The sequence below is a fragment of the Rhinolophus hipposideros genome (genome assembly GCF_964194185.1).
Source record: "Rhinolophus hipposideros genome assembly, chromosome: 5".
NCBI classification, from domain to species: Eukaryota; Metazoa; Chordata; class Mammalia; order Chiroptera; family Rhinolophidae; genus Rhinolophus; species Rhinolophus hipposideros.
Genome location: NC_138051.1, coordinates 57,769,249 through 58,057,606, shown reverse-complemented (window position 1 = coordinate 58,057,606; position 288,358 = coordinate 57,769,249). Strand labels below are relative to the sequence as shown.

Here is a 288,358-nt window from a genome sequence, read left to right as displayed (position 1 = left end):
CTGGAAGTACACACTGTTCCCCAATAAAGTCCTGTTCCCCTTCCCCAATAAAATCTTTAAAAAAAGAAAAGGAAATCTGGAGACACAAGGGACGTGTGCCCACAGTGCAAAGAAAATGTGAAGAGGCAGCAAGAGGGTGGCTGCCGTTAACCAGAGAGAGAGGCCACAGAGGAAACCAATCTTGTGGCACCTTGATCTTGGACTTCCAGCCTCCAGAACTGTGAGAAAATAAATGTCTGTTGTTTAAGCCAGTCTGTGGTATTTTGTTATGACAGCCCTAATAGACTAATATAGATTTCCTAGGGGTTTATTGTATTTTTCCTGGTTCCACTTTCAAAATGTTACTCCTGCCCAGGCCACTGTGGCAGTCTGTGCCACTGCTCCCTAGCATGACCCTGCGGCCCCAACAATAGCCACTTATCAGATGGGGATCCCCAGCTCTTCCACTGGGCATGGACAGACACACACAAAGGCAGATGGACACTGTCGACTCCCTCTCTGTCCCAGCTTCAAAAATGGCTTCTCTCTGAGGAAGAGTGTGCTTAGCATTAAAAGGGAAGACGAAGTCATTTCCAGTTAGTGGGTTCCACCTTCCTTATTCCCTGCCTTTTCCCCTTTCCTCAGGTCACCTTGTGATACAAGCGACAACACTTAATATGACCCACCTAGGAAACTCTGACCTCTAGTGCACAGAGTCCTGAAAACCTGGGTTCCAGACTTGGCTCCCTAACCTGCTGTGTGTGTGGCCCTGGCTTAGTCACGTCTCTCTCTAGCCTCTGGATGTTCCTGTGAAAGGAAGAGCCTGGCTGAGCAAATGCCATGCAGTTCTGGGGGAATATGAGAGGCTCCAGCTGATTAGAACAGAATGTGGGGTGGGAAGCAGGCAAATCAGGTTGGAGGAGAAAGAAGCTGGACCACGGAGATCCTTGCAAAACCACACCAGGAGGTGAGAATTGTGAGGCCAGGCAGTGAGGAGCCACGGCAGGCTTCCGAGCCAGCGATCTGCAGAGGGGCCAAGGAACATGACAATGAGACAATGACAATGACTGGCCGTGCAGCGGGGGGCAGGAAGCTGCCTCAGAATACCCACGCCCACATCTTCCTAGCTTCATCCCTTGCCACACTCCCTGGGTTTACTCCTCACCTCCTTGGAATATTCCAAGCCCTTTCCCACCTCAGGACCTTTACCCTTGCTGTTTCCTTTGCTGGAAAAGTGGAAGACGCAAATATTGCTAGCGAGCCCTTACTAGCACTAAACACTTCCTAAGCACTTCACATATATTTACTCATTAATCCTCTCCACGACCCTACAGATAGTTATTCTTCTTATTGTGCAGATGAAGCAAGCTGAGGCACAGAGAGAAGTGATTGCAGAAGGCCTCACAGCGGTGGCAGAGCTGGGATTCAACTCTTACCCCTTGGGAACGGCTTGCCTCGCCCTTCACCACCCAGCATAACACCCCTCCCCATGCACACCTCCCACTACCCCGACGCATCTGTGGTTTTCCTCAGAGCATTTGTGTCTTCCTGACATTTTGCATTTCTTTTCTGGTCTCTGTTATCTGAGTTGTCCATCCGATTGTGAGCTCTGTGAAGAAGGCGAGACTTTGTCTTGTTTACCCCTGTATCTCTGGCTCCCAGCACAGGGCCTGGCACATAGTAGGGATTCAATAAAGTTTTTTGAATGATTGACTAAAGGAACAGGCACGTGGATGTGAGATGGGAAAACTCAGCTCAAGCCTCACTGAACCCCTCTTCTTTCCTGAACCCCCATGCCCGAGAGAAAGGGTCCCTCCCTCCTGCTTTGTGCCCCCCATCCCTGCACTTGTTAGCCCACCCAAATGTGTCTCCCCACGAGATTGTTCTCCACCTAAAGACAGCAACTGTGTCACGGCCATCTTAATACAAAGTATACTAATTAGAACACAGTCTTAGTATTACTTTCAGGTGTACAAAACAACGTAGTGATTTTGTACTCACCTCACCACGTGAGAACCCCAACAAGTCTACTGTACACGGCTATTCCAATACCATTGACTGTATTCCTTATGCTGTACTTTACATCTCGTGACTGTATATTTTGGAGCGTTTATTGTGTTCGGCACTGTTCTAAGCGTTGTACAGGAACCCATTTAATCATTGTCACAGTTTTGTGAGGTGTAGACCGCTATTCCCATTCTATAGATGAGGAAACGGATGCAGAGTAAGATCAAGTATCTTGCCCAAAGTCATACACCTAGTAAAGGGCAAATCCAGGATTTGGACTCAGGCCCTCCGCACTATAAAGTCAGCGCTGTCTTCCCCATGCAGCAGCAGCAGGGCTGCGCCCCACTGGGTCCTGGGTGGGGCTGAGGCCTGCATCAAGCTCTGGCCTCCTCATGGGCTGGCTAGCACCTCTTCCTGACTACACACAGGCCTGCAGGGCCTCAGGGCCACACGTGGAGCATTGGTGGACCTGACGCCTGAATACACAGACTGTGCCCCTTGCAACTACTGGGTTTCCAGTGCAGAGGAGAGAGCTGGCAGGGCAGCCACTTCTGGGATATACTCATTTCCTGTTACTGCCATAACAAATTGCCACAAATTTAGTGGCTTAAAAGAACACAGATTTATGATCTTATAGTTCTGTACGTCAGAAGTTGGACAAGGGTCTCTAAAATCCAGGTGTGAGCAGGGGCAAATCCATTTTCTGGCCTTTTCCAGCTTCTAGAGGCCTCCTGCATTCCCAGGCTCTTGGCGTCCTCCTCCATCTTCAAAACCAGCAATTGCAGATCCAGTCCTCATGTCGCATCTCTCTGACTCTGCTTCTTTCATCCTCTCTCTTTCTCTGGCTCTCTTCTTCTGCCTCCCTCTTCCACTTTTAAGGACTCCTGTGACTACATTGGCCCCCTCCAGATCATGGAGAACAATCTTTCCACCTTAAGGTCAGCTGGTAGTAACCTTCATTCCATCTGCAACCTTAATTCTGCATTTCATGTACGTTAACACATTCGTGGGTTCTGGGGATGAGGATGTGGCCATCTTGGGGGAGAGGAGCATGAGTCTACCTACCACACAGGTGCTTCTCAGATTGTTCCTCAAACTTCCCCAGCCCTAAATATCTATGAAATCATTGGAGCAGCCCCAAAGACCTGCCCAATAGGACAGCCCGGGCCGCAGTTCCCTCGAGGTCTCCAGTGTTGGGACAGGTAGAGGGCACAGGCCTCCCTCAGAGAAGCCCCTCACGACCTACAAGGAAGAAAACACATATGGGCCAGCCAAAGACTTGTTGTCGAGAGTGATCCCTTAGAACATTGCCAGCTGTAATCAATATCTCACTAATCCTGAGCAGGAAAAGATTCTCATCCCCATTGTAAAGGGCAGGAAAGTGAGGCTTGGAGAAATGAGGTCACTTGCCCAACATATTGCCAAAAGCATATGTACGTGCACATGCTCTGAATGGCGTGCTCACTCTGCAACCCTGCTTCACACAGTGAGGGCTTTGTATCATCCAGATGGTCAAGGGCCTGGAATTCAGACAAACATGACCCTTCTTGCCCCGTAATAATGCTTTATTGAACATAAGTTACCCAAAATATTCCTTCTTTATTAAAATAGCACAATTATATAAAATAAAATGCAAAAGTCACTTGAATTTTTAAGAAAAAGCCTGAGACCTAATAGAAACTTGGGGGTGGAGGAGTGGGAGTGGGGGTTTGCATTGGTCATGTCTGTTAATCTTGAAGGTACATTTTTCTATTCCCCAATCTTGAGGGACATTTCAAAGAAGCAAGGTTGCCAACACAAAACTGCAGACACGTATGTGAGCACACACACTGTGGGGACAGAGTCCCAGAGAGCAGTTTCTAGGCTCTCAGCCTCACGTGGAAAGGTGCTGGCTCAGTTAGTAAATGGCCATCAACTGTGATTGGATGGCCATCAGCTGTGGCTAGTTGGCCGTCAGCTGTAACCAGTGAGCCATTGGCCACTAATATAACTGCCGTGGCTACGCTAGCAGAAAATGGGGGCTAGCAAGACGATGGTGGCTGAGCCAGCAAAAGCGGATTGCAGTTAGCACAATGGATGTGGTGGAGTGTGGATTGCAGATTCTGTGGCTCCTGCCTCCTGTGTCTCCAATCCAGTCCTCAGTGAGACCATAGTGGTATGACTCCCCTACCTATGGCTCTGTGGGTGTTCCTTTTTGGCCTCACTATGTCCTGCGTTCTTATGTGGGGAGCGGGACAGAGACCCGGCGTGACTCCACACACACACACACACACACACACACACACACAGCCGTTCTCCACAGAGGCCCAGAAAAGTCTGTGGTCCAGCTGCAACTGACTCAATTCTTCCTTTCCAATACGGATGCTTTTTATTTCTTTTTCTTGCCTGACTGTACTAGCTAGAACTTCTAGTATAACGTTGAATAGAAATGGTGAGAGTGGATAGCCTCATCCCATTAAAAAAAAGAAAAAAGTCTTACCATTTGCGATAACATGGATGGACTTAAAGGGTACTATGCTAAGTGAAATAAGTCAGAGAAAGATAAATACCATATGATCTTACTTATACGTGGAATCTAAAAGACAAAATAAACAAATGAAAACAGCCCAACAAAAATAGATGTTAGCTGTGAATTTTTCACAGATGGCCTAATGAAGCTGAGAAGCTCCCTTTTGTTCCTAACTTAATTGAGAGTTTTTATCCAGAATGAACGTCAGATTTTGTCAAATACTTTTTCTGCACTTACTGAAACAATCTGTGGGGACAGAGTCCCAGAGAGCAGTTTCTAGGCTCTCGTCCTCACGTGGAGGAATGCTGGCTCAGGTAGTAGGTGGCCGTCAGCTGTGGCTGGTTAGCTGTCAGCTGTAACCCTTGAGCCATTGGCTGCTGATATAACTGCCGTGGCAATGGAAGAGTCGAGGAGAGTCAGTCGATTGGCAGCAAAGCGGACAGCAGGTCGCACGTCGTGTGAACCCAGCCCAGAGTGAGACCATAGTGGTATGACTCCCCTACCTATGGCTCCGTGGGTGTTCCTTTTTGGCCTCACCATGTCCTGTATTCTTATGTGGGGAGCGGGAGCTGAGACCCCGCAGGCCGTCCAGCACATGATCATATGGTTTTTCACCTTTAGTCTGTTAATATGATCAATTACACTGCTTTTTTTTTTTTTAAATAGTACATCAGCCTTGCATACCTGGGTAACCTCTACTTGATATAATGCATTATCCTTTTCATATATTGCCAAATTCAATTTGCGAAAACTTTGCTATTAATTTTAACATCTATGTTCATAAGGGGTATTGGTCTGTAGTTTTCTTTTCTTGTAATGTCTTTGACTGGTTTTAGTATGAGAGTAATGCCAGCTTAATAGAATGGGTTATGAAGTATGCCCTCCTCTTCAGTTTCCTAGATTTTGTGCGTAATAGTATGCTTTCTTCCTTAAATATCTGATAGAATTCTTCAGTGAAGCCATCTGAGCCTAGAGTTTTCTTTGTGGAAGGTTTTTCATTGCAAATTTAATGTTTTTAATAGATATTGGGCTATTCAGGCTATCTATTTCTTCTTACGTTTTGGAAGATTGTGCCTTTCAAGGAGTTTGTCCACTTCATCTAAACTGTCAAGTATATTGGCACACCTTGTACATAGCATTCCCTTATTATTATTCTAATATCTGTAGAATCTGTAGTGATGGCCTTTCCAGTGTCGGTAACTTTTAATCTATTATTTTTCTGGGTTTTATTCCATTAGTTTTTGTTCTGATCTTCATTGTTTCCCTTCTCCTTCCTTTGGGTTTTATTTACTCTTCGAATTCTTTAAGGTAAACACTGAGGTAATAGATTGAGGGTATACTCTTTTTAATATAGGCAGTTTAGTGCCATAATTTTTCCTCTGCATACTGCTTTAGATGTATCCCACAAATTTGGATATGTTGTGTTTTCATTTACATTCAGTTCAAAATGCTTTTTAGCTTACCTTTGATTTCTCCTTTGGCTTATGGTTTACTTAGAAGTATGTTGCTTAGTTTCCAAATATTCGGGGATTTTCCAGAGATCTTTCCGTTGTTATTTTCTGATTACATCCATTGTGATCAGAGAACATACTTGGTATGACTTGAATCATTTTAAATTCATTGAGACATGTTTAATGGCCCAGAGTGTGATCTGTCTTGATAAATGTCCTGTACGCACTTGAAAAGAAAGCGTATTCTGCAGTTGCTAGATATGGTGTTCTAGAAATGTCAATTAGATCAAGTCGGTTGGTAGCGCTTTTGAAATCCTGTATGTCATTCTATATCACTGATTTTCTGTGTCTTTATTCTATGAATTATTCAGAGAAGAGTGTTGAAATATGTCTGTACTTGTGGATTTGTCTATTTCTTCTTGCAGTTCTATTACCTTTTGCTTCATGCACTTTGAAGTGTGGTTATTAGGTGGATAACCATTTAAGATTGTTATGTCACTTTGATGAATTGACCTCTTTATCATTATAAAAGGAACTCCTTTATCCCTGGTATTGGTTTTGTTCTGATATCTATTTTGTCTGATATTAGCATAGCCACTGCAGCTTTCTCTTTATTTATTTATTTGTTTGTTTTTTATTAGTTTCAGGTGCACAAGACAAAGTAATACTTAGACGTTTATCTTTTACATCCCTCACACTGTGTGAACCCCTTCCCCCTTCCACTACCCCTCTGACATCGCACACAGCCATTGCATTTCCACTGTCTCTATTCCTAATGCTGTACCCCGCTGCTTGTAAGTACATACATACATATATATACACACATATATATATATAAAATTATAGTTGGCATTCATTATTGTTCAGCTTCAGGTGTACAGTGCAGTGATCAGGCAACTGCAGCTTTCTCTTGATTCGTATTAGTATGGTATACTTTTTCTATCCTTTTACTTTTAACTTTTTTTCCTTTTATATTTAAAGTGGGTTTCTTGAAGGCGGCATATGGTTGGGTCTTCTTCTTTTATTTTTTTAACTTTAAACAGTGAAACTTTATGTTTAAATTGAATAATGAAAGTAGTTTGGATGATAAAAGCACTTGAAGAGTCTTGTTCTTTTATCCAATCTGACCATCTCTGGCTTTTACTGGGGGTGTTCACCTTTAATCACATTTAATGTGACTATTGATAGAATTGGGTTTAAATCTATCATTTTGCTATTTGCTTTCTATTGGTTTCATCTCTCATTTGTTCCTTTTTCATCTTTTTCTGCCTTTTGAAAAAAATTAACAGTAGTTTCTTAAGATTCTACTTTATCTCTCTTGTTAGCTTATTAGCTATAATTCTTTTTTGTGTGTGTGTGTTGTTAGTGGTTTCTTTAGTATACCCCTTTAATTTATAACAGTCTACCTTCAAATGATACTATACCACTTTGCATAGAATACAAGAATTTTATAATAGTATTCTTACCTTTGTTGCAGCCTTTGTGCGATTGTTGTCAGACATTTTACATTTGTATTTATATTGAATTTATAAATTCAGCAATACATTGTTATTATTTTTCCTCCAGTCAATTATATTTTAAATATATTAAGAAATAAGAAAAATAGTAGTAACCATTTCCAGTGCTCTTTATACTTTGTGTAGATCTGGGTTTCCATCAGGCATCATTTTCCTTCAGCTTGAATTTTGCAAGAGTTTAAAAATTCTTGTAGGGCAGATATGTTAGTGATGAATTCTTTCCACTTTCATGTGTCAAAAAAAATTTTTTCCTTCACTTTTACTTTTGAAAGATGTTTTTCCTGTTTAGAGAATTTTCTTTTCTGTTTTATTTCTTTCTTTCTTTTCTTTCCTTTCTTTCCTTTCTTTCCTTCCTTTCCTTCCTTTCCTTCCTTTCCTTCCTTTCCTTCCTTTCCTTCCTTCCTTTCTTTCTTTCTTTTTTTTATTTTTTATATTTTGAGAATGTTCCAGTCTTCTATGTTGCATTTTTTACAATAAGAAATCTGCTGCCATCCTTAGTTTTTCAGTATGTAATGTCTTTTTTTTTTTTTTTTAACCTCTGGCTACTTACAAATTTTTCTCTTAATCACCAGGTTTAAGCAATTTGATTATGATGTGCTTTGGTTTAGTTTTCTTTATGTTTCATTTGCTGGGCTTTGTTGCATTGCTCCGATCTGTGGGTTTATAGTTTTCATCAAATTTGGAAAAATTTCAACCATTATTTCTTTAAATCTTTTATCAATCCTGCTCTCTGTTCCTTAAAGGATTTTAGTTACACATATATTTGGCCTCTTGAAGTTTTCCCACAGTTCACTGATGCTCGGTTCATTTTTCTTAATCCATTTTTTTCTTGCTGTGTTTCATTTTGGGCAATTTCTTTAACTGTCTTCAAAATCACTATTTTTTTTTCCCTTCCGTAACATTCAATCTATCGTTAATTCTATTCAGTATGTTTTTCATCTTAGACATTGTGGTTTTCATCTTTAGAAGTTTGATTTTGGATCTTTTTTACATCTTATATGTCTCTATTTAACATGTTCAAGCTTTAGCTTCTTGAACTTATGGTATACAATATAATAGCTGTTTTTATATACTTTATTTATTATGCACTAATGACTTTCTCCTTATTGAGTGCTGCATTTTCCTTTTTCTTTGCATACCTGGTAATTTTAATTAGATGCCAAGCATTGTGACCTGTTGGGGTAAAATCCTTTTGTATTACTAAAATTATTCTTGAGATTACTTCTGGGACATGGTCAAGCTACTTGGAAAGAGTGTGATTTTTTTAGGTCTTGATATTAAGCTTCATGGGGCAGAAGAAGAGTAGCGTTTAGTGTAGGGTTACGTCTCCCCACTACTGAGATGAGATCTTTCATAGTACTCTGACTGATGGCCCATGAGCTACGGTGTTTTGTACTGTGGTTGTTGGGAAGAGGCACTATGCTAAGCTCTGTAAAGCTCCAGGTGCTATTCTTTCTAATCTTTGGGGTTCTTTCCTGGCCTTGGGTAGTTTTCTCACACACATGTGCTGATCAGTACTCAACTGAGTACTAGAGAGAACTCTGACTTTCCAGATGTAGCTCTCTCCTCTCTAGTTCTTTTCCCTGTGAATTCTAGCTACCTCGGCTTCCTTGGGCTCCCAGCTCAATCTCCCAACTCAAGATGACTGCTGGGCTCTTCCTGGGTCCCTGTCCCTTAGCTGTGGCCTAGAAATGCCCTCCAGTCAGTAATTTGGAGCAATCATCATAGCATCTCATTTGTTTTCCATCACTGTCCTCTATTACCTGATATCCAATGTCTGGAACATGTTTGTTTCTTATATTTTTGTCTGGTTTTAAGTTGCTTTCAGGTAGCAGGGTTAATCCAGTTCGTGCTACCTTGAAAGTATCAATAATCAGAATTTAATATTTAAAATAAAAGCAGTACTATTTAAAAATATTAAATACAAATATATCTGACAAAAGAAGCACAAGACCTGTATAGTGAAAACTATAAAATGTTCCTAAGAGGAAATTAAAGCATTTTTAAATGAATGGAGAGATACACCATCTTCATGTATAAGAATCACTATTGCTAAGATGACAATTCTGTCCAAATTGACATGTAGATTCAATAAAATCCTAATCAAAATCCTAGCAGCTATTTTTTGTTGAAATTACCAAACTGATTTTAAAATCCATATGAAAATACAAAGGACCTAATATACCCAAAACGATTTTGAAAACAAAAATCGAAGTTAGAGGGACCGGCCCCCGGTGGCTCAGGCGGTTAGAGCTCCGTGCTCCTAACGCTGAAGGCTGCCGGTTCGATTCCCACATGGGCCAGTGGGCTCTCAACCACAAGGTTGCTGGTTCAACTCCTCGACTCCCGCAAGATGATGGTGGGCAGCGCCCCCTGCAACTAAGATTGAACACAGCACCTTGAGCTGAGCTGCCGCTGAGCTCCCAGATGGCTCAGTTGGTTGGAGTGCGTCCTCTCAACCACAAGGTTGCCAGTTTGACTCCCTCAAGGGATGGTGGGCTGCGCCCCCTGCAACTAGCAACGGCAACTGGACCTGGAGCTGAGCTGCACCCTCCACAACTAAGACTGAAAGGACAACAACTTGACTTGGGGAAAAAGTCCCGGAAGTACACACTGTTCCCCAATAAAGTCCTGTTCCCCTTCCCCAATAAAAAATCTTTTTAAAAAAAATAAAAGTTGGAGGACTTACACTACCTGTCCTCAAGACTCATTACAAAGCTACAGTAATTAAGGCAGTGTGGCATTGCCCTCAAGAGAGGCAAATATATCAATGAAACAGAACAGAGAGTTCAGAAATAGACCCACAAATAAGTGGTCGATTGACTTGTGACAAATGTTCCCAGATAATTCAATAGGGAAACAAGATTCTGTTCAACAAATGGTGCTAGGACAATTGGATATCTATATAAAGAAGAAGAAGAAGAGGAGGGAGAGGAGGAGGAGGAGGAGGAGAAGTAATGAGGGAGGCAGAGGGGTGAGAGGGGGGAAGGGGAAGAGAAAAAGGAGAAGAAGAACTTTAATCCATACCTTGTACCATATATAAAAAATTAACTCAAAGTGCATCATAGACCTAAATGTAAAACCTAATACTATAAAACTTTAGAAGAAAACAAGAGGAAATCTTTGTAACCCTGGATTAGGCAAAGATTTTTTTAGATACACACCAAAACTACAATTGATACAAGAAAAAAACTGATAAATTGGACTTTATCAACGTAAGAACTTCTGCTCTTTGAAAGGCACTAGTAAGAGGATGAAAAAATAAGCTACAGACGGGGAGAAAATACTTGCAAATCAGGTATTTGATAAAGGACTTGTACCCAGAACTCTCAAAACTCAATAATGCAAAAATAAACAACTCAATTTTTTAAAATGGGCAAGTGATTTGAAGAAAACACTTCACGAAAGAAGATATACAGATAGCAAATAAGCCAATGAAAAGATGCCCAATATCATTAGTCATTAGGGAAATGTAAATTAGTATCACTGCACACGTTCGAATGTCTAAAACCAAAAAGCCTGGTAATACCAAATGTTGGCAAAGACATGGAACAACGAATTCTTACACTGCTGGTTGGAAGAAAAATGGTAGAACCACTTTGCAAAACAGTTTAGCCATTTCTTTAAAAAGCTAAACATGCATCTACTATACGACCCAGCCTCCCATTCCTAGGTATTTACCCAAGAAGAATGAAAGCTTATGTTCATACAAGGACTTGTGTGTGAATGTTCATAGCAGCTTTATTTATAATAGTAAAACACTGGAAGCATCCCAAATGCCCACCAACAGGTGGATGGACAAGCAAATTGTGGAACATCCATTCAATGGAAAACTAGTCAGCCATAAAAAGGAATGGACAATTAAAATATGTACACTATGCATGAATCTCAAATAATTATGCTAGTGAAAGAAGCCTTATAGCCCAGAATACATCCTGTCTGACTCCATTTATATAAAATTCTTGAAAATGCGAACTAATGGGTAGTAACCTAAAGCGATCCCTGATTGCCTAGGGACTGAGGTGGGTGGGTAGGAGAGGGGAAGAGAGGGAAGGATTACAGAGTGGCAGAAGAAACTTGGCAATGACGGCCACGTTCATTTTCTTGATTATGGTGATGGTTTCATGAGCATAAACATATGTCAAAACTTATCATGTTGTACACTGTAAATACATGCAATTTATTGTATGTCAACCACATCTTAACAGAGCTGTTTTTAAAACACGTAAAAAAGAAACCGATAAATCTGACCTGGACTCTGCTTCTAGCAGCCTCCTGGGGAGGGGGAGGAGGGCTGTGCATTGTAACCTAATCAAACCCTAGGCTGGAAGGGCGGAGTGTGGGCACAGAGCTCGGTGAGAAGAACGCTGGAGGCACAACCTTCCGAGTTCCTGAAGTCACCCCCCACACATGGGAGGCTGGCTCTCCCTTATCTCGCATGGGCCTTCTGTCTCCAACATTCTTTCATCCTAAGACGTTTCCAGCCCAAAAGAGACTTCCTGAAATTAGGCCGGACAGACTGAGGAGGCAAGAATGGTATTAGAGCCCCAACTCTGGGGCCGGGCTCTCTGCACACATTAGTGTATTTAACACTCCTGTCACCCCATTATGAGCTCTTAGTGTGGTCTGTGGTCACACTTTACTAATGAAGAAACCGAGGCTGACAAAGGTGACACACTGCTCCAAGGACAACAGCTGACTGAGCCTCCCAGCCTCAGCACGGCCCTGGGGGTGTTCACACCAGTGGGGAGCGGCAGTTTTAAGCCTCTTCTCACTCTTATTTTGGATGCCACCCCACTCCATATAAGGCATATAAAACCCACAGATCCTCCAGTAAATGATTTTTTACTGGGATTATTCATCGTACTGCAGGGTCCTTGTCTTTGGGAGCCAAGACATGTGTTTTTCCCCAGTTTCAAACATTTTCTTAAACTCTAAGTTCTAATGGCAAAAGAGCCTTCTTTGTTGAGGGTCTTTTCTGGGGGTGTGATGGGCGTCCTGGCTGTGTGGGCAAGGATGTGAAGATCCTGTAAGAGGCCCTGGGCTCAAATACAGGCAGTGGGGCGCAGCACCGCGGGGCAGCTTAGCTTGGCCCACACTCGAGCCGGAGCGGTCTGGGGCATGTCCTGGCTGCACCGCCATCCTGTGTCACCTTCACACAGTCTCCTGACCTCTCTGAGCCTCCGCGTCTTCTTCTCTGACGTTGGGACCTGAACACCTACCTGACAGGCTCGGTGACTAAAGCATCTTTGGTTGCGTGGTGTTTACGTTCCTTTGCTGTGCAGAGACACGTGAAGACTCAAGAACTAATGTCTGAATGGGTGCCAGAAATCCCGTCCTGTTGGCCATTTCAGCGCCCCGCTGGACTGGGGCTGTTTTCCTTTGGAGTCATCTTACCTTATCAAGTCACAAGTCCCTGAGTCACCCCCAGCCCTGGTGCCAGCTCCCAGGCTGTCCCCGCCACACTTCCTGTGGCCCTCCTCCACCCGTCCCACATTGTTCCCTGCCCCACGACGACGTTCAGGGACGTTTTGTCTCACTGGGTCTGGCGACTGTGAGCCGCTGGGAACAGGAACTGCTGGATAGAGGCCCCTGGTCATTTCCAGGAAGTCCATGTGGAATGGAAGGGAACGTGTCAAGCAGCAGGCCTGTCTGCACGGCCTGGATTCCAGCTTCCAGCCACTCACCGCCTGTTACCTCCACCCCCACCGCCTGTGACAGAGGGCAGTAACAAGGTCAGAACAAAAGACACCAGCCCGACATTGGGCCTCCGTTTGCCTTTCATAGTCACAATGTTCACCCACCATTCTAGCAGGGTCCTGGATGTTCCATTAAAGGTTCTGGATATGGGGTGGGCCAGGGGCCTGAGGGCCAGGGGCCAAGCAGCCTGAGCAGTGGAGTGGGGAGGGGAGCATTGGCATCGGTTATTTCCAACACATATAGAAGTGCAGCAATAGTTTAACCGCTGGTATGGTCATGCTCATGCATGCCAACTGAAGGTCAGCCCTGCAGGGTCAGCCCTCTCTACTTACTCAGGAGACACCCCTTCCAGGAAGCCCTACCTGACACCACCAGCCAATATTAGGGGCCCTTTCCATTGGCTGTGATTACCCCCATCATACCACTTGTCAGACCATGATCCCCAATACCTGTTGCCTTATCGGTCTGTCCCTTGAGATATTCTGGGAAGAGGGATTCAGGCTGTCTTTTCCATCTCTATCTCCATGAAAAGGGCTGTGCTTTTTTGTTAAATGAATAAAAGGTATTTATAGGTTCAGAACCAGTCCGGCTGGGTTCAAATCTCTGCCTCCCTTCTCATAGTTATGAGATCTTAATATGTTTGTGAACCCACTGTACCTCAGTTTCCAACTCTGATGAATGGGTTAATAATGGCTGCCTAAAGCATTAGCTAGAACCATTTGGGCTGTGTCTTCCTTCTTTTTTCACTAACCCTTCGATGAAGCTTGAGCCACCACCTGCCACAGACCCAGACAGAGGGGTAGCTTCTGGTTGGAAAGGGGAAAGATCTCCTGAAAGACCTCACCTGAACTTGGCTGCTGCCCAGCCCCTCCTAACTCTGCTAAATGCAAGGCCCATCGCACCTGGTGAACTCCCAGGCCTTGAAATGTGTGCATTGACATATGTGCTACATATGAAAGGGTCACTGTTATCTTAATGGGAACAACTTACTCTTACAAAGGGCTTTGGGAGTCCCACACCTGGTCTTAATTAACCTCCCTGTGAAGAGCACCCTGTAATACCAATAACAGGAGCTTCCCTTTGTACAGATGAGAAAACTAAGGTTCCAAGAGTCCCACAGCATGCTCGCTCATGGTGGGGTTTCAGGCAGCCCTCAGTGGGCTGGAAGAGGAAACTGAGGGAGGGCAAAGGGGCTTTCCCCGGGCTTTTGAAACCTGATCCCACAGATGATCAGGCCCCTCTTACCTACAAGTTAGACCTAGAGAAGCAAACCAACCCTGCGCCCTTGTTGACTCCCTGGACAGGGGGGATCCAGGGAGAAATGGCCCAGGGAGTGTACGGAGCTGACTCTCCACCCTGCGTTTGTATAAGTTCAGGCAGGAGAAAAGGCTGGGAGAAAATCTGCTACTAATAAGGAAATCAATTAGTTGGTGTGCGTGTCACGAAATGCTTCAATAAAGATCTGCCTTTCGGGTTTTTTTCCTCGCCCTTTAATTTTTCCCCCCAAAGAGACCTGGCTGGGGCCAGAAGGCGTTTCCAGCCTCCTCCTGTAAGAGGGTGGCTACGACGCGGCTGTGTCTGGAGCTGATTACCTGCCAGAGGGTATGCTCCACTGCCCTGCTGGCATCGTGGGCAGCCACGGGGTCCCCTCTTCTGCCTGGCATGGCCACACCCATGGGGGGGCTCAAGGAGCAAGAGGCTGTCCACCCCAGGTCCCCATCAATCAGGCTGAGAAGGAGGCCTCCTGGTCCTCCAACACACACAATGACACACATACAACAGTCACTCCAAATCACACGCCTGCGCAATCACACACACGTCCACAAACACGCACATAATCTCTCCTCATAACATGCTCACAGGCAGCCCAAATTGCCCACAGACCCATATAACCCACATACATGCACACATACAATTACACACTCACACTCACCCCCGAACATACATATACACAATCACCCTTCTCCATAGACACATATAATCACACGTACACTCCAATCGTACACACTCACATATACAAATCACCCATGTATAATCTACACACACTCTCACGCAATTAATTATACCACATACTCACCATCCCCCACATAGAATCACACACTTAATCATACAGTCACTCACATAATCACACACACACACACACACACACACACACACACACACCTAATTTTCTACGATTGCACACACAATCACACACATATACTTAAGATGGGAACCCAAGAATATCTGAGATAGGATGGATCTTCAAAATCTTCAATTCTAACCCTTCCTCACATTATCCGTGGGGAAAGTGAGGCCCAGAAAGAAGACATGAATTGCACAAAAGACACTTCTCTATCCCTACCCACCCAGTTAAAGATGTCTTGGGGGGGCCGGCCCGGTGGCTCAGGGGGTTGGAGCTCCATGCTCCTAACTCTGAAGGCTGACGGTTCGATTCCCACATGGGCCAGTGGGCTCTCAACCACAATGCTGCCCGTTCAACTCCTCGAATCCCGCAAGGGATGGTGGGCATCGCCCCCTGCAACTAAGATTGAACACGGCACCTTGAACTGAGCTGCCACTGAGCTCCCGGATGTGGCTCAGTTGGTTGGAGCGCGTCCTCTCAACCACAAGTTGCCTGTTCCACTCCCGCAAGGGATGGTGGGCTCGCCCCCTGCAACTAGCCACGATAACTGGACCTGGAGCTGAGCTGCACCCTCCACAACTAAGACTGAAACGACAACAACCTGACTGGAAAAAAGTCCTGGAAGCATACACTGTTCCCCAATAAAGTCCTGTTCCCCTTCCCCAATAAAAAACTCTTTTAAAAAAAAAAAAAAAAAAGATGTCTTGGGATGAGAAATATTGACCGGGGGATCTGGGAATGAGAGGTGGGCAAAAGGAACTCATCTGGAGCCCAGCCCCCAAAGAACTTCAGCCAAATCTTCTAATGAGGAAATGCAGAAATAACAACCAGGAAGGACTCCACAAAACCCCACAGTCTACGTGCAGAAACTAGGGCCTTATTGGGGATCAGGCTTCCTGAAACATTGGTTGGCAACCAAGCTCTGCCAAACTTGGTTGCTGGGTGACCTAGGGCAAGATACTTCATCTCTCTGAGCCTCAGTTTTCTCAACTATAAAATGGGAATAAAACTGATCTCATGGGATCATGGGGAGGGAGAACAAGTTCATGTCTCCTGAGCATTCAGCACTGTGCCTAGCAGGCAGCAGGTATTCAACCAATCCTACTTCCTTTTCCCTCTGTCCCTTACTGAGGCCACAGTTTTGCTGTGTGACCTGGGTGAGTGCCTTCCCTCTCCAGGCTCTGGTCTCCCCAGTTAAATAGATCTCTAATGTCAAATGGCAATGAGCTTCTTGGCTGAGAGCTGGAGAACAGAGTGGGCCCAGGTGATAACCAAGATAATGGCCTAGAACTTGCCCCTGAGATTCTGGGCCTTTAGGTTCGAGGGGAGCAGGGCTATTGCCCCTCAGAGAGAAGGCTTTGAGGGGAACTCAGCCTTTGTCAGCCCCAGCCTGGTGAGGCTGGTATTTGAAATATTCTTCTGAGCGGTTGAGAGTCGCTGGGAGGTCTCAGGGCAAGCTGGGAGGAGGGATGGGGTTGCCTAGGAAACCATGTGTTTTCACTTTTCTGAGAGAGGGGGAGCCTGAAGAGGAAGGGCCTGGGGTGCATACAAGTGGAGGGGAGTAGGGGGGAATGTGTGTCCTTGGGGGGCAAGCTGAGGGGGAAGGGAGGAAGCCAGTCGGGAAGGGGCTCAGTGTGAAGCTTGAGAGAAAAGTGACTGAGGACAAACGGCAGACCGAGAACCACCAAAATGCTTGCCAAAACTACAGATTCCCAGGCCCTGCCAGGGACCCACGAAGTGGGCAGGAGGCTGGACAGGGGAATGAAAATCTGTTATTAACCAGCTCCTGGCCTGGGAACATGGGGAGGACAACAGGGGTATCAAATCAAGGAGAAGAAAACAGGCCAATCCTGGCCCCTCTTGGGACATGGGTGTCTTCACCCATAAAAGTAGGGCTAGAGGAGGGTGGAGCAAATGGCACCAAAGGCCTCTCTGCACGTCCAATCCCTGGAGGCTGTGTCAGCAGCCTGGGCTTTCTGCAACCGGCGGAACTGGACTCAAATTCAAGTTCTCCCAGTTACTGACATAATCTTGGACAAGTCGTTTCCCTGAGCCTCAGTTTGCTTGACTGCAAGATGGGTATAACACCTATTATAATTTATTTTATTAATGTGGTAGAGAGTAACATGTAATATGAAACCTGTTCTTCTGTCCTTGCCTTGGGGTATAAGAGCTTCTCAGTCTGGTCCCTGCTGAAATCATCTCCACCCCCCCACCCACCCCAGCCACCTTACATCCTCCTGCTATACCCCCGATACCTCACACGGGCGCCCAGGCCTTGCCTATGCTGGGCTGTCTGTCTTCTTCCTTGTAATCACGCAGACCAGCTCAAACATCCCACCCTGGCTGTTCCCTGGCTTCTCCTCCCCTGGGACTCCATAATGCCTGCTCCATTCTTGCCAAGCTCTTCACCACTGCCTCTCAGCTCAGCAGCCCCCTAGCTGACACATGGCACTGACAAAGGGAAGGGGGAACTGTTGGGTGGCTGCATGAGATCTGGGTCAAACTCACCGGCAGCTATCCCCTGCAGGACCGACCCGGCTTAGCGCCCCAAAGAGCACGTTATACTACTACGTCCCCCACCTGCAACTTCCTGGGTTACTTCAGACCACCTGCAGCTGGGAAGGAGGGGAGAGGCACCTTCTTGTCCTTTTTTCATGTGTAGGTTCTAGTTCCCCCCGCCCCCATCACCTAGGGGCTGAAGGTAATCTTTGGGTGGCACCTTACAGAGAAAAGAGGGGCGCTTTAAGCCGAGGTGAAGAGGGCATTCATTCTAAGCCACGGGAGCAACTTCAGCAAAGGTGGCCCATGTAGCTCAGGACAAAGAAGCACTTCTTGGGAAAGGGACTCAGCTGTCTCCAGCCCCATTGCAAAGGAACCCAACCATTTTTGCTGGATCAGGGTATGGGCCCCCACTGGAGGTTGGCACATTCTGGGGCTCAGCTAGCCCTGCCTCTTTGCCACCCAGGCTTTGGGAAAGGAAAAGCCTTCTAGATTCAGAATGGGGAAGATCTTGATGGGAGACTGGGAGAGGAGGTGGCTTTGGCCACTTGTGCCCTTCTCTGCGTCCCAAGTATCTCTTCTATAAAACAGGTATGGGACGATCTCCCACCAGGTCTCTCTGGGCTCCCAGTTGGCCAGTTCCTCCCATATCAGCTGCCAAGGGCTGGTTAGGGCCTCTCTGCCCCGGCCTTCACAGGCCGTCCACCCACCAGCAGCCCCACCTCTCCCACACCCTCCCCAGGCCCCGGGGGCTGGGAGCAAGTTAGGCGTCCTTCCTGCTCTGCGGGACACCCCCACCCCAGCTTTGCCCTGGGGGAGCCCGGAGGGACCAGCCCGCCAGCGTGGAGCCGGAGCGGAGCGGCAGCCGGGTGGGGGGAGAGGCCGGCCCGCCAGGGAGGCCGGCGGCGGGAGACAGCGCGGAGACAGGAGCGATAAGCCGGCGGCTCCCCGGGCGGCCCCTACGGGCCCTTCTGGGTCAGAAAAACCGAACTCAAACATCCGGCGCGGGGAGGAGTGGAGCGCCGAGGGAGAGGAGGGGGGCCCACTCAGGCGGGTGGGGTGCACGGGACTCCATGCAGGGTCTCACTCCGTTAGGACCCCGCCCCACATCCACCCCCACCCCCCTGCCTCCGGAAGGCTAAGGGTTGGGGAGGTAAACGGCCACTGTGCTCTACTAGGACAGGCTGTGGACCAGGGGCTAAGGTCCCTGCTCTCACCCTTGGGGACAGTGGGGTCCAGGAACTGGGGTGCGAAGGGCTCTCTAGGAACTTGGGAATGGAGCACTCTTACCACCAGACTGCCAGCAGGCTTTCCTCATCCCTGCAGAAGTCTTCCAGCCTCCCGATTGGGGTGCTTCCTGCTCTGGGGGACCACCCATCCTGACAGTGCATGGGCCCTGTCATGCAGGGGACCCTGCTCGCTGCACCATTTGTCGTGCGGGGCGGCCTGCGGGTGTAATGTGGGGTCTCTTCTCCTGCCCCCCACATAAGAACGCAGGACATGGTGAGGCCAAAAAGGAACACCCACGGAGCCATAAGTAGGGGAGTCATATCACTATATTCTCGCCGGCGGCATCCGCCTCTCTACAATCCGTTCTTGCTAGCCCCCATTCCCTTCTGCTAGAGTAGCCACAGCAGTTATATTAGTGGCCAATGGCTTACGGGTTACAGCTGACAGCCAACTAGCCACAGCTGATGGCCATCTGATCACAGTTGATGGCCATTTACTACCCAAGCCAGCACCTTTCTATGTGAGGCCGAGAGCCTGGAAACTGCTTTTTGGGTCTTTGTCCCCACACTCCACCTCTACAGGGTCTCACCTCACAATCTACGGGACAAGCGTCTTCCACAAGGGGCCCTGTGCGAGGAGCCTGGAGGTGAATGCAATATCCTGGACACAGGCTCTCTGGGCACAGCCAGGGTTTCTCAGGGCACCACCAGTACTTCTGGTCACAGCCAGACTTCCTGGGCTTCTTAGGGTACCACCTGTCTCCCCGGGCCTCTCAGGGCACCACCTCAGTACTTCTGGTCATAGCCAGACTTCCTGGGCTTCTTAGGGTACCACCAATCCCTCCGGGCACAGCCAAGGTTTCTCAGGGCACCACCAGTACTTCTGGGCACAGCCAGATTTCCTGGGCTTCTTAGGGTACCACCTGTCTCCCTGGGCACAGGCAGGGTTTCTCAGGGCACCACCCCAGTACTTCTGGGCACAGCCAGACTTCCTGGGCTTCTTAGATTACCACCTGTTTCCCTCGGCACAGCCAGGGCCTCTCAGGGCATTGCCACTCTCTCTGGGCACAGCCAGACTTCCTGGGCACAGCCAGGGCCTCTCAGGGCACTGCCACTCTCTCTGGGCCTCTCAGGGTACCGTGCTGGAACAACAGAGGCTCACAGTCAAGGTGCTTACATATTCTCAATGGCGGCTGGTCAAGACACAAAAGCAAATATCTGCCAGTTCCAATACATGGTGGTATGTGTGTGTTTTTTTGGTTTCTTTTTGTAGGGGAGTCATATCACTGTATTCTCGCCGGCGGCATCCACCTCTCTACAATCCGTTCTTGCTAGCCCCCATCTTTTTTCCTGCTAGCGTAGCCACAGCAGTTATATCAGTGGCCAATGGCTTACGGGTTACAGCTGACGGCCAACTAGCCACAGCTGATGGCCATCTGATCACAGTTGATGGCCATTTACTACCCGAGCCAGCACCTTTCTATGTGAGGCCAAGAGCCTGGAAACTGCTTTTTGGGGCTTTGTCCCCACAGGACCCAACCCCCAGCCCAACAGGAGCTGCACTTTAAGACTCGGGAAGTGGGTGAGGTCTGTTTACCAGCATTGACTGACCACATACATACCGTGTGCCTAACAATTATTATTATCCTTTAAAACACAAAGATCGAGAGAGGCTGGATTGGCTTGGCTTTGGCTTGGCTAAGGCCCCTGTCCCTTCCAAGTATCACACTCCCTCCTTTTACAGTTTCTCACTCAAAAGTCTCAATAGCCTGCACTTGCTCTATACACTTCCTTTAATCCCTTTGCGTCTGTGTTTTCATTCATTAATACTCACTCATTCCAATGCACGAGGCCCTTACTCCATGCCAGGCACTAAGCCTGGTGTGGCAACGTACGCAGGACACAGAACAGGCCCCTGCCCCGCACAATATTTCACAGTCGAAAGAGAAAGAAAAGGAGCACAATGAAAATCTTGTTGACAGTTGTGAGGAGCATTTCGCAGTGGGAACAGTGTGTACAAAAGAAGACAACTGGCCTCCTTTGGAGTGGGGCTGGGGTTCAGGGACCTTCCTTTAAAGGCAGTTTGCCCCGGGGATCTGACATCCTGGTAGACCCGAGTGAACGGGGTGAGGGGGTGGACTCTGGGGGTCTCCCATGTAGAGGTGCTGAAGCTGCAGGAGACCCCCGCAGGTAGGAGAAGCTTGAAGCAGGCACCTCGTTCAGAGCTGGGGCTGGAAATATGAATGGGCGTGGGGCAGATGCCAGAAGGCGTCCTGAGCGCTGATCCATGGTAAGAATGGTGGTGGGGTGACAAGAGAGTGTGAGAAACCTGGCTGCACCGTGACCTGGGTGTGTTTTAAGCCCCCCCCCCCTCACCCCTAGCCACTGTGCAGTGAATGGACTCAAGGGGTGAGGACAGAGCAGGGAGACCAGCCAGGAGGCTGTGGCAGATGCCCATGGAAGAGATGCCGGGGGCTTGCCCTCATCTGACCGCCTCATCGCTCCACGGAACTGCGTTTGACAGGCTCCTCGGTGCCTCTGTGCTGCTGGCCTGCTGGCTGCTCCCTCACTGAACTGCCCCTGTCCGCAGCACCCTGGGCCCAGGGGCTCCAGCACCTCCCACTTCCGCCTTCCCACCACTGTGCTCAGGCCCTTCCACTCCACCCCTGCTGTCAGGACACACTGCCTTCGGGCTCCCCTGACTCTCCAGATAGCCTCAGCCACACTCACAGGTCCAACCACTGCCTAGACACAAATGACTTTCAAACATTTTCCCCCTCTGCTGCAAATACCTTTGTCCACTGCATTCTGGACGTCCCACCTGGCTGTCCTTGGGTACCTGAAAGCATCTTGCCCCCAGAAGACACGTTTCGATCCCCCTGCATTCCCCCAGCCGGAAACTCAGAGCCATCTTCAACCTCTCCCACTCTGTCTCTCACACACCGGACCCCACCATGCCTCTTCACATCTCAAATTCATTTGCTCTTCTCCTTGCCCATAGCAACCGCTCTCACCTTCATGTCCTTCATGCTGCTTCTCTGACTCTCCGTCAGCCTCAGAAGAAGCCCAGGATTCCTGGTGCAGCTTCCATGACCTCCAAGGCCCAGGATTTACACTCTCATCTCCCAGCAGCCCTCCTGCCTCACTGCCATTCTTTAGACACACTCTTACACAGGTTATTTCTTCTGCCTGCTGATCTGTACACTCTGCTCAGAGACCCTCTCCTCCAGGAAACCTGCCCTGACTCCTGGTTCTGCTTGCTCCCTGTATTCCTCCCACTTGGCGTGGGTGATGGATGGGGAAGACAGACTTTGTCCTTCCTATATGGTCAGGACTAGCTGGAGAAGAGGTCTGACCTAACAGACCTAGTTCTAGGAGTCATGGCCACAAAAAGATGGGACATCAGAGACAGACAGGGAGTAAGTCCAGCTCCATTCTGGACCTGCAGGATGATGATAAGGGGAACCTATGGGACATTCCCATTGGCCCAGAGCCCTTCATACCAACTGGCAGAGGTGCTATGGGAGGCGTCAGGAAGGCAGCTCATGTTGCCCGTCCCCCGTCCTGAAAATCCCCTTACAGCTCCTCTGCCAGGATCAGCATTATCCTCCCATCCCCCTGATCAACTGCAAACTCTCCAAGAAGGGATGTACACATTGAACAGCCCTTCTTGCGAGATCCCCCTTAGAGATCAACCATCCAACCCTGATAAGCTGCGGGCAGTTTAGGGCTGTGTGATAGGAGGGTACTTATGTTTCAACACTCTCTGTACACAGAGCAGAACCCTGAGGAACTCCGTGTTCACAAACACACAGTGGAGGGATTACCTAGAGGGCTGTTTCCCAGAGTGGGTGGCCTGCTTTGCTCTGCCGACAGCTTGGCATATAAAGTTGCTTGAGATCCCTACTGCTGTAGAGACGTGGGCTAATCCGAGGGGCCTTCATCTCCACCTCAGCCCTGCGGCTGACAGAACACTCCTCAATGAGGCCATGACAGGACAGAAGTGTCTTCAGAGCTCACCTGCTACAGCCCGTCATCGACAGATGGAGAAACTGAGGCCCAGAGGGGGTCAGGGGCTTACTCGGGGCTACAGAGCAGGGCAATAGGCCAGACCACAAGTTCCCAGATACCAGGCCCGTGCTCTCCTGTTGCTTCGGCGCCTAGGCGTGGAAACATTCTGAATTTAGTGGGGGTGGTATTTTCAAAAGGCACCAGTGACTCTGCAGTTGGTTAAGTCGTGGGGAGGGAAGACTGAGGGGCCTCGCTTTAATAATTTTTGGAAGGGGGTTACTGCTGACAGAATGACACCGCTGGCTATGGGGAGGTTGTACAGAGGTCCCTAGAGACTCCTAGAGCTGCATAAATTCTCCGTGATTAGTTTAAAATCACTAAAACACACTTATACATACAAACTCAAACACCACTGCTGTTTTCATTTAGCTGATTTTACTATATGAGCATGCCATACTCATTGAAAAAAATTAGACAATACAGATAAACAAAAATCAAGCAACGTAATTCATCCACAAGTCTACCTCGAGCGACACAGAGGCAGTACTGCCAAGGAGTCGAGAGCACAAGCACAAGAGACTGCCTTGACCTGAATTCAGCCCTGACTGTCCTGCTTAGCGGCTGTGTGACCTTCAATAGGACGCTTAACTTCTCTGAGCCACAGTTTCCTCATTTATAAAATGGACACTAGTCTAGAAGTTATGGTGATATTCACTTAGTGTTTGGCCTCCCAGAAACCACCCCCATTTTCAAGGACAAATATAGAGAAAAAAAGTTCATAGAATTGAACCAAGTAACCTTTGCATTCCCACCCCACTCAGCTTCTGTGATTGTAGCATGTTGATGATGGACTCTGGGGCAGGGGCCTTTTTGCCTCCAGGCCTCAGTTTCCCTGCCTGTATTCTAGATTCAGGACCAAAACAGTTACTCTTAGGACTCATTTCTGTCTGTTGGCCAGGCCTGGTGGCCTCCGCCACTGGCTGGACCATCTCTGTGCCCTGATCCCTGGAGAGGTGCCGATGGCCAGGAGGCCGGCCCAGGCCGCTGGTGTCCCCAGCAGCGGAGTGCACTCAGAATCTCTAGACCACTGCAAGCCTTCCCCAGCCCACTTCCCTACAGCTCCTGTGAACATCCGCAAACTCAGCAGCGCTGTGTACCGCGGCAGGCCAACCACGCCAAATACATGGGTGCGTGCACTTCACGCAGCCTCCCGAGCTGAGCCACATCAAAGACCAACGACAGGCCAATCACACCAAGATGCTGAGTCACAGGCCTGTGGGGGAAGCATTCCAGACCACTGACCCTTAGGGGTGTAGAAGGAAATACTAGAGATTCATCCATTCAGCAACTCAGTTACTCATTCACTGCTTCTTTCATTCAACAAACTCACAGAGCATTGTCTAAATACCATGCATTGTGCTAATGCCGAGGATTCAGACGGAGCAAAACAGCCCCTGCTTTCAGGTTGCTTCTGGGCTGGCAAGGACATAATTCCCAAAGGTACCATCAAGATCCATGCACTGTGAGGGTGAGATCCAGAGGAAAGCATGAGCCCTTCTAATTTTTGAAATTCAGGAAGACTTACCAGACAGAAGACGTGGCCTTTGAAGCAGGCCTTGATGGTCCCTTGAAGGTAGGAGTGAGCCAGATAGAAAAGAGAGCTAAGATGTCCTGGCAGAGGGTCCAGAGTTAGTAAAGGCTGTGACTGGTGAGTTGATCATAGAAATCACAGAGTGAGCCCTGGAAAAAGCCAGAGATCAACTTGTCCCATCCCCTCATGTTACAGAAGGGAAGACTGTGGCCCAGGCAGAGCCCAAGTGTGGCTGGCATTGCCTTGCAGGAGGAGGGACCTGAACACTTTGCCACAGTTAATGTGAGTCAGCAGCTTAGCTGCCCAAAGGCTTGAAGTTCAGGGCAAAATGAAGACAGGTGTCCCAGGCAAAGCTTGTTTCTTCCCAAGGGACCTGCAAGGAGTCATTTGTGTCCTTGTGTTTTTATGGCCCACCTTTATTTGGTTAGTTATCATTACTAATGGAATAAGTAGCCAAGAACCTGAAGCTCTTTCTACTTTTAAGTAGCACGGAGAGCAGGATAAAATATGCCTGAGCTTCTGCAAGAGAGCTTCAGGGTAGATGTGAGGAAGAACTTTCTGAGGGTGGATGGGCCAAGTGGGGCACAGGAACAAAGGTCAGAGAAGAGGCCCCATAGGACCCAGTTGTCTCCCCACTCTGAGCTCCCTTTTCTATCGCACAGCGGTCCCTGCCCTGGTACCCCCAAGGGAACTATATGTCTGAGTCTCCTATGAGAAGGGCCCTGAGCTCTGGAGGCTCTTCTGGGGCCCAAAGTGGTTCATTTGGGAGTCTGACAAAGACTCCCGTCCCAGAAAAACTCTCCACCTGTCCAGATTTCACCTGCAGTTTCAGCAGTTCCTGGAGCCCCTGAGACCTGTCTGTGAACTCCAGGGGGTGGGAGGAGGCTCAGAAGACAGACAGGCCTGAGTTCCAAGACAGGCGCCACCTGTCACCAGATATGTGACCTTGAGTCACTTAACAGCTCTGGGCCTCAACTTCCCTGCTGTGAAAAGGCGGGAAAGACTATCCTTCCCACAGAGTTTGGCAGGAGATTGATTAATGCATATAAAGCAGCGAGCACAGTGCTGGGCACTGAGAGAGGGTGTGTATGCATGTCTTTCCCTCCCTCCTAAAGGGCAGGCTCATCAGAGATAGCGGGAGAGACAAATTAAACAGACAGAAACTTCTTTAAAAATTCTCTCCACAGTGGAAGACTGGGACTTTTGTTCACTTCTCAAGGCTTTTCAACCTTTCTACAAAGAACACACATTTTATATATGTGTATATGCATATATCCACACATATATAAAATGTGATTATAGGGGAGAAATTTGTCCAATGTGGGCGTATGGATAAGCTTGCCCTGTGGAGCTGCACAGGCCCCTAACCCTACCACCTCCCCACCATGGCACCTGTCCCACTCAGCCCTCAGGCACTCTTTTGTGTCTTTGTTCATGTGGTTTGCTCATCTGATACTTCCTTCTGCTCTTTTCTACCTAGGAAACTCCTAGCCAACCATCAAAACCCACCCCAAATGCCCCCTCCTGTCTGAGTCGGACAAGCTTGCCACCACACCGAGCCTGCCCACAGGAATTTGGTCTCCCCTCCAGCACAGATGTGTCGTATTATGCCCCCATTTGTTCTGGCTAGTTGTTGAAAGCTGGGACCAAGGTCCTCACATCCCACCTTGTACCCTGCGCCGAGTGGTAGTTTTGTGACCTGGGTAAATGTCAAAACCTAGGTGATCTCATCAACCCTTCTCAGGAGTTTCTGAGAAGGTGAGCAGATCATGATTCCGGATCTTACTGTAAACCCTGTGCTGGGCGGGGCCAGCCAGAGGAGCAAAGGAAAGGCGGTGCAGAGGGGTGAACTGAGCTCTAACTCAAGAGCAGTGACTCTCAACCTTTTATTCATTATTGCCCCCCACCCCCAGCCTTTGGAGACAGTGTTTTCTATTTGCTCCCCACCACAAAATTCCAACACCCCAGATACACTGTATGTCTGTCTAAGTACCGTACATATATCCATGATTTCAGATTTTTTCATGCATCTTCTCTGAACTGATTTTTGCCCCCTGGGGGGCAATATTACCCCGTGAGAATGGCTGCTCTAGGGTAGGGAATCATCCACATTAGCTCCACTAGCCTTCACACCAGCCTGTGAGGAAGGCACCATGAACCCCTTTGTACAGATGTTTAACCTGAGGCACAGCTGTTAGTTAACCGGCCCAGCCAGGACACAGATCCCTTGACTTGCCACTTGCCTTGGGGGAGACAACAGGCAGCTGCATGCTTATGGGAAAGAAGCCCTGAGCTGGGAGGCAGACCCTTCCCGCTTCCGGGCCTCAGTTTCCTTTCTCCTAAAGTGAGGAGGGGGCCTAAGTGTATCCTAAGTACCCCGAAGGCTTCAAGCTTCTGAAAGGAGTCTCTGGTGGCCTCCCCCATGCTGGGAGAGGGCCCGCCACTGACTGGAGCTGCTGGAGTCAGGTGGAGGGAGGGGATGGCTGAGCTGCCAGCCCCAGAGACTGAGACGTCTGCTCCCAGCTGGCGGCCTCCCAGGGGTGCTCGGCTGGGAGCCTGGCTGGCCCCAGCTTTCCCCAGGGCCTGATAAACCAGAAAAAAAGAAAGCACACTGTGAAGGGAAGGAAGCACCAGCAGACAAAGGAGGGAAGGGCACGCTGATTCCATCAGCTCCAAGCCCTCAGCCACCCTGGAGGGCTGGGCAGGGCAGGACGTGCAGACGGGTGGCCTGGGGAGCTGGCGGCAGGATGCTGGGAGCCGGCTGCCCAGTGATCACTGTGCCTGCCTAGCCTGGTGCCCAGGCTGCCTGGGGTGGGGACGGGGACCGGCCAATGGAGACAGGCTTCAGCACACTGGCCCTGAAGCCTCTCCAGAGCCTCCCCACAATTATTCCCATACAGTGGTGTCTTTGAGCCTCTTATGGGGCCAAAGCACACAGCTAGTCAGGGGCAAAGCCAGGTTGGGGCCTGGGTCTTTGGCTTCAAACTCCAGGCTCTCTTCTACCCCATATCTCACCGTGTCTACCAAAACCTGATTCTGTCATCTGAGGAGGCAGGGAACCGCTCAGAACATAGAAATTCAATCGACCCAGCTCATGATGTACCGGGCATTGACTTCATCTTCTCAAGGGCCCTATGAGGTCGGCTGTGTTATCATTTCTACTTTATAGAGGAGGTAACTGAGACCTAGAGAGGTGAAAAAACATGCCCAAGGAACTGGGGTTGGAATCAGAGCCCATGTTCCTAACAGCTGGGCCTTTGCAAGGGCCTCCAGGGCATCCAGCTTTCCCCTTGTCGGGGGTAGGGGCTCCAGGGAGGGGGCAGGAAGCCTCTCAGACTCCTGTCCCAGAGTTCCGGGGCCTTCTGTGAGGGCTGAAGAATGGGGAAGAACAGCTAGACTTTTTTTCTAAATTAGGAACCAGAAAAGATACTCTAAACTTGCAAACAGAAAAAAAAAAAAAAAAAGGAGTGAAGCGTAGCTTGGCTCTGGCCCTTCCTTGGGGTCCCAGTGGGATGGGTGGACTGGGAATCTGCAGGTGGGGGTTCAGTGCCCAGCTCTGCCACTACATCCAGCTGTTCCATCTACCTCTCACCGGGCTGCTGAGAGGAGCAGAGAGAATCTGGTCAGAGGCTCTCCGCAAAGGTGAGCTGAGAGGATGTGAGATGGGCTTGAGAGGTATCCCACTGAAGCGTCCCCGCTTCTCAGTCAATGGTCCCCGGGCTAGCGGGACCCCAGGATGGATCAGACCTGACGCCTCCGCTCTAGAAGCTCACAGCCAGTGAGGAGCCCTCACGCACATTCTCCCACCAGCAGATACTAACAACCAGACCACCATTCACTCAACAGCCCTACGAGACAGATATTCTCTCCATTTGACGGGCGAGCACACTGAGGCTTGGAGAGTGAAGGACCTTCCCGACGCCTCACTTCAAGCCTGAAGCCTTCACAGTGTTTCTCGTGGGGGTGGGAAGTACTGAAGGGCTTTAGAGAAGGGAGGCTGATGAGGAGGTGGCTCTGGCTCTGGACCTCAGAGGCCGAGCACAGCTTACCCCCTGCTTGTTATCTGTCCCCTGTCTTCCCACAACCACCCCACCTGGAGTCCCAAAGAGCATCTCACCAAGAGCTAAAATCACAGCTCATCAGGCTGGAAGGCCCTCAGGGGCCAGCTGACTCGTTTTCAGCCACCTTCCTGTGAGAAAACAGGCTCAGTGAGCCACGTGATGTGCCCAAGCTCACACAGCATGAGAGGGAAAGCCAACGTGCGAGCCCAGGTCTCCTGACTCCCGGTGCAGTGCTCTCTCCCAGGTAGGTAGCACGTGCAGCGTTCTCAGTTCACTGGGGTGACTCATTCACCCTATTCAAAATGGCTGAATCTCCTTCCTGAGGTGTGCTGGGCTCAAAGCAGAGTGCTGCAGGGAGCCGGAGACCCTCGGCTTGGGCCAGAGTGGAGGAGGGGCCATAGGTGAGAAGGGGGAGGCAGGGCTAAGGGACCCTGGATATTACAGCCAGGGAAAAAGTGATGGCTCCGCCCTCCTTCCCTGCTACCCAAGTACCCCAGCCAGGGCATTGGGCAGAAAGGACCCCTCACTCACCCAGGCACAGGGGTACTGAAAACGCGGCTAGTGCTAAGCCTGGGTGACCTAAACTACCAAAAATAGGGGCTTGAGGGGGGATCGAAAACACAAAACAAACACATAACCGCCCCCAAAGGAAAAGTCCAGAGTTTGAATTTTAAACAGGAAGAACTAGGCGTCAGACTCGGAGAAAGATAACAGGGCCCAGCTGAGCAAAGAAACAACAGAAAAAGAACTGAGGAACGCTGGAGGTGGGGGAGGGTGTTCCTGCCCGGAGCCTGAGACCTTCCCAGCTCTCCCTGGTCCCCAGGGAGCAGAGGTGCTGGGGTGCCAGCGGCCACACAGTGACAAGGGCCCCGGCTCACCCGAGGCACTGTGGAAGACCTTTGGAGAGTACCAGGGAATGCAGGAAAGAGCCTGGGTTGGGGGCCAGGCAGACCAAGGCTGGAATCCTTGGGCAGGTGACTTTCTGAGCCTCTGTTTCCCTGTCTGAAAAAGGTGACTAAGAAGATCTACCTTGAAGTGTGGAGAGGACCAAGGGAGACAGGAATGGCCAGTGCTGGGCCATTGTATGAACCACAGAAGAGCTGATTTTTATTATCCCGGAGACCCCGAGGTCCACAGGCCCAGTGAGTACGGCCTCCCTGCTCTTCTGGAAGCACTGCGGGCACATGGGTTCGCGCCTTTGACAGGTCCTGGCAGCCTGGTGAATCAAAGACGGTCCTTCTAACACCAGACAGGCAACATCTAGCCCATGAGTCTGCCCAGGCTGCCATAAAACAGAGAACCACAGGCTGGCTGGCGCACCCCAGAAGTTCATTTCTCACAGCTCTGGAGACTGGAAGTCTGAGATCAGGTGTCGGCAGGCTTGGTTCCTTCGGAGGCCTCTCTCCTTGGCTTGTAAAGGCCACCTTCTCCCTGTGTTTCCACATCATCTCCCCTCTGCATAGATCTGTCTCCTAATCCCCTCCTCTGATAAAGACACCAGTCATATTGGATTAGGAACCATCCCAATGACCATGTTTTAACTTGGTTACCTTTCAAAGACCCTATCTCCAAATCTAGTCACATTCGGAGGTGCTGGGAGTTAGGACTTCGGCATATGAATTTTGGTGGGGACACAATTCAGCCTGTAACACCCGCCAAGCCCCCTCTACCAAGCTTCCCCATTCAGGGCTCCATCCCAGAATCTTCCAGAAGGAGAAATAACCGTCCTGAAGTCCAACTCAAGTTTTTCAAGACAGGGTAAGTGATCATCCTAGGTGACACACAAAGAAAAATACCCATAAAATCTAGGCTCCTGGAGGAAAACACAATCCAGAGAGAAGAGAATCCAAAGAGAACAGTCTTGAGTCCCTCAGCCAAGGGCATCTTGAAGGTGACATCCTCATGTCTGTGTGCTCTGCCAGCTCAGAAAATTTGGGGATTGAAGACTTTGATGAGGGTAGGGAGGGCGACACAAGTCTGCCTGCAACTTTCCCAGAGTGCCAGGGAGAAACTAGCTAGTGTTTATGAGCACCTACTGTGTGCGGGCACTGTTCAAAGCACTTCACATGTATTAACTTGTCTAAGCCGCACAACAATCCTATGATATATGTGACAATTTGTACAGCCACTTTAGACAAGGGGAAACTGAGGCACAGAGAAGTTAGGCCACTTGCCCATGGCCACACATCTGACAATGACTGAGCGTGGCATTGCGAGGATTCAATCCCAGCGATCCTGCTTTCCAGGGACTGTGCTCTCCTCAGTAATGCTTCACTGCAGGTGAAGTGGCACGAGACAAACCCTGGGCTGGTTGTCTGGCCTGGCACTTCTAGCACTTGCAGTGGGACCTTGGCCTCCAGTGTCCCCACCTGCCACAGGAAACGTAAGAGCAGGTGACCCTTGAGTCCAAGGCAAGCTACCCCTTCCCTCTTTCTTGTCCCTTTGAGGCTTCCCTCAGGAGCAGAAGAGCCGTCTCTGGCCTCACTGCTGTGGAACAAAGTTGCGTCTCAGGGACTAAGGGTCTGGAGGGCAGAGCAGGGAACGAGACAAGCCCTCAGCCGTGTTTGCCTCTGTGTAGCCTTCACAGCTGCTCTGCCCACGCGGGGTGGCCCCGGCTCAGCAAGGAGGTAAAGTCTATTTGGGGGAAACCAGCCCCAAAATAGAGGCCCCATGAGCAAGGAGAGGAGGTCCTGGGTGTAGTTGGGTCTGTGCCTGGCTCCTGCAGAGGTGGCCCTTCTCCTGCCTCAGCCACTGTGCGAGTCCCCCCTCCACCTCCAGAAGGTCCCCGGCCTCTCACTCCACTCCCAGCCTCCCCCACCCAGGGCAGAGGCCTGGAGGTAGGAAGCTCGGGGTATTACAGCGTCTGTCACTTACCCCCTTGGACCTCACCAAACCAGTGCACCCATCCTAACTTCTCCACAGCTACGAGGGGGAAAGGGTGCTGTAGATGGATACTTGCGGACAAGGTGAAATGTTATGGCAATATTGGTAAGTGAAAAAAAGGGGAAAACTTTAGAAAACGATATATAAAATATTGTTCTATAGTCTTTAACACACATAAACACAGAGATATTTTGAAACACGTGCATAGAAAAAAAAATCTCCACCAAAATGTTACCAGTGGTTTCCCTGGGAACGGGCACTATGGACTTACTTTCTCTCTCTCTCTCTCTCTCTCTCTCTCTCTCTCTCTCTCTCTTTCTTTCTTTCTTCCTCTTTCTTTCTTTCCTTCCTTCCTTCCTTCCTTCCTTCCTTCCTTCCTTCCTTCCTTCCTTCCTTCCTTTCTGTTTTTTCTATTTCCTTACACTTGTGATAAAGTCTGTTTTGGAAACCATAAAAAGACAAATTAACTATATAAGCAAACATGAGAAATAGAGTAGTAATGTTAAAAACGCGCACAGAGTTTGGACACCTCCCGCAATAACCTCACTCCTTAGATGATTGTAATCCTTCTCCCCCCGCCGGCCCTCTGTTTTTCCTAAGTTCTCTTCATAAACCTCACACATGCCCTTCTTTTTATAATTTCAAAGAAATATCACATCCATTACACATATCAGTCCTCAGGGGATGAGTGAGGCCAATGATTGCCATGAACACAGTACGCAGATGAGGAAACGAGGCCCAAGGAAGAGCTGTGACTTGTTCCAAAGTCATCTTGCAAGTGAGAGGCAGAATGGGCTTTACCCCCCGCCTCTGGGCCCTCCGGTCTGGGGGTACCCTCAGGGACTTGGGGGACCTGAGCCAGAGCTTTGGAAGTCAGGGGGCTGAGAGCAGAAAATGTTGGTCTGAACACTTCTGGACCCAAAGGAATCACTACTGTGTTTTTTTGTTTTTGTTTTGAGGACCACAAGAGACTTACAGGCAAAAAAGGCCCAGTTGAGACAAAATGAAAAAATAAAGTGTGATTTAAGCAAAGAAAATGTGTTGGGGTGTGAAGTTGAAAGGAATAAAGAAGACTACAAAATCAAGCAAGAGCGAGTCAGTTAGGAAAATTAATTTACATTAAGGAGTTTGGATTTCATCCAAAGGCTGGTGGTTCACCTTTAGCAGGGAAGTTGCATGACCAGTTTTGGCTTTTAGGAGGGTCGGTCTGTCCAGAAGGTAGACAGCAATTGGGGGCATGGAGAACAGGTAGGAGGGTATTGCCTTACACCCGGTGAAAGATGATGATGGTGTGAAACAAGGTTATTGCAGTGCTAATGGGGGCGAATGAATGATTGGACAGCCCAGGGTAAGTGACAGAAAAGGTAGTATCAAGGTTGACATTTAGGTTGCTGGCTTCAGCAGCTGGCTAGATGGTGGTGTGATTCAGTGAGCTAGCTGGATACAGTATGTGGTGAGTTGTTTTGTACATATGGAGTTTGAGGTTCCTGTAAACCAAGTCCAAATGGCCACCATGCAGGTGGAGACACGGGTTTGTGGCTCCGAGCCAGAGATCCCTACCTGGGACTCAGCAGCAGTGGGGTAGTGGTCAGAGACATGGGAGCGAGTTAACACAAGGAAAACTGGGAGAGGACATTACATGGAATATGAATCGCCAACTTGCTCTGAAGCTTTCCGCCTAGGTTTCTCCAACTGCAAAAGAGCAAGCAGTTCCTTGCAGGAAGAACAAGCTTCTCCTCTCCATCCTAAGTTGGCTGGAGGGACCCCACCTCCTGGAATATGGTCTGGGGCTCAGCCACATCCTGTTCTCTATCCTGTGCCTTAGGCCTGGCCCTCAGAGCCGTCCTTCCCTGCCCCTCTTCTTGGCTCCCCCACACTCCCCACAGGGCCCTGGCTCCTTCATGGAGGTGCTCAGGCAATTGCCCTGACTGAACTGGAAAGGCGGGGAGGGCAGTGGGCACAGCGCTGGCCCAGGTACCAGGCTCTGCCCGTCCTGGCTTACCATGTGACCCAGCGCAGCCAGCCAGTCCACCTCTCGCGGCCTCTGCTTGAGAGTGAAAGATGCCCCTCTCTGGTGCCTGCAGAACGAGCACTAACTGAGCACAGAGCTTGCTAAAAGATGTTCAAGCTAAGCACTAGCAGCACCACGGCTGCACTGTGGACACAGTGGGTCTCCAGGCAGGTCACTGGCCCGCGTCTGGAAAAGAGCTCTTCGCCTGCACGTAGAGGCACAACGCACCACTGAACAGCGGGGATGGGACTTCACTTTCCTGGGCCTCGGGATTCCTCCACGTGAAATGGGACGTGAGTGGACAGGGCCCTGCATGGCCAGTTTTTAAAAACCAACCACGACAAGAACAACAGTTTCTCTGGCTCTGCTTCTGGCCTGGGGGATAGAAAGCCAAGAATAGCAGTGGACTTCCATGGGCCCAGGACTTTACAGGTTATACCATATTCCAAAACACCCAATGTATTTGCTGCCTTCCCAAACATGGTAAAGGGTGGATGCTTCTGGTGAGCAGATCTAGAGAGGGCAAGTTTCAAGCAGGGAGGGGTCAGGGCCGTATGGGAGCCTGGAGCACCCAGCCCCAGATCAGTTTGGCCCCTGTGGCCCTGGAGCTGCCCTCTGGCTCCACAGACTGAGCAATGTAACCACAGAATAATAATCGTGGCATTCATAACAGCCACCCCTTAGGAATCACTCACCTTGTGCCAACAATGCTAAGTGCTTTACTTGATTTAACTTATTTAAACTTCAGGCAACCTGATGAGGAAGGTTCTATTATCATCCCCTGATTGGCGAATGGGAAAACTAAGGCACAAGGAGATCCAGGAACACGCCCCAGGTGAGACAGCTAGCAAGTGGCAGAGCTGGGATTTGAACCCAGGCAGCCTGGCCCCAGCACTGACTCCCTTTAAACGCTGTTATGCTGGCTCCTAGGAGAATGGCCCCTGATGCATGAGACCCCAGGCCCCATCTCAGCTGCAAGCCTTCCTACTGCTCTTGTCTCCCTATGCACACGAAGCACGTCCCAGCGCCTGACTGGGACAAAACAGAGGGGACACATTAGGAATGTGAGACCAGCAGCCCACTGTTAACCCCCCATAAGGGCCCCATGACACGGCCAATGCTATCCTCTCCACTGTACCCTCAACAGGTGGCTTCGTGAGGCGGAATTAGGCCCGTGCCATGACACGTCATGCAAACACCATCTATCATGTGGCCCTGTTCATGTGAAATTGAATAAACACACACATCTATCTGCGTAGAGATACGACAGGAAGGACGCTCTCCAGGAAGGTAACCATGGCTACCTCTGGGTGGTAGGACTTGTAGGTTTCTCTTCCTATTTTTCTATACTTAAAAATTTTTTTTAAACAATCACTTGCATCATTTCTATCAAAATAATACAAAATTTTTTATGAAGCCTCTTAGGGCCAAAGCCAGGTTGGAACCCGGGTCTACGGGGCTCGAAACCCTTCATTCTTTGCCCTTTTCCATCATAGCTCACTGAAATGCTGTCACTTCTTCAGTCTGCGGCTGGGTGTCCTCTGGAGGCAGGGCCAGCTTCGAACATCACCGACTCAAGTGTCAGCTACTCCCCAGGCTGCCCTCCTTTGGAGGGGGGTGGTCGCTGACACATTCAGCCTTAGCAGAATAATTTGAGGTACTCTCAGCATATTGAGGCCATCAACCCACCTCCAGTGTCTTAAATCCCACCATTAACCTTAGTAATAAGTACCAATAATCAGTAATAATCGGCAAAGGAATTACCAGCGGCTTTTTTCCTTATCTCTAAATACTAATATTTTGACAATGATTCATATATTGCCTTACAGTAAGAAAAATATTTTTTTTCAAAATTATAAGATTAGAGGAACTCCAAGCTTTGATTCTTACCCCAGGACATAAAGGTTTTCTTTTTCTATATCTCCCATGTAAAAATCTCTAAGCTAAAACACTTTATGCACATTACCCATAATCTCAGGGATACACACATAATATCCTGGCGAGAAAGAAACTCTTGTCTCCAGGTTAGAGTGGAGGAGCTGAGACTCTGAGAGGCTCCAAGGGTAAGAGACCTGCCCCAGGGCACATAGGCAAGAAGCCGCCCAGTCTGAGTTCTCTCCCCGAGGCTGCCCTTTCAGCCTTCCCCACCCCACCCCACCCATCTCCTCCACATGGCATCACCGCCTCACTTCTGCCCTGCCTTCCCTTCCAATTTGGTCACCAGCTTCTGCCAGTCCACCCCGACTGACCACCGGAGGAGGAACTGGTTAGCGTTCCTTCCACTGCATCCTACAAAACGCTTGGGTCCGGGCAGCCACATCCACGCTGTAATTAGAAGCACATTTCTGTGGCTCGCTGGTGCCCGCTGCAGACCCTGGGCCAGCATCATACTGCTGTGTGCCTGCCAGGAATACACACCATGTAATTTCTGCCCTATTGACCAAAGATGTTCTTTGTCCTTCCCAAACCACACAAAAACCCCGTCCAGGGGACGGGGCCCAAGCCTGAGAGAGTTTAAGGCCAGTCTCCCACAAATGGGAGGGACGGGTCCATGGGAAGGAGACAGGCTCCAGTGGCCCAGGGCTGGGCTCCGAACCTGGAACAGAGTACACGGGAGCAGAGCCACCATCCACATACTTCCTTACCTGGAAGCCAGAGGGGAAAGAGGGCCAAAGCCACATACTCTTCAGGGCCCTGTGGGGTTCCCAGCTCTCCAGGATAGGAAATCTCCCCGACCCCACTTTGTGGGAAGGACAGACCATTGCCCAAGCACATGTTGGGTGCTAGGAATACAGAAATGAAAGGCTGGCCCTGCCCTCAAGGAACACCCAGTCCCCCAGGAGAGACAGACCTATACTCATAAATCAGTCTTTACGTACTACCTGGCCATGTGCGCTTATGTGCGGACCCAGAGCTGTGCAGGCTTGTGTAGTAGCAATCAGAGGGGGGCATGGAGAATCCCCAGGGGAGTGAAAACAGAGGCAAAGGCATGTCCCCCACACACACCCCCACCAGGTCAGAGGGTGTCAGCAACACTGAGACAGGCAGGGGTGGGGGGGGTGGGTTAAGCTGAGAACGCTAATGGGTGGGCTGGCAGGGGATGCCTCCAAGGGCCTCACTGAGGGGCTGAGACAGGCCCTCTAGGCGGTGGGAGCTGTTCACAGGTTCTAAATAGAGTAAAACAGTCCAATTTGCATTTGGGAGCTGGAACTTGGGAACTTCTAGGGAAGAGAAGTGCGAATGAGTGTGTGTGGGGGGTTGTTGGCAAGGCTGGGGGCAAAGGAGGCTTGTTGGGGAAGTAGGGTCAGGGTCCTAGTAGGAGGAAAGGAGGAGGGAGAGCAGGCCAGTGCGGGGGAGATGCTGGGGAGGTAGGAGTCACAGGACTCAGTGACTGACTCTCCCTGGGGAGCGGGGGCCAGCAGGGCACCAAGTCTCTCCTGGGTCCATGACTGGTACACCCCACACGAGCTGGCACAGGTCTGGAGAGAGGTGAGGAGTACAGTGTCAGACCAGCCTCACGAGGGTGTCTGTGGGGTCCCTCGCCGTGGGGGGGCCCAGCCCCAGCCCTCCCCTCGGCCCTGACTATCCCCCAAACCCCACCCCTGTGTCCTACCTCCAGCCTCCAACAGTCTCTGTCCAAAATATCCCACATCTACGGGGCGGGGGGGCTTTGAAGGCCCCTCCTCCTTCTCCCCCTCCTCCTCCCAGCACCACCTCCCACCCCTAGAGACCTGGGTTTGGTCCAGCCATCTAGTCTCCCTGGGCAAGAAACCATGGGCAGCTGGGGGAGGCCAGGCATGCTACGTCTGGGGACCAACCCAGTGGGTGTTGACAGGCAACCTGCATCACCCCCAGCTGGGACCCCTGGGACACAGGAGGAGCCCCCACCCCTGCTCCCTGGGCACAGACTCAGTCCCTGGCGCATCCTCACACCTGTGCGGAGAGCAGAATGTCTGACCCTATCGCTGAGATGAGGGCACTGTGGCCCAGACAGGCCACATGATGCTTTTCTGATCACGACCCCTCTGGCCTCTGGTGTCCCCGTCTGGACAAGGAGGCTCTGTGTGGCTCCTGGCAGAGAATGGCAGGGGTCTGGGAGCCAGCTGTGCGCTCCCCTGCCCCAGGGTCTAGGACAAACCTGCACCCGTCGGGCCTCAGTTTGCGCATCTAGAAAATGGGCACCGTGGTGCCCCCCCACACACACACCAGTGGCTGTAAGCACTGAATGAAGTGTGGACGTTACAAAGTACACACCAAACCTGTCTCCAGAGAGGGGGAACTTATCATTCACATACTGATGATTTTAGAAGGAGAATACAGTTTTGGATCACGTGTATCATTTTAAAATAACACCAAAAATTTGTTCTTTAAAACTTAAACCACAGCATGCCTGAGGCAGAGCAATCCCTGAGTCCCAGACCTGGCTCTACACCCTCCCCAGACACCCCCACCCCAGCCTGACTCCTGGAAAAACACCGCCCCCCCCCCCCCCCCCCCCCGGCTCCCCAGCCTGGCAAAGGGCTGGGGGACACTTTCCCAGCAATGAGTCCAGCTCAGCCGGGTGGGACACAGTGGCGGCAGCTGATAAGACGGCCTGTTTAGTTCTGTCTGCCGCAGGCCTGGGGGAGGTCCCGGCGGCAGACAGTGTGGCTGTGGCCTCTTCCCCTTCCTGGGCCAGCCTGGTGCCCCCCAGGCTGGGCCTGCCTTTGCCAGGGGGTCCTGCAGCCACTGTCTCCAGGCCCCTGACTAGAATGAGCTGGGCGCCAGGGCGAGCACAGTCATGCGTGGCTGTTGGTTTACGTTATTCTGTCGTTTGGTGTATTACATTCTCTCAGTTCAAAAAGCTCCACAGGGTTTCCGTCCCTCATCTGCGGCCTCCCTCCCCCATGCTCTCCCCAGAGGCCAGCGCTGTGGGAAGACCTGTGGACGTACAGACAGACCTGTGTCTGTATCCTGGCTGTGGTGCTCCATGCATCCTCCCCGCAGCCCTGGCATGAGGGCGTCCCAGGGGCCGTGCCCGTGTCTCTGGATAAGTCTTGGTCCACAGGTGCCACCTTGTCACTGGCCACCAGCTCTGACCATCGGCCCTTCCTCTGCCTGGCACATGCTCCTCCAGTCCCCTCTCTCACACTCCTTACTCCCCACACTCTTCCTTTCCTTCTTTGCTCTGCTCATTCTTTCTCATCCTCCAAGTGTCAACTTAAATGCCCTCCCTCTGAGCCCTCCCTGGTTCCCAGGTTTCAGCCCTCCCCTGCTTGGTGCTTCCATGACACCCCAAACTTTTTTGTACCATGCCCATCTGGAATAGCTTGTTTAATGATCTGTGCCCCCACTAGAGAGTAGGGCGACCAACTTGTCCCAGTTCACCATAGATGTTTCCCATTTGGGCACTGAGAAATCCACATTCCCGGGAGGCCCGTGGGCCCTGACCAGTGAAGACAGTTGGTCACTCAGGAAGACACTGAGCTCTGTGAGGGGATAGAAGGACTCTCCCTCGTCCATCCCCGGCCCTCCAGCATCTACAGTCTCCATAAGTATTTGCTGCATCATAAAATAACAGCCCCACTTAGGACATAGCAATTACTCTACGCCAGGCACTGTTCTAAGCACCCGACACATATAAACTCATTTAATCTTCACCACAACCCAACAAAGCAAACTAAGGCTCCAGGTTAAGACAATTGCCCAAGGTCACACAGCAAGTGACGGTTGGAGGCAGGATTCAAGGGTCTTTACCCCGGCCACTCTGGGCGCACAGCTCTTCCTGGGTCTCCTGCACTGGCCTGCAGGGGCTCCTGCAGAGGGAGAGTTGGGAAGGAAGAAGCCCCTGGGCTCCCACAGCCCTGTGGTGGGCAGTACTGCCAGAGGCCGGACTGGCCAGGCCGGAGGAGAAATCTTGCCTTAGGACAGCACTACTGGAGTATGAGCCCTCCTAGGAACTCCACCCAATGCCCCAGAGCTGTGCACAGAGTTGAGAATTCTCTCTGCTGTGGGCAGAGGGGCCAGGATCAGAAAGGGAAATAAGGGGAACAATAATCACTGTCCCCATTTTACAGGCAGCTTACAGAGGACTAATGATCTGCCTTCTGAAAGCCTAAGAGCTCTGCATAGCTGCCACTTCAACAAAGAACCCCTCTTTTGTTTAAAAAATAATTTAAAAAAAGACAGAAAAAGAAAAAAGGAAGGAAGGAAGGAAGAAAAAAGCCTCCTCTTTATTATGGAGTCTTGGGGCCTCAGCCCTGGCTCAGCTTCTTTTTCACTCTGGCTGTGTGTCCTTGCGCAGGTTTCTGAACCTCTCTGAGCCTCTTTCCCCACCTGTAAAGTGAGACTAACAATCGTACCTACCTCATAAAATTGTTTGTGGATTCAATGAAAATATATAAAGTCTTTAAAAGAGTTGTGATACAGAGCAAACCCTCGGTAAGTTTTGACTGATGTTATTTCATTTTTATGCTGTTCCTTCTTAGAATGCCCTTCTCCACGACATGGTGAAACCCAACTCGCTTCAAGACTTTCCTGGCCCTGTGACTCACACCTGCGTTTGTGTGTCTGAGATCAGGGGACACTCTGCTCCTTGGGAGCTACAGCCTCATCTGTCATTTGCAGTAAAAGGATGACGAGTAGCACAATCAGACCTGAACCTAATTAGTGACAATAAACCGTCCGCTGGGAACACAATCAGAAGGATTGCAGGGACACGACTGAGTGGCTTCTGTCAGGAGGTTTTGGGGAGGAGGGGGTGTGAGTGAACAGAGCCTGAGATAGTGTATGGGGATCAGGAGCACCCACATTCCAGTCTGGACCCCAGCTCCTTTATTAGCCAACTGTGTGACCCTGGGTTCCGAGTCCCCTTCCTCATCTGGGAAATGGGGGACAAGCACCATCCTCCTAGTGCTGTTAGGAAGATGCGTTAAGTAACACACGGGGGGCACTTCCCTAGGACCAGGATGGCCACCAAACGTACAGTTGTATAGCTTCAGGCAGGTGCCAGCCCACTGGGCAGCAGTTTCCTTGTGTACAGCTCTAGGGTCAGGCCTCATACCGTGCTGAGCGCAAGCTCCTAGCAGGGAGCCCGGACGGTGGTAAGTGTTGCAGACATGGTACTTCCCTACTTCCCTTCCTCTGCTCTCTGACAGAAGAGACAAAGGTCTGGAGGACTGTCACGCTTTGCTTTTTAAAAAATTTTTTATTGGGGAATAGTGTGTTTCTCTGGAGCCCATCAGCTCCAAGTCCAGTCACCAATTTCAGTCTTTAGTTGCCCACCATCCCACGCGGAAATCGAACCAGCAACCATGTCGTTGAGAGCTTGCGCTCTAACCAACTGAGCCATCCAGCTGCCCCAGAGGAGCAGTCACTCTTAAGTTGTTTTAGGCAAGTCACCCAGTTCAGCTGGGCTGGAAGAGGGAAGGAAGGAGAGAGGGAAAGAAATAAGGGAGTGAGGAAGGGGGGAGGGTGAGATGGAAGGAGGTGGGGAGAAGTGAGAAAGGAAGGCAGAGGGAGAAAGGAAAAAAAGGGGAAATGGGGAAAAGGAAGGAAAGAGGGAAAGGAGAAGGGAAGAAAAGAAGGAAATGAAGGAAGAAAGAGATGGGGCCGGTGCAGGCCAAGCTGACCACGAGAGAGAAGGGTGGAGGGCTAACCGTGTCATCCACTCCGTCTGGATAACAGGTGCTTCCCAAGGTATGATTTCAATCCCATTTTCTTCCCCTGGGTCTCCCCAGCCTGCCACCCAGGGATACCAGTTCAAAATTTACTTGATGGAAATCTGCCATCTTAAAACAAGGGGCAGAAAAAAAAGAACAAAGTTGGTGGCCTCACACTTCCTGGTTTCAAAACATATTACAAAGTACACTAATTAAAACAATATCTTACTGGCATAAGACAGACGTATACACCAATGGGACACAAAAGGAGCCCGAAAATAAACCCTCACATACCCTGTCAAATGATCTTGGTCAAGGACGCCACGGCTATATAATGTGGAAAGGACAGTGTCTTCAAGAAACGGTGCAGGGAAAACCGGCAAGCACATGCGAAAGAATTAAGTTAGATCCTTGCCTTACGCCACACACAAAAATCAATTCAAAATGGGTTAAAGACCTAAATGTAAGACCTGAAAACATAAAACTGCTAGTAGACAACATAGGGAAAAGCTTCACAACACTGAATTTGACAATGTCTTGGACATGACACCAAAAGCACTGGCGACAAAAGCAAAAACAGACAAAGGAGACGACATCAAACTTAAAAACTTCCACACACCAACGAAACCATCAACAGAGTGAAAAGGCAATCTACAGAATGGGAGAAAATATTTGCAAAGCATATATTTAATAAGGGGCTAATATCCAGAATATATGAAGAACTTCTATAACTCAATAGTGTGTGTGTGTGTGTGTGTGTGTGTGTGTGCACGCGCGCACACCCTGTCAACCCTTTCTGGGTTCTAGTTCCCCGTGGGACAGGGCGGAGGTTGGAAAGTGTCTACACTCCTCCAAGGCACACACACATGCACAGATACACACACACACACATAATTGAAAAATGGGCAAAGGACTTGAATAGATATTTCTCCAAAGCAGACATACAAACGGCCTACGCGCACATGAAACGCTCAACATCACTCATGATCAGAGAAAGGCAAATCTTAACCACAATGACATGTCACCTCATACTCATTAAGATGGTCACCATCACAAAAACAGAAAATAGTAAGTGCTGGTGAGGATGTGGAGAAATTGGAACCCCTGTGCACTGCTGGTAGAAATGTAAAAGAGAAGGGCCGCTGTGGAAAACAAAATGGAGTTTCCTTAAAAAAAAAGTTTAAAAAAAATTACCATAGGATCCAGCAATTCCACTTTTTGGTATATGGGTTTGTCCATTCAGGCTGCCGTAACGACGGATCATAGACTGGGTGACTCACAAACCACAGAAGTTTATTTCTCATAGTTCTAAAGTCTGGGTGTCTGAGATCCGGGTGCTGCCTGATCAGGTTCTGGGGAGAACCTGCTTCTGGGTTGCGACTGCTGACTGCTCGATTACCCTCACCTAGTAGAAACCAGAGAGCTAGCTAGCGCTCTGGCCTCTTCTAAGGGCACTAATAACATTTACGAGGGCTCTAACCTCCTGGCCTAATTACCACCCCAAGGCCCCATCTCCAAATACCATCTCATTAAGATTAGAGTTTCAACATATGTATTTGGAGGACCCAAACATTTAGTCCAAAGCAGTGTACATTCACAAGAATTGCAAACAGGATCTGGAAGCTGGATTTCCATATCCATGGTCAGTACAGCATTATTCACAATCGCCAAGAGGTGAAAGTAACCTACATGTCCATCAAAGGATGACTGGATCAACAAAATGTAGCATACACATGCAGGGGAATGTTTGTTATTCCACCTTATAAAAAGAAGGAAATCTTGTCATAAGGTATAACATGGAAGAACCCTGAGGACATTATGTTAAGTGAAATGTCAGTCACAAAAAGACAAATACTGCATGATTCCATTTACACGAGGTATATAAAATAGTTAAACTCAGAAGCAGAAAGTAGAATGTGGTTTCCAGGGGCTGAGGGGTGGGGGAGCTGAGGAGTTGTTCAATGGGTAGTCAGTCATACAAAATGAAAAAATCTGTTGCACGATACAGTTAATGCTACCGTACGTTTAAAAATCATTAAGATGGTAACTTTTATGTTATGTTTTCTTACAATCAAAAAATAAAATGCATAAATCTGAAAAAAAAAATACTGGGGAGGGAGTTCCACCATCCTAACCCCATTTCTGGTTCTTGTCCACATTTCCTCCTTGCAATCAAAGTACACAAACACGGCATACTTCAAAAGAAAAAAATACTCCACTGTTTTGTCATTGCAAAAGTAATAATGCTCATTGAATTGTAAAAATGCAAACAATAGAGACATGTAAAAACAAAAACCCCCTTCAGCATGCCCCATGGCTCAGAAGTGACCTCCAACACTGCCATGTCCTTTCCCTGCTTCTTTTACATATTTACAAATAGACTGTTCCTTTTCACGCAAATGGAACCTCAGGGTTTAGTTATTGCCTAACTTTTCTTCTTGTGTTGTGTGTGATCAAATTAATTGCAATTTAATCCAAATTACAACAACAATGCATGTGCCTCAACAAGTCAAAAGTCACAGAGATGGGATGGGGACCAAGAAAATTTCACCCCTCTTTCCTCCCACCCCCATGAAATCCATGGAACTATACAGAACAGGCTGGCAGAAACTTTTCCTCGGGTCCATATGCAGGGAAGAAAGGGTTCATACCCCTCATATGTAGAATTCCTACAGATGAAATGGAGAAAGTCAAACTATAGAAAAATGAGCAAACACAGCAGTAATACCAGAGGTGGCGGTTGAGGGTGGAAGGGGGTCAAAAGGCATAAACATCCAGTTGTAAGTCTGTCCTGGGGATGTAAGGTACAGCGTGGTGACTGTGGGTAACAATACTCTAGTGTATATTTGAAAGTTGCTAAGAGAGTAGATCTTAAATGTTCTCATCACAAGAAAAAAAACACCTACCTACATGAGGTGATAAATGCTAACTAAATTTATTGTGGTAATCATTTCACAATACATAGACATATTAAATCATTACATTGTATACCTGAACCTTATGCAATGTTATAGGCCAAGCAGACCAAGAGAGTCAATTAATACCTCAATAAAACTGGGGAGAAAAAGAAAACTGGGCAAAATTACTTGCCACTTTCTTTCAATATATGCACACCTTTTTCTTTAGGTTCATACCAACATAACCAACATATTTACCCTGGTGAAGCCTTTGAGGCTTGCTCCTGCCACACACACACACACACACACACACACACACACCGCACTTTTCTTAAAACACAAAATGGGATACTTTAGGTAGGACTGCACAAGCGCCTTTCGTCGCCTAACAGATTATCACAGACAACCCCACAGATCACTACATGTAGATTCAAGGAGCTCATGCTTAGTAGTCTACAGTATTCGCCGGTATGGATGTAACCAAATTTATCCACCCATACCCCAGAGATAGACATTGAAATTGTCACTATGATCAACACTGCAATTAAAAAACAATTTTTTTTTTTTTTAATTCTGGAAGTGGGATTGGTGGGGGAAAGGGCTTTCAGGTTTCTATTTCAATAGTTAGTGCCTGGTGGAAAAGGGTATTTTGTTTCTATTTTTATTTGCATTTCCCCAACAACGGGGGAGGTCTGTGCCTTTCTCATTTTGCATTTCCTCTCCTTTGAAGTGTGTATTGTCCATTTTTCTATTGTTTGACTTTTTCTAATTAATGTGTAGGAATTCTGTATGAGGAATTATGAGGGATATGAGGTATGCACCCTTTATCTCCCTCATATATAATAAATATTGCTTTCCACGTACTGTTGCCTCTGGTCTTGTTTGTGGAGTCTCTTACCATCTAGACATTTAAACATCTTATGCGGTCTAACCTGTCTCTTCCCTTATGGTCCTGAGTTCCTGGCTAGTTTGAGAAGATCCTCCCTCCCTCCAAGATTATAGTTTCTTAAATATTTACCTTATATTTTGACTTCTAATTTTTCATATGTAGGTCATTTATCCAGATGGATACAACTTTCTTTTTATTTATCATGTGCAGCCTTCCTCATTAGCTTACACTGATTATCTCACTCTTTTTAAATGCTACATTCTGTTCCCCTGAAAGATACACTAACTTATTTAATAATCGCTACCATTTATTGAGTGCTTATTACATGCCAGGCACGACCTAAACATAGGCATTGCACATATTAGCTCATTTAACCCTCACAAGTTATGGGTAGATTCTATTATCTCTTTTTATAAATGAGGAAATATATCTTGTCAAGATCACACAGCTAGGAAATCAGTGGTAAAGCTAGGATTCTGACCTAATCCAAGGAAAAAGGACTCAAAAATCCCAAGCTTTTAACCACCATATGCACTTTCTCTCCTGTTTACAAATGTGACTTGAAATGTCCCATACTTTTATTTCTGTAAGGACGGAGAAAGGGGGAAAATAAACATTTCATACATTCTTCCTCTACCTCAAACCCTATACTGGGGGCCTTCACAGGTTGTCTCCTGGAATTCTTAGGAAAGTCCTCTTCGTGGTGGGGCTATCCACTTTCCAGACCCAGAACTGGAAACTCAGCGAGTTAAGCCACTCACCCAAGGGCTGCAGGGGACTGTGGTGCTTCAAGCCCAGTTCCCCATCGCTGGTGGATTCCGGTTTTTCCCTAATGTGAAGGGTATGTTCACTAGCTTCACAAACAACACATCGATGAACCCATACTTTTGTTTTGTTTTTCTTTCGCTGCTACCGGCCTATTTTCTTGGGATATATTCCCAGAGTGAGTCAAAGAGTATGAATACGTTTATGGTTTTCCATCTATACTGCCAGATTGTTATTACAAAGGGCTGCACCCACGTTCTCTGACACTAGCACTACGGGGAGCTTCATTTCCTACGGATTCAAACATTCAGGTGGGGAAACCGAGCTTCCAAAGGGAGGCGCTGTGCCACATTTCACCCATTAAACCCCAGGCAGAAGCGATCTACTGGGTAAGCTTTCAAGGAAAAGACAAATCGGACAAACACACACACACACAAAGCAAAACCCCCTTTTCTGATGTCGTCCCCCTTGGGGAAAGCGCTCCCATCGGCTTGGTCCGGGCGTAGGGAAGCCCAGGGAGGCGCCTTGGTCCGGGAGCAGCCCAGGGAGGGGCGAGCCGGGTCGGGCCGGGTCCGAGGGCGCGGGCCTGTTTCAGCCCCATCCCGGCGCCCGCCGGCCCTAGGCCCTGGCGGGGGCGGCCGATAAGGCGGAGCGGCCAGTCACCACAGCGGTGCGGCGGGCGAGGAGGTGGAAAGGGTCCCCAGTCGGGGGAGAGGAGATAACGCCCGCGCTCAGTCCTCCGAGACTCAGTGACGCCGCGGCCCGGGCGCGGCCCCCGGCCCCCGGCCCCCGGCGCCCACAGCGGGCAGCGGGGCAGCGGGGCAGCGGGGCAGCGGGGCAGCGGGGCAGCGGGGCAGCGGGGCAGCGGTGGCGCCCACGGCCCCGAGGCTCCGGGAACGCCCACGGCGGGCCGCCCAGCGCCCTCAGCCCGCCTGCAGGGCCCAGCGAGACCACCAAGGGGCCCCCCCAGCGCCAGGCTCCTGGCCCCTGCCCGGCTCTGCCTGGTGACTTAGACAAAAGTCTTCCCCTTGGACTTGGTTTTCCTTCTCTGTAAAACGGGGGCATTGAGGAATTGTCAATAACCCCTCCACACAGGGCGTGTCGGGCGCTTTGCCGTGTACAAGGGCCCCCTGTCACCGAGCCTGGCTCTCCAACAGCTCTAGAGGGAGATGGTGCTGACGTTTCCCCCTTTCCACAGGTCGCGGGTTAAGGGACTTGCCCTGGCCACCTGGCCACAGAGCATCTGGACAGGGTCCAGAACCCGGCATGCCACGGACTCTCCCATTGCCCCACAAACAGGGGTCTCTCCCTTTAGAGGTTGATAAGGAAATCCCCAACAGTGGCATTTGCATTCTGCCTTTTCAAATTCCTCAAATTCCCCACATAAAATTCAGTTGGCTCCCAGACAGCCAGGGAGGAGGAGGGCTGGGACAGGCTGCACAGGGGCAGCCAGGAGCCATAAACTGGCCCCAGCCCTCTGACAGAGAGACAACTTTGGGGGTGGGTGGAAATTCACACTCACACAGAAAATCTCCCTTTAATCACCCCACTGCCAAAACCAAACATCTCAAGACAACAGCAAGCCATCCTGACGTCTCCACCTGGCATTCAAGGCCCTGCCCAGCTTGGCACAGACCCTCCTGTCCCTGCCAGCCCTCCATAGTACCCCTTCCACTGCACACAATTTGCCTGCTGCAATGTCTCACCCACCCTCTTGCCTTTTTGGCAGTCCAAGAGCCTTCCTTTTTCTCCCCTACTCACCCCCATAAGAATTTAACTCTTCATGGTGCCGTCCTGATTTTCTTTTTTTTTTTTTTTTTGCATTGATTTGCCTTAAGAACCATGCCCCAAGTAAGATGTGACTGCTCTGCAACACAGCTATGGTTGATTGCATGCCTACTGTGTGTCCAGCCCGCTCATACAGTATCAAATCCTGTCAACAAGCCCAGGAGATAGGCAACATCACTCCCATTTTACAGATATGGAAAACTGAGCTCAAAGAGGTTCGTTAACTTGTCCAGGGTCACAGAACCAGGAATTGGATCAGCCTAAGTCCAGACTGAGGCAGAACATGAGTAAAAAGCGACTGACTGGGAGACCTTAGATCTGCTGGGGGTGCTGGCACTAAAGCAGTGTGACTTCTCTTGGGCAGGTCCCTCCCTGTCTCTGGGCCTCAGTCTCCTAGGAGAGAAATGGAGATGACGGAAGCACCTCCTTCCTAGGGCATCGGTGAGGCTGGGCCCAGAGGTCAGCCCCTTCTGGAGAAATCTGGTTTACAGGTATGCCCCTTCTCCCAGGTTATAAGCATTAATTCATGAAAACTGAATTAGCTGTGCCCCCTGCAACCCAGGCCGGCCTCTTCTGGAAACAGGTGGCCCATTTCCTTCTGGCGTGTGGGCAATACCATCAACCTCTGGGCCCTCAGCTTCCATCCCCTATACACACTCCTGTTCCTCCCTCCTCTCCACTCCCAGGCTCTCAGGGCCCTGCTCCCTCTCTCTTCCCCATTTAAACTCTCTCAGGGATAAGCCACTCCATCAGTAAGTTACAGTGGAGTAGGAATGAGTTCAAGTTACTAGCATGCTCTTCCCAAAATACGCATGTTATCTATCAGCCTGGGATTCTGGACAGTTACTAATTTGGGGAAATAGGCCCCTCTCTCTCCCCAGGCAGGAAGGCTAGTCCTGCTGAGTGCATCTGGAATTTCATATTTTTATATTTTTATTGTTTTTCCCCTTGCCCCCCTCCCACACATCCTGAGCTGGGGGAGAGGGTTTACATGAGCCCACTAATTAATAGAGAACAGAAGCCTTTTTATTTTATAAATACAAGCATAGATATACTGTATGAGTAGAAATGCCGAATGTTCCCTAGAGAGTGTTTAAACTTTTAAAAATATTCCCCCCAGGGTCTGGGCAGGTGGGGCCCTGAGGGGCTTTTCCATGGAAGACATTGTGGGGGATGGGGGTGTCCCTCAGGAGAAGGGAGGTTCCTTGGGCTCTGAGCTGGGCCCTTTTGCAATATGGCCTCAAGCCCATGGGGGCCCCCTAAGTGTTAATTCCTGCCCAGCTGTATAGGCCCTTCCCCACATGGGCATCTTTGCCAGGCTCTGGGCAAAGGTGAGAGAATAGTTAATGACAGCTGTCCCAAAGGTTAGTGGACGTGGGTTCTGGGGTGGCCAGGCAGGGCTGTGAGACCTTGGGCAAAGGTCTGGACTCTGGCTCTCTTCCACCTGAGGCATGGAAGTTACCGGTGAGAGGAGCCCTGGGGAATCTTCCCTCTCTAACATCTGGTGCGGCTGTGCAGATGCTGTTCTGGGAGCTGCAGGCAGACTCAGCTCACCTGTAGGTGGCTGGACTCTGTCCTACAGGTTAAATGCCTCCGATCACTTCAGATGTGGGCTGTTAATTCATCCTCATGATGACACAAAACAGCCCTCTACCATTATACCAGTTTCAGACGCAGAAACAGGCTCGGTGTTTGACCTGACACCCAGGCCCTGTGAAAGAAAGCCAGGCAAAAGGGACTCTCCCTTTTCTGCAAATATGGAAACTGAGGTCTAGAGAAATCCAACAACTCTTGTCATAGGGCCAGGTCCTTATTCACCAAACCCTGGGAAGCACCACGTGCGAGCTGAGTGCCTGTGGTGGGTCACTGCCCCTCCAGGGCTAAGTTTCCCTCGCTGCGACGTGAGGCTAATTGGATGGTGTTTTAGGCACATTCGGAGGAGAGAGACCACGAAAAAACCCTCTCTTCCTTGCGGAGGAAGTGGCCTGAGTGGCGCCATCTGGTGGCTTGGCCTCATCACTGCAGGAGCTCCAGAGTCTGGGAGGCTCAGGGCCTTCCGGTTAGATTTCCCAGAGTTTCCAGAAACAATCTGCACAAGTTTTGAGCCCAGATCTCGATGCAGCCAGAAGAATTCAGAGGAAGCCGGTGTGACGGCTAGAGCAGCTTCCACTCTGGCCCTGACACAGGAAGGGCTCCTTCCTTACCTAGTCTCCAGGGAAGCAGAGAGCCAGGCTGCTGTGATAGCATCTCACATGCCACCCCAGAGATTCCTGTGCCCACAGCACAATGGGGAGACTGAGGCCCTAGAAAGAATATCCAGCCCTTGATTACAGTCACACAGCAAACAGGGAAGCAGACAGGCCCCAGGAGTAATTCCGTGCTTACCGTGTGTAGCAAAGCCTAGCTTGCTGTGGGACCTTGCACAAAGGACACACCATCTCTGAGCCTCAGTTTTCATTAGAAAAGGACATCACGTGTAAAGTTGCTCTGCAAATGATATGAGCTGTATTTGTCATTATTATTCCAGCAGATGTTTCCACTGTCACGTCTCAGCCTCTCTACAGCGAGGGCCCCATAGCACCACTTCACAGAGCCCCACAGCTTGAACAGTTTGCCCTGGAATACACTTAGCAAGCGGTCAGTCAGGAATTCAAACACTGGCTATTTCAGGAACCGCAAGCCGAAGACATAAGGGACACAGAGGTGTGATGCTGGAAGACTCCTTTCAGGTGGTTCCAGAAAAAGGATTCATATGGGAGAAAGAGAATGATGAAGCAGAATGGGGCAGACTGTAAACAATTGAGGAATCTAACTACGGGTTATACAGGAATTCTGTTCTAGTTTTGCAACTTTTCCCTAAATTTTTAATTATATCACAAAAATGTTGTAAAGCCCAACTATTTCAAAATGCCACCTCGGTGCCTCTACACACTCCTGGGGAGCAGATGGAAAACCCAGGCTCTTTGCTCTAGACCCATGGTCCAATTCCTGAGTTCTCTGGTGGATAATCTGCCTGCTGGCCACAGCCCCACAATCCCTCCGTGGAAAGTCAGAGGGTCCCTGCTCAGCAGCCAGCATTACCCAGGTCCCCAAGCCTCCGCAGAGCCTCTCCTCAGCCTGCCTGTTTCCCAGCCCCCACCTCACTCCCACCCAGGTCCCGGCCAGGCTGTGGTGTGAGGCCGAGGTGGGGTTTATTTATAAGTTCCTGCTGATTATGAATCACTGGAGGAACTGCCTGCAGACTGGAGACAAAAGTCTGGGGCTGCCTGGCCAGGAGGAAACACTCTTTACATTCGACTTTCCCCTTGGCACAGGTCTCCCCGCGCCTGGCCTGGTCAGGTTCTGCCAGCCCCTTCTGTTCTCAGAGGCAGAAGCACATTTGCCGCCAAGTCCTGTCGGCCTGTCCGCCTTGCTGTGTAAACAGGACCTGGGGCTGGCGGCCTGGCCCCACACTGGAAATGAGCCTGCCTTCCGCAGCCTGGCTACTTCCTCCTCACATCCGGAGACTCCTCAGAGTTCAGATGAGGGCTCTTGTGCAGGAGCGAGAAGAAGCTGGTGTTTTGCCCTCTATGGTCTTCATCAGCCCTGATGGACGACCAATGGACAAATGGAGGAGTAGAGGACTCTTAGGCAGCTGTCAAAGCCCAGTACAAATGACCCCTTCTCTGGCAAACCACCCACCCTGGGTCTGCTCCCTATTGTAGTTCATAGTTTAGTTACAGTCAATGAACGTGGACTGAGCACCTACTATGTTCCAGGCTCTGAGTAAGGTTCCTGTGAGGCAGTGAGGCGTGGAGATATCTCATTCATATCATCATTAATTCTTTTCATTTGACTGTAAGCTTCTTAAGGGCACAGTTAATGTCTGATTCATGATTCACTAATCTTACAAAGTTCCTAGCATGGTACTTACACATAGTAAAAGCTCAAAAAGTTTCTGTTGCATTGACCTGGATGAAACTAGGGCACGCCAACTAGAAGGAGCCCAGGTTCCAGCCCACTCCCCTTTTAGGGCCTCTGTCCCCACCTTGCCTTGGCAATCTGTGACCTGAGAGCCATATTCCTTCTAGGAGCAACTTGGTTTCCCTTTATGAATATCTGAACCAGGTTTCTATCTGAGTGACTAATCATCTTACTAAGGGATTTGATTTTAGGAGGCGCTAGAAACCCTCACCTCACCTCACCCTAAAACACCTTCCCCACTACTCTGAGATGTCACCCACTTGGAGACGTTCCTCTGGGGTGAGCATTGCCTTCTCTCCACAGAGGCATGATGTGATGGTAAATCTCCCCTTGGGTGGGTAGCACTTCTGGGTGAATGAAGGGAGTTCACTCTGGGTGCTTGGCTTTGTATCCCCATTGTACAGATGAGAAAACTGTAGCTTAGAGAAGTGACACACTTGATCAGGGCTAGTACAAGGGAGAGTCAGGTTTTGAGCTCAGCTCTCTGCAGCCGATGCCCAGTAGTCTTCACACAGAGTTGAACTGCCTTCCCTTTATCAGATGCCATCTTCAAGTAGGACGAAAGGGGGAAAGCTACGTCTCCTTAGAGGAAGGGAAGAGTGAAAGTCAAGTCCAAAACTTGCTATGCCAGCCATTCCAGGCTGTGCGCATGTACTCTTTCCATCACTCCATTTGTCAATATCTGCATTTAACAGATGGCAAAACTGAGGCTTGGAGAGGTTAGGATGGGCTCAAGGTCATCAAGCTAGTGATGGCAGCCAGGTTGCTACCAGGCCCCCACTACTGTCTGGACAGCCTGGGGTTGGTGCAGTTCCATGGAAAAGCCAGCCTGATGTCCAGGGACACCTGGACAGAATGATTGTCAGAGGGCTTTAGGCCAAATGTGACGCAGGGCTTTCTTATAACGTAAGGGTTGGGAGATGGGTAAACATTTAACGGTGTTTTTATTCCTGTAGCTTCTATTTTACTTGCCTCAAGGGTTTTGCAAGAGTCCTGCACAGCTGTATAAAGCAAGGCCTTCTCCTTTTCTGAATGTGATCCTACGCCTTCCACTGCCTAGCTCTAGACGCCTCTCCCAGAGGAGTTAGGGTTACCAGCTGAGGCTTAAATCCCACTCACTTACTAGCTCAGAAGCCTCCGGTAAATCTGTCCAAGGGTCAGTTTCCTTATTTGCTCATCTGCAAAACGGGGATAATATTAGCAATTCACAAAGCTGTCTTTGGGAAGAAATGAGTTAAGACATGAGCTATCTTCATAAAGCAAAGTGTGAGCAAAGAGATGGTCATTATGGCGGCCTGCACTGGTCTTGTGCCTTCACACAGGATGTCCCTTCCTCACTGCCAAGATCCTCAAGTACCTGAGGGAGGGCAGGGTGACGGGGGTGCTGTGTCCTGCTCTTCAGCTGTACCTTCCCCTCCTCTCCTTCCTTGCCATCCTTCCTTGCCCATTATGCTAAGCAAAATGGTGTGTACCGTCTCAGTTCCTGCTGGTGGCATACACTCATTAGACCTGGAGGCAGAGGAATGGGCTCAGGACTTCTCTAGGTCCTGTCTGACCAGAGCGTTCTGAGAGATGCAAGCCCCCTGAACAGGGTCCTGAAGCCTCTTGCCTCCGCCAGTGGGCAGGGATTTTTACATCCATTGGCCCACTTAACTGCACAGCAATCCTACCAATTAGACACCATGAGCCCCATTTGGCAGATGAGAATACTGAGGCTCAGAGAGTGACTTGCCCCAAACCACTAGGCTAGTAGGTGGTTTCAAACCAAGGCCAGTCGCTCATGTGTACTCATTTCAGTAGCTGAGGTCTTCGTGCAAAGGAAAGACCCAGGTCTGAATCCTGATCCTGGCTTTCATTAACTATGTGGCCTGGAGCAAGTTCACTCACCTGAGGCTCTCCGAAAATGAGGACGACGACACCCTATTGGTTGTTGGAAAAGTTCAATGGTACAATACATGTAGACCCCCGATGGCGCAGTTGGCATGTAGGGCTGAATCATGAATGTTCATGGGCCCCCACCCCTGCCACTAGGCTTCCCCCAACTCTAGGGACTCTTCTTCATCAATGACGACCTCAGTGTCCCCATCAAAAGAGCAGGAAGGAGGGTGGCACCAGCTCCAGCGGCAGGATCCTCACGGGAAAGCATGGAGCCCTTAGCGGCTGAGCTCCCAAGTTTCTGTCTGTGTGCTGGTATCTGGCACGGTGCCCACACAAAGTGGGTGCTCGGAAAACATTGTTGAATGAATGGATTTTGTTTGGATGCCGAAAGGCACTGCCACCTGTTTGCTGTTCCAGGGGACAATGGGTCAGCCTATTAGGAATGGGGGGTGTCCCAGCACGTCTGAGGGGTGAAGTCACTGGGCTTGCGTGCACTGCTTACAGGAAGCATGCTAGCTCGAGAACGCCTGATGCCAGCCGGCAGACATTTCCTGGCTGGCATCAGTCCCCTGCCTCTTCCTCCTCCCCTCGGCCTGGCCCTGGGCTGGCTTTTCTTCTTGCCTCCAGTCCCATCCTGGGATTGGGATGCCTGTGTGTCCCCTGGGGTCCTCCCCTCCCTACGCCCTCCCAGGATCCAGGGCTACCTTGTCCTCAGCAGTCGGAGGAGATAGAGCTGCTGTCCTCTCCAAGGCCACCTCCTCCCTTAGGGGTCCTGGGACCCCGCTGGGGCAGGCGCCCAATTTGACTCCTTCCATCGACCACGTCAGTGCACCCTTGGGCTGTCCCATGCATGAGACAAGGGAGCCGTATTATCCCAATAATGCCCCGGTGCTGCAGAAGCACAGCACCCCCAACAGCTCTTGGTGTGACTGACAGAGGGTGACACTGAGGCACAGGCAGGTTGAAACAGTTTTCTAGGACTGTCCTGAAGTCCAGACTGGGGACTCCTGCTAAGTGCTGGGACAGGCTCCTGCTGCTCCACAGTCTTTGGGCAAAACCCTCCTTTGGAGCTCTTTTTCCTTCTCTGAAAAATGAGCATAAAGGGTTGGAGAGACTTTTGCTCCTTCTAGCCTTCTGACTCGGAGTACATCCTCCCTCCCCCAACAAATTCACCCACACCCCATGACGTGACTCACCAAAGCCCCTCAACCATTCTCCGCTGTGCTTTTCTGCGTCAGTGACAGAACTGCATATAGCTCAGCAGCGTTAATACTCTCCCACTTGCATACATCGGTACAGTTTTAAAAATCACTTTCACACATAATACTTTAATTTTCTTCAAATCCCATTTTACAGATGAAGAAACTGAGGCCCAGAGGAGCTGTCTCGGTAGCTGGCCTATGGCAGAGCTGGGATTTGAACCTGTGCCTGTGCAGGGGCTGTGTCTAACTCATCCTCCCTGCTCCCTTGGCCTGGGTGTCGGGCCAGGCACAAACCAGATAAACCTGTGTGGGCATGTGTTTGCCCTTCTGGGGTCTGACATGCCCATTTAAATGGGGGTCTTCTGGAGATGACCAGAGGGAATTGGTTGGACTTTCAGACCCACGACAGGACCAAATCAGCAGGTACTTCTGCCTTCCCATGTGCTCTGGTGGTCACCAGAGCTGGGGAGCCATTCCCTTAGTTTCCCCATCTATAAAACGGGAGGAACAAACACGCTCAAGTCTTAGGGATAGTGTGAGTACTGGTGCCAAGTCACCTCCCTCCACTGGGCCAAGGCAGCCAGGCCCTGCCAGCTTCTGGGGTTTAAAAGTAGGAGCTGGCCTTGTGCCACCAAGGTAGGCTGGGAGCCCACCCCTCCATCTCCCAGCTTCAGCACCGCTCACATCAAAGCCCAGCCACTCTCCGTTCCCGCCAACCCAAACCTGGCTGGCAGGAGTGGCTGCAGCCAAGAAAAAGGCTGAGTCTGACAGGGGATTTTTGCTGTCCAGCGCTCAGTGATTGTGGTGTAATGACCTCGGTGGCCGTCAAAGGGGACTCTGTTCTCTGAAGCCAGGGCTCTCCCAAGGTGGGACGGAGCCAGCTACCCACAGCGTGAACTCGGGCCAACAGGGCTGCTGGCTCTGGACCTGGCAGCGGCCTCCGTGCTTCACGCGCATGACCTCATTTAATCCTGTGACAACCTTGCCAAAGTGGTGTGACTATCTGCATTGAGTGGACAGGCAAATTGAGGTGCAGGGAGATGAAATGACTCATCCATAGTCTCACTACTAGTGAGGGGCAAACCAGGTCTGTCTGACCCCACTAGGCACAACGAATGACTCCAGCACCAAGATCTGGCTATAACCTGTTTCATAGTAAGTCCACACTGATGGCTGGATTGGATCGACTGGAGCACCTACTGTGTGCTAGCCTAGCTGCTTTGTTTGAATGTTATTGTTTGAATGTTATTTGACCTAAAATTGAATAACTTAGAGAAGGAGGCATCACTAGCCCCATTGTACAAATGAGTAAACTGAGGCTCACACAAGATCCACTTCAAATATCCACAGGCCCAGGGAACTGTTTAGTAGCTGAGCTGACCCCTTCACCCCCTTCTTCCTGCCATGTTGGAAACAGAGCAAAAGTCCCCAGTGGTACTATCCTCCTGACTCCTGAATAATGCCCCTATGTGTGGCCTGTATTGCCAAGTGCAGCTGGATCGTGGCTCCTCCTTCTTTTGGTGTCTAGGAGGACCTGGCCCTGTCCTTTTTCCTTGGCAAGATCAGAAGTAAACAGCTCAATGAATTATCAAAAAGCGAATACAACAGTGTAACCTCCAAAGCCCTGCTTTTGGAAATGAGTCTGTTCACCCAAGCAGCACAGAAGCACTTGGGGAAGTCAGAGTGAAGGATCAGCCTGGGACTTGGAACGACTGCCCTTCTAAGGCGCTGCCTAGTGGTGCGGGAGCTGCCAGCCTCCTCCTGACGGTGTAGCAGTGAGCGGCAGCCTCGGCATGCCCCGCAGCTTGTTAGCAATGCAGCAGCTCAGGCCCACCCAGACACACTGAGCAGCAGTCAGCTGCGGGCACTGAAAGCTGCTGAGGCCCCGCCTCCACACGTCCTCACTGAATTGTTCTGGGCTGGGGCCTGGGCCTCGGTATTCCTGACGGCTCCCTCTGGGCAAGCATACCAGAGGTACGTCTGAGGCTCGGGAACAGCTGGGCAGCTGGGCTGTGGAGCCATGAGTCCTCAGTGCTGCTACCGTTCCACCTCTGCCCTTCATGGAGGACGAGAAAGAGCTCCCTGTCTGAGGGCACACCGTGTGTGAACAGATGCATCTAATGTTAAAACAGGAAGTGATCTTGGAGTTAAACTTATCCAATCCCCTCTTACTGCACTGAGAGAAACTGAGGCCAAGGGAGGAGCACTGAAGTCTAGGGCTTCTCTCCATCACACCACGCTATCTCTTGGCTGCTGTTGTCTCCCTACAGAAATCAGATTCCAAACCAAGCAGAGGACAGGCCCCTCTGCACCTCTCGCTCTTCTGCTACGAATGGAGAAACGCTTTCTCCCCTAAATCTCAATATGTAGATTAAGGACCTTCTCACTCACTGGAGTCATAGTATGAAAAATGCAACTCTGCAAGAAACCAGGACTCCATAAAGGGAATACTGAAAACTGTTATTATATCCATTTTGGAAATGAAACAAAACAAACCTGAAAAATATTTGCCAATAATTATGGCAAGCCAAAGATTAATTTGATGATGTCCTTCCTATGTAAAGCACTTTTACAATCAATAAGAAATAGACAACTCAAAAGTGAGCAATGGATATCCGAAAAGTTATAAAAGGCCCATAAGGGGCAGCCGGATGGCTCAGTTAGTTAGAGTGCGGGCTCTCAACAAGGTTGCTGGTTCAATTCCCACGTGGGATGGTGGGCTGCGCCCATTCAACTAAAGATTGAAAACAGCAACTGGACTTGGAGCTGAGCTGCGCCCTCCACACCTAGATTGAAACACAATGACTTGGAGCTGATGGGCCCTGGAAAACACACTGTCCCCCAATATTCCCCAATAAAATAATAATAATACAAAGGCCCATAAATATAACAAGAGGTGTCCAACTTCACTTAGAGTTGAAGAAACGCGAACGCGAATGAAAACACTGGGACACAAACCTCACTCAGGTAAATAAAGATTTCAAAAATGACTTGGTCATGATGTGGGGAAATAGGCAACTGCACACATGGTGTGTGGACATAGAAATGTACAAAATTTGGTTTTGGCAGCTTGGTGATATCTATAAACATTTTAAACTTGTATGTTCTTTGACTCAGTAATTCCCCTTCTAGAAAGTTACCTTGTAGATAAATTCATACAAGCACCCAAAGATTAGGTACAAAGTGTCATATCAGCACTGTTAGCAATAATGGAAGACTGGCAAGGACCCAAAGGCCCATTAATGCGGTCATTCAAACAACGAGAGGGACTCACGCGGTCCCACTTGGAAGGGTATGTATGTTGCAGAACAGTATATGAGTTATGATTGTTTGTACAAAAAATATGTAAATGTTTACATAGTTTATACATGCATAGAAATGTCTGGAATGATACACTAAACTGTTAATATTAAACAATGAGATGGAGGGAGAGACTTTTCCTTTTTAAAAAAAATCTCATATAAATTTGCATGTTCACCCAAAAGCACATACTACTTTTGTTACAAGTCATTTTTAACGCAATTGAGTTGTGCTTAGTACCCTTTCAGTGGTTGCTGGAGACAGTGCTGGTTTGAGATGGGGTGCAACATACTAGAACTTTCTCAGAGGGACACATGAAAATCTCATTTTAATAGTTAGCAGTCACCAGTACAACAAAATGCAGACCATGCTCTGGTAAAATCCATTGTTTAAATTAAGTGATAAAAATCTGCCGAATTATATTCCTTGTATGTTTTTATATCAGGCTAGAGGATAAAAGTAGAAATTCAGGAAGAGAAGACAGAAAGGGGAGTGGCTATGGGGTTAGTACATAGTGGCTTATGACAGCACGAAGCTAAATGAAAAGCTCCACTGGGTCAATACCCCGTCTTCCCAGTGTCCACAGGGGTGTGAGGGGCCCAAGGGGAATAGCAGTGTCCCAGCTAGAGAGGGACTTCTTTCCTCAGAGCTTGGAGCAGGACAGCCCCTTGGTGTTCACTTAATTTGCAAAATGAGAGGAAGGTGCATGCAGCCCTTCTTCCAGGCAGGTGAAGGGTGGGGGCCAGGGGGCGGCGTGGGTGGGGAATGCTGGCTCCTGTGGGTGCAGCAGAAAGGTGTCCACAGACCCCAAGGTCTGGGTCCAGGTCTCACCATAGGATGAGTGCCCACCTGCCATGCCCCCATGATGTGACATGGTCCCCTTCAGACCCCCGAACTTCTTATGCCCACCCCTCTTCCGACTGTCAAATACTGTTTTCAAGGGGGGCAGGGGGGCAGGAAGGGTGCAGGGGGAGGTTGGGTCATGCTTTCCACTGATGCACAAGGTATAGAGCTGGATGGAGCCTGGAGATTCCTTGGGACAATTTCCTCATTTTATAGGTGGGAGAAGAGGTCCAGAGAGCAGAAGGGACTTGCCCAAGGTCATCCAGACAGCTAGTGGCAGAGCTGAAACTGGGCCTTTGAATGAGAAAATGTCCCAACCTGTCTGTCTCCACACTTTTCTGGATCTGTCTGGCTGACCTTCTCCATGGCCCCATCTGTTTGTTATTCAACAAATATTTACTGAGCGCCTGCTATATGCCAGAAAGTGTTCTAGGCCCTGAGGACACTGCAGTGAACCAAACAGACAAAACTCCCACGCTCGTGGAGCTTATATTCTAGTGTAATTACACTACCCACCTGCTAGGTTTTATGGAGTGCAGCTGGGAAGGTCTGGTCAGCAAAAAACACTGTCCTTGTCCCATGCTTTGCAGGACAGAGGGCCTCATCCCCAGAGAAAATGGAGCATCATCCAGGAGTGGCCCCAAGGGATCCCTGGAGCCCAGTTCTGCAAGGGTAACACGCCCTCACCCATGATAAGCATCTCCTTTGATTCTCAGAATCACCCTGTGAAGTATTCTTATCACCACTTTACAAGTGAGGAAACAGAGGCCCAGAAAGTGAACACACCAGGCAAGTAAGTGGCAGGCCTGGGCTCTCTCCTGCCCTCAGACAGGGGTTCTGGCCACTGCCCAGGCTTGGGTGGCGCGGGGAGGGGTGGAGCAAGGAGAACAGGGTGTGTTTTCTGTCTGGCTCTTACTTTTGGAGGAGAGAGTGGGGGTGGGGGCTGTGTTGATATTTTCTCAGGGTGCTCAGAGAAGGTCACACGGCCTGCCCTGCCTGGGAGATGCCATGGTTCAGCAGGCAGCCCCTGTCCTGGGACTCTGGTACCCAGAAGAGTTCCTCACCATGGGGGGTGGGGGGGTAACCAGCCTTTTCTGTGATACTTAATGAAAAACATAGGCCTTCTCCCTAGAAATATTCTATATGCCCCCCTCACATCCTTTTGCATACAAATTCCCTGAAGCCCATCCTTGTACCAACCTCTCTGGGCAGGGTGGGCCCTCCAAGGAGCTCTCCTAATGGTGGGAATAAATCATACCCTGAAGCTGAAAGTTCAGCACCCCCTGATGTTTTTCCTGCCCCTTTAGAGCATCGCTATTTGAGGGGCCGGCAGGTTGTCCTGGGAGGTATCTCTGGCCAGACTGTGCTGCCCAGATGGGGTGTGAGTGCCCCCTGGGGGCGGCTCGTCCAAGTGTCCCAGGAAATATGAAGCCACCCCCTTCCCTACTGTCATTTAATTTGATACCAAGACTTGGTCAAGAAAAGTTGTTACTTAAAACACTATTTTTAAATTAAAATGGTCACCGATGGGTGTTAGAATGCCAACTCTGCTCTAAATGTAGGACAAAATCTGTCCCGCTACGTCAGTCTCCAGGGAATAGGAACTTGCTCTCCCCTGCCTGCAGTGGTGTGACCATGTAATAGTCTTTACCTCTCTCTGCCAAATTTTCTCAGCTGTAAAATGGTCATAATAACACTCCCTGCCCTGCAGGGCTGCTCTGAGGGTCAATGCACGTAAAAGCACTCAGAACACAGCTCCCGAGAGATGGAATCTCTTACTGCTGTTACTACTGCCGTTGTTATTATTATTGAAAGTCGTAGGTGTTAAAGCTTGAGAACTGCTGGAGCCACGCCCCTGCTACACAGAAGGACCCGGACTCGAGGCCCCACTCATTAGGAACCCAGGACCCACGCACCCCCAGTTCCCCCAGCTGTTCCCCACCTCCCAGCTCCCCGACTCGATCAGGGCACCAATGTCGCCACAGCTCCTCCAGCAGCTCAGAGGTGAGCAGCAGCCTATCCCAACCCCCATGTTTGTGGGGTCCTGCAGATCTGAGGGTCTTATGTGCTACAGGTTCAGGAAGCTGAGGGGGAAGGTGTGTTGGGCACGAGGGGTAGGGAGGGGGAGACGCTCGATGTGAAGAGCACTTAGTAATAGCCGTGATCCTGAGGGTGGCCTCAGACGGTCCTGGTGAGGAGCCAGGAGACCAGGCATTGGTGCCCATTCGGTCACCCTCTCGGGTGTTACCTTGGGCAATTCATTTCCCCTGTCTGGGCCGCAAGGAAGGCTGGACTCACCAGATGAGTCCAAGTCCTGGGGGGCCTGGCTCTAGCCGCTTGGCGAAGAACTCATTTCTTTCTTTGTCCAGACCCGTGGGGCAGGGTCCTTGGTCTACAATTCCCAAAGCCTAACAGCTCACGTCGTTGGCCTCCTGCTAGGCTTTCGAGGGCTCAACATCAGTGTCAGGGCTCAAACAAGTTTCGAGAGCTGAAGGGGGCTCAGGGAACCCTCTAAATCCAAGCGTCCATTTCACAGCCAAGGAGACTGGGTGCGAGAAGGAAGTGCAGTGACCTGTCCAAGGTCACAGAGTGAGACAGGATAAGCCCAGGGATCTATTTCCTGGTCCTCCTGATTTATAAGCCCCGATGACCACCTTCAGTAAGGCCAGCTTGGTAACAGTCCAGCATGGAGGCCGAGGGCACCAAAAAGAATCCTTTCTCCTCCAGTGGGGCTGGGGACGGTAGAGGGCTGGCACTGGTCTCACAAAGGAGTCTCGTCCCCGCCCAAACCAACTTCCAAGGCCCGGTCTGCCTGGCCTCCTGTCCCGAGCGTAAAACACAGAAGGGGCCCTGACTCTGTCCTCACCCCCAGACCAGCCTTAGCCGGCGGAGAGAAGGGGAGGGAGGGAGAGGAAGAGAGAGGGTGATAGCTCAACTCAGTTTACCCAAGACTATCCCAGTTTTCTGAGTCCCAGGAACTTCAGGGCAATGGCCATGGGGGTTGGTGGCCCAGGTGGGCCCTAGAAGCCCTCGGGCCTCGTTTCCCTGACAAAGCGCGGAGAGGAGCTGCAGGCTGCTTCCCTGAAGAGGAAGGGGTGTCCGCCTGCAGCTCCTCTCCGGGCTTTGTCAGGGAAACGAGGCCCGAGGGCTTCCAGGGCCCACCTGGGCCACCGACCCCATGTCCCTGCAGACTCACGGCTGACTAATGGTACCAGAGCATCATTGCTCTCCAAGAAAGAGAGTGGAAGGTCACCTTGCCCTCAACAGCAGAGCTGCCAGGGACCAGGGTGGGGCTCTGCCCACACTGGTGTTCAGTCCCCAGGAGCCCAGAGAACCACCTCCCTTGCTGCCCACCCAGGCCCCAGCCCCTGGGCTGCAGGGGAGAGAGAGGACAAAACCCACTGATGAAATCTGAGATATCCTTGGAAACAACTGAGCCTGAGGTACGAGTTACGTCTGAGATGCCAGGCACCAAGGAAACCTCCCTTAGAAGGGGAATTTCTGGGGGAACGTGTCCGACAGACAGGGCTGTGAGCACACCACAGAAGTTTCTGGGTCCCAGCAAGAGCTCAGAACAGGCAGGATGATCCTCAGGCCCCCAAGAGCCTGGAGAGGGCCATACAATTAAATTGAGACTACCCTTTGGGGATAAAGGGAAGAACCCAAGCTGCCTGAGTTTATACCACCTCCCCCTTCTGCCTCCCCTCCCCCAGGAGGGCTTACTATGGATAGTGAATGTTATGATGGAAAAATTCATTTCTATTCCTTCTCATCTGAATCACGGACCTAAAATTTACTCCTGCTACATTGCCTGCCCAGTTCACTCCTCCCTCCGTGTCCCCAAACCCTCTCAAAGCCCCAAAAGGATAGAGAAACAGAGGGAAAAGTGAACCCGCGTCACAAGGCACAGGTGCACCAGTGTCCTGGGGTTCAAATACCGGCTCTGCCACTTACCAGCCGCAAGCCTGTGCCAAGCTCATAAAGCTTCTCAACCTTGATTTTCCCATCTATAAAATAGGGATAATAAGCCCCAAGTCAGGGACTGATGAATGAGCCAATTCACACAGACCGACCCTGAATCAGCATTCATTTCCTCCTTCCACCTGGGGCCTCGGTTTGCCCATCGGTACCGTGAGAAGTCTACCCCAGCTGGTCACCCAGGTGACCTTCTGGCTCTTTTGGTCAGTTGGCTCAGGCTGGCTTTCTGTCACCCACAGAGGGCTCCAGCATGAAACAGCGACATCTGCCAGAGCACAACTCCAGCTTTCAGGAGGGAGGGGCCCACCTCAGCCCTGATTAAATCCTGTTGAAAGCTCTAGCTGGCCCTGGCCAGGCCCAATGCCCAGCACACACCTGTCAGGAATGAATGACCCTTTATACCAGACCCGTCCTGGAGACCCCAGCCGTCAACCCTATGCCCCAGACAGCATCCTGCATTGCCCTCTGTCTGGGCATTTGGTGTGATTGAGTGGAAGATGCTAATATTTGAAGCCACAGACAGGTGGGCTGGGCTGCGAGCTCAGTTACAATGCACTGATGGGGGAGGGGCCGCCGCAGGTGAGCTCAGGCTTCCACGTGGATGGAATCCAGCATCTGCCAGCCTCTTCTCCCAGAGCCTGGGCATTCAAAGGAGGAATGGATAGATACAGCCCTTTCTCTGGGTACCCACTTCATTAGCTCTGGGGCAAGGAGAGGAAGGGGACATGAGAGAGAACAGGATGGATGGAGATGCTGAAAGAAGTGAAGAGATCCAGCTCAGACACTGCCCTCTTCTAGAAACACTCCCTGCTCCCCATAACAGGAAGTGGCTGCCCCAGCCGGGACTCCACAGGGATCAGAGCTTGGTACTGACAAGAGACCACTGCCCCGTCCTCCTGGGTAATGAGCTGCTCACAGTGACCCCCACCCCAGCCCCAGTGTAGCCACCTGGTTCTCTTCTGGGGACTCAAGTCACAGCGTCTCCTTTCGGACCTTCATACATAAAGGGCGGCCCATTCCCGCTTCCTGTCCCCTAGGGGACCCACAACTCTGAGATGCACACAAAGCTTCCAACAGGCACAAATGATTCCCCTTTGCCAAAGCATCACGTACCTCTTTCCTAAGAACTCAAAACAAAAAAGAAAAAACCCACAAGTTTAATCTCTAACAGGGCCTTCTGTGACAATTGCCTTGTAGTTACTCATGGGGCGATTAGGGCTAACAGTTGGGGGGTTGGGTTTGGTTAGGCCTGAGCTGTCCAATATGGCCCACCTGCCATGCGTGGCTATTGAGAACCTGAACTGTGCCCAGTCTGATTGAGATGCACTGTGTTAGTGTAAAATGCACCTGAGATCTCAAAGACTTACTAGAAAAGAAAGAAGGTTAAAAATCTCATTAATAATTTTTATACTGATTACATGTTGAAATGATAATATTTTGGACATATTAGGGTAAGAAAATATGGTATTGAAATTAGTTCTACTTATTTCCCTTTACTTTTTAATATGGCTACTAAAACAATTATATTACACTTGTGCCTCACACTGTATTTCTATTGGACGGCATTGGATTGAGTATTTCTTTCCTCCCTGCTAGGCTCTGAGCTCTCTCAGGGCAACAATGGCAGCCCGGGAGGGAAAAAAGCCTCTAAGACATTAGGAAAGGCCTTGAATGCCAGGCTGAGAATTGCCCTCTCAGCACTGGGGAGCACTGAATCTGGGAAGGGGTTCTCATAAGGCCAGTTCCATGTACCCGTCATCCAGGAAGACAGACTCCCAGCCCCAACCCTCTGCCCCACCAGGTCAAGGAGGGGGTGGTACCTGAAAGCAGAGTACTGTTGGGGTAGGAAGGGAAACGAGGACAGAGCTGTCTGAGCAACCGCTCAGTCGCAGCTGAGTCAGGCCATGCTGGGAGGGGACCAGAGAGAAGGGAACGGACCGGAGGTCATGAGAGGAGAGGAATAAAAGAGGGCAGGGAAGAGGAGAGCAGCCAAAAGTGAGGAACAGAGGAGGAAAGAGTAGCTATCTTTGAAGGAAGTTTCTTTGAAGGAAATAGTACAGTCCTGATCTTTTGAGCCCTCCATGCTGTGAGGCAGACTTTCAAAGAACTCCAACCCCCATCTCCCAGAGGAAGGAAGTCTCCAGGTGACACTGTTGGTCTCCCCCCACCTTCCCTGAGCCGCAGGCCCCTGCCACCACCTGAGCTGGCCCTGTCCCACACTGGCCCAGAGGCAGGCTTGAAACTGGTGAAGAACTGGGTAGAAGACGGGCAGCTTTGGAGCCAACATTTGCCCCCACTTCCTGCCCTAAGATGGATGCCAGACTTGGCAGGATCAAGTCCTTAAGAAGACCTGTTTCTCATTTAAGAAGGAGCTGCGTCTGCAAAGGGCCTGGACTTACCAGGAGCAGGGCCCGGGCCCTGTCCTTGCCTGCTCTATGCTGCAGACAAGCGTCCAGGCAGAGGGCAGTTATTAGCATCACAGCCACTGACCTCTGGGAGGCAAAACCAGACTGAAGAAGGCGCTGGTGCCATGGTGCCCTTTCTGGTTATCGGAGGAAGTAGAGGGGGGGGGAGGGACAGCAAACTATCACTTGAGACCCACACCACCTGGGTTTGTATGGCCTATGAGCTAAGAATGGCTTTATAGTTTTTAGTGGTTTGCCAAAAAATCATAAGATGAATAGTATTTCATGACTCATGAAAATTATAGCAAATTCAAATTTCAGCATCTCTAAATGAAGTTTCATTGGCAAACAGCCGTACCCATTCATTTACAGATTGTCTGTGGCTGCTTTCATGATACAACAACAGGGTTGGGCAGTTTTAACAGAGGCCGTGTGGCCAGCAAAGCCTAAAATATTTGCTAATCTGGCCCTTTGCAGAAAATATTTTCAGACTTAAAAGGTACTGATTTTCAGGATCTGCTGTAAATCTGGGTCCAGGTTCTGGTCAGACAGACCTGGGTGGGAATCCAGACCAGCACGTACTGGGGTAACCTGGGAGATAAAAAGGGTCGACCTTGTATGCTGAGAGGTTTAAGTGAGATGACGCATGTACATACTCAATAAATGGTAGCCATTGTTCTTATTGCGGTTACTGTTCCTCTTAGGTGGGAGAGGCTGAAGACCCTCAGACCGCCATCACCACCCAGACACTGAGCTCCACTGGATATGCCACACTCGGCCTGACGGCCTGCTCCCCTAAACCCGCTCCTCCTCCTGACACCCCCGTCCTGGCTGGTGATAGGGAATCGTGGGACCGTTGTCAAGTGCCCCTCACCCTGACTCCCCAACACCAGCAAGTGTGGGGTGGGCAGCTCACATCTGCGAGCAGGTGAGCCAGGCGAGGCTGAGCAGCCAGGTGATGGAGGAACCAAGAACGAGAAGGATGTGTGTGGCATTGCCCTTGTTATGGGCAATCCCGAGGATCCTTACAGGCTGGTGGTGTTGTCACCATTTTACAGAAGAGGAGACTAAGGCTCAGAGAAGACAAGTGACTTGCTTAAGTTTACACGGATACATATATATACCGGGGGTGCCACAAAAATGTCTACAAGTGGGTGCTTTGGTCAACGTTGCTCAAGCAGTAGTTCGCCATAATCAGAAGTGTCTGGACGCTGATGGTAACCACTTTGAGCACCTCTTGTAATTGCAGAAGTCAGACGTGACTTGTATTCATCTTTTGTTATCAGTACATATTATTACAATTTTAATAGCTTTTCCTTTTTTAAAATGTGTATACATTTTTTGATACACACACACACACACACACACACACACACACACATATATATCACATAATTTGAAATTCCAAATGTAGAAAAGAATGCAATAAAAAGTCTGACTCCCAACCCTGAATCCCAGCCACCCAGTTCTCTGTCCTGGAAGCAGCTGGCCTTGTGTGTCCTTCCAAAGATATTCTATGCATATATAAGCAAATATGGAAAAAAAACACACATAAATAAATAGCTGTATGTAGACATCCTTCCCTCCCCATTTTCTTTACCCAAATGGTAGTAACTATATACATTGATCTGTGTGTTGCTTTTAACACAACATATCTTTTATTCTTTCCCCATTAGTATAGAGAGAAATTTCATTCTGTTTCACATAGCATTCCATTGCATGAATGTATAATTTATTTACCCAACCCTATAATGATGGAAATGAGTTGTTTCCAATCTTCTGCAATTACAAAAGCAATGCTGCAGTGAATAGCCTTATGTATTTGCTGCTTCATACGTGTGTGAGTATATCTGAAGGATAAATTCCTAGAAGTAGAATTGCTGGGTTAAGGGCTCTGTGCATTCATCGTTTTGATAGATAATGTCAAAGAGTCTGCAACACGGATTGATCCAATTTACAATCCCACCAGCAACATGTGAACACAGAGTCAGGATTCGAATTCAGGTCCATCGGTTCCAAAGCCAGCACTTGTTCTGCCGCACCGTGACCATCACTGCATCACAAGCAAGTTTTTCCTGATAACGGAGGCCACCTCCCACTCTTGGGTCATCATGCTGACCCAACTGGAATGCCTGACGGACACAGAGACGTCGTCCCTGATTCCTCCTCCTTACCCTCAATATTTAACTAACATTAAGTCCTGTTGGTTCTACCTCTGAAATAGTTCTTGCATGCTTCCGTTTGTCTCAGCCCAGCTGCCACCTCCCAGTCCAGACCACCATAATTTCTCACTTGGATTATTTCAATGGCCTCTTACCTGGTCTCTCTGCCTCCACGCTCAGGCCTACAAATCCACTCTCTACATCTCTTGTGGATAAAACCACTAACTATTCTCCACTATCCATTCTTCTCTTCTTTATTAACAGAACCCCTGTGGGCACCTTTCCCAGCCTGCCATGTAGATAGATGGGACCACGTGACCAAGTTCTGGCTTCCCAGTGAGAGCACTTATGACAGGCAGAGCTTCCATCTGCCCTTAAAGGGGAAGGGCACACTTTCTACCTGCCTCTACCCTTCCCACTGCTGGAACATGACCAACAGTCAACTTAGACCTCCAGATGAGGCTGGCAGTTGAAGATGACAGACCCACAAACGAGAAGGAGCCTCAGGAGGCTTCTGGGCAAAGGGCAAGGTACCTGGCAGGGAGCCCTGGCTGAGGCACCAACGGCACTGCCCACGCTGCCTCAATACCTGAGATCCAGCCAGCCAGCACGGACACGGCAGGAAGCAAAACCTTCTTGGGAGTTGACTTGGAGCTCAGCCATTGAAATGTCATTCTCCTGGGTTCCTGCTACACACACAAACACACACGCACACGTGCTCATGCCTGGCAGCTCTCTGCTAGGAAAGAATGCGGCCTTTTCCCTTTCGTCCATCATCACTATGCTTTCAGACAGCTTGCATTCCTCCTCCCTGAAGTCAGCAGTCTCTCACTCTGGGCAGTCACAGAGAACCTACACACACTCAGTGATCCATTCTACTGGACCGGCTCTCTACTCTCTGGGCCAAAGGAAAAGCAGCCGAGACAGTCCCCAAAAAGGTGATCAGCACACACACCTAGTACACATGTACGTACATTCTCTTTATCTATAACCAGGAGTATCCACGATGGGCTATGCGCATATCTGGATCTGAAAGGACTCATGAAAAGCAGCCCCTGCTCTCCAGAGCGAGGAGGCCAGTATTGGTGACATCATGTCATTCAGAGCTCAGATCTGTGTATAACCATTCATGTTTCACAGGCTGTGGTCCCCACCTGCCAAGGCCACCTGTACAATCCCCTGCCAAGTTCACCTAACGATGTCGTCAGTTCTCAAAGCATATCTCATATGATCTCACAGGAAAGAACAGTTAATAAACATGAGTTTTCTACCTTTTTTCTTTTCCTACTATAGCTTTATAGTTAAGTTTTGAAAATAGGTAGTGTGAATCTTCTATTTTTGTCTTCTTTCTCAAACTGGTTTTGGCTTTTCTAGTTTCCTTGATTTTCTGTATACATTTTAGAATCAGCTTGTCAATGTCTACTGAAAATATCGTGCTGGAACTTTAATTGGAATCGTATTTAATCTATAGATCACTTTAGGAAAATTTAACATTTTACCAACTTTGAGCCCAACAATCCATGAACATAGTATACCATTCCATTTGTTTAGCTCTTCTTTGATTTCTTTCATCATTTTGCAGTTTTCAGCATATAGATGTGGCACCTAAGTAATTCATGGATTTTGGTTCTGCTGTGGGTGGTACATTTAAAAAATTTATTCAATTTCCAATTGTTTATTGCTACTATAGAGCAGTAGGCTGGCTTTTTGTTTGTTTTCGGTTTTTTGTTTTGTTTTGTTCTGTTTTGTTTTGTATAGTGACCCTGTATCCTGTGATCTTACTAAACTTACTTATCACTACAAGTAACTTGTTTTAGATCTTGGGGGCATTTTCTATGTAGACAATCTTACATGTGAATTGTGCTATTTCTCCCTTTCTAATCTGTGAGCTTTTCCCCCCTTATATGATTGTATTGCCTGAAAGCTCGACTATAATGTTGAAGAGAATGGTAAGAGTGGAAATCCTTGTTTTTGGTCTTTCCTTGTGCTTCCCAGAGTGTCTTTCTTCCAGCAATTTACTGCTGACATCGCTTGGTAGCTTGGTGATGAGGGGTGGAGATATTCCCATTTTCTGTTCTCAGCGATCCTGTCTCTCAGCAGTAAGGGATATCTGATGACCTGGACCCACTCCTTTTTCTGTCTCTCCCCATGGATACATATTTTTTTAAATTCCTTTTCCCTAGTTGCACTAGGTCTTCCCCTGTACCCTAAGCATTGCCCTTTCTTTAAAAATAAAAAAATACTTTTCTTTATTTTAAGTCTGTTTTTCCGGGACCCATCAGCTCCAAGTCAAGCAGTCATTTCAATCTAGTTGTGGAGGGCGCAGTTCACAGTGGCCCATGCGGGGATCGAACTGGCAACCTTGTTGTTAAGAGCACCGTGCTCTAACCAACTGAGCTAACCAGCCGCCCCAGCATTGCCCTTTCCTACCTAAGCCATCTGAGGCTTTTGTTTTGTGGTGGAGAAATGGTAGAAGCATCCAGGGAGGGGCTTTGTTTCTTTCTTGAAGTGGGAACTATACATCTTCCCTAGACCTCCCTTTTAAAGAGGGTTTTTCACCCTTTTTAAAACTTTTCTTCTTTCATGAGCTCATTGGCCAGAATTAAGAAGTACCTCACCCAGTGATTGTCATTGTACCTAGATGACCCTTCCTCTTTGAGAGCCAAGCTTTGTCCTGGGCCATGTCCCTCAGCCCGACCCCTGTCCAGGAGCCTTCTCTGACCTTATGGAAGTAGCCCCCAGTGCCCTCTCCACAGCTCTGCACTCCAACACGTCTGTGTCACATGGCTGCACCAGCTCACTCTAGGGACCACACCACAATGAATACAACTTTCCCCATTTTATCCATGAGGAAACAGTCTCACAGCAGCTGACTCCCCCACCATCACATAGCCAGGTCGTGCAAGAGCCCACGGCACTCATCAGCTAGCATCGATTATTCAATCAGACCTCTGTGAGGCGGGGTGGAGGGAGGAATTTTTAGGGCTAGGGAAGTGGAGAGGGTCTTCGAGTTTTAATGATAGCAGGCAGTGGAATAAGAGTGGAATTGAAGATTTAAGAGAGGAGATCTAAGGAGAGGAAGCAGATGTGGATTAAGGAGTCATTTAAATTGGAGTAGCAGGGAGAGAAAAGGAACTTAGGGCCTTAGAACCACAACTCCAAAACAGAAGCCTCTATTTTCTCTAGTGTTAGAGGGTGCAGGGACCAGGCTGGAATTTGCAGGACTTCGATCAATTGCCTTCTTAGGCAACTTTCTCTAGCAGCCCTCCCAGCCAGGGAGCAGGAATAGAGATAAGATATGGACCCCCAGTGGGGGAGGGGAACAAAGTGCTGCAAGAGACGGGCAGGGCCAATGGTGGCTGGCCCCTGTCCGGAAGGGCTCCTGGAGGAAGTGGACCCAGCACACAGTGAGCAGTCAATAAGTCTTTTTCTTAATTGCTTTAAATGTCCCAGAAAACATCTGTGGATGAATTCTCTGAATCCCTGGGTGGAGCTGATGGTGGCCATGCTGCCGCTGCCATCACTTTGCATGCCTGAGCTCACAGAGGCAGGGAGATGTCTGCCTCTGGGCCTGGGGGAAGGCACAGGCAGCTGTCTGTGCCGGCAGCAGGGGGAAGAGGGATGGTGAAGGCATGGAGACGAGGGGAGTGACATGGCCTCCGCATGGTGGCCGTAAAGGTCAGGCTAAAGCTAGCGACTCTGTGACGACTGCCCAGGCACAGGCTGGCTGTCAGATGCTGCAGGGACCCTTCATGCACATGTCATCGTTGCCTGTCATGTGTGCAGCTGTATGTCCTGTGCCCAGAACTGTGCCTGGCATGGATAGATGCGCGACAAGTATTTGTTAAGTATATGAGTTAATAAATTTCATCCTCACAATATCCTTGTGCGATATAATTATTCCTACTTTACGGAGGAAGAACTAAGATTGAAAAGGGTTCAGACTCAGCTTTTGTGGGAGGCAGAATTCTAAGAGTGACTCCCATGACACTTGACCTTGTAGGAACCCCTCCCCTTTGTGTGTGGGTGGTATTTGTGAATATGATGAGATTTCATTCTCACGGTTATGTTATATGACAAAAGGGAGATCTGGGTGGGCCTAATCTAATCACTTGAGCCATTGAAAAGTAATTTTCTCCAGCTGGTGGCAGAAGGGGAAGTCAGAGTGATTTGAAGCACCAGACCCCTTCAATGCACCATTGTAGCTTTGAAGATGGAGGGACCACACACAAGAACCAGAATGGCTTCTAGGGTCTGACGGTGACCTCCAGCTGACAGCCCGCAAGGAAACAGGACCTCAGTCTTATAACCACAAGGAACTGAATTCTACCAACAACCTGAATGACACTGGAAGTGGATTCTTCCCCAACGTGTCCAGAGAAGAGTCCAGTCACAACTTGATTTTGACCTTGTAAGACCCTAAGCAGAGAACCCAGCCATCCCCACTTGGACTTCTGACCCACAGAACTGTGACTTACTCAGTGCATGTTGATTTAGCTGTTAGGTTCGCAATCATTTGTTACACAGCAATAGAAAAGGAATACAGCCCTGTACACCACACACAGAGCACACAAATGCCCATTACACATGGTGCATGTGGCACTCATGCTCCACGTGCGCCCAGCCCCCCCATTCAATCCCTCTCTCTCATCGGAGCCCCTCAGGGCCTCAGAGGTGCCCCACACCTCAGGTCCCCCCATCAGCCTTGGTGCTCAGGTGAAATGTGTAAATAAAGTACCTACCACAACACAAAGGCACACCATTAGCAATGACAATGATGAAATGGCCTTCTCCTCCCCCTGATCTCAGGCTGGAAAGTCCTACTGGTCACAATGGCCCAAATCCCACCTCCTCTAGGGCGCTGTGATGCTTAGTTTTACATGTCAACTTGATCGGGCTAACGGATGCCCAGACAACGGGAAAACATTTCAGGGGGTCTCTGGGGGTGTGTCCAGAGAGATGAGAATTTGAATCAGGAGATTGAGTGGAAAAGACCGCCCTCACCAGTGCGCGTGGCCATCATCCAGCCACTGAGGGTCTGCACAGAACAAAAAGGCAAAGGAAGGGCAGACGTGTTCCCTGCCAGAGCTGGGGCATCCATCTTCCCCTGCCCTTGGACAGCAGAGCGCTGGCTCTGAGGTCTTCGGACTCAGACGGGGACGTACACCACTGGCTCCCCCAGTTCTCAGGCCGTGAGGCTTGGACTGGAACCACACCACTGGCTTTCCTGGGCCCCCAGCTTGCAGATAGCAGATCAATGGACCTCTCAGCCTCCGAAACTGCATGAGCCAATCCTTCCTAGTAAATCTTTTTCCATATTATCTATACTCACATATTTCCTATTGGTTCCTTTTCTCTGAAGAACCCTGCCTAATGCACGTTCCTCCCGTTTCCAGCACTTGAGTCAAGCTGTTCACCAACACTGCCCATGACACACCAATCACGTGTCACAGGTTCTCCAAAAAGACTCTAAGATGGAATTTAAGGAACAGGGTGTTTATTAGAAAGGCCCTTGGGATCAACAGCTGTGGAAGGGAGTGAACAGAAGCAGGAGTGGGCAGAGGGAGCAGGTGAGCTGTGGTGCAGGCCCAACCCCATGGGAGCTCTGGAGGACATGTGCCCTTCGAAGTGTCCTGAGTAGGGCTGGCACGGCCTCAGTAAAGCAGTAGACGTGGGCCACCTGGGGAAGCGGTGTAACCTTAGTGAAGCAGCTCTTGGCAGCAGAGGCCATTCTTGACAGCACGCCCAGCAGCTGGGGCAGCAAGTTCTTCCTAGAAGAGGGGCCTGGGTGCTGCAGCGCCCTGGCCACCACAATTTGTCATGTGGCAGTCACTTCCCCCATCTGCTCCAGACGCCCTGGAGGGGAGGGAGCCTACAGGCTGAGTCAATTCCATATCCTTTGCTTCTCTCCTCCCACCCCAAACAACCTTCGAGGTTGTCATCTTTGGCACAGACCCCAGGTGCTCGCGGAGTTCAGAGGGTGTCTGTGAGCTGCGGGTGTGCTAAGCCCAGGCTGCAGGGCAGGGAGCCAAGCTGGAAGCCAGGAGCTCGGGTTCCCTGCGTGGCCTCCTAACACTGACCCTCAGAGAGCAGATATTGCCTCCAGGACACGGTTTATGGAGTTGTGGCTAAATGGGTTGGATGTCACAGTGATGGGGGATAGGCACCATTGGTGATGAAAGAATTGTCCCAGGTCCCATCCTGGTGAAAACCTTGTTTATAAATCTCCAAGTCTAGAAACTGTCTGTTTTGTTTTGTTTTTACATATAAACACAAAGCATTTTGTCGTATGGCTTAAAAGCATACACGGGAATGCAACCACTCTGTAAATCAGGAAAAGATAAGTACTTTGTTTAGTTTGGCGTTTGATCAAGAAATAGTCCTTGTCGAGCAAATCATGTCAGGTGTTGGACTCACCAGAACGACAGCCCTGTATCCACCTGCATTTTACTGGCCACATTCTCAGTGCTTCTCTTTATAGCTAAGGGGTACTGAAACATTACAACGCTTTCCTAGTGTAGTGATGCCTACACATTTACAGATTGAAATCCCTGGTATTTTATTCTCAATTGCTTTCTTTTCATTTCTCCTTTACATTACAATTAAGGCACTATATTTGGTTTTTCATCATGTCTCTGGATTGGTGGTCATATCTGTGAATTTCATTTCAGGATGGTACAGGGGCATCCACAATATTTTATATTAGAAGGAGGGTGATAGGTCTGACAGGTTAATCACCTCTGACATGGGTGTCTTCGTCTTGACTCTATCTCCAAAACTCTTCCCATCGCTCACCACCATCACCACTCCCGGGAAAGTGGATTCTGAAACCTGTGGGGGGAGGGTGCCCTCTGCAGGCCTGGCCCCTTTACGGGTGCACCTTCTGGGCTTTATTCCTTTCACTCTGCAAGGCTTCAGGCAGCGATGCTGAGCCCAGGCAGGGAATCTCCCAGGGCAGAGACAGAGACCAGCCCACGTAACAGAACTTACGGCATCAGTGGGTATCTACGTGGGGCTTGAGTCTGTCTGAACAACTAGAAAGGTGCCTGGGAGCTAAGGCATAGGGTTACAGGGTAAAATACAAGATGCCCAGTTCATTTGGATTTCAGATAAACAACAAATCATTTTAGTGTAAGTATGTCCCATGCAATCCTTGGAACATATTTACAGTAAAATAGTACAAGTTGCTCATCCAAAGTTGAAATGTAACTGGGCGTTCTGTATTTTTATTTGCGAACCTGGCAGCCCTACTCGGGAACCAAGTCCACGTGTCTGTATGACCCAACATTGTCAGTATGGCTGAGTGACTGTGGGGACAGTGTGTGTGTGTGTGTGTGTGTGTGTGTGTGTGTGTGCAGGGGCTGCGCACAAGCCCCAAAGGTACCATGGGAAGGCAGAACTGGAGGAGGATACTACTACGAATGCCAGGCCTGAGGCGTGGGCCTGTCAAGGAAAGAGGGAGGGTCAGGAACAACTCTCGTGGACGCAGCTTGAGTCCTGGGCCCGTCACCCAGCAGGCTCCGGGGACTCCCGGGGTTCAGATTCCCAGAACTATTCCCTCTACACATACATAGCCACCTCTAGATTCTGTGTCACTGGGTCTAGGCTAGAACCTGGCTCCTGTTTCCCTGGGTTGGTGACAGTTTTGTCATTAATGTAAGGTAAGGCCTAGACCAGGGCCTTGAGGTGTGGGGAACAGGCAGCCCTGCTCCTTGGAGGTTCGTGGGCTCAGCTCCCCAGTGGATGCACTGGCTGGAGCCTGACTTACCTTCTCCTGTCAGCAGTCCAGCCTCCTGGCTATAGTTCATCTTCCCTGCCCTCCCAGCGGTCTGCTGCGTCCCTGTGGAGAAGGTTCTAGTATGAACAACACTGTTCAGATGAAGAAATTGAGGTCACAAGACACAGCCAGGACCGGAACCCCACCTGCCTGAGTCCAGGCTGATGGAAGGACCGGGCTCCAGAGTGATCCCCACCGCCAGCCCCACCTGGGTCTCGTCAGCTCCCCAGCAAGGGCTCGTAGGCACGGCCCCTATTCGTTCACATTTCCCGGCCGCCCCCATCCAATTGCAATCTGTGTGCTGTGTTCCAAGTTCCTGACCACCCCTTCCTTCCCACCCTCTCTCCTCTGTGCTGAGAAGACGTTCTGCACAGCTGGCTGTGCCTGGTCTTCCTGCACCATAACATTAGTACCTGCAGGTGAGTCCCTGAAGATGCAGACGCAGCCCCATTTGCCACTGCTTCGCGTGGCAGGGCGTGCTGGGCGTGCTGGGAGAATGAATTGTGGGGAAAGACCTGTCTGCTAAGTGGCTACAGAACTGACTTCAGGTGTCCTCAGCTGCCTGAATAAAGTTTCCCCGAAAATAAGACCGGGTCGTATATTAAGTTTTGCTCCAAAAAACACATTAGGGCTTATGTTCAGGGGATGTCCTCCTGGAAAAACATGCTAGGGCTTGTTTTCCGGTTAGGTCTGATTTTTGGGGAAACGTGGCATCATCAGGAAGCCCAGGAACTGCAAACACCACCTTCTGAAAACCTAGGACTGTCAGCTGTCGAATGTGCACACTGTCTGATTAGGAATGAGCCCAAATGCTCACAGGTCAGTAAGTGCTTCCTAGCCACACAGGAGGAGGAATTGTGAGGAATAACTTCACGTCTTCAGTGCCGTGTGCCGGGTGATCGCAGCTGCGTAGACAGCCTGGAGCTTCCATTATTCGCTAATGTTATTTGGCGGTCATTCACAAGTCCTTAAAGTCCCAAGGAATGGATATTCACATATCTTAGGATCGCTTCAAATTCAGGAGTCTTAGGGTTAAGTGAAAAATTGTATTTATATAGCACATGAATTTCCTACTGCTGCTGTAACAAATTACCACAAATTTAGTGGCTTAAAACAACACAAATTTATTATCTTACAGTCCTGGAGAACAGAAGTCCCAAATGGGTCTCACTTGGCTAAAATCAAGGTGTGGGCAGGGCTGCATTCCTGCTGGCGGCTCTAGGGGAGAATCAGTTTCCCTACCTTCTCCTGCTTCTAGAAGCTGCTCTCATTTCTTGGCAGTGGCTCCCTTTCAGCCAGCAATCACATCACTCCAACTTCTGCTTCTGTTATCACGTCTCTCTCCCTCTCTCTCTGACTCTCCTGCCTCCCTTTACCTTACCCTTTAAGGGCCCTGTTACTTTGGGACCACCTGGATAATGCAGGATAATTTCCCCATCTCAAGACCCCTAGCTTAATCACATCAACAAGGTCCCTTCATATTCACAGGTTCTAGGGATTAGGATGTGGATCTCTTTTGTGGGCATATTATTTTGCCTATCACACCTAGTTTAACAGTCAAAATCCAATCACGTTATCAGCCGGAGAGGGAGCTGTACCAGAACTGGGAAGTGTGTGGAAAATTTGGCATCAAGGACGTGGGCTACTTGACCGTGACATAGATATTTTTGTATTAAGAGGTAATCTGTACATAGGTACTTGTTATGTACAGATTATAATGATTGTAATGTATAAGATAGTTTGGTCTTTTAGAGTGATGGCTTTTTAATTAATAATTGAATAACTTAAACTGAGGGTTTTAAGTTGAACTCTTACCAAGTTCATACACAGTATTAGAACATATAAGAAAACTTTACATTCACCATATTTTAATTTTTACTATTACTTAATTTAGATTTTTATTTTTTATAAATTTAACTTATTTGGTTTTATAAATATTATTTAGTACTCAGGAGGAAAGCTCTCAATGGTGGTCAGAAGTCGGAATACTGAAATAGGAAGTCTAATTTTTAAATAAAGTTTAAAATATTTCAAGATATTCGATTAGCTAAGTTTATAAACTGGACCAAACATTATTCAAAGAGCTCTCAAAGGAGACGGTTAAAATTTGCTGGACGTAAATAGAGATTTGTGAGATTTGCAAGCTGAATTTAAAGTGAAGAAAGCAATCCCTGGTTTTGTTTCCCCTGAAGGGGGAATAAAGAGGGAAGGTGTTGCCCTGGGCTGTTGCCACAGCAGCCTGAGGAAAGGCTGGCGTGAGGTCCCAAAGGGCTGCACAGACCCGGGACAAATCACATCGGACTGAGGCAAGTGGATGCCTCTCGCTGCATTTTTTAATTGTTCATTGTTGTTTTGAACTTCTTTTTGTATTGTCAGAAAAAAAGTAAGGGTTTATTTTTTAGATGTCATATTTTCAATTTAAAAGAAAATGGGCACAGTTATAGGATCAAAAGTTAAGTAGGAACTCTATCAGGTTAGAATCAAATTGGAGAGGACCTCTCTTCCAATAAAGGCAGATTTAGATGACTCAGACCATCCTTGCTACTGAAAGCAACTTAAAAAAAGACTGGCCACACCATTTTCATAATCTTAAAAGCATCAAAAAGCTAACAAGACACAAAGAAGTTGCCCGGCCAGCGAGCCCGGCATTGGGAGGCGCTTCGGCAGTGATGGAGTTGGCCATGCAGAGAGAGGTCGCTGAGAAGCTGAGCAGAACCTCTGCGAGCCTTGAGCGGGTCAAGGAACAGAGATTGGGGCACAGAACCGGGATACCAACCCCCACTCAGGAGTGGGAAATTCAAGAGGCGGCACTCTAAGAGTCAGTGTGGACAAGAAGCAAACTGGCCCTCGCCAGGTCTCTACTCTGGCTGTGAACGATCTGCGTCGGCCACAAAGTCTGAAGCCTTAAAACTGGGCTAAGGTGATCCTGGATTGCTAGTGTCCCAGATGCCTGGAAGCAGCTAATTACACTCCTCCCTGAAAGAAGATGACATCCTTGTAGGCCTCAAGTCATTTCGAAAGGTGGTGTTTCACACAAATGTCCATCCTCCAATTAAAGATGCACAAGGTGACAAGATGACCTAACCAAGGGTCAGCTGAAACAAGAGATATCCAACAGATCTGTGAGATTAGATCAGATCACAGTGTAAAACAAATGTGCTTGTCGTTTTTCCTACAGGGCGTCGTGTGTGTGTGTGTGTGTGTGTGTGTGTGTGTGTGTGTGTGTGTGTGCTCCCAAGGGGAAAGGGCTAGAAGAGAATGCTGGCCTCTGCACACTGGTCTCCTGCTTGTCCCTTCCCCTTCACGCACAAGTCACGCCCCCAGGTGGCCCTGAGAAGTCTTGATTGCACTTTCCTTCCTTTATGCCTTTGTCCCAAAGGTTCCCAAATCCTACAGGAGCCCCCCAGGATGGACGCCATTTCCCATAAGAAGCCTTCCCTACTCCTTCCAGCCAGAACACATCTCTTTCTCCCCTATTATCTTCATCTCTTGGTACCTTTTTATACCTCTGCTGTGGAGTTTGAACTGTTGTATTCCTGCCTCAAGCCCCACTGGACCAAGAGCCCCTCCCGTTTTCACCTTGCATGCCCTCTGCCCAGGGCTGGGCACTTTGGAGGGCAACCACAGGGGGGCAGTAGACAGGACTGCTCGTCAAAACTCTTGTCAATTCCTACCACTGTTATCTTGACCCGTGTTCTAAAGGCCAAGGGAACACTCAGGGGACCCACTTCCATCCAAGCCCTCCCACAGGCAGACGTGTGAAGACTTACGACACTAGTGCTTACATTTTCAGTGTGCTTGAACACATCCAGGATCTCAATTTTTCCCAGAAGCTGTGAAGGGTAGGCATCATTAGCCCCATTTGACAGGAGAGAGAATGAGGCTTAGGGAGTGACTAGCCCTCTGATTCTCAAGCCTGGATACAGTTCGGAATCACCTGAGAGCTTTTAAAAAATAAGTCCAAATCACTTGGGGTATTGCCCAGGTGTTGGTATTTTTTAAAGCTCTCTAGGAGATTCTAATATGTAACCATCGGCCAAGTTCAAGGCTCACAGCCAGTGGGAAGCTGAGCCAGTTCTAGAATCCCAAATCTTAAGGTAGTGTTCTTCCTTTTATCCCGGGAAGAATTTGGGAGGTTGCTGGACCATTGGTTACTTGGGGTCCTACAAGTGGGAAGACTGTTCAGAGCGGGTGGGCTCCACCGTCTTGGATTCTGTGAGGCCCACCCTTCCCTCCTTTCCTTCCCTGACTCCAGAACTCAGGCCCAGACAGCTGAGGCCCAGGGGACACCGGGTGACTCAGATGCTTCCTGTTTTCTTGGCTATAGTGACAGGGGGATGGAAACGGCCTGGGCTGGGGTTCAGGGCCTAAGACACGGCCCTGGAAAGAGGAGGAGGTTGAGCTGTGGGGCCAGCCTGCCCTGAGATGCAGGAGGAGTGAGCTAGGCAGAGCCACATGGGGTGGTTGACCGCCTCCGTGAGTGGAGATGAGGGTCATTTGTTGAGTGGCCAGGTCAGCGAAAGGAGGGAGGATGTGAAGCCAGCTTTTCTTGAAATGCAGGGATTTTCTGAGTCCTCAGGGGTTGAAGGAGAGACCTGCAGTTCCACCTGGATGTTTGGTTGAGGCAAAGCTGGCAAGCTGGGAGGCTGTTTGGGTCAGAGGCAAGAGCCCTACTGGAGGCAAAGGATCTGTGTTACCTTGTCCAAGCCCTGCCATGAATTCCCGTGTAACCCTGAGTAAGCCTCTGCTCATCTCTGAGCCCCTGCTTCCTCTCCTATGAGATGGGAAGGGGTTGGCATTAACGGAGCCCTGAGAAGCCCTGGGATTTTAAGAAAAACCATAACCTCTCCCAGCCTTACAGAGCACAGTGCAGCCTCTAGGGAACATTTACATGATTTTGATTTTAAGCCAGACAATAACCCTAAAAGTTAGGCAGGGAAACTACTATAATTACCCGACTGCTGTTGTAGACATTAATAATTAGGGAGACTAAGACAGGTGCTGGCCAAGGGTATCTGGAAATGGAGACTTGGACACTCTTGGTGGCCCAACTTGGTTACTCCCTTCCTCGAAGGGCAACAATTTGGAGATGTTTATGAAAATTCATGTGTGCTTGAATCTTGGCCTCGGTCATCTCCCTGCCGGGGTCACCCTCCACAAATGATCCTAAATTCAGAAAAGCCTGTGGGACAGGAAGATGTTCACTAAATAAATTTTGTATGAATGAAATGTTAAACACAGTACAGACATTTAGTGATAGGAAAATGCAGATTGTACAATGAGTATTAACTACCTATTTCTGAATAACAAATTACCTTCAAAATGAGTGGCTGAACAAGCATTTCTTATTACCTCCCAGTTTCTGTGGGTCAGGAAGCCAGGCCCACGTTGGCTGGGGGCCTCTGGCTGAGGGTCTCTCAGGAGGCTACAATCTAGGTGTAGGCTGGGGCTGCCCTCATGTCCACGTCTGGCTGGGAGAGGACCCACTTCCCAGTTCACTCACATAGCTGCTCCACAGTCTCAGGTGCTTGCTGGCTCCTGAGAGAGACACCAGCTCCCCCACGGGTGGGCTCCTCCATGGCGCACCCCCAACATGGCAGCCGCCTTCCCCAGAGCAAAGGAGCAACCTGGACGCGCGGTCCTTCTGTAACCTGATCTTGGAAGTGACCTCCCTCATTTCTGCTGTCCAGTCAGTCGTTCCTCGGGATCTACAAGGGAGTGGTTCCAAGACTCTTGAGGATACCAAAGTCCAAGGTGGCTCAAGTCCCTTATATAAAACGGCGTAGAACAATGCACACAGTCAGCCCTCTGCACCTGTGGATTCCCGGCCACGGATTAAGTAGAGTCCATGCATTCGGAACCCTCGAATAGAGGGCCAACTGTATGCTGTTCATTAAGAGTGAGTCACTAGATCTAGTCCAGGTTCAAGCGGAAGAGATTACATAAGCCAGGAGGTGGCGACTCTAGGGTGGGTAAACATTTCCTCAACCCTCTTAGGGTCCCTGGCTGGGTCTAAAAATTATTACGTTGATGCAAAAGTAATCGCGGTTTAAAAGGTGAAAATTGCAAAAAACCGCGATTACTTTTGCACCAACCTAATAAATTGAAAAAGACAGATTAACAGGAGAAAAGCACACATGTATTTACTATAAGTTTTACGTGACACAGGAGCCTACATAATGAAATGAAGACCTAAAGAAGCAGTTAGACTTAAGTATTTGGATGCTAGGTTTGATGAAGAGTAGGAGGTAGTGTAGAAATACGAGGTCGGAGAACCAGGCAAGTGTAGAACAGTAAACAGGGAGAAACTAGCAAGGGCTGTTCAGATTCTTCTTGATGTCCCTTTGTCTTTAGAGATAAAGCTGCTCCTTTCCTGCTGGTACAGGGAGGGTACCTCTCACAGGAGGGGTTTATGACCTGATTCGGGAGAAAAGGGCAGCGGAAGATCAAAGAGACCTTCCTCCTTCTGCTGTTTTCTCAGATGGCTTCACTGTAAAATATTCACTGTGCCAAGGTGCCATATTTCAGGGCCCTGTGTCCTGATCCCTAGCTAGACCACTGGGAGCCAGCTCCGACACTGCCTATCATATAGCATATGTGAAAGGTTCATGAGCTTCAGTGAAAGGAAGGCAACACGATGATCACTTCTGAGGAAGCATACAAGAGGGAAAATAAATGGGAAGAAATGTGTTAAAAACACATGTACACCCCTAAAAATCAAATGGGGTCTAAATGATAAAGCACCTTTATAAATTGCGTCTTTTGCTCTTCCACACAGGTATTCACTTATGCATCATTCTCCCCCCGGCCCCAATTATTTACCCTCCGAAGTTCAGGAACTACTTTTCTGGCCTGAAGGCCAAGGGGCTGGGTAAGAAGGAGTCCAGGCCCCACCTTCTGTCCTTGAGCCTGTGAAGCAATGGGAAGCTACAAATTCTCACACTGGGACAGGCTCAGGGGCTGTAGTCCAGGCAAATCCTAACCACCTCTTATCTCACTGCATATTCCTGGGTTTATGGGACGCTGAGGAGTCGGCTTTGGGGTGGTCCTGCAGGCAGCGTTGTTTGGGGAGGATTTGGTTGTAGAGGGCGTGGCAAGGAGTAGAGAGACAAAGGAAGTGACCCAGAAAGAAAGGGGAAAGCAGCTGACATGGTGGAAAAACACCTGAAAGTTGAAGTCTGGGCCTGCCAGTCACTCAAGTGACTCATTCAAGTCTCAGTTTCCTCATCCATAGAATGGGATGAAAATTAATAATATTGTCCTTCCTCATTCAGCAGAGTTAAATGAGATTGATTATGCGCAGCAATACACGCTATAAACTGTTATGCTCTGAACCTGTGTTGGTTTCTTCGGGGATTAAGTAGAGCAAATATACCCACTTCTTGCCATTGATCTCCCAGGAGGAGTCCAGCCCTTCCCCAACCACCAGCAGGCAGGGGGCCTTGCTGGCTCCCACATCCTGAGCCACAGTTCCATTCTCATCTCTAACAAGTTAGGTTAGTTAAATGATGATGTGGAATATGCTTCTTTTAAAAAGAATGAAGTTACCTCTCATGAGAGATGATTGGGCAACATCCATCAAAATCACAACTGACTCAGCAATTCCACTTTTAGGACTAGACACACTCACACGCACGGATATGAAATTACACGCAGCGGCATTTTCACTGCGGCATTATTTGTGAGAGCGAAGCATTGTAAAGAAAACAATGTCCATCCACAGGGGACTACTTAGATCAGTTATGGATCGCCCACACCATGGAGCGCTGTGAAGCCATTAAAATGAATGAGGCAGTGCTGGGCGCACTGATCCAGAAAGATCTCCAACAAGTATTGTAAAATGATAGAAAGCAAGTTGCCAAACAATGTCATCTATCTCTCTCCACTAATGCCAAACTCTCCAGTCAAACCAAACTACCTGATTTCTATGAAAAGACTGAGGAAATACAGGGAATGACTCTGCCAGTTGTCAGAAGTGGCCATCTGGGGAAGGGAAGGTGGGGAGAAGGGCTAAGAAGGGGCCTTACCCTTTTTTATCCCATATACTTCAGGAACGGTTGCCATTTTTTTCTTCTTCCTTTCTTTTCTTTCTTTCTTCCTCTCTCTCTCTCTCTTTTAGAAACTGTTTATTTTCCCTTTTTTGTTGAAGAGTCTGTGGAAGAATGGCTGAAGAGCCCTCCGTGGTTGTTCCTACCGAGCCAATGGCCTGCGCAGTGGACACTGCAGCCGGGAACCGCTGACCAGGCCCGGAGGTCACCTGCAGCTTCCAGACCAGTCTGCGGCCTCGGGTTGAGTAGCAGTAGACTTAGGCAGTGAAGAGGTCCATTCACCCTGAAATTCCTCCTCCGTCACGGCCTTTCCATCAGGAGCCTGCTCTTCCTTTTCAGACTCTTCAGGGTCTCTGTAGAAGTAGCTCAGGGCTGACCTCCCGCACGTGCTCATGGGAGGTGGTGCTGCGCGGGCGCAGAGCTTCCGGGTCAGCTGGCACCACCTCCGACCTGATGAGTGAGCTCCCTCGTTGTTGCGTGGGTTGGCAATGTCCACATAGCGCAGAGGAGAGTCTGTTCCACAGAACAACGTGGGCAGGTTAACATCAGATGCCTCTGTGAGAGGCGGTCAGCCCCGGGGACCATGACCCCGGAAGTCACGGCTCCCGGAAGCCTGCTGGGCGCAGCGGAGTGCAGGTTAGTTACAGGACTGAAGCACTCGCCATAGGGGTGGCTTCTGGGCAGCAGCAAACTCCGGCACAGCCGCTGGCTGCTATTCCTGGATGACACTGATATTAGCTGGGTTTTCGATGGCAACTATATGGCATTGCTGCCGGCAGAAGCTCCCAGCTTCTCCAGAGTTATGACGTGGATGCCCTCACGTTTCCTCTGGTACATGTGCTGTTCCACTTGGACATCAAGGTCGGTGCCACCTAAGTGGATTCCTGCTGCAATAAAATTCTATTTTTTAACAGGACTTTATTGGGGAACAGTGTGTACTTCCAGGACTTTTTTCCAAGTCAAGTTGTTGTCCTTTCAGTCTTAGTTGTGGAGGGCGCAGCTCAGCTCCAGGTCCAGTCGCCTGTTAGTTGCAGGGGGCGCAGCCCACCATCCCATGCGGGAGTCCAGGAGCCCAACAGGCAACCTTGTGGTTGAGGCCGCTCTCCAACCACTGAGCCATCTGGCCACCCCGGAGCCCGGCAGCAGCTCATTGACTTCATTCTAGTTGTGGAAGGCGCCGCTCGCTGGCCCATGTGGGAGTCGAACAGGCAGCCCCGTTGCCCAGAGCTCGTGCTCTAACCAACTGAGCCACCCGTCCGCCCCTGTTGCAATAAATTTGAGGACACCCTCCTACTTCATTTTCAGGCAGGACCTCACGGGCTCCAGTCATTGTGAAAATTTCCCTTTAAGTTACAACAGCGAAGGAGAAAAATGCTTTTTGGACAACCTGTCTAGGTAGCATGGAAGGGGGTTGCCATTTTTTTGTGATGTGAATATATTCATATATTTTCTGTGTAATTTTTAACTTAAAATATGTATTTTTAATTTTAATATATTTTAATTTTATATAGTTACTTTTGTATTTTTTTGTTATAGTTGAATTTTATGTAATTATATAAAAGCTTTCATCCCTAAGTTTCAGGAAACTTCTGAGATCATCATTGGGCCCCCGGACACTTATTCCTTAGGATGGCGTCACCTCTCTGTAGAAGGACCCAGGCGCCCCTCTTCCAAGATGGCGCCTCTTCCCAGATGAGGTGCTCCATGTATCTCGGAGTTTGTCAGACCAGGACCCCAGAACCCCTACCCCAGGCCTGCTCCCTGCCCAGGGATGTTCCCTTGAGCGTGTTCTCACACCATCTGTGTAGGGATGAAAGCAAAACAAACAAAAACCCTTCATTTATTCCTTCCTTAAACAAATAGTATTGCCCTGGACAAAGTGACAGAGATTCAATGGTGAATAACAGATAAGGTTAGAGTCTAGTAAGGTGACAGACTCTAATCAAACAGCCTCCTAAATAAAAGTGAAATGAGGTCTGTGATGGATGCTCTGGAAAACAGATCCAGAGAATGTCCTGAGGAAAGAAAAGCTGAGGAGACTTTTTCCCATTTTCACCGAGACTCTTCCCCTGTCCCCATCCATCCATCCTTTCCACTTTTCATGAACTAGAACCCGAAGACTTGGCTGGGGTCTTCAGCAGCCGCCCTGGGGGCTCCCCATGAGTGGAGATGAAGGGAGAAAATGCAAGGCAGGACCCAGGAAATCACCAGCAGATGAGCTCAGATCAAAGAGCCCTGGTGGGGATGTGCTGTCCAGGGAAACTGGCTGGCTCCAGACCTGTCACCATCATCATCTCTTGTTCTCAGGCACCAGCCTTGAGCCATCCACGGCCACAGTTCTAAGCACCATCCCCTCCCCAACCTTGGCCCGCAAGTGTCCTGGGCAGCAAAATTTCACTACCAATGCCAGTGTCTGGATGGAGAAAAAACTTCTTTGTGTGTGTGTGTGTGTGTGTGTGTGTGCGCGCGCGCGCGTGCGTGTGTGTACACACTGCATACTATACACAGGTCCGTACTCTGTGGATAGTGTCAATTCATTCCAGATTTACTGGAACAGCCTCAATTTTCACATATTTGGATACCACAAACCATTGAAATATCCTGAAAATTCCAATATGATTATTTATGTAGCACTCCTTCAGTCTTGTTCCAAAAAAAGGATTTGAGAACCAGCTTGCAGAGTCGTATATACTTCAGAGGATTTAAAAATAACAGACAAGGGAATCGGGGAGAAGGGAGAGTTAGATGACGCACAGAAATGCATAATTCAAGTCCTGTGTACATGCTGGAGGCAGATCCCAAATGTATCTCGGAATTTCCAAGCAGCCAGAACTAACAGGGAAACAAGATGGCACGGATTCCTGCCCTTGACACCTGCAGGAATTTCCCCCAAAAGTCCTCAGAAAGACTCAGTGTGACTTCAAGTTAGAAAGGAACAAATTCATGTTCCGTATCTTAATAGTGGTTTGGTTACACAAATGACCGCGTTTGTCAAAACTCACAGAACAGTACACTTAAGATTTGTGCATTTCACCGTCAGCAAACTTTACCTCAAAAAGAAAAGAATTATAAACAAATGTAGTTAATGATATGCTTGCTGAAGTGTTTAGGGGTGAGGTGAACTGACATTCACAGCTTACTTTGAAATGCATCAAAAAGGTAAGATGAATTGCTGGATGGAAGGAGGAATAGAGGGACTGGCATGTGATAAAGCAAGTGTGGTAAAAGAGAGTCTCAGTGGCGGGCAGAAGGTGTGGACAGTAGGATTCTCTGAACTTAATCTGTGCTTGAACATTTTTATAATAAAAGGTTGGAGGCTCTGAGAAATGAAGTGGCCTTTGAAAATTACCATCAACACCCACAGGGTAAAAGACCCCAAGTTTTGTTTGCAGAGCTAGAGCTAGCAGCTGACCCCTTGGGCACCTGGCCCGTGGGCAGTGACTAGCCCTTTTGGGTGCAGAGCTCTGGCTTCAGCAGGGATGGAGAAGCCTGGCTCCTGCACAGCCCACAGCATGGCAGGGTTTTGGCTTCTCAGATCGTGGAAGCCCGCTGTCAGGCCATCGAGGAGCTGCTCCCCTCGGAGGCACTGTGCCTCATCCAGAGCCCCTTAGAAGGGGCAGAGTTGGATTCAGCCTTGACAATATGATGACAAGGATGATGGGATTGCTTATGGGGGCTTTTCTCTCTGCTGGCACCGCACTAAGCATTTACATTTATATATCATTGAATAACACAGATACTATTGTCATTCCCATTCACATGTGCACAATGACTCGGAAAAGTTCAGTAACTCATATGTAACACTCAGCTGGCAAATGCTGAGCTGTAATTCAAAGTTCTGTTTGGTGCCAGAGGCTCCGATCCTAAGCCTGCCCTCTTCTGCTCCACACCTGCTCTCCCCAGCCCTTCCACTTTCTTTCCCATCCCCTCTCCCAAAGACCTGTCACACACTTATCTCTGCTCTGGCCTCAGAGCCCAGGAGAAAGTCTGACTCAGGCTCAGAGTGCGCCTTATAAACCAAGCACCCCACTCCTGCCCCTGTACTTCTCCCCAGAATGCTGCTCTGACTGACTTCCCTGCCTACCACAAAATTAAGACCTAAGCACTTGAAAACAGCCTGTTGCCTCTTTAATAGAATCTCAGAGCTAAGGAAGACTTCAGACAGTGATAGCCAGGAGGAAATGAAAGCCCAGAGAGGGGCAGTGCTGGCCCCATGTCACACCGTATGCCAGGACTGAGCCTTGTCTCCTGGAGGGTGTCTCCTTAGCTCAGGGCTGGGCAGAGCTGAATTGGGATGCAGGGCTGTCGGGAGGTGTTGGGAGGTGGTGGATGGAGCCTAGAGGCCCCCTCTCGGGATAGAAAGACTAGTCCTAAGACCAGAGAAGAGAGTTGCTGGGCCCTGCAGTATTATTCGGGAGGACTCTGAAGAGTGACTCTCATTTCATAGATGGGGGGCCTCAGTTCCCGAGAGAGTGTGTGCCTGTCACTGGATCCCACAGCCAGTTCCTGGCTACGGGGAGGCAGGAATTCTTCTCCCTGAATCCCCAGGATCCTTCCCACTTCACCCGGGATGAGCTCTGAAGGATCCTGAGACGCAGAGCAGGCTGGGGTGGCCCAGCGAATCCGAGCTGCAGCTCCCCGGTACCATATGCACTGCATCCCCACCGCACCTCCCCTCCCTCCGTGCTTGGACCCATCAGTCCTCCCCAGGACCCAAGACCAGACCTTTGGCTTTTACCAAGTCCCTTCCTAAATGTCACAGAGCTTGGGCCATAGCCTGAGCCCTGCAGGAGCTATTGGGAGAGGCGCCCCGACCTCTGCAGCCCCTGGCAGTGAAGCAAGAGGAGGCAGTTACAGGGGCCCAAGCGCTAAGCCACCCCCGACACACCTGCTGTTCAGCCAGGCCTGGCCCCCAGGGACTTCAGGTTCCTACCCTGGTTGCTCTAGGCCTCAGGGAGCGTGTGTATGTGGGGGAGGGAGTCTGTAGGGGGTCACCCAGTTGTGAGGCCCACGTCCTTCCAGCCAGAGCCAGGCGTAGAGCCATGGGAGGAGCATAGGATCAGTCAGCGGGTCCACAGACAGAGCCTAAGGAGCCCTGGCCATGCCAGGCCGGCCAGCAGACCCTCCAACACAAACACTGGGCCCCTGGCTCTGCGGGAAGAGGGCATTTTTCAGAGATGACATCAGCTCTTAAAGTTTTATGTTTCCTGCCTACCTCAGCCCAGAGAGCCACGTCCCCAGAGCGCATGAGCCTGGAAAGGCGGGCAGCAGCTCCAGTGCAAGTGGCACATCATGGCCTTGCACAGGAGAGATGGTGCAGCCATGATGGTGGCTGTCCAGCGGCCGGCTCTCCATGACGACACAGGCCTGCCTCTGCAGCACAGATGCCAGAGGAGAGGAGATCTCTGAGGTCCCCAAACACGCCTCGGGGCCTTGGCTCATGCTTCCCTCTGTTCCCCTGCCTGCCCTGCTCCGCCATCTAGCAAACGCCTCCCCATCCTCCAAGAATCATGTCGTGTCCCCTGCCTGTGAAACCGCCCCACCCCCCAGAGCCTCCGCCATGTCCTGTCCACCCTTTCCCTAGAGGTCTGATCCCTCTGAGCCATGTTTAGAACCACCAACCTTTACCTTTCTCCACACTCCTTCCTCCGTTGGACTTCAGCCTCCGGAGAGCACAGGCCAAGTCCCATGTCACTTTGGTCCGCAGGGCCTCCTGCAGCACTTGGTGGGGACTCAGGAGGTGTTTGCGGAGGAAAGGATGAAGCAGACAGTGGGGAGACAGCTCTACTCAGCATTCCCCGTCCCTTCACTGGGTATTTGCTGGGGGGCCAGCCCTGGCATCCACTCTGACAGGCAGTTTCTGCCCCAGGAATGTGCCTGGGGAGCTTCAGAGTCTAGAGGGAAAGAGCCTTAGTCACCTTACCACAGCCTTTGACAGTGATGTCCAAGGACGCCAGCCCCAGCCCCCAGCTGAGCTCGGGGTTGGGGGGAGGGGACATCAGAGGGACAGCAGACCCGGCCTGTGTCCGGGCATCTGCCCCCATGCCTTCCTCAGCAAACCTCTAGACAATTGCAGGTGGCAAGACCCGGAGTTGCTCAGGCAGGAAATGGTGGAGGAGCTCAGAACGGGTCCAGTAGTGCTGCCAGCCTCAGAGCAGGGCCTCCTCCAGGCGGGCATGAGGTGCAGAGGGGCCACTTCTGTCTGCACTGCAGAACAAATCTGCCCTCACTGGGGGCCTGGAAATCCACACCCCGTCTGCTACACCAAGGCTGAGGCTGCTTCGGCTGCAGGGGATGCTGGGAGGATTACATGAATCAATATGTGAAAACACCTGGGAAGTACCCAATATGTGTTAGCCATTTTCAGGATAATTATCGTGTTATTTAGATTCTACTCACATGATTAAGTGCTAACTAAGTGCTGGGAATGCTGGGTGAGCAAGGCAGGCATGCCCCTGTCTCCCAGAGCCTAGAGGTAGGCAGGAGACACAGACAAATAAACAGCTGACATGGAAGCACAGGGCTGGAGGGGTAAATCTTAACTTGGCTGGGGGGCAGGGGGAGTCAGGGAAGGCTTCCTGGAGGAGATGCTGCTGCCCACAGACCTGAGGATGAGTAGAAAGAAATTAATCAACTACAAAAGGCTAAACGCCTCCCAGCTGAAAGAACCACAATGAGGGTTCAACTAAAGGAAAGAAGGATGCAGGCTGAGTGAGGTGAAGTGAGCTGCAAGAGGGGAAAGGGAGAAGTGGGGGCACTGCCGTGAAGGAAGCCCCAGTGGGGGACCTGGGCAGCCAGGATGGGGAGAAGGAGGTGCTGAGCCTCCAGGGACCGTGTGTTCCAACAGGTAGTCCTGGTTAAATGAGTGAGTGAAGGAATGAATGAGGGGTCCTAAGAGAGGAGGGCGAGGTGGAAAAACCAACTTTCCCTTCTACAGTGAATGTTCTCTGGCAGTAGGGAGGGGTAGACACAGAAACAGGTGCCCACATACGCTGAGCCCCACTCTGCCATCCCCACCTCAAGCTTAGCAGGCTAAGGTGTGGCACATCAGGCCCAGAAAGGGCCAGAGCGCCTGGGTCGCTGCCCCTCTGCCCTGGGAGAGGGCTGACTACGCCACAGGCCCAAGGCCAAGCTGCCAGGCTGCTGACTCAGGCCCCACAGGCCAGCTCAGCATTCCTGGCCACCCCACTAAATGGGATATTGAAGCTCTTTGGAGGGGAGGGAGGTTAGGCCGCTGACCACGCCCCCAACCAGAACCTTCGGCTGGACTGTGGGCTCCGCTCTCAGGGGGCAGCACAAGCCCTGGCTGTCAGTCTGAGAGCTCTCTGGCCACCAGCGGCTGCTCTGGGGAGTCTGGGACCGAGGAGAACTAGGTAAGTAAGCTGGCTAGGCTGGCATCAGAGAGGAGCCCAGTGGGACGGAACCACCCTGACCCTTAGGACTGCAGGCCCTGAAATGGAGACCCTGTTCAGGCGCCCCAGCTTGTCCCTCGCTCATACCACAGTGTGGAGGTGGGGGTGCTGCAGGCAGCAGCTTCCCGATGGCAGAGGTGCTGCAGGCAGAGTGCAGCTTCCCGATGGCAGAGGTGGGTTTCCCATCAGATTGGGGCTTCTCACAGCGTGTGGGCTAGGGCTCCCCCATCACACAGGGAGCGGGGTGGTTTGGAGCCTTTCCCATCAGCCCCGGAGCTGCCCGAGCCCCGTGTTCATCTCCTCCTGTCTCACACAGGAACCCCATCTGGTGCTCAGCACCAGCCTCTGCGGGTGGGGCCCAGCACAACCAACGCTTCTCTAGGTAAGGCGCCCGCTTCATCCTGTCCTCCTCCCATCCTGGCCTTCGCCCCAAGCTGTGATCTGGCCCCCTAATGCTGGCTGTGTGGGCCTCTACCTGTCAGGTGTGCTTTTCCAGGAATGGGGGAGGGCTGGGCGCCATGAAGCCAGTGCCGGCTGTCACCCTTTGCTGGGTGCTACTGCTGGTGCCCAGGCTGGGGGCCACCAGGAAGGGATCCCCAGAAGAGGCCTCCTTCTACTACGGAAACTTCCCACTTGGTATGTCCATTCCTCTTTAGGTCTGTCTGTCGTCCGCTTGCCCACCTTGGCTGGGTCGCCAAGGAGTTTGGTGTTTTAGCTTCCTGACAGGTAGAATGTGGAAAATAACTCCTTGTAGTTGTTCTAAAACAGAAGTCCCTGACAGTTTTTGAAGTTACCGTGCAGACAGTATGCTAATCAGAGCTAACATGGTCCACACTAACGTTTGTGATGTATTATGCCTTCACCCATGCTACCTCTCACGCCCCCACTCCTAGGAAGCCAGAGGTTGGCAACTGGGGAGGGGACTTGCCCTGTGGCCCAACACCATAGCCCCAGTGCTGGGTGAGAAGTTGGGGGGCCCAGAGCCCAGCCTGGGGTCTCTGCTTACAGGCTTCTCCTGGGGCGTGGGCAGTTCTGCCGTCCAGACAGAGGGCGCCTGGGACCAGGATGGGAAAGGGGCCAGCATCTGGGACGCCTTCACGCACAGTGGGAAGGGGAAGGTGGTCGGGAACGAAACAGCAGATGTGGCGTGTGATGGCTACTACAAGGTCCAGGTGCGAGAAGGGTGTGTGTGTGTGTGTGTGTGTGTGTGTGTGTGCGTGTGAGCATGCCCCTACCTGAGAGGTGGGCGGTGACAGGCCGGGAGCCCAGGTGGCAATGTCAACCCAGTGCTCTCCTAAACACCCCCACCAAAGGGTGCAGCGCCAGTGGGGACTGGGGCGTATGCAGGGTGTGGGAAGGTAGATGTAGGAAGAAAGGAAAGCAGGGCCCTCCTTGAGCCAGGGCCTTGGTCCAAGTGCCGGGTGGCCACAGGGCTGATGCCATGGCCCCAGGACCTGCAGGCTAGAGTGGCCTGAGCTCCTGGGCCCTGCGTGTGAATGGGCCCTCTGTGGAGGGAGTGGGACAGGCTCATCCTGAATCCCTCTGCTCAGCACCCACTTTCCTCTCTGGATTGACTTCTTGGGGAATTCATCACCCAAGTTTATTAGGAACACCCTGATGGACTTCTCAAAGTGCCCTCATATCCTGCATTTTATTTGAATCTTGGCATATTCCCAGGAGGAAGTGGGAGCAGATGGTATTGCACCTATTGTATAGATGAGGACAGCTGCTCCCTCACCCACCAGTAGTAGGGACAGGAGTGAGTCTTGGCCTGGGGGCTCCTAGTGTGACCCCTACCTGCCCACCCCAGGGTCCCAGGTGACCCTGCCCTGCCTCCTGCCATCTGCACAGGAGGACATCATTTTGCTGAGGGAGCTGCATGTGAACCACTACCGATTCTCCCTGTCTTGGCCCCGGATCCTACCCACTGGCATCCGAGGTGAGTTAAGGTCCCTTTGGGCCATGTTGCTTTGCGGAGACACCGTGAGTCCTGGGAAGGGAGACCGCTGACATGGTTTCTTCCGGCAGCAGCTCTCACAGGCTCTGCAGATAGCTGGGCTACCTAAACCACCCCTCTGAGTGACAAGGTGCTGGTGGGCTAAGGTGCCTTCGGGCCCACGAATGCTGCGTTGCAGAAGGCCAAGGCCATGGCCTTTTCTTGTCAAGTCCCTTTCTATCTCACCTTCAGCTGACCAAGTGAACCAGGAGGGAATCAAATTCTACAGCGACTTCATCGATGCCCTTCTGGGGAGCAACATCACCCCCATTGTGACCTTGTACCACTGGGATCTCCCACAGGTGAGGGCTGTGCAGGCTCAGAGGCCCACAGAACTCAGCAGGGGGAGCCTGGTCTGGGGACCTGGGGTAGCCAAGGGGTGGGGAGGTAAACCGGGTTTCTGGACCGAAAAATGTGAGGGAGTGAAGAAGAAATCTCTCTGACTTACCAATGGCCGGAGATCACACTAGTGTCACTGATGTTTGTAATAAGTGATAAGTGCAGATTTTGATGTTTTCTGAAACATTTTCCCTAAAAACAACAAATCAAACTAAAAAGACAGAAACAGCTTTTGAGTGAGGTCTGAGGACATGGCATGATTAACAAGTTTGTTTAGCCTTTTTCCCCGGTTTGTTTGAGCCAGCCCCTCCCCAAGCAATTTCCACTAAGTCTCCACATGCTTAAGAATATCACTGGCAGACATTACTTGTCAAGTGATGTTCTCATTCATTCAACAAGGCCCCACGGGGATCGTGGCTGAGCCGGACAGCAGCCGTGTATGTCCCTCTCGGTAACACAGACGACAGGAGGTCAGAGGATAGACATGGCTTCAGGGAGCTGCTGGGGAGAAGGTGGAGTCCTGTCAGCACTTGGCAGAGTGGGGCATGAGGTGGGATGTAGGGGGGTGTTCTAGCTCAAGGGAGCCAGGCCCGGAGGCAGGGAATTGCTGGGCAAGTGTGGTGCTCCAGTTTGAGAGCAGGCAGGAGGGGAAAGGCTAGAGTTTGCACATGTAACTTGGAAGGCCTCAACAGCTCAGCTAAGGGAACTAGGGTTTGTTCTGTGAGAAGGGCAGTCACCAGAGGCCCCTAAGCTGGGACTAGGGCCCTAGAGCAGGCGTTAGAGAGATGAACTAACTGGAAACCCCCTCCCACCCTCTCCCTTACTTAATTGCTCTCACTAACCTACCACTTCAGCATCCCCTCAAGCCCACCAAGGAGAGCTTGGTAGGTAATATTGATGGAATGATGAATCTTGGGAAAATCTGCCCTTGTAAGCAGATGCCTTTGGGTGGGAGAGAGCCCCCTGATGAAGAAAGCAAAACCCATTCTCATAAAAGGTTTCTGACATCTGTACAGCCCCCAAATCCTAATCAGAGCTTCTATGCCCAGTATCATATTTCTTCAAAAGTTATATTCAAGACTATTTTCCCATTATCAGACCTCTTTCCCTTAACAAATTTTCTTAAATATTCAATCTGTCAAGTTCCTCCATCTTGTCTGTGTATCACACAGCTCATCTCCACATTTATGCTGTTTCATGGTTCATCTCTGCCGCCATCTTCAAAGTTGAATGCCCAAGACCCTGCATCTTTTCTCTCCTTTCCTCTAAACATCCTCTGTAGCTGCAATCATCCATCTTTCTCCCACAAACTTGGCCAATTGGCTCCAAAGGTCTTTTCTGCTTCTTTCTCCACTCGTATGTTCACAGCTGCTCCAGGTCAAGTATGGCGGCTGGCAGAACATAAGCATGACCAAGTACTTCACTGATTATGCCAATCTGTGCTTTGAGGTCTTTGGGGACCGAGTGAAGCACTGGGTCACTTTCAGTGATCCTCGGGTAAGCAGGACCCCTCTCCAGGTGGGAAAACCCACTTCCCAGACCGAGAGTACCCTGCCAATTCTCACGGGTCCTGCGGTCCCCACTTGCCATCCCTGTAGACAATGGCAGAAAAAGGCTATGAGACGGGTCACCATGCCCCAGGCCTGAAGCTCCACGGCACGGGTCTGTACAAAGCGGCACACCACATCATTAAGGTGAGATGGGCCCTTGTGGGAGGGAAGGCTGGGTTCAATGTGGAGGGATGAACCCGTGTCAGCTCAGCCTGCCCCAGGGGTCTAAGCCTGAGCTCGGTCCTCGGCCGCTCCACCTCAAAACAAGCATATTCCAAAGCAATTTTGCACCGTCCTCTTTCCTTCCATAAGGATTTATGAGGGAATGTCCTGTAATCCAGGGCTCTGCTGGACACAGCAGCTAAGACAGAATATTGGCTGCTGTCTAGAACCTACAATGTAGCCTAAGGACGGAGCACATGCGTGTGAAAACTTGTCATCTACAGGCCTAAACTGTCTCGTGTGGAATGGTGACAGGAGGAAGGGGGGATGACAGTGAACTAGGGGCAAAAACTGTCAATGAATGAGAAGTAACTGGAGAATGGTGAGGGCCAGCAGTAAGAAGGGGTTAGGCGTGCTCGCTCGTCTGATAGCATGGACTTCAACAGACCTGGAGTTTTGAAGGAGGAAGGAGAAATAGTTTGGAAGCAGTGATAAAGAGCAGGGCAAACACTTCCCTAAGGTGTGTGTGGTGTGAGAAAACAAAAATGGCCTGTGCTGCAAAGAGCTGTAGTGGAGGCTCAGTTAGGGCACAAAAGTGATGGAGACACTCAGAGAGGATGATGAAGGCGACCTACCATGAGTTATAAGGCTACCAGAAAGGCTTGAGAAGGGAGGGAGGGAATCAGGTCACATTACAGGACATACTAGGTCTGGACAGTTAAGTTCGCGAACTCATCCTAGAAAAAGTGCTCCATACCTCCTTGCTGAATATCACTATGGTCACCTTCGAAGTATTCCCCTTGGGAAGTTATGCACCGACGCCAGCGCCTACTCCACTCTTCAAAGCAGTTTTGGAACTCTTTTTCTGGAATGGCCATTAGAGCTGTCATCGTATTCTCCTGATGTCCTGAATGTCATCAAAATATCTTCCTTTCAATATTGCCTTTCTCTTCGGGTAAAGAAAGAAGTCATTGGGGGCCAGATCAGGTGAGTAGGGAGGGAGTTCCAGTACAGTTATTTGTTTCCTGGCTAAAAACTCCCTCACAGACAGTACCGTGTGAGCTGGTGCACTGTTGTGATACAAGAGCCAGGAACTGTTGGCGAAAAGTTCAGGTCGTCTGACTGTTTCATGCACTCTTTTCAGCACCTCCAAATAGTAAATTTGGTTAACTGTTTGTCCAGTTGGTACAGATTTCTTAATGAATAATCCCTCTGATACCGGAAAGGTTAGCAACATCGTGGCAACAAGTTCATGAACTTAATTGTGGGACCTTGCATATGAGCATACCAGTGATGACTGGGGATAGGAATGCAAGGCATGATATGGGGTCCCACTGGACTCTGAGCAGAAGGCGGACAGTCTGATCCAGAAGGAAGGCAAGGGGCCACTGGGTGACATATCAGACCCTCAAATTCGTGTTAAAGAAAAAATTTGCTCTTTCTAAATTTGGCTTATGATTTATTAAACTGTGAATATTGAAAAGGCAGAGATCTGAAGACATCAGTCAGTCACTGGTAGAAAATATGGGGGGAATATTTTCCAGATGCTTGGTATTTTCCTAACTTCCGAGCTCACTATGGGAAAAGCACTGCCGAGTTACTGCAGAGGACAACCAAACTACAGAGCAAGAAACTTCCGCAAAAATCTTCGAAGTAGGAAATAACACAAAGTGGTGGTTTATGTGTTTATGCCAGATTTAGATCAATTTTCCTCTACCGTACAAAAAAAATAAGTGCCTCTGGAGGTTAGAGGATGGGCGACTATAGATTGGGATAATCAAGGCTGGACTTATGAAAATGACAGGACTTTATGTGGATCTCTAGAGTTAGGCAGGAAAGGTCACCTCAGACTGACAGGGAGGAGAGAAATGGGCAGGGAAGTCACCTCTGGTGAATTCCTTCCTCTTTCAGGCCCATGCCCAAGCCTGGCATTCTTACCACCACACATGGCGCAGCAAGCAGCAAGGTGAGGTTTACTACCACGTGTGCCCAGGACAGACAAGTACCCAGAGGAGCGATGTCATCCCTACCTGCCACCCACTTCTCTTTCTTTTCTTGTAAGGGCTTGTCGGGATTTCATTAAACTGCGATTGGGGGGAACCTGTGGACATTAGTAACCCCAAGGACGTAGAAGCTGCTGAGAGATACCTACAGTTCTGCCTGGGCTGGTTTGCCAACCCCATTTATGCTGGTGACTACCCCCAAGTTATGAAGGAGCATATCGGTGAGCCAAGTCCCATTTCTTTCTTTCTTTTTTTTTTTAATTGAGGAATATTGGGGAACAGTGTGTTTTTCCAGGACCCATCAGCTCCACGTCAAGTCGTTGTTTTCAATCTAGTTGTGGAGGGCGCAGCTCACTGGGCCATGTGGGAATCGAACCGGGGACCTAAGTGTTATGCGCACTGCGCTCTAACCACTGAGCCAACCGGCTGCCCACCAAGTCCCATTCTAAACTCCAGACTCCACAGTAACAGCACTGAACTCATGAAATGACCAAAAGGCAGGGTGATGGAAGAACACACCAGGCTTGGGTGAGGCACTCAAGGCATCACCAGCCCCCAAGGAATTGAGAACTGGTTATTTGTGCCTGGGGGTGGGGGTGGGGGTGGGGTGTGGAGGGATGACGGGACACCCAAATAAATCCCTCAACATGGAAATTGAGTTCAGAACCCAAGAGAAAAATTAAGCAATTCTCTGGGCTGCTTGCCTTCATGTTCTGCTGTCCTGGCTCCTCCTCCTCACTCCACTCCGTCTTAACTGTAGTGAAGTAGGAGACGTCAAAGACACAGCTGTGACAGTGTCAGTTCTAACGCTGGTTCTTTCTGTCACTTAGGAAATACTTTCCAAGCTCTGGTTTCCAGTGTCAGAGAAGAGAATAAAGACAGGTAGAGCTCACAAGACTGTATCAGTTTGGATGCTTTTAAGTACCACATAACAGAAAATTCCAACTAAAATTGCTTGAAAAGTAGGAAATTTATCATCTCACCTGAGTCCAGAAAAGGATGATCCAGGACTAGTTAATCCAGCCCTCAGGACTGTCTTTGAGGATCCAGGCCCATTCCATCTTTCTTTTCTGGCACCTTGAGTTAGCCCATTAACTACTCCCTGTGGGAACAAGATAGCTGCAGCAGCGCCAGGAATCACATCTTCACATATCAACACCCAGAGGCAGAAAATAGGAAACAGCTCTGTCATACCTGTTTTTAAAAACAAGGAAAATCTTCCCAGAAAACAGCTTCTCCAGGAAGCTGCCTTCCATTTGTGCTTCAAGGGACAAACATGTCACATGCCCTGGAGGGCCCCTAGGCCATCAGGACTAGGGCCTTGGGGAGGGTCTGGGACTCCCATAAACGGTACAGCCCCTTGGAGGAGGGTGAGGAAGAGGGCGAGGAAGGAGACAGACATGGGACCACTGGGCAGGCAACCAGCGGTGTCTGGTGTTAGGAATTTAAACATATTTCTGTGTGATTGAGAGGTATCAGCCTGCACCCCATTAAACATAATAAAAATAAAAAAGGGCGACAAAGATGACACTGAAATAGGTTACAACTTCACACCACGAGGGTATCTTGGATGTTTGACTAAGAGAGAACTGTCAACATTTCAAAACTTTCCCTTTGTAAAGCACCATTTATCAGACTTATCTGGGACAGGAGCAGCAACTTCTGATTCCAACCCTTCACTAACCAGTGACTGGACAAGGTGCTTCATCTCTTTGGGTGTCGGTCTTATCATCTGAAAATGAAGGATTAGGCAAAATAATCTCTAAAAATCTTTTGGCAATAAGCAATTCTGTGACACATTTATACACGCACACTCAGAATCTTGAGAAGGATTTCCTCAAGATGCACAAGGAAAGAGCCCTCGTGAGCAGACAGTGCAGTGTTCCTGCAGACACATCCCATCATTCAAATGGGCATTCACTCCCTTGGGCCCCTTAGAGGCCATTGCAGGAGCCGGAACAGGACTGCACTAAAAAGCCAAATTGATTATTTGTCATAAAGCAGTTCTTGGGCTTAAGGCCAATTATCCCAGACCCCACCAACTCCAGCTTTGTGATAACTCAAATGGAAAATGGGTTGAATTTTTCACTTTGTACAACGTGGAAAGAAGGATCCTCTAAGCAGTTATTTTCTTTAGTGAAAGCATCTGCTTGAAATTTTGTTCACAAATTACTTTCAGGCATCTCAAGCACCCATTTACTCACAATAAATATATGAACAAAAGTAATTCTACACCAGTGCTGGCCAATAGAACTTTTGGTGATGATGGAAATGTGATATGCAATGTATATATAGATATACAGATGAATATACAGATATACATTATACTGATATATAATGTGTCTGTGCTGTCCAATATGACAGCCTTTAGCCATTTGTGTCTATTTAAATTTAAATGAAAAGTTTAAAGAATTCAAAATTCAGTCCTTCAGTGTAACTGAATTACAGATGCAGTTACACTAGCCATATTCTAATAACCACAGGTAGTAAGTGGCTACTGTATTAAGACAGTACAATGACAATAAGTTGTGTGGTTTTCCTCAAGTTACTAAATGTAGCTGAAAGTAATAACATGCTAATATTTTAAAGGTATTTAATAATACAAACTTTTCACTCATTTAACCTAAACTGATAGCTTCTGTGGACACATTTTTAATGGTTATATTTTATATCAATTCATAAAAATGTTACTTTTCTTTATTCATTTAAAACTTTTTTTTGATAGGTTATATAAGGAACTGCATGTTTCAAATTTTTTAAAGAAAGTACAAAGTGAAAAGTCAGTTTCAGTTCCGCCCCCCACCTCCCTACCCACTGCTCCCATCCTCCCCAGGAGGAAGCATACTTCCGGACATGGATTGTGCACGTGAGCAAAAACACTGCCGCTAGGTGGTATTTACTATATGCAACGCTCTGCATCTTTGTTTCACTTAAATATGTATCTTGGCATTCTTTCCATGTTGGTATACAAAGTGCTGCCTCATTCCTTCCAATGGCTGCACAGTGCTGTACTGATGGATATCCCATCATTTATTTAACCAGTCTCTCCTAATAGACATTTAGATGATTTCTAACCTTCTCCTACTCAGTCTACAATGAAGATCCTTGTACATATATCCTTTTACATGTGTGAGTAAAATGTAGGATGGATTTAGAACTGGTCAGTGAAAGGACATAGACTGTTATAATTTTGAAGGCTAGGACAAAATTCAAACTTTCCCAACACAGACGTGTACCAGCTTACATTGCAATGCACGAATGTGATCTCCATACCCCCGCACCCCCCCACCCCCCTACTGGCCTTCCAGTTCTCTTCCCAGAGGCAACCAAAACCACCAATTTTTAATATTAGAAATAATACAGGAATCCAACTCTTACTTTTTTCCAGATGTCCACATACCACTTCCTGAATAACCTGTGAAAGTATTACTTTTAAGCAATGTAAACTTTTAAATTTTTGGATAGTCTTCAAATGTCAAAATTCCAGTTTGAAAAGCTAAGGTTATTATTTTCCATACAAACGAATCACAAAGCCCAGGATCTGGATAACAGGTTTTATGTCAACATGACAGTATCATCATGGTACATAAAATAATTGTAAGTAAAACTTTGTTAAATTCCATTTTTTCCCTCTCAATAGGAAGAAAGAGTGCAGAGCAAGGCCTGGATGTGTCAAGGTTACCAGAGTTCTCACTCCAGGAGAAGAGCTCCATTAAAGGCACATCTGATTTCTTGGGATTGGGTCATTTTACGACTCAGTACATCACCGCAAAAAACTACCCCTCCCGCCAGGGGCCCAGCTACCAGAACGATCGTGATTTAATAGAACTGGTTGACCCAAACTGGCCTGATCTGGGGTCTAAGTGGCTATATTCTGTGCCCTGGGGATTCAGGAGGCTCCTCAACTTTGCCCAGGTGATTATAACAATTAAGCTATTTAAAAGGCATTTTTGACCTGAATTCATGGTCGTAGAGCTTAAGCACCGGTACTTACATTCTAGTTAATAAAATAAATCATACTTCAGAGGGCACTAGATGTAGAACTTCCAGACTAATGCCTACTGTCAATAACCATTTCAATGTATACAACTGCAGCTAAGTCTTATCCCACAATTATTCCACAGAATAATTACTGCCCTTCTCACCTGAAATGGAATATGTGGGAAAGAACAAGACCTGTAATACATTGTCTCTACAATGACGCTCATGTATTGAGAAATGTATTCTTTCATGTGAATTTGCCTCCTGCCTACATTCATCTCTAAATAAACGTGCGAGCTGGCATCCACCAAACACAAACCCACTCGATTAGAATCTAACAGGCTTGAACATGTGTGCCTACATGTGTCTCAGACTCAGAAACCCACCTGTAAATTGGAATTTTTAAGATATTCGTTATTATCACTCACTTTCAGACTCAATATGGTGATCCTCTCATATATGTGATGGAAAATGGAGCATCTCAAAAATTACACTGTACTCATTTATGTGACAAGTGGAGAATCCAATACCTTAAAGGATATATAAATGAAATGCTAAAAGGTGAGACACAAACCAAGATTCTCTTCACATATTTTTCTATTAATATTTAACCTGGAAAAAATCTAATACACATGACTAATGAAAACTTGTTTCTAAAATGTCATAAATGAAAACACGTAAGATTATCTTTACAATATTATTTTCCAAGTAAATGAAATATATTAAATATGGCATAAAATGTCTTTGCAGCTATAAAAGATGGTGTGCACATAAAAGGGTACACTTCCTGGTCTCTGTTGGATAAGTTTGAATGGGAGAATGGATACTCAGATAGATATGGATTCTACTATGTCGAATTTAACAACAGAAATAAGCCGCGCTATCCAAAGGCTTCGGTTCATTATTATAAGAAGATTATAACTGCCAACGGGTTTCCCAATCCAAGAGAGGTAGGACTGATTAATGACCCATATCACTCATTCTGGATTTTAGAACTAGGCAGATGGGGTGAGAGAGTTTGGAGAGCACCTCTCCTCTCACCTCCAGGAAGGAGGACAGGGGGATGTGGGAGAGTGGCCTTTTGTCTCTTCCCAGAACTCACACAACTTCTTTGTTCATTTGCTTAGAAGGGGTAAGCACGCCTTAAACTTCAGTCCTAACACGCAGAATATTAAGGGCAGATTAGGGTTATGCAGGAGTCCTGTTTGCTTTAGGTTATAATAGTGAACAGCGACTTTTGGTTAAATGTTATTCTAAATGTTGTATTGTAAGGCAAACAAATACCACCTATTCTTCAACATACATGAAAAATTAAGTAAATCAAATGTACAACGACCACATAATTTTCATTTCTTTCCCCACCAAACGGCAGAGTCATACAAATGCACCAGTTCCAAAATGAGATTTAAAATAATCAAACTTAATAATCCTTTAACACCTACAAACATTTTCAATAACCTATACATTTTTCTATCAGCTCTCTATGTTGCTGCACCTAATTGTCATTTGGAATGTCTTAATAAAAATATTTTTTAAAACAAAATCTTACTTGTTCACCAACATTCTTTTAGGGTGAGACCAGTGGGAATATACATGGAAGCAGTGACAGATAGCTATCAGCCAGTCTAGTTCTGTATTACTAGAAAAGCACTAGATTATAAGCTCCTCAAGAATAAAGACTGTGTTTTGACCCCGCATAATGACAGATATAGATGTTCGATAAATATGAACTATTTTAAGTTATAAGCAGATTTAAAATATTTTTTATCCTACACTATTCCAAAAATAAGTTCAAACAGCAAAAAATGAGTGTAAGACAACATTACTGATCAAGTGGCTTTTTCTTAGGTGAAAAGTTGGTACTTCAAAGCCTTGGAAACTTGCTCTATCAACAACCAGATGCTTGCTGCAGGTTAGTATATTTTAATTATTCCCTTTGATAATTAAACCACATAATTGTATAATGATATTACCAAAAACCTCAAAATGTGGGTCTCCCCTAAGTCAAGCTTCCAAAACCATGATTAAAAATGGATTTCTTCCTTATTCTGAAGCAATGACAAATTCCTATTTTATAAGCATTTTAAATAATATATTCAAAAAACCTACCAGAAAGAGAAATATAGTTTTATCATTTCTAAATCCTACTGTAAACTTATAAATCTACTATTTTGTTATAGTGGGCTGTGAGGAAGGAAGGGGAAAACTCAACCATTATACTAAATGGAATGAAGAAAAGTCAAAGAACACTCTAGATATTATATTCACTCATTCAGCAAGTAACTGTTAAACACTCACTATTAGCTAGGGGGTGTTTTAAGCTCTGGGGACACAGCAATGAACAAAACTAGGTTCCTCACCTCCTAGAAAGCATCATTTCTTATGCAATGGGACCTAAAAGGCTAAGAATACAGAGTAACAAAGATGTAACTATATACATCAACAAATGCCAACACGTTGCATTTTAAAAAAATTTTTGTCTTTATTTCTCTATCAGAGAAATGCACTTCCTGTTTTAACAAAGTCACCTTTAATGTGATATCAGAGGTGGAAAGTGCTAGACAAAGTCCCACCAATTCAGCTATTTTTATACCACTGTGCCCACCCCTTTGCCCCCATCTAAATAACCAGGTAATCTTAAGAACGTATATGACAGATTACATTAAATTATTATTTTATTGTGAGAGACATGATGGAGAATTTACTGTTGAGCTTATGACTCCATGAGAGCGGGTAGGGCCTGTGCCTTATTTATCTTGGCAACCAGAGTGCCGGGCACAAAACCTAAAAGCAGGTATTACATCAATGTCCACTCCTATATTCATGTCCATGATATATGCTTAACATTTAACACTTCAAGACTATTACTTAACTATGCAAGAATTACCATGCAAAATTGCAATATAGAAACTCCTAGATCTCTTAAGATATAAAATAACATCTTCGAAAGGTTGGAAATGTTTCCCAAGGATTTTTCTTTCACCAAGCCCCCCAGTGAAAATGATAGAAACCATGAAATATAGCTGCTACTGTTCTGACATTAATTATGGTAACCATGAGTACTGATATACATTTAGACTTTATTACAGTACCAATGGAAGAGCCACATGTAGGCATTCTTTACCCCATATTTTCTGAAATATTTTCCAAAGCCCACCTGTGATTTTTTTTTTTTTTACGAAATGATACAATTTAATAGGGCTTGACAGTAGGTACCTGTGATTTTTTTTATAACATTTAATTCACCAGGTTCTCTTTTATAGCATATGAGAATAATTAGAAAGTGTGTTGCCATTTTCCAAGTTTTTCCAATACAGTTAAAGTTTTTAGGATGAAGCAATACTCGCTAAAATGATCACATTCCCCTTCGTGGTGGTGTTCTCTGTCCTGTTTCAGAGCCTTTGCTAAGTCACATGCAGATGGCGACGGAAATCGCGGTACCTACAGTCTGTACCCTCTGTGTACTAATCGCTGCGGTTCTCCTAATAATCCTCCTGCACAGACAGCACTGAGACAGGGTTACATTCTGCAGCTTCACCTAGCAGAGAAAATCTTCTGGATCTTCTTCCTTTTTTGGCTTCGAAGAGTTATATACATTTCTGTTTTCAGGATCTGTAATAATTTCTTTTTCTTCTTTCTTTTTGGGGCTGATGCTGGGATTTAAGAGTTAGAAAATAAAATAAGCATTTAATAAATAAAATAAAAATCACCTGTCATCTCACCCCTCTCGAAGTCAAAATTATTTTACTGTACATTATGCACCTGTTTTCAGTTTGCAAAAGGGATAATAGTGTACAAACTGTTTATGACTGGATTGTTTTCATTTTTAAATCTTTCCTGAAACATAACATTAATGTAGAAATGAATGCCATCTCAGCACTGTCCTACAAATGATGGACAGAGTTGATCATCTAAGATAACAATCTTCTCAGGCTGTAAATCCTATCAGGCAACCAGGGAAAAGCATTAGGGGGGGACCAAACAAATGAGCATATACACTTTTCTAAATTCAATTCGCTTCACTCAATGAAACATCTCTAAGAAATATTATATATTTAATTTGTGTATCTTTTCTTTAACTAGATATTTTGTTTTTTAAAATAAGGGTTTGTTTTATTCTTAACTATGCTAAAATTAACTAATCTCCATTTGGGAACAAAACACGGCTTAAGAAAGAATAATATCAGGCATTTTACTTATCTGATTCTATTTAATGTTGTTTCTGAAACACAAAAACAGCAACGTAGTAGAAAATGCCAGTCCATTAAACCTTTGGTTAACACTATTTCAAATTAAACATTTTAAAAATCATATTTACATCGGGGGGATTTAGTCCTACAATGAGGCTGGGGTAAAACTGCTTTTAATAAACCTTCGCTTTCAATGTCAAACTGATACTATGACTGTTCAGGGTTTCCCCCTTCCATCAATGTTTTTGAAATCAAACTCTCTTTCTACTCTATATATCCAGATGTAAAGTACAAAGATACTACCACACACAAAACAATGTTTTTGTTTCTCTGGTTTTAGGATTAAACTAACCTATTTAGTTGACTACAGAAGGTAGAAAGGAAATTAAAGATAGTTGACTACAGAAGGTAGAAAGGAAATTAAAGATTTGCACTGCTCAGTAACATCTGGTCAGCCTTTTATGTGCTTATTGATAAGTAACCCATATTCCTAATGTATTAAGTCGGCATTTCTGTTGCAGAAAGAACTAAAACTTAAGGTACTTAACACATTACAAAATATTCGAAGAGAACAAAATGTGAACAGATTACCTGACAGAGGACCACACTTCACTTGAAATGCACCTGGCTACAGGTAACCATGCTAGTAAAGGATATCCTTTCTTCCAGGCTACTGTTTAATGTTAATTCAGAAAAATCTGTAAATCAGAAAGATAGTGAGATCAGAATTGCTTACTACCCTGCTGGCTTTTGTACCATGTATACATGCTAGAAAATTTACAATAACTGAGAGGTAGTCTGAATTACATAGGTAATTCTACTTAAAGAATTCTACAAATTCTACTTTAAAAGAATTTGTTAGACAAAAATCAGAAAGGATAATTCCTTTAAATAGTTAACCCTCTTGGTACACTGAAAACATGACTAAAAAAACTAAAATACAAAGCAGATTTTTAAAAAATTACGTATTTTCAATTTGGGACCTACTGCTTTATTTTTTTGTGCCTCATCCACTATGGTTAAACAATTGTCTTTTTCCCAATCTTAACGTATATTTCAGAAAACATTTTCTACTTGGCATATGTAGTCTTAGGGCTAGACACATATCTGTCTTTTTTTCTCCTGATGACTAGTGTATTTAAAAATAAATGGTACAATTAACATTTAGATGAAATTATGTCCACTTCTTTGTGGTTCAACATTTTGGTTTCCATACTCTCACCATTACCAACAATCATTTGAGGAGCACCCACTGGGTGAACAGCACTGTAATGGACACTGTTTTTCTCCCCCACTAACTCCAAATCATTATTCTCTCTCCCAGGGCAGACAAAGGTACACGTTTCTTTCTTAAGTCTTCCTGCTTTTGATGTCAACTGTTTTACTCAGGAGTATCATACCATTAGATATTCTGAAAAACTAGTATTCAACCTAAGTGCTCAGTCCAATGAAATAGAAAATCTAACTCCTTAAATGCAAATGATCTTTGGCAAAAAAATAAATCATTATTGGGCTTTAACATTTACAACCAGGGCTTTGTTTGAATACAAATGAGGTCCTCCTTTAACAGGTGGTCTTGCTTTGGGCCAAAGGTCTCTGAATAATTTCTAGACAAACACACAAAGAATGTATGATGGGTGGAAGAGGTTATAAGATTCAAGCTAAAATGGAGTTTGTGTTTCTAAGCACACATGTAGAATTTCATAAAAATTCTTTATTTTCATAAAAGGAGTCATGGGACCAATATATCATCAAACTGTTTAAACTTGAACATTCCAAATAACTTTCACTCTTTTGGAAAGGAACTGCATCAAAAAGACTCTAAAAGATATGTTCAGTATACTTCACTTATTTAGCATCATTGGAAAAAGGTGTTTAATTTTGCATGAATTTCCTCATAACAGAGATTTAATCTTCATGTAATAAAATTTTTAAATGGTATTTTTCAAAAATGTATCACATATGTTCATGTCCTTAAAACTTTCTTTTTAATAAAAGTAATACGTATCTTTTTTAAAAAAGCACCTGAAACAACGTAAGGAGATAAAATAAAATGTTTAAGCTGGTGGTTCGCAACGTCAGTTGCACAATGGAATCACCTGGAGAACTTAAATATTATTGATGTCCAGGCTCTATTTCCAGAGATTCTGATTTACTGCATCTGGGTATTAGAACTTTAAAAGCTCCCCAGATGATTCTAATGTTCAGCCAAGCTGAGAACTACCCCTACCCTCACCATTCCACACCTCAGGAATTTGGTTGTATGCTTCCAGACATTTTTCTATGGCCCATTCTCCATGTTTTTTTCCAATACTTTGCTACTGTAAAAATACTACCGTTAACAACCTTGTTTGTAGGTCTTTTTGCACGTCTGGTTATGTGTGTGGAATAAATTCCTATTAATGAAACTGCTGGGCAAAAAAACACATATTCTTGTAAAATTTTGGCGAATGTTGCCTTCCACAGGAGCTATACAACTTTACACTCCAACCAGCAATGTGTGAGGCTGACTGCCTGTTCCCCCATGTCCTGGCCAGCACTGTGACATGCAACTTTTTGATCTTGCTAAACTGACAGGTGAAAAATGGTTTATAACATAACATACAAATTTGCATTTCTCTTCGTATAGGTGGAGGTAAGCGTCTTTTATTTTTAAGATGACATTTGAATTTCCTTTTTAGTAAACTATTCATTTTACTTGATCATTTTTCTATTGGGTTATTAATATATTTCTTATTGATTTGAAATGTTTTTACTAGGGAATATAGCTCTTTTTCTGAACTAGAGCTGCAAATTACTTTTCCTAGTTTATCATTTGTCTGTTGTTTGGCTTCTTGTATTTTTTGCTATGCAGGAATGTTTCTATTTTTATATAGTTGATTTTCAATCTTTTATAGCTTCCATGTATTATGTCACTTAGAAAAGACAGCATGATTTTAACTGATGATTCTCAGGAAAATTCTTTCAGTTTCTTTAGGACTTATACAATTTAGCCATACGAGTAGAGAAGTTCCAATTCTAGTTGAGAGATTTCATTATCCCTGAATCAAAATATATTTTGGGGAGAAGGATAAACATTTTCTGGAAATAATTTTCAAGGTATCAATCACTTAAGTAGGACTATTAGTATTCCCAGCGGTAGTTAACTATAGGCTTTTGAAATCTTCTGGGCTTCTGTCTTAAAACCATCAGATTTGATTTTGGATAATCCTTGCAATATTTGAATGAAGACACTTAAGACCTATACAAATAAAAGCAACAGCACCATACAATCCACTTATGTGAAGCTAATAGTTTTATAGGTGCTTACTGAAGGAGGAGAACTTGGTGGGCCAGCTAATTACACCTGGGGCTGAAAGACATTCTTTGACTAATGTGAACCATCTTTGACAGAATATTAGAAATCTCAACCCTTATTCCAAAGAGAAGAAATTACAGCAGAAACATAATCACTATTTTAAGCAGGGCACAAAAGTGTGAAGTATGGCACTTCAATCTTCTAACCCTATTTTTACTCCTATGTCCCTATTGCTTGATTTCTTTTAATAAAAGTTCCTCTATTCCGGATAATGAGAAAAAGCACCACTTCATGATTTTTTTTCAGTATAAATATGTTTTACACCTAGAGTTCAGGAAAATTATTTAAAATTGGGCACAAGAGCTAAAACAATAATCTCTATCAGTAACATTTTATTTTCATTTTCAATTCATCTAAATAGATTACAAACCAGATTTACCAGGTTTGTGGCAATTCAGATGGTCTACAGGTGGACTGTCACTCAGCTGCCAAACTGTTTTCACCTTTTTTTGACTGCTACTTATTTCCACTCTCCACTTCGGTGGATTCTCACTAAGGAATAAAAACATCAAAGGAAACAAACCTAGTTACTTCCTTCCTTTCTTCCTTCTATAGTCATTTAGTAAAGTCCTTATGTGATGAGCACTAAGGAAGAAGATACGAACAGGTCACGATTCTAAATTCGGATTTTAGAGTATGAACTACCTATAGGACACTGAAGTTGGGGATTCACATCTAATAGGCATTTAGAAACATGGGTCTGAAGCTCCGGAGAAGCTGGAAATATGGGTTATGAACTATCATTAGCCCAGAGGAATTAAAGCCTTGAGTATGAATGCAATCGCCCAGGGAAGATAGAAAGTAAGAAAAGAGGGCAGAGGATAGAGCTCTGGTGAAAACTCACATATAAGAAGCAGAAAGAGGAAGAAGAACTCGATAGAGTACTATTCTCAGTCTCGGAGGTGGGCTAGAGAGGTAGAATTAAAATTAAGACAGAATGCTATGTCGCAGAAACAAAGGAAGGCGATAGGTTCAAGAAAGCAATTGTGCTAAATGCCAAACCGCCTTATAAGTACTTTCAAAAAGAAAGAATTGGTGGGCCAGCTAATTACACCAGGACTAAACAACACTGTTTCACTGGAAAGTGTCCATTGGATTTGGTAATGAGAAGGCCCCTGGTGATCTTGGCCAGAGCAATTTCATGGGAACTGTTGAGGTTTGGATAAGAGAGAACTAAATAAAGGGAAGGTATAAACAGAGTGAGTGTAGTATCAGAGGAAGTTGAAGTACGTGATATGCTGAGGGGAGACCATCATTTGAGGCAAACTCAGTGTCCATGTGGAGGGCCAACCTCATCTTAGCCTCGCCGTTCTCTATCTCCCCAATGCCAAACTCTTCTCTCACTCCCACTGCCATACCCTTGACTGTTGTCATTACCCTGATCACTTTTTCCCCAATCTGTCATTTATTTCCCTTCTGGCTATACTTTCTACCCTGTCTGGCAAAGGAATTACAAATTGAGAGAAAAATGAAAGACTAGAGGCTCAACGGTCGAAAGAGAGTAGACAGAAGGTCTGGGAGAAGGCAGAGGGAGAACTCTATGAGACTAGGGCCAGAGAAGGGGTAAGATGATTCAGGTTTCAGAGGTGAAGCAGCTCTGGGTTATGGGGTCCCCATGGTGCGGACAATGAAACTGCCTAGAATCATGACCGGACTTAAAGTATTATTTAATTATTAAATTGCTTACCTTTGATATAAGTTTTTTACAGCAGTTGGTCTGACAGGCAGCTGAAAAATGTGTTGCTCATCAAGAGGATTTTGTTTATAATATTTTATGCAGGATCTAAACAAATGAAAAAGTGAAGCTCTTTTGGAAAAAACTGCCACTTGGAGACAAAGCCTTCCTAGTAGTCTGAGGCTCACAGGGAACATTTTACTGAACACCACTGACCACAACATTAACAACAGAATCATTTCAGGGACACAAAAGGGAAAAACAAACACAACACCCCCAACTCCCAACAAAACATAGCCTATGTTTTTTTTCTTTGAAAGGAACTGTAATTTGCTTTTTAAAAATTAATATACATATTTCTCATAAATATAAAATATATTTAAGTTGAGCCCAAATAAAGGTTTAAGTAGGGAGAGAGACCTATCAGAAAGAGAAAAACAAAGAGGCAAAAGAGAAAGATACAGCCTTCATGGTTTTCAGAGTCTGGGGAATTAAAGAGTTAACTTATTTATATTACTTACCTTTAATGGAAAAAAAAAACCAATAACAATTTCAAACTTTTCCCTTTAAGACTAAGGCAAATTCAAGTTTTGGAAAAGACAGTGGTACATTTCCTTTCACAGGGAAAAAGAAACCCAGTCTTTCTACTGGATGGTTCACTTATTTCCAGTGTGAGGCCTCCAATACACATAAGACACCAGCAATCCATGTATCAGGATTATTCCAAACTGACTGGCAGAAATCTCTAAAATTATAGCAATACTATTATTGACAGAGAGTTCTGGTTATATTTAATTCAATTCAGTTATACTCGTACAGATGGCTGGCAATTAGTTCGGCCCAAATATATAAGAATGTAAAGAAAAGGGATGGAACTAATATTTATTAAGCACCTAGCAAGTGACAGGTACTTTATATGCTTTACATCATTTAATCCTAACAACAAACACATGAGGTTAATAGATCCCTTTTATAGATAGGAAAACAAGATGCAGTAAAAGGGAACTTCCTCTGGAAGTTAGAAAGTGCTAGAGCCGAGTGTCAAACCGGATTTCTTCTGAATCCAAAGCCTTTGCTTCCTATTAGAGTGTGAAAACAGGGTGCATAGATTCTATCCTAACTGATAATAAAAAAAAGGCACATATTTTGGCTGAACTATTTTGGAAGAGAAACATTTTTACATAGGTAAACAACAGAGAAATACTTACTGTGTTAAAGAAAAGAGGAGCTCATGTTGAGGTTTAATGAAAAGCTTGCAACTGACTAATATTTCTAGAATATGGTGAAGTTTTTGAACACGATAAACTTGTTCTTGTATATCTACTGATGGAGAAATAAAATATTCCTGGAATGAAAAAAAGTATAAGTATTATAAGGAATTAAAGAAGTGGAACCTTTTGAAAGAATACGGCTATGCATGTTAAACCTAAGTGTGAATGCTTCATTCATGGAGGGGAAAAAACAACGAGATAGAATATACCACCTTTCAATGCTACTGTTTCCCAAAAAATAAGACCTAACCGGAAAATAAGCCCTAGCATGAATTTTCAAGAGGACATCCCCTGAACATAAGCCCTAATGCGTCTTTTGGAGCAAAAATTAATATAAGACCCGGTCTTATTTTCGGGAAAACTCGGTATTCCTCTAACTAATCTGTAAGTAAAGTCTTCACTGAGACTGTACTAAGAAAACCATTATACATATTCTCTGGTGAAGGCAAATCACAGAACTGCTTTATGAAGGAGGTCTAAGTGGGTGACTAATGCCACCCATTAGCCTCTCCAGGTGGAATGGCAAGTCCATAAGATAATTCTTAACTTCAATACTCTTGCTAGATTGACAGAGGTGTCCACCTCTAAAAATAGGTAGCAAACCTGAAGTACCAAGAAACTGAGCAAGTATATTGATAAGATTCCACTCACATATATTACTAGTAAATGGGTGCAAAACTTTAGAAATTTGGCAATGTATTATAATGCCAAGTATAAAGGGCTCAGACCTTCCAATCCTATTTCTGAGAACCCATCCTAAGGAAATAATCCACCGTAAATACGGTAGGTGGAATTTTATGATAGTCCCCAAGATTCCCACCTCCTGGAGTACACATCTTGTATAATCCTTTCCCCATGAGTGAGGCCAGAACCTCTGAATATGATGGGATGTCACTCCCATGATTGGGTTACTAACTGATGGACTCTGAATTAATCAAAAGGGAGACTTCGGTCATTACTATCACCCAATCAGGTGAGCTCTTTAAAAGAAAATGATTAGAGACGTTCTCCTACTGGTTCTGAAGAAACAAAATGCCTATCATGGTGTAGAGAGGGCCACATAGCAAGGACCCACAAGCAACTTCTACGACTTAAGACTGGTCCTAGGCCAACATCTAGCAAGAAAATGGAGACCTTTGTCATAGTGCCACAAGGAAACGAATTCTGCCAATAATAAATGAGGGAAACTTGGAAGTGGATCTTTCCCTAGTCAAGCCTCCAGATGAATGTACAGCCGGCTGATGCCTTGATTTCAGCCTTGTGAAACTCTTAAGAGAGGACCAAGCTAAAATGTGCCCAACTCCTGACTCCTGGAAACTGTAAGATAATAAATTTGTGTTCATTTAAGCTTTTAAGTTTGTAGTAATTTGTTACGTAACAGAAAACTAATATAGTAAGGGAAAAACATCAGAATCATTTAAAATAAGAGATGGCTTATTTAAAGAGACATATTCCTAAGCCCTAGACCTATTGAGTCACTGGGGCCTAGGAATTATCATTTTAATAAGCCTTCCTGGGATTCTCAAGTTTAAGGACTATTGTGTCAAAAGTTTGGAATCAAACCACACTAAAAACAAATAAACAAAAAAACCAGGTATATGAAATGACTAGAGGGAAATTCATAAAAATAAGAGTACTCATTTGGCTGATGAGATTTAGGGTACATTTGCCCTATACAGTATTCCAACTTTCAAAAGCGTTATTACCTTTCTAAATTTAAAAAACCATTATCAAACCATTCCCCTGTGGGCCCTCCATCATCATATATATACACATATATATAGTTGTTGCTAGAGCGTGTTTCCACTAAAAAGATATATTCTTAATAAAATGGATGCTGTTCAATCTCCTAAACTTTCTAAATCAAGGCACTATAAAAATACAAAAACTTGTAATCATGACCTTGAAACCCAGAAGTCTCTTTTGAATCACTATATTAAAGAATATCATAAGTTCTTTGGAATTTGTGTATACTAGAAGTGGGTCAAAAGAATATAAAGCAAAAATTCCTTTATAGGGCCTAACAAAGAAAGGGATTCACTAATCACTTCAGATAAATGAGTTATGAGAGTACACTGGCTTGATCAGAATACAGCTATGTTAGCATCATAAATTTACAGAGAATGAGAAATGACACTAAATGGGCTACTTTTTTGTCTATCTTATTAGGCAGTAGTAATTAAGGGCATTAACTGTCTCATTTATCTGTTTTCTAGGACCTAGGACAGAGGCTGGCACAGATTAGGCATTTAATAATTATATACATATTGAATTAATGAATAAAAGAAAAAGCAACTTTTGAATAAAAAAATAAACTCACCAAATGATTCAAAGATGCAAGTTCCTGACCTATTATGAAAAAACAAATAAGCTTTTACATGTTAAAGAACCAAGTAAAAATTTTCATAGTTCATACATAAAAGAGATGTTCAAGCTCAATAGTTCCTCAGAAATGGCCAAATTTTTTGGCAAGTTACACTATAAATATATACCAGAAGTTATTCTAAAAATGATCACAGCTTGGCCTAATAAAAACAATCAAGTGTTGGGTATTAAAGTAGCATCTCATAAAAGGGTTATTATTTACTACATTAACCTCATAGAATCTCAAAAATTTTAAGCCAACACAAATAAAAACTATAGTTATCTTTAATCTGTTTACTGAGGGGGAAATTAAAGGTCCAGAACACCAGGGGCAAAGCCAGGACTACTAGGGACAAGTAGAAAGATAAAATCTGAGAATACCTAAGGGCTGACAACTGTGATATACTTCTTAGTTTTTTAAGCTGGGAAAGGGACTTACCTATGAAAAAACTGATGTAATCTTTCTTTAGTTTGTCCAAACCAACTTCCAAAAGCATCTGAACTGGAATAGTCCCACTGAGAGAAACTGTGTCCATGATTCCATGGTAAGACTGATGAATTAGCTTACTTAGTAAACTGTTACTTCCACTATGAAGCTAGAAATCAAGAAAATTTTATGAAACTATAAATAAATCCAATAAACAAAAGAGAAGCAAACTGCATCAGCTACAAGCTAAAAACTGTAAGCTTCCATCTTTAATCTCCTGATACTATAAATTGTTTGGATAAAAGCCCTCAAGTTGCACACGGTTTCTAACATGCCATTCTTGACTCATTTGCTCAAGTCCAAAGCAATTAAGAAGGGTTTAAACTTATCACCCCCAGATGTAATTCCACCAAAGAGAAGGCAGAGTTGGTCTTTTGAAGCTTTACAACTAGGAATTCTCTTCTGGCTAAGTGCTATCTGGCATCTTTTTCCAAATTGAACAACTACACTGAAAACCTGATGCTACAGGAAAACTCTCCCTCAATGGTCCATGCATGTGTCATAAGGAACTCCTTATTGGCTACAATATCCAACATACTAACTTGATTATTTACAAATTAAAAAGAGCTGTGAACTTACAGATCTAACATGTATTCCAAATGTTAAACAATTAAATTTAAATATACCTAAAATGTTTGATAGTTTCTCACTACTGCCTATTACCTCTAATTTTCATCACAATCTTTTGCACTTTCTTTTTAAAAACTATTTCCACTTCGTTTGCACTCATTGCACATGGTAGGGATATGTTCGTGAACACTTCACAAACATAGAAACTCTCAAGAAAAAAAACATTCAATGGCCAAGACTACAATGCCCATAATCACTAATGCCCAACTAAGGGGCAGAATTTTTAAGCCTATGCTCTAGAGTGTATCTGTTCACACCTATGAAAGTTTCAAAGTTTTATAGGTATGAATTGGCAGCAATATTATTTAAAACAATTCCTATTAAATGAGGAATCTTTTTGTTTCTAGCTTTTTACTTACCTTTTTCTTGATTATAAAAGCACAAATTCACTATGGAAAATTCATGATGTACAGAAATGTATAATGCAGTTGGAAAAACTAATTTGTAACCCTACCTCCAGAGGTGACTGCTAAAACATTTTAGCATTTGATTCCAGGTTTTTCTCTCCAAAGTGTACATTTTTTTAATAGCATATACTCCTTTCTTTCTACTAAACATAAGAAGCATTTCTCCACATCATCTATCAGCATCATTTTTAGCCAACTATTACACATTGCATTCTGTGGTTATATTATTATTTACGTAGTCATTCCATTAATAGTGGAAACTTAGGTCATTTAAAATTTTTTGCTACTATAGATGAGGCTTTAATGATTACTCTGATACATAAAATCTTGATACAGATTTCTGTGTATGAGCTTAAGATGGATCCTAACAAAAAGAATTATTGATTCACATGGCATAACACATATGGAGGATCATTATCAAAATTGCTTTTTAGAGTGTTCCAATTTGTACCATCATCAGTAGTATATGAGAATTATCATTCACAACAACAGCAACAATGACAATATTAGTAGCTTACAAATATTGAGCACTTACCTTGAACAATTAAATTATTTAATCATAAAACAATACTATGAGGTAGTAGTATTCCTACCCCTACTTTACAGATGAGGAAACTTGGGCATAGAGCAGGAGATAGCTGTAAGTCGCAGGGCTGGAATTCAAGCTCAGGAAGTCTATGCCAGAGCCTGGGTTCTTAACCATAGTGCTATGCTGCTGAGAAAATGTTCTAACACACAATACTAGACCTACCCACGGCTGTATGTCACCACGTTGTAGACTCTGGATGATCAATGTGAAACACTTCACCAAGTCTTGATAGGAAATCACACCTTGGAAAACAAGTCAGTCTAACATTATTTTCAAGGTATTTCTGCAGATCAAATATATCATTAATCTTAAGGATACACAAATGAGGTGGAAGATAAGTATCTATATTTTGTGCATGGGAGAAGGGGAAGAAAAAGGCAAAAGAAAAGACAATGCATTTCTAAAGAAAGAAATTAAACTGACTGCCACAAAATAACACACTTAGTAAAATATTAAGGAATACCTTTTCCTTTTTCTAATAATCGTACTTTCATGAAAGTATATGTATTGGTTCATATAAACACAGCATAAAAACCATCTAAATCTTACACTTAAGGCAGGAGAAAACAATAGATTCTGCGAATTGCCTTGTCTGAGTACAATTCTTGAGCAGAATGTGCCAGTGCATTATTAGAAATAAATTTGTATTAATAAAACAGGAACCAACTTCCACACAAAGCTAGTAGTACAGACTGTATTTCCAAAAGGCTTCATTAAAAGTAAACCTAAGAAGTAGCAGGAACAATTTTATTTTACAATCCTGATGGACACCTACTACTACTCATTTTGCACCACAGCTGCTCAGCAAAATCGAGATCACACCGTACTGTGAAAAGACACTCGATGGAGCGATCAAATGCAGCACTGTCGTGCTTCACTGTCTGAAAAAAAAAGCATCAGAGAATACTCAGTTTAATTTTTTTAAAAAGGTTAATAATTTAAGGCCAATAAGCTTTCAAATGCGGCTCTTAGAAAATATGGATCCATGATCACACACAAAGAGGCACAAATCAATAGACAGTGAAAAACTGGGCCCCTAAAATTGTTTTAAAACTGCAATGCCTTAAAACAAGCATCAACTTTCCTCCATGTAAAAATATTTAATTAAATTACTATTGTCTCCATTTTCCTATTTTTTAAATGACAACACAATTAGCTTAATTGAATATACCACCTCCAGCATATTAACATGCCATCTTATAATATATTAATAAAGTAATGTGTTATAGTATATTAACATATTCATTTCTACTTCTCTGCAGTTGAGCAATTAATAATACATATGTATTAGTTCTCTTTAAAAATATTTACCAGTTCCTAAGAAAAACAATCACGAGGGCTGACATTAAAGACCAAGAAAAAACTACCTTGTGCACTTCTTTCACTGTCCAGATTCATTTGACATAGATGGTACAGGATGAAACATAATAGTAAAATTACATTTTAAAAGTGATTTCAGTATACATTTCTAACTGATAACAACCACTTACCTCTGTGTCTTTTTTTGTAGAATCACCAAATCCATCCAGCTTATTTAAGTCTAGAAAGTGACAAAAGTTTATTAATTCTGCATTTTATTTTTCTGCTTTCCAAATTATTTCCATCCTGATTCTGTTTTCAAATGGCCAATGAAGACAATAAAAGTGTAACTGGGGATTTTAGCAAATGACTTCACTCTCCGACAGAAATATAATCGATACCCACCAGGTAGGCGTATGAGGATGAATGGAGGTACCTGACACACAATGGCAAGTACATGGTAAGTGCTCAAAGGCTACTGTTCCATCCCTCTTTTCCTATAATCTCAAATACGGTTGTGGTGTAAATTTTAAATTAAATCTTATTCTTAAAATTACTTAGGCTGTTACCATTAGCAATTCTGAATGAAAGACCTCATAGCTTCATATATCTCAATCAAAAACAGTACTAAGCCTAAAAAGACAACTTATACTTAATGATAGCAAGAATAAATTCCCAGTTAAGAAAAACAAACAATGCAGAGCACGAATTAGGAAAACAAACACCATTCAGGAATTCCTGCACAACTTCAACAGCAGGTTTTGCTTCCAGAGGCGCAGGCCATTCAGTAACACCAGTCCTCAAACCATCAGCCAAAACCTATGAGATTTAAAAAGCCCAAAAGCTTGTTAGTAGAAAACATAGTTTAATCAGTAAGGATATATTTAATAATAATAATAGTTGCAGTAATATTCCTTGAATGTTTAATCACATGCCAGGAACTGTTCTAAGTGTTTCATATGTAGTATGTTATTTAATCCTCACAAAAACTCTATGAGGGAGATATTAATATTTACCTCCACTTTATTGAAGCTAAGAAAAGTTAAGTAACTTGCTTCAGGTCACACAATTAGTACCTGCCAGTACCAGGGCACACATCCAAAGACAGAGTTCTGAACTATGACGCCCTGCGCATAGATGCTACAGGATTCAAGACTGACGAGCCTACTCTGAAGACGCTTGTCATGTGGGTTAAGAGGGCCAGATAATACAGGTGAAGTAACTAAATGGAAGCTTATATAAAAATAATATAAATGCATGTGCCTATATATACAATATCTAAGCCTAATTACTAAGGAAAGGGGGTCAAGATAGGCTGGAATAGCCAGGGGTACAATGTGAAACCTCAGCTCAACTCCAACTCAAACGTGGGAAGCATCAGCTAAACGTGGGAAGCAGGGCTGGGAAGGAGCATGAAATGAGATGAAGAATGTGGGATGATTCTAACCAAGCTGGAGAAAACATCTAGGGAACGCTGGGAAAAAAGATTATAAGGAATAGGGGCTAGACAGCAATAGTGATCTTAAATCTTAAAAAGTTTGTTTATTTTGCAGGGAAGACAACAGCCACTGTTGATTTTGGTGCAAGAAAAATGACATGATCAAGTAGTTAAGAATTCCTCATCAGAAATACCCAGGATGGACTCTAAGGAAAAGAGAAAGTACCATGTTTCTCTATAGAAGTGACCTCAAGCTCTACCCCCAGGGGTCCTTTGGCAAAACGTGCAGATAATTTTTGGTGTCACAATGACTGGGGGAGCAGGAGCACTTTGAGCATTTAATTTGGGAGAGGCCAAAGATGCAAAACGTTTTGCGATGTGTACAACGATCGCAAACCACACAGCGTGGTCCTGCCCACAATGCGCATAGTGTCCCTGTCGAGAAACAATGAGTGATCATTAGAGTGGTCCAGGAGGGACGTGATAGGGTTTTAACCACGGTGGACACAGGGACAGAAACTTCAAAGGAAGAAAAGAACAATGTATGAGGGAGAGAGGGAGGGAAAAAGGAAAAAAAAATATCCTACCCAAAAACACAGAGGGTTGAACTTGAAGAGACTATGGCCCTGTGCACATCTAAGATTCTGTGAATTTATAAGGGACATTATAACAAAGCATGGACGACTTTCAAGTCCGACAGACAGACATGTATTTGAATGAGTTTTGAACCACGTCTTTCGTTTACTAGTGGCACAACTGAACCATCCAGCACCACATCTTTGGCACACAGTAGACTGGCCGCTTCTAGCTGTGGGAGTAAGTGGTGGTGGGAGAAATATTTCTTTCTAAGTAAAATACAGTTGACCCTTGAACAACATGGGTTTGAACTGCATGGGTCCAGTTATATGTAGATTTTTTTCAATAAATACAAATGTATTTTCTCTTATGATTTTCTTAATAACATTTTCTTCTCTCTAGCTTACTTTACTGTGAAAATACAGTATAATATATACAACATTCAAAACATGTGTTAATCAACTATTTATGTTATTAGTAAGGCTTCCAGTCAACAGTAGGCTATTAGTAGTTAAGTTGTGGGGGAGTCAAAAGTTATACTCAGATTGTCGACTGTGGGGTGGGGGGCTGGGGCAGAGGTGCTCTTAACCCCTGTGTTGTTCAAGGGTAAACTATATAAGGGAAATTGAAGGAACGGTGGAACCAGACAGGGGTTCCCGGTCCAGAGATCTAGTCTAGAGAAGATTTCATGTTTCATTTTGGACATATTGAATTTGAAGCAACAGCACTCTACTCAAGTTGGAAATCATTTGATGGAAGTAAGAAAGATGGGAACTGGTATCAGCTTAAAGCAGAGATCTGGAGTTCCCTCGTAAAGGCATTAGTCAAATCACTGAATATATAAGGTCTCTGCCAGGGTAGAGAGAGAAGGGCAGAGAAGTGAGGGGAGAAGTATGATGGCAGCCCACAGCAACGGTCCTGAAAGAGGAGCTTTCAAGAAGAAAGGTGAGAAAGGCAGAAAAAACGCCAAATTTCGTACAAACAGAACAATCACAACAATAGGAGGAAAAAGTATTCAGAATGCTTGGTACTATACTAGCTACTGAAGGCACAAGAGGTGCCTGGCACTGAAATCTAGTAAGGGAGACAGGTAAGTAAATGAATTACTGTGTGCGGTAAACACTTTGACGAGGTATGTGTGGAGTTCTATGGCAGCACAAAGCACAGGCAGCACAGGCCATGCTGGGGGATCAATGCAATCGTCCTCACAGAGAGCTCACCCAGCAAAGAGGTGGGAGAAGGGCACACCAGGCAGATCAAGACTCGTGCACCAGAAAGTGACAGTGTGACAGGATCAGAGCTACTACACGCAGGAAACTCAATAGGGCAAGGGTTGGAGATTCACAGTGTTAGATTAAGCTAAAGAAAGAAGTCGGTGCCAATAGGAACAAGAAAAAGTGCTAAATGTCATTTGCCATCAGGGAAATGCCACCTAATGAGATACTACTTCATCCCACTAGGACGGCTATAACAAAAACCAAACAAAGTAAGACGAAACAAAAACAGATAATATCAAGCACTGGCAAAGATGTGGGGAAAGTGAACGCTCATATTCTGCTGCTATGAATATAAAATAGTGGAGCCACTTTGGAAAAGTTATAGTTTGGCAGTTCCTCAAAAGGTTAAACATAGAGGTAAACCTGTGACCCATCAACTCCATCCAACAGATGTGAAAAGATATGCCACACAAAAACACGTACATGCCTATTCACGGCAGGCAGCATTACTTAGAATAACCAAAAAGTAGAAACAACTGAAACGTCCATCAGCTGATGGATGGATAAACAAAATGTGGTATAGCTACACAACTGAATGCTGTTCAGCAATAAAAAGGAATAAAGTACTGCAGAAAGCACCTTAGTGGTTGCCAAGGGCCAATGGGGGTGGGAGGTAACTGCTAATGGGTATGGGATTTCTTCTGGGGGTGAGAAAAATGCTCTAAAATTAAATACGGTCATGGTTGTACAACTCTTTAAGTATACTAAAAACTACTGAACAAGTGAATTTTATGGGATGTAATTTATATCTCAATAAAGCTGTTAAAAAAAGAAATAAGAAAATAAGTAAGGCAGTGACTGAATATAACTGGCTTTGTATGCCAGGCTAAGACATTTGGAATTTCTACTGCATTAAAATGAGGCACCCCCTTGAGATTCAATTTGTAGAGTGGAGCTAAAATTACTGAAACATAAAATTCTTGAAGCACATGCTCATTAATCTTTAGCATCAATCAAAACCCAAGTTATTACCAAGCAGATTACATGTGCATTTAAAATAAATTGGCAGCTACCCCACCTGGAAAGAGGGGAATCCATCATATAAATAAAAACCAAACACTCGAGCAGCAAAGGCAGAACTGTAGCTACTATTTAACGCTCCTTTTAAATGTAAGGACAACTGCCCCATAGTAAAATTAAACTGTCCAAATTGCCAAGAGTACCCAATGTATATATAACATTTGGAACAAATTTTGAAGAACACAAAACTAAGTAACAATGATATTAGCAAACATTTTTATGAAAACGTAAGATTAAATGCAAGTTACAAATTCCAGAAGGATACTCACAAGGAGAAATTTCAGTTCTCTGTGAAGATGACTCAAAGGACTTCTAGGATCTCCTGACTCCACTTTAATATTCTACAAAGTTCCCAAAATCAGTTTTCATTGGTAATCCCATCTTCTTGGCTAAGAGTCATAGTAAGTTGAATTTCAAACTACCCACACATTAAAAAACATATTTCATAAAGCACTAATGAATTGAAAAAGTAGGGCAATACTTCATTTAGAACATGTTACTCAGAGAGAGATACCATAGATCCTGCCCATCCCAATGCAGCAACCTAAATTCAGGCCACCACACGCCCTCTCTATACCACAACTGTCCCTACATGGGACAACTGCTCTCCTGCTCTCTCCCACTAAACTTCCAAAGGACAATTGGCAGAAATATAAATATATTTCAAGACTCAATGACAAACAGCATTACCACACACCAAAAATACCTCCCCCATAAAAATGTCCATTAGACTCCTTCTAATTAAACCAACAGTGTGCTGTCCTACCTGGATGTCAAGTTTTACAACCCTAAGATATTAAAGAAGAAAAAAAGAGAGAGAGCGAGGCAGTGAAGAAAAATAAAAAAGTAAATTCTGTTGTAGGTAAATTCCTATTGTAGGAAAAGAAAAGCATTAAGAATATAATTATCCATAATTCCACCACCCTGAGGGAACCACTATTAATACTATCCAGGCTTCTCTGTATACATTTTTTAAAAATATAGTTGAGATTTTATTATATATACAATTTTGTACTTTTTCCTTTGGTTTACTTAAAAATAAGCATTTCCTATTATTATTATTATTAAAGATACTTTAAATAGTGATTTTTAAAGAAAGTACGTTTCACCATGGATATCTATTTTAATCATTTCCTTATTGAATATACAGGTTTTGTTTTTAATACTTTGGAAACGCAGCTATATCACTGTGAATATCTTTGTACATACAGAGGGTGCCAAAAAAATGTATACACATCTTAAGAAAGGAAAAAACTGAATTAAAATTGTAATACTCAATATACACCCATAACAAGTCACGTTTGACTTCTGCGATTACAAGAGGTGCTCAACGTGGTTACCATCAGCGTCCAGACACTTCTGATTACGGCGAGCTACTGCTTGGGCAACGCTGACCAGTGTCCACTTGTATCACCATACATGCCACTTCAATTTCTTCACACAGCACCATGCGCCTCAAACTCATCACGAATGCTGCCAATTGTTAGATGTGTTAGAGGTTCTGCTGTATATTCACGCCTCCACTGTCGTTGTACTTCCACAACATTCTCGATTTTTAAATACCACTTCAAAATGGTCTTGCACTCCTTGAATGACAACTGTGCTTCCACCATTTTCTTCGACTGTCCCGCCTGTCCCATGGTGACGATAGCATTCATTTGATTAACGCCATCTTTTGAGCAAACGTCATACTGCACATTGCTACCATAATTCAATTCAACTTTGAAAAGCAATACATAGATCGCAGCCCTTAAAATGTGTATACATTTTTTCGGCATCCTCGGTATATATTTGTTAGCAATTCTGACTAATTTCTTAAGACAGATTCCTAGAAATGTAAATATAGTGTGAAAAGGCTTTTAATAGTGTGATTCGTGATGTGTTGCCAATATCTGCACTCTTCTAAGAATAGCAGAGATGGTAAGTCACTTTGATGATTTCACTTGTGTCCCAACTCCAAGATTTTATTAATCACTGGAAAATTCTTAAGTTACATAATTGCAGCACTGTGGGCAACTGATAGATCAGATCACCTGACCAAGCCTCCACTAGCTGCCCTGGTGAGACTTCAGGGGCCAGTTGAGCCTTTCAGAGCTCAGGGAGGGCTGGGGCTGGGCTCAGCAACAAGCAAGTTAAAAGTAAACCTACACTGAGTAAACGCAGCAACAGAAAACAGGCTTCGCTCTTACCAGAGTTGCATTTGAAGAGAGTGGAGGAATTTGAAGAATCTCATCCACGGGACTCCAGGCAATATCCAAAGTGATGGTAGTTTGTGACACAGGGACTGTGTCATCCAAGGCAGTGGACTTCAAGAGCTCATACTGGGCAAAGCCCCGGACTGTGACCTGAAAAGAGTGCATCCAGCAGGCGATTCACTATGCTGTCACGTGACGAAAGGCCCATTATTGAAACTACTTTCGTTTCTCAAAAGAAGAAAAAAATGCCATACTTTTATCCCAAATGGAAAAATAAGACAACTTTTTTTAATCACAAAGATTAGCTAAAAGACAGAAGGCATTTACCAAAAAAGTACCAAAAAAAGTATACACGTCTTGTATTCATCTTTTGTTATCGACATATATTATTACAATTTTAATACATTTTTTTCCTTTCTTAAAATGTGTATACATTTTTTTGGTGCCCTCTGTATTTTAATTTTAATCATTAGCTGATATGAAAATAAAAACAAACATTTCGATACTACAGAAAAATATCTAGTCATATTAAAAGTGACAAAAATTTAAATTAGGAAGACAGGTAGGTAACAGTTTGAAGAAAATAATGAGAAAAGAAATACTTACAGTGGACAAGTGATGTCTTTTCTTATGTGAATTTTTTAAGTCTTCAAGATTTACAGAATAATTTTTATCAGCTATGGGACATTAAAGAAAAAAATAATTTAAAGGTACAATTCAAAATAACAGCGCTAGAAAATTAAAATTCTGAGGGTACCACAATTTAACACTAATAATAGTTGAGATTAAATTTTAAATCACAGATGAATGAAATCTTTATAGGAAAATGAAAGTGGAACAAAGGTCAATACTACCACCAAAAATATAATTATATGCCTACTATAAGACGGGAAATGTATTGTCATTGTATTCGATTATTTTTTATTCTCCAATGAAGGAAAATGTCCAAAATGACACATACAAATCAAATGAGACCCAAACAAAACAGTTATAAACTCTTGTCCAGATTTTTGGAGACCTGTTTCTGGAGATTCTAGAATACCGCCTGCTGCAAGGCACACACAAGAGTAGATTCACGGCTAACACAAGTTCCACTGTGCGCACCTCCCTCTTAACAACATTAAGTTTCAGTTAAAACCATGAAACAATAACTATCAAATAATACGCACACATACACCCATAAAAGTAGTAAGAGTGAGCTCTCACCTTTACAACTGACCACATATAAGACAATTCCTGCAATGTTGCTATTTGTTGTGATAAGCTCAGCTCCGAGCCAACAGGTCCCTTCAGGATCTGAACTGTCACACCTCACCCAGAGGGGAGGAAGGGCAGTAACTGGCCGACTAATCTTCAAATGGGTCATATTAGGATTGTGAGCCATGGTGTAAAGTCCGATTAACTGCCTTGAAAACAAGAGTAAGAAGAATAAATTACAGGTAGAGATTGCCAATCAGTCAAGAATTTTCTTTTCCAAAGATATCACTAAGGTTATCCCAGAAACAAAAATCTGGAAATTAAGTGGCAAAGTGCACATAAATATTTCACCCAATGAAGAAGTGAGAGGAGGGCACACCAGGCAGATCTAGGCTCACGCACCAGAAAGTGACAGAGTGACAGGATCAGAGGTACTATAAGCAGGGAGTTCAGTAAGGTAAAGGTAGAGGTTCAGTGGGAGTGAAAGCATGTTGTGAAATGAAGCTAAGGAAATAAATAGGACGTGCCAGTTATATCTCAATAAAGCTGGGGGCGGGCAGGGAAAGAAGTAGGAGCCAATAAGCACATGAAAAGATGCTTGAAGTCGTTAGTCATTGGGACACTTAAGGAAATCTGACTATGAACTGTGAATGCGATAATAGCATTGTAACAATGTTAAATTTCCAGATTTTGATCATTGTTCTGTGGCATGTAAGAGAATGTACTTGTTCTTAGGAAATACATCATGAAATATTTAGGGGTAAAGAATAATAATGTCTCCAACATACTGTCAATATTTCACAAAAAAATTGTGTATATGAGATGTGTATATTATATATCAATAGATGGTGGGCGTGGGGGAGGAGGAGGAATGAAAGAATGACAAAGCAGATGCAGCAAAATGTAAACAATTGTTGAACCTGTGTTAAGGATATACAGAAGTTCCTACACTATTCTTGTAACTGTTTTGTAAATTTGAAAATATGTCAAAATTAAAAGTTACTCAAAAATGTGACCTAAATTTTTTTCCAAAGAGATGAAAACTGAATTTATTGCCAACAGATGTTCAGGAAAGGAATTTCTAAGGGGTTGTACTTCAAAAAGGAAATACAATAATCCCAGAAGGAAGGTCTGAAATGCAAGAAGAAATGGAGAGCAAAGAAATGATAAGCATATGGGTAAATCCCAACAAACACTGGCTGAAGAAAACAATACAAACAAATAATGTTTAAGTTGTGGGGGAGGAAAGAAAAAAGGCCTTCAAATATGCTTTAAAATCAAGAAGCCAAGAAAGTGTTAATTTAACTCCATAAAAATGTTAGAAGCTTTCACATAACAAAACAAACCAAAACCACCACGAAGGAAAGTCACTTTGTGAATAGTGTTATTATAGTTGTTGTTCTCTAATATTATTATTTATAAGACTGTATCTTCCAGACCTCCTTGACGGCAAGGAGTTTTTGGTTTTGGAGGTGGGGAGGCCGGGCAGAGGGAAGTACAGATGGCTACACAGGGAGGAGGCAGGAAGTAAGGCTGGCAAGGCAGGCAGAGGCAGCAGGGTTTCTAACAGAGCAGGGCCATTCTTCATTGGGCAGGAGAGCCCATGCATTGCAGGACGTTTACAGTCCATGGTCCAGGCCAATAACTCCCCTCAGTCGTCATGATAACCAAAAAGTACCCCTGCAATTTCCAAATGCCTGCTGGGTACCCTTGGTGGAAGGCTTCTACTAGACAAGGAAGGCTCCTGTGTGTCACTCGAAAGGAATTTGGATGTTATCATGAGGCAATGAGAACCGCTGAGGGATTTATAAGCAGGGGAAGAACACAATCAGGCTTTCTGGCAGGAGTGAGGAAGAAAGATTGGAGGGGAACCAGATTAGACACAAGGAAAACATTTAAGCAACAACAACAAATGGTACAGGGGACTGGAGAAAGGGAAGGTCACTGCAGCCTTCTTGGTCATGTCTGGGATACCTATGGGATATTCAAGTAGAGCTATCCTTAGAGAGTTAGGTATACATATCTGGGGGGATGGGGGGAGGGATCTGGGATAGACATATCTTTTTTCCTAATGTTTATAAGAATGCTTCCATTTAAATTCCTACCCTCCACCCTAGTCCTACCCCAATACTAAGAAAAAACTTACCTTGCCCTCCCAACTGGTAAAGCAAGTGGTCCGACATTCTCACCAGTAGAGAAATCAGAAATAGCAGTTTCTTCAGATTGTAGCTCTTCAACAGGACTTGTTTCTTCCTTTTCTAAAGGCTTTAAAAATGTTTTTAAATTATTTAACCAGGTAAAAGAACATTTAACATAAGTCAACTCTTCCATGCTAAAACATAATGTGCTGATTTCTACAACCTGAAGCACAAACGATTGGTTTATGGCAAGAATCATAACTACAAACCAGTTTGGTACCAACAAATCTTGCCCTTAGAAGCATTTCCACTGTCCTGTCAAAATGTATTGCTCTGGGTTGCTACTGATAGAGGAAGTAGCTGATGCCATTAGAAAAGAAAGTGCTCCAATACGTACAAAATGATGCGTTCAAGACAAAATACCAAGGGAGACCCCCGGGAGGGAGACTCCCCAAGCCCGTCCAACTCTTTGCTCCCACACACGAACATCCCCAGCCCTTCCTCCTGAAAGCTATTCCTCTGAGGGCCAGCACTCTCATTTGTGTTACAGGGTTCTGATATCTCTGTGTTTCAGTAGTTAACTAGCTCAGCTTTGCCAACAATAATAATTATGAGTAAACGTTTCCTGAGCATTACCAGGTACTAGCTACTGCTCTAAGATTTCTTTTATTCTTCATAAAAGCCCTGAGATAGATACTATTACTAACCCTGTTTTCGAAATGGGAAACCTGAGGTAGCGAATGGCTGAATAACTTGCCTAGGATAACACAGCTGCTGAGTGCAAAGCCAACATTTGAATCTAGGTAGTCTCTTCTGGCAGTACATCTGCTGCTGACTTAATAGGTATCAGACCTAGACGTTTCCTCAGCTTTGAATTTCTTTTGCCAGATTCCAGATTTCATTCTCTTCCAGGCTTGGGTTTCCAAAAAGTTCCCAGAACTAGGGGTACCCAAGAAATATCATTTTTTCCCCTGTTCGCCTTTTCAATAGTCATATACCTAAAACCCATGCTTTAAGCTCTACTGATCTTGGCAGAAACAAAGGCCATTTTAATTGTTCACCATCCAAAAATGCCAGGGCCTACCTAAATTCCAGGTAACTCCTTACAACTCTGAGCTGCATTCTCATCAGTATCCTAACCCAGATTTCCACAAATACCCTCTGCTCATCTTTCCCTTTCCCAAGATAACAACTCATCTTCATCTGACCATCTTCATTTTTTCAGCTTTTGCTTGACATAAATTTCCCCTTCTCCCCACTGCAAATGTCTCAAGTCAGCCACATAATCCACCTGTAATTATTTTCCAAGCATTTGTCCACCATAGACAAGCACTAACACCCATTCATTAACACAAAAAATAAAGTAGTTCCCCTCCTCAGAAGAGTTTTCATGTGTGTGTATTTAAAATAAAGAGCTCCCTGTTCATTTATCACAATGCCTGTCCAGACAGCATGAGTGAGGGTCCCAAAGCAGACCGGTGCGTTCCTTCTAAAGGAACCTCCACTTTCCCCTATGAGAGACTGTTCCTATTACTTCAGGACACAATGTAACCAAAGGAATGGATGCTGGTCCCCAGCAACCATGTAATGTGACAGCATTATCAGCACTCAGTAAAAACCACACTATCAAAACAGTTACCATAGTTAAAACACAAAAGTTTAACATTGTAATTATAAAATGATACAAAAATAAGAAGTTCCCTCTTGTTCCATTTAACAAACAAAATGAAAGTAGAACTTCATAGTTACTTATGCTGTGTCCTTCACTATAGCAGTCACCTGCCAAATGCGGCTACTGAACACTTGAAATGCTTCCAGACTAAACTGAGATGTAAGCGTAAAATAAACACCAGATTTTGAAGATGTAGTATGGAAAAAAAGACCTTAAAACATCTCATTAATGATTTTTTATATTAATTAGCTGTTGAAATGATAATAGCAGATTAAATAAAAAACATTACTAAACCAAATTTCAAACCCAGCAATCCCACACCCACGTTATTGACTGTAAATAACAGTTATACATACACAAAAACCTGTACAAAAATGACTATATTAGCTCTATTCGTGACTGAAAACTGAAAACAGCGCAAATGTCCTTCGAAGGGTAAATAAACTGTGGTATATCCATTCCATGAAACACTACAATTAAAAGAAATGGACTACTGATACAACTTGGATGAATCTCAAAGGCATTATACTAAGTGAAAGAAGCCAAACTCCAAAGGCTCACACTGTATGATTCCATTCATGACATTCTTAAAAAGACAAAACTACAGTGAGGGAAAAGAGTTGCCCAGGGGTAGCGGTTGTGGAAGGGTATGATTTTAAAGGGATAGCACAGGGAGTTTTGGGGGTGATGGAATTATTTTGTGTCCTGATTGTGGTGCTGATTACCAGAATCTATATATGTGTTAAAATTCACATGACTGGACAACAAAAGAAAAAAAGTCAATTTTACTGTATCATAATTACACTTATTTCTTTTTGTGTAATGGGGCTACTAGAAAATTTTAGGGGCCGGCCCGGTGGTTCAGGTGGTTGGAGCGCCCTGCTCCTGTTGCCAGGTCGCCGGTTCGATTCCCATATGGGCCAGTAAGCTGCGACCTCTACAGCTACGATTGTGAACAACGGCTCTCCCTGGAGCTGGGCTGCCGTGAGCTGCTGCGAGCTGCCCTGAACCGCTGGAGGTCGGCATGAGCTGCCTTGGGCTACAGTGTGCTGCCATGAGCAGCCAGCAGCCAGCATAAGAGGCCAGCAGCCAGCATGACCTGCTGTGAGCGGCTGACTGGCTACCAGCAATTGCGATGGACTGCCTGGGGGACAGGGGGGAGCGCAAGGCTCATAATACCAGCACCGGGTGCCAGAGAGCTGTGTCCTACACAACTAGACTGAGAAACAACGGCTTGAACCAGAGTGGGGGGGAGGGGGCGGCAGAAGAAGAGGGGGGGAAAAAAGAAAATTTTAAAGTAGATGTGTGGTTCACATTATATTTCTATTGGATAGCACTGCACTTATTCCTAAAGGAATTAGAATCCACTTTCATAACTATGATTAAAAAATGCGTACATTTGAGATGATTCCCACAAAACCAAATCTGGCTATTAAGAATTAAACAACCACAAGCTCAAGCATACTTACCACTTTTTCCAAGATGAAAACTACATCGTTTTCATTTAGAATATTTTTCAAAGGGTTCGGTTGGCCTTTGCTGATCAACTGCACTTGGACATCAGCCTATCAAAAACAGATAACGTCAAGCGATGTTTTACACACACACACACACACACACACACACACACACACACACACACACACGTACAAATATTTAAACATAAAAACCAGGTCTCTGCAAGTAACTGGAAAGGAGAATTTGAATAAGACATGTTTTAAAAGTAAGATTTCATTTATTTTTTGCGCTTGTTGTTTTTCATGTTTAGAAGATTACATCTGTAGCTACACACGCTTCAAGGTCCCGTGAAGTGCATCCTGCCTGGTAAAGCCTTCTTTTGATTAGGATCACACTGACATCCTTTTCCTCTAATCATATTGTATTTATCATGTACCACAAAATTAACCCTTTACTAGATATTATCCTTTCTTCTGATTATACTACGGAATTTAGAACTTTATCAGTTTATAGGAAATACATGGTTTTTTACTCCAATGACAATACACGTTCATTGTAGAAGAGTTTGAAAATAGATAGCTAAAAGAGATTTTTAAAAAATTCACCTATAATTCTATTAGCCAGAGTAATCACTACTGTTATTAATCTTGTTGGTATATATTTTGCCAGATCTTTTTCCAGGCATACAAATAAATCTACTTAAATCAAAATGTATCTGTTACTTAGATATCTAGATAAGCTTTTGCTTAATAAAATAGAATATTCTAATAGTTTTATAACATGAACTTTCCATGCCATTAAATGCTCCTTGGTTGTGTAGTACGGTGGCTCTAACATCATATAATTAACTCCACATTGTTTGACATTTAGGTAGTTTCAAGTTATTTGTTATAATGAACAATTGGTAATGGACATCTTGAATTACTTTCTTAAGGTGAATATATAAAATCATATTGATAGTGTCAAATGGCCTTTCAAATATATCTTACCCACATATTTGCATTCCTATCACTTATTCAACACACTATTTTCATTTATTTTTATTATAGCAAAAAATAGTATTGTTTTAATTTTCATTTGATCACGAATGAAGGTGAACACTTTCTAATATGCTTATTATTGACAAATTTCTCATTATTTAAATCTATTTAATTTCTTACTTTGGTTATTGAAGCATTTAGAAACCAAGTTCACAGAACAAAGGATGCTGTGTCACTCTAATCTAGGTTCTTGAGTTTCAAATACTGTTGTGGTTGGAATTACGTCCCCCTCAAAAGATATGTTGAAGTCCTAACTCCTGGTTCCTCTGACTGTGACTTTATTTGGAAATAGGGTGTTTGCAAATGTAATCAAGGTGAGGATTAACTTGGATTAAAGGGAGGGGTCCTAAATCCAATGACTGGTGTACTTATAAGGTGAGACTTAGATACACAGACTTATAGGGAGAAGACCAGGTGTCGACAAAGGCAGAGATTAGAGATTAACGTGTCTGTAAACTGAGAAACACCAACGATTGTTGGAAACCATCAGAAGCTAGGAGGAGGCAAGGAAGGATCCTTTCCTAGAGCCTTCAATGGGAACAAGGTCTTGTTGACACTTGATTTCAGACTCCTAGTCTTCAGAACAGTGAAATAAATTTCTGATGTTTTAAGCAAACTAATTTATGGTACTTTGTTACAGTAGCGCGAGGAAACTAATATAGGTATCAAGTGGCAAGAATTCAGATAGGGATGGATTAATACATTTACCTGGATATACTTGATTCCTAAGTTTGATTAGTGAGAATTCAAATAGTGAAAGATAACTATATTTGTATTTTTCTTTCTGTTATTACTTATTTGTGTCCTTCACTTATGGTTGTCTTTTTTCTGATTGATTTTAAAGAGCTTTTTATGTATTTTATATATATGGATATTACACTATCATTTATGACTATTTCTCCATAGATTAGTCTTTTTGTATATAATTTGCTTTAGTACAATTATTTTATGGATTAAACTTTATGGGGAGTTTAATCTATGGAACAGCTGGCATATGTTAGATGTTTAATAAGTCCACGAATGTTTATACAACTTTATTGATAACTATCAAAAACTGGAAACAATCCAAGTATCCATCAAGTGCTGAATGAATAACCAAGTTGTACTGCATCCATACAATGGAATACTATTCAGCAATAAAAAGGAATGAACTACTGATACACAACAACGCAGATAAATCTTAAATACACTATACTCATTGATAGAAGCCAGACCCAAAAGGCTACATACTATGTGATAATTTGGAAAAAAGAACTCAAAATATCGCATTAATGATTTTATTTATATGCCATTCTGGAAAAGGCAAAACAGGAGACAGGAAACAGAGATAGAAAACAGGTTAGTGGTTGCCAGGGACAGGGAGCAGGGGAAAAGGTTGACTATAAAGGAACATGGGGGGATTTTTTGCAGGTGATAGAAATGTTCTATATCTTGATTATGTGACTGGTTATATGACTGGATGAATCTATAAAAACTCATAGAACCGAACTCTAAAAGGGTGACATTTACTCTATGGAAATTAACTTCAACAAACCGAACTTTTAAAAACTCACAATTTTAGGATTACTGAATCATGTTTAAAAACCAAATAAGTTTTTCATACCTCACAGATAAATGGATCTTTACAGATTCCTTTCTTTTCTTCATCAACTTCCCTGAAATGCAGAACCACATGTGAAAAAACAGGGCTATACCGTAGTATTCTGTCATTTAAACTTAGAAGTTAATCATCACTTCATCTCTGGGAGAGACACAAGTGAGAAAAGCAGAACGCAATGGCTTCTCAGAGGCAGCAGGAAATTAGAGTACCGACAGCTACTCTTATATTTTTTAAAACACATTACTAGCCACTATTAAAATGTAACTTATCACATGACTTTTGGAAAGAAAAAAATGACTGGATTTCGATCTGTCACTGATTCAGTGGGCAACCACACAGAAGTTGTTTGAAGATCCCAGGCGGTAGATTTCTATGGGTAACATGGAAGCATTTATCCTCCCTCCACTTTTATGAGCTGTTACTGAAATATTAGTAAATTTGGCGATGATAAACAGTTTCCTTTTAAAAATGTAAAAACAAAAGTGTAGGATATCATCTAATAATTATCATGTCAGTCAAGAAAGTTTCAAAATAGTGATCCCAAGGCATGTCAACTATAAACCATTAACATACCAAAACGCACATCAGTCTGCTCTATATTCTAAAAGAGGACAGAATCCTCAGAGACCCAAAGGAACCCGGTGGAATTGTTTCAGAATAACAATTATTTTTTGATCTACTCTTTGACTTACTGAGATAAAAACAGGGGAGATTAGGCCTATCAGTGACTGGCTGACTCGCTTGTGCCATTTTGGACAAGACTGTGACTTATTCTTACAGATGTTGGTCTTTTAGGTATAACTCAGGGATGTTATTCAATCGATCATGCAACAATCATTTCTCAAGCATGTGTACATTTCTCAAACCATGGAATGAAATATATGGCAGTTAACAAAAATAACGGAAAAAAAAATAAAAAATGAAAATAATGAAACCGATCTATAGGCTCTCATTTCGAAAGCTATTCAAGACGTCGTTAGTTTAAAAAAGCTAGTGCTCCTTCGATAGTGATCAAAAAACTGACAAGAATTACCACTTTTGCAAGCGGGGAGAAAAGCAACAAACAATGACAAGTTATGGCATTTAGAAACTAAGGGGTTAGATGACATCAGTGGTTCGCAAAGGGCGGTGTCAGGCCAGCAGCACCTGCTTCACCTGTCACTCGTTAGAGAGGCAAGTCCTTCGCCGCCAGCCTCCCTCCCTCCCTTTCTCCCTCCCTCCCCCCCTCCCCCCTCCCTCCCTCCCCCCCTCCCTCCCTCCCGGCCCCGCCCGGCCCCCAGATCTAACCATCAGAAACCCTAGAGGCGGGGCCCGCATCTGCGCTTTGACTGCTCTCCTAGTGATTCTCAAACGTGAGAACTACTGGATGCAGGACTAGAGAGAATCCTCCTCGGTACCGGTACGTCACTGTCCCAATAAAAGGATGCTCAGCGCACAGAGAAATTAAAGGAGCTTTACAAAGCCAACGCCCCATCACGTTATCATTACAGCTGTAGCTCACGTGGTAACTATCTCGCATAGGCTACAACAGTGTGTTTCACACCAGCGAGGCTTCAAACAAGCGAAGGATGCCAACCTGCAGCGTGTGTACCGGAAGGCGCCTCTAATACACTGCAAGTTGTACGCATCATTAGAACGAAGCCAGTGTCCCTGGGAAAACTTGTCACCTTCCACCTCCGTTGATAACGTACGGGCATTTTCTCCTGAACTGGACTACCACCAAGCCCCACAGAGCCAGCCCCACACTGGGGCAGATAACCCGCCTCCTCTCAACTCCCGGACCCGGGAAGGCTGACTTAGCCTTTCACGGACGCGCCGCAGAGCACTGACAACACGCTAATCTCTAAAGCTGCCGCAAGAGGCTTGGGGCAGGGACCGAGATACCCCGAGGGCGTAATGCTGTCCTCGCAACCTAGCCAACAGCAGGGGTACAACTCACTGCAGGAGACGGGTGTAAAAGTCTTCAGCAGCCCGGTTCATTCGCGCCCACATCCCGCCTCCGTCTGACGGCAGATGCTGAACCGCCAAACCGAACTGCGCGCCGGACGCTGACGCCCGGGGTCCTGACCCTTCCCGCCGGGACTACTTTTACCACCCCCACGGCTCCCAACAGGTCCCGTTTGTCCACGAGTTAAACTTTTGTTTTAAGGCACACAGCGGTTTTCCCTGTGCCAATAATTTTCCATTTCCGTATGAAAAAAATTAAAATATATTACAGTAGTTGAAAGGAAGACACCACGTCTCGCGAGAGTTGGCCACGCCCACTTATGAATTAGTCCGCGAAAAGGAGTCCTTCGTTTCTAGGCGCTATTGTTGGCTGGGAAGTCAATAGATACCGTCATTTGATGCATATGAAGAAAGAATATCCTGTTTTTTATTTTTTTAGCGTGGCAGAGAGGCATTTTTATGTCTCTGGATTGGTTCTGAGGCGGAGCAAGGTGGGGGAAGGTTACATATAGAACGCGGTTGTGCTAAGCCTTTCCTTTTCCTGTGGGAGCCTCCGGGTCGGGAGGAGCGTGGCCGTCTCCTCTGCCCGCCATGGTGAGTGGAAGTTGTTTCGATTGGGCTTTGCCAGGCTCTCGGGCTCGGCAGGAATGGGTCGGGGTTCAGGGCATAAAATCTGAAGGAGAGAAGTCGAGGAAAAGGAGACAAGGACCAAAGGCCTCTGTTCCCGGGAGCCGGGTTCTGCGCTCTACGGCAGCCATCTTAGAGGCAACGTGGGAGTCCGGCACGGGGCGCGCCTGGAAGCAGCACGGGACGACCCCGGATCGTTCGTGGGCGCAGAGCGACCTTCGGACTAATAAATTTCCTTGATCTCAGGAGGCCTGGGCTGTACTGAGGACTTGCACGTTCGTGGGGCCTCGGACCGAATCGTGGTGCGATTCGATTTTGGGCTTATTTCCATGTGCTAATTAGTAAAGAATACTCCATATGTTGAGAGATTTTGTTAAAGGAAAGTTAATTTCCACATTTCGAATTCTTTCACCTTAAGGATTGCCATTATAAAAAGCTTTCCGGTCCTCTTGACCTTAAAATTGTTGTGTGCTGTCCCCTCCTAAGTTTTTTAACTCCGACACCTCATAGCGTGGCTAACATTGAACGTACTGCATTTCCACAAGTAACGTCTGTGTGTAGCGTGGGGTGGTCTGGGACATGAGTGCAGTGAACGAAATGGGCAAAGAAACCTGCTTGGATAGTGATTGAGTTCGGTAAAATATTACATGGTGACGTCGGACGGTAGTGCTGCGGGCACGGGTTGGGAAGGAGGCATTTGGGCTTGAAACGGTGCTTTAAGTGGGAGAAGCCTTTGGTGGGGGAAAAAGAGACCAGCTCCAGGAGGCCAGGAGCTGGGGCGGTGCTTAGGTTTTACACAGAGTGACCAGGGACACTTGGAGAAGGTGGCCTGAGGGAGGGGAGGACGCTAAGTACCTCTCAGGAGAAGACGGGGTCCCTCTGAGGGTACGGCCCTGTGTGTAGGGAGCAGTGCGTCTGAAAGGGGAGATGAGATGGAGCAGATTGGATAGGCCATCTTCGGGACTAAGGTTTACTTTCGGGTGGTCTTTGGAGGTGTTTTGACTCCTAAGTTTTGGAAGATGTGTTTAGAATCAGACGAAGGAGGGTGAGGGTGGACGTGTGCGGTGGAGCTGTGGTAGGCAAGGTTTGCTGACGTTTGGGATGAAAGAGTGGAGATGGTGGCTTTAAAAAGCATTTTCAAACTTCCCAGTATGGTTTTGACCATTTTGCTTTGTAAGCCCTGGTTTGACAGTTTTAAACCATTCTCTTTGAAAATAAAATTATGTAGCAGAACTTGATTCTAAGTGTCTTTCCGGTGTAAGAGTTGATATTCATAGATTTGATATGTTGGTAACTTAGCCTTTGTTTTAGCTTTAAGGATTGTCAACCTCACCAAATTCCGTAGTCTAGTAACTTGGGTGTTTAATGGTAGTGTTGGCACATGAGAAGAGTGCCTGTGACATGGCTTGTCAAGATAAACATCTTTTCCTTTTTCCCAGGCGTGTGCTCGTCCGCTGATATCCGTGTACTCCGAAAAGGGGGAATCATCTGGCAAAAATGTCACTTTGCCTGCTGTGTTCAAGGCTCCCATTCGACCGGATATTGTGAACTTTGTTCACACCAACTTGCGGAAAAACAATAGACAGCCGTATGCTGTCAGTGAATTAGCAGGTATGGATTTAGATCTTTCATGGGTTGATATTTTAAGAGCTGCTTAACAGCAGTGATGAAATTCCACTCCATTGGTCCGTGTTTCTGAATCTCATGATTTTCCTGGATGTTCTGATGCTGTTTGCCACTATACATAATAGTCGTATTGGTATGGTTGGGTAGCTGAAACTTGTATTTATTCCAATTTCAGGTCATCAAACCAGTGCTGAGTCGTGGGGTACTGGCAGAGCTGTAGCTCGAATTCCCAGAGTTCGAGGTGGTGGGACTCATCGTTCTGGCCAGGGTGCCTTTGGCAATGTATCCTTTGCGTCACTACCTAAATTGGTCAGCCATCATGGAATTTAGCAGACGTGACCTGGTTTATTCATGTTAGTAACTTGAAAATACTTGTGTTGAAGACGCTAATAGTACCCAGGTTGCTCTACACAGATTTGGAATCTGGAAAATTTTTTTGTCAAATATTAAAGACAATAGGAACTTGACATTAGGAAGTTTTGCTTGCCATGATGTCGTAATTTGCGTCATACTCTGTTCTCAGCGACAGTTGCCTGCTGTCAGTAAGCTGGTTCAGAAGGATGATGACAATTGTTACTGAGCAAGACATAACCTTTTTAAATTCCTAACATTGGAAAAATGTGGTTCTTAACTGGGAAAATAGATGTGTCGTGGAGGCCGCATGTTTGCACCAACTAAAACCTGGCGCCGTTGGCACCGCAGAGTAAACACAACGCAGAAGCGATACGCCATCTGCTCTGCCTTGGCTGCCTCGGCCTTACCAGCGCTGGTTATGTCTAAAGGTTTGTGATATTTTGTATTACAGGACTGGTATAAAATACACACTTTTTCCCCTTCACCTGAACTTTTCATTCGTGTTAATAGCCTGTGTAAATTCTATTTATCCTAGAGTACCCAAATTTCCTTCTAAATAGTGGTTGTAACTGAATCTAACAAATAAGTCATCAGTGAATATTATGTAACTGGGGAAGTAATTCAAACACAGTGATTTAATATATTAGAAAACTTCAACTTAAAACGTCATCTTGTTGCCTATTCTTTTATTTAACTGTCAAAATGATGAGATTCCACTTCATTGGTCCGTGTTTCTGAAACACATGATATTTGTGGAAGTTCTGATTTGGCATGTTGCATACCATTTTGCTTTCCTGGGTTAAATAAAATGTTTCTTGATATTTCAAAAAGTCCAGGGTAACCAGGTCAATGTTGATTGGCTTTGTTAGGTCATCGTATTGAGGAAGTTCCTGAACTTCCTTTGGTGGTTGAAGATAAAGTTGAAGGCTACAAGAAGACCAAGGAGGCTGTTTTGCTTCTTAAGAAGCTTAAGGCCTGGAATGATATCAAAAAGGTAAGTTTACTGGACACATTTACAGTTTGGTAATCCTTCACAAATCATGTCAGAATTTAATTTTCTAAAGATTATTGAAGGACAGTATTAACATCAGTGGACATGAGCAGAGACTCTGGAACCACTACACTGCTTGACAATGGGATATATTCTGAGAAATGCATTTTTAGATGATTTTGTTGTCATGTGGACATAGCGTGCTTACACAAGCCTGGGTGGTGTAACTTGCACACCTAGGCTATGTGATACACCACTGTCTATGCATACTAGCACATAACTCTACTTGAGTTTGAATCCTGACTGCCATTGATGGCTGTGTTTTAATGTTAGGCAAGTCATTTCTATTTTGTTGAATCGTCTGTAAAAATGGGTTTTTTTAACTATGAAGATCTGTTACAGGGATCATCTTAATCAGAACACTAAATCCTCTCACTTTGTAGGTCTATGCCTCTCAGCGAATGAGAGCTGGCAAGGGCAAAATGAGAAACCGTCGTCGTATCCAGCGCAGGGGACCTTGCATTATCTATAATGAGGACAATGGCATCATCAAAGCCTTCAGAAACATCCCTGGTAATTCTTAGATTGCCAACGTGTTTTGATTGCCTATATTATGCAAGCTTACCCAGCTTTTTATTATGATGAGATTCTACTTTATGGTCTGTGATTCTGAAACATGATTTTGTGGAACTTCTGATTCTTGGGTGAATGCGTGTATCATTAGTGATTGAAACTGCATGATTAATGATAGTTCTCAGGTACCTTAGGTAGCACATAAGCCATAAAGATAATTTGTGTTTCTTCTGTTGAAATATACGTGCCCTAATTCTCTCTCCCTTTAAAAGGAATTACTCTGCTTAATGTAAGCAAACTGAACATTTTGAAACTTGCTCCTGGTGGGCATGTGGGCCGTTTCTGCATTTGGACTGAAAGTGCTTTCCGCAAATTAGATGAGCTGTATGGCACGTGGCGTAAAGCCGCCTCCCTCAAGAGTAACTACAAGTAAGTGTTCTTCATACTCACATATTGAACATAGATGTTTATATTGTGGATATTTACATGACTATTGAGGTTCGTGTGCTTCCGTCAATCACACGAGAAATAAGAATTGAGCATGAATTATCAACATTTTCTTTTTTCTTTCAGCCTTCCCATGCACAAGATGCTCAATACAGACCTTAGCAGAATCTTGAAAAGCCCAGAGATTCAAAGAGCCCTCCGAGCACCACGGTAAAGTTGTGATACTTAACAGTAATTCTTGCCCCAACCTCATACAATGGGTTAGTTTTTAAATGTGGATGTTAATCCAGTATCTATCTTTTGATAGCAAAAAGATTCATCGCAGAGTCCTGAAGAAGAATCCACTGAAAAACCTGAGAATCATGTTGAAGCTAAACCCATATGCAAAGACCATGCGCCGGAACACCATTCTCCGCCAAGCCAAGAATGTAAGTGATAATTTGGTTTTTGCTAATACGTTAATTTTTAGGAGGATTTGATTTTTAGATTTTCTTCCTAATTTGTTGCAGCACAAGCTCCGGATGGATAAAGCAGCAGCAGCTCTAGAAGCCAAATCAGATGAGAAGGGGGTTCCAGGCAAGAAGCCAGTGGTAGGAAAGAAAGGAAAGAAGGCTGTTGGCATTACAAAGCAGAAGAAGCCTTTGGTGGGGAAAAAAGCTGCAGCTAAGAAACCGGCAGCTGAGAAGAAGCCTGCAGAAAAGAAACCCACCACAGAAGAAAAGAAGCCTGTGGCATAAACTTAAATTTGTTTATTTCATGAAAGTCAAATCACTTTGGACAGCTAATTTTGAATAAAGGGATCAAAGAGGCAAGGAGAAACATGACTTGTTGGATGTGTTGTGTGAATCATTTGTTACAGTCTGGTATGAAATGGAGCATTGGATTTATACTAAATCCATGCTGTTGAATGGAAAGGTGTGTTCTATAAATTTGGATATAAAATCTGTTTTGTAAGTACCATATTTTGCCGTGTATAATGAAATACGCTCCTGTGTTTCTGGACCAAGTTTTCAGGGAAACAGAATTAGTACTGCCCATATATAATGGGTATCCTTATTTCCCCTTCATAAATGTGGGCAAAAGAGTGCGCACATCAAAATACAGTAACGTCTTGAGAAAGATGGTTAAAAGACTAGTCTAAGAAATACACAGCTGTTAGAATTTAGCCTCACCGCCAAAAACCACAAAAATTCCATGAAGATTTGACATTTTCAGTAACCACAAGAGGGCAGTCAATACATACTTTGGGGTGCAGCAGTAAGAAACAGTTCTCAGAAATGTTACAACCTACTGGAATAGACCTGCTCTTGGAGGAAGTGCTCGCCACTCTCAGTGTTGGGCCTTGAAAGTGCCAGAAGCATCTCAAAACCCCTTGTGTGGTTTCAACTAGGAGATGATTGACCAGACATGCTGTAGAGGAATGGACCCACAAGTATTCTTTGCTAAAGCTTTTAATTTGTTCTGTCAATGTCTTTTCACCCTAGAGTTACATGATCCCTACTCTTGTCCCATGTCAGGACCCTGATGTCCCCCCACCCCCCAGCAGTCTAAAATCCACAGGGTGATGTACAGTCCCATTTGCAGATTCTAGAGCTCTCAGTTCCCCAACACAAAGACAGCATCTCCCAATCCAATTTGTTAGCGTTGTTCAAATGCCATGCTCTAATTTGCGCGGACCTCCTGGGATATACATTCTGGTGGCCGGGAAACCTTTCCCACGAAAACCAGGAGGGTGCGTGTCACATGCTAAGTGCTGGCGATACCGGCCGTGCCTTCAAATGCGTCTGCAGGTTTTGTGGCGTTAAAATAGCCTCTTGTTCAACTGACGCATTTGATAGTCGATACTTGACCATTTTAATCTCCGGGTTCTTGACCGCTCCAGCGCCCTGTGCTTTAGGAATCCTGACCATTCGAGTCGGTATTTTCGTTTAAAACCCGGGTTTGTCCCGCGGCAGAGCGGGCAGGAAGTACCGTCTCAGGTGCCACCAGGCCGGCCCGGTCCACTTCCGTTTCCGGGAACGTGGGGGCCGTGGCGTCATCACCGAGCGCCTGACCGACTGGGTGGCGTGGAGGGCCCGGGCGGGAGGAGACGCAATGCTCAGCCGGCTCCAGGAGCTGCGGAAGGAGGAGGAGACGCTGCTCCGCTTGAAGGCGGCACTGCACGACCAGCTGAACCGGCTCAAGGTGACTCCGCGGCGCCCACCCGCCGCTGCCCCTGCCCCAGGCCGCCCGGCTCTACGCTGACCCTGGCGTCTGCGGCGCCGCTGCTGCCGGTGACCCCCCGTCACCTGGCCGTCGGGGGGCTGACCTGGTGGCTAACAGTCCCCTGGAGAGCGTGTTCTGAGGTCAGGGACCCACTTCAGAACCTCGATCCTGCAGGTCTAGGTTGACGCCCAGCAGGCTGCACGTAGGGCAGGTTCACTCCCATACCCGACGCCCCAGACACGCACGTGCCCCCCACCGACCTCCCACCGACCTCTTCCTCCCCGGCTCCTGCAGCATTTACTGGCCACTGTTTCCACACTTGTATTGCCGCCGCTTGAAACAGCTCTGGCATTGCAAAGCCAGAAGCGTCGCACGCTCGCCCGATCTGCGAAGACGGGCCCGAGCGGAGACCTGTCGCAGTGGCCATAGCTTTTCTTCCCTGCGGTACTGACCCCACGGCCTTGACAGGCAGTGGAGACTGGGGCCACCAGGACCATTTCCCGGACCTGTGCAGTTCAGCCCCCGGGGATGCTGCTGCTGATCCCTGCTCAGCACCCTCCTACAGGAGCTTTAAGTCCAAAGGAGATGAGGGTTATGAACGCCCTTTGTAAAGCACTGTACAGCTGTGACATACCAAAACAGTAAGCATTTTTCCTCAAGACAGTGTGGTGGCCGACATTTATGTTCTCATAGCATCAAAGTACCTGTACACATACCTAATGGGTTGACGATGACTTCCAAAGCCTATTATTCCTTTAGCTCCCAGAAACACTTTCATTCTTCCTGCTTTCAGTTTTTCATTACTGGGTAGACAAGCTCAAGTGTTGGGAATCTGCCCTCTGTGGAATCAAAAGATGGTAGCTGGCTTTTTTAAGGGCATACTGGTGTTTTCTGCCCAGGGCTGCTAGGTCTGGGGGAGTGGAATCCTTCGCTCAGCTGGAGTTCCTGGACACCCCAGCCTTTCTTTGCTCATTTTCTTTAAAGGCAGGGGAAGCTTATGAGCCCCACCCTTTCTTCTAGAGCTGCACAGAGATTACAGCTTTCACTCCTCTCGTGATGCCGACCTTGTACAACATGGAGCATTTTCCCACATCAGTGGCCTCGTGAAACAGTCAGGAAAACACCTTTAACTCTTTTCTAGGTTGAAGAACTGGCCCTCCAATCAGTGATTAATTCCAGAAGAGGGGATGAGACGCTGTCCTCCCAACCTGCACCTGAACAGTCACGTGATGTAAGCTCAATCAAGTGTGGGCCTAGGGAGGGAAGACAAAGTCTGTTCTGCTTTCATGCTGCTTGGAGATCAAAAACTGTTGTAAATCACATTATTGAGCCCAAAAGACTCTGGGAAGTGCTGTTAAGAATTTTCTAGTTCGATAAATTGTCTATTCCATAATACTGTTTTAGACAGGGAACAGCCCACCTTTATACCAGCTGCTTACACTTTGACTTATTAATTTGGGTACTGTTATATTACCTCCACCATCCTGGTCATCCATCCTCTCTAGTTACCCTAATGAACCCAAGGAGTGTATGGAGATCTTTGCACGGATATGTCAAACTCTTACTGCTCTGTGAATAAGTTTGGGGTTCAAAAATAGTGTAGCTTCAACTACAAAGCATAGTGCAAAAAGTGAGTTCTAGTTTTCATCATATTCCCTCCTTACCTACCATAGGCCCTCAATGTAAATCAGTAAAATCATCTTTCTAAATACACCATATTTTAGCAGTTCTTCTCCCAGATGTGTGTGAAGCTATTTAAACCTATTTGAAAGCAGCACATCTAAGTCAGCATATTTCTTACGTAAGAACCATATTTGTATATCAGGTAACATTTTAGAGAATTTACCTTCTCATTTTGGCAATGGAGGCTTAGTGGGTTAGAATTTGGAGAAACAGGAAAGTACCCGTACCTCTAATGGTAAATATTGGAAATGAACATGCAACTGAGATTTTGGCTTTAAAACATTTTTAAGAATTTGCTGTTTTAAGGCCAGTGTGCTTTCTACTAACCCATAATGTCCTTGGCAAAGCAGATGTTGGTGCATGTGGACAATGAAGCATCAATCAACCAAACTACACTGGAGTTGAGCACAAGGAGCCATGTGCCAGAAGAGGAGGAGGAGGAGGAAGAAGAATCAGATTCCTGAAGGGAAAGAGCCAGGTGTAGTTACACAAATGTCTAAGTCTCAGGAACTTGCGCTCTTCAAAGAATTCCTGCCACGGGTCCCATGGGCTGCTCTACAGGGAAGCAAGAACTTTAGGAGGATGTGTACTTGTAAAAACGGTTCCATCAATAATTCAAGTTTCAGAATGCTTGAACAAAAATCAGTGACAGAAAAGCAAAGATGCAATGTCTGATCATTGAGCAATATGGGTGGTGCTGTGTCTATTCTGGTCAGATGCAGTAATTGTGTCCAAAACAGAAAATTTTCTCCGAAATTCTATTGAGAAAGTCTGGCATTTGCAAAAAGGGCAGAGTGTAAATACAGCCTTTCCAATCGACAATGCCTCTTTTAAGAAAACCAATTAGAGGCTGTTTGCATACCACTGAACCCTTGTAAGCAGAACCCCAGTTTAGCAGAGAAAGATGATGCGGACAGAGAGCCACTTGAGAGCACAAGCTGTTGCTATCTCTCAGTGACATCACAACACACTGCCCACTACAGACTGCTTTGTGCGACTGTCATCACATCGAGGTTGAGACATCACTATCGTAAAATGTGCTTAGAAATAAATTAGATAAATCGCCTTCATGCAGCTTGCTGGTTTCCAAATAGCAACAAGGAAATAGGTCAGTTCCTCCTCTGGGGAAACAGTACAGACGGATGGTTTAAAACGTATTTCTGGACTTAGAAAATGTGCCTTTACAGAAGGAATAATGAGGGGTGGCCGGTTAGCTCAGTTGGTTAGAGTGCCGTGCTCTTAACAACAAGGTTGCCGGTTCGACCCCCACGTGGGCCACTGTGAGCTGCGCCCGACTTGGAGCTGATGGGCCCTGGAAAAACACACTTAAATAAAAGTTTTTTGAAAAAAGGAATAACTATGCTTGGGAAACTGGATTTTTATAATAAAGAGATGACAATTACAGAATAAGTATTCTTAAAACTTGATATTTGAAGGTGCGATTCATTTCTTACTCTTACTGAATAATAAATACACAATTAAGTAGTTGGTTAACTTTATAAAAGTAATTTGCTTTGTCCAAGTAACAGAAAAGCCAAGCAAAATACAAAGAACCTTTTGAAGCAGAACTTCTTATGTAACTGTTCCAGAAGAGAGAACATGGATATATCTGTTAATCATCGTTTCATTATTTTGAGTTTTATTTTGAACTACTCTTACAGGAAATAGCTGAAAGTGTAAATGAGCATGTTTCTTGGAAAACAGTATGAAGATAGTTTTGCAATGAAAAGCATCAAGATATACATTTTGGGGGTCTAATTTAAAATATGAGGATGGGTTTTTAAGAGCTAGAAAATTGGCTAGGAATTCTAGCTCTACCACTATTGATCGCTTGCTCTCTCACCTCTCTGCAACTCTCACTTTCTCATCTGCGAAACGACAGTACTCACATCTGCTCTTGCAATTTTTACAGGTTACTGTGAGGTATTGAGATATCACTGAAAAATCCAACTATTGTTGGTGTCTCAGAAGTTTGAGGAAGGAATCTGGCGTGGGGAACTCAAAACAGACTGATGCAGGGAACATCCTTCTTGAGAATGATCGTTCTTGGTAATTACTGGAAAAAAATCTTTTGCCTCTCATAATGTAGTACCTTTGGATATGAACAGAGAATTTAAAAACACTCCTCAAAAAACACTAAGCATGAAAGCGTTCAGGTCCAGGCTGTAACTCCAGGGTACGCCATTCCTTCCTCCTCGGGTGCAATTTGTACATTTAAATGAGACATTCACAGTAGTGGTGGCATCTTCTCTGTTAGCAAAGACACAGTCTGAGGAGGGTGTGGGTCTTAAACCTCAGCCCGAATGTATGTCAAAAATGTGTAAGTTAGACTGTTGACTTAGAACAGATATTAGCCTCACAGCAACAACAAAATGACTGATTAGCTCAGGCAGCAGTATATACAACACTGGCCAGTTTTTAAAGCTCTGAATTCCAAGCTTGTATTCCAAGCTCTGATAGATTCAGAAGGGAACTACCTGCTCAGGAGGTTTACCCAAGTTCTGTTTTTAATTTGAAAACAAAGTAGGCCTTTTATTTTTAAATACATATTTACTTTGGCTTCCTATAACCTGCCCTTTCAAAGAAGATGGGGGAACAGGCGCTGACCAGGCAGCCTAACATGTATTTCAAGTTTCAAAAGTCAATTTTCAAAGAAGGAAAAGGTACCAGTGGCCAGCTGGGACATGACCTTGTTTTCTGTGACCTCGCTGCAGACAGGACAAAGCCAGCACCAGGCACATTCCTGCTCTCCAGAAGGTGTAAAGTATAACTGGTGCAAGAGGAAACCATTGCTCAGTGAAACAAAATAGCACGGACAGACCATACCTGGTGACGGCTCCAGTGCCAGCCAGGTACCCTGGCCACCAGCAAGGCGCTCCTGTGAGAATGCCAGCCCTTGCCAACTGCTTTTCCCTTATAGAAAGAGATGGAAGGAATACATGGGATCTATCCACAGAAAAATTGCTTGGCAGAGTCACAGATAAGGGTGTTCGCTGAGACAAGTTGGACAAAATCCAAAGATAGGGATTACAGGAAGCCCCATTAGTCCAAAGCACTGAACTTATCCTCAGGGTGGCATTTCACCTTCCAGCCTCTTTCCTATCTTTATCCTCAAAGTAATGCTTGGCTAAATCATCTGATTTCTTGTGTGCTAGAGACATTGAACATCCTACCACAAAAGTAGAAATACCTATCAGCCTTTTAACTTTAGTATATTTATTACAATAAGAGATTATTTGTTAAACATCTGGATTAAAATGGTTAAAAGGATTTTCATACAATTTTTAGGCACTATACACACTGTTGTTTACAATAGCGTCAGTAATTGGATCGGGGAAAGAAATCTCATACATTTTAATGCCTTGATCCATTTGTAACATTCAAAGTAACTCCATTTTAGAAACACTAATCCAAACTTAAGAGACATATACCACTAAATATCCCACACAGCATATTTAAAAATAAATATAGAAGTACAACCAGAAGTCTACAAATCATCAAAGTAGACTGGTAAGCCCCAATTATCATGGCAGTGCAGGGCTCTGGCTAGATTTTGATGGAAATTGCTGAATTCTACACCAAAAGCAAAAACATAATAAAATAACATGATAAACACTTTCTGATGCTCATTTTCATAGTAGCAAAGCATGCTTCACATGCATTGCCTGTGAAAGATCTTACAAGGCTCCTTCCTCAAGTAGAAAGAAGGTATGCCTGGCAAGAATGAAGTACCACCAAGTGTCAAAGAATCCCCAGAATACAGGCAGCCAGCCAGTCACGGTGAGGAAAGCAGTGCAATTTTCAGTAAGAATGACAACCCACAGTCACCAAAGTTTCACTGTAATTCAAAGTTGCGCATGTTTTGATCATCGACATACACAAAAATAGCCCCAAGCACAAAGCCAATCTACTTAGGGAAATAACAATAGTAACAAGAATACAGTAATATTCAAAATGACACGAATAAAATTTTGGCACATGCTGTGTTCTTCATCCTTTGTCATAGGTGAAATAAATGCACATGTGAACAGAGACGGGCATGGGAACAAGGCCCGAAAGCAACATGGCAGGCCACTGGGCAGGGGACCTGCTCTGTGCTGTTTTGCAAATGCTCACACACCAGCCGCATGGGTTGGTGTGCTGGGCTGGTTAAGGCCGATGGTGGAGCAGAGCCAACCTGCAAAATCCACTTCCTCAGCATCAGATCTCTTGATAAAAGCATGAACCTGCGTGTGAGGAAATGGAAAGGAAGGTGGGAAAAAGCTACCAAGAAGGAAAATGCAAGAGTCCTGGTGGGTCTAGAGCAGGGGTGTCCAAACTTTTTTCAACGTTTTTCACCAAGGGCCAGATGCGGTAAAATACACAAACAGCCGGGACACTCACTTGAGGTGAAGTACATATTGCCTCACCTGGTTTAAGTAAACTAAATATATTTTTGGAATTTGCTGCTGGCCAATTAACAATGGATCATGGGCCGCAGTTGGCCCGCGGGCCGCAGTTTGGACACCCCTGGTCTAGAGCTTGTGCCACACTTGGAAGGAGCTCCTGAAACCTGCTCTTGAGCAGCAGTGGGGCCAGGAAAGCGGGCCAGCTGCAGCAGCAGGCTGCTCTGCCTGGCTCCGCCAGCACACCAGTGTGAGGCTCTGGGCCTGCTCTCACACTCTGCCTTCAATGCCCCACAGGGTAATGAGAAGGAACAAAGGAAATGATGGACTTGGAAGTGTGTTACACCCTATAGGCTCTCCGAGGCATGTGAGCTCAGATATTTGCAGTATTCCTGCCCAACTCCTCCCCCTACTACTGCCACCAAATGAGGGGAGGCAAGTGGAGAGCAGCTTAGGGAGGGTGCTGAATGGAAGGTGAGCCGGTCAGTATCAGGAAAAGACCCTGTCCCCGTGAAGGGGCGGGCTGGCCCTTTCCCTGGACTCCTCGGGCTGCAGGGCCACCCTGCTTTTCCTTCAAACTGATGGGGAGACACAGACTGACTTGGTATCCTGCAGCTGCAGGGTCAGCTGGACCGCAGTGGTCAAGGCAGAGCAGGGAAAGGACTCAAGAAGTACTGGATGGATAACTGACAGGAGAATCTAAAATAAGTGGACTTACCATGAGCTGCTTCAAATCTGCTCTCTCTGCAGGATTTTTTATTAAGCTTAAAGGAAGAAAGATAATATGAAAACTATTGCCAGGAGCTGGCTCTAACTCCAATGACTTCTGTTTGCCTGCCTGCCCTCCCCACACCCTAGAGGCGCTGAGGATGCCTGAGCCTTATTCACCTTCCTGTTCTTAGCACAAGGTCATGCCCACAGTAGGTTAAATGTTTGCTGAACTAAGGTCAAGAGGCAATATGCCAATCCCTATAGAGCAAGCGCCAAAAGCAGCTGCTATTTTGCCCACTGCTATTGTGTCAGGCCACCTAAGTCTAGAAGAAGGGCAGTAGCCGAAGGGATCACAGGAGAGGGGAAAGAGCAAAGCCATGCTCCCAAGTTGAGGTGGGGAGCCTGACAAAACCAGGGTACTCTTCCAGAGAACAAGGAGCCGACTCACCATTTATTCACAAAATCTTGAAATTCCAGACTGAATACTCCACTGGGCAGTTTTGGAGGAGGCTACAAATAAGTACATGTCAACACATAAATGCCAGGCTTCCTGCCCCAGCCATCCCCTTCCCACGCCCACCTCTGGGCAGTGCTGCTCTTATCCAGTCAAGGAAAGGCATGGGTAGGAGGCCAATGGCTGCCTGCTGGGTCACTGGTGGAACCACTGGTCTCAAACCAGTTAGAACTGGGGCCACGTAAGTGTTCTAGCACTCACTTATCTAGTGACTGAACAAATCACTATTCCTCTTGAGTCTTAGTTTACCCTTCTATGAAAGGAGGAGGGCCTAATGATCTCTGGGACCCTTTCCAGCTCACACTCTACCAGTGTAAATCTTGGAGTGTGGCAAGGAAACAACCAGCAATTACTAGTAGCAGCAGCCAGGGGCGATATGCAATCACCAGGCAGTCCAGCCCAGACAGCTCCTGTGGAAGTCACAGAAGACTGGCTTGCTAAGTAATAAAATGTATATCCCTCTTCTAAAGCCTGAAGGAGAAGAGAAAGGTTAGTAAAACATTGACTGGTAGAGGGCTGGGTCCAGAGGAATGTTATCTGCGCGCTCACTCCAGGAATAAGGCTATGGACAGGCATTAGAGCAAGAGCACGGACCACAGCTTTGTTTTTCGGGACGGGGAGCTCACACAGGGCTACACAGGACAAGGCCCTGGAGCACCCGGCTCCTGTGCTCCACGCAGCTCAGGAAACGTGACCCACGCTCATGTGCCTGTGCTGGAGCTGTGTGCGGCCTCCTTGTGAGTGGGCGTGCAGACACTGCCCGGGGTGGCACTGCTCTGATGCACTGCCCACATCAACAGGTGATTTGGGACTAAAAATTAAATACAACTATGAAAAGAGCCCAGCCTGGCCCTCTTCCCCTGAACCAGCCTGCTCCGAGGCCCAGCTTTGAGGCCCACCCTGCAGACTGCCCCTGCTGCTAAGGGGGATGAAGGGAACATTCGAAGGGGAGGCCAGGCCAGCCCTGGGGAGGAGGGAGCCAGGCCAGGGCGGGGCTGTGCCAGCAGGGAGTGACGTGCAGGCACCTGTCACCCTCCAGGGAGGCTGGGGAGGAGTACGTGGTCAGGAAGAGCACCAGTTGGGAAGAACACGAGCCTGTCTCCTCACCTGTATGGAGAGGATACAAAACCAACTTGACCCACCTGAGCAGTGCTTGGAGACCTGAGCAGGGTAATGTGAGAACGTGGGAAAGCAGTGCACACTGGGCGACTGGCACCTGCATATTGGACCTCAGGCCCTCTCTTCCCTTAATGTGGCTCCCACTCAGATTAGGTCCCAGCAGTAAGACGATGTCTTTCCTGACTACTGTAAGTGCATGCGTATAGCCTTCCTTGAGTCCTTATGCAGCCACGATCAGATCCTGAACCCTTCCGTGTCCCATGGTGCTTAGCTTAAAGCTGCGCAGTCAGGAGAGGTCAGCTAACCTTCCTCGTAGACTGAATCAGTGACAGTGACTTATTAACTGCTGGGGTGACCAGGATCTTCCTTGTAGAGTTTGTAATAGACAAAGGGACCTTTTCTGAGCTTTTTGGGATGTGGTTTTAGACAGCAGTAAAAAGGATGAAAAGTTATTCCACTAGTCTGAGGAAGAAGAAAACAGGGCGATGCCCTTACCATACACCTCAGTTGAGTGGGGGCCTCCAGCCCCCTCCCCACCACGCCAGAGCTTGTCCCTTGCCCACTCCCCATGTTGCTCCTGAGCCCGGGAGTGCTGGCCCTATCACCTAAAACCGTGCCCTGAGCCCAGCCCAGCTCCTCCAGCACTGCCCCCTCCTCCGAGCAGCCACGGTCCTAGTCCATAGCTTCCCGCTCCCCTCAAACCCACCCAAATTAGATGAATGCTTGGCAATCTCTTCCTTCCTTGATCCTTTTTTCATTTAAACATACTGGTTTATACATTTACAAATACAGAGGGTGCCAAAAAATGTATACACATTTTAAGAAATGAAAACTATTAAAATTGTAATAGTCAATGTATACCGATAACAAAAGATGAATACAAGTCACGTCTGACTTCTGCAATTACAAGAGGTGCTCAAAGTGGTTCCCATCCGCGTCCAGACACTTCTGATTACGGCGAACTACTGCTTGAGCAACATTGACCAAATTGTCCACTTATATACATTTTTGTGGCAGCCTCGTATATGTTCCTTGTAATAAAGTCAGCTAACAGCAATAAGCAAAAAGAAACCTTAGTCACCTGTAATTTCATCTCAGAGATAACCATTATATTACTTTCCAGACTATATACGAACATACATGCATAGATTTTTTTTTAAAGAACTGATCATAATATACATACTATTTTGTAATGTGCTTTTTTCATGCAACAATTTATAGTGAATGCTTTTCATATCTATTTCTACACTGGTCATTTTTTTATGTTCATCGCTTTCTAATGGCATTTACAAGACAAAACCTTGTACTGCAGTTGTATATGCATTTGCCTGGCCTCTCCTAAACAATCGAATAGTCTTCAAGACCAGGGAATCTGGATTTTCCAGCTTTGGATCCCACCTCATCCCTACCGCCACCCCGCAGTGCTTAACACATAGTAAGTGCATAAGAAATGCTTGGTGAGTGAAGGAATGAGAATGTAAGTGGTAAGGTGGAGGCTCTGGAATCTGAGAAAGGCAAAGGGACTCTGAATTACCTGAAGATGTTCTCTGGGGAAGAGATTCCTGCAGCCTCTAAACCAGCCACTAAATTACAAGAGCATGATGCACAAAGCAGAACCCGTGGATCCTGGGGCGCAAGCAACCCATACTGTGGGCAAGACTCGTGGGTTTCCCAGTTCAATCAACTGAGTTTTCTCTTAAGAGGAGCAAATACATTCCAAGGTCAAAGAAGCCATGCAGTACTTACCTCATTGACAATGTAATCCAACAACTCAAAAATTGCCATGGGAGGTCGGCTATCCATTCCATAAGCTACAGATTTCAATAAAAAGAAAGGAGAAAACCCTTCTCAGAAACAGACAGGAGGTTATTTGCCAATAACAGGTTAGGAGTTGGTCATGGAATCCAAGGACTGGCACAGACAAACAGCCGTAGGTCAGGCCTGACCCCACAGAGGCCCAGCAAAGGCCACAGTCAGCGGCCAGAGTATGAGACTGGGCTCTGCCACATCCAAGGTTTGTGACCTTGGGCAAATCAACTGACCACTAAGCCTAGGTTTGAGGTTTATAAAGTAGAGACAGATGATAATTAACGCCTGCCCTTCCTCCCTTCCTTATATTGAAAAGAGCAAATGAGATAGTACTGAGTAACTAAAGAACTTAGTTTTAATTTTCCCTGAACTCGGGTTTCTTCCTTTTATACCCCAGAGTCACGGGCAGCCTGAGGGGCCACAGCCACCAGCCCTTCCAAGGACCCGCCATGAGTTACCTCCAGCCCCAAAGACTCTCTCATACACGCCATCTCCCATGTGGGCCTCATGAGGGTAAAGACCAGGTCTCCCTGGTCAGACAGGAACGTCCTGGCAGGAGCTATTTTAGAAGAAGATGGCTGGGCCAGAACCTGCCAAGTACCAGCTTTACTTCACAGTATTCACATTCACAGAGGCAGGCAGAGTAGCCAGACCCGGCCACTTACTAGTGTAAGCATTCTATGCCTCAGTTTCCTCATATCTAAATGGGATAACAGTGCTCACACACAATTGTTAGTCTCATTAAAGAATGCTAGGCGAATCCATGAAGATAGAAAGCAGATTAGTGGTGGCCAGGGGGTGGGGTAAGAGGAGTTGGGAACGAATGCTAATGGAGGTGGGGTTTCTTTTCGGGGTGATGGAAATGTTCTGGGGGGACATAGTGGTAATGGAGGAGTATACTGAAAACCACTGAATTGAACACTTTAAAATGTGCATTTTATGTTATGTGTATTTTACCTCAATAAAAAAAAAAAAACCACCTACCTATAAAAAAAGAAAATGTCTTTTTAAAAATCAGACAATGCATGTAAGTGCTCAGTGCCGTGCTGGGAACATAGCAGCACTGAACAAGTGGTAGGACGTTGTTGGTAATAACAGTAATTTCCTACGCCCACCTGGAGACTCCTGCTGTTCTCCCTGACCCCAGCCTGGCGTCCAGGGACAAGGAATCGGTCTTGGGAGAATGTACAGATAATCAGCCCTCCAGAAATGCCCAACAGTAAGGGACACTCCCAGTTCAAGCTGGGGACACTCACAGCTGAGGGGCCTCCCAGGGGTCCGTGGCCTAGGCGGTGTCTCAGCCGCATCTCCCTCCACCTGGCACCCGAACAGCAGCTCCAGCTCCTTGGCATCAGGAGGGGGGATGGGGTACCTCCCGATCGCCATCTCAACCAGAGAGAGCCCCATGCTCCAGATGTCCGACTGCACCGAGTAGTGAGTCCCCTGGAGTCTTTCCGGCTGCAGGAGAGACAGACACAGTTAGGGTCACCTGTGAGCTAACTTAGCCCACACAGAAGAGGGATGGGGGAGTCTCATGGATGCTCGAGGTAGCCTCAGGACGTCCTGCCTGAGACCTGCCTGCACGGTGTGTCCCAGCCCTGGGTCTCCTGATACAGTGTATCTTGTCTGCCCCTTCCTTTCCAGAGCTCATATCCCATTTCAATAACCTTTTAAATTCAGCCTCTCACCTGCCCCCAAATACTGTGCTTCCCAAATCCTAGCCAGCTGCCATGGCTCTCCTATAACCTGTCTCCCCTATAACCTGCCCTAAACAGTATCCAACCTGGGTGATCTCTGGCTGCTGCTTCAGCTGTGGGTCCAGCTTCACCCATCCCGACCACTGTCTTGCGTGAGTGGGGCAGCCTGTCCAGAGCCCAGCAGGAGAGGCTCACTGTGTTACCTGAGTCTGAAACATGAAGCTTCTGGAACATGGGTCATGAATGAGGTGGTATGCTAGGTAGAAAGAACACTGGCCTGACGAGTCAGGAAAGCTGAGTTCTAAGTACAGCACTGCCATCTACTCAGTGTTCTTGGACAACATGGAATGGTAGAAAAGGCAAAGAATCTGGGCTTAGGAGACCTGGGTTCAAGTCCTAACTCTAGGCCTCTAAGCTACGTGACCCTGAGCCTCTGTTTCCTCATCTATGAAATGGGGCTCATGATAATGGGAACAGGAACATAAAAAAATACCTGCTCTCCTCACTAGGGTTACTGAGAAGGTCAAAGTAAATGAAAACGGATGTGGGATCTTGTAAAATGCTGTACAAATACGAGTTGTTATTGGTGGGAAAAGTCAAAGAAAAAAGTATATAGTGCTATATAAAAGCGTCATTTTTATTGAGCATTATTCGAAATAGCACATATATTTCAAGAACTCTACAAAAAAAAAATCTTTATTCTGACCATCATATATTTACTTGGACAACAAATTAACTTCTCCCATAGGATTTTTCTCTAACTCCAATGCTGAACTATTGTGGAACTGACCACATAACCACAAAAGCCCAAACCATTAAACCCGATCAGTAAGTCAGGGCCTGTTAACTGATTTTGAATGTGCACGTTGGCAGTGGAGTGGTCAAGGGTGCTAGCTGCTCGGTTTTTAGACACGTGTGGAAGAAGCAATGAAGGGATGGCAGGGAGCAAAATGGAAGAACTCTCTAAAGGGCCCGTGGCTTTCATGTGTCGTAAGACTGGGTTACTGGAGGAGGGTGGAGATGTGGGTCAGCACCAGCTGAGTGATGCTCACAGGCAGTGGAGTGGCGGTGGGACAGGGCAGGCGAGAAGGAATGAACATGGGGACATGAACTTCCCGTAGGAGGCAGGAGCAGCTGACAAACCCCACCTGAGAGGCATGTGTGGGCGTGCTTGCAAAGGGAGACTTATTGACAAAAAAGGGACCTCGCTTTCAATCCTAGCTCTGAAAGGTAAGTGAACAGGTCACTTAACCTTCCTCAATTTAGAGTCCCTCATCTCTAAAATGGGAATAATCTTTACTTCCTGGGACAACCTCATTGATCGAAGGACATCACTCAAGTGCTTAAAACAGAACACCTAAAACGTTCCCTGCGCTAAGACGCCCTGAGCCCCTGTGGCTGCCCCCCAATCCTCGCATGCACTCACAGCCACCTCCATAGCGCCCTCCACTCACTCTACTGCTCCCCTGCTCTGCCCCCTCAGCTCTTACCAGTCACACTTCTCCCTTCCTGTGTTGTCCTCAGCAGTGCGCTAGCCATTAACCCACCCATTCAGTCAACCAAACATTCCCTGACCACCCACTGTGTGCCAGGCCCCAAACCAGACCCTAGGCCCTAACCCTGCCCCCAAGGAGCTCTGTATGGAAGACGGAAGAGAACAAGCTGGCACTGCCATGGCATGGGCACAGCCACGCACAGAGCTCTGGTGATAGTGGGAACCACTGAAATTAGAAGCAGGAGGGAAGACCTCCATGACGGGGCATCAGCTGAAATAGAGCAGAGACGCCAGCCAAAGGACCAGGGAGCTATGCTGTGGTGAGAAGCAGAGGCAGTTAACCGGGAGACATGCGGTGAGGAAGGAGAAGAGGCTAAACTGGGAAAACCATTCTGAATAGACTCATAACGAGTCAGGGGCCACTGGATGCTGAAAGGACGGGGAACTAGAAAGGGCGGCTGATACTCTCAGGTCTCTACCTTGGGAAACCAAGGAAACAGTGATGCCGTTTATTGGTAATGGAAGAGAAAAGGTGGGGCAGTATTGGGTGGGGCCATTTCTTGGCACGTTGGGTTTGAAGTTCAGGAGACAATCAGGCAGAGGTGTCCAGAGGGTAGATGGAGCTCACAATCTCTTCAAAATGAAAGCTAAGCTCTGGAAAACATCCGAGTGCTGGCGACAGTGGAAGCTGTGATCTACAATCTCTTCCAATAAGAGGCCCAGTACCCCAATTATGCTCCAACGCCTATGAAAGGCTAAGACCCCATTAGACTGCAATCTCCTCAAGGAGGAGACACAATACTTCACCCCCTCCCATCTCCCTTCACAGGGAAAGGCACCTACGTGGCTCCTATCCCTGACCAGACGAGAAGCTCAAGAAAAGGAACTCGCTGTCATACCGACATGTAGGACCTTGTGCCCACGAAGGAGTTGGCCATGGAGTCGATGAGCTGCCCGCTGACCCCGAAGTCACAGAGGTTGATCTCCCCACGGGAGTTCACTAAGATGTTGGAAGGCTTCACATCTGCAGGGAGAACAAAACAGAAAACTAGGACAATGATACAGGCCGTCTGGGAGGGACAAGGTCGGCACTCCACAGATCAGCCTTGATCAGGAGTGCCAGGACATACCCCGCCCCACCACAGAGCCAGCCCTCAGCTTGCAAACACTGGACACCGAGGCCCTTTATTCCCCCTTGCTCAGGGTTCGAGGAAGGACTGCCAGGAAAGGACATGACAAGCTGCTGGAGAAGCAGGACAGAAAGCCAGAGGATTTCCACTCTGAGAATCCACACTTGGCCAGATGACCTGCAGGAAGGAGTCAGTTACCATGCATGATCAAGATTTCAAAGTCTATTGCTTCAACCACCCCGACCGGCAAGACACAGTATCTGTGCCTGGATCACAAGGCAGGAAGGAAAACACAAATAATAAGACCTGTATGCTCGCTGACGCTACAGACCAAAGACTAAAGGGCGATGGGAAGGGGTGCGACTTTCTCTTCTTGACCTCAGTTCTAAGCACAGACCATGTGGGTTTTATGAATATTTACTGGCAGGTGTTAGGGTGGGCTGACATTCTCTTTCCCTGAAGTCATTTGTTTCTGTAACAGCCGACACAGCTGCATCTACCTGTTAGTCAAGGAGAACCCCTCTCTATCAGAGACTGGGGGGCCTGAAAAACTGCTCCTCGCGGTGCTCAAGGAAATGCCCCCAATACCAGTCCTGTCCCCCTTCCCTGCACGTGGACCTTCCCACTTTCCGCCTTGGCTGCCATCACCACCACCTTTCCCTTTGCAGAGAGGGGTAAACTTTCAAGTGTTCTTCTTCCACCATTTCCTCTGATTCAAACAGCTGCCTGTACAGTGAGCAGACCAGAGCCAAGAATTCTCATTTACAGTTGGGAAAACTGAGGCTGGGACTTCAAAAAAGTCCCCAGGACAGGGTTTTGTGGTCAGACATCAGCAAACATGAGACACACTAAAAAGCAGGCCACACCTAGAGGCAAAAATCATAAACTATGACAGGGAACCTTCGACAGAAGTAACATAGACACTATATAGAACATCTGGAGAATCAGGAAAAAAACCCAAATCCCCATAAGTCCAACCTACCAGAACCACTACTAACATTTTAGTTTTCCCTTCAATACTCTCATGCGAATGCATCTATTCATTCTTAAATGGCGTCTAACAGGGGTATTGAAGTGTTTTTACAGAAGCAAATTGAAAAACAGAATCACCGTCCTATAGCACTGTCCTTCCCCTGGCCCAGCCCCCCTAACCCCGCCATCTCCAGCCCAGGGGGGTCATAACCACAACCCCGAGCCAGCTCTAGCCCCTCTCCACCTGCCACCAGCTCCACACAGGAGGGAACAGTTGGCTGTCGGCCTCGAAATGTAACCCCAGAGCCAGGACAAGACCTGGCAAGCGGCAGGTGCTCCCCAACATGGTGAATGACTGACCTAAAGCCACCATAAACCAATGCGCACACTTCAAGCCATCTGGGGGGTCTTTCTAAGACCCAGCCCTCATAATGTCACAGGACATGAGAACACAGGATACAAGAACTTTCCACACCCCTCAGCAACCCTGTGTCTCCTACACATAGACTTTCAGAATGTAGGCATCAAGAGTGGCCTTATGGGGCATCCGGTTCCTCCCTTCATGGTGGAGACAAAATGTCTAAGGCCCAAAGGAGTCCAGGACTTGTCCGAGGTCAGACAGCAAAAACGGGGTAAAGTGGAACCAGAACTCACAACTTCTGACACCTAAATCGGCCCTGTTCCCACGCGCCCTGCTCTTGCCGCCACATTACTCAACAGTTTCACTCTTTCACCTACTGTTCACTGGGCACCTACTATGAGCCAGGCATCAGGCATCACGCCCCAGGGAGACGACAGCGAGTAAAGCGATCAAGTTCCAGTGAAAAATGAAGCTTACATTTTAGTGTGAGGAGACACACAGAAACAGACTGACAAGAAAAGAACAAAACCACGCAAGAACACAGACCGTGGTGGGTGCAGCTGTGACACGGCAATGAGGGAAGGCCTGTGCGGAGAGGACCCAGTAACAAACCACCTGAAGGAAGTGAGGGAGGGAGCTGTGGGGCCTCCTGGAGAATTACTGCAAGCACACGGGGAGATCACAAGCTTCAGGAGCTCAGGGAACGCCTGCAATCAGGACAGGCCCAGACAAACGCTTTAACCAAGGGGCCCTCCTCTCCACAGTGCTTGGCCCTTGTCAAGAAGAGGACAGAGGTCTGCACCCTGGAAATTGGTGCTCAGTGTCTGGAAAGTGCTGCTGAGGAACAGCACAGCACTGCAAGAGCTAGGTGTGTGACAGCGCTTGTGGGGGGAGGCGCCACCATGAGCCCCTCTTCCAATCTCACCACATGTCACAGCCTTTCATTCATCCCTGGGCCGGCACCACCAACATGGAGCCCTTAGCTCCCTCACCTTCCGAAGCCTCCCACGGTCTGTGTTTGGAAAGGACTTGTTAGGCCTTGTTTTAAAGCGAAAGAGCAGAGGTAGCTGAAGGGACAGAGATCTGTATTCAAATCCTGGCCCTGCCACCTGTTCTACATGTGGCCTTTGGCAAGCCACTTCACTTCTCTAGTCTGTGGTTTGCCTCTCAGAAAATCGCAGCTCTCGCAGGCTCGCCAGATGGAGACCAGGATCAATCTAATGCAGTGTGGGCATTTAAATAGCACACCATGTGACAGGAGCAGAAAGAATGATTCTTTCATAGGCTGTGCACTAAGAGAAGGCAGCACCAGCGCCTCCCCCAGGCCTGGAACTCCTTCCTCTGCGGCTCAGACACTTCTCTCCAGGCTGCAGCTGCTGCTCAGGAGTGGCTGCACTACCTCTGCAGCTGTCCTTGTATCTGAGTTCCGTTCACATGGCAAGCAAGCCTCCTTTTTTTCAAACTTACATAACACACTTTCCTCCATCCCTGGCCGTCAGCTCCGGCTTCCCCCACCTGACCCAGGAAACAGCACCGCCTGGGAGGCTGCAAAGATCCATGATGGGGAATGGGCTGAGAGGAGCAGACGGAAACCCTGAGGGGCGTTGCTTTGCTTGGACCAAATCCATCCTGGGAGCCAGATGCACTGCACGTGGCCACTCTTGATGACCCAGGAAGCCTGACAAGAAGTTGCTTGGAGACCAGGGCATACATACTAAATCCCTCAACTCCAGAGCACGTAGCTGGAGCACCCAGGCCGAGACAAGCTCCTCCCTGGCAGCTCCAGCCAAGTCAGGCTCTCCTCTGGGGGCAGAAAGGGGTACACATCAGACGAGGCCAGAGAGAGACTGTCCCCTACAACTGTCAGCATCCCCATCTGCTTTCTATCATCATGACCCCTCCTTCCTCTGTCCCTGCCCTAGTATCTCCCTCCTGCAGTGGGACAGCCCTGCCCAGAGCCCGCAGTAGCTCCCACCTACCTACAGCAGCGCCCAAGCCCCTCGGCCTGCCTTTCCAAGCCCTCCACTGTCCCTCCTGCTCTCCAACGTGTCTCTACGTCCACCCCCTCAGGCTCCTGCTCACCCACCTAACTATGCTGGTCTTGCGCTGGTCCCTGCATCTAAAACACCCTCCTTTACCACCCACCCTCTCACCTCTATTTCTAGGTGCCTAGTTCTTCTGAGTTCCCTTCCCAACTTGGAATACTGCTCGGCTCCTGAAGTCCAGGGTCTTAACTGGCTTCCTCCTCCCAGTTCTTTCTGGGTTTCTCCCAAAATAAGACCTAACCGGGAAATAAGCCCCAGCATGATTTTTCAGGATGACATCCCCATAAGCTCTAATGAGTCTTTTGGAGCAAAAATTAATATAAGACCCGGTCTTACTTTCGGGGAAACACAGTAGCAGCGACCTTAAAACTTGTTCAAATAACAGGCCCAGGGCCTCCCTACTTCCTGAAGCCTTCTCAGGCCTTGGGTTCTCTTTCTGATCCTTCAGTATCAACAGGGTGAGGCTGGGAGAAGCCCCGCACCTGGTGGGCCAGGCCACACTGCGGAAGCATCCGCCACTGACTAAGTGCCCAGGCGGACTCGCTTCCCAAGGAAACCGCTGACACTCTGGTTTCATACGCCCGTCCGGCCCAGCCTCTGCAACATGAGGACAGGTAACCCCTTCTCCAAAAATGGACGAGGAGGTTTTATGAAAAACGAAGTGGAAGAAAATATGTTCTTCTCTGATATTTTCTTTCTCAGAAATAACCATTGTTCAAAGCCCGCTGATTTCCCCCAAGAGCACACTATTTTTACTTAATTTATATCTCTTGACAACAAGGGGTTTGGCTTAAATAATTCAGCGGATCATCTATTTATTCTATAAACACTATACAGTGGCTGCACTGAGATGAGTAGAAAGGACACAGTTGCTGTCCTCAAGGCTATTGCCACCAAGGGAGACAGAATGCAACAAAAAACAAGCACGTGTGCACGTGTGTGACAGTAAAGGCAAAGAGAGACAGAGGCAGGGCATTGTGGACTCGGTCTAAGTTCTTCCAGGCAGCCAGGATCGATGCCAACCTGACGAGCTAGCCAGGGCCCGTCAGGCAGATGAAGCAAGGGGAGCACCAGCCCCCACACGGTACTATGCTCAAGGAACCTCACTGGCTTTGGTTTAGGCTAACAGTGTAAGAGCGCATTCCGTTGGTGGCGGTGGGAGGAAGGCAAGATGGAAGAGGCGGGGCATGGAGGAATGGAAGGGCAGAGGAGCAGGGGAGGCAATGGGGAGCATAAGAGAAACAGAAAAGGAGAGATGGAGGGAAGAAATGAGGGCCCCAGAGAAGCAAGCTGAGCAACACCTGGATACCAGACTGGCTCATCTGTGACAAAGGCTGAATCCAAAAGTAAGATGATCTTGAATAAGTGAGAGTTAAAGGTTAAAGAAAAAAAAAGATTTTTAAATGGTGACTCTAGACTTCAAATGACCTCTTCTTAGCATCCCTGGTAGAGCCTTAATAACCCTTCTCTAAAGATGAAGAAACAGAAGGGAAAGGTAGCTGACCTCGAAAAGTCAAAGAACAGTCTCAGAGCCACTTCCAGTCATCCATGGCCTCAGAGCTAATTAAGTAGCAAAGATAATTAAAATTCAGAGAAAAATCCCAAACCCTTCAATTAGCATGACCTGTAACCTCTTTTTCCCACCCAATTTTCCCCAAGAGCATTAAACAGAAGCCCCAGCTTCCTCCCCTGGCTGCCTTCTCCCAGCTAAGGGGAATGGATGCAGCTAAAAGACTGGGGCGGGAGGATGGGGTCCAGCGAACCCAGCCAACCTAGGAAGACACCACAATAGCTATGGGTCATTGAGCACCTACCAGGCCAGGCCTTTTAAATATATTGTCTTCTTTAATCCTCACAAAAATAGTGTGAAGCAAGCATTATAAACCCTTGTGTGCAAATAAGAAAACACGGAGGCCCAGAGTTATCGGTTAAGATTACACTAATGGCAGAAGATAGAGAAGAACTCAGAGAGTCTTGATTGATTATCCAGAGCAAATGGCAAACCACAGTGAGTTGTACTCCAAAGTTTCAGAAAAGCCATTTATTAAGTTGTAGTAGGTGAAGGTGGTCGAAAGACACCGCTTCCAGTTATTAGGTAAGTAAGTCCTGGAGATGTCACGTGCAGCAAGCATGATGACTACAGTTAACAATACTGTATTGTATACTTAAAATTTGCTGAGAGAGCTCTTAAAAGTTATTATCACAAGAAAAACATTGTAACTATGTGTGTTGAATGTTAACTAAACTTATTGTGGTGCTTATTACAAAATATGTACATGTAGCAACTCATTGTTATACATCTAAAAGTAATACAACGTTATCTGTCAATTATATCTCAATTTTTTAAAAGTTGTGGTTGGGGATGGGGGTCACTCATGTTATATAGATGGAACAAGCTTAATCTGGGAGAAGGATGTGACTTGGGGTTGGTTAAAATCCTTGAAATCTGCTTGTGAGAGAAAATAACTCCCTGCTCTGGTTTAGTAAGTGAGCGCTTGCTTCTGGGCTCCAGCTCGTTACCCTCCCTGACAAGTCTAACTGCAGAACGCAGCGGGAACTAGAGGTTGTTTCCCAGCTCCTTCTGACTAACAACTGAGTTCAACAGGGAGCCTTCCCAGGAGCAGGAGCAGGTGCCAGGTCCTAACAAGCAGCTATTCTGACTTACTTCTGACTAACAACTGAGTTCAACAGGGAACCTTCCCAGGAGCAGGAGCAGGTGCCAGGTCCTAACAAGCAGCTATTTTTATCTCTCTTCACTTTCAAGATTTTTGCAACCAAGTCTAGCAACTGTGCTTAAATTTTTCATTTTGAAATGCTTTCATTCTCTACCTCTGTGCGCCCCTCTGCAAATTCACCGCTCACGTCTAACCCAAAAGGCACACAAATGCTGACAATTAAACATGAGGTGATGTTGCAAGAGTCAGTATTTGGTTTTCATCAGTACAAGCCAGTCCAAGAAATGGTCTAAATTTTAAAAACAGGATGTAACAAAAGCTAGAGGAAAACTATAGGGCTTACACTACAGAGAGACAGGAAGAGGGGAACCAAAGGAAAGAGGGGCAGTAAAGGAAAAAGCTTCTGACCCCTAGATGCCCTGATCTCTCATTTCTAATGATGCATACTTGGCAGAGCAGCCCAATTTAACACACAGAAATTAAGGCTCAAGTGAAGTCCCTTGCCAAAAGTCATAAAATAACCTTTCTACTAAAATATCTGCCTTAAAATAGAGTATCTCCCTCTCCAGACTGTCTAGGCTATTTCAGAAGACAAGCAGATACTCAGTCGATCACAAAGCCAGTCAACCAGCAGTGGGCAGGGAAACAATGCTGCCTAACTTGAGTATTCATCATCTGCTACTCAAGAAAGGAAAATCAGCTAAAAGACTATTGAAGACTTAGTTTGCTCAGCAGGAGAAGGAAAAAAGAAAGACAATGGAAAAGAGAAGGTAGAGCCAGGCTGGAGATCCGTTCATTTTAAAATGAAGAGTGGGAGAGAATTTCTAGGAAACATCACTGGGTTTATGGTGATCCAAGCTCCACCAAAGTAAGGCATTACCATTTGTGCCTGGGTCACAGCTCAGCACGATTCACCAGAGAAGTCTGGAAGGCAGCTCCCCAGCCATTCCTAGCTTAGCTTGGGACAAGTCCCTGAAAGAAGCACTAAAAGAGTGTGATTGACAATTTAAGGGCAAATGTAAGCAAAGTAACGATGTTCCTTGTGTAGTCCACAAAGAAAAACCCTCTCACCCCCCCACCCCCCACACACACTTATTTGGAAGAAGTGCTCTTTCCTCCAGCTGCTTCAGATGGAGACTGACCACCTCCGCCATGATGCTTCCCTAAAGGGAGCCGAGGAAGCCCTCTCCCTCCTCCAGCTTCCCATCTGCTTCGCTTGAGGAGCTGGAGACAAACTCATCTAGAAGCCATAACCCATCGCTGTAGATCTAGGAGCTGACATACTTCTAGAGAGAACGTGACACTCATTTCTAACCAAGAGACCAGCATACTGGATTCCAGCTACTTACTAGCCACCCTCTGGTTCTCCCCATGTGTAAGGTGGGGCAGTCTAGACAGAGTTCAAAGGAATCAGCCTCCCTGTAGATTCACTACCCCCTAGAGGCTGTCACCACATGGCTGGGCGAGGAGACTGGTGAGCAAAAGAAGCAGAAGTGCAGCCAGGGTGGCCTCCTGGACACCATGGCAACGTATGGATCAAGGCACAGACAACGTCCTCTAATACACCCACAGGGATTGCGTTCAGGACAGAACCCTGTGTGCGGCCTCAGGGGCCACCCTTTCTGTCTCAGGGAGGCCTGGCAATATGCCAGAAAAGGCCTGCTGCTTTGCAAGGATTGCAGAAGCTACTCATTACATGTGAGTCTGCTACCAACAGCTCGTAAAACAACAACAAAACAAAAACAAACGTGGGCCACTGCAGATCTTGCTTTTCTGTGCCAACAGGAAGTCTGAAGAGAGGAAGGATTCAGACGTTGAAATCCTGACTGTGGCTGAGGACCCAGTTCCTCTGGAGACCGCTGCTGGGATACCCATGGGGTGCTCTGGAGATGCCCGGCTGTCCCCAGACTAGGATCCAAAAACGCTCTTCTAGTCTCCAAGGAAGCTTCAATGTCATTCTGACTTGACCGCTCCCTGTTGTTATAACTCTTTATCCTGGGCACTAAGGAACACTTTTGCAGTGCACTCCAAGCAGGAGGCCCCAAGGTACAAACTACTCCAGCTCTGAAGAGAGCCGTCTAGCTTGCTCCAGTTATCGTCTGGCTCAAAACCCCAGGCTGGCTTTCTCAGCACCCTGCAGGCCCAGGCTACCAATAGTTGGCATAAAGATCTAGCAGGCGACACACCGCTTCACCTGATAGAAAGGAAAGCAAAACAAGCTGAGCTATAACTTAACAGTGTCCTTAGCCAGTCACTGGTCATCAGCCAGCAACCCCAAGGCAGGAATAATTTATGAGCTAAATTGTATGGACTCCATATTGATCCGTATTGTACTGCTTCTCCAGGGTCTCCACCAAAATAAGACGTTGGTCATTGAAGTGGGTTAAGAAGAGTGGTGGACTGGAAATGCACATCACTGCTTTAAGTGGGCTGAATCAGAGCTATGTTCTAGTCCCTTCTCACCCACTCACACAGTCTCACTCGGAGCCTAACCATCTGGGCGCCAGCCTTGCATGAAGTGGACCTATGACCTCCTGCCACAGTAAACGGAAAGATTACACAGAAACCTTTGTAGCTAATTCCTGTCAGAGTTCCAGGGTCAGGGGGAAAAGTAAACCCTCTCCTACCTATGCCATCAATCACGTTTTCATCATGAACTTAAAGCTGAGTTTTGTGATTAAATTCTAAAGTTTCCTCAGAGGATTCCTCTTCCCCTGAACCCAGTGGTCGGGAAGCTTTTTCTATAAAGGCCCAGCGAGCAAAGATTTTAGGCTTGGAGGGCCATACGGTCTCTTTCACAGCTCTGTCATTATAGCACAGAAGCAGTTATAGACAACACTTATACAAGCATGCCTGTGTTCCAATGAAACTTAATTTACAGACACCAAAATGTGAATTGCACAGAATTATAACGTCACAAAATTCTGAAAAAGGATTCTTAGCTTGCAGGCCATACAAAAACAGGCAGGGTGGGTCAGATTTGGCCTGCAGGCTGCCAGTTTGCCCACCCCTGCCTTGAGGGCTTAATTATTGTTTTGGTTTATGTTAGCAGTTTTTTGACCTATGCTTGATAGTATTTATAATGGAAAAACTTTGTTTTTTTTTCTAATTTGCTTGCTTTCAGTATCCATTCCTCCTCCCCATCTTTAATAGAACCCCTTTTTTTCACCTAAGATATGCTCTTCCTCCAACAAGTGTTTCTCCTAGGGTGTCAACCAAGACACCTCATCTATCCCACCACTGAGGTGGGCCTATCACCCAGGATGGCCAACCAGACCACTCTTGTCCCCTGAACACAATGATTGGTCCAGGAGTGGGTGGGCACTCCAAGCAGAGCCAATCAGTAGTTCAAGCACTGGTCTGGATACAGAGGAGAGTGGGCGGAGCTCTTTCTCAGGGACAGGGAACAGTCAAGTCTAGATGTGTGTGTGGGAAGGTAGGGGGGAGGGTTAGTGAGGTCCATGCTCCCCCCACTGAAGACAGTCAGACTAAAAGGAATCTCACACAACTGAAGAGTAAAGCAGAGAGGTAAACAGAGTCCTGAGATTGGCATTCGACCCCATATTCATCCCTGCCTTCAGACCTCCTGGTAACCCAGGCATTCCCTCTTTTGATTAAATAGCCTTGAAGTGAGTTTTAGACAAAACCAAAGAATCCTATCTAGTTATATCACGTCAGATTCTATTTGAAAGTTGGCAGGGTAGTGACTCATGCATAAAACAATGACACTGGCTGTGTTCTACCAGGAGTCACTTACAGATACGTTTCTTTTCCACTGTTAAGACTCTAAGCAATGGGAGGACACAATTCATTTGAGCCATCTGTATGCCCTCCAGATAGTGCAGTGACTCATCCAATACCATGAATTTGGTAAATATTCTATGAACATTTTACAAATACGAATTATTTTTATTGGATGGGGGAAGCAACTGTGAGAAGAAGGACAAATAAAGATGTGCATGTTCCTATCCAGCAGAATGTCACCCAGAGATCTCACAGAAAACTTATACTCCCAGAGATGTCACAGATCTAATGCCCACCCCCTGATCAACAGCCCACAAACCACATACACCAGGCTGAGATGCACTGACTGCTTCACCCTTCGAACATGCAGCGCAAATAAAACACAATGTCTGCAAAACGCCAAGACAGATCCGAGCGAACCGGTTTACCACGGATGAAATTCTGACCAGCTGGCCAGAGCTTCCGACAGTGGGAATATCAGCTGTGCTTGTCCTGCCCAAGAAGTCCTGCTCCACAATGACAGACAAATCACTGCAGGAATTGAGGGTGAGAACATACTTATCTCTAAGTTCCCAACCAGTGTGTAGGGAAATGTAGGAAAGCTAGCATGTGCACACCAAAGGCGGTATACCTCACTAGAAACAAGACACACACGCAGTTAGAGAAAGATAACTGAACAACTTTCAAGAGGCCTCTACCAAGCTGTACCTAAATGGCACCTGAAAACAGTTTGTCTTCCCTCGAATACCATTATTGTACTTCCTCTTATTTAAAAAGTAATTTGTAAGTGCAGGAATGCCTAGTTTTGCCTCACCAATATATCCCTAAAAAGCAATGTTTGAATCAAATTAATGTGATTTGCTTGCCTTTATGAAGATTCTATGAGAACTTGTATTTGAAAAATCATGTTATAGTGTTTTTAAAAAGCAAAGAATTGCTCCCAGAGCAGCTTGTGTTATAAATTACTTTTGTACACTAGTTTTCCTTAGAGTGGGCACACCTAGAAATCACTTTCACCTAATTTAAAATCCTAAGTGTCACTTCTGCATGCTAAGTCAGGTAACAGGGAGCCAACCTGCCTCCAAGCCTCAGTCGGAGGGGCTGGTGTCTCGTGATACCTGCATGGTTGTTGTGGGAGTAGATGTTCCGGAGGCACTGACCCCTGAGCCCTCTGGGAGGTGACTGAGCCTGAAGGCCATCCCCCCAGTGACACTAAGCGGGCCAATTGGCCCAGCAGCAGTCCCCTGTGGTAGGTGTGAACTTGGGACAGCTGCTTTTCTGCTTGAGTGACCCAGCTTCCCAACCAGAGCGGCCCTAGTCCCTATCTCACAAAGTCTATGGGTTCACCTTTTCAAAGGATTCCCTGAGCTTTCCCAGGATCCTTCTAGTGAGGAAGTTTTGAGAAGCTTAAACCACATTAGGCTGGTTTCTGTTGCTGGTAATCATAAAAGCCTATACCAAGTCATCTGCTAAGCAGCAGCTAATGTTTATTAAGTGTCCATTATGTGAGCACTGTTCTAGGTGCTTTGTAGGCATTATCTCAATTAATCCTCACAACCTTTTAGGTAGGCTCTATTTTCTCCATTTTCCTGAGGTTTGGAGAAGTTAAATAACTCACTCAAGGCTACACAGTAAGTAAACAGTCAGGATTCAAACTTTTATCACTGTGACAGCATGAAAGAACTTGTCATAATATTTTGTAGCTCCTCCCAACAAGAGGTAGAAACGGTTGCTCTACTCTGAATCTTGGCTTGACCACGTGACTTGCTTTAACCAACAGGACAGTAACAAACCTGACATAAGCAGAGCCTTATGCAGTGCTGGAGTAACTGGGATTACCCTCTCTTGCTACTAAAACCCTAAGACCATTGTGGGAAGGAAGACGCCAGGGCTTTAGCCTCCCAGATGATGTAAGAAAACGGGGAGATCGGCCCTGCCAGCCCACAGAATTGTAGAAAGGAATAAACTGTTGTTTTAAACTACTAAGTTTTGAGGTGGTTTATTACACAGCAAAAGCTAATTGAAATAATGACTAAGCTATAGCCAGCAAATCAGTATCAACAGTAGGAATAAGAAATTTGGAGCAGAGAAAAAGCCTTTTTATACTTCCTCATTTTTTCTCAAGGACAGAATGAGAAGAACAGCGTTTACATTTCATCAGGAAAGAATATATTTAGAGCAGAGGAAGAATTTACTGGCAGCGAGGAGGCCTAAAGACAGAAGCAGGGAGACGCCCTCTCCTTCTCACCCTAACTCGGGTTTCCAGAACTCATCCACTCATTGTGCTTCTTGCTCAGAAACCAAGTGCAAGAGTACCCTTCCACAGGCCAGGCCTCACAGCCAATTCTTTCAGAACTTCTGGAGAACACCCACAAACAGCAAGAGTCTGAAGAGCTAATAAGCAGCCAGGCCAGGTCGGCCTACATACATGCTGCTGACTGGGGCAGAAGTCCTTCTAGTGACTTCTCCCTTCTTGGCTGAGTAAGTAGTGAACTCTCCACCAAAGACATCTGTCCAGAGACCTGTCTGGCTCACAAAGTAGCTCTTCATGCCAAAGAGTAATAACTGGTGGAGCCAGACAAGAAATTCCTGGGAAAGTGGGGGAGCACCAGGCTGAAAAGGAAAGCATGCTGGTTATTCCAGGAATGAGCTGAGACCTTCCTCTCGAAAATGGAAATCAGGGCTCCCGGATGGCTCAGTTGGTTGGAGGGCAGGCTCTCAACCACAAGGTTGCCAGTTTGACTCCTGCAAGGGATGGTAAACTGTGCCCCTTGCAACTAGCAACAGCAACTGGACCTGGAGCTGAGCTGCGCCCTTCACAACTACCATTGAAAGGACAACAACTTGACTTGGAAAGAATCCTGGAAGTACACACTGTTCCCCAATAAAGTCCTGTTCCCCTGCCCCAGTAAAATTAAAAAAAAAAAAAAAGGAAATCAACTTAGAGCTTTCCATCAAAACCACAGAGAAGGCACATGGTAGGAAAAAAACACAGGACTAGATTAATGACTGTGTTATGAACAGGAGACATGAGTTCCTGGCCTACTTTCACTGCTGATTCCTGTGTGTTCCAACAAAAAGTTATTCACACACCTACCCCTTTAACAATTCTTTAAATTGAGGAGCTATTATCAAATATATGGTGATGGAAGGAGAACTGACTCTGGGTGGTGAACACACAATGGGATTTATAGACGATGTAATACAGAATTGTACACCTGAAATCTATGTAAATTTACTAACAATTGTCACCCCAATAAACTTAATTAAAAAAAATAAAATAAAATAAAAAATTGAGGAGCTATTTTCTGCAATTATGTTAGGGACTGGAAAAACAAAGATGAATTAGACATTGTTCCTGATTAGAGGAAACCCAAAGCCTAGCAAGAGAAATATATCAACTCTGTGAGCTTTGGTTTCCACAAGTGTAAAATAGAAAAAATATACCTATTTCACAAGGTTGTTTGAACAACAAATAAGTACCATAAAGCACATAATATGGTATTTGGTATGTAATAGGTCCTCAATAAATAAAGACCATTATTTATTACAACAAGAAAGAAATGGACACTGTATCAAAGGAATACAGAGGCAGCACACTTAAAGGTCTGGTTCATGGGAAAGCTTCTCGGAAGAAGAGATGGCTGAGCTACTGGTAACATTATTACTGTTAGCTAATATTTATTAATGATTTATATGGACGACTATGTTAACTCTCAAAATTATATGAAGTATGTTATTGTTATTTGGCATGACTTGTCCTCAACTACAAATGAATAAACAATTCAGAGTTTATACACCCTTTGATGTAAGCAAGTCAGGATTTGCACTTCGACTGGCCGGTTCCCCAGCCACAGTGTCGTACGTAAAGGATGAGCAAAGGTATGATGAGTATAAGGGGAGGGCTGGGGCTCAGAAAGGAGGCATTCCCAGGAAAGGCAGGAGGAGGAGCACACAAAGCCACAGTGCATAAAAGGAACTAAATCTCATTCAGTCTCAATTTCTTCACAAATTACTTAAAGGAATAAGGAAGACAATTAGCATCTGTTAGGCTCTTCTATATGCAAAACACTTTGCCAGTTGCTTCCTTTTGTGACATCACAAATCCTCACAGCAACCTAGAGCAGGCAGGAGGACCCCATTTTATGCCTGATGTAATAATGGCTTTCCTCCAGCAAAGCCTTCTGACGACACTGAGCTCATGGGTACCTCTCAGTGCAATTCCATATGTCAACTGCAGCCCTAGCACACGGCCCCATGCTCAAGAAGTGTTCCTTCTTCTCCTTTCAGCTACTCCTATTTCCCAGAAATAAATATACTAAATATTCTAACATGGAACTCAGAGGTCTTAAAAAACCATAAATTAAGGGCCATAAAACTACTGGAAAACTGCTGTCCCCTCATGCCATACCATACTTACTACTGATACTTTCTTAACTGCCAGTGAAAAGAGGACAAAATGGTAGCCGTTTTGCTGCAGGAAGAAAGCAGAGGCTTTCTATAGTTTTACTTTTTAAGTGTATAATTGATGAGTTTTGGGGGTTTTTTTTCAATACATTTTATTGGGGAATCTTGGGGAACAGTGTGCTTCTCCAGGGTCCATCAGCTCCCAGTCGTTGTCTTTCAATCTGGTTGTGGAGGGCACAGCCCACTGGCCCATGTGGGAATCGAACCGGCAAGCCCGTAGCCCAGGGCTCACACTCTAACCAACTGAGACACCCGGCCGCCCCTAATTGATGTATTTTGAAAAAATGTATACATCTGTGAACGCACCATCAAAATGAAGATTTAATAGTTTGATTACTCTAGAAAGTTCCTTCATTCCCATTTGAAGTTAATTCTCACTCTACCATTCCTACCCCCCAGACCCACAGGCAATTATTGATTTACTTTATATTACTGTGGATTAATTCTGTCCTAGAATTTCATATAAATGGAACCATATAATATGTACTCTTTTGTGTCAGGCCTCTTTCATTTAGCATAAAGTTTTCTGTTGTTTGAATATATCAAAGTTTGTTTACCCACCCATCTGGTGATAAACATTTTGGGTGTTTCTAGTTTAGGGCTATTAGGAATAAAGATGCTATCAACATCTGTGCACAAGCCTTTGTGTGAGCAGATGTTTTCATTTCTCTTAGGTCAATACGGAAAAGTGGGTTTCATGGGTCGATGATTTAATTTTCAAAGAAACTACCAAACTGTTTTCCAAAGTTGTCATCCCTTTACCTGGTTACTTTTAAGAATCTCTCTTTATCACTGGTTTTCAGCAACTTGACTATGTTTTTACTTTTTGTTTTTTTACAGCTTTGTTGGTATATAATTTTTATATAATAAATAAATCCATATAAAGTATATCATTTGATGAATATATATGACACCACCACAATCAAGATTAGAAACCTATCTATCACCACTAAAAGTTTCCTCAAGCTCCTTTGTACTTCTTCTCTTCTTCCCCTTCCCTCATTCTCCAGGCAACCACTGATTTGCATTTTGTCACTACAGTTTGTAATTTCTGGAATTATGTAAATGGAATCACATTATGTGCTTTTTGTCTGGCTCTTTCACTGAGCATCATTCTTTGAGGATTCACCCATATTGTTCGATGTATCGGTGGTCTTTCCATTGCTAACCAGTATCCTATTTATGGATATACCACAATTTGTTTATCCAGTCAACTGTTGATGGACATCTGAATTGTTTCTAGTTTTTGGCTATCACAAATAAAACTACTATGAACATTCACATACAAGTCCCTGACTGGACACATGCTTTCATTTCTTCAAGACAAATCCTGGGAGTGAGATGCCTGAATGTACAGCAGATACATGCTTAACATTTATGAAACAGATAAGCTGTTTTCCAACATGATGTACCATTCCAATAAAATGTACCATTTTACATTCCCACCAGCAGTATGTGAGAGTTCCAGTAGCTCCACATACTCAGTACCATAGGGTCAGTCTTTTTAGACACCGGGTGTTTTGTAATATAATTAAAACCACAATGAGATTTCCCTAATAACTAATGATGTTGAATATCTTTTCGTGTGCTTATTTGCCATTCATGTATTTTCTTTAGTATCTGTTCAAATCTTTTACCCATTTTTTTATTGGGTTGTTTATCTTTTTATTAAGCTGTAAGAAGTCTTTATATATTCTACATAAAGTCATTTGACAGATACACTTTTGCCAATATTTTCTTAGTCTGTGGCTGGCCTTTTTGTTTTTAATCACTGTCTGTTGAAAAGCAAATGTTTTTAATTTAGATGAAGTTGAATTTATTGATTTTTCTTTTATAGTTTGTGCCCTTTGTGTCCCATTTAAAAACTCTTTGTTAAAACACAGGTCACTAAGATAGTTCCTTATGCTGCTTTTAGTTTTATAGTTTTAACTCTTTTCCAGTTAGGCTTATGATCTACTGAGAGTTAATTTTTGTATATGGTGTGAGGTTACATTTGTGCATAGGACATCCAATTGTTCCAGCATCATTGGCTGAAAAGATCATTCTTTCCTTACTGAACTACATTGTGATCTTTGTTAAAACTCAACTGACTATATACGTGTGTGTCTACTTCTGAATTCTTCATTCTATTTTATCTATTATGTTTAGCTTTATACCTATACAACAATGTATTGATTACTATATCTTTATAACAAATTTTGAAATCAGGTAGTATAAGTCCAACTTTTTCAAAGTTGTTTTGGCTATTCTATGTCTTTTGCATTTCCATATAAATTTTAGATACAATTTGACAATTCTATAAAAAAAGGATGCTGGGATTTTCAATGGGATGGCCTTGAATCTATAGATCAATAAAAGCAAAACTGGCACTTTAACAACACTAATGGTGGTGAATGTTGCACAACAATCTGAATGTGTTTAATACCACTGAACTGTACACTTAAAATTGGTTAAAATGGTAAATTTTATGTTATGTGTATTTTACCACAATTTAAGAAAACAAATTTAATGAAGAAAATATCTTCTAAAATTTAGAATGTACCACCCAACGTACGCTTGTAAGCTGGCCAGTCACTTCCACCAGACCTCTCCAGTCCTCCTCCACCCTCCCTCTTTACTCCTGTCACTGTTAGCACACTGCAGCTGATGTGACACGGTCGAGAGCACTTTCTGTTTTTCTTTCCTCTGACTTCATCTTTTTTAAAATAAACTTTATTGAGATATAATTTATTATAAAATGCAGCTACTTTAGTGAAAAGTTTGACTTTTGATAAATGCATATACCCATGTATGTATCACCACAATCAAGATATAACATTTCCATCACCCCAAAAAGTCCCCTCATGTTCCTGTGAAGTTAATCTCTCCCTAGGCCCTCAGGCAACCACTGATACTTTCTGTCACTACAGACTCGTTTTCTCTGTGATTTTCTAGAAATGAAAACGGTTCGTACTCTTTAGTGTTGGGTTTCTTTCATCCAGCATAAATGCTTTTGAGATTAATCAGCTCAAAAGTGATCAGTACCCTGTTCATTTTTATTGCTGACTAGTATTCTATTGTATGGAGATACTACAATTTATTTATTTCTCTGCCTCTTGAAGCACATTTTGATTGTTTCTACAATGAATAGCTGCTTTAAACATTTGTACATGAGTCTGGGTAGATATATGTTTTCATTTATCTTGGATTAATATCTAAAAGTAGTATGTCACACGGCAAGTGCATGTGTACCTTTATTAAAACAAACCAGAGTTTCTTTTATAATCAAACTCACATCCAGTCAGTTAGTCACGACTTTGGACCTATGTACAATCTACTCCGTGGCAGACAGTGACACCGGGGGCTGGGTAAGTAAATCCTAGCTGAGCCTCTGGTCCGGGCTTGCTGCACGACTATGCCTAACACAGCTTCCGGTATTAGGTGAACCACAGACCAAGAAGATGGTGGGACTTGCTGCTCTAGTCATCAAGCTAGGTCATCAAAGACTTGTAATAAAACTTAAAAATACTATTAGACGGCTTTTACACCAAAACACAAAAGAAGATGCAACAACTTCTAGATTTCAGCTAAAATTTTAAAAATAACAACTAGCAAGTAATTTCTTACCTCTATGCATAATCTTGTGCTTCTCCCTCAGATATGTCAGGCCTTTTATTACCTAGAGGAAAGAGAATGTAAAGATATGGGAAACTGAAATACTGGTGTATAGAAAATACTCAATGTCTCTATTTTAAAATGATCTAGAAAGTATTTCACCTAACATTACAAATTTACCTTTTTTTATTTTTTATTTTGTTTGTTTTAACCTGCCTTATCAAGAAACCATCTTTTTACATGGCATATAGAATATTATTTTTAAGTAAAATTGATTATTGAAAGTTTAAACAACATTTAAAAATACTTTGCTTGAATTCATTTCTTTCTAAACCTGAAACCTAGAAAGAGGCTTTCTGATATCACAAATCGGAATTCTTTTGGATACTCTTTCATATTTTTCAAGACAGATTTTAATATAGAGAAAGTCACTTTTCCACTTTAGTGAGAGAGAGAGAACATTGTATCCAGAATCTGGATAGGGAAAATTCTAGTGAGTAAACCCCATTTTCTTACAAACTTCCCCTTTGATGACTTCCTAGCTTCCTCCCTTGTCCATTTCCTACCAACTCATTAAGTTATCAATGAGGGGACCTGAAAGAAAAACTTCACAGTATACTCACAGCAATGCTAACTTTTCCTAAAATTTGTTCAGGAATTCTTCCAGCTTTCTTCAGGACTTGATCCAAGGAACCCCCATCCTAAGAACAAGAATACCAGTCCATTTAGTGACAATGTTTCCAACTAATCTTTTAAGTGTTAAACCTCAGGAGGAAAGTGAATTTCACAGGTGGCAGATCCTCCTAGAAAGGTACCCTTTGGTTTGTTCCAGATACCAAATGTCATATAAACGCAAAACATTGTGGGGGCTATCAAATAACTAGTAACTCAAATCTTATGAATAATCATTAAATAAATTACTAATTCAGTGGTCAAACAAAGGGCTTGATTTGCACTGAACTGACAGTAGAGTGTAGTGATTAGGAGTGCAGGTTCTAGAGGCAAACTGTCATTTGAACTCTTCTGCTTATTAAGGGACTTTGACCGAGATACTCAACTTATAAAATAGGGTTGATAATAATTGTAAGGCTATTATAATAATCATAAGGCTATTATAACTGTTAAACAAGCTAATACATATAAAGCACTAAGAACAATGTGTAGCATATAGTTAAGTGCTCGATAAATGTTAACCATTTTATCACCATCATATAAGTCACAATTTTCATCTGGTATTATCCTAACAAATCATAATTAATAAAAAATTTTAAAATGTCATGGAAAGCAATAAATTCTTTCCACAAATCCCACAAAGTGCCTTGGGCTATGTTAGGTTCTATGGGAGATAGAGATATGAAAAGGACCTGGTTCCTGACCTCAATAAATTTACAAACTAGTGCAGGAAATATATAAATCTCAATAAAATATAAACCTGAAATCTTCAAGAAATGCTTCACTCAGGGTACTCTAACATGTCAAGGCAGAAATAGGTTCATGCCCTATGGCTTCAGGTGTAACCAATTATCAGCTGCAATTTAAAATTACCCCCAAAAGTAGGGAAAATTCCTGCAAACTCAGATTCATTTTCTAAAGTATCCTATTTACACTAAGTAGTTACCATCACCACTTATTTATTAGTCACTTCTGTGTACAGCACAGGGATATGTAAGGAACTGGGATGGAAAAACCTATACATACATACAGGGAAAAGCAACACTCTGCTTGGGCAGACAGGACCTATTCATAAAGAGGCAAGGCACCTTAAATCCTCCTCTGAAACAAGGTAGGGAACAAGTAACTGAATGCCAAACATTGCTACAGGTGCTCAGAGGAGAAGCGATTCCTGCAGAGTGGCTGAGGGAAGGGCTCACAACAGGAGTGACACACAAGCTGCCCCTGAAGGTGCAGGACCAGAGCGACGTTCCTTCAGAATCACCAGGGCCCTGCAATGTAACCACGGATGCAAGGTCGCAGAACAACACGTAACATGATGAACTACAGAAGGACAAAGAAAGATCCCATTTTTATAAAAGTGAAAAAGTGTGTGTATGCTCACACAAAACCAGAACATCAAAATTGTTATCAGCTGTTATTTCCAGGCGAGGTAGTAAGGCTACCAGGGATTTTTGTTGTATGATAGGTTCTTCTTTGGGCTTTTCTATTGTTTATAAATTTTCTACAATGAATGTTTTACCCTTTTTAATGATGAAACTCATTTATGAAAGTGAAGAATTAAATCCTTAAATTAACAGTTATTTTACCCATTTTGTGCAAAGGCACTGTTAGGCAGCTACAACAACGGCTTTCTTTGTAAAGGAGGTGAGAAAATAAGTAAGTTTCATTCAGGGATACAGACTCTCAGGAAATGTTACCTAAACAATGCTAAAAATAGATTATCAACTTAAAAATTCTATGCTGATAAGGGGATAGTTTGGGCCAATCACTTTCTGTCACGTCAACTCTGGGTCATGGATACTGATAGAAAAGGAAATGAGTACAGGTGTGGATCCTCAAGACGCACACTAACACCCCTGAATATGTCTGCCTTCTAATCATAATAAACTCCCCAGCACAACTACCTAATGGTGGATCAGTCCACCAAGGAACATGATAGAGGAGTACAAAATTCAACCTAAAAAATCAAACATGCTAAAATCTCCACACAGATACAAGAGTAGAATTATGAATCTAGAACCGAACCGAACCGAACTCCCCTGACACACTTATCCTCTAAGAGCCCTTCTCAGGCTGAGGCTTGAGGCATCCTACGAGCCTGGCTGCCTTCAGGATGCCACAGGCCTCTGGTGGCCAAGTCAGGACACCACCACAGCTCAGGTAACCAAACGAAGTCAGCCAGCTCCTTGAAATCCCTAGCACCTCTCAATTCCCTTTACTGATGGAAAGAGGAACTCCAGTGCAGAAAGTTGCAGGGCCATTTCTATTTTGCTTCGAATTGAATGTGGCTTCAGATCCTTGTTTGAACAGCTTTGCCTTTCTTAGGGAGGACTTCAATCACGGTGACAAAACGATTGTGTCAAAATCTGATTCAAATGAAGTAGAAATGCTAACCTTGTGGTTCTCAGGTTCCATAGTCGAGGAGAGAGGGCAGCTCAGCTAACTGTCTTGGTTTACACTTCCCCTGGGAGCTGTGCTGTTTCTTCTTTTGTTAAAAAAGAAGAAACCTTTAACCTCCTTCTGTGCTATAAGCAGTTACACTGTGAACAATGGAATTAGCAAGATTTCAGAAGCATGAACCACAGTTAGAATTACCTAGAGTTGCCTGCAACTCACCTCACAACCTTTTAATTTTACTTCACTGTTGCCAAGGACCTGCCTTCACTGACTAAAGCTGCTGAAATTGTGCTTATTTTTAGAAGCTGATTATTAACTAAGTCAATGGTGCTTTTGTGAAGGTTTTCTATAGGAGAGACAAATGCTTTATGGGGGGGGGAAGCTCAAAAGCTTTTATTTCTTCATGAGAACCATCAACCCTGCGTCCCCAGTCCCCTTGCTGCCCAGCGACCACCAGAGCACGAATCTACTTTCCCAAAGACAAGAGCCTTCCTGTTCTGATCAGGGAGCACTCATTTACCCCTGGAGTCTCAAAATGCAGCCTGGGCAGTGCACACACAGCTTGATTCTAGGAAAGTCAGCCCCTGGCCAGTGCTATAGAAGATGGGACTCAATGAATGCTGATGACACAAATTTACTTCAAAATGCATCCAAAAAATGATTTAAACAATGGATAGATGGACAATATGTGGTAAAACAAATATGGCAAAATGTTAACTAAAGAATCTAGGTGACAGGTTTACAGTGCACATTATGTAATTCCTTCAACTTTCCGTATGTTTCAAATTTTCATAATAAAACGTTGGGGTAAAATGTTAATGACAAAGAATATCACGCAAAGACTGTGACACAGAAAGGAGCACAGCACCTCAGAAGCTGGGATGTGGTTAATGAACAGAGCTCTGCATGTCAACACCTCTGAAATGTGGCAGCTGAGGCAAAGCAGAAATCCCGAAGGAGAAGTAGCAGCCAGCAATCAAGTCAACCCCCCGTCGGGGCAGCGGATGCAGCTCTCCAGCAGGAGGGCCTGCTCAGGGAGAGTGTCCAGAAAGCCACTCTGGTCCTCAAGGCTGCTTGGACTTCAGGCCACCAGTGCTTCCCTAAGGGTCCCGTGTCTGGCAGCTCTGAGCCCTTCCGGTAGTCGTACACATGATTCCCGCTGCAGTTGGAGACTATACACCCAGGCATGGACTGCCCTATGGCCGACTCCAGTGACTCTCCCCCGGAGCGCAGGCCCAACTAGGCCTCCCCATCCTCGCTTCCCTCCTTGTCATTCATCACCTATCAGACTCTGTGCTTGGCCCTCAAAAGAGTTTGGCCCTCCCAGCCTCTGACAGCCAGTTTTCCAGGCTCAGGCTCCCCAAGGTAATTCCAGAGATATCTTCTGCTTCAGGAACTTGTGTGGGAGGACCTCACTATTCCCACAGAGCCAAATCCATTGAGGGGGAAAGGGAGACTGACCTGCAGATACTGGAAATGGGCCAAGAGAATGGGAAACCAGCCCTGGTCATGTCCTGTCATCTTCTCCTCCTGGAGGGGAAGGCTGGAAGGATGGGGGTGGGACAGGGCAAGGGGCACAAAGGTCAGGATCAAATCTATGAACCCCGAGTGAACAAAGGAGGATTCCAGAATGACAAAGCCTTAAAACAGACCAATTTAAGATAAAAAAAACTGTCCCCCTCATGGCAAGAGGCCACGTAAAGCTAATAAAAAAGATTCCAGGAAGGTCTGAATAAATGAATAGGCTATTGCCTATCAACATTTGGGGCCTAATCATAACCTCTGAAGCTAGCACCCTGGAGTTCAACCACATTTGCCCCATAAATAGCCTCCTGGTTCCACCATTAAATGGAGAATTCTGGGTGGCATAGACTTGGAGGAAAAATTTTCAGATCGTTCAGAAGACAGCAAGTATGAAATGACACATACCTGGTGCTCAGAAGCCCGTACGTCCACAATGGCACCCCTCACTCGAGAGAGCCCAAGAACACAGCCATCCAACTCTAGTGGGGCAGAGATACTGTTCTCAATGTTTCTATCCCCTCAGCAGTTCACATGGCACCTTGACCTTGTACATAACAGACACTGAAAATAAGTGTTTATGAAGCCGAACCCATGTTGATTAACTAAGGTAAATCCTGACAAGCTACACGTGCCAAAAACCATAGAAACACAAGATGCTAACATGGAGAGGATTCCCTACAGAAGACCTGGCCCAAATACTTCTATGCAGAAATGAGAAAATCCTGAGTATATGACTTGCAAAAGGTAACGGAGAGAGTATGAAACTGAAAAACAGCAAAAGAATTAGAGACACTGGTTGGAGTTCAGCAAAGAGACTTACTGGTTATGTTACTTAGGCTAATTGCTAAACCTGTCAAGCCCTTACTCTCTCCATCTACCATATGGGATGGAGGATGGAGAGTGGGGTCAACAATCCATCTCACATGACAAGGCTGATGTGATTAATAACTTACATAATGTGAAAAGGACTCAGCAAGTGGTGGAAGATGCAAAAGCCAGTTGCTGTTATGTCTAGTCATGTCACCACCCACCTTCCATTATTTTGGTGCGACCTAAGAGGAAAGAAGGCTACTCTCGTCTTTCCTGTCATTGGCTTCTCACCATCACTTCCACCTTCTTCTCCTAGTTTCCCTGGCCCTCCATTGCCATATGCACATAATCACCCAAAACTCTTGGCCTAGAGCTGGAAAACCAACCATCATGAGAACACAGGACACAAACCCAAAGGACAAATGAAAACAAACCCAAAGGATAAGGAAAAGCCTCCTCCCCCAGCCTCACCCCACCAACAGGAAGCCAAGACCCAAGTGAAAAATAATCAGCACCGCAGACCCGGGCTAGGAGCAAGCCAGAATGTTCACGTGCTTCCCACAGACACTGTTCTGCTCTCATTGAAGCAAGAGGGAATAAACACTTTCTCAGTAACCTGGAGACACACAGATGTTTTCAGGATCCATGTTCCACGTAGAACCTGCCAAGTCGGCAGATACCTGCAAGAGTGTGCATGGCACTTCTTGGTCATTAAAATAGACATTTAAAATAATGGAGACCAGCAAGGGACAAACCTCCAAGGGAGGGTTCTCCTGGAGTTTATTCCGATCAGGCACGGCGGCTCTCATTCCAGAGGCCAGGGCAGGTCTAGAGAGTCCGGAAGGAAATGGAGAAGTTGCTGAGGGACACTATGCTGGACTGAAAGCACAGTGGTCCCTACGCAGGAGACTCAGTCACGTCAGCCTTTTATCTCTGAACGGTCCACCCCAGTGAGAATAAAGCAAAAGCTAATGATTGCAGAAGACGTGCTATGAACCAGACCATGCTAGAAGACTTACACCTATTATTTTAATTAAGCCTCACCACAAAGAGACAGGTATAACAATGGCCATTGTACAGATGAGGAAACGAAGAATCAGAAAGAAACTTGCCCAAGGTCATGATGAGATGCTGACAAGCAGTAAAAAAAAAATAATAATTATTAGCACCTGCTGTGTGCCAAGACTATTCTGGGCTTTGGAGGCTCAGTGGCAAACAAGATTTTTGTGGAGAAGAGAGATACGAATAAACATCTGATTCCAAAATCCCCTGTGCCATGCTACCTAATAGGAACAGAAACAAATAGCAGCCATGAAGCCAAACTCTCTCTTTGAAGTTCTAGGCATCAAGGAGGAAACAGAGCCCCAATCACTATCCAGGGGATTAATCAAAATACAGGCACTGGGGTCAGACGGCATCAGTGTAAGTTCTACCAATGCCACTTAATATGGCCGTGGGTAAGTGATTCCATTTCTCTGAGCCTATTTCCTCATTTGTAAAACCAGGGTGATATATCCACCCATGAAGATTGTTGTGAAAATGCAATAAAATATTAATTTGCTTAGGATGTGTTTGATATAACATAGACCCAATACATATCAGTTTATCGTTATTAGTATCGCTAACTGTGTCGTTGTTATTATTACTGTTAGACACTGGGAAGAGAAAAAAGGTTCTCCACGCAGTTAATGGTAAGAAGACTGGCAGCTCACATATATGTGATTAGCTCACAACTGCCCTCTCACGTGCCCTCTCTGTTGTGTGTCAAATGGGATTACTTCTCTACATGCCCAAAGAAACCCTTCAGGCCGCCCGTGAATCAGATTATAAACTCTCTGAGGGCAGGGACTGTCTCACTCATCTACATAACCCTGGAACCGTGTGCCTAGCTCACAGCATGCATATTATAAATGGATTAACCAGATTTTACCTATAGCAAAATCTTGGGGTCAAGAAAACTGGGAAATGTGTTCCAGGCACATCTACTAGGGGAAACTGGTTGCCGTCACCTCTCTTTGAAGAGAGCCAGGGACCTAGGCAGAAGGCCTTTCATCGTTTGGCTCGTCCAGTTTCTACAGTCAGATTTCCCAGATGAGCAAGACAGTATGGGGACCCAAGGGAACTAGCTGTGCAGGTCACCTCTCAGAGCGAAGATTAGACGAGAACCACTGTCATGCAGGGAGTCACGTGGGGTCTCTGTCCCACTCCCCACATAAGAACTCAGGACATGGTGAGGCCAAAAAGGAACACCCACGGAGCCATAGATGGGGGAGTCATACCACTATATTCTCGCTGGCGGCTGGGTGGGAGACACAGGAAGCAGCAGCCACACTATCTGCAACCAGCCGTCCACTTCTCTGCAATCTGTAACCCGCACTCCGCTGTGCTAACTGCAATCCACGCTTGCTAGCTCAGCCACCATCTTCTTCTAGCCCCCATTTTCTGCTAGCATAGCCACGGCAGTTATATTAGTGGCCAATGGCTCACTGGTGACAGCTGACGGCCAACTAGCCACAGCTGATGGCCATCCAATCACAGTTAATGGCCGTTTACTACCTGAGCCAGCACCTTTCCATGTGAGGCCGAGAGCCTGGAAACTGCACTCCCGGCTCTGTCCCCACAGCCATCCAAGCCCAGGCTCCAGAGGCCAACAGGCTGCCACATACCATATGTTCCATGCAGATGCTGATCTCGCCATCGCTGTAGAAGGCACCGTAGAAGCCCACGATGTACGGGGAGTTACACTCGTGGAGAACTTGCAGCTCCCTTATGATCTGGTTCCGGATGGCAGGTTTTATCTCCAGGTGGATTAGCTGAGGAAAAAAGGTGGGAGGAAGAGAGGCTTTAAAAATATATGGATGTATGGATGGATGGCTGGATGGATGGATGGATGGGAGCTTTCTTAAAAGCTTAAGCTCTTAAAAGTAGGATGAGTGGAAACAGGCAAGTTTTAACAAAAAGTTTCTGCCAAAAAGTTACTGAGTACCAACATACCAAGGCAGGTGTTGGCATTTGAGGAACTGTAACCAGAGGAGGGCCAGCTGCGCCTCTGCTCCTGGGAGCCAAGACTGAGGAAGGGCTCACCCCTCCCAGAACAAGGCTGAATGGCGTGCTTCCTCCAAAAGGACCCATGAAGCAGAGAGATGAAGGGAAAGTGGCCTTGAGGACTTGGCTACTAGTCAAGGGCTGTAGGAGTAGAAGGAAACGAGGAAAAGGCTATGCTGACCCGAGCTGCCCAGGTGATTTCTCTTTGACCTCAGGGGCCCAATGTGGTTGAGATATCAGATGCCACCTGATATCCCCCTAATTTGTCCCTTATTTCAGCCGGGGAGACAGGTGACAGACACAGGAAATGGTTCCCAAATGAGTGCCAGAGGGGTATGGAAGCAGTGGTCCTCAGTGCAGGCTGGAGCAGCTGGAGAAAACTAAACAAGAGTGAGCCCCGAAGATACACACTGTTAGAAATGATGGAAGGAACAGCACAAGCAAAAATATGTGGACAGGAATAAACATGGTGTGCTGAAAACATGGAAGGGTCCCACTTCGCTGTATTCAGAAAGAGGAAAACCCAGAGTAGATGGGAAGGGAAATCCAGCTGAAAGAGCGCATGGCATGGTGGGGATCTAAGATGTTACACTGCAGGGAAACGAGGGGGACCACTGGCAGGCTGGAGCATGGGGCAACAACTTGAAATGAGGGTTTTGTGCATCCCTGGGGATGGGTAAATGCAACAGCTTCTCCTGCACTTGATAAATGACAAGTATGCACTCTAGCATTTTTTCCAGAGCACACAGCAAGCTAACGAAGGGTCACTTGCTGTTATTTTCCAGTCTCAGGACGGCATAAATACTCTAACACATCATTAGTGTGTTTACCTACCATCTGATAGATAACGTGAGTTCGAAATTCAAACAGCACAAAAGGTACTGAGGGAAAAGTCAGTCTTCCTTCCACCCTTGTCCCCAGGCCCCCACGTCTTCCAAGAGATAACCCAATTACCCGCTTACCAAGCAAGCTTAATTCAGTGGCCTCACCTTTCGGGCCATAACCAGGCCGGATGGCTTGTGGGAGACCTTGAACACAACACCACCATTGCCAGCACCCAGCTCACTGATCTTCTCAAAGTCATCATCCTTCAGTTCCCCCACCTTCTGCTTCTGGGTAAGAAAGGTCTCCAGGCGCTTCCGCTGCTGTTCATCAAGCTCCAGCTCCTCCAGCTTCTTCTGCAAAGCCTCCAGGTTGGTCCTGTCCCAAAGCGGGGAGCACAGGTCACTACTGTCACCAGAGAAGTCCACTCAGAGAAAGAGGCTGGGAGGGAGGGTTCCATCTGCTACCACTCTGCCCCCTTCATTCCGCCATCCCACACAATTCAACAACGACAAGGCCTTGGTTTCCTCACTTGCAAAATAACACGCTACGAGTCTATGCTACAAGAGGAACCAAAGAATTCACTATAATCCAAAATGAGCCATTTTAATTTGCTTTAAATCCCCAGCTTCAAAAGCCCCACTAGTGCTGTTAGTTGTACTGAAACCATATACAAAATAAAATCTGTTTACTAAAACCACTAAACTAAAACTAAACCAAGTCATCAAAACAGGTTCTAAAGTGAATCACCACAGTAGAAACCCTTCTTTCCAATGTGATCGGGTCGGGAATCAGGTTAATCAAAATAAAGCACGAATCGGGGTGGCCAGGTGGCTCAGTTGGTTAGAGCGCGAGCTCTCAACAAGGTTGCCGGTTCAATTCCCGCATGGGATGGTGGGCTGCGCCCCCTGCAACTAAAGATTGAAAACAGCGACTGGACTTGGAGCTGAGCTGCGCCCTCCACAGTTAGACTGAAGGACAACGACTTGGAGCTGATGGGCCCTGGAGAAACACTGTTCCTCAATAGTCCCCAACAAAAAAATTAAAAACAAAATAAAGCACGAATCATAAAAAAAAATACCTAAAATTTTTATTTTTGAGTAATACATATAAATGTGCACTCATTCACCCACCTTCTAACTGTAGGGCAAGGCCCTCTCTTTGAGTAAGGGTCCACTGGTAAGAGCCTCATATTATCTTTCTTATATGAACCAGAACATAATCATTGTCTATCATTTCCAATTCCTGATTCTTTAAAGTGGAGTACAAATGTAGACACTTACAGAATAATATCAGAATAAAAGTCTAAGAGTTTTATGATTTCCCGAATCTTCATGCTCATCTAATTGAACAATAATGTTTTTCAGTGACTTGGAATTATTGTGTCTTTCCACAGCTCGGTTCATAGTGGGGGAAAGAAAGCAAACCACTTCATTTGCAGCCATACTTCACCAGTCCATCTGATATTAAAATACATTACTTAACTCTAACACCAGCTATAACTGTACAAATGGCTTTGGGAACAAACTGGCTCTTGGTAAGCACATAATTCAACCAGTGGGTGCTGACGGAGTGGGCAAAGCCGCGAGCAGCCTGCTAGCTGGGCATTCCGCCTGCTGCGGGCCTCACTCGGTGTGTCTTACAGGAGAGAACCGAAAAGAGTTCATTACTCCTGGGAGTTCATTACGAAGAGGGTGGTAAAGAGCGCTGCCACTATGTTTCATCTGATTTCAGTTCCCAGTCTAAGCAAACAACACAGGTGACAAGACAGGCCGCCATCACTTATCAGAATATGGGTGCCCCGTCCCCACACACATACACACCATTTCTGAGCTTGAATTCACACTCTTCATTCACACTCTCTTCCAATCTCAAGAAGGCAGCAAGATGGAGACCTAATGCCTCCCCAGTGTACGGAAGCTCCAACACTGCCTGACAAATAACACAGGACATGGGGCCAAAGAGGACACAAGGCTGATTTTACTTATTTTTCTCACTGGGTAACTTGGGGGGGAGGAAAGACGATGCTATGGACTGAACTGTATCCCCCCAAATTCATATGTTGAAGCCCTAAGCCCCAAATGTAACTATGCTTCAAGATAGGACTTTTAGGAGGTAATTAAGGTTAAATAAGGTCATATAAGTGGAGTCCTAATCAGACAGGATTGCTGACCTTATAAGAGACGTGACCTCCTCCCCCACACCCTCACATACACTGGCACCCTTCTTGGACGTCAAGCCTCCAGAACTGGGAGAAAACAAATTTTTGTTGTTTAAGCCACCAGTCTATGGTATTTTATTATGCAGCCTGAGCAGGCTAAAACAGCTGGTCAATACCTGTTTCTCCGAAAACAAGACCTAGCCAGACCATCTGCTCTAATGCGTCTTTCAGAGCAAAAATTAATATAAGACCCAGTCTTATTTTACTGTAAGACCAGGTATAATATAATACAAAATATAATATAATACCGGGTCATATATTAATTTTTGCTCCAAAAGACGCATTAGAGCTGATGGTCCGGCTAGGTCTTATTTTCGGGGAAACACGGTATTCTCATCCTACAAAAGAGCTCAACTAAGTCTCACAGCTGCCCCCAGACCCTCAGGTGTGGGGACCTGGAACAGTGTGGTTGGAGTGCATAGTACACACCCTCTGGTTTCCTTTCTCTCAGGTCTCTCCACAAAGGAGCCCATTGCTAACATTTAAACACACGTCAAAGCAGACACACCCCACAGCTAAGCTTGGTTGAGGTTACAGTTGCCTAGAAGGCTTATCAGGCCAGCTGGAAATGCAGACTCTAAAAGGTACTATCAAAAAGCCACAAACACACACACACACACACACACACACACACACACACACACGGTATGAGGCAAGGAGGAAAGGAGGGCTGGGTGGAAGGAAAAGTCACTCTCCTCACAAGACTGTGTATTATGCTAAGTGTTTTCTGTTTATGAATGCATTGAATCCACGATGCTACAATGACAACAGGTAATAAACTCAAGCATATGCAAGTGAAGTAACTTGTCCAAGGTTACACAGCAAGTCAGCGGCAGAGCCAAGATTCAAACCTGGGCAGAGAGAATCTCTAACCTTCACCACGATACCATGCTGCTGCATTACCTCTCCAAAAAGTTCCAGACTTCAAGGGAGTCCACCAGCAAACATGGCATGATGTCAGTGTGGGGCACTGAATGCACCAGGCTCAGTCAGACGTAAAGACGGTGTGCCTACACGAAGAGCCCTTTGCCCCTCAGGCAATCCTGCTTCCCTTGCACATCAAGCTGAACACTGCCTTGCAATAACACTGGCCACAAGAAACCCCACCTATGTGGCCAATAAAAGAAAAGAAAAGAAAAGGAACGCTGATTCTGTTTCTTTTCCTGAGTCTCTGTAGAAATACGTAATTCTCCCACCTTCAGGAAGAAAAAGTAAATCTGGGCCTTGTACCACCGCCCTCCCTCCTCCACCACCTACCCAGCTGCCCCACCAATAAGGAACTGGCTCCTGCTTGGTGCTTGCAGAAGGTGGAACCGGGAGAGACTACACAGGGCAAAGACTATAAACTGTTGCAGCAAGACTAATGACAGGCAGGGGAACAGTGTCACCAAAATAACAAATCGTTAGTAATCTGGAATCCTGGATTCTCATCCCAAGTTAGTCATCAACTAGCTGTGTGACCATTTTGATCTTGACACAAGTCAGTTTTCTGTTCTGTAAAATGGAGTAACAACTCCATACTTACTTCACTGTAAGAGTAGGTTAGCATAAGAAAGAAAAGCATTTTCTGGATGACCTTAACAGGGTGTGGACCAGATGTCCTGTTTGAAAAGAGCTTATCTTGTTAACTACCGACTGGGTGGGGTACAAGCCAGCTTATCTTGTCAAATCCCCAGAATGTGGAACAAGCCCATGATATGTATACTCTTTGAAGCTATGGAAAATTACTGGATGCTTTAAAGATGCTATATAAACCCTTGGCTTTGAGTGCTCGGGGTCCTTGTTGAAACCCGCTGCGACGGGCAGATACTCGGACCCCAGCTAGCTGGAAATAAACCTCGCTGTGTGACTTGCATTATCGCGTGTGTCCTCTGTCCAATTGAGGGGTGGTCGATTCTAGACCTTAACATCACCAGGGGAGGAAAAAAAAAAAAACCAATGAAAAGAAACACTGGAATGTCGACACATTCCTACACTCATCTTAGGATAGGTGGGGGAAGGCTGGAAGAAAAGGAGCCAAGGCAGCAACAGCAAGATCCAGAAATACTACCTTTCCTTTAATTTAATAATTCATAAAACCCTCTAGAAGTTTTTTAAAACTGTTTCAGAGAATGAAAGACAAAAGATTTTTCTGAAAGTGAAAGGAAAATTCTGGCATCAAAATGACTTTCAAGACTCATTAAAAAGATATCCCCCCAACAGTATTCAGTATTGCTTCCTCTCGCACAGGGTTCCATGATGTTCAACAAGCCTCACTTCTGCCCTTCCAGGGGAAATGCTTCAAGCGAAGGAAATAGGAGCCTCACCCCTCACCCACCTCCAAAACTCAAGACGGTAAGAACCTGCCTCCTACCTAATCTTTGGTTTTCAATGAAAAACAACAAAATCAGAAGTAGGGATTGAGAAAAGACATTGAAGCCCAGCACAATAATCTCTGACACCCATATACAGCCCTCTCCAGGGACCAGCTGTGATGGGCTCTGACCCCCATCCAGTTCACTACAGCAGAGAGAAAACCACACTCTGGAATGTGAATTCTGCACCACCGCAAACACAAGGTCGTTGAGATACAAGATTACAGGTTTGAAATGGGAAGGCAGAGAAAGGCAAAGAATGCTGAGAAAAACAAGGGCTGTCAGTTGTGTTCTGCAAACACCCAGGAGGCACAATGAAGTGGGTGGGGACAGAACGCTCCTCCAGGCGAGAACATGTCCTTCCCTCTCCTCTCACCAATCTGCTCAGCCTAATTACGGGACCACCACTGGAATCTTCCAAGTGTGGCTCGGGGTTTAGATCCAGAAGCAGTGTAACATGTAGCCCAGGGAGGGATCTTACAGACCACCCGATCCAACCTGCTTTACAGGTCAGGAAACGGAGACTCAGAGGACCAGGTCACAGCTTACTGGTTGCGGGTCTCCCAGCTCCTAGAACAGAGCTGCTTTCAAGGCCCCACATTCCCACCTCCAACCCTCATGGCCACTGAAATAGGAAGCTGACCTAAAGGAACGACTGAAGTGGGAGGCAGACGAGGGCCAAAGGAATAGGGTCTTCAAACAGCCACACACTGAACAGAAATGGGCCACAACTGCACGACGAACACCATCCAGCCGCCTGTCCGCAGCCTGAGCCTGGCTCTAGCCTGGCAGAGCAAGGCTCCTCTGCCAGGAGGGAGCCCAGAGGGAAGAGCAGAGGATGGCAACCAATCCCTGTGCTAGGAGGAGAATGTTCCAGTGCAGGAAGCTGCCCTCACTGGAGACAGCCCAAGGAGTTGTGAAGTTCTCACTCCCCTGTGGCATTTGGCAAATAGGAACGCTACTGGGGCAGGGAAGAGGGAAGCAAAGGCATGAAGACCCAAGCCAAGTGGGAACAGCACCCAGAGACTGCGGCTGCAACCCCTTGATTCATACCCTACACCACTCCCCATCTGCGAGACCTGGGGCAACTTACCTCCCTTTCTGGTCCTCAGTTTCCACACCCATAAAAAAAAAAAATATATATATATATATATATGGGGGGGGGGAGGAGTGAGGGGAGAGTTGTCTAGACGTCTCTGAGGTCCAAGCCTCTCGAAGTGACACCAGCTGAGGAGGTACAGAATGAGGCTGAGGGGTGTCCAGGCTGAGGGGCTGCCCCAGGCAGTGGGGGAAATGTGAGGAAAGAGAAGAACTGGCTTCAGGGTTCTCTGCAAAGTCAATCCATGGACAGCAGGGGCTGTGGGGTGTGGGGGGTCGGGGGTCACAGAGTAGTAAGAGAGGAAAGGAGAACAGGCCTGAAGAAGGCAGAGGGCCAAAGGCGCAACTTACCAACTTCCAGACTCTACCCTCGCTAGCCCTTCTGTGTTAGAGAATGCTGATGTGCCAGCTAGCACCAGCCCCAGACAAGCTGGTAAAGAAGGGCCTCCATCTATACCCCCCACACCCCCACCCCACAGGCCACTCTAGGAAGGCTGGTCAACTACCTAGGAAGTACAATTCTAGGATTATGTATTCAGCCTCTGTGAAAGAAGCCAGATGCAAAAGAATACATACTATGTCATTCCATCTGTATACATTTTTTTTTAAAAAGGCAAAACTAATCTATGTAATTATAAAGTAGGAAAGAAATCACCCTTTGTGGGGGAGGGTAGTAACCAGAAGGGGGCATATGATGGTTAACTTTACATGTCCATTTGTCTGGGCCACAGTGCCAAGGTATTTAGTGAAACATTATTCTGGATGTTCCTATGAAAGTATGCTTTTTGAGGGGTGGGGTGGGGTAGTGAGATTAACATTCAAATTGGTCGACTGAGTAAAGCACCAGATTACAGTCTCTAATGTGAGTGGGCCTCATCCAATCAGTTAAAGGTCTTAATAAAACAAAGGCTGACCTCCCTGAAGAAAGAACTCTGCCAGCAGACTGCCTTTGGACTCAAATTGCAACTCTTTCATGGGTCTCCAGCCTAACAGACTACCCTGGAGATTTTGGATTTACCTAGGCTTCCACAATTACATAAGCCACTTCTTTTAAAAGTCCCAGTCTATCTGTCTCCTCTGTCTCTCAATCTCAATTTCTCTCTTTAGATAGGAAGGAAGGAAGGAAAGAAGGAAGGAAGGAAGGAAGGAAGGAAGGAAGGAAGGAAGGAAGGAAGGAAGGAAGGAAGGAAGGAAGGAAGGGGAAAGGAAATGAAAGAAGAGGAGAGGAGAGAGGAGAGGAGAGAAAAAGAAATGTTAGGTGCTGTGTTCTGATTTATTTTAATTCTTTTTTTTCCTCTTTTTGTTTCAGTTTGGATAATTTCTACTGACCTATCTTCAGGGTCCCTGATTCTTTCCTTAGTTCTGTCCAGTCTGCTGATGAGCCTGTTAACCTTTGACGTCAACTTTCTTTTTTTAATTTCTAGCATTTCCACTTAAATCTATTTTTAGCTTGCATCTCTTCTGAAATTCCTTGTTTGTTCATACAAGCTGTTGTCCACCTGTAACATTAATCATGGTCATTGTACAGCCCGTCTGACACTTCCAACTTCTGAGTCATCCCTGAGTCTGGTTCTGTGGATTGCCTTATCTCTTGATAATATAACCAGTTGGTTTTTTCTCTCACTTGATTTTGGTGCCCTGTAATTTTTGACTGAAAGCTGGACATTATTACAGAAGAACAGAGACTGAGGGAAATCGTCTTCATGCTTGACAATGGGCATGCTCTCCTGTCATGCTGTCGGTGTGTGTTAGTCAGGCTATTAGTCAGAAGTTGAGCTGGGCTGAGGTTTTCTTGTTAATGTTAACAACACAGGCTGCAAATTTCTCCAGTACTGAGTTTTATCTTGCGCTAAAAATGGAGTCTGATCAAAAATCTGTATGCACTCCTATGTTTATTGCAGCACTTTACACAATAGCCAAGATATGGAAACAACCGAAATGCCCATCGGTCGATGACTGGATTAAGAAGCTGTGGTACATTTATACAATGGAGTATTACGCAGCCATAAAGAAGAAAGAAATCTTATCATTTGCAGCAACATGGATGGATCTAGAGAACATTATGTTAAGTGAAATAAGTCAGAAAGAGAAAGACAAGTACCATATGATCTCACTTATATATGGAATCTAAAGAAAAGATTATGTGAATGAACTAATCAGAAACAGTTTTGGGGACACAAAGAAAAAACCGAGAGTTGTTAGATGGGTGTGTGGGGGGGGTTGGGGATAAGGGGAAAGGTGAAGGGATTAGGAAGCAGCTGGTAACCACAAGATGGCCTCAGGGTTTTTTTGAAAATTAATTTGGGGAAGGTATTCAATAATGTTGTAAAGATTTTGTTGGGTATCCGATGGACATGCGTCCTATTTGGGAGACCACCCCAGGGATACTGTGGATACCTGATCATGGCATTGTACACCAGAAGCTAAACATTAATGAATGCCAACTATAATTTTATATATATAATGTGATGGTTCAGTGTGAGGTCGGAGGGATAGTGGATGGGGGGAGGGGGGGTTCACAGTGTGAGGGATATAAATGATGAACGTCTAAGTATTACCTTGTCTTGTACACCTGAAACTAAAAAAAAAAAAAAAAAATGGAGTCTGAGCTGCAGTGGTGTTTTCCTCAGTGTTCCTACTCCTCCCTCAGATTTGAACTGTCCCTTCATGCCTGGCTACAGAGTGGGGTCTTTTTCCATGCTCTTGCCGCCCTCCAGGGTAAACTGAAATGACTGTGTTTGGTGCTGGGCTTGTGGGAGGGTAGTGGGTGGAGGGTGACAGGTCTCTTGTCCTGGCCCAGCCTCAGTCTTTAGCAGGCCTTGTGAGCATGGCTTCCCCTCCTCTCCAGGGCAGCCAAACTGTACCTTTTATTTGTGGCAATTCTTGGGCTGAAGTTTCCTATGCCTCCTCCAGCAATAGGAGACCTTTGTAGACCTCTGCTTGTTGGTATTAAGCCCAGCTTCGGGCTTAGACTCTTAATCATGGGAAGTCATGCTTCAGTGAAGCCATTCTCTTTCATGGTTCATAATGCACCTCACTGAATTTAGCAGAGGTATTTTTTTCCTTTTCCTTGACGCCGCTGCTCACATCTTGATCACCCACTCTTTTCTGCCTGCTCAGAGATGTGTAGGTGAGAAAAATCTCACAGCCATTGTCCTTGATGGCAGTCCCCAGGCCCACTTCCAGGGACAGAGATATATGCAGGAAATCAGCTGCTTCCAGGTCAGCACAGAACTGGTCTTTCACAACGGCACAGGAAAGTACTAGAAAGTAGAAAAACATGCATGTGGCTGCCAGATACTTTATCTCATCCTCATTGCATCTTCCTGTGAGACTAAACTGATTGTTTCATCTTCCCAGATCTTCCCTGAGAATAATCCATTCATTTCGACACTAGAAGGCCCTCAGTGAAATAGCGAAAGGAATACAGACAGCAAAGGACAGGTTAAGACAATGATGTGATGATAATAGAAGGTGGTTGTGGAGATTAGAGTGCAATGTCAAAAAAGTTAGAATCACCTAAAATGCTAAACAAATATTTAATATTGTTATTCTACTGTCAGCTAATTATTGGTTAATAAGAGTAACACTTGATTTGAGAGTACCTATAGATTTATTGCATACCTGCTATATGCCATGTATTCTGCTGTGGATAAACTCCTTTACTCTCCTAACACCATCATGCTGTCATTACCACTGCTAGTGGTGTTTCACCACTACTCCCCAAAAGACAATGGAACAAGGACTACTGCACAGTACCCCTAATTCTCACAAAGATCCTAGGACACAAATGGCTCTATAGTTCAGGATATGCTGGAGTAATCAGAGTAAGTTTGGTGGGGATATGAGACCTGAATTGGTCTAGAACAACACATAAAATTTAGACAGATGTTGAATTGTAATTTTATACAGCTAAAAATTGTTATTAATCAAAGTTACCCTGATAAATTTAAAAAGTTTTAATTTTCCATAGCAAAAACGGAGAAAGGGCCTTCTAGTAGGGTCCACTCTGTAGATAACAGTATAGAACTGAAATTTAAGAATATTACAAGCAAAGAGTTAAGTGTTAGGAGAATAAAATAAAGAGAATTAACATAGATGTTTATCTTTAATTTCACTTTAAATCAAGTAGCTTCCACGCCCATAAACAAATGTTTTTAAAAGTAAAAAAAAAAAAAAAAAATCCAATTTAATTAAAAAGAAACAAATAAGAATCATATTCCTACCCTTAAAAAAAAAATTCAACTTACCCCTTGGAATCAACAGGTTTCTGAAATTATATATAAATTACCCTCCCATAGCATGTTTCCATGACAGACTCACTGAAAAACACATGTGAAAAACACACGCATACACACACACACAGAGGAACCTCTGGAGTGACAATAACACTCACTCACATAGACTCTTAAATATTGAACATCCTGAATCAGAGAGTGGGTGTCACATTGTTTCTTGAAAAACTGACAGACTATGTAGGTTCCTTCTGCCCCAGTGGAAAAAATTTGTTTCATATTAGCTACACATAAATTAATTCCTAAAGGATCAGGCTTCCATAGAAGTACAAAAAGGAAAAGAAATGGAGTTTGGAGGGAAAGGGAAAAAAAAGACCAGGAGACAGAGGACAAAAACAAATACCACCTTTATTTGACAGGGGCAAGAGAAGGGCGTAACAGCCTAATACAGAATAAAATTTAGATGCAGTTAAGAGATGAGCTTCCTAAATGCTAGCTGTGGTACACCCATTAACTCATTTAATACTCACAACATTAAAAAATAGGGATGTTGTTCCCCTTTTATAGATATGGAAATGGAGACCAAGAGCAGTTAAGTAATTTACCCAAGGCAACGGCTGGAATTCCAAAGCTTCGTCTTTTCTCCACACTTTGCTGAAGAGCTCAAGTCCTTCAAACAAATCTCCCACCAGCTCACCCCTAACACTCAATATTTACCCGTTAGTGATTTATTCCTTTGAGGTAAAGAACTGTGTTCTGTTAAAAGGTCAAAGTTCCTGAAAGGACAACAAATACCCAAAGAGGAATGCCCTTCAGAGACCACTCAAGGCTGACACAAGATTGGGGTCAGAAGGGACCAGACAGGACACTGCCTAGGTGTCCTCCCCCACTGGGAGGAGCAGTAAGAAATCTGCCATCAGAAAAACAGAGGGAGCCCAGGGTCTGGTGGTAGCCACAGAATGGGCGTGGCTGGCTGTTCGGAAAGGACAACTGGTTGACTGTGGCCCTAGAAAGATGATATACTTGACCCCACCCTATTCCCCCGTTCTTGAGAACCTGACCTTTTAGAAACATCCTGTGTAATAATGGTCCATAAAGATGCAGGTTGCTCTTCAATGGGAGAGGAGGTAGAGGACCCAACGTGACCATAATCTAAACACCTCATAACCCAGAACCAAGAGGACGTTCCAGTCCCCAGGGCAGAAAGATCAACAGACAGTGAGTGCCCGGAAGCACAGCTAAGGGCAGGGAGATGTAGTCAGAGAATCACAGCACTCAAAACGTCTACCATTCTAGTCCTCCTTGAGGAATGTCAATTCCCCAGACCTGCTTCCTCCCTTCAATACACAAACAACATGTTTGACCTTTCTCCTTGCCCAAAGTATATAGGAAGGGTCAGCAAACCCCACCTGTGAGCACACATCACCTCTGAGGAAAATTCCACTCCCTAGATTGCTCTCTAGCAACACTCAGGGAATCCTGATCTCACGATCAGGCTGAAAAGCCATGCAAGTGCTCACTGAGGCACTCAACTTCTTAATCTAGGGCGTGGAAAACTCCTAGCCAGGTCCTCAAATTAATAGCAATTGGCCTGGTAGGGTCAAAATTTATCTGGTAGAATACCGTGAATGAGAGAAAATGAAATTTAATTAAACCAAAACTGACATGTTTGCTTCTGTCTTGTGAAAGAAGGTGGAGGGTGGAGAAATAAGCACGCTAACAAATCCCTCCTAGCAGAGGCTACCAGAAGGCCAGAAGGCTTGCCCACAGCTTAGAAGGCTCTGCTCCTAAGCCTGGGCATAGGCAGGAGCAGGCCTGAGCAGCACGTAAGGGTGGAGCTGGAGAGCTGAATTTTGTGGCAGAATAAAATGGGAGAGGCGTGTTTTAGGGGTGCCTGCGAAAATGCAAGGAAAGGAAAAGGATGTACCATGGCAGAGAGGCAAAGGTCATTTAAGACCGAAAATACCTAATGCTAGTCGGTTGTAAGTTCTTTATTGCTAAAATATAATTCTCCCCACGCCAGAACTTCAGTCCAATCTGCCATGCACACAAATAGCTCTGCGTGTATTTTGTTCTGACTGCTGTTTGGGGGAAACCAAGGAAAGAGGGCTAAATTCCAAGCTGGTTCAACACAGAGCGAAAAGAAAAGAAAAACCGCAGAAAGGGAGACATGAGTCCCACAGAAGGAGTGACCATGAGAATGTAAACCTCTAAAACTGCGCCAAAGCAGAGGAGGGCAAGGTATAGGAAACTTGAGCAGATGTCTGGCTTCCACCCATTTATACCTACAGCTGTGAAAATGCAATACAGATTTATTATGGAGCACCCACTGTGTGGCAGGCAGGCACTATACATGCTCTGCTAGAGGCTAAGAAGGTGCAGGTGAGGAAGGCAAGGTCCCTGCCCATACCAGGCAGAGTGTGTGTGAGTGTGTGTGTGTGTGTTGTGTGTGTGTGTGTAACAAGCATGGAGACAGGGATACAGAGATGAAAGAGAAACAGAGAGATATGACAGTGCAAGCCAAACACAGGGAAAAATACTAACAAGTACAGCAACAACTGAAGGGCACGGCAAATCCTAATACTGAAAGTGAGGTGGGCACAGGGGTTATGGGGACAGCAAAAAAGACCCCAATTCTATCTAAGATGAGGAAGGGAAAGTGCAAGTCAGAAAACGTAATGCTCAAGTTTAGCCCTGAAGAGTGTCCGTTTTTGCAGCAGAGGGAAAAGCACTCCAGGTTTGGGCATCAGTATGAACAAAAAGGTACGGCGAGTTACAAGCTGCTGCAAGTGGCCAGAGAGTAGATGCATCCAGAAGGAGCCCAGATGAGGCTGGAGGGTAAACTGGGGCTAGACCACGAAGGGCACAGCAGCCAAACTAAGGGATTAGGTTTGGGGAGGAGCTGGGGGAATGAGGGAGGTTAGTCAAAGGGTACAAACTTGCCGTTAGAAGATAGATACGTTCTGGAGATCTAATGCAGGGCATAATGATTAGAGTCAACAACACTGTAGGACATACTTCAAAGTTGCTAAGAAACTAGATCTTAAATGTTCTCATCAGAAAAAAGAAGTGATAATTATGCGACAGGATAGAGCTGTTAGCTAATGCTATAGGGGTAATCATATTGCAATACATAAATGTATCAAATCAACACACGGATACTCTTTAAACTTACACAATGTTAAGTTAAAAAAAAATCATTGAGGGAGCAGAGGGAGCAGCTGGATGGCTCAGTTGGTTAGAGCAAGAGCTCTGAACAAGCTGGTTCAATTCCCGCATGGGATGGTGGGCTGCACTCCCTGCAACTAAAGATTGAAAACGGCGACTGGACTTGGAGCTGAGCCGCGCCCTCCACAACTAGATTGTAGGACAGTGACTTGGAGCTGATGGGCCCTGGAGAAACACACGGTTCCCCAATATTCCCCAATAAAATTTATTTAAAAAACAAAAACAACAACAAGAACGACGGTCCTAGCACACCAGCCCAGATAGAATGCCTCTGGATGTTTAGGGTTCAGCAAAGACACCATAGCTTCTAAAAAAAGGCCTTAAGAATGCTTGTTTTAATATTTAAACATCTAAAATACATGCAAGATACCACAATTTGACCAGGATGCAATTTAAGTACGCAGTTTTGGGGTCAAATCACCATAACATGCTTGTGCAAAGCAGACATTTGAATAAGTGCAAAAATTCCATTTTGGAACCTTCATAGAAATGGAGTCAAGAGCTACACAACTCAGGAGATACTGGCTTCCTTGAGACAAAGAGCGTATAGAAATCTGAAGTCTAAAACCTGCTGAGCTCAGCCTTTCAGGTCCTTGGAAGCCCACTGGGGACTCCTTTGTTAGATAAGTAGCTTCTCCTCACCTGGTCTGAGGAAATAACCCTCAACTGAAAGTCGGGAGGCCTGGAGCCCTCCATCCACTCTGCTGCTAACTGGTCACCGACCCTTGACCATCTCTCATGTGCATTAAACGGAAGCATCTTCTTCTACATCACAAGGGACTGTGATAAGTACCTGCGCAGAGAATGGTGAGAATGTCTTCTGAAACACTTAAACAGGTAAACACACTGAAAAGATACTCTGCTGAAAACAATGAAAATGCCTTCTAATTTGCTTTTGATTAGAAAAGAGTGTGATTGTGGATGACACCTCACATTAATTATAAATCCTCAAAGAGCATTAAAGACTATACCAATGATCAAGATTAGAAAACAAAATCTACTAAGACAATACTCTACTGCATATTAAGTAGCATTTATGAAACTTGAGCTGTGGAGAAAAGACAAGTGCAAAATCCGAATTAAGCATTCTTCAGACCTTGGTCATTTTGGGTCAAAATTCTACAGGCTCTGCCTCGCATTCAAAAGAGACTCATGTTCTTACAATAGCAGATAAGATGTGTCCACTAGGCTCTTCCTCTTCATTTCTCCCCTCCCACTTCCTTTTCTTCCAAAGGAGACCTTCTCTCATTCACCCACTGGTTTGCCACATCCGGCCTCTGAAGCTACTTCCTAGGAGCTGCCTGGGCTATTCTGAGATGAGTGTTAACACCTTCATGACCTCAGACCACTCGTATACTTCTGGCATCTCCTACCCACCACAGTCATTTACAGTCTAGTAACTAGATTGTACTGGACCAGGTAATACTCCCAACTTCCTTCATGCCAGGCACTGAATAAGCACTATACCTACAACAGTCAGGCAGGAGCAACATATCTTGGTCCCATCTGGGGCTTCACTAGCCCAGATTTTGCTTGGTCAAAAAAAAAAAAAAAAAAAAAAAACACAGGGAGGCGGAGAAGAAGAAATGATTCAAGAATGGTTACCAAGAAACTCAATGCACATAACATTGCATTTGATAGCAGGGAAAACCCAATATAGGCATACCTTGCTTTATTGCACAGCGCTTTATTGCACTTCAGAGGTTGTATTATTTACAAATTGAAGGCAAGACCCTCCACCCCAGCAAAAAGATTACAACTCACTTTATTGTAATACTTTATTGTGATGGGCTGGAACCGGACCCACATCTCTGAGGCATACCTACAGAGCAGATCTCCTCTCCCACACGAGTTCTGTAAACACCAACATTCATTCATTCCATATTTACAGACTACCAAACTAGGCCTGGACTACAGATGGGGCATAGAGACCGCAATCTTTTTTTTTTTCTTAATTGGGGAATACTGGGGAACAGTGTGTTTCTCCAGGGCCCATCAGCTCCAAGTCGTTGTCCTTCAATCTAGTTGCGGAGGGCGCAGCTCAGCTCCTAGTCCAGTCACTGTTTTCAATCTTTAGTTGCAGGGGGCACAGCCCACCATCCCACCTGGGAATTGAACCGGCGACCTTGTTGAGAGCTCGTGCTCTAACCAACTGAGCCATCCGACCGCCCCTCCAGCAGCTCAGCGGCAGCTCCTTGTCTTCAATCTAGTTGTGGAGGGCGCAGCTCACTGGCCCCTGTGGGAATCAAACCAGCAGCTCTGTGTTCAGAGCTCGCCCTCTAACCCACTGAGCCATCTGGCCACCCTGGGCTTACAGTCTTGACGGCCAGAAGTTCCCAGTTATAGTGGTGAAGCACAATAGATATGTATGAAGAGCACCACACACACACACACACACACACACACACAAGTACTTTGTGGCCCTAGTTCATGGACAGTCCCACTGGAGTTTTTCAAGGGAGACCAGACAAAGTCTCATGGTCAAGATAATATCTGACTTCAACCTTAAAGGAAAGGTAGGCTCCCAAACATTGGCAATAAACTTGAAGGAGAAAACCCAAATGAAATGTAAATAGTTGTGGGTAACATTTTACTTAGTGCTCACTATGCTTTAGGTGTTATGCCAAAGACCTTACATTTAACCCTCAAAATAACACTACAATCTAGGTATTATTACCCCAAAACTTAGTAAGGAGGAAACTAGGTATGAGGGAGGTGAAGTGACGCGCCCAACTGACACCACTTGTTTATGGGTGCGGGCAGGACTCCATCCTCCACTGGTCACTCCTCTGACTCGAAGAGAAGGACAGAGTTTGTGTCTGGGGGGAGCGCGTCCTGGTACTAGAAAAGGAGCATGGCATAATTAGCTCCCATTTTCCCCTTAATTAAAGAGATCTGAGATCTTTGTAGTCAAGAAAGAAGAGGAAGATTTTTTTCAAATCAAGAAATCAATAAACACTGACCACCTACATGTGAGAGCCTGTGCAAAGAATTATCCTCTGAAGTGTTACAACTGGGCTTCCTGCTAGACATTACCCAGTGCAGGTCAATCAGGCCGCTCTGGCTGGCCAGAGGCGTGTCCCTCCTAAAAGTTCCCACTTAAACAAACAGCACGCCCACCCCCAATAGGGGAGGAGCAGAGACCCGTCAACAGCACACCAGCTCGCGAGTTTCCCCAAGTCCACTAGCAGGAGAACGGAGAACACTGAGGCTTCTATGACAAATGAGAAGTATTATTCTTTTCAAGCTCCAGACTTGGACCTATTGTTACATTTTAATAATCCTCAGCAATCTGAACATCTGTCTTATTTGAGACATCAAAATCTGATGATTTGTAGAGCTAAAGAGCCAAAAGGTATACTGTTAAAGAGAAAAACAAACAATAATTTTTCTCTCCCTCCACATATACTTACCACCCTTCCCTCTTTTTCTTTTGTTTGCTAAATTAAATCCTATCAGTGGGTTACCCCTAGGCTGCAGCTGACGGTACAGAAATATGCCAAGACTTTAATGGACCTCACCAAAGATAAGCCAAGAGAAGCTATGAGGGTTAACAGGAAATGAATTCAGTCTGTGGTGGGGACCTTTAACAATGAACAAATGGTCACCTATATTCATTTTAAACTGAACATATAAACTCCCCTCTGGTTGTAAGGCAGATCGAAGGGCAGGTGTAGGGCAGGTCAGAGAAAAGGAGCCTCGAGGTAAGTCGGAGGCCCTGGGCCTCAGCCCAGGTCTTCAGTAGCCATACAATCTGAGTAAGCTGCCCAGGTTCTCTGATTCTCAATCTCTTCAGGATACTTCCAGCAAGTTGAACTACCAAGATCTTTTCCATGCCTAACATTTAAGGACAGACAGGCAGCTGTACTCAGGGGAGAAGGAATTATAGGTGCTGGTGGTGAAAAGGATTAATATAATATAATGCTAGCCTCGGTCCAGAAATAGCCTGGTTTGTGCTGCATTCACCTTATCAGCCTAGATTTATTGGGAAAGGAGGTGGGGTGCAGGAGGACTGGTGGGTGGGAATCACAGCCACCTACAGTGAAATCAAACACTGCTCCCAAATGAGTTCTTCTGAAGTGTGATTTATCCGGAGAGTGTTAAACAACTACCAGCAGTATGAAACCATGTTACTGAAATTGTGTTACTGCACAAACTTAACTTTCCCCAACGTGATTTGCAGAGAGGATGCAGAGCTGAGAATCCTGTGTCTCTGGCCATCTGTCCTATCCCAGTCTCTGGAGAGGCGTGGGGGGAGTGTGAAAAGCCACAGGTGCCGTGTATATTCAGTCACCAATGTCACATATCCATCAAGGAGCCCAGAATAAATGTCAGCTCAGCATGCAAAAAGAGGCTTGCCAATCCAGCCAGCCCCAAACATTCCCGAGCCTTCCTCCGTGCCAGGCATGGGGCAGAGGGAACACCACAGAGTGTCACTGCCAGTTTCCCCTCTGGGCTAAGAAAGGGCCCCTGGCTGAAAAGACGATTACAGGTACTCCTGGCTGCCTGTATGACTTCCACAAGGCCCTTAACCAGGATCAATTTCCTACCCACTGAGTAGAGATAACACACATCCTGCCCGCCTCACGTGATTGAATGAGGAAATAAATGGATATAAAAACAGTGAAGAACGGATATAAAAATCAGTGCAGAACAAATGCTATGATTACCACCAACACTGGGACCCTTTTGTGCCAAGATACTATAAACTGAAAATAATCAACCACCAACCACAGGGTTTCGCAGAGCCTTGACTTTGGGAGCAGAGGTCTGCCCTCTGCCTTTACTGCCATTTCAAGGCTTGTTTAGTTATTCAACTAAATGTTACCAAACCAGATGCCAGGGAATATGCTATGCACTGGAGATAATGATAAATAAGACGCAATCCCAGACTTCTCCAAGTCCAGTCCGAGACAGTCACACAACAACTAAGGTGTGGTAGGATACGTACAGAGTGCTTTAAAAAGTGCGGCAGGTGACCGCTGCCTGGAGTGGGGTGGAGGAGGTCTGTGCGGGATTTACAGAGTGGTGACCTACAAATTGAGTGCTGACATAGGATTATAGAATCTCCACTTGCACTGAGGGTGCTGAAGGGAATCCCCAGCAGAAAAGACAGTCTGAGCAGAGGCCAGGGTCCACTGGGGAATACACATGGATGAACCTTGAAGGAAAAGTTGAACCCCAGATCTAACCAGAGCTGACCCCCAACATCTGGCGGAAGCCACAGGAAGAGTGTTACTTTCCCTTTATGTCAGTGACTACCCCTCCTACACACACACTCATACACCCCCAGTAAATCCTCTTCACACTCCTGGAGAAGAAAGCTCAGCTTCCTGGGTAGTGCTTGTCATGCAGATGGCGGTCCTAGAGGAACTGGGAGGACTCTATATTGGGATGTACTATGCGACAGTTGTTTCCCAGGCACCTTTTGCAGCCTCCTGTTCACTGAACATAATTCTTTTGCTTCCTGTATGCACATCCCCCAAAATTCCAAGTATGCCCGGCGTTGTCTCTATTCTAAGTCTGTGTAGATAAAGAACAGCTGAAGAGCCCCATCACTGGAAGTGCTTTGGGAGGTGAGAATTTTCTTTCCTCCTCACCTGACAGAATAAGGCACCCTGGGCATCTCACCCTGCCCCTTACCATCAGTCCTGTTAATTGTAAGCAGCAGTTTATACACATGGAATGTCTATGAATCCTTTCCGCTAGGCAGGTGTAATACCCATTTTATAAATGTGGAAACAGACTCAAGGATGTGAAAGAACTTGCACAAGACCACTCAGATAGTAAGAGACAGACACAGGAATCAACTCCAAGTCTGCTGGCTCCAAAGACTTTCTGCTGTGCCCCACCGTCTCCAGGCTATGCTTACTCAAAAGCCACACTCACAATTCAAAACAGAACCCGCTGTGTGATAAGGCCAGCTTCTCTTAACCCTTCTTTGTAGTCCTGGGTTCTTTTATCTGCCAAAAGATAGGAGTGCAACAAAGATCTCCAAGATTCCTTTCAACAATAAAATTTAATCTACTTAGTGTCTCAGAGCTTAAACATGCTCAGTGGTAACCTATATGATCACGTGGAGTTCATTATATAAACCCTGAAGAGTAGCGCGGCATTACCATCACCCCACTTTGCAGACAAGCAGCAGGCACACAGTGGTCATATGATGAGTTAACGGTTGACAGTTGTACCAGGGAAGGAGATCAGATCACACATTTTGCCTCTATAAAAGGTACTGTTATTCAAAAGCACTGCAGCCTGAAAAGTCTGAAGCCTGCAGACTTTCAGCCCCCTCTGGAAGAGAGGATAATCTCTGCAATCAAATGAAACACTTGGGGAGGCAGAAACATTCATTCAGAATCTGACTGGGAAGCTGGGCTCTTCACTGTACTGCTAGCAAGCACCCCAAACAAGCACCACTCTAAGAAGTGAACAGAATGTCCTCCTCAGACCATCCTGAATTTGGGCCTGTTCATTCCAAAACTCTCATAAAGCTATTCCCAACTTTCTAGATACTAGACGCTACTCTACAAACAATACAGGAATCATCAGAGCATTCTGCTCTGCCCCACCCCGTAGCTCCCCGGCAGCTGGACAGCCCTGATGTCAGAGCTCCTTGGGATCCCGCCCGGCTGTCCCCACCATCTGTCAAGACCTCTCCACCCCCGCCTTTGCGCTCTTAGGGAAGACAGGCTCTTTCCTGGATACACTGCCATCATTCTCATTTCTCTGTTTTTAATCTCTCTCAGCATATTCATGCACGTGACTTTAACATTTCTTTGGGAAAACCCTAAAACTTTAATTTCTCAGTTTCTGAAAGACAGCCTTCTAAACCATGAGTCTGTTATAATGAAATCAAACATATTTAGGCTTCCTAAAAATATTACCTCAGCACTATGCCTTCCTCTAGTTCCCACATGCCCATCCCCCAAACACACACATATATACCGTGTTTCCCCGAAAATAAGACCTAGCCGGACCATCAGCTCTAATGCATCTTTTGGAGCTAAAATTAATGTAAGACCCGGTCTTAGAATAGAAAAAAAGAATATAACAGAATAGAATAGAATCGACTGGGCCTTATATTAATTTTTGCCCCAAAAGACGCATTAGAGCTGATGGTCCGGCTAGGTCTTATTTTCGGGAAAACACGGTATACTTTAGACTGTCATTTAGATACCGGAATGTGTAATTTCAATGTCTTTAATAGCATCTACTAAAAGGACATTTGCACATGATTCTTCACTTTACTTCAAAGCTATGATCCAAACTGGAGCTTTTAATGAATTTCAGAACTAAACAGGTAATACATGGATGGCAAATATTAACAATAAAATTCAGACAAGAATTTAAAATGCAATCAACTTGCCCATAACATTGGCATCTTTTTCAATTTTCAGCAAAAGTCCTTTGTGTCCATATCTCAGCTCCATGCCTAGTATATATTAGGTATGTACTATCTGTTAAATGAATGTTAATACATCTAAATCTTTTTAACACATCTATTGTTATAATTTTGGTCATAATCTAAATCTATTTGACCTTAACACAAATGCCATTTGAATCAATAGCAAATAACAAGCAGCTGCTTGCATTCAAGGTATACCTCTGTCATTTGACCTGTTTTGAAGTTCTCTTCTTGTTTGGAAGACAAATGGTTAGCAGCTGCAAGTTCAATTACAAAACACTTGGTAGGAAGGCAGAGAAAGAACCAGACGGACTCAAAGTACTATTTCATACATTAAGCGTGGAATTCTTTTCCAACAAATATCTTTCATGTCCCTAGGGGAAACTAATCCAGACATGCCCTTTGAACTTGGGAAAACACAGGGCTGTAGTTTGGGAGGCCAGGCAAAGCTGAGAGCGTAGGGGAGTCACTCCTTTCACAAATCTCCATTCTGTTAATTTTTCTTTAAGGGAGAGTGTGGAGCAAGGGAAAAGCCACCAGTTGAAAGGCCTGGATTAATTAGGTATATGACAAGGTACTTCTTGCCTTTGTCACTCATTTTCTCCTTCACAAAATAAAGAAGCAAAAATCAAATAAATTAATAAAAGGGTAAAACTGGTTTACCTCTAACCACTAACAGAATTCTTCTGCAATGACGGAATGTTCTAATCTGTGCTCTCCAATACAGCAGCCTAGCCACATGTGGCCACTGGGCCCCTGAAGTGTTCTAATGCAACTTAGGAACTGATTTTTAAACTTTAATTTTAATTAACTTAAACTTAAATAGCTGCATATGGCTAGTGGCTATAGTTTTGCTAAGTGAAGCTCCAAAAAGACCTCTAGCATTTTACTCAATCTTTGGAGGACGTGTGGAAAAAGCATGGATGTTAGAGTAGCACAGACCTGGGTGCTAAACTTAGTTTCGCCACTTACTAGTTGTGCAAACTTGTTTAAATAACTTCCTTGAACTTCATTTTCATTTTTGCAACAGAATATTATGAGCTTTCTTGCAGAATTTTAGTGCAAATTCAACATAACGAAGGTAAAATAGACCAGACAGACCTTCAATGATGATAGTTATTTTTCTAGTTACAGTGTCCTTTAGGGATAAAAGTTTCACGTCTTCTGACTTCATCTTACTGTTCCTTCCTGATGTGGTCCCCATAATTATCACCCCACAGATTAACAGCTGTGATCCTACCAATGCAACTAAAGATGCAGCCCTTGTCTTTCAAGAAAGCAGCTTGCTTAGGAATTGTTCCAGGTCCTAAGCTGCGGGCCAGCCTTCTGTAACCCAAGTCCTGTGCACCCCCGGAACTGCTGATTTCGCCTATCCTGTGTCCCCTCCACCTCAAACCAGCATTCAGGAATTCACAAAACTCCTCCCTATGATTGACTGCCTATCAAGCTGCAGCTTTGTTCAATGCAACTAAAACACCTGTTGATGGTTTCTGGTACTTTCCTCACGAACTCTCCCCTTGACTTCCCCTAATAAATAGTTTATGGCTTTTTTTTAATTTAGAAACGCTTATGACTATCTTTAAAAATTTTTTTTGTAATTGCTCAGTGATTTAGAATATTCAGAAATAGAAATATAGCAAGCTACATTTATGGTTACCTCAGCATTAGTTTAGTTCCCAAAATAAAACAAGGCAAAGGAGACTGTCTTTGGAGTGTTCTAGTAAAACAATAACAGTGTTGCAATCTTAAATTAACATACCCTTTTAAGAGCCTGATCCAAAAGTTTCACTGGTTCTTCTTTGGTAAATGTAACATTTCCATGGTTCCCATGGCCAAGTTCATCAGTGAACATACATGAATGACTAAAGTAAGCAGGATAAATTTTCCATTATTAATAATTGTTGGAATGTGAAGCTGCTTGTTTCCCCTCATTCCACAGACTCAGAGCTGGAGAGGGGAGAGGAGAACTGACATGCAGGCAGGCATTTTGGTAGGATTTCAATCTGGATTTGACTAAGCTGTTACACAAAAGGTTTCCAGTTAGCCTGGAATTCAGGTTAACCTCTGACACCTCCCCCAACAAGGACATTCCTGAAGGACTGTTTACTGAAGGATGAAATTAAATAGGGCAAATAATTTTGACCCTGCACTCTTAAATGTGGTGACAGTCTGAACTAATTTTTTATAACTAACCTGGATATGTAAGTTACAACTCAATAAAGAAGGAAACATAATTAACCCAAATCCAGACAAACCTGTGAGTACAATATGATTGTCTAATCAGTCATTACAACTCCCCAAATTTCAAGATTTAACCTGAATCTAGAACTCATGTGGATCATTCACTCAACTCAATTTTTCCACTTTGTCTGAAAAGTAAATGCTTCATCTTAAGAGCATTCAAGATTCTGAACCTTTCTTGGTAACAGTTAAACTCAAAACAGGTCAATTCCAGAAAGGCATTCATTTCAAGGGGACTTTTGTCTGTGGTTATTTTTGAAAACCACTGCCTTCAAAACTGACATTATGAAGCTTAAAAATAGGCCCTCCTACTAAGGATCCTGGACTAAAATATCCTTTCCTTCCCCCCATTTCCGTATTTCCTTTTCCCTCAAACACCTAGGAAAGTGGTAATACAGAGGGGTATCTTCTCCACAGTTTCAGATTATTACTTGAAAAGAGGTTTTTAAATTTTTTTTTAGAATATTGGGTAAGGTTACCAAAATTCAGGGTTAGGTAAACTTGGAAAATTTTCAAACCAAGTAAGTATCCCAAATGAAAACATATAATATATACACCGTAAGAAAATGAGTTGAGTTATAAACTCAACCACCTCTTTCCACTCTGTATGAACTCCTGGCAAGCTCCTTCCCCTCTCTGAGACTGATTTCCTCATCTCACAAATGAAGGCACTGGGCTAAAGGATCTGTAAGGTCTCATCCAGTCCTAAGAGGCGTTGCTTCTCTAAAGCTGGGCAGCTGCTTCTTATTTTCATGGCTCCTTGGAAAGAGCAGGAAAGCCTCTGGCCCAGCAGGTGCCTGGGAAGCCTTGTTATACATAATAGTGTTCCCTTGGGACACAAGACCAATGTTGAGAGAAAATATAAAAGGTGTAGAGAGAAAAAAAACTTACGTTTTGCAGATGACACTAGTAAATCTAGAAATGCATATATATTCAATCAAAACAGTACTAGATATAATGAGTAAATTTAACAAAGCTGCAGGATATAAACAATTCATACAAATCAAACCATAGGCAAGGTGAAAAATACAAATGTAAACATGTTCAATCACAACAGCATCAAAATGTTAAGTATTTGAAATATTAACAGGACAAAAAAGAATTATTCAAAAGAAACTACAACACCATAAAGAGGAGACAATAACTAGAAAGGTATACCATGAAAATTTTTAGTTTTCTTTACGCATTATCAAGTTTTAAAAGGACTATCAAAACTACATAAGTATGCGTTAAAAAATACATTTTAGAAATAGAACAAAATACTATAAAGACCAAACAAAGGTAAATCTGAAAATACAACAAGTGAGTAAATAAATCATATTTAATACACTCCAGTCAGATACTAGAACTCATTGTGGAGAAAAATTAACTTAGATCCATATCTCACGCCAAAAACATTAATTAATTCCAGATGGGACAAAGAGTTAACCATATAAGGGAGAGAAAAGGCTAGAAGAAAATGAAGCCACATACTCCTGCTGGTTATGAAGATGTCTAAATACTGAAAAAAAGTAAGCTACCCCACATAACAGACATGCTTTTGAAGATAAAAAAATATTTTTTCTTAATACAACATAAAAGGAAAACATCACAACAGGACAATGTAGTAACTACATAATTTGTAAAACTTTAAAATACAAAGCACACTGACCTACTGCTTCAATAAATCATAAGACAAGTAATTGTATATGGGTTAATAAATGATATGAACACAAAAGAAAATACAAACCACATAAAAACTATTCAGACATATCTTAAAAAACTGCATGTGATTTTTCAAAGTGTCCAGCTGGCGCCACAAAACCGTCCTACCTACCTCTCCAGCTTCATCTCCTACAACCTGCACTGATAACCCAGGCACACTCCTTGCTGGCTCCTTCACGCCTCCCAAGCTTTCCCTCGTGTGAAGTGGCTCATCGTGAGCTCTCTTCCTGCCCCCGCCCCCATTCCCATGGAAATCCTAGCCATCCTTCAAGACCCAGCTCAGATGTCATCTCCTCTGTGAAGGCTCTCCTAATCTTCCTCACTCGATGTGCGTCTTCCTCCTCTCAATGAGCTCCCACAGTACTTTCTCTGTACCTCTTCTTTCAGGGCACTTTTCTTACTCTGCAGCCATTTGTTTCCTTCTTCTTGTGCCCCTGGCAACCTCTTCCTATTATATGAGAGTTTAAGGTCCTTGAAAGCAAAGACAGCCTTAGTCACCTAAGTACAGCTTCCAACATAGTGAATTACATTCAGCAAGCAGTCAATAAATATTAAACTGAATTCATGAAATACAGAAAAATAATCCCATTTCAAAAACACAGCATGGCTAACAAAGTAAAGCAGATTGACTTTTAAAGGAGCCCTTAGACTGCCTATTAAACTACCCCCCCAAAAAAATCACTAAACTTAAAACTTGAAGCTTGAGGAAACAGTTGAAATATACATTGTAAATTACTTCTTTTGGGGGGGGGAATATATTTTGTTAATGTGTAACAGCGGTAATATGGTTCATTGCCTCTGATTCTGCACATGAATTAATCTAAAAGCTGAACAAATTGGTTTAGAACATTTACAAGAGCATCAATAAAAATCTGGAAGCCACCTAAAAAATCAACAAAGGTCATCTGTGAAGCCAGACCCTATCAAATTCTACTCTTCGGCCAAAAATAAATTACAAACATGAGGATTATGTCCCTCATAATTGTGTGAAAATTGTGTTTGTGGAGGTGGGTGACTTATCAACTGATCACAACTACTTAAGTATGTAAATAATGTAAAAACCAAAAGTGAAACTAGAAAACTTAATGTCTGTAGGTTCTTTCTTCAAAAGGTGTTTATATATTCTTTTTTTTTTTTTGAAGGTTGTGCCTAAGAAGGCAAATGTTCAAAGAAGTGGTGAGGCGAAAAGAGGTCACTCTATCCTTGTCCACTTTCTCTTCAATCCCCATGTAACCTCTTCTTAATCTGACTCCCTTGCTGACATCAAAGCAGGAGGCCCCAAGGACCTACCAAGAAATCCGAGGCAGGATCAGCATTTTTAGCAGTGGGCCCTGCACCAGGATTCAGAGAACACCTGCTACTTTAAAACAAAACATCATTCATCCTGAGAGGTGCTAACTTTGCAAACAGGTATGTGAGCCTCCAACAGTTCTGAGCTTTCAGGCAACAGAAGCAGGGCATAGGACATGAAGTAAAATCACAAATCAAGTGTCAGTGAGAGACCATGATTTTTCAAAAGTGGCAGCTTCTGGAAAGAACAACAGAAACAAAAGTCCAAGTTCTTCTTGGACTCACTGCATCATCTTCTCTAGATTTGTTTTTTCAACATGTCAGAAAGATTTGCCACTGCTTGACCTGTGCTTCCTGTGATGATGCTGGAAACAACTACCAATTCATACAGAGGAAAGCTAGCAAGGAGGTTCTTTTATTGGTTTATTTGGTTCAACATTATTTTGGCTTTGTCCACTCTACCAAAAATTATTTATTTGATATCAACAGTGTTATAAGACACAGGGATCCAAAATACATGAACCCTAATAATCAAGTGAAGGAAATAAAGATACAAGTGGAACATTTAGTGAGTAAGAAAGCAGTATGATTTAAAAAATAGTGCATTTAATGTGGTGTTTGTTACACACATAGGCCAGAAGTTCAAAATGGGAGAGAAAAATGTGAGTTAACATTAAAAAAGGCGTAAGACTTAGGATGAATTTTGGTTTGGGGGCACTTTTAAAAAATGTATTATGAAGTTTTTCAAACATATAGAAAAAGGAAGACTAAATAGTGAAACTCATAAACTAAACAAATGTGAATATCTGCCCCGTTTGCTTTATCCATTATGCATGTATGAGTATTTTTTCTGAACAGTTTCATATAAGTTTCACACATCACCTATGAATCACAATTCTCCTACATAATAATACTATTATTACATCTAAAAAACTAACAACTCTATTCAAATTTCCCTAATTGTGCCAAGAATGCATGTTATAGCTATTTCATTTTTTGATTCAGTACCTAATCGAGGTTCATACATTCCATTTAGTCGGCATGTTCCTTAGTCTCTTATTCTAGAACAACACCATTACCCATCCCCCAACTTTTACCCTATGACACTGACTTTTTAAAGAGACTGGATTAGTTGTTTCAGAGAATATTCCACATCCTGGATTTGTCTGTTTCCTCCTGGTGCCATTTAACTTGTTCCTCTGTCCCTGTATTTGCTATAAACAGGAAGTTAGGTTTCAGACTTGATTAGATGCAGGTTGGGGTTGGATTTTAAAGGATGAGCAGCATATACAACGTCTAAATCAACATGATTTATCGACATTTGCAGGTTGGTATTAAGATCAAAGGTACCAGTCAAGCTCTCTGAGAAGGAAGAACTCACAGCTGGCATCCTTACCAACACTTTCCATTTGGACAGCATGTAGTAATCATAAAGTGCTTTCATACATTATTTCAGGTGATGCTCACCTGCCCTCTCCTTCCCTCACAGGTTTGCTCCATTAACATCCTTACTTTACTAATGAGGAAAATCAAGGCTCAGTGAAGTTAAATGACATGCTCAAGGGCAACAATTAAGATGTGGTATATAACTAAGTCTCAAACCCAGGTCCTAGACTATCATGGAGTTACTTGGAAAAGGCTATATGGCAGATGAGATTTATGCTCGGTCTTGAAAGACCGGTAGCATTCCTGCATTCCAGTCACTGTGCTACACGCTGGGGTAATATCAGTACACCACACAGTCATCATCCCTGCCATACCGTGTTTCCCCGAAAATAAGACCTAGCTGGACAATCAGCTCTAATGCATCTTCTGGAGCAAAAATTAATATAAGACCCGGTCTTATTTTACTATAAGACCGAGTATAACAACATAACATAACAAACATAACTAACATAACATAACATAACATAATACCAGGTCTTATTTTACTATAATACCGAGTCTTAGATAAGACCGGGTCTTATATTAATTTTTGCTCCAAAAGATGCATTAGAGCTGACTGTCTGGCTAGGTCTTATTTTCGCAGACACACAGTAGAAGCTAAAGTGTGGTGGCAAGTACAAAACAAAAATAAAATCACACAGGAAATCGGAGGAGGGCATTCCAGACAAAGGAAACCATGTGAGCAAGACCAGACAGGGGTAAGAAGCAGTATGCTGGGGCCAGGGAAGAACAATAAGGAGGTGAGTCAGTGTGGGCCACAGCAGGTGAACTGGGCAAGAGAAACACCAAACTAGATGGATAAGGCAGGGTCGACAGCTACACTACTGAAGCAGTGTCTCCCTTTCTTTCAAAGATGCACAAATAAGTGAAATTAGAATTTTGTGTTTGTGTTCGCACAAGAGCTCCACACACCTCCTTGCCATTGGCTAAGTCCACTTTAGGAATCGTTTTCCATTCTGTATCTGCTTTAACAACAGCAGAGACGTTCTTCCGAAGCACATGGGCTTCAGCTGGCCTTACTTTTCACCAGAAGCTGTTCTCAAGAGACAGCACCAGTATTACTACAGCAACAAACCAGTAGAATCACCCAAGTTCAAAACTACAAAATCAGTTACACCCACTTCAAAAGCCCCTAGTTACCATGGGGCACATCCTTGAGAACCTGTAAGAGACCCCCCCAAAAAAGCACATCACCGATCTCAACCTTGTTGTTCCCTTCCTTAAAAGCCTTCGCACGGTAACAGGTGTGTGTCCCTTACAAACATGGCAGAATTGCTGATGCTATAAACTAAGCTCTGAATGCAAAGCTTAAGTCTTGAGTGTTTCAGGGTTACCTTGAAAGGGTTCAAAATCCACAATCTGTGGATGCCAACGGAAACAAGCAGTGCACCCTCCTGTTTATTTAGCGCCTTATGATCTTCAAAGCATTTACTTAATCTTCACAATACTCCTTCAAAGTAGAAACTATTCCATCATTTAATCAACAGATATCTACTGAGTACCTACTGGGGGCCAGACACTATTCTATATACAGAACAAGGAACAAAGCCAAGCCCCCACCCTATGAAACTTACATTTTAATGATGGGGGCAGATAAACACTTGTACACAATGCAATTTTACTTAGCGGTAAGTGCTATGAAGGAAAGGAGAGCACAACAAAGGCATAGAGAATGACAGCGAGTGCTTTATTAGAGTGATCAGGATGTCCTCTGTGCGGGACATTTGAGCAGAGATCGGAAGGAAGTGAGGAAGCAAGTCATGTGGGTATTTGGGAGAAGAGCATTCCAGGTAGAGGGAACGGCAAGTGCAAAGGCTCTGAGACAGGGATGGCCCGCCCTACTTCAGAACAGCACGGAGAGCACTGTGGCTAGAGTGCATGAGTGAAGGCGACAGTGGGATAAAACAAAGGACCTGGTCACGTAGGGCCTTGTAAGCCATTAAGGTAAAGATTTTATAAACCATTATTATCTCCACTCTACAGGCAAGGAAACTAAATGTCAGAATGTACAAAGGACTTGCCTAAGGTCAAAGAAAAAGTGAGATCTTGAGAATTACCCTGTGTTGCTATTGTGATTTCTACTTAGGGCTCAGTCTTATCCTCATGGAGACTGAAAGTGTTCTGTACAAACCAAAGAAAGATTAAGTATGTGACTCATCTTGGAAGGACAGGCACGGTACCCTAAAACCCAGCAATCCCATTTCTGAGTGCATTCACTCCACAGAGAACTCTCACGCGGGTCCAAAGGAGCTACGCACAAGGGTGGTCACAGCCACACTGTGTAAGGCATCGTGGGGCCGGAAACAACAGGGGTCTTATTCTAGGGGAATAATAAGTGAGATGTGGTACGTGCACATGACGGACTGCTCTGCCACTGAGAGAAATAGTGAACTATATGCACATACAGCATCATGAAGAGATCTCAGAAACGTGGGGGTTTTTAAGATAAGAAACTGAAATAAGAATTTGGGAACACGAACACTGCTCCTGTTCAAATATTCTGGTTCTTTTCCAAGACCCGGGCCCCCTGTGAAGATCAGTGTGACCATGTGATATGCTTTGGCCAATAAAATGGAACCAAAAGTGACATGTGTCACTTGTGGGCAGAAACTTTAAAAGCCAAAATGTGGTTCACAAGATTCCCTTCTCACATAAGCATATCTCAGAGATGGATCAGCCTGGGCCCTGATGGAATCAAAATAACAGAGCTTGCCACTGACCTGGAAGTGTGTTAAGTAAGATTTTGTTGTTGTTACTTCAACTTAACCCAGTCTATCCCGACTAATGCAGATTTATAGTACAATAACATTTTTAATAAAAACAACATATTTAAGGTATACAACATGATGATTTAATATAAGTAGACATAGTGAAATGATTACTACAGTCAAGCTAATTAACCTATCCATCTCCTCAAATAGTTACCATTTGTGTGTGTGTGTGGTAAGAGCACCTAAAATCTACTCTGTTACCGTAGCAAATTTCCAATATTCAATCCCGTATATTAACGAGAGTCATCATGCTATACATAGATCTAGACTCGTTCACGCTACATAACTGCTACTTTCTATCCTTTGACCAATAGCTCTCCATTTCCCCCACCTCCCCATCCCTGACAAGCACCTTTCGACTCTCTGCATCTGTGGATTCCCCTTTTTTAAGATTCCACTTATAAGTGATACCATGCAGTATTTTTTTCCTATGTCTGGCTTATTTCACTTAGTATAATGTCCACCTGGTTCACCCATGTTGTCGCAAATGGCAGGACCTCCTTTTTGAAGGAATAATAGCACAATAATATTCAGCACTCTAAGCACAGAAACATACAAAACAATACTGTCTACCTCACAAAGGTACACATACATATACCTAACAAATGGGTAGACTGATAAGACTATACATTAAATACCCTAGAGGGAGTGAGTAGTGCCTGTGAAAGAAAAGCAAATGGGGGTGGGGGAATAAGAATAAGAGGGAAAACAAAAGAAAAAATGAAAAGGTATAAAAAGGTGTGTTAAACACATTGTTCAAACATTAGAAATTTCATTCACTCAACAAACATTTATGCGCTTATTTATGTGCCAAGTACTGTATTCTAGGTACTACTTACAGAACAGTGAATCAAAAAAAAGCAGCCCTATGCTTGTAGTTTATGGCGTACAAAAGAAATATTAAAAATACCCTAGGAAAAGATTATTGACAGTGAATGAGTATCATTAAAAACTGAGGTGCAGGGTGGCCAGATTGCTCAGTTCGTTAGACAACAAGTGCTCTTAACAGTGCAAGGTTGTGCTCTTAACAACAAGGTTGTTAACTGCTTAACAACAAGCAGTTCTCTTAACAACAAGGTTGCGGGTTCGATCCCCACATGGGACAGTGAGCTGCTCTCTCCACAACTAGGCTGAAACAACTACTTGACTTGGAGCTGATGGGTCCTGGAAAAACACACTTAAATAAATAAAAGTTAAAAAAAAATTAACTTGTTTAAAAAAAAAAAAGCAAAAAACAACTGAGGTGACAAGAGAAAAAGGGACCTACTTTAGGTGGTCTGTGAACATCTCTGAGGAAATGACATTTAAGTAGAGAGGTGAAGATTGCTTCCTTCCTAACTTGGGAAGAGGAAAGGATGATTCAGTCCAGGCAAAAAGGAACAGCATATGCAAGGGCCTGATGGGAGTACCGACCATCCCACTGAGGAAGTGAAACAGGACCAGTGTGGTGGAAGAAAGGAGCAGCAGAAAATGTAATCAAAGAGATGGGGGGTGGGAGCCACACAGTGGCTCAGAGTCTCATAGTCCAATATAAGTTTAGATTTTATTCTTTTTTTTTTTAATATATTGGGGTGACAATTGTTAGTGAAATTACATAGATTTCAGGTGTACAATTCTGTATTACATCATCTATAAATCCCATTGTGTGTTCACCACCCAGAGTCAGTTCTCCTTCCATCACCAGGATTTTATTCTAACTGCAATGAAACCATGAAAACATTTTAAACAGGGAATATGATCTTATTCCCAATTAATTTCATTCCAACACTTAGCACCCTTCCAATATGATCATACGTTTTTTGCAAAACCTGCAAAAGAAGGACTTTTGCATTCATTTTCTTCAAGCACCTCCCAGAACCTGCATGAACTTCAGGTTCCACATAACCTAGCTCTGGCTGAACGGGTTAAGTGTTACGTTCAGACAAGGTGCCAGGGAGCCACGGAGAAGCAATCCTGCCAATTTAATACCAATAGTTCTTTCCTGTCAATGGACTTTTTTCTTCTTTAGTTTACATTGTATGATAATGTTCACAACTACGCCCTGATCGAATCACAGAAATCACAGTGGCAGTGGCTTTGCTTGAGAAACACTCTCAAAGGTGAAAGATGAAGGTGTGTACAGCTTCTAATACCACCCCCTGCCCCATTAGTGCCAGCAAATGTAGTGGAACAGTCCTTGTTTGTCTCAGGCAGCCTACACAAAGATGCCTCCTATTGTAACACAGCAATGAGTCATGGAGGTGGATGCAGATGGCACAGAAAACTAAGCAAAGGAGAGTCATCCAGAAGCAAAGGCACTTTAACACACACACACATGTCCACCGGAGGAATGAAAATTACCTTCCAGTTTCCTTCAGCCTTCTCAACATTTATCCAATTAACAAAGGCACTAACGTTTATGGAAGATTTACTACCATGTTTCCCCGAAAATAAGACCTAGCCGGTCCATAATATCTAATCCATCTTTTGGAGCAAAAATTAATATAAGATCCGGTCTTATAACATGTAAGACCCAGTCTTACATTAAAATAAGACTGGGTATTACATTATATTAGATCCGGTCTTAAATATTACCTTAAAATAAGGGTCTTATATTAATTTTTGCTCCAAAAGACGCATTAGAGCTGATGGTCCAGCTAGGTCTTATTTTCGGGGAAACACGGGATATATTAGCTTATTTAATCTTCACAACTACCCTAAGTCAGTTCTATCATTAGCCCCATTTTCACAGATGAAAAAACTAAACCTAAGCCTTAGAAAGACTGAAAGATTTGTCCCTAGTCACAAAACTACAAGTAATACGGCCAAGTTTCAAACTTAGCCTAACTCCAGAGTCCAACCTCTTAACCACTGTTTAGAATCTCCCAGTCCCACCCAAATTTTTCTGCCATCAACTCCAGGGTAGCTTCTTCTGTTCCTCTCTGTATAGTTTTCTGTTAATGAAATTACCTCCCCTTTGCAAGAATACAGCTGTAGTGTCACCATTAACAACAGAATGAACAGGTACTTCTACTTAGTACCTTCCTCCAAATCAAATAGGAGCAGAATGATCAGGTCACAATATTCAGCCAGAATTCACTGTGTTCAAAACAAAAGGTCAAAAGTTAGTCCTGAAAACAGTGACAGTTACTAAGGAATCCCCTGTCTCTGGGGGTTTTCAATCTGTTTTAAGGGGATAAAACACTAAAACTAAATGAATGTTTGCAAAGCAATGCACTGACCTGAACAAGTCAATATCGTGCAAAACAGACACTATAGGATTGAAGAGGGTTTGTTGGGAGCAGGTGTGAAGCACCTGGCTGAGCTCACACCACAGGTCCACCACTGGCCTTAGGATCATTACAGGGATGGACAAAGTCACCAACAGGTCCCTGGACTATGAAAATCCGGACAGAGGAAGGAAGGTTACAGAAATCACCAAAGGGCAGAGGGTTCAGGCCGGCTCCATTCACTTAATCAGCTAGCTTCCTAAAGTCTCCCGTGTGCAGGCAAAAGTGTAAGAGCCAAATCTTTCCCGGTTATTTCTCCAGCTAGCAGGGTCTCTCTCCCCTACCCAGTCGTTCCTGTACCTCACCCCAAACCAAAAACATTGGGGGAGCTCAGAAACCCCCATGAAACGATCTCATTATAATTTAATGTAATCGGGGGCTGGTTCGTGAGCAACCCTGGAAGCTGCAAAGATGGAGCACCTTGGGTGTAGTATTCGTGGCCCCGGTGTTCCTGTGTCGGGAGTGTGGGGATCACGGGGAAGCAACAAACGCCAGGAGAGGCACCGGTGAGGAGCGATTTGCAGAATGCAGGAATGAATGAATGAGGGAATGAAGGAATGAACGAAGTCAGGTGAAAAGGAAAGCCGCTCCCTATCAGACCGGACAGTTTCCAGGAAGAAGGGCAAGGAGCAGGAGCCCCCACGGTCGGCACTGTTAGGGCCTCACGGGGACGTCGGTGCACACACGCCCCCGCCGGCCAGGCAGCGGGCCGGCAGCCAGGCGTCCCGGCCCACAGGTGTCAGGCACCGGGTGAGGACGCTCCAGTCGGTCCCACTCCACTCCATACCGAGCCAGTCCCCAAGATGCAGGGAACGTCTTAATTCTTTCCGAGACTGTGTTCCCTTCTCCCTGCCACAGGCCGGAATCCCAGAGGACCGAACTCGGAAACCGGCGGGGGGCGGGGGCGGGGCGGGGGGGAACCGCTTTTCCCCTTTCTGGAGGCCAGGGATGACTGAAGGGTCGGGAACGGGGGGACGGAGCCCGAGCGGTCTGCACGCGGAGCACAAGCCGCGCTTAGTCACAGACACCCGGCAGCCGGGGGTCCTCGCTCCTGCCATTGCGAGACGTACGTGACCAACTCGCGCGGCGCGCGGTGCACACGCTCCCGCGCCCCCGCGGGGACCTCGCCGCCCAGCCCACACTTACTCCGCCGAGCTGGTCCCGTTAACCGCGGAGCCGTCCGGGGCCGGGTTCAGCTGGATGGGCGTCGGCTTCTTCTTGGGCATTTTGAACCCGGCAAAGGCGCTTCCAACTCCGAGGGGAAGGCGGCCCCTCTGCTTCCTCCCTCTGCGCTGTCCCGCGAGCGCCGCGCGGGGCCAATTCGGAGTCGCGGGCTTGGGGGCCGCTTTCGAGGGGGCGCGCCCCGCGGGGTGCCCTCAGCGCCGAGGAGCTGGCGGCGGTCTCGCGGGACCCCCACCCTAAGTCGCCCGGGGCTCGGCGCACACGGACCCGAAGGGCTTCCTCGCCGGCGCAGTTCGGCAGCCCGGATTCCTTCCCTCTTTCCCTCAGTCAACCGGTCTCCTCGGGTTCGAGCGGCTCCGCCGAGCGCGCACCAGAGCCCTGCTCCAACCGCAGCCCAAGAAAGTACCGCCACCGCCGTCGCCGCGCTTCCAGCCGCTCCGCGAAGCGGTCCCTGGGAGGGACAGGAGGCGGGGGAGGGGTGGGGAAGGGGGAAGCCTCGCCCCCCGCCCCCACTGGGGCTGCTGCCTTTTCCACACACCCACTCGGCTCCGCCCCAATTGCCTCGCCGACAGCCAATGGGAGCAAGCCTCGCAGGCAGATGACGCGGAAATACGTCACGGGGGCGCGGCGCGCTGCCCTGGGGGGCGGAGTCCGGCGCGGGTTCCACAGCGCCCTCTGCTGACCGGAGGCAGCCAGGTAGACCCTCCGGGAAAGGACGTCATGCATCCTGGCTCCCCCAGGGAGCCGTTGTGTTAAGTTTATTCTGGACGGTACGCTGCTGACTCCTCCTCTGTAGGGACTGGAGCCCCGGGACTAAGTTACATTGACAGAGATGAAATAAAATAAAATAAATAAGGTGAAGAACCCTTTCTCGTGTCCAGAGGAGAGGCAGAGTGAGAGAGTAGAAAACTTGTTGAGAGACTCCTGTGCCTAACAATCTGGTATATATATACACACATACACATACATACATACATACATATGTATATATGTATATAATACATATATACATACATATTACATACATATATATGTAATACCACTGATCTACAGATGAGGGTACAGTGAGATGAATACTTAGTGTTGATGAGGTTGTAAATTGGGGCAATCTGTTTGAGAGCAGATTAGTAATGTTTTTTAAAGCCTTAAATAAAAAGCCCTTTCATCCAATAAGCCCAGCTCTATGAAACTTGAAGAGCAAAGATGAGAATAAAAAGCTTAGTAAGATAAAAGAGGCACAATGCCTACTCAAATATGCTCATCCAGTTTTCCCCATCCCCTTTGCCCTTGCTAAAGTAATCCTAAAGGCATTAGGTGTGCAGAAACAAAGTATCTGCAACCTGTGGTCCAGAGCAGGGTGTCAGCCACTCAAGCAGGGAAGGAGGCTGTAGAAAGCGGAGAGGGTGCGGAGGGCGTGCCCACCAAGTAGGCAGCCCTCCACTAGGTCTTGTAGCCCTAGAGCCAAGCGGGGAGGCATGGTAGCTTACATGGGGGCCTAAATATGATTAAAGATAATACAGCCAGATTTCTCACTGTGGGAAAAAGAAGTTTCAAATCAGAAAAGAAGGAAAGGGAAAGAGAGAAAACCCTGTGGTGTTGTTTTGGAATTGGAGGTATTCGTGTGAACACATAATTTTCAATATATAGGAAAACATGTAAATATATGCATGTGTGTGGGTAGATGTCACTCTGTATTCATGTTAAATATGCCAGCTTTTCATATCAGAGTAAAATAATAAACATAAAAATTAATTGAAACTAATTTTTTCAGAACAATGTATATTGAGGAGCAAGGCAGGCTATCTTAATTCTAGTACAGTTTTATATTTACTAGTGCAAATGAATACTGGTGGAATTTTTTTCTTTTTTACATGTGAAACTTACATAATTTTATTAACCAATGTCATCCCAATGAATTTAATAAAATGAAAACAACCTGGAATTTAAAGGGAGTGGAGAGATAAAACAAGAGACCCAAATCCAATACTGGTGGAATTTTGAGCAGTCAATTGAGTTTTTCAAGGCCTCATTTTCACCCTGTGAAAAATATGGAAGTCCTCCAATACCGAAATATGATTCTGTGAATGCTGCTGAGGGTTGGCCTCCACTGAGTGGTATTTCTAAACCATCATTGTAGCTTGAGGAGTCCAGATCAAGAAATGCCCTACTGGTTTAAGTTTGTTAGAATAGCCCAAGATAGGAGTTTTCCTTATTTCCATTTCAGATAGGCAGTGATTCATCAATCCTGTCAACTTTTCCTAAGTGTCTAACATAAGTGCTGACCATATAGACAAGAATAAGACTCAGATATATTTGTGTGAACTAGTGACTACAATGTGATAAACACCATGTATTAGACCGGACCGTATGGAGTTGCCATTTGTGCATGTAAAAAGTCCTTAGATTTTGGCAATTTCATATGGTTCATCCCATACGTACATATCATAGTGAGATCACAAATGTGAGGAACCAAGAAATACAAGGTCAACCAATGATGAAAATGTATCATGAACAGAGAGCTAAGTTTAACTCGGTACTCTATGAGGTCCAAAATCAAATAAAAGAAAACAACAAACAAACAAAAGAGCATGAATTTGAGAAAAAATGACCTGGATTTATTCCAGTTCTGCCTTGGACTGATTACTTTCTTTCTGGCCTCTGCTAAGTCACCTATAAAATGAGAATTATACTACCTACTGTACCAGATTGTTATGAACATTAAATGAAATTGTGAAAGAACAGTGCCCAACATAGAGGAACTAAATAAATGGTGCGAGTGGTGGATTTTCATCATGTAAACATAATCTACCGGAAGGAGAATAATTAATAGAGGCTTTCTGGAAAAAATTTTGACTTTCAGTAATATTCACACACTTTGACTCAGTAATCCCACTTCTATGAATCTCCTGTAAGGAAATTAGGAAAGCTATGTACCAGATTGGTATTATTTAAATAGCTAAAATCTGAAACCACCTAAATATTCAACAAAAGGGAAATTATTACATCATTTATGATACACCCATATGATGGAATATTGGTCAAGAAAATATTGGCTTTTCTCTCCAGAAATTTCAATCAGTAAGCAATTTTTTGGACAATCGTTCTGGAATGTTATCTATTTTCTTACCAAGGAAGAGAAAAAGTGACTTGCTTAGTATCAAACTGTGTTTATGTAAATACTCAAAGAAAAATGTAAGTGGAATGAGCCAGCATTGGGCCACCATCATTTTTGGTAAAATATAATAAAGTATGTAGACATCTGGGAAATGTCCAGGACTTTCATTTATATAGAATATTCAGTAAAAGGCTTAGGGACAACTGACTGGCCATTTGGGAAAGAAATGAAGGTGACTCTCTAGTTTACTCCTATGTGAAAAATGAATTACAGGTTCATCAAAGATGAAACCATAGAAGTTCATCAGAAAGTCCATCAGAAAAGAAACATCAGAAAATAGTTTTTTAAAATTTGGGATGGAAAAAAACCATTCTAAGCAAGAACAAACCCCCAAAACCACAAAGGTAAAAGATTGATAAAATTAACCTCAAAAGCATTTAAAATTTCTCCATGGGGGAAAAATGCTTTGTACAAAGACATAAGTACACAAGTGAGAAGTTGAGAAAACAAATGATGGCAATATATATAACAAAAGTCTAATTTCTTAACTATAAAAAGAATTCTTCCAAATAAAGAAAAAGGACCATCCACACAGCAGAAAAATGGTCAAAGCACATGAATAAACATAGTTCATAGAAAAAGTAATAGAGTTTTTAAATATATGGGAAAATGTTCACCCTCATTTAATAGAGAAGTGCAAATAAAATTAAAGATCATCTTTCACTTCTCAATATCAAGCGTGTGTGGGGAGGAAGCACTCTCAGACACTATTGCTAGAAGTATAATTGCTACAATCTTTTTAAACGGCATTTTGGCACTAACTTTTTTTTAAAGTCCCATAAGTGACCCAGCAATTTCACTGTTAGGATTTTTCCCTACAAATTTACTTAGATATATGTCCAAAAAGAGATTCTTTAAAAGCATGTTCACTGCAGCAATATTTACAATCTTTTTAAAAACTGGAAACAACTCCACTATCGAGGGGAGAGTAAATTATGGCATGCAATTAAATAAATTATCATACATTTGTACAAAGAAGTATTATACAGTCATTCAAAAAGAATTAGACTTATCTGTGCTGGTATAGAAAGGTCTCCAAAATGTGTTATGTTACAAAAAAAAAAAACACAGAGTAGAACATTGTGTATGATGGTCCTATTTGTTATAGGAAAATGGATATATTTACATATATGCTTTATATAATAGAAAATTTCTGGAAAGACACAAGAGAAACTGTTAACCGTGGTCGCCTCCAAGGAGGAGTGCTAAAAAGTCTGGGGGTAGACTAAGGTTTCTTTTTCGTTTGGTATTGTTTGAATTTTTATTATATATAACTTATTCAATTAAAAACGACATTAAACATTTTTTAAAAACATTAAAATGGAAATGTAAAATAATACAGACATTTGGAAAACAGTCTGGCAGTTTCTCAAACTGTTAAATATAGAGTTAGCATATGACTCGGCCATTCCACTCCTAACAATATACTCAAGAGAAATGAAAATGTACATCCATACAAAAACCTGTACATAAATGTCTATAGCAGCATTACTCATAAAAGCCAAAAGGTGGAAAGAACCCAAACGTTCATCAACTGATGAATAGCTAAACAAAATGTGGCATATTCATACAATGGAATGTTACCCATAAAAAAGAATGAAGTGCTGATCCATGCAAAACATGAATGAATCTTGAAAACATTATACTAAGTGAAAGAAGCCAATCATGAAAGACCATGTGTTATCTGATTCCATTTATATAAAATTTCCAAAACAGGCAAATCAATAGAGACCAAAAGCAGATCAGTGGTTGCTTAGGGCTTGGTGGGGCAGGTGAATGAGCGATAGTAGGATGATAGGCGAAGGGTATGGAGTTTCTTTACGAGGTGATGAAAATGTCCTAAAACTGACTGTGGTGATAGCTGCACATCTTTCTGAATTTATTAAAACTATTGAATTGTACACTTTAAATGGGTGAATTGTATGTTATGTGAACTGTTTCTCCGTAAAGCTGTTATTAAAACAACAGCAACATGAACAAGGAAATTCAAGGGAAAAATAAAATATAGTCAAGACAGTAACAAAGAACAAAGCTGAAGGATTTACACTATCAGATATCAAGATCCATCTAAAGATAGAGTATTTAAGACAAGATGGCACTGGCACGAGGACAAATAGGCCAATGCAGTGGAATAGAGAGTCTGGAAATAAACCCTTATGTATTTGATCACCCAGTTTATGACAAACATGGCAATACAGTACTGCGGGGGAAAGGATGTTCTTTTAATAAATGCACTGGGTCAATTAGATATCCATATGGAAAAAAATAAGTCTTAACCCGTACTTCTCTCTTTACATAACAAATCAACTCTAGATGGATTATAAAACTAAAACCTTTTAGAAGAAAATATTGGAGAATATCTTCATGACAGTAGGGTAGGCAAAGATTTCTTAAACAAGACACACACAAAAACACAAATCATAAAGGAAAAATATGATACATTGGACTATGTTAAAGTTAATTACTTCTGACCTTTAAAAAGGGTAAAAAAGAGAGAGATATTTACAATGCATACATTGCAAACAGAACTTAAATCCAAACTGTATAATATTAAGAACCCCTACATGTTAGCAAGAAAAAGACAGACAATCCAATAAAAAAAATGGGTAAAAAGACTTGCACAGGCACTTCATAAAAGAAGATATCCAAAGGGTCAATAATCATGAAAAGATGCTGAACCTCTTTAATTATCAGAGAAATACAAATTAAAACCATAATGTGAGTACTTAATGCCACTAAATTGCACATTTTAAAATGAACAAAGTGGTAAATTTTTTTGTTATGGATATTTTACCACAATAAAAAAAATACACACTTTGGTGGGAGTATAAATTTGTGCATCTAGTTTGGAAAACTGTTTGGCAATGTTGACTAAAGTTGAACTTACATCTACTCTATGACTCAGTGATTCTACTCCCAGAAATCAATACATACGTTCACCAAAAAACATGTACAAGAATGTTCATAGCAACCTATTTGTAATAGTTATTAGGGAAACAACCCAAATGTTCATCAACAGTAAGTGGATAAATTGTGGTAAATCTGTACAATGGAATACTCTTTACAGCATTAGGAAAAATACACTATAACTACTTACAAAAATATGAATGAATATCACAAGCGTCCTTTTGAGTAAAAGATGTTACAAACAAGAAAGTAATACTACTATATAACCCGGGGATGCCAAAAAAATGTATACAAGTGGACACTTTCGTCAACATTGCTCAACATTGCTCAGTTTGCCATAATCAGAAGCGTCTGGACACTGATGGTAACCACTTTGAGCATCTCTTGGAATTGCAGAAGTCAAACGTGATTTGTATTCATCTTTTGTTATCAGTATATATTGAGTATTACAATTTTAATAAAGTTTTCCATTCTTAAAATGTGTATACATTTTTTGGCAACCTCTATATATAACGCAGGTGTATTCCATTTACGATTTATGTACTTTTCTGGGTGTGTGTTTCTCCTTCAATAAAACAACTACTAGAGAAAAGAAAAAGAAATTCACAATAAGACTTTTTTCCCTCAGAAAATGAGACAGGATGACCAAAATGTATTTCTATTTGTTCTGTTTTTCTTTTTAAAGTGAAAGAATAACATAGGCCTTTCTTACATTAAAACATTTATGTCTTCTGAATATTTTGTTTTTGTTGCAAATTTTATGGGTTTTTAAAAAATTATATAACTAATACCAGCTTATTGTGTTAGGAAAAAAACTAGAAAAGCATTAAAAAAAGATCAGAAAAACCATTTGATACATTACTCAATGATAACTTCCATTTACATTATGAGCTCCTGTATTTATCTTAGCCATACTCACACACAGTTGATAGTATCGGGTTAGTGAATTTTATGATATTATCAATTTATGAGTTTTATTTTACAGGCATGTCCGTATTTGCCTCTTACAACTTAAGATCTTTTATTCTCTTACTGTGAAAAATTCAGTTGGGATATTCAAAATTTTAAAAATGTCTGGTTATTGCAAACAGAAGTCATTTCATATGAAGAAATTCCACCTTATATTTCCTTCTCATTTTAATACCATATTTTCCTACTTTCTAGTCATGAGAGAACTCTGACTTTATTAAATGCTTTACTATCATGACCTCCCTTTCCCAAGAATTCATTCTGCTCAGGGTGGGTCTAATATTTTAAATGTTTAAATAAATTGCTAAGGAATACAATCCTTTGTCTAGATGTTTAAGCCCCTGTGAGTTTGGCAGCTGTTTCTATTGAGTCACTGAGTAAAGGGGGACAGTGTGAAGGGTCACTCTACCCTCCCTTCCCACTTCAGAGGAGGTACGTCCGCTTCCTCAATTCTGAATGTCAGACATTCTGAGTGCAGTGAAGCCACTGGGTTATTTTGGGAGCCACTTTTAATGGTCACTTGCCCTTCATTTAAAGGAAAAGTTGCCTCAACAAGGTGAGGGATGATGCAATTTCAATCGTTCTCTAAGGATGTGGCTTCCACCAGACAGGATGTCAGATCTGGCATCATTTTTTTTTTTTTTTTTTTTGGAGGAGAGTGAGGGGAGGGACCTTGCCCTGGCTTGGCCTTTGAGAGAGGAGACGTGGTACTCTGCTTTTCACCCTTGGGCAGCTCAATGAAAGAAGATATACTTGGACATACCAGCTTTCGAGACAGCAGCTGTGGAGAAGGAAGTCTTGATTTCCTTTGGAATCAGAGTCCAGGATCCCAGATCTTCTTATTCTCAAATCTGATCTGAGATTAAACAAATCTCTTTCCCAGGACATTCAGTTGAATGTTTGACATCATTGGTCTTTAAAAAAATTTTTAATGCTTTCTTCTATTCAACAGAAAACCCCTGCATCATCCTTTTCCTGCCAAGTGCTCTGCAAAGATTATAAGCAGGAAATTTAAAATGAGAATGACCGTTTGAGCTACAGTGGTCTGGGAGTTGTGATAAGAGCATATGGAGCCTACACATGCAGAGCCATCTTAAATCTATACATCTTTTTTTATAATTCACACTCTTGCTCAGAGGCCAGGTTAGCTTATAGAGAGCTGAGAATTTGCCTGAAAGAGTTTCATCTCCAACAGTGAACTAACTGTACATGACACATAGTTCTGGGTTACGTATGCTTTAGGATAGTATAAACTATAATTATTGATACATTGATGTGTTTTGTAGTTTTATATACTCCTAAGGAGCAAGGAATCTCTTCTCTATAATGTGCCAGATTGTTTTAATTGACAGCCTCATAAGTATAAACGTTGTTATTATAACGACAGCATTGTTGTGTCATTATAATTACTACTGAACCATATGGTTATTTATCCTTGCTCCTGTGTGTGCTTTCTCTGACTAGATAGACCTTTATAACTAGAACTCAGAATGGTATCGGATAGGGGGCTTCTGTACATAGAAAATAACAGTTCATTTTAGAATTTTACAGCTGAACCATAGAGGTCATGGTGTCCAATCACCCAGTTTTGTAAATGAGAAAACTCAGCCTCGGAGGGGTCAGGGGTGTCCTTCAATCACACAGATAGTTAGGGGTCGTACAGGACACATCTCCCGATTCCCAGGCCAACGATTGTTACAAAAGTCTCGGTACCTTGCCAAATAATAGGTAAGTAAACTTGGTTTTGTTTGATAGTCATAAGGTAGGTTTGTTTGTGACGTTTTCAAGTATCTTTAATTATTAAGACACCAAAGCTCTTGGTAATGCCCATAAATAACAATAATGATTATTTTTCCTTTATCACCCCTTTCTCTAATTTTAATGCTTACCTTCAATTTTAAGTGATATCAAACCATATTTGGCATAAGTTTAATAGATTTGGATGGGTGATAACCCATACTTCTTTTGAGTTCTATGAATTTGGGACCAAACTTAGAAACTGACAAATCTAGATACCATTCAAATTCAGTTTATAAATTTTTTTTTAAAAAAAAGCAATTTCATATGATGTCCAGAATGCATATAGTTTAAATTTAGGAATTTATTTTAGGGAAATAATCAGAGATGTGCACAAAGACTTATGTACAATAGGAATGTTTATTTCAATAGCATTACTCAGAATAAGATGTAGACACAAATTAATTTTTCCTTTGTACCCAACTTGTTTACTCTCTTTTATTGAATCCAATAGGTTTTTTTTTTTTTTTTCTTGGAAGAAACTACAAGAATTTGTTAACAGTAATTACCTTTAGAAAGAAAGAATTGCTGAGTGGTAAGAAAAGATTTCACTTTTCATTTTGTACCTTTTTGTATTATTTGATTTTTCTGTCCATAGAAATGTACTACTTTTTTATTTTCTTCAAAAACATCAACAGGCCTGAGACGCCGCAGCCGCGCGGGAAAGGAAGAGGAGCCCGGACCGGAACTCTCTTCCTGCCAAGATGTCCATTGGTGTGCCGATTAAAGTTCTCCATGAGGCGGAGGGTCACATTGTGACGTGTGAGACAAACACTGGCGAGGTGTACCGTGGGAAGCTCATTGAGGCGGAAGACAACATGAACTGCCAGATGTCCAACATCACAGTCACGTACAGAGACGGCCGAGTGGCACAGCTGGAGCAGGTATACATCCGTGGCAGCAAGATCCGCTTTCTGATTTTGCCTGACATGCTGAAAAATGCACCCATGTTAAAGAGCATGAAAAATAAAAACCAAGGCTCAGGAGCTGGTCGGGGAAAAGCTGCTATTCTGAAGGCCCAAGTGGCCGCAAGAGGAAGAGGACGTGGAATGGGACGTGGAAACATCTTCCAGAAGCGAAGATAAATTTATCTGTTGAACAGAACTTTGCCCTTATTTTTTCCTTTTAGGTAATTTGTGTTTGGTGCGGTGTGTGCTTATGTATATGTTCTAGGTTTTCTTTTGACATCTTCCTCTTGAGATCAGGAGAAATGTTAAAATAAATAAATATGGGTTTGTTTTAAAAAAAAAAAAAAAAAAAAAAAAAAAAAAAAAAAAAAAAAACATCAACAGATTGTTCTTAAGTTGGAAGATTATGGGCAATTTTTGGTTTCCTTCTTTGGATTTCTCTGTATTAAAGAAGTAATAAATTATCTTAAAAATTAATGTCCAGAAATAGAGGGTTTTATGATACATCTACATGATGAAATTCAATAAATCAGTTTAAAAATCTCTTTTTAAAAGAATAATGGTAATGGTATGGTAAAGGGTTCTGAAAATAGTGAAAAAAGCACTTATAAAAAGTATGAGCACCATTTTATTACTAAAATACAGTATAAACATGTATGACAGAGGGGGGAGAGAGATAGAAGACAAAGGAAATATCTCAAAGTGTTAACAGTATGTATTTCTAGCACGTAAAAGTATGGCTGAAACTTTTATTTTATTTTAAAAATATATTTTTTTAATTGGGGAAGGGGAACAGGACTCTATTGGAGAACAGTGTGTACTTCCAGGCCCTTCTCCCAAGTCAAGCTGCTGTCCCTTCAATCTTAGTTGTGGAGGGTGCCGTTCAGCTTCAAGTTGCTGTCCCTTCAGTCTTAGTTGTGGAGGTGGCAGCCCAGCTCCAGGTGCCATGTTCAATTTTAGTTGCAGGGGGCGGAGCCCACCATCCCCTGCTGGACTCCAGGAGTTAAAATGGCAACCTTGTGGTTGAGAGCCCACTGGCCTATGTGGGAACTGAACTGGCAGCCCCCCGGAGTTAGGAGCATGGAGCTCTAACCGCCTGAGCCACTGGGCCGGGCCCCGAGACTGTTTTATTTTTGATTTTCGTGCTCTTTGGTATTTTCTAGACTTGCTGATGCACATTTATTAGTTGATAGTGCCTCAGACTCAGTTCCTTTTTCATCTACACTCTCTGATTAAGTGACCTCTACCATCTATACATTGATGAGCTCACAGTTTTATTATTTCTGGTCTAGACTGCTCATCCTGAGTTTCGACACACATGTGTAGCCAACTGCCTCCTTGGAATTTCTACTTGGATGGATCAATGGACTTCTCAAACTCAAAACATCTGAACTGGAGCACTTGATCCCGCTCCCTTACCCACTGTAACCATCTTAATTCCTCTCCATCCAGCATCACTCACGTCTAACCTGTCACAAAATTCTGAGGCCCCGCTCTGGGCCCTGGGCTTCTGAGGCTCCTCTCTGGCCCTTGTCTGGCCACACCCCTCCCTACATGGTGAGAAGTCCACAGGGCCAACAGGCCATGCCTGCATACAACCTGTGCTGCTTTCCTTCTAGACCATTCTCTGGTTATCCAAGACTCCAGAATTCTCTGCCCAAACAGTGCAAGGTTGCTGCCAGGGCCTTCAGTGGCCTCTTCCCCTGGTCCACTCTCCTGGGGGCAGAGTGACAGACTGCACTCAGGTGTAGACTCCTCTGGCCCCAAGATGTGGCAAAAGACCTATTTGAAGAATGTGTGGACGAAATTTAGTTGGTGAGCTGGATTTCCATGCACCTGTGGGTGAAGGTCCTTGCAGTGTGGGATGCAGTTGGAGGTGGGAAGAGAAGGGGGGAGAAGACAGAAGAAGACAGGCTAGGGGCCAGCTCCCCCCATGTTCCATTACGGCATTCTAAGAAATGTGAGAAATCAATTCCAACCTGGATGTCCACATTGTTATTAAAATATATTTTTCAAGACAGGAGGATAGAACATATTTTATTTAATGGTCTGCAACTTAATTTATAACTTTTACCTATGTAAGCATTTGGGTCTGGGCTTCCATTTTTTTCTCTTGCCCTGGGCCCTGCAACCATCAGGGGTGGGCCTGCCTTCGAGTGCTATCTCCCAAATATATAATCCTAACTGGCCCTCTGCTTTCCTGGGGCCTCCTGATAGTCCATTCTTTATACAGCAGCTACAGGAGCTTAAAAAACAAACATTAGTGTACTGCTTAAGGCCCACCAGTGGATCCTTTGCTAAAACCCTTATCAGAACTTTCCAGCTCTGCCTCCTCCACACCTCACCTCATCCTAGTCTCCCCTCACCCCAAATTACCAAACTCTGGCCACTGTGACCTTCCTTCCTCCTCTTGAACACCCCTGCTTCTTCTCACCTTGGGGCTTTTGAGCTTCCTGTTTACTCAGCTTGGAGCTGTTTTCCCTTAGCCCTTTGCTTGGCTGCCCATTTCTTGCCATAAGGACTCTGCTCAAATGTCACTTTCTCACCCTTTCTACATTGTCCTCTAATCACTCTCTGTCACATTGCCATTTTATTTTCTTCTTTTATTATCTTCTATATTTATTTACTTATTTTCTGGTTCCCTATTGGAAGAGAGGTCCTCACCTGTCTTGTTCCCCATTTTATCGCTGGCTCTGAGAACCGTACCTGGCATATAGACAATAAGTATTTGTTGAATGAATAAATCTCTCCCTTCTCTTTCTAACCAGATCCCGTAAACTGTATCTTAAGGCACATTAATTAAGTAATATGATCCAGTGTGATCTCTGTTTTATAGAAGATGCTGGTTGCCAAAAAAGTTTGGGTTACACTATAAATCAGTAGCAAATACTGGACAGGATCCAGGGCCAGTGTCTCACCAGCCCCAGGCTCTTTCCACAGCAGCCTACCTGAGAGCTCACTGAAGCCAAATAACCCATCCTCCTCATGTGTTTTCCTATACTCTTTGCAAAAATATCTATACAACGGTACCTTTTAGAGAAGGAAAAATGCTTAGCAAGTTTCTAGAAAATTCCATCTGTGATATGCTATAATGCCCTCTTATAAAAAAGAAACATCCCAAAGATTTTATTCAAAACTTTGTCACAGGGGAGCAATTACATGTGAAGATATTCATGTCATGTTTATGTATAGTAATAAAAATTAAAAGTCGCCTTACAAAAAACCACAAACTCCTTGTCACAGTTTTTCAATAAAAATTAGGTAGTTTCTTTTTGCATAAAATTATTTTGTTTATTTCAGTCTGATTAGCCAGTTTGCAATGTAAACATTAAAAGAAACATTCTCACCTTGAAAGGTTAAGACTGCTGGAGAGAACGGTTATAAAAATGAAATAATCAGCTAATTCACGTGGCCCTTTTTATTCCTCCCCTTGCAACTATAGTACTTTCATTGTTTTGCTTTGCTTTCTACTACAAAAAAATAATAATAATAAGACAAAAAGTGAGTACTCATTCAATTCCTGTAAGGTAACAAGTCCCAGTTCAGTGCTATATACCCTCAATCCCTGGAAACTCAATAAATATAATCAAATGAATTCAAATATTATTGAGGGAATTTTCTTCTGTTTTAAAAATATGTTTTATACTTTGAATAATTTTACAAAAACAGTGGCAGGCTCACTTTCTTGACGCAGACTCACTATAGGATAGACGGCACACATTGAAACTATAAAATGTGACCAATGTTGACATCTGTGGAGAAACCATCACCACAATCAAGATAATGAACACATCCATCAACCCCCAACTGTTTCCTTGGGCCACTTTAGAATCCCTTCCTCATCTGCCCACTGCCCCCAGTATAGTTTGCATTTTCTGGAATTTTATATACATGGAATTGCATGGTATGTCCTCTTTAATATGCTCTTTTTCAGTCAGGCTTCTTTCACTCAGCGTAATTTCTGAGATTCACGCATGTTGTGTATATCAGTGTCCATTGATTGCTGAGCAGTATGCCATTTTATGGATATACTGCAATTTGTTTATCTATTACTTTTTGATGGATATTTGTGTCATTTCCAGTTTTTTGGCTATTCCAAATCAAGCTGCTATGAACATCTTTGTACAAGTCTTTATATGGCTCTGTTTTCAGTTCTCTTGGGTAGACACCTAAGAGTAAGATGGCTTAGTCATAGGACAGGCATATGTTTAATCTTTAAGAAACTTCCAAACTATTTAAACTATTTTACATTCCCATCAGCAGCGTAGGAGGGTTCCAGTTGTTGCACGTCTTTGCCAGTATCTGATATGATCAGAATTTTTAAATTTTAGCCATTCTAGTGGATGTGTAGCGGTATCTCATTGTGACGTTACTGGAAAGTGGTACTGAGCATCTTTACATGCTTATTTGACATCCACGTATCTTCTTTGGTGAAGTGAATGTTTAAATCTTTTGCCCATTTTGAATTGGGTTGTTTGTCTTATTATTGAGTTGTAAGAGTTCTTTGTATACTCTAAATATAAGTCCTTTGTCATGTATATGATTTGCAACTATATTCTCCCTGCTTGTGATTTGTCTTTTCGTTTTCCTTGAAGAGCAAGTTTTTAATTTTGATGAAGTCCGATTTATTGATCTTTTTCTTTTGCAGTTCATGTTTTTTGTGTTCTAGTTAAGGAACTTTCACCATTTGAATGTCATCAGAGAAATTTTCTTCCATATTTTGAATAACATCTCTAAAACTTTGAATCTTTAACAAAACGCTCTTGGTCATGAAAGCCCTTAAGGAACCACTCCCCAGCTCCGTCACTTGGTGAGAAGGCTCTTATAAAATATTTGAACATAAGACATTTTAAAATTATGAGTCAGAAATAACCTTGTGTGTTTTTCTTGTTTCAAATTTTTTTCAGAATTGCAAAATTCCTTACCACTGGAGACACATAAGAAATAATTAGAAAATGTGAGACATGAAAATCAAATGGTGCTGGTCTCAATCTGTCAGGTGGTTGAGTGCTTGTTCTACTCCATTCCACTTTGGGAATACAGTCATACACTGCTTAATGATGAGGATACATTCTGAGAAATATGTCATTAGGCAATTTCCTCATTGTGCAACCATCGCATAGTGCACTTACACAAACCTAGATGGCATTTGCCTACCACATACCTAGGCTATAATGTATAGCTTATTGTTCCTGGGCTACAAACCTGTACAACATGTTACTGTACTGAATACTGTGGGCAATTGTAATACAGTGGTAAATACAGTACTTTTATATGACTGGCAGTGCAGTTAGGTTCCTTTATACCAGCATCTCACAAGCACAAGAGTAATATCTTGTGCTAAGACCATCAAGTTCCCAAAAAGGTGTTCAAGGTCCTGGGGAGAGGGGTACGTCTTGGGGCCACAGGCTCCTGGCTCCTCCCCAACTGCACCTGGGTGCATTGTGGGAGGGAAAAAAGAAGGAGGAGGAGGTGGAAGGGAAGAAAGGAGGGAGGTAAGAAGGGAGGGGTGAGCCCCATGAGAAAGTCAGGTAGGGTCACCTTGTAGCCAACCTTGTAGCCACACTCTGGGTCCTGCTGGTGCTATAATGTTAGAACATCACTAGGCAACAGGAAATTTTCCCAGCTCCATTATAATCTTACAGAACCAGTGCTGTACATGACATTGAGTGAAACTTATTATGTGGAGCATGATTGTATTTTCTTATCACCCTTCATTTCCATTAAATTCTATTTGGATGGACGTTAAGAACATTTTACTATCTTAATGTAAGCACTAAAGTCCTCCATGGGAGAGGAGAGTTCTTATTGGGAAGAATACTGTATTTTAATAAGTGCTTGAAGTTAGTGAGCACCCACATACACTGCCTCCTACTCCTATCCCGAGGATGTCAATTGCTCCAAGCTTAAGAAGACAGAAAAATAGTCTCTGTAACAGAGGAGATGGGAAGGAGAGAGAGAAAAATGGGGAAGGTGGCATGGAGATGAAGGTTTTGCCAAATATGACGTAACCCTTTCTCCAGGAACCCCACAAAGTGACTACATCTACAGTGACTTTTATTGCTGAAACTGGAGAAAGTGCCTGAATTGAAGTGGTTCAAGACAGAAGTAATATTTGAGATTCAGGAGCTCAGAGGCCCAGATGACCCTGACACCCTAGGTCTCATTGAGTATTTACAAAAATCTTGGGAGGGCCCTCAACTTCCATAGGCAGTGGAAGTGATGGGGATTTGAGTCATTTGTACTTAACCTTTGAGGAGTAGGGTGACTTCAGTTGATATCCTGGGTCTTTGCATGATCCTGAAATGGTACAAGCTCCAATATCACAAGTGAAACACTACCTTTTGACTTCAATGGGCATACTTGCTCAAGTACTCTTCTGGGAACAAACCTTAGGCCCCATCCAGGGCCCAAATTCATTTAAGCCTCCACCTTCACTCAGTCTCCACAACATGGAAAAAAAATCACAGAATAAAATATGGAGTGAGAAAAGCAAACCCAAGTAGATTACATACAGATTGATAGCACTTTTATAAAGCTTGAAAACAAGTAATATTAAACAACATATTGCTTATATGGTTTAGTCCTACATATATATATATATATATATGTGTATATATATATATATATATATACTAAAACTATTTTTCAAATGAATGATAAAGACAAAATTCAGGAAAGTGGTGATCTCAGTAGGATAGAGATGCAGGGGAGTGGGAGAAGGGATAATCAGATATAAGATACTGGCTAACAGTTCTCAGGTTGGATGGTATGTTTACAGGTGTGTATATTTTTTTGCTGTACTTTATAACATTCACAAACATTACATCTATTATTTTGTAGGTATCAAATATTATATTAAAATATTTAAAGTCTTTTAGGGGCTATGGAAAAAAATCTATGATAAGACCTCTCAGTTCACAATAGCTATCCTAACCTTTTCATTTCTCTTAGGAACTGAATCTGAGTCAATTAGGTCGGTTTTTTTATTGAATCTTAATCATTTTTTATGCTTTTGTTATTTCTCTTATCTTAGGACACCTTCCATACATCTATCCAAATCCTACCTAATTCCAACGTTCTGCTCAAGTTCCAGATCTTTCCAGAAGTCTTCACTGACTACTCTAGCTCTCATTCATCTTTCTTTCCTTTAACACTTACCAATTTTGGGTTCCAAGCAAATCAGCATTGAATTGTATGTTGTCTTACATCATTGACAATAATACAGTGTATTGCAAACAACAAAATCTAGTCTCATTACTAGTTTAAACAGAAATTTATTAAAGGATACAGATGGACAGAGAATGAGGCTAGGCAACTAAACAGGACTGATGCCACAATTGTGCTGCTCTATTGGAGACCCTAGTGGTACCCACACTGGGAAAAAGTGGACTTCCACTCTTACTGCTGGCATCGGACAGTGAACATGACCACTAACACCTCTAGCCCTGCTGCCCTTGGTTGTTTTTGTTTTTGTTTTTGTTTGTTTTTGCCAGAATAGATTGCAAACAGTGCCTCCATCTTCCCTTCACCCTCTTCTGACCTGAAATCTCATTCAGTTGTGGAATTGGGGTACCCAGTATATACCTAGCCATACAGAATCTGGGAAGCTGAGTTTTTCACTTCTATCTTAGGGATGAACTCATAAGATGGTGTGAGTCCCCAAACATAGAAAGGATGTTCAAAGGTTATCTTATCTTACCAATTTGGTTTATTACAGAAAACAAATAACACTCAATAAATACCTATTGATTTATTACCCTTCAGTACCCTCCATTAAAACAGTATCTTTAGATCGTCTGATCCACACTTTCTGTATTACAAAAGAGCAAACAGACTCAGACCAATAAAGTGATTTGATCATGGTCCAACTTTTAGTTCTTAGTAGAACTGATATAGTGGTCTGAGGATGAATTCTAGGCAAGATTCTAAAAGGCATAGTACCATGTACAGTGATGTAATAGTCATCATGTGTTGAGAAATGCTTGTGTGCATTAATGTGAAAATAGTGAAATATTTAAAGTAGTCAGTGAAGACTTCTGGAAAGATCTGGAACTTGAGCAGAACGTTGGAATTAGGTGGGATTTGGATAGATGTATGGAAGGTGTCCTAAGATAAGAGAAATAACAAAAGCATAAAAAATGATTAAGATTCAATAAAAAGACCGACCTAATTGACTCAGATTCAGTTCCTAAGAGAAATGAAAAGGTTAGGATAGCTATTGTGAACTGAGAGGTCTCATCATAGATTTTTTTCCATAGCCCCTAAAAGGCTTTAAATATTTTAATATTTAAACTAGCTCTTCACATTCTTAATATTTATTTTTGGAAACACTTCAAAATTGTAGATTTGCAAAATTAATATATTAATTTAATTTTTTTCTATTTTGTTATTTATGGCAGTCTGCTAATTGTCCCCCAACATCTTTTCACCCTTTCTTCCAAAGTAATAATCCTGAATTTTTACTGGGCCATGACCACCAAGAATAAAGACTATATTCCCAGCTTCCTTTGCAGCTGTGAGTGTGTGGCCACAGGATTGCATTCTGGATGTAAGCAGAACTGCTGTATGCAACTTCTGAGAAATGGTCTTAAAATACAGGGCCGTGCCCTTCTCTCTTTCCTCTGTCCTGCTGACTGTAATGCAGTTGGAGCTCTAGCTGCTATCTTGGACAATGGGGAAATCTTGAGAATAGAATGCTCACATGGTAAAGCGAGAAGACAGGAGACTGGATTGCTAACACCATGGAGCACCATACCAGCTGTAGACTTACTACCTCTAGACTTCTTGAACATGAGAGAGTTTATTTTTGGTTATTTTCTTCCTGTTATTTGTAGCTGAACCAGATCCTAATTCATAATCCCTGGCCTGGCCTCTCGATTGCTAATGCTGATGCAATCTTGACTGGGTGATATGATCCCAACTGTCATATGAAAGGCAGGGGCAAGTGGATGTCATAACCTTGAGATGGATTCCTCAAGTACACAGCAGACCACTACCACCAGCCAGCCCAGCACTTACCTAAGTGACAAGCCCAAATAACACTAGCTAATCAACGAGATTCAGAGACTTTACTTTTTAAAGACTTTGTTTTAATCTTTTGGTTTTAAAAGATTTACCCCATTTCTCTTCTTTCACACGTCATCTCTGGACTGGGTACACTGCTTGCCAGAATAACTTTTACACTTCATACTCCATTACTCAATTTTTTGTCTTTATTTTAATAGTCTATTTTTTTTTAAACAAAAACACTATTTACTTTTAAAAACATTAAATTGTTTTAAAAGAGTTTTAATGGCATGGTCTGTGGGAAAGCTATCTTTTATATCTGATGAAATTCTAAGGAAAACATATTTCTAGTATTCCTCACATATGGAAAACAGAAACAATTATTAGTCTTTGGCAATTATATGTCTAAGCCTTACAATTGTGGTAGTTATATTCACATGGGCCCATGGTTACTTATCAAAGGCTTTACATTTTCTAAAAGGGTCAAAAATTCTAAAAATGATATGGATGATGATGACTATCATTCAACCTTCCTCATAACCCTACAAATTATTAATAATATTAATAATATTAACTGAAACTGAAGCACAGTTGAAAGTCACCAAATAAATGATTGAACTGAGATTCAAATCCTCAGGGCTTCTGCTCTGGGCTTTTTTCTGGGGGCGTGGGGGTAGGGTGGTACAGAACTTTTTAATTTTTCAAAGTGCTTTTATATTACTTCATTAGACATAAAGTGGAGAATATAGACTCTTTGAATAATTAGAAGAATGCCTCTTGCCTCAGTTATCCGTATTCTTGAGGTGACATATTTCCTGCTCAAATTAATGTTAATTTAGTTAATAGCTTAATATTAATTATCTTGCATATATAGAAATAAAGCCATAAAATTAAGAAAAATGCGGTATATATACATATTTGCACACAGCTTTATTAGGTTGGTGCAATTGCGGTTTAAAAGGTTAAAAAATGCAAAAACTGCAATTACTTTTGCACCAACCTAATAGAACTTACAATTTATTTTATTTTGACACACTTTCTTTTATAATTTTAATAAAATATTTCAAGCTACAGAAAAATAGAATAGCATTATTCTTGGTTTGTCAAATCTTGATGCTATATTTGCTGCAGATAAGCTTTCTTTAGTTTTTTGAATAGTTAATGCATTCGTATATTCAAAAAAGTATAGTGTTAAGTCCTTATCCCACCCTGTCCCATATGCCCCGTTCCCATCTCCACAGATGTTAGTTACATATTTTCCCCCAGTTTTGTGTGTGTGCAAGTGCACATGTGTGTCTAGAAGCAAATATACGAATATATTTGGACTCGCTTAAAAAAATTTAAGGGTAACAAATTTTTGGCATTCTTCTGTGTGTCTACACTCCTAACACTAACTCTATGTTGTTGTTATTGTTGTTAAATGATATTTAATTGAAATATCTTCCTTTGTAGTTCCTAACTAGCTGGGCATTCTACTGCACCACTGTTGATGTCATCTATGATGCCAGGAGGGTGGCTGCCATTAACTTTGTAGCCCACAGACTGGGCTGTCCCCAAGATCTCTTAATGTCTCCAGACAGTTCTCTAGCTAAAGTTTGGTGCCCATCTGTCAGGCAATGTTAACAATCTCAACTAAAGTGCTATTTCCACTGTGCTTAATGCTTTTGTTGCTTCTTTCTGTCTCTCGGTGGTTCTTTGAGGGCTTTGATGATCAGGGCCGAGGCAGAAGGTAGTACTAGCTCAACCTGGGCCTGTCATTAGCATCAGTCATCCTCAGACCCTTCCAATCACCGGCTGCTTTGGCAATGCCATCACCAACCTTTTTTGGAGGCAGATCCAGGGCGCACATCTTGGGGGCCAGGGCCGCTGTGGCACGGACTTCCCCACCAGTGCATCTCAGGTATAGGACTTTGATCTCGTTGGGGTCAACCTTCTGCGGCATGCTGGTGGCTGCTGTCAGATGAACCTGGATTCAGGATGACAGAAGAAAAGTTGCACCTTGGCCTCCTCCGAGACACTCTTTCTCAGCTCATTACTCAATAAACGATTAATAAAACTTTTACGTTCAAGGAATCGTTAACTCGGAAGCATCGGTAGGTCCTCACCAAATGTTCTGCCTCGATCCTTTCTCCTCCATCTGAAGCAGGAGCCCAGGTGGGCGCTCTGTAGTAGGCGCTCTGCGGCTGAGCGCAGAATGCCTCCGGGAGGCCCCGTCCCCATCCCAGTTGGCTCCACTTTTTCCTTAACCCGAAGTTAAACAGGAAATCACACCCCTGCGGCTGAGCGCAGAATGCCTCCCGGATGCCCTGCCACGTTCGGGCTCCTTATCTTAGAAGATCGCCGTGTAGGTGCTTACTAATTACAAACGCTATCGTTTAGCATTTTTTCCCAGTGTAGCATTTTCCCCAGGTTACTCCCCGACAGTTCCCGGGTCTCTAGCGCCACCAGAGATGCAATGACACAGGGGGGCATCACGAGAGAAGACCACACCTCCCAGAGCCCAGTGCAGCCTCTGGGAGAGTGCCCCGATTTTCCCTTAAGTACCCCCGGGGGGTCTGAGCATGTTAAGGCAGTTTCTGGAGGTGTTAACCTGCCGCCTTCTCCGACCACCAGCGCTCTGATAATAAACATTCATTCTGGGACCCAACTCCTGAGTCCGTCGATATGGGCCGAGCCGGCACGAGCCCCGGACTGGTTTGTCCTCTGATTACACATCCACAATCCGATTTTCTAAAAACACGGAGACCTATTTTCAAAGTCTAAAGTACTCAGAGCGTAGCAAAGGTGAACTTCATGCAAATAAAGAGGCTGAACTGCTCTGACGAATTCGGGAGGAAGGAAGCACGGAGGACTAGGGGCGGGGGGACGGACCGGACCCCGGAAGGGCGGAGTCGGGGGTGAGGAGGCGGGACCCGCGCGGGTGGGTGGGGCAGCGCCGCGGGGGCCGCGCGCACGTTTGGCGCCAAAAGCTGAGGGCTCTTCTCGGGCCGGACGCTGGAGTCTCGCGAGAGGCGTGGCTTGCGGGCCTCCCCCCGCTCAGTGCTGTGGCTGCTGCCGTGGGCGTGAGGTGAGTGTGTGCGGGCGGGACAGTGAGGTTCTCGGGCGCAGAGGCGGCCAGGGGATCAGGTGGCGGGGCCGCGGGCCCGGCGGGTCGCAGGGAGGGCGCGAGGAGGTGGGCGGACAGGACGGAGGCGGATCGCGAGAGGCGGCCGCCCCGGGAGCCCCCGTGCGGAGAGGACGCCCGTGGGGAGGGCGGGCGCAGCGACTTTTTGTTTATGTTTCGGGTCGGCCTCTCCCTGAACCGAGCCCATTAGCCCGAGGGCACGCGCCTCAGAGACGGTGTTACGTGGCCAGCTGCGGTCCCGGGGCCTCTCACCATTCAAGGTGTCTCGTGAAGACTGAACGTTGAAGGGAGAGAATAGACAGGAACGAAGGCGAGGAGGTGGGAGAACGGAGGGGATGGGAACTTGAGTGTTTTTAGGGCTTGTTAGCGAAGAGGGACATGGAGTGGCGCGGTGGGACTTCCCTGGTGAGTGGGGCTGCCGTTTTCCGTGACTTGGCACCACTGGGACACGTCAGGGTCTGGGGACCGATTGCAGTTTGGACCTTACATTTCTTTGTTGCCTTCACTCCGCCGCGGGTTCGAGGACTAGAGAAAGGGGTGACGAGCATTTCATGAACGGCTAAAGGAGCACGTGCAACCATGGTCCAGAAGTGAAAGATGCTCCGTGTGTTTGCCCACAACGCCCCAGCCCCCCACGCTCGGCCGGTGCCTTGCACCGTCTCCCGCACACTCTCTACGGCGCGGGCCCGGTCGTCCCCGCGGAGCTCCCTCTGGGCGTCAAAGATGCGAACCCCGGTTCTTCCCGGAGGGCTTACCTAGAATGGGGCCACGCGTATTCGTTGTAGGTGGGGGGCTGCTGGAGAGCATAGGACGGCTCCGTGGCGGCCCTTCCAGTTCGGAAAATCTGCGATTCTGGAAAACCTTACTTGGAGATACAGGGGGTCATCGTCGGGAGTTGGTACTTGTTTTGTTTTTATGTACTTGTGATCGTGGAAACTTAGAGAAACTACATTGGAGAAAGGAGAGTTCATCTAGCTCTAGTAGTTTTACGGTTTGGGGGAAGCTTGGGGATTCTTCCTTCATTCTACAGGTGGTCACTGAGCGTCTTCTGTTGACGCGCTTGGGGGTACAGTGGCGAGGCACAGGACCTACCTACCTGTGTGCCCTTTTAGAGCGACAGTCTGGTATGGGAGACAATCAACTAGAACTTCACACTGACACTGGCTTAGTGCTGTGAAACTTGTGTTTTATACTTGAATGTGTATTATGGGAGGATTTCATTCAGGGAAGTTGGGGTAGACTTTTCTGGGGCGTGACAGTTGAGATCCGAAAGCGATCAGGAGTCGAGGAAGAACCTTCGAGATAGGAAACAGCGTTTGCAAACGTCCAGCGACCTGAGGGACGTGGCTCTTTCCAAAAACCCGAAAGAAAAAAGCGTGGAGAGAAGGTGTGAAGTGAGGCTGGAGATGAAGGAGGCGCCAAACCGCGGAGTTTTATCATCATCCCAAGCGCCATAGGAAGCCATGGAAATATTTAAACCGAGTGGCAACGCCATCAGCTTTCCATTGCCAAGGGTCCCGCGTAGCTGTGATAGGGACAATGGACTGGAAAAGGCAGAGCCGGGGAGGAGTAATGCAGTAATCCGAGTAGAAGTGCTAGGAAGTGGTTGTGGAGACGGGGAGAAATGGACAGACTCGTGGGCCAGTTAGGAAGTAAAAGGAATAGGAAGTGTAGGGTGGGGAAGGAAGCGTCAGGGAAGACCTGTGGGTTCCCGGCGTAGCTGGGGAGATGTCATTCATTCGGCAGATGGGGAAGGTCAGAAGTCCGGTGTAGTACGGGACGACTTAGGCGTGCCTTTGAGAAACTGAAGGGCTGTGAAAAGAGCAGCCGGGGTCCGAAGCTCAGATCTGAGGCCTCGATGGAAATAAATCCGTGAGTCATCTGTAACTGCTCATTAAAGCTGTGTGCGTAAATGAATGCAGACGGCCCAGGATGGAGTCCTGCCGGCCAGGTTAGAGGAAGGTGCATCTTCAAGGAAGATCCAGGAGGGAGGAAAACCAGGTGAGTACTGCGTTTCAAAAGCCAGTGGACACTCTTTTCCAGAAAAAGGAACTGATCAAAAGTGTCCGATGTTGCTGAGAGGTCAAGTAAGACGGTCCTGAAGAGTATTCTTTCAGGTTTATCGACCTGAATGTTAATTCCCTTTCTCGAAAGGAAACCTTACGTGGAAGATCAATACGTAAAGAGATTATTGTTACAAACTGCTCTAGTCGAAGTAGGGGGTTGAGGTACCTGTACCTGCCGCTTTCACACCCATTTGGACCCCAGTTTGAAACCCTCTGAACAATCCAAATCATTTTATGATAGAGGAAACGCAACAGTTGAGGTAAAACGATTTGTTCAAAATCATATTGTTATTTAGTGGTAGAACTCAGTTCTTCCGATTTCCAGCCCAATTCTTTTTTCTATAACTATTATCATCTCCACTCTTCATCATGTGTGAGTTTGAAATACGGTTTAACTGACTGAAACGGGTGAATTTTGCTGCAAGTAGAACCTAGCTGTGTAACAGGAAGACTACTTGGATAAATAAACATGGTTACTTTTTTTCCATAGAGGAAAAGATGCTGGAACTGGAGAATGACTTGACTTATCTATCAGATGATGAGATTGTAGATGAAATCTTTTCAAATCCATTCCCACCTCCAGCTTCTCCAGTGCGAGATGGTGAAGGAGCTGAACCTGATGAAGGTCTGTATAGAGTTCGAAAAAAGTGTCCATGTTCAGTTATCCATCATCTTAGAAACGATACATTTTATAGACGAAGCTTAAATTATTTAAGTAATAATAAATATTGGTATATTTCATCAGAGTCAGGAAGAGAAGCACTTGTGCCTGTACCTCCAAAGAGAACAGTAAAAAGGAATATACCCAAGCTGGATGCTCAGAGGTACATTTACTATTTTCTTAAACACTTATACTTTTTCATTACATCTTTTTTTTTTCTTATGTTATAAGCTTTTGGTTGGGATGATTTGGAGATGACATATTTCTAAAGACTTTCAGGTCAGCAGGTAATATTTTTTATGATTTTGGTTCGGCCTTGATGGCTTCAGAAAAATTGTAATTAAAAACATATTTCTATTCACAGATTAACTTCAGAGAGAGGGCTTCCAGCATTAAGGCATGTGTTTGATAAGGCAAAATTCAAAGGTAAAGGTCATGAGGTAAGAAATGTCTGATTTTTATTTTAGACTTTTGTTTTTAAAAATACAGTCATCCCTCAGTATCGGAGGAGCATTGGTTCAAGGACCCCTGTGTATTCCGCAGATGCCCAAGTCCCTTATATAAAATGATGTAGTATTTGCATATATCCCATGTGCATATTTTATCTCTAGATTATTTGCAATACTTAATACAATGTAAATGTTATGCAAGTTGTTATACTGTGTTGTTTAGGGAATAATGATAAGAAAAAATGTCAGTACATGTTCAGTACAGGTGCAACCATCATACGCATAACCATCACAGCACACGTCAGCAACAACACAAGTTTTTTTCTGAATGTTTTCAATCTGCAATTGGTTGAATCCCCGAATGTGGAACCCGCGGATATGAAGGGCCAACAATATCTATAAAACTGGGCTTATTATTGTGGTCTTAGGAATCTTGTAATGTCTTACAGATACTATCATTCATTACCATATCTCTTGAAAAACTATAATGTGGAAAGGGCACTGTTTGAAGAATCAGAAAGCATGTCTTGTAGTCTCAGTTTTGTCATAGTATGGCTTTAGGAAAGTTGCATCAATCAGTAAGCCTGAGTTTGTACTTTATGATTTTGAGGAATAAAATTTTCTTTACTTTAAAGACAATTTAAATTTCATGAGAACAAGGACTTTACCTGTATTGATGGCTTATGTGTCACCCAGATATGGCATCACGGTTCATAATAGACATCAGTTAAATTTTGTTGAAAAATGGCGACATTTAAGAACTGTCAATCACTGGACAAATGTACATTTTAAAATTTTCTTATCTTTGAATCCTATAGAGTGTAGGTACAATTTTTTGCAGGTAATATCTTTATAGAGCTTTGCAGTTTATGAAGTATTTTCAAATATTTTATTTCTCACCTGTGAGGCAGATGTTGGTCCCTTTCATTATCTAATGAAAGAAATAAGAGTTTTAGAGTTTTAAGGGTCCAGTGCCCACAGGGCAGAATCTAGACTTCTCATTTGATAGCCCAACCAGAATACTGTTAATGCCACAATGCGCACCATCTTGGTGTGGTGTGCAGTGTAACTGGGGACAGCTTGGAGGCAGATAGCAGTTCAGAGGCTGTTGTACTAGCAGTGGAACTGGGTGAAAATAGCTTGGGTAGGGTAGAAGTGGGTGAACAACATGGTACTTCTAGTTGATTAGATACAGGGAAGTGAAAAAGGAGTCAGAAATAATCCCAAGATTTCAAACCTGGGAGGCTGAAACCTTGTAGTACATTTGCTCAGCTTCATTGGACAGGAAGCTAACATAAGCCTGTGTAATATTTTGCCACATAACTGAATGTAAATCAGGATATATTAAAACCAGACCCAGCTCAGTTAATTCATTGCCCTTTTTGAAATTTCCAGGTAGTAATGATGAATTGGTAAATTGGTGCTTTGAATTTATGAAGTCTCCATCATTTTCATAATAAGATAAACTTAAATGAAGAATAAATATTTTGTGTTTCACTGGGTGCTAGTGGGCTCTGAGTTTATCTAGTCTTCTGTACTTTGCTCTTAAAAATTCTTACTATTTTCTCACAGTTGAAGCCTCATTGTCTTTTTTCATGTATGACTTCCCACTGTATTTAGGTATTTCTTTTCTTGTGTCCCTTGGGTCTCACATGACATTGTGAGGTAGCTGACCAGCTACCCTCAACAATTGGAAAATGATCTTAAGTGATTGAATTTTTAAAAGAACTTTTATCTTTGTTATCAGAGTGAGAATAAGATGTTACACTCTCACTGTTACATATTTAATTATTGGTAGAGTTGATTGTCTCGACTATTGGCTTCTTAGACAAGATTAAATAACAACAATAATTGCTGTGCTCACTTTTGAGCACATTTGAGTGCTCACTTTGTGTCAGTGCTTTACTTGTATTACTTACTCTTCGTAACAACCTGATGAGGTATGTATATTATTCTCATTTTATACATGAAGAAAAAGGCACAGAGAGGTAAAGTAATTTCTTCAAAGTCACAGGTATTAAGTGGTAGAATTGAGATTTGAATGTATGCAGTCTGATTCAGAGCCTGTGCTTTTAACCACTCTGATTTTAAAATACTGTTAAGACAATAAAATATGTTACAGTAAAACCAGGGATTTGGAACTTTTCTCATTCATTAATCCAGTTTATTAAGCTTTGTTTTTTATTTTAATTTTTAAAAAATTTATGTTAAATTGAAATTTCAAATATAGAGAGTTATTGTGGTCTGAGGATGTTGAACCTGTTCTTGCTGCTCTTTGGTACTTTGCCCTTGGGATTTCTGAATATATTTTCACAATGCTGAATTCTTAATGCTTTCTTCTCTATATATGATTTAGGGACATGCCACTTTATTTAGTTATTCCTAAAAGATATCTTGACATATTTTATTAAAGCTTATTTTTTGTATTACTTTACATTTCTGAAAATATGCATGTGATTATCTTTTTAACTTTTATTAAGTTTTCATATGGCTTTTTTCCACTCTCTGATTTAAAAAAAAAAATGTCTATTCAGTGCTCTTTTAGACTACAATCCTTTAAACCCTTAATAGATATTTTTCTTCTTGAAGTTTCTTCACCTTATAAATGTAAAATGACACCAGTGACTTTGGTATTACTATTCAATTCTAAAATCTGCTGACAAGGTCAGTTCTGAGAACGAGCTTTCTGTTTAGCATTTTTATTTTTATGTGCCAGGCTGAAGACTTGAAGACGCTAATCAGACATATGGAGCACTGGGCACATAGGCTATTCCCTAAACTGCAATTTGAAGATTTTATTGACAGAGTTGAATACCTGGGAAATAAAAAGGAAGTTCAGGTAGGTGTTGCGCTTATCATGGCTATCATTCACAGTGTTAAGTAGTACAAGGATAGATTTAGTTAAGGCTAAGCATCTGTTTGGGGTCTTCATTTTAAAATCTCTCTTGGTAGAGAGAAGGAAAATTAATAGTAGTTATTTGAAGACCAACTTTTTTGGAACTCAGAATTGAATAAATGACCATTTTCCTCCAAATGTTATCAATGAAAATGTAAAAATCTCTCTTTATTTTCAGACCTGTTTAAAACGAATTCGACTTGACCTGCCTATTTTACATGAAGATTTTATTAGCAATAATGGTAAGATTATAGGTTTACTAACTTTATAACAATTTTTCTTTTAGAAATGGATTTAGTTGGGGTAGACAGTATATTACAGGACTCGGTTCTTACTATATTGAGTATATAAGTAAAGAATAGTAAATAAGAATGAGTTAATGCCTTGGTACATTTAGAATGTTGTATATGATACTTGTTTCTTTAAAGACATGGCTGCAATGCCATTGAGAGATGTAAAATGTGTTTAGCCATGAAACATGAGCTTTTGAGAACTCTTTTGATGGTCACCCACTGATCCTTTCTTTGTAGTGCTTGTTAGTAAAAATATCTGACAAGATATAATGTTCACATAACATGTACACCATTAAAAAAAAGGCTCTGGGAAATTAGGCAGAATCATTTGATGATGAAATAGTTTACATTTCACTTAAGAGTGCAGATCTTGAATACAGGACTTTAGTAAGACCTACGTGACTGTTCCTGCTATTGGTTGCACTTGTTAGTGGTACAGTGCAACCACAGGCTGTCACACATATCAAAACATGGTTCCTGCCGACAGGGTCTGTATAGTTATCAGATGTTCTGTGCGATGGCTCCATACATGTTCGTTTGTTTTTCAAACTTTTAATAGATGTAGTAGAAAATGCAGACTCCATATAGGACGCCCCCAAAGTTGTTTAAAAATTGCTGTTAAAAGTGTGAAGCATTGTGATGTAAATAATCCAAGAATTATTTATGTTTTTTGTAATCTATGGTATGTACTGATGGCATGGGATTTGGTATATAGAAAGGAATTAGTTACTATAATATATACCACTGGGTTAGTTTATTCAGCAGCACTTTTTGAGCTGCGTACTGTAATGCTAAAGTTTCAAGGATAAGGAATAAGGTCAAACCCCTTGCCTCGCAGGCTAACGGACTAGAGAACAAGTCAGATATATAACACTGCCAATAGTTTCACTGGTGCTGTAATTAGAGATATGAACAGAGGTGTAGAGTGCAAAGGAGAACATAGTTAATTTTATCCTGGAGAGGAGAAAGCTTCCCAGAGGAGGTATCACAAGTACTTTGATAGAGAGTCAGAAAGAGATCAGGAAGAGGTCAGGGAGAGATGAGTTTTGGATAGAGAGAGCCATTTATGCAGAGGAGTAAATGAACAGGACCATTCCTGGAATTACGGCCATGCTGAAATATAGGGTACATGGAGGAGTCCTGTATCAGAGAGCCTTGTTTATTGTTGAATCTGTTTTGTTTGTATCCTAAGAGAATGGTCTCCAAACCTTTTGGATCAGGCACCAAATGTTTTGAGCATTTCATTTACTTATTTTACTAATACATGTACTACAATACTAATCATAATAAAGATTTTTTTGTTGGCACCAAAACATTACTACACAGTTTTAAAGTGAAAACAATATGTTTGACTATTCTACTGAATAATTTTTTTTCAAAAGTCTTGGGCTAGTACTTCTTGATCAATGATTTGATGGTACGGTTGTCGTTTGTTTTTTCCCTCCAATCTTGGTTTTACCTTAGTAAGATACATGAATCCAAATGGAAGTAGATCATCTTTAACTGTACTTAATAAATCTTGGTATTCATTTTTTAATCCCATTCACTAATGCAAAGATTTTTGTTGAAGTTTGTTGAAAACTAGAAAATTTTCATTTACCCTTTTCAATCAATTGATTTTCTTAAAAATTAAGCAAGGGTTGTTATGTTTTTATATTTTTAACAAATGTGTAGTCATGTCACTGCTGCTCAGAGCCCTGAAGTGGCTCCTTATATCACTGAAAGTAAAAGCAAAATCCTTGTCATGTCCAGCTTGGCCCGACACAGCCTGTTCCTGTGTCCTCACTCTATCCCCCTTCCCTCTCTGACTGTATCTTTTACTGTTTCCCACTCACACTGCTTTAGCCGCTCTTGCCTCCTAGCTGTTCATTGAACCTTCTGGGCACATTTCTGTCTTACGGCTTTTGCACTGTTTCGCTCTGCCTTGAACTCTGTCCTCCTACCTGCCTCCTGTCTCCAAATCTGCATGGCTGATTTTCTTACTGTCTTCAAACTGTGCTTCCTGACCACACTGTTAAAATTGTACCCCATCCCCGTTCGTGATTCCCCTATGCCTTTTTTTCATAGCACTTATTTCCCTTCTTTAATTATGATATAATTTGCTTACTGTTAGTTTATGTGTACCAAAACGATAGCATCCTGTAGCACCTTGAATATTTCTGGCTTTAGCTTCTTTGCCACAATAGCCTGCCTATGAATGTTGCAGTAAAGGAATTTCGTGTGTGGTTCTAATTTGTTTTTAATCCCATTTTTATCCTAGTCACATCTCCATCAGTGGTTATGTTCACATTATTTTTCCATAACACATTGTTTTAAGAAGTCATTTACTATTGATGACATCCTTCCTTTCATGTCTCACAAAAAAAGTAGTTGTTTATACATTCCATTATTCAGGATCCTATAAGCCCTGTAAGGTGAATGAAGCATATTAGAAACCCTATATATTGCAAAATTGGTTCTAATACTTGTTTCTTAACTTCTCCAGCAATGTTTTTTCACATGTACTTCATCAATATTTTCTGGCAAAGCATGCATTTTAGTTTCTTGCCACAAATTTTTTCCACGTCAGGAACGGAAAAGTGTATGACCTTTTGTCCTTTACTATTATGGAAGAAACCTCACAAGGGGTTTGAATTGTAAAAGACTGGATTAAATATCATATGATTTTTAAACCTTAGCGGAATAATTGTAAAGGTTTGTCTTCATGTTTTAAATGTTTTGCTGGTTGTAATGGTTTTCACTATCACTAGCTAATACCTCAAGGCACAGTGCATACATGAAACAAGGATGGTATATATAAATTCATATTTCAAATGGTAGTCTTGGTGATACCAATTTTTTTTTTGCCTACTTGTCACATCTGATGATGAGGTTATCATTTTTTTAAACCTATAATGTGAATTATGTTGAAAGAAGGTGAAGTGTTAACTTTACCATTTTCTTAGTTCTTGCTCAGGTTTGTATTAGCTTCTACCTATAGGTGTTTTATTTTGCAAAAATCTTTTTAAGCTACCACTTGTGCATTTTGTTGGAACTGTTTTAGTTAAAGCTAGATGGTCTGTCAGTCTACTTAAATGGGCAATCAGAATCAGCTGTCTGTCACAATACGCTGAAATTTAAAAACGAGTGAGGGCCCAGCTCTGCCACCCTTCCTCGGCGTGGAGCTGCTTTTACTAAGGTAGTTTACAGACCAGATGATAACTGCCATGGATAAGTGATAGTTTGTCACCGCCAGTCCTTATTTAAATGTAAGTTAGTAAAACTTAATTTTTTTTCATTCTTAAATAATATATTCCCATACCACTGTGGATCATTTTAGGGGTATCGTATTTTGAGATAACTAGTATGTAGGGCTTGAAGAATTTGTTAAGACTAATACTGTAGAGAACACTGAATTTTCTTTTCAATTAACTTTGAAATAAATCCACAGATCTCTAAATTTCCTTTTTCACTTTTTGCCTGGGTTTTACCCCATTTAAAAATAGCCTATATATAATTTATTACACATGCTATTAAAATGTTTTTGGTTCAATGTAAAACCAGAATAAGCTTTAGATTCTTTAAGTTCTTTTATTAGCCCAAGCATAAAATATTTCTAATCATAACTAAGAACTTTTACTTTCTTTTCATGCATGTTTTAAACTAGTATTTCCATTTGACTTAAAATGCCTCTTTAAAGTGATTTATAAGTATTCTTTTTATTTGAATCAAGCCTGTATTTGTAACATTCTCAGTTGTTTCTTCTGGTCTGCACCTTGTCACTTTAAACTGGTTTTCAATTAATAGTGCGTGAGGTCTTTTTCTAACTGTTTTAGTATTAGAGATGTACTCACTTTTTCTTTTCTACTGCAGATGAAGTAGGGGAAAATAATGACCGTGATACAACTGCTACTGAATTAGGTCCCTTTCTGACAAATTCACCTGAAAGTGAGAAGTTTGCTTCTGAGTCAAGTAGAAGCCTAACTGAAGAGCAACAACAAAGAATTGAGAGAAATAAACAACTGGCCTTGGAAAGAAGGCAGGCAAAGCTACTGAGTAATAGTCAGTCCCTAGGAAACGGTAAATTTTATGCCAGTTTTTATGTGCTACCATTAATATAGCAAGGGCATGTTAGAAATTTTAACTTCTCTACTATCTCCCAAAATAAAATACCTCTAGGGATAGAAAAATGATACAGTATATTAAGTTTATGTATATTTGAGAGAGAGACAGAGACAGAGAGAGAGAGAGAGAGCAAGCTAGCTATTTGGAATCCTCAAAGAATAAATGAGTCCAAGATGGTTTTCTGAATAGCTGAGTACCTGTTAAAAAATTATTTTAACCATTTAAAATTGTTTCTGAATCTTTCAAAAACATATTCTTCTCTGACTACTTAAAGCACGTAACACACAGTTTTATTTTTTTTTATTTTAGGATCATAATTGTGAGCATTATTATGGTACTTTCCTAAACATATAAAATGCCTTTTGTACCCATTGAGGATTTTAGAGCCATTTGCTATGATGTGAATAGGTCCTAATTTTTTTTTTTTGCATGGTGTCACTTTTGTTGTGAGCTATCAGTTTATCTGTTACATTTCCTTCTCTCTGTTAAAAATGCCTTAAAATTTGTTGTTTCTAAAACAGATTGGGTTTCAAAACTAGACAGCCAGGTTTGTTGAAACTGTATTTAAAAATAGTTACAAATTGGTTTTGAATGAAGCAGGATGACATATGCCGTTCCCAATTTCCAATTCAGTTTTTCGTTTTGAAATGGGAAAATAAGAATTATAGTCAGTAGTGAAGATACCACGTTATAAAACAAGTTTCACCCAAGGTAATAAAATTCTCAAGTGAAAATTATTGTGTGACTACATTATGAAATAAAATAAATCTAATTCTTAAATTTACAAATGGATGTTTTATTACTGCCATGTGAAAAATTACCCGAAAATACAACTGTTGTTGAGAGCAGTGTTCTCATTATCACAGTGTGCCTGGCAATGAGGATTTTAATGCTCATCTTCTATTTATAATCTACAACTTTAAACTTTGCCCAAATAGAAATAAATATCTTAAATTTTCTTTATATTAGATCACTTTGACATATAGTAGATCGCTTTGATTTTTTTTTTAAACTTCTATGTAGTAGTTGTGATTTTGAATGAGAATCACATTTGGCTACGATTCGAGAATTTGAGTTCAGTACCTTTCAAGACTTGCATTTTTGAATGGACTTTATGCATGTATAAGCATGGCTTATTTGGAAGAAATGATCATAAGTAACAGTAAAATGATCATAAATATCATCTCTATTGATCTAAGCTTGTGAAGAGATTTGCATTTATCAGGTAAGAACTGGATCAGGTGCTTACAGTGAGTAATAAAGGTGATTTCTCTTTCAGACTTGTTAGTGAACACACCCGGGCCACAGACAGCTGAAGATGGTCATATGGATGAGGATCAACAAGAAGAGGAGTCAGATGGGTTTAACAAAGACGTTCTAGACAATCCACATGCTGCTGCTGCTGCCAGTACTGTAAATGAAGAGCAGGAATTGAAAATAGAGAAGACACAACTGGACCAGTCCTTGTAAAATCTATAGCAGTAACTTTATCCTTCATCCGGAAATGTTACTGAGTTTGGATGGACCTCAGCTAAGAGGGAGTCTGTTAACTTGGTATCCTCCAAGTTTGAGATTACTATGTATTTTGTCTACTTTGAAATCCTTATGTAGTAAAACCTTTACAGACTCCTGTTTAACGTCTGGTGTTTATAATTATTGTTGTTTCTTATTAACTTTAGTCTTTTCTCTTTAGTGTTTATTTTTATATAGATAAGACTTCGTAACAAGTATTAGTGGTTAATAAGCCACTTCTGCTGCTAGTGTGCCATTAAACGCCTTGTTTCACTAAATTGCATGGTATTTTAAGATATAAATATATGAGTATTAATATCCATTTAAAAAATAAAAATCTTACAAACTATCTCTAGAGGCTTTGTGAAAGTTTGTCATTGCTATTTAGTTCTGCATTTCACACTTTTGGTAAAATGTTAAAGGTTTTTATGTGTGCTTACATGTATTTGGGGAGTCACTTTAATACGTGAGAGGTTGCCTGGCCTGCATAGGTGCTAGAGAGGTTCACGTGTTCTTTGGTACCTGTTGACTAGTTGGAGAGAAACTTGTGAAGTATTATGAGGAATATAGAGCACTTAGGGGGGATTCATAGGAGACCATTGAGTTAGTGGAAATTCCAGGGATTGGGACATACAGGTACAATAATAATGAAGAAAGGAAAATCGGGGAAATAAAGAAGATTTGGGAACGGTGAATGTGAGGCTAGAAGTGTTAGGGTCAGATAGTGAGAAGACCTGATTAGAATTTTCCCTACCTGAGATTATCAACTTGGAGGGGTAATTACAGATAAGAAAGTAGCACATTGACAACCAAGTTTAAAGAAGGTCTGTCTAGTTCTTGGCAGAGTCCCATTCGGGAGAGGGAAAGGCAAAACTAGTTTTTACAGACCAGGAGATGGGAAGATTGCTGTTGGTGAGAAACACTGGCAGAGTGATGGTGCTGACATGGCTTCTGTCTGTGAAGCTGGGATAGGCATCTTGCTCTCTTCAGGCTTGTTGACTTCAGGTGGGGATGGAGTGACAAGGATGGATTGGTTGAAAGGCAAGGACGTTGAGTACAGAATATATAGGGTGTCGGGGCGGTGCCTGTAGGCGTGGTGGGACCGGCAGAGTGAGGAGCCGAGAGGCATAAGCCTCAGGATTGTAGCTTGTTGCTAATAGGGGATCAGCTAGAAGATGAATCTAGTCTATTGATACACAACCAATGCCCAGAGAAACTGCTTGCTCAGGACCTTGTTCTGGCCTCAACCCACCCTCACCAACTGGACTAGAAGAGCTTTATTTGCCCGGTGGTAGCATTTGCTGGCAATGTGACATGTCTCCAACAAGGGCAAGACCATTGTCACTGATCATCCGAGGAATACTTAGAAAAAAAGGGTGGAAAGGGAGGTTTGAGACCAGACCTTACCTGCGCACCCCACCTCACCTCTCATGCCCCATCACCAACTGGTGCTGCGGACAGCAGGGCAGGCTAGAGGCAAATAAATAGTGGCTAGGCAGGACTAAGTCTTCCTATGTGCAAGTGACTGAAAGTTCATCTGACAGTGGTCAGGGGGCCTGTGACCCAAATGGCCTGATGTAGCAATTACTGGAAAAATTATAACTTACTTTGAAAGAACTGATTTGTCACTGACTAACCCAATATCAATTCTGGATTTATTAAAAATCAACTGGCAACTTGCAGAGCTACCATTCACTATTCATTTCTGAAAAATCAGTTTCTGTAGTGACCTAATTGTATTTTATTTAATGCAATTTGAACGATGAGAATACATTTTACACATAGTAGTCCCCCCCTTATATGCAGGGGATACATTCCAAGGCCTCCAGCAGGTGCCTGAAACTGCGCATAGTACCAAACCCCATATATATATATATATATATATATATATATATATATATATATATATATATATTTATATATATTTATATATATATATATATGTAGTGTATATATATATAGTGTTTTTTTCCTACATATATACATACCTATGATTATACATTGGAATGGTAAGAGATTAGCAACAGTAATTACTAAAAGAGAAGTTATAACAATATACTATAATAAAAGTTACTTGAAAGCGGTGTCAGCAAACTAGCACGAATTTTTTTCCTTCACAATTTCATGGACAGAAGATTCATTCTTACCATAGATCTTAGCAACCTCAGCATATAATTTATTTCCTTATTAAATTGAGAACTGTCACCTTTTCACTTAAAGTACTTTATGGCTGCTCTCTGGCATCATCCGAATCGCCATCATCACTACTCTTTTGCTTTGGGGCCATTATAAAGTAAAGGTTACCTGAACACCAACACTGCAATCCTGTGAAAGTCAACCCAAAACCCGAGATGGCGCTGTGGAGATACTGGACAAAGGGGTGATTCATGTCACATGCAGGATGGTGAGAACCTTCATCACAATTCTCAGAATGGCATGCAATTTAAAACTTACAAATTGTTAATTTCTGGAATTTTCCATTTAATATTTTTGGGCCGTGGTTGACTGTGGGTAACTGAAAACAGAAAGCAAGACCATAGATAAGGCGTAACCACTGCGTTTCCCCGAAAATAAGACCTAGCCAGACAATCAGCTCTAGTGTGTCTTTTGGAGCAAAAATTAAAAATAAGACCTGGTATTACATTATATTATGTTATACCAGGTCTTACATTATAGGAAAATAAGACCGGGTCTTGTATGGTACGGGTATGGTATGGGAAATCTCTACCCAATCCCAATTGACTAGAACACTGGGTGACAGAAAATTAGATTAACGTTAATATTGAAAAGAAGGTAAAACATTCACACAAGACAAAGCTCCTTTAATGAAGTAAGAAGAGTACTTCATTCATATTCCATGACTGTTTGAAACATCCAGGAGAGCTAGGTCCCGTATCTCCTCTAGAAGGGTATACAGGCTTCTTCCCTTGGTTTGGCAATATTTTTCACAATCTTCCTGAATGACGTTTACTTTGACTTCTTGGGCAAGCTGAGCTTCCTCCACAGACCTGGTTACTTCTTTCACTAAATCACTCTTTAGCAAGAGGGAACTCTGATGAAAAAGTCCTTTGTCTGGTATCATGTATGGTTTGTTGCTAATTATTTCAAGCCTGATGGTATCCGAATGGCAACGTGAGGCCTGTACAGATATTCTCACCTATCACAGAGGAGAAAATGCATATTATTAAATCACATTCTTTGCTCTTTACATTGAAAGTGATATTGGAGGTAAACACAGACTTACTGTTACGTGGTCAAACAAATGGAACGTAACAGATTCCCCTCCTGTTGTGGTTGACGTGATTTTGTTTTGAAATCGTTGAAGGAATCCTGGTTTCCATTCAGAATGGCTGTCTGGGCCACATGAAATCACTAAACCATCTTTATTTTTCAGATAAGCAGCACCTTTAATCCCAAACCTGAATCATTGCCAGAATAAAAATCCAGAGATAATGTATTCTTAGTACCCAGACCTTGAAATGTATTCTTAGTACCCAGACCAGAGATAATGTATTCTTAGTACCCAGACCTTGAAAAACGAGAAAGCTAGTTTTTATTCTAGATTAAAAACATCTTTTCCTGTGATTCACCTCCAAATATTTACTTCATTGATCAGATAGAAACAAAATAACTTGCTAAATAAGAAAGTAAAAATCTATCCTAAGACTGATACAGATATACTACATTCTAATCTCATTTATACTTACATAGTGGATTATATATTACATTATATACATATGGTAACTGCAAATAACTGCTAAAATAAATATTTTACTAAATTATATCTAATGTACTGTTTGGGTTCTACACTTTTAGTTTGACTAGGATTTCTTAAGCACTATTATGTTAGACAGTAACATACCTTGGTATAAACACAAGCACACCATTTGTTCTCATTGAATAAATAACACCATCGGCTATGCAACGGTCCTCGGTTTCTTGGTCTTTGTCTTTAAAATACATGCACTGGAAGAGCTCAGTAGACTGCTTCTGAGAACGCTGTGCTGCCTGTAAGAAGAAGCACGACCCTAAAGCATGATGAGACTTCCCTGATACTCCCAAAAGAAACATGGAATTCATAGTCCTACAGAAAGGATGTCTTTAAAAAGGCTAGATTCTATAAAACTATTAATACAAATATTCTGCTCTAGTAAGAATTAAATCAATTTTTGTGGGAACTAAACCATCTGGTATCATTCTCTCAAAACTGTCTTAGAAAATTAATTCTTTAAGAAAGCAACCAGTTTGTTATTCAGAACCTGTGTCTAGATCATTCGGGTAGAGAAAAAGTATCCATATCTATGTCTACCTTTTTTTCAAGTCTGTCCTACCAAAATCCTGTTGGTGGAAGTATAAATTAGTACTACTATTCTGGAGAAAAAATATGTATCCAAGTTCCGTATGTGTGCACCTTTCGACTCAGTGATTCATTATTACCGGGAATTTATCCAGGCAATAATCTGAGAAGTCTGTAAAAGTGTATACGCAAGGATAGTTATAAAACTGAATTGCCTGGAATAGCGTTACCCAACAGAACCTTCTGCAGTGATGAAAATGTTGTATATCTGTGTTGCCAAATAGGTGGCTACTAGCCACACATGTCTATTATGCCTGTAAAATGTGGCTAGTGTGACTGAGGAATTGAATTTTTAATTTTTTTTTAACAGGACTTTATTGGGGAACAGTGTGTACCACAAGGACTTTTTTTTTTTTTTCCAAGTCAAATTGTTGTCCTTTCAGTCTTAGTTGTGGAGGGCACAGCTCAGCTGCAGGTCCAGTTGCCGTTACTAGTTGCAGGGGGCACAGCCCACCTTCCCTTGCAGGAGTTGAACTGGCAACCTTGTGGTTGAGAGCCCGTGTTCCAACCAACTGAGCCATCCGGGAGCTCAGTGGCAGCTCAGCTCAAGGTGCTGTGTTCAATCTTAGTTGCAGGGGGAGGAGCCCACCATCCCTTGTGGGACTCGAGGAGTTGAACCAGCAACCTTGTGGTAGAGAGCCCACTGGCCCATGTGGGAATTGAACCGGCAGCCTTCGGAGTTAGGAGCATGGAGCTCTAACCGCCTGAGCCACCAGGCTGGCCCTGAATTTTTAACTTAAAAAAATTTTAATTTAAATAGCCAACGTGGCTGGTGGCTATAATATTGCACAGCACAGAATTAGAACATTGGATATAGAAAATTATATTAAACATTTAGTTTCTAACTTTCTGTATCACCAAATGGTCTAGTTCTATGCTGAGCAATATTGAAGCCACTGGCAACAATATGAAACACAGTATGAGGCAGCTTCTAAAACAATGATGTAACTATATTGACATGGTGTGCTATCAGTAACAGATGTGTTAAGTGAAAAAAGGCAGATTTCAAAGTAACAGGTATGGTCTGATATTTTGATAAATAACAAGCATTGTCTAGAATTATTACTAATGGTTATTGCTGGGTGGTACGATGACAGACGATCTTTTACATTTCTACAATTTGGGAAAAACATCTAACCTATTGTTAAATCTGCTATATCCACATTAAGCTATTTCATAACATGTGTAAATGTATTGAGAGCTACTGGACAAACTGTAATTTTTCATGTTATTTCACTGGTTAGGATTCTAGAATTTAATTTGCTAGAATATACGGTACTTCATTCTATTACACCTTAAAGCTAATATTCTCTAAGCAAAGAAGATGATGGGTAAGAGAAATTCAAACCCCCTTACTCGGTTTCTGTTGTTGATATGTCTGCATAATTCCTCAAGATCTTTGTTGCTGAACAAATTTTCCTTAGTTTCCATTTTCTTGTCTTTTGAAATGGCTGCCATTAACAATCGGTGTACTATAATATCTGAATATCTTCTTATTGGAGAAGTAAAATGAGTATATTTATCTAATGCAAGACCTTCCAAAAGAAACCAAAAGATCGAAATAAACAAAATGAATAGTTTTTAAACAACCTGCTCAAGGTTATGGCCACAAAGGAAAACTTGATCATTCACCATAATGGTGGAACTCTTCCTCCGCACACGATCCGGTGGAGAAATACAATGCGTTAGACATGGCGTGCGTGGCCATCGATCGCAGCAGCCTGTTTACAATGGGATCGCTGGGGTCATTTGCGTTATCCAGAGAATCAGCCAATGTCTTATTGGACCTGACAAAAATACGGAAAAACTTTTATTTAGTCCCCAGCAATCATTTACAAGTCAACACTCTGAAGAGAACACTTGACTCATCAGTCTGAATACTTTCATCTGCCAGGAATGAAATTTATTGTGGACATATTTCAGAAGGAATTCTTTTTAACTATGGAAATCTAGTTTGAAACCGTTAAGGTTTAAAAAACAAAAGTGTGTCACAATTTAAATACATTTCTTAAGTAGTAAAGAGAAATGTGCTGATATCTACAGTGTTAAGTTAATGTTAGTAGGTTGTCAAATACTTGCTGAATTGAATTCCCAGCACCCTTAACCTTAGACATCCTGTACAGGGCAAAGAATGGACTATTTCTTTTTTTTAAATCAAGAATTACTGAGCTAGAGGGAGTTAAAAAAACAAAACTAAACTAAACCTGAGGTACACAGCAAAAGAAACCTAAATTATTTTTCTTCTTTTTTTAAAGATAAAGAGATAAGGAAACATTTTATTTATTTACTCTCAAATAACACTTTTTTAAAACCCAGGAAATATAGAATTATATTAAAAATTAAACTAAAAATACATCATATACCTAATTCAGTTCTGTAATGTAGCCCACTAAGAGAAAAGGGGAAAGGAAGATGGAAAATGAACAGAAAAGTAACGTGACAGAGTGGGCACTGATGTGAACTTTCAAGCTCAACAGACTTGGGTTAAAATCCTGACTCTGATGTGACTGGCTATTAAATTGTAGTCAAGTTGCTTAACCTCTCCAGACTTAATTTCGCTATCTGTAAAATACGAATGACACAAGATGATGTCTGAGAGCTCCTAACACACGTGCCTGGCACATGCACAGAGCTCCGCCACCAAACAAAAGATGTTGTCATCTAAAGATAAGAGGGGAAAAAATCCGTTTTGAAAAATGAATAAAACATATTTAATTAGCACCTGTTAGTCGACAACAAACTTTTAAAAAATCCTCTTTATGTATCATTTTTTAATAGGGGAAATATTTTATTTTGGAGGTAGGGAGTAAAAAGTCTCATTCTATGGCGGGTTGGTATAAATTGACCATCAGTGTGCTATCTTATAATATTACCACAGAAATGTGCTGTGTTTTTAAAATATTGAAATAAATAGGATTATTTTTGGGTATTTGCCTAAGGGGTAGATGAGATTAAATCAAGGGTAACAGGTTCCTTATTTCTATATTACAAATTACAGAGGGTCAAAATTATGCTGCAACAGACTTGTTTTAATTTTAAATCTCTATACCTACATTATAGTAAATGAAGAAAGCCAAGAAGTTTTCTATTTTTGGTCAAGGATCTGGCTGTCCCATTTTAAGAACTACTGTAAGATAGTAAGTGTACAGCACTCCCTTCCCCCCTCAAAAGAGAAATTACCGTGTATCTATAAAGAAGCCTTTTGCTTTCGCACATTCTCGCAGTTCCGAAAAGAACTCCTGGTGTGGAGGAGGGTGTTGGCGCAACAGGGCCTGATGCGGGAAGCTCTCCCAGATCTTCTTGGCTACCCAGTGGTTGGCCAGGATCATGCATTCAGCTACTGTCTCGTGCACTTCCAGCGGCTGCTTGGGGATGAGGTCACAGATGTTCTTCTTCTCATCCAGCTGTATGCGAACCTCTACCCCTTCCAGTTCCAGGGCACCATGTCGTTTAGCTCGGACATGGCGTGCTATGTCAGTCAGCTTTCCAACTGCCCACACTAACTCCTCTAGCTTGGCTTGTCTGCTTTTCTCATCCAAGTCTCTGAATTCTGGAATATCATCAATGATGCTGAAGTTTCCATCCAGTAGTTCCTGGGCTGCTTCATAAAACAGTTTGTATGCTGATCGAATAATGGTTCTGCCATACCACACTTGCTTAATTTCGTAAGAGGTTTTATCCAATTCCCACAGGACGCTTACAGCATACCTACAAAACCAGTAACATTGACATCTTTATTTAATTCTTCCATTCTTGAAGCAAGCAGTAGACCCTGAATGTCACTGGAAAGAAATGGCATTGCTACAGGTTTTTGGTCTGTTGTCTCAATTCAAATACTCCACCACCAAATCAAAGTTAGACTAGGTTCCACTGAGTTCTGAGCAAATCTGAAACGAGTTCACATGTAATGTTATGAATCCTATCTTACAGTTCTCCATTTTGATTAGAAGAGCATAGCACTGACAGAGGGAGTCAAGTCTATTGGGCTCTCTAGTAAAGAAGAGGAAAGCCTTTCATATCCTACAGAATGACACTGAACTATATCAGTTTTGATGGTAGGTAAATTAGCAAAAGTTCATTTAGTAGAGAACCACTTAGCTACCAAATTGCTCTATTTAAAAACATATGCAACATTTGCAACTCATAAAAAACAAAGGGCTGATTTTCCTAAAATGCAAATAGCTCATATAAATCAATTACTAATAGATAAAAAACTCAAAAGGGCAAAAAAAATGAAATAATTCACAGAAAAGGATACGTAAATGAATGTTAAACATATAAAAACTGTTTGACTTTACTCACAATAGTTGAGTTCAAAATGCAAATTAAAACCACTCTAAGATACCATTTTCATCTATTAAACTGGCAAAGATAAAAAAAAATACAACACATTGTGTTGGCAAGGCTGTGGGGAAAGAAGCACATATATTCTCATATATTGATGGTGCGAATATGACTGTAACCTTTGGAAGGCAATTTGATTAAATCTGATACAAATACATATACCCTTTGACACAGAAATTCCACTTCTAGGAATTTATCCTCCAAATACACTGTACTTTTAAAAATATGAAATGACTATGTTCCAAGTAATTTAGTTGTTTTGCTTGTAATAGCAAAAGATTGGAAACAATCCATATTTCCATAGATAAGCAATTATTATTAACATGGAATGATCTCCAAGATACATCATGCAGTTAAAAAGGTGCTGAACAGTATACATATAATGTCACCATTTGTGTAAAAAAGAAAGACCAAATGTCTATATTTTTGTGCATGTGAATTACATCTAGAAAAATATGTAAGCAATTGGTAATCGAGGGAAAGTGGTAGGAGGGGGTGTTTCACTTTTTGAACCTGTGAATTTTAGACTATATAGTTTTATTACCTATTCAAAGACAGACAGAGACTTTAACAAATATCACGATCCTCATGCCAAACAGCCTCAACCAGAGAATATATATATGCACCAAGTTGTACCCATTTGTTCCCAGACTTCAGCTGACTTTAAAAAGCTAAAAAACAGAAGAAGCAGCCTCACAGCTAGAGACAGCAGAGGAGAGGAAGGGAAGGTTAGAGAAATAAAGCTGCCTGAAAATAAGTGGTACAGAGGGGTGTAGAGGATACGGGGTGGAGAGTGGAGTGGTGAGCGTATTAGAAAGAAGAGGAGGAAGAGGCCAAAAGCAAGAGCACCAGGCACCACAGGTAAAAATAATGAACAAACTCACCTATCAACACCTCCCAGGAGGGAGCACAAATCAGCACTAAGGATGGAGGGCAGCATGTCATAGCGGCGGTCTGCTAAATAGTAAGTGGTGGCCCTGTGAACAGACACATATGCGGGAACGTGACCTTCAGCAGCAAGGAGAACTGCTGACTGAATGGGCTGCTGGGAGGTAAACGGCCAAAACCACAGTACAAATTCCCTAAGGCTGTTGTTTTTCATAAAGTGCAGCCGACTGGGTAATAAAGCTATTCCCATGTTCCCACTTTTCAAAGCGGTACCGCTTTGGGCTGAATATACTTCCACTGATATAAAAAAGAAAGAAAAAATGACACGAATCTTAGTTGTATAAGAAAAATTAGAGTGTAACGATCCAGTGTTTATATAAAATAGTATACTGCTACATGAAAAATTTAACCCATTTCAATTTAGAAGGAAACAATGTGTGATAAGTTTATTTTTAAAAGGCAAGGTACATTGATCAAGGTACTATTTTTCTAAAGAAAAAGGGAAGTGGACCTCAATTTTTTTTTTCCTGGAAGGGATCTTTAGAACTGTACAGAACTGTGAAATCTTTGTTTTGAAAATCTGAAATGCACAGTTACAAAATACGTTACAGTCACATATACATCATCATAGTGCTGATTCAAATAGCATTACCTTGTCCTTGCTTCAATGTCACTGTAAGAATTTGGTGCCACAAAGTGTGTGACATCTGCAATGTGGACCCCAAGTTCCAGGTTGCCATTACTTAAGGTTCTGACTGAGAGAGTGTCATCCACATCTTCACAACCTTTGGGGTCAATGCTAAATACAAGATGGGTTTTCCTCAAGTCTTTACGTTCTTGTTCCTCTTCAGGACTCACCTTCCAGGGATTTTCTGGTGTGTTTACTGGCATCTCACACATCTGTACAACGAGAGGCTAAATATTCAGCAATTCTCACACCACACGTTTCCTATAAAAATCTACTCTCTGACATTCGCCATGTGACCTCATAGAAATCCCACTCATTCCCCATTATCTTCTGCACTTAAACTATGCTTGCTTCTTTTGATCAATAATGATTTATCAGGTGCCTCAGAAACTGTGCTAGAGTTGGAAAGTCAGGAGTCAATGGGAAAGACACAATCCCCTGCCCCTGAGGACACTTACTGTCTGACAAGAATGTCCTACAACTGTCACCAGCCTCTTTAGTTATGGGGGCTGGAGCAAGAATGAATGAGTGGCTTATAAAGAGTACAACATCTACCCCATTTTCAAATGATCCATTTATTTAAGTATAGTTGAGCTTTTAATTCAAGACAAGCCCCCAAAATAAAATCAGCATGTCCCAAATATGAGAAGCTTATTCCTCAAAGATAATTTAAGCAGGACAAATCTAGGGCATTTTCTCTCCATTATTACCTGTTTAAGCCATCAATTTGCAGTTAAGTAGGCTAAAAGGGAAGAGAATTCTAGCCCTGTGATGTCTAATCCATGCTTTACTTCATTCTAACATTTTCACTAAGAGCTGAAACAAGTCAACAAATAATTTCCAGAAACTAATGTTAAACATAAAAATTTAATAATGTAAAATATTCTAAAATATTTTACTATTATAGCTACTGTTCTGTCAAAAACTCTAATGAAAATAAGAACACCCATATGCTGTTGATAGCATTGCAAACTGGTTCAATTTTTCTAGAGAACAATCTGCCAATACATAACAAAAGCTATTTAAATTTTTTATGACCTTTGATTTGGTAATCTCACTTTAAGGACTACATTCCAAAGAAAATGATCAAGAAGAAAAAATAAAAAGCAATGTTTATAAAAGTGTTTGAAGTAGCATTTTTTGTAATACTGAAAAATTAAACAGCCCAAATGCTCAATAACTGAGGAACACTTAAGCAAACTAGAGTATGGCAGTATACAATAATTTGCCATAACAATTAAAAATAAGCAGGCTATGTCAATATATAGGAATAACTTTAAGTGAAAGAAGCAGAATGGAAAACAGTATGTACACACTATAACTATAGCCATGCAAGAAAAATAAACAAGATTAACGAAGATTTTAAAAGATAACAAAGTGATGGAAATAGCTGATGTTTTATGTTCATAGAATTTTTGTTTTCTGTAAAGGTTACAAAAACTGTTTCATAATGAGCATGTTTTTTCTTGTTTTTGTTTTTTTTGACGCATGGGTCAGAGATGTATGGAACCCAAGAAGCTGCTCCCTGCAGCTTTCTGCAGGCCTCCGGGTGAACGATTATGACAGGGAGGGGAGCCTAGTGGGTCTGTACCCTTGTAGTTGCTGGGGATGGATGTATACTGACTGTGACACACTGACATGCCATTTTTAAGCACAGTTGGAAAATGTAAAATTTTGAGAGCTGTGAGGCTGTAGGAAACTTACTCTGCACTTGAAGCTGACTTCAGTCTGGTCCAAACACAGAATAAAGAAAGGGGAGTGAGATTTTTCCATTATCTGTAGCTTTAGATGGTGGGTTGTGACATAGTATAAAGATTTTTTGTTTTCTGTCTTAATGATGAAACATACCATAACAAAGGCAAAAAGAAAATATACAAAATACCTTCCTTTCACCAGACCAAAGTTCTAGGGGAAATCTGACCTGAGCTTCTGAGAAAGGGGCAACTGAAATACTGTTTTCCACCAGGATGGTTGCAATTTCTCCTTCCAGATCTCCGATTCTTCCTAAAACACGCACAAAATGTCCATTTGGATACACCGATGTCGACTCCCAGGAATCAATGCGCACAACCACCCTGAAGTCCTACACAAGGGGAGGAAAAAGCACTGAGTGCAATGCCAGGGGTAAGTGGGTCAGTTAGAAGTACCTAGCAAACGAGATAAACAGCATCAAGCTCCAAAGAGAGAGGCCAATTTGCAAATAGTGGGGCTTTCTTTGGCGTTGTTCTTGTTTTACTAAATTGCCAGATGGTATATGAATACTTGGCCCAGTGCTTTGAAGGGAGGCATTACCTCTCTACATCAAATAAATGGGCTGGAAATTTTAGTCTGTTAAAGAAAGCCAATTGTAACACATTCTAGTTAACATTTGCGACACAAGGGAAAAACCCAATTATGCATAGTCCAAATTAAATTTCAAAACAAAAATCTCAATTGTGTGTGTGTGAGTTACTTTACAATTTCTCTGAAATTATTTTCTAATTTTTTAAGACATCTTTTGGTGGGGAAGAAGGTATCAGTGTGAACTGAACCCCGATGCTCCCAAATTTCAGCAAACCGTGGAAAAGAAAGCTGTAGTAGCACCTGGCCTGGGAAAGCCTGCCTAAGGCTTCAAGAGGTCAAGGTGCACAATGACCAGGTTACCCTGCTTCAGTGTCTCATTTAGAAACGGCGAAACATCAGGCAAATCAAATTGGGTGAGCTTACACTCTGAGCCACCGTAAAGGTTAATTTCTAACTTTCTTGTTTATGTCTTTTCTCTGGTGCTATATTCCTTTATGGATAATCGATTCTGTGAAGTACCACTATATCATCCCTACAGGGCAGGGTGATCGTATTTCTGTATAACTTGCTAGAAGAAAGCGTGTTAGTGTTGGCACAGTGTATCTATTCAAAGTTTCTGTGTTGGACAGCCGGATAATGTATGTTCTCTCTAGTTGTCTTACACAGCTCTTTGTAGGACGATTTCTCTCTGGCCTTCATTTATTAACTGAGGACTACTTAATAGACGGTTCTATATATTTAGAATTTTTAAAAAACAGGATCTTGGAATGCCAGATGCCATCGATAATTTAACCCTTCTTATGCAAAGGAATTAACAATGTCTCCTGGTACTGCTCAAAAGCTGGCAAAGACAGAAGGAAAACAGTAGAGGTACAATGTCAGCTACCTGGAGGGCTTCTGCTTGCTGAGTGCTAATTCGGATTTTGGGAATTCTGTAATCCCAAGGTGTAACTAAGATTTTTTGAGCATTTTTGCCCTGAGATTGGACCTCTTCTTTGGATGGAAATGTCACCACATAATCCCGCCAGTTCTTCTGAAGGATGCCCATCACTCTGCCTTTGGAAAAACAGAACAAAACAAAGCTTTAAGTGGTAAAATGCCACCTATCTGGACTTTGGCCAGTTCGGCAGTAAGGAAGAAAACACAACATCCCATTTTTTCAAGCACATCCACATAAGTTGAGAGATGCTTCAACATTTGCCTTCCTAGCATTTTATTACACCTATTAAGATGGGCTTTTTCTTAAGATAGATAATTTTTTATATAACATTGTCAGTATGCCCTTTCTTCTGTAGGGCCTGACGTAACATTTAGAATCCATTAGTCCCACCTTGTCTTTTGCTCTTACCTTATCAATCTCAGGTTTAGAAATGTTGGGAAAAGTCAACGATTTTCATTTTTTTAACCCATGCCCTCTACTTCCATTTTCACTGTTTTTGCTTGTATTTTCCCACCAGCCAAGATCATTTGGTCCAACACGACACACGGAAAAGTATACAAATCGTAAGTCTGACACACAACACTTTTAATCATCACTGATTGAAGTCAAGAAAAAACAAACTTTAATAGTTAAAAGTGCTATCTTTTCTTTTCACAAAATGTTTACTGAGCCCCTACCAGGAATCAGGCCCTGTTGTAGGTGCAGGGAATATAGCACTATCAAAATACAAACTGCTTGATTTCCTGGAGTGCACATTCTCGTCTGGGTGCCTGTGGGGCTGGGAAACCGACAGTAAAAAATAAATACACGTGAGGTAGTGACGATTGCTAACAAAGATACAAAGTAGGGTAAGGTGACTAAGAGTGATAAAAGGCCAGAAGTGATAGCTATTTTAAATAAAGTGACATATGAGCAGAGACTTGAAGTGAGGAAAGGAAGGATGAGGACGTTTGTGGAAAGCTTGTTTCTGGTGGTGGAAAGGACAGCTTGGTCAATGTGGCAGAAGCAGAATGATGAACAGGAAAATGACAGAAGGCAGCCCCACCTAGCAGGACCGTGCAGGCCAGGGCAAGGACTTGGGATTTTATTCTGAGAGAAACAGGAGGCAGCCACTGGAGAGTTTTGAGCAGCGATGTGGCAAGACCTAGATTTTTAAAAGGATTACTATGGCTCACAGTGTGGAGAAAAGAGTATCTGGGAGCAAGGGTGGGAGCAGGGAGACCAGTGAGGAGGCGGCTGGGAAAATCTCGCCAAAGGTTTCTAGTGGACCAAATTAGGAGAGAAATGGAGGGGAATGGAGTGGCTGCATTCAATGCGAGCTGCCAGGACCTCCTGACTGGTGAAAGAAAAGTCGATGATTCCAAGGTCTTTGGATTGGCCAATTGGAAGAATGAATGAATTTGCCATTTATGGAGATAGGGAAAGACTTGGGGAGGAGCAGGTATGGGGGTAGATACTGGGAATTTGTTATGCAGCATGTTAAATTTGAGACGCCCATCAGACATCCAGGGGAAGATGCCAAATGGACAACTGAGGAGACAATGTTAGACACTGAGGAAGGGTTCAAGGCTGGAGTTAAAAAGCCAGAGGACTGAACGAGATCTCCTAGGGATAGTGTGCAGGGGAAAAAGAGATCCAGAGAGAAGCCAATACATCCAAGAGGACAGTAAGATGGAGAAGAACGAGCAAAGGAACTGAGGAGCAGGGTAGGAGAAGAACCCAGAAGCCAAAGATGAGGCAGGGGTCCGTGGGCTATATGCTGCTGACAGGTTACAGGTGCTGAGGGCTGCTGGCAGGAGGTCACTGGTGACCTAGACAAGAGGTCAAGGGTGTGTGTGTGTGTGTGTGTGTTTTGGGCGTGGAAGGATGCACCTGAATGTAGTGCCTTTTGGAGAAAATGGGTAAACAGGAAGCAGAGAGAATGCACGATTAACTGTTTCACTGAGTCTTGTCCTAAACGGAAGCAGAGAAAAGGGTGGTAGCGGCAGAGTATGTGGGATCCAAGAGGGTTTTGGTTTTTGTATTAAGATGGGAGATATTTGGGTAGTGATGAGACTAAAATAAACCCGCAGGGGGGAGAAACTGATAATGTAGGAAAAGAGACGACATTGCATATTAATAATTGCCGTATTTCTGGACTGTTAAAGAGAGGACAAATAAACATTCCACAAGAAAAATGGATAACTTTCCAGTTGGCTCACCTGTGGGCATGGGCTCACTTGGGGACTCTCCTGAGGCCTTGTCCTCACTGTCATTCTCACACAGGGCCGAGGTTCTTCCTTTCCATTCACTTTTTGGGAGCAGTTCCACAACTACCACGTCTCCATGAATCGAGCGGTTTCGAGCTTTCATCCCGTGGATTAGGATGTCACTAACTAAACCTGTTTGGGGCAACACAGAGAAAGCCCGTACAGCCAAGGGGGATGCCACCCAGTGAGGTACTTCAAACCTAATATATCTGAGGCCCAAAGCATTCCTATGAAGAAAAGCTTCCTCCTTTCAAAGGGGAAGTCCAGTTTCTTTTGCTTTGCAGAAACATGGCCACCCTGTCATACTATGTCATGTGCTCGCATAAGGGCCACCCTCGATCCTCTGTGAAGGCAGGTAACAGTTCCCTGCATGAGGCCGTGTAAGTCTGCACTGGAGTTCTGTCACACACCTGCAGGGGCCACCCAATCAGGGCCTGATCAGCAGGCTTAGGAACTACGGATACTGCAGCACTGACGGGAATGAGTCTGACGAGCGGAAGCCATTGCTTCCCATTCTCCTTCAACCCAGCCGTGCTCCTGTGACTGTCAGTTTTTCTCACTTCATCACTCAGAACTAGGCAGTACGTGATACATCATGATACAACTTATTTGCACAGTTGTTCATTTTTATTACTGTTTTAGTCATTCCAATAAGGCAATGTGGCACACTGGTGCAGTTCAGGGCAATGTCTTAAAATCAGGGAGAAGTTGCCTCCGTGGCAGGTTCAGCGCCCCACTCAGCAGATGTGTGACCTTGGGTAAGACACTGTGCTTCTCTGTATTTCAGTTCCCTCATATGCAACCTGTGTATCCTCACGTGTAAAAGGTGGAAAACAATAATAAGACCTATATAAGTGCTTAGAACAGTACCTGATATACAGTAAGAACTCAATAAAATATTAGCCATTATAATTTTTAAAGTTGATGACAACAAAATCAGAAATTTTGACAAAAAGTTAGGAAAAAAACCAACCCATGATCCCACACACCCAGGGTATGTGGGGATATCTGACATGGCGTAGGTGATGTGACAGTTTCAACTTTGCTCTCTTCATTGTGTTATGTCAGAATAAAAAAGTAGCATGGAGAGTTACGTAAGGTTTATACGGAACCTGAGTCTTTGCTGCTGGCTCCTTGAAGTCGCACAAAAGCTTCTATTTGTGCTCTGTGTTTGTTGACTTTCAGAATTCCCTAAAAATCATAATAAAAATCAATGTGAATAATTTCTTTCCTGCTTGCTTTACCGACAAAAAGTACAGCTTTTAAAAACGCTATGAAAATATCCCTATAATATTCTTATAAGGTCTGTGATCCCGTTCTTTAGGAATAATATTCATCACCAAGGTTTCTTTCCTCCAGAGAACATACCATCATTTTGAACTACTCTCAGCTACACTAAGTGTTGGAAGTGCTAGGCTCTACCTTATCTAAGGGAGGAATGGTCTATAAAACATCTCCCTCAAAGTATCCCCCCAGCAACGGTGTGAAGTTTCCTCCCAAGTTGGAGACATTACCCCCTCTTCTAAATGAGGTATACTCATTTAAAATACCCACACTTTAGGGAGGAAGGTTAGTGTGGTATTCTCAAACTTCGGCCTGCATAAAAATTATCTGAGTGGCTTGTTAAAAATGTAAAATCCATGATGGAACTGTTCTGTATCTTGACTGTGGTGGTGGATACACGGATCTACTACACATGTGATAAAACTACACACACACACACACACACACACACACACACACACACACACACGAGTGCACGTAAAACTTAAAATCGGAATAATAATTTTATCTGATTTCTTTTGAAGATCCTGGCAGCATCTGGGTTCTGGGTCCTGGGGGATCATAAAAGGACCCTTGAAAGGGGAGGGAAAATGGCGACAAGTGAAGGAGCCAGATTTCACCAATTTTATAATTTTGCCAAACCTTCAGACTTTGATTTAAAAATACATTCTCTTTCCCAGTGACAGGAGGCATTTATGAAGCTACTCATGTGATGTTCAATATTATGTTCAACCCAATTAAGAACTTTAAAAGGTAGCTCCAACCAGACAGCCATGTGTATAGGAAGAATGACTCCCGAAGCATCTTAAACATCACCAGCCCTGGCTAACTCACACCCGTTTGTTGACAGCCTTTGAAATGAGAGGCCTGTGACAGGAGGCAAGTAAAGAAGAGAAAACACTGGCTGCTCCTGAGGCCGTTTCTCCTTCACCACCTCACCTGGATGTAGCGCCCAGACTTAATGCCGGCTTCTAACACTTCCGGGGGAAGATGCTCTGGATACTCCTTCCTGTGGCTCTCCTGACTCTCAGTCTCTCTTTCCCGTCGGGACTGAAGGATAGAATCACAAAGCTCGTGGGCAGCTTTTAAGTCAGGCCAAAAATTGTCCAGGTAATTCTGCGTTTATGAAAGGCACAAGAGAAACATGGTCAGGAAAGAATAATTCTTCATTGCAGTAGTATTACCAAAAATACTGAACAGGAACTGCTGGCATGCAGTTTAGAAGAGACGTTAAATGAGCATTACCTTCCCAGATCTCATGCTACCAGGTCATTTTCTACCATTTCATTAATTCCCAAAGCCCTGCCAAATGAACCCTAGAAAGGTGGTTCCTACCAAAAACGCTTTCACATCCCTGATTACTCTGAACTTTCAAATCTCCCCCCCCCTCTCTACACACACACACACACACACACACACACACACACACACGCACACACACACACACACACTTAGTTTTCCTGTCTTTACATGTATCTCATCGCTACAGATAATGGCCTACAGTGAACGAACAGGAAAAGCTCCTACATGTGCATTCTTGTGTTTTTTTTTTCATCCTGAAATGTTTGAAAGTTATAAGAAACTTAAGCACATAAAAATGGCAAGGAGTAAAGTGTATAAGCAAATGTCTCCCTTACCCCAACCCACTGGCTATGTTAAATGAGCAGAGAGCAGGGACAGTCCAATGAGCAAAGTATTCTTGGTGTTAGGCTTTTCCCCTACTTCATAAGCTCCCAGAGGACCAAGTCTTCTGTGACTATCCACAGATGTAGTACCACTCCTCATGTAAGTGACACTAAATGTTGCTATTAGTGTGATGACCTGGTATGAAACATAGCTTTGAAACAAGTGGTCAGAGTCCCCACAAAGTAGACTATTACTGAACGTGCTTGAACCTCGTGGCCTATTGTTTCAGGGATGCCCTGGACACAGCCCCAAGGAAGTTGGTGAGGGTGGCTGCGCTAGTCTGCTATGTGTGTCCAGTGAACGTTCCGAATGGTTGACTCACTACATCAAATCAAATTTAGATGTGATCTGAACGCAACTTTACGTATAAGGTAGAATCTACACATTCTCTTTTCTCAACTTAAAAAGAAAATAAATTACCCTTATATTTGACTCCAGCATTTCTCCCACTAATTTCAAGGTCCCGGTCAAACTGCTTCTTTGCTTTCCCAAGTCCTTCCAGAAGTTCTGTCTGTGCTAACGTCAGTACCTCAATTCTATGGTCACTTATCACTTGTCAGCACCAAGACTTAGTCTCTGCGCAATTTACAAGGACAAAAGCAACTGTTCCACCAGTACCAGTGTGAGCCTCAGATGCCAAAGGTATGGGAAAAACTGGGTTTAACTGTTTCTAGGAGAAGAGGAAATATTTATTTAGGATTAGTGGCAGCTGCTCCTGTGGTACAGCTGGGGATGATGGAGACATAATTAAGAAAATGGTGGATCACTGCATAAATTATATAAATGTCTAACTACTACGTTGTACACCTAAAACTAACATAAAATAATACTGAATGTCAACGGTAACTGAAATAAATAATTTTTTTTTTAAAAAAAGAAAATTGTGTGAGGGATATTTAGAAAGTCACCAAAAGTACAGGAATCTTGGTAAAAGTTGTTTACATAGGCTTGTGGGTGCGTATTTAAATTTAGGCATTTTTATTTAATAAATAACTTTAGTAAACAGCATTATAAAAAGTGAACCTTTAAAATTAAAAGGCACTTAAAACAAGCATGTGACTGGGACAGCCGATTAGCTCAGTTGGTTAGAGCACGGTGCTCTTAACAACAGAGTTGCCGGTTCGATCCCCACGTGGGCCACTGTGAGCTGCGCCCTCCACAACTAGATTGAAACAACTACTGGACTTAAAGCTGATGGGTCCTGGAAAAACACACTTAAATAAAAAGTTTAGAAAAAACAACCAAGCATGTGACTAGTATGAAACAAAATGGGCAACTCAGTGAGAAGTAACTATATAGTGGTCTGTTACAGCACTAATTGAAAATAAGACTTGCTTAAGTGATAGCTGTTGCATAAGCCACAGCTTGTCCACATGTCCACTAAAAAGGCAAATTTATAGCTAAAACACCAAAGAAAAAGTACTGATAAAAAGTCTTACCCTCAAATTGCAAATAAATACATTAAATGATTAGAAGAGGTGATAAAAGAAGCACCAGGCTTTAAATAAAATAAATAGAAAAAAATCAATTCACCCAAAGGTCCCAATTCAGCAATGCTACATAAATAAAGGACTTTATGTACATAATACTAAATGAAGGACTTTTTTTGCTGAAAATTTCCCAACACTTTTATCTAAGGCTTCAATTTACAAAGAGAAGGTGTAATGGTTACCAAGATTAACTTTTGCCACTATGAACCACCTCTTCAAGAGGATTTATCTTTTTCACTCTTTCCGTCTAACTTCAAGTCCCCCCAGAATATTTTGGCTTCCTTCTCTTCTGAACTTCACAGTGTCTCTTTTTTTCTGCTATCATTCACCTCTATGAAGCCCTTGGTCACAGTTTACTTAGGAAATGCTATACAAAATAAAACTACTGTACCACTGAACTACAAAGAAAAGTAATTTTCCCAAAAAGTAGAAAAATGTAATTTTAGTCAACTGTCTTCTGCAGGAACAAGACATGATGTATTGCAACAGAAAAAACAAGTGACACTGCCATTAATATCCAATGCCCCTGGAATTCTCTGGCATGCCAGAACACTTTTTTATAGCAGAGCCAAGAAAATTCTATTGGCAAATCTTTAGCAATACCTGCACCTGGGAACGCTTACAGAATCTACAATTCAAAATCCAACTAGACTTTCTATAAACTGACAGGGGTAATGGAGGACCTCATTCTAGTTTCTGAATCAAAAAAAGATATCAACCATTGGAACTCGATCGACCAACTGGTCATACAGAAGAGATCAGTAATCTACTGAAGGATTAACAGTCATTCTACTCTCCCAAAAGGTACCTAAGAAATAGGTACCATTCATTGTGTTGCTAAGGCAGCCCAAGGAACTGTCACCAACAATAACGCTCCTGTCTGTGAGCTGTACACCAAGTTGACCTGACAAGCCTTCACATAAATAATATCACATCTCACTCCTCTCTTTTTCCCTATTAAGCCCCATGTATATTCACAAGTGGGGAATACTGAGGGACAGCAGAGAAACAAGACTGCCTTTTAAAACTGTGTTTTGTTTGTGTTCAGAAGAATAATTTGGGAGGCAGTGAAGCATGATGGTTAAGAGCTTTGAAGCCAGACTGCCTTGGTTCTAATCCCAGTTCCACCACGTTCTACCTGTGTGACTTTGGACAAGTTGCTTAGCCTTTCTTTTCTTTTTCTTTTTCCCCCCTTTTCTTTCGTCCTCCCACTCCACTCCGGTTCAAGCCATTGTTTCTCAGTCTAGTAGGACACAGCTCCCTCGCCCATGCTGATATTATGAGCCTTGCGCTCTCCCCCAGCAGCTCTCGCTGGCTGCCTGGCCACTGGCCGATCATGGCAGCCCTCGGTAGTCCACGGCAGCACTCAGCACCTCACGACAACCTCTGGTTGCTCACGGCAGCCCAGCTCCAGGGAGAGCTGTTGTTCACAATCTTAGCTGTAGAGGGCGCAGCCCACTGGCCCATGTGGGATTCGAACCCACGATCTTGGCGTTAGAACGGTGCTCCAACCACCTGAGCCACCGGGCTGTCCCCTGCTTAGCCTTTCTATGCTTTAGTTTTCTCACCAATAAAATGGGGATGATCACCCTTACTTCAAAAATTGTTGCAAGAATTAAATGAAATAATACACTTAGAACAGTGCCTGGCATAGATAAATGTTGGCTATTGCTATTTGGTGGAAGCATGTACTTTAGTGTAATAGTGATTGTTATTGCATTAGCCACAAACACGAGTTTGCGTCAACAGGGCCTCGTTGGGCTGAAGTCTTAGCTGTTGCAGGCCTTACAGTCACAGGTCATTGGCCTAGATCTGCTAGGGTCAAGATTAATTTGCTGGGAGCAATGAAGACATGGTACTTCTTGAAGTTTTCCTTCATTCTTTATTTTCCCTTTACTGCCAAAATGATCTAGAGCCTTTTGGGAACTACTTCGGAAATGAACACACAAACACACACACATGACAACTGGAAATACCTTGAAGGAAATCACAAACACTCCTTCTGTTTCACTTCCATATTGTTGAACTGCCTCTTCATCTTCTGTCACCATAATAACTGGCATCCTATCCTGGCAGTGATGATAGTACCAAACGGCTGCATTGTATATGCTCCTAGAAAAGCAAAGGGCACACGAGTTCTCCCAAGGCAGACAAACACAAGCTACGGTTCAGAATTTCACACCTGCCTTTTAATCTGCTACCCTTTGGTTTACATGCACAACCACTCATTCATTCAACAAATACTTCCCAAGCATTCATTATAAATATGCCCTGAGCTGGGGACTCTGGGGGATACCAAGATGAATCAGAAAGTGCTTGACATCTCTTCTTCCCAAAGACATCCAACTACCACAGCGACTTCTTTCATTTCTTGATGTGGCCTAGAAACCATGAGGCTCTGCCATCTTTTAACACCTTTCAACTAGAGAGTTGAGTGACACACCACCACACGGATGACAAGTTATATGAGACTTAAAAGATAAAGTCTTTGGCTAAGAACAAAAGTAGGCTGCAAGTAGATGAAGATCAGAATCCTATAAGATCGGATATGGAACCACATGAAATATCTGAAAATCTTCCTGAAAAGAATCTGAATTGGAAAACAGGATCGAGGTCTGAAGATCAGTGTTCGAGACTGGATTCTGTTTGCGATGAAGTGTATAAACTTAGGACAGTCAACTTCTGTGGGCAGCTGTTTCCCTTTATGCAAGTTAAAAAGCCAGGTAAGGTTCCTTTAGTTCTAGAACTTAAAAAAAAATTCAACCAACTTATACTGAGTACCTACCACGTGCGAGGCTGTGTAGTTAGTAAGTGTGATCATTCTGAGTACTCATGTGACCCAATAAAGAGAAAGATTTGCTTTTCCCTTCTGGTATTGAGTCTGGGGGGAATTAGGGGACTATACGTAAGGACTCGGTATATATCAGTGCTTATTTTGCATTAGAGAATTTAAATATTTAATGGCCACAGAGATAAAGAAATACAAGGAAAAAGAAGATTTGAATGTTCTATATGGATATTTTAAAGTTTAAGGTCTCTTTTGCCCTCTCCGGAAGTGTCCTATACCTACCTCTGACTTTAGCTGCAATTGGGTGGGTAGTTCCATTCCCCTCTCAAGGACCCACTGAGTGGAGGTAACATCCCTGGGGAATGACCCTCGGCTACAGGGAAGATTGACTAAATGCCCTAGCCTGCCCGTCGAGGCGACTTTTTAGGTGCACTCTACACGGCTTCTCAAGGTTCATAGCAGCTGTCATACATCCTTTACTGCTGTCCCTCCTTCGCTGTTCCACTCTCTCCACCTCCTCACTCCTGCTTCTGGGAACCACCTCGATATAAACGACCCACACCAAGTCCTTGCTTCAGGCTCTGCTTTTAGGTGGATCTAAGCTATGATACTGCTCTTCCTAAAACAGCTCTACCAGAAAGAAGCTAACAGTTTCAGTTTAATAAGACTAGCTGGGATATTAGAGCAACCTGTATCAGAAAACTTGGGACGATCTTAGCTTAAAAGTAGGACCCCCAAGCATTCAATTGATGACTTCTGGATCACTGTAATGATCCTGCTAGCCATGAGGGTCTGGAGTAAACTTACTCTGGGTACCAATGTCTCCCTAAGTACAATTTCTACAATATATCAATTATGCATTCAACGACATATCTAAAATAATAACACCTTAAGTATTTCAGTATCACTCATGGTTCCAGAAGTAATTGTTGAGTTTAGCATACCACTTACGTCAACCTCCAAACAGCCAATGATGAAGAAATTTACAGAAGACGATCATGTGCAAACTCACAGCAATTCCATGCCATACCTGGTCTGCCACTTTTCCATGGATTCTCCTTGTTCCCGAGAGAGATAGCAGTCCTGCAGGAACTCATTAGCAAAGGGAACGCAGTCGTGACGTGCATCCTTCAGGAGGTTTCGCAATTTGTTATACTGTCTGTCACACAGAGGAGAAAAATAAATCTAACATAGCAGGTACTCATCTACCGCCAGCTCTTGCTAAGAATCAAAAAGGATGAGGTATTTTAGAGCAAAAGATCGATTACTTAAAACTCGAGAAACATTTATTTACTATTTGGCCTTAATGTGCGCAGTACCATTGGGCGGCTGTTTCTCAATTCTGCCCGGGCAGGGCCTTGTGAATTAGTTTGTGGATCAGCCCAACTCCCTTCCTCTTCCGAGACCTCTGGCCATTCATTACGTACTGATGCAGCGCTGCCCCACGTAGCCCCCACTTCAAAGGCTCACAGAGAACACAGAAGCAAGCAGACTTTAGCATTTTATTTTTGTACCTCACTCTGTTCTATAAGGGGCATTAGGCATTAGTACATTTTACTTTTTGCTGGCAGCCCTAGAAAAGGACATGTAAATAAGTTTGGGGATTTATCTGTAAATTTTATTTATGCAGCCATCTCATTTACACGAATGAGGGCTAGCTTCATCTCTCAGAGAACTAACGGAGGTTTAAGGTTTCCCACCAGGAGATCCTTCCAAGAATGCTGGCCAAAGTCACAAATCAAATATGAAGTGTCATACTGATCAGTTTCTAATAAGGTGCTTTTTAATAGTCTAGGTAACATGAACTATACAACATCCATGGTTTTTTTAAAGGAGGTCAACTGTTGACTTAAAAATGGATTGACATTGAACCAGATGTTAACTTAACACATAAATTATTCATAGTAGATCACTGGCATTTAATAAAATAAAATGTGTGCCCTTCCATTCATACTACCAACCTGCCACCATGGATTTTTAAAAAATTAGTCTTTTCAGTAAAGCAAAGGCAGAACTCTCCAACTTATCCTCTCCAAATAAACTCTAACCATCGTCATCTGTGTGGGCTCAACACTTCAATAGAAAACAAGAAACACTGATTTTATTTTATCAGTACTTCTAATTTTGAGTCATCTTAAAAAGAATCATCAAGTAATAGCAACTTATAACATTTCCTAACAAACAAAGGGACTCAGTTTCATTTCTGTGAATGGCAGCTTTCCTTAGCAGAATCTCACTTGTGCAAACAAAAGCTGCCATACCACCAAATGCCTAGAACATATTAAATCAGTGATTTTCTCATGTTCACACAGATACACTTAAAATCATTTTTTGAAACCTCTTAGAATATGCAGGGAAGAGTCTACATCATCCTGTTAACAGTGATTGTCCCTGCAGAGTGGCAAGGCAAAGACTTTCTGCTTTACACATTTCTGTCATGCATGAATTTTTGCTAACAAACGAGCACTTATTTGTTAAGCGATAAAAAATATTTTAGGAGAGGCTTCTGTAACCATCTGTAATGTATTATTTCAGAGAAAACACTGAAAAAATATTGCTCACTTTCCCCAATCTTATCCTCCAAAGTTTTTCCTCCCTTTATCTACTATCACATTTTATACAGCCCTAATAAAGCACCCGAGTTTAGTGCAGTTATGTGTTTACATATTACCTCCCTTACCAAACTTCCTTCCCAGCACATTTTTGCTGCACTCCTCTGTGCCAGGTCTTCGGCTCTACTGACTGCTCTCAGGGGCCACTATCTAGACATCCCACAGCTGCCCTTCATCTGCAGCAGTCTTCTCATGGTGAACACAACAGGACCACCAGTCCTCAAAAAATAAACACTGGAACTATCATATGACCCAGCAATCCCACTCCTGGGTATAGACCCCTAAGAATTGAAAGCAGGGTCTCAAAAAGATACCTGTACACCCATGGTAGCATTATTCACAATAGCCAAAATATGGAAGCAACCTAAGTGTTAATCCACAGATCGATGGATCAACAAAATGTGGTGTATACATACAATGGAGTATCATTCAGCCTTAAAAAGGAAATTCTGGTACATACTATAACACGGACGAACTTGACATTATGCTGAGTGAAAGAAGCCAGTCACAAAAGGATAAATACTGTATGATTCCACTTATATGAGTTTCCTGGAGTAGTCAAATACATAGAGACAGAAAATAGAATGGTGGTTGCCAGGGGATGGAGGAGGGAGGAAGGGAAAGTTAGTGTTTAATGGGTGTAGCGTTTCAGTTTGAGAAGATGAAAAAAAGTTCTGGACATTGGTTGCAAACAATGTGAATGTACTCAATGTCACTGAACTGTACACTTTAAAATAGTAAACACTGTGTTATACATATTTTACCACAATTTTTAAAAATAGCTATGCTAATTGGTAAAACAAAACAAAACAAAAAAACAACCATCCATTTCAGTGGGATAAGTGCCGTGAAAGGCCAAGTGTAGCATGTGACCAGATCATGGGAGGTAGGGGGAAGGTATGTGGGAGGAGGCAGCACCAGAATCCTGCAGGATGAATGAAAGTTAGGCAGACAAGGGCCCAAGGGAGGAAAGAGGGGACAGATGTTCAAGACAGCAAACAGTATGGTCCATCTTTGTAGCTTCAGAATTTAACCCACAGAAGATGCTCAATAAACATTTTACAAATGAATACATAAACTCACAACCCTTTGTGACAACAGTAATCCAAATACAAGATGATAATGTCTCGGAACAAACTCTGACATTTTCATAATTGTTACTCTTTTGCTAGGCTTCATACACACTATTGCATTTGTTACCACACCTGGGTATTCCTGCATCCTGTCCTTCCCAAATGCTGATGTCTACAGGCCTGCCCAGGGGTTTTAGCACCAACTGAGAGTAATGACAATTCTTCCCAATGTTTCGAAAAATACATACATTAAAAATAATTTTCTCAATTTTAAGTTTCACTCCCGTATATTTTCCTTAGACTGTTAGTGTGTGCTTTCATTTGTCAGTTACCTATCAACCAGATAAAACAAATGAACAAATGGCATGAGAATATTAATGGGAAAAGCAGGAAACAAACAGTGAATCACTCTGAGTGTGACAGTTGGGTTTTCTTGTAGGCATGTGGGCTTATAATTATAATTTAATAGCACACACATACAATACAGTCATATTTTTTGCTAGTCAGGGTTAGTGGTGCATAGGATGGAATTAAATATGTGAGTTCCTGCATGGAGCCAGCAAAGAACACTGCAGTGTCTTGAACAAGTTTGGGCTGAATGATAGGAGAACAGTCGTTTTAGATAGTCAAATACAATCAAATTATCTTCAGTTTTTTAAATTCCAGTCTTTATAGAAAAACCCTAGTTTTCCTGGACTGGCTTTAGTGTTTTCCAAATCTCTATTATCAAAACCTTTCAAACAATTTCTTAGGGGGATAGCTGAACTTACCTTTTTTAGATTGATTTTTTTTACTATTTTTATTCAATGGTGATCTTACTTACACATGCAACATCCTTTCTTTCCCCCTGCTGACTATACTCTTTGGGGATTAGAAGTGGGTGTCCCACAACCAGTGGGGAAAAGAGTTCTGTACTCAATGTTGTGTTTCTGCATCCAGTTTTCCCAGAATCCTGGGTCTCCAAGACTTACTTTCAGAGGTCCTTGAGTTTTCTACAAGAATTTTAAGTTCATGTTTCCATTTATATTAGGTAATACTCTTAGAACATTTCTAATGGAGTATATTTTGGACCAGCTGAATGGCCACCTTCTAACTGCAATGCCATCTGGGGGCCGTGCCTGCCGGTTTGGAAGCCTCAGACACCTCACATTCAGGACCTCCATCTACCCTCTCCCCCTTGGACCTTTCCCAGGGCATCCTCTCTATTCACTTAAGTAAGACAGAAACCTGAGTGTTATCCTTGACACCACCTTCTCCCTCACCTCATTTATCTAAATCCATTACTAAGTTCTACAGATTTTTTAAAGTAACAGCTTTATTGAGATATAATTCACGTACCATAAAATTCACCCTTTTAAATGTACAATTCAATAGTTTTTAGTATAGTCACAGAGTTATGCAACCATCACCACTATCTAATTCCAGAACATTTCATCACCCCCAAAAGAAACATATACCCATTAAGCAGTCATTCCCCATTTCCCCTGACCCCCAGCCTCTGGCAACGTAACTAATCTACTTTCTGTCTCTTGGCTTTACTTATTCAGGGCATTTCACAGAAATGGAACCACACACTATATAACTTTTTTGTGTGGCTGGCTTCTTTCACTTAACATAATACTTAAGGTTCATCTGCGAGTATGTTGTAACACGTATCAGAACTTCATCCCTTTTTATGGCTGAATTAATATTTTCTTATGTGGATAAATCACAGTTTGTGTAGCCATTATCAGTTGATGGGCATTTGGTTTTTCTCCATTTTGGGGCCATTACGAATAGAGCTGCCATGAACATTCATGTAGAAGTTTTTGTGTGGATATGTTTTCAGTTCTCTTGGTCACATACTGAGGAAGTTCTACATATTTTACCTATTAAATAGCTCTTAGGAATGTCCATTTCTCTCCACTTCTAAGCTACCAACATCTCTTATCCAAACTAAAGCAATAGTCTCTTGTCTTCTTTTCTCCATGTCTCTTTTCCACTGGGCAAGTAATCATATCAAAACAGCAATCTGATCATGTTAAAACCCTTCACCAACATCCCTGAAGTCGATGAGGCCTACCGTCCAATCCAGGGCCTTCTTTTAGTTCCTTGAGCGAAATGCCCCTCCCCAGGACCTTGCATAGCAGCTGTACCAGCTGGAAAGCTGTTTTTTCTTTGCCTGGTTGCATGGCCTTCAGGAAAGCCTTGCCCATCTCTCTGACTAGATTGGGGTCTCCTGGAGCCTCACGCCTGTGCTTCAGCACATTTTGTCACAGCTGTAGTTCTTCATGTGTTTGTGTGATTACTTGGTTATTGCCTATCTACCCCTCAAGACCATGTCTGCTTTTGTTCATTACTGTATCCTCAGTGCTGGCAGTTTTGGGCATAGATAGTTTCTTAATAAATATTGGTGAATTAAAAAATGAACACCTGAATACAGGAATGAATGTAACTGACAAGACAGCCTTACCGAGTTATCAAGTGACCCTCCTTAAATAAGCATTTGAGGATCGTTAGATGGCAGAATGTGATTATCCTGAACAATCAAAAGTTGGACATTTTTCATAGTTTTGTACAATATACTTATGAGAAGGCCATTTTCTGCATTAATATTATTGAAATCAAAATATAAAATCATATTAAGTATAGAACCAGATTAGAGCTATGTCTTTCTATTGTTAAATCCAACTCTGGTAATTTCGTTTCAGTAAAACAATGTCATCTGTCATATTAAATTAATGTTCATTTGTAGTTTTCTGATTTTGTAGCTTTGTTTATTTAATTCGAAAATTCGATTTGGATTTAGGGTTGAATTAAGTACTTAAGCATGAGGACTTACAGCTTGACTTTCGTTTAAATGCATTTATGTAACAATACAATAAAATAATTTAAAGTAACACTAGGTGTTCATGAGAATTTTTTTCTTTTAGAAACAAAGTTGGTAACATTACTTATTTTGAATATCACTGATGTATTGGATGGGGACTTAGATCATATTGGCCTCTTAGATTCTCTCCAACAAGGATATTCTATGATCTCTATCTTATGTTATGTATTGAGAAACTGAGGCACAAAGTGTTAAGACTCTGAAGCTACATCAAAGGAATTCAGGAAGGTGTCAAAGGAGAAAACAAGGCATTTTTATACCAGACAGTAGACCGGAACAGGTTTTTTTTAACTGACAAAGCTTTCCTAACAATAATGTTCCTAAAAGCATATCAAACAGAATGAACTACTTACTAGCGTCTCAAAAAATCTCCAAGGAAGAACTAAAAAACAAAACGTTCCCCAACATAAAATGAAGCAAAACACTACCAGCTTCTGCTAGGCCATACTTGGTTACATATAAAAAGTCAAGACTTAAATATACTGAACACTGAAGGCCAAATTCATAAAGCAAATCTAGATGTAGTCAAAGGCTATCATCAATTCTAAAGTTAACTTTCAATATATGGCACTTTCTAGGGCTTAGGCCATTTTGGTCATTTAGCTGTTTCAACCTGAATACACCAGCTGGTTGCTTTACAGATGAACAAAGCAGCAAGTCCCAAACTTGCTGATTCCTTTCCTGCCTCTCCTTCCTCTTCATCAATCATGTTCATTATCCCTGCTTTAACACCAGTCTCAAACCTAATTCCTTCAGAGGGCTTGGGTCTTTCTGGCCTAATTCCCACACCTATATTTACTTCTACACTTTGCATAGTCCACATTAAATTATCCTGCTTGTGTCTTAAGGTGTGTTGTAATTACCTTCTTGCTTCTTGCATCTATCACCAACAAGATAAACAGGTTTGTTGAGAGAGGGACTAAAACTTTTGTTTGTAGTTCCAGAAGGTCTGGAATGAGGGGCTCAAAAAGTACTTACATGGGAAAACCAGGGTGTTATCATATGGGCCTATTTTATAACTCCTCATCTTTTGTTTTCACATTTAGTGTATTCGGAGACATGGTAAAGCAATGGAAAACCAATAGTTTTTCATCAAGTTAACTACTTTGAAATGTTCAGGAGAAAAGACGTTTAAATTTCAATTGTTTGCTTTTGAATGCCCTAGGAATTGGTTTTTAAAACAATCCTTAATATTAAAAATATTTTAGAAAACAGAAGTTGAAAAGGCTCTGCAGTATGTTGGCAATCTGAATGATAACAACAAATTGATTTTAGTAGCAGAAATGAAATACGACACCTGGAGCAGCATTTAAACCTGTATGTGTATAAACATCTATATCTTTGTGTCTGAACAAAATCAACTTCAAGCTCATTTAAAAATATTCTATCTGAAAAACCTGCACAATCTAGTTAATGCACATTTTTTTGAACTGGGCATATAATAAGGACAACTTATCATTTTCATATACAAATAAACACACTTCATCTTTTACTACTAAGGTCTAAAGAAACTACAAGATTTAAAAAAGAATAAACTCATAGTTGCTGCTTTTTAAATAACTTGGGGTGGTAAGAGTTTGGATACATAATTCTAATACTGTATGTTGTTTCCATACAGCATGAGTCTTCAAGTTCAAATCATAAATCTTTCCCAATGTTAAATGAAACAAAACCAATTTTTAGAGTATTTGTTTAAAAGGTACAAGGTAAGCATTTTATACTGATTTCAATCAAAAAAATCCTTTGTTTAGCAAATACAATTACTATGGTTGGTAGTAATACCTGTAACCTAAAAATAAAACAAGTGATATCTGGTTTCATTGAATAAATCATTACAAATACAATTTGTATCCACAATAAAGGAGTCTAAAATTTAAAAATAAAGTACTCTCTTTTTCCCAAGGGGAAAAAAAGTAAGCTTCTGAAACAATATATCTATAAATAAGAAGATTAAATAATATGCAATATCAACAAGAAATAAGCAATAACTCTGCTGTAAAATGCAAACCTAAAGCCAAGAATCTTCAATACCCACATACTGGGGACACTGCAGTTTATTGATCTACAGTCAGATCTTTTGGCCAGATGTTGAAGCAGAAATATAAAATAATGTTACTGCATTCCTACTAGCAAAGAGAATACTAAATTAGTTTAAAAAATACTTTATGATTAAAGAATAAATTCCTCCCCTCCCCCTACAACAAAGGAGCGTTTCTAAAGGGGGGGGATATCTACATTAATAAATAATGCAAAAGGGATACCTCCGGCCTCTTTGATGCTGCACAGCTTGACAAGCCGTTTGCATGAATATAATTCCCTTCAATTCAGGAAACTCAAGGATCTCAAAGTAGTCTTGAACAACTTTCCAATCTGGGATCATGTAATGAGTCACATCACTAGACAAGAGTTTCCCATCTGAAGCATAAATCAAAATGCAAAAGACTAGATACATTTGCAAACCTGGTTTATTATTTCAATGTCATGGTGCCCCCCTGTGCAAAATAACTTACAATCTTAACTGCACCGTGAAGTTTTTAAACGACAAGACAAATCTACTTTGGTAAAGGCCCAAAGTTCAGGTAAATTCAGCACCTTCATTTTTCTGAAGCTGTGATAAATAAAGGCTCAACGTGGTTTATGGTGCTGCCAGTGGAGCAGGAGATGACTGATTTTTTAAAAAACAAACAACACATCCTCAGCACAACCTGAATATTTCTGTGTGAACTTACTGACATACACGCACCTTCAAATGGGGCACCTTAAAATATACGTTAACCACTTGTTTCTGCCCAGCAATTTCAAGTCGGTACTGTCTCAAGTTTATGAACATGCTCAGCAGTCTCCAGAATGGACCAGAAAAGTTGTTCAATGCAAACAAGGGCACTGTTAAAGATTTCCACCCAGCCCGTCATGGAGTGGGTCAGCCAAGCAGTAACTGAAAGGCTCACCTTAACCATCAACCCTCAACCAAGCTGAGGGGTCCACATATTCGCTGAAAAGGCCCAGCACGCTTATCTCCCCCCAGAGGGAAGAGAACCAATAATCTTTACTCAAGGGACCACCCTTGCAGCCTAGAAACCAAGTGGGGTAAGATCTAGCGCACAGCAGCCCCCAATCCAGCTTTCCCATGACCTTCCTGTACAATGAGGACCCCCATCATTCACAAACCCTTTGGGTAAATGCCAGATGCATCGGTGCTGGCAAGTCAGATAATTTGTGGGGAGCAAAGAAATGTCAAATGAGCAGCAGCAGCAGCAGCAGCAGGTCTCCCGCGCTCACGCCACTGGGTTGCCTTCCGCCTCCCACTGCAGAAGGGCCAACAGCTCAGGTCACCACACACGACAGGAAGGGGCAGTTCCCTGCGCCCTGGCCCCTCGCCTAGGCCCAAATCACCCGGCCTCTGGGCTGCGGGGGGCGCTGTCTCTGGGCGCTGCCGTTTCATGGCGCGCAGCGGGCGGGAGTTCCGCACCGAGAGCCCAGAAGCAGCCAACCACCGCCCTCTCCGCGGCTCGGGGCCGCCGCCTCTCGCTCCCCACCCGCAGCGGAACGAAGGTGGCGCCAGGGGGCGGTGAGGGGCCCGGGGGCCTCGGCCTCGGGGCTTCCGCGGCCTCCAGGGCACACGACCCCCGCCCGCCGCCCGCGCTCCTCCCGGCCTGGCCCCCCTCGCGCCCGGCCTCGGGTCTCCGGGTGCCCGCCCGCCGCCCGCGCTCCCGCCCGGCCCCGACCGTTGAGGCAGACGGTGGGCTGCGAGCAGAGCTGGCTGTGGCAGGGCACGCTGGGCCGCAGGTAGTGCTCCCGCACGATGCGCAGCGTGCGGCCCTGGAAGGTCTTCAGAAGCAGCACCTTCTCCCGCTTCTGCAGCATGGCGGCGGCGCTCGGCCAGGCAGGGCTCCGGGGCCCGCGGGGCCGTCCGGGGCGGGCGGCCGGAAAGCAGCGAGCGCCGCGCGGCGCGGGCGGGAGGCGAGGCCGCGGCTTCGGGCCCGCCCCCTCGGCCGGGCGGGCCGGGTCCTCGCGCCGCTCGCGGCTCTGCCGGCGGCCGCCGGAAAGGGCCCGGGGTTGAGGGCTGGGGGTGGCCCGCGGGAGGGGCGGTGCTGCCCGGCCCTGGCCAGCTTCCCCCACCCTGCCTCAGTTTCTCCCCTCTCCACAATGCCTGGGGGTAGGGAGGAGAGGGGCAAAAGATTTATGCGGAGATAAGATGCGATGTGGAAGCTAGTGTAAAGTCTTGTGAAGAAAGATTTGGCGCAACTATAGGGAATTATTATACTTTGTTTCTACCCCCGGGTCCATGTGGGAATGGGCACCCGTATGAATATGGGTAATGAGTGTTCTCTGTTCCTTGCTCTTGCTGTCCCTGAAAGAGCTAAAAGATTCGGCAAATAAGCCCGCAACCCTTCCAGCCCAACATTTTTTCTCTTCAGAAAGTTGTATTTATTTTTAATTTCATGTATTTTTAATCCATATAAAAATTCAAACAATGCAGAGAGAATGAAAACCAATTCATTCCCTTAAGGTAAACACTGTCTATTTAACCCTAACTTCATAGCACTGAGCTTCTGGCAAAGGAATTTTCCTTGAAATTTGATGGAGGCTCACACACAGTCTCCTCTGAGATCACACACCCTTGGCTGGAAAGAGGCCAGTGTTCTTCCCAGCTCTCAACAAAGACTTTTGAGCCGCACCAGAAGCTTTATATACAAGTGACACATTTAATTTCCACAAGTCAGTGGAGTTGGGCATCATTATCCCCATTTTACAGGCGATGAAACAGGATTAGGGAGGTTAAGTGGCCAAAGTTACCCAAGTATTAAGTGCTGGGATCAATGTTCAAGCCAGAATCTGGCTGAATCCGAAGTAGGCTCTTAACTAATTACCGTGCTATTCATCGATGAATAAAATATAACTTTTGTCGCTGAGGAGTTTATAGTCAGCTTGTTGAGCTCTAGTGCAGGCAGCTCAACCAGCTGGCTGGAACATGGGAGCTTCCTATTATGCCGAAGTGAGCAGAACTAGGGTGTTGTGTGGGATCACTTACTCTAGGGGGACATATTAAAAAGTCGTGGATCCTTACTTGTATTTTTATGTCAAGTTATCTGCAGTGTGGGATAATGGGAGTGAGATCGGAGATGGAATTGCACAAGTTAGGAAAACATTACAGTGCTGGTTCACAGACCAAAGCCCTAGGAGGCCCCATAAAGCAACCAGCAGTGCAGGAGGCCCTCCCTGATTCAGGAAGTCAGTTCTAGAGATTCCAGAGGACAGGCAAGTAGCCACATTTGTCCCCCACATAAAAATGCTTCTGACAGCTGCCCACCGTTCCCTCCAAAGCTCTCCCATTTTCATTTTTATTTTACTTCTGATTTTATATCCTTAACATCTCTCTTTGGCATTTTGTAGCTTTAAACTTTCTCTAAATTCAGACTAATGATCTTTTAAGGAAGAGAGTGTGTCTGGCACTGTATTGAAAGTTGATTTTTATCAGTATTTAAAATAATCCAAGGCTCATCAAGCACTTCTTTTGCTTGCATTGAGGCAATGGTGTACAATTTATGTTCTTAAAAGCATGATCCCTTAGTTCTTGGAACTGGTGATCTGAAATGGACGAGAATGCTTTTTTGTTGGTTTGTTTGTTCACCGACCATCTGATGCATCTCGCCTGAAAAAAAGGTTTCTAAATCAGTCAGAATAAACTAGGTTACGCTGCAGTAATATACTACTTCAAAACCCCCAGTGACTTAAAACAAGATATGTGGGTGCCTAGAGGCTCCGCTGTGTATTGTTCTCCAGGACTAAGGCTGATGGAGACAGTCCTCTCTGGAATACTGTTTGCTGTTCTTTGGCAGAGGGAAAAAAAATCCTTTAGACAGCCTTACCCCAGCAATTAATAGCTCAGACCGGAAGAAAGTGATACATGTCACCTGTACCTATTGGCGGGAACTAATCACATAACCATACACTCAAAGGCCTAGTGGCAGCATTAGTGACTACTTAAATGCCTCCAACTCACACCCCTTAGTCTGCTCTGCCATCACCTTAACCCTTGTGTCTGGGACGACTCCAACTCAGCCCACTATCCAGTCTCTTGGGCATTGTACTGCTCACCTCTTTTGACATCCTCACCCGCCTCCCCAATAGCCAATAAGCCAAGCATATATCACCCTATCATCTTTAATCCATATTGCAATCCTTCAAGGTAAGTATGTGGGTTTTTGTGGCAGAGGCTGGCTCTTTGTTCACCAAATCCATGTCCTCTTCCCTGGGTACACAGATGAACCACATTTCCCATGCATATAGTGGCCACAGAATGTAATGACACCGTTTCCAGGACTGACCCATAAAAACCTCCCATGAATGCGCTCCTCTTTCCTGTTCCACCAGCTAGGTGCCAAAGCCCAGGGGATCTTGAAAGCCAGCGCTGAAGGCAGCAGACCCTTTTCTGCCACCATCAACACGGGTCCCAGAAGAACTGTGCAGAGCCCTGCCTCCCCCACCCAGGAGCATCACAGGGGATTATTGTAAGGGAGAAATCAACTTTTGTTATAGCAGCTTAGAATTATCCTAGCTAATGCACATCCACTTTACAGAGGAGATTAAAGGCTGAAGAGTTACTCATTTGTTCAAAAAGATCCCTCACTAGATACTAAATGTCTTAAAGAAATGAAGCTGCTCAAGGATTCTATAGCAGTTCTAAATTGTACAGTCCTTTAGGAAGAGGGAGAGCAGCAGTGGTCTTAGTTAGGTACTCTGGTTTGGTTTCTGCTACGGTGCCACAGCAGTGCCACACTGGGAAGGATGCTTGGCGGCTTGCTTCTCTTTTCATGTTTCCCTTTTCTTGTCAAGTGCCGATGGACAGCCTGGTTCCCAGATAGCAGAATTCAGCACTCTCTTGCTGATGGAAATCTCAATGGTGGCTCGGTTTCCCTGGTGCATGATTGCAGTCCTCTTAAGGCTGAGCACCAGCGTGCTTACATTGCAGGAGTCTGTAGCATTTGCATGCCTTTTGCAGATGTACTCTGCGAATGCAGACATCAGCAACCACTGGATTACAATCAAATAGTCTCATCAAAAGGTTAGCCTAGAGAGGGTTGGGCATCTTTACAAAGGGCTAAGAGGACAAGAAGGTTAAATGTATAAAAGGAATTCTGGAAGATGAGCTCCAAGGGCTAGAGTGGATTACTGAAGTAGGCTTTGAAATAGTCTGTCTTTTGATTTATCTATTTAAAATTACAATAGCACCACATGCTTGTTGCAACAAATTCCAACAATACTGAAGTATGCCGAGTAAAAACGTTGAAGTTCAGCTTGCCTCCGAAATCTACTTCTCCCAAGTAATTTGCCATTGTTGAAGCTGGTGTGCATCTTAGATGTCATTAACTATAACCCCAAATGTGCAGCTTTTCAAAGGGTTTATCAATATTATGCAGTATCAGCTAATTATAGCTAATGTTTGTCAAGTTTTACAGGTGACAGACATTGCCCTAAGCACTTTTCTTGTGTTTTCTTGTCCTCCAAACAATGCCTTGACTGTGATACTGTTACCAACTACATTTCACAGGTGAGAAAACAAGTACAGAAGGATTGAGACACAGGCCACACACTGAATGGATGGCAAAG

At 44.1% G+C, this 288,358-nt stretch overlaps 8 protein-coding genes and 1 pseudogene across 22 annotated transcripts; 5 read left to right on the top strand and 4 right to left on the bottom strand.

Moving 5' to 3' along the window:
* Positions 1-91,014: 91,014 nt before the first annotated feature.
* Positions 91,015-104,066, top strand: LCTL (lactase like; the record flags this gene model as incomplete). The annotated part of the gene is made up of 13 exons (XM_081049340.1): positions 91,015-91,159; positions 91,532-91,695; positions 92,375-92,462; positions 92,712-92,821; positions 94,227-94,355; positions 94,457-94,552; positions 96,482-96,536; positions 96,633-96,794; positions 100,214-100,488; positions 100,989-101,115; positions 101,305-101,504; positions 102,403-102,466; positions 103,951-104,066. Exons 1-13 carry the CDS (start codon positions 91,042-91,044, stop codon positions 104,064-104,066), a joined length of 1,704 nt encoding a protein of 567 aa, XP_080905466.1. The 5' UTR covers positions 91,015-91,041.
* ZWILCH (zwilch kinetochore protein) lies at positions 103,014-134,679 on the bottom strand. The gene is made up of 19 exons (XM_081049339.1): positions 134,375-134,679; positions 132,439-132,490; positions 129,807-129,902; positions 126,674-126,792; positions 124,537-124,736; positions 123,937-124,007; positions 123,325-123,480; positions 121,405-121,476; positions 117,550-117,643; positions 117,016-117,065; positions 116,301-116,406; positions 115,688-115,767; positions 113,852-114,008; positions 113,369-113,397; positions 110,986-111,122; positions 109,790-109,885; positions 108,482-108,594; positions 105,336-105,442; positions 103,014-104,207 (listed from the first exon to the last, which is right to left on the bottom strand). The coding sequence occupies exons 1-18, from the start codon at positions 134,425-134,427 to the stop codon at positions 105,354-105,356; spliced, it is 1,770 nt and encodes a 589-aa protein (XP_080905465.1). The 5' UTR covers positions 134,428-134,679; the 3' UTR covers positions 103,014-104,207; positions 105,336-105,353.
* Positions 134,680-134,697: 18 nt separating this feature from the next.
* RPL4 (ribosomal protein L4) lies at positions 134,698-139,973 on the top strand. Its single transcript, XM_081049335.1, has 10 exons — positions 134,698-134,976; positions 136,449-136,620; positions 136,811-136,917; positions 137,279-137,417; positions 137,859-137,983; positions 138,424-138,553; positions 138,826-138,982; positions 139,127-139,210; positions 139,308-139,428; positions 139,510-139,973. Exons 1-10 carry the CDS (start codon positions 134,974-134,976, stop codon positions 139,735-139,737), a joined length of 1,266 nt encoding a protein of 421 aa, XP_080905461.1. The 5' UTR covers positions 134,698-134,973; the 3' UTR covers positions 139,738-139,973.
* Positions 139,974-140,871: 898 nt separating this feature from the next.
* On the top strand, positions 140,872-144,502 carry SNAPC5 (small nuclear RNA activating complex polypeptide 5). The gene is made up of 3 exons (XM_081049337.1): positions 140,872-141,184; positions 142,347-142,436; positions 143,239-144,502. Exons 1-3 carry the CDS (start codon positions 141,095-141,097, stop codon positions 143,350-143,352), a joined length of 294 nt encoding a protein of 97 aa, XP_080905463.1. The 5' UTR covers positions 140,872-141,094; the 3' UTR covers positions 143,353-144,502.
* Positions 144,503-146,083: 1,581 nt separating this feature from the next.
* Positions 146,084-217,900, bottom strand: MAP2K1 (mitogen-activated protein kinase kinase 1). The gene is made up of 11 exons (XM_081049336.1): positions 217,291-217,900; positions 183,047-183,257; positions 181,679-181,825; positions 174,230-174,307; positions 173,619-173,670; positions 155,518-155,642; positions 152,683-152,884; positions 151,364-151,428; positions 148,433-148,494; positions 147,992-148,037; positions 146,084-147,114 (listed from the first exon to the last, which is right to left on the bottom strand). The coding sequence occupies exons 1-11, from the start codon at positions 217,368-217,370 to the stop codon at positions 147,001-147,003; spliced, it is 1,182 nt and encodes a 393-aa protein (XP_080905462.1). The 5' UTR covers positions 217,371-217,900; the 3' UTR covers positions 146,084-147,000.
* An 8,918-nt stretch (positions 217,901-226,818) lies between these two features.
* On the top strand, positions 226,819-227,416 carry LOC308497809 (small nuclear ribonucleoprotein Sm D3). The gene has a single exon (XM_081048915.1). It carries the CDS (start codon positions 226,879-226,881, stop codon positions 227,257-227,259), a length of 381 nt encoding a protein of 126 aa, XP_080905041.1. The 5' UTR covers positions 226,819-226,878; the 3' UTR covers positions 227,260-227,416.
* Positions 227,417-237,546: 10,130 nt separating this feature from the next.
* On the bottom strand, positions 237,547-238,386 carry LOC308498172 (large ribosomal subunit protein uL11-like; annotated as a pseudogene). The gene is made up of 2 exons: positions 238,197-238,386; positions 237,547-238,057 (listed from the first exon to the last, which is right to left on the bottom strand). The product of its transcript is annotated as a large ribosomal subunit protein uL11-like (transcript).
* Positions 238,387-239,007: 621 nt separating this feature from the next.
* On the top strand, positions 239,008-251,550 carry TIPIN (TIMELESS interacting protein). 10 transcript variants are annotated; one of them, XM_081048883.1, is made up of 10 exons: positions 239,096-239,158; positions 240,962-241,216; positions 241,370-241,541; positions 241,772-241,906; positions 242,027-242,105; positions 242,307-242,382; positions 245,108-245,230; positions 245,466-245,529; positions 249,433-249,639; positions 250,964-251,550. In XM_081048883.1, exons 4-10 carry the CDS (start codon positions 241,780-241,782, stop codon positions 251,152-251,154), a joined length of 867 nt encoding a protein of 288 aa, XP_080905009.1. In that variant the 5' UTR covers positions 239,096-239,158; positions 240,962-241,216; positions 241,370-241,541; positions 241,772-241,779; the 3' UTR covers positions 251,155-251,550. The 10 variants fall into 10 exon arrangements, with proteins under 10 accessions (XP_080905007.1, XP_080905009.1, XP_080905011.1 ...); XM_081048877.1 differs by having other exon boundaries at positions 239,133-239,158; positions 241,138-241,216; XM_081048885.1 differs by lacking the exon at positions 240,962-241,216 and having other exon boundaries at positions 239,098-239,158.
* A 2,447-nt stretch (positions 251,551-253,997) lies between these two features.
* Positions 253,998-284,723, bottom strand: DIS3L (DIS3 like exosome 3'-5' exoribonuclease). Of its 5 annotated transcripts, XM_081048173.1 has the most exons (18): positions 283,916-284,056; positions 283,258-283,412; positions 283,009-283,162; positions 275,224-275,352; positions 273,382-273,517; positions 269,169-269,345; positions 268,058-268,136; positions 266,898-267,077; positions 264,643-264,812; positions 263,395-263,556; positions 261,438-261,685; positions 260,782-260,874; positions 258,734-259,261; positions 257,186-257,340; positions 256,910-257,088; positions 255,059-255,204; positions 254,441-254,615; positions 253,998-254,353 (listed from the first exon to the last, which is right to left on the bottom strand). In XM_081048173.1, the coding sequence occupies exons 3-18, from the start codon at positions 283,125-283,127 to the stop codon at positions 254,045-254,047; spliced, it is 2,985 nt and encodes a 994-aa protein (XP_080904299.1). In that variant the 5' UTR covers positions 283,128-283,162; positions 283,258-283,412; positions 283,916-284,056; the 3' UTR covers positions 253,998-254,044. The 5 variants fall into 5 exon arrangements, with proteins under 5 accessions (XP_080904299.1, XP_080904296.1, XP_080904298.1 ...); XM_081048170.1 differs by lacking the exons at positions 283,258-283,412; positions 283,916-284,056 and adding an exon at positions 284,473-284,723; XM_081048172.1 differs by lacking the exon at positions 283,258-283,412 and having other exon boundaries at positions 283,696-284,148.
* Between the last annotated feature and the right edge of the window lie 3,635 nt (positions 284,724-288,358).

Coding starts and splice junctions, on each gene's coding strand:
- ZWILCH (XM_081049339.1), bottom strand. CDS start 134,427: ATGTGGGCGCGAATGAACCGGGCTGCTGAAGACTTTTACACCCGTCTC. Junction 117,644..121,404: donor GAGAACTGAAATTTCTCCTT/GTGAGTATCCTT, acceptor TAAATCTCATAG/GTTTTGGCTGATGGTTTGAG. Junction 111,123..113,368: donor TTGCATCTTTGAATCATTTG/GTGAGTTTATTT, acceptor TTTTCATTCCAG/GAATATTTTATTTCTCCATC.
- RPL4 (XM_081049335.1), top strand. Junction 137,984..138,423: donor CCTGGAATGATATCAAAAAG/GTAAGTTTACTG, acceptor CTCACTTTGTAG/GTCTATGCCTCTCAGCGAAT. Junction 139,429..139,509: donor TTCTCCGCCAAGCCAAGAAT/GTAAGTGATAAT, acceptor AATTTGTTGCAG/CACAAGCTCCGGATGGATAA.
- SNAPC5 (XM_081049337.1), top strand. CDS start 141,095: ATGCTCAGCCGGCTCCAGGAGCTGCGGAAGGAGGAGGAGACGCTGCTC. Junction 141,185..142,346: donor ACCAGCTGAACCGGCTCAAG/GTGACTCCGCGG, acceptor ACTCTTTTCTAG/GTTGAAGAACTGGCCCTCCA. Junction 142,437..143,238: donor CACCTGAACAGTCACGTGAT/GTAAGCTCAATC, acceptor TTGGCAAAGCAG/ATGTTGGTGCATGTGGACAA.
- MAP2K1 (XM_081049336.1), bottom strand. CDS start 217,370: ATGCCCAAGAAGAAGCCGACGCCCATCCAGCTGAACCCGGCCCCGGAC. Junction 148,495..151,363: donor TGGATTACATTGTCAATGAG/GTAAGTACTGCA, acceptor ACTTATTTGTAG/CCTCCTCCAAAACTGCCCAG. Junction 147,115..147,991: donor CAGATTTGAAGCAGCTCATG/GTAAGTCCACTT, acceptor CCTCACACGCAG/GTTCATGCTTTTATCAAGAG.
- LOC308497809 (XM_081048915.1), top strand. CDS start 226,879: ATGTCCATTGGTGTGCCGATTAAAGTTCTCCATGAGGCGGAGGGTCAC.
- TIPIN (XM_081048879.1), top strand. CDS start 241,132: ATGCAGACGGCCCAGGATGGAGTCCTGCCGGCCAGGTTAGAGGAAGGT. Junction 241,907..242,026: donor AGGAGCTGAACCTGATGAAG/GTCTGTATAGAG, acceptor ATATTTCATCAG/AGTCAGGAAGAGAAGCACTT. Junction 245,530..249,432: donor AGATTTTATTAGCAATAATG/GTAAGATTATAG, acceptor TTTCTACTGCAG/ATGAAGTAGGGGAAAATAAT.
- DIS3L (XM_081048170.1), bottom strand. CDS start 284,611: ATGCTGCAGAAGCGGGAGAAGGTGCTGCTTCTGAAGACCTTCCAGGGC. Junction 273,518..275,223: donor ATGGAAAAGTGGCAGACCAG/GTATGGCATGGA, acceptor TTGCTTTTCTAG/GAGCATATACAATGCAGCCG. Junction 254,354..254,440: donor ATTTGTTTGACCACGTAACA/GTAAGTCTGTGT, acceptor CCTCTGTGATAG/GTGAGAATATCTGTACAGGC.